This window comes from Corythoichthys intestinalis, chromosome 22 (assembly GCF_030265065.1).
Source record: "Corythoichthys intestinalis isolate RoL2023-P3 chromosome 22, ASM3026506v1, whole genome shotgun sequence".
Lineage (NCBI taxonomy): Eukaryota > Metazoa > Chordata > Actinopteri > Syngnathiformes > Syngnathidae > Corythoichthys > Corythoichthys intestinalis.
The window spans coordinates 10,440,377-10,670,539 of record NC_080416.1 but is presented as its reverse complement, the minus strand read 5'-3'; the positions used below and the strand labels follow the sequence as shown (position 1 = coordinate 10,670,539).

The 230,163-nt window shown below is 39.0% G+C and overlaps 10 protein-coding genes across 21 annotated transcripts; 6 read left to right on the top strand and 4 right to left on the bottom strand.

Annotated features, from left to right (window-relative positions):
- The first annotated feature begins 6,949 nt into the window (after nt 1–6,949).
- On the top strand, nt 6,950–60,231 carry cdk6 (cyclin dependent kinase 6). 4 transcript variants are annotated; one of them, XM_057828037.1, is made up of 8 exons: nt 6,950–7,684; nt 8,448–8,786; nt 19,299–19,434; nt 30,605–30,772; nt 43,400–43,509; nt 53,371–53,421; nt 53,486–53,621; nt 55,848–60,231. In XM_057828037.1, the coding sequence occupies exons 2-8, from the start codon at nt 8,563–8,565 to the stop codon at nt 55,998–56,000; spliced, it is 978 nt and encodes a 325-aa protein (XP_057684020.1). In that variant the 5' UTR covers nt 6,950–7,684; nt 8,448–8,562; the 3' UTR covers nt 56,001–60,231. The 4 variants fall into 4 exon arrangements, with proteins under 4 accessions (XP_057684020.1, XP_057684021.1, XP_057684023.1 ...); XM_057828038.1 differs by lacking the exon at nt 6,950–7,684 and adding an exon at nt 7,816–7,912; XM_057828040.1 differs by lacking the exon at nt 6,950–7,684 and adding an exon at nt 7,974–8,035.
- Nucleotides 60,232–62,457: 2,226 nt separating this feature from the next.
- On the top strand, nt 62,458–75,331 carry fam133b (family with sequence similarity 133 member B). 4 transcript variants are annotated; one of them, XM_057828178.1, is made up of 12 exons: nt 62,458–62,636; nt 64,626–64,723; nt 69,202–69,280; nt 69,347–69,466; nt 69,549–69,575; nt 69,687–69,761; nt 69,870–69,944; nt 70,037–70,075; nt 70,160–70,231; nt 74,459–74,509; nt 74,596–74,657; nt 74,752–75,331. In XM_057828178.1, the coding sequence occupies exons 1-12, from the start codon at nt 62,613–62,615 to the stop codon at nt 74,813–74,815; spliced, it is 786 nt and encodes a 261-aa protein (XP_057684161.1). In that variant the 5' UTR covers nt 62,458–62,612; the 3' UTR covers nt 74,816–75,331. The 4 variants fall into 4 exon arrangements, with proteins under 4 accessions (XP_057684161.1, XP_057684160.1, XP_057684164.1 ...); XM_057828177.1 differs by having other exon boundaries at nt 70,034–70,075; XM_057828181.1 differs by having other exon boundaries at nt 62,459–62,636; nt 74,596–75,331.
- Nucleotides 75,332–79,024: 3,693 nt separating this feature from the next.
- Nucleotides 79,025–84,722, top strand: LOC130910684 (progranulin-like). Its single transcript, XM_057828182.1, has 4 exons — nt 79,025–79,316; nt 79,389–79,568; nt 82,084–82,230; nt 84,466–84,722. The coding sequence occupies exons 1-4, from the start codon at nt 79,179–79,181 to the stop codon at nt 84,565–84,567; spliced, it is 567 nt and encodes a 188-aa protein (XP_057684165.1). The 5' UTR covers nt 79,025–79,178; the 3' UTR covers nt 84,568–84,722.
- Nucleotides 84,723–84,857: 135 nt separating this feature from the next.
- On the top strand, nt 84,858–91,538 carry LOC130910682 (protein suppressor of hairy wing-like). Of its 2 annotated transcripts, none has more exons than XM_057828175.1 (8): nt 84,858–85,065; nt 85,164–85,286; nt 85,486–85,620; nt 85,694–85,732; nt 88,395–88,547; nt 88,625–88,750; nt 88,816–88,848; nt 88,920–91,538. In XM_057828175.1, exons 1-8 carry the CDS (start codon nt 84,858–84,860, stop codon nt 89,447–89,449), a joined length of 1,347 nt encoding a protein of 448 aa, XP_057684158.1. In that variant the 3' UTR covers nt 89,450–91,538. The 2 variants fall into 2 exon arrangements, with proteins under 2 accessions (XP_057684158.1, XP_057684159.1); XM_057828176.1 differs by having other exon boundaries at nt 85,697–85,732; nt 88,920–91,537.
- A 2,311-nt stretch (nt 91,539–93,849) lies between these two features.
- On the top strand, nt 93,850–122,958 carry LOC130910293 (serine/threonine-protein phosphatase 6 regulatory ankyrin repeat subunit A). 2 transcript variants are annotated; one of them, XM_057827456.1, is made up of 29 exons: nt 93,850–93,988; nt 102,182–102,265; nt 106,699–106,777; nt 109,815–109,885; nt 110,039–110,239; nt 110,314–110,401; nt 111,362–111,504; nt 111,570–111,677; nt 112,923–113,027; nt 113,523–113,601; nt 113,663–113,777; nt 113,845–113,927; nt 116,084–116,147; nt 116,279–116,347; nt 116,541–116,681; nt 116,762–116,873; nt 116,947–116,973; nt 118,176–118,250; nt 118,327–118,528; nt 118,804–118,891; nt 118,965–119,082; nt 119,150–119,369; nt 119,446–119,533; nt 119,611–119,694; nt 121,560–121,708; nt 121,775–121,857; nt 121,929–122,011; nt 122,076–122,167; nt 122,226–122,958. In XM_057827456.1, exons 1-29 carry the CDS (start codon nt 93,962–93,964, stop codon nt 122,522–122,524), a joined length of 3,177 nt encoding a protein of 1,058 aa, XP_057683439.1. In that variant the 5' UTR covers nt 93,850–93,961; the 3' UTR covers nt 122,525–122,958. The 2 variants fall into 2 exon arrangements, with proteins under 2 accessions (XP_057683439.1, XP_057683438.1); XM_057827455.1 differs by lacking the exon at nt 93,850–93,988 and adding an exon at nt 97,681–98,563.
- Nucleotides 121,313–144,452, bottom strand: btd (biotinidase). Of its 2 annotated transcripts, none has more exons than XM_057827461.1 (6): nt 143,886–144,452; nt 140,920–141,069; nt 140,698–140,849; nt 138,184–138,361; nt 134,067–134,567; nt 121,313–126,324 (listed from the first exon to the last, which is right to left on the bottom strand). In XM_057827461.1, exons 1-6 carry the CDS (start codon nt 144,096–144,098, stop codon nt 126,055–126,057), a joined length of 1,464 nt encoding a protein of 487 aa, XP_057683444.1. In that variant the 5' UTR covers nt 144,099–144,452; the 3' UTR covers nt 121,313–126,054. The 2 variants fall into 2 exon arrangements, with proteins under 2 accessions (XP_057683444.1, XP_057683445.1); XM_057827462.1 differs by having other exon boundaries at nt 126,132–126,324; nt 134,239–134,567.
- Nucleotides 144,259–147,359, top strand: dmac1 (distal membrane arm assembly component 1). The gene is made up of 2 exons (XM_057827463.1): nt 144,259–144,699; nt 144,778–147,359. Exons 1-2 carry the CDS (start codon nt 144,495–144,497, stop codon nt 144,840–144,842), a joined length of 270 nt encoding a protein of 89 aa, XP_057683446.1. The 5' UTR covers nt 144,259–144,494; the 3' UTR covers nt 144,843–147,359.
- snx13 (sorting nexin 13) lies at nt 146,192–184,881 on the bottom strand. 3 transcript variants are annotated; one of them, XM_057827460.1, is made up of 24 exons: nt 184,711–184,881; nt 171,586–171,698; nt 171,424–171,526; nt 171,267–171,356; nt 167,541–167,662; nt 167,357–167,475; nt 167,194–167,298; nt 163,009–163,097; nt 162,846–162,929; nt 162,634–162,772; nt 162,469–162,557; nt 162,302–162,404; nt 162,044–162,237; nt 159,592–159,696; nt 159,359–159,529; nt 159,223–159,292; nt 158,818–158,996; nt 158,595–158,702; nt 158,408–158,518; nt 156,684–156,845; nt 156,551–156,622; nt 152,492–152,706; nt 152,321–152,433; nt 146,192–148,879 (listed from the first exon to the last, which is right to left on the bottom strand). In XM_057827460.1, the coding sequence occupies exons 1-24, from the start codon at nt 184,720–184,722 to the stop codon at nt 148,644–148,646; spliced, it is 2,904 nt and encodes a 967-aa protein (XP_057683443.1). In that variant the 5' UTR covers nt 184,723–184,881; the 3' UTR covers nt 146,192–148,643. The 3 variants fall into 3 exon arrangements, with proteins under 3 accessions (XP_057683443.1, XP_057683440.1, XP_057683442.1); XM_057827457.1 differs by lacking the exon at nt 184,711–184,881 and adding an exon at nt 184,395–184,636; XM_057827459.1 differs by lacking the exon at nt 184,711–184,881 and adding an exon at nt 184,395–184,634 and having other exon boundaries at nt 146,194–148,879; nt 158,818–158,960.
- A 16,531-nt stretch (nt 184,882–201,412) lies between these two features.
- On the bottom strand, nt 201,413–207,225 carry twist1a (twist family bHLH transcription factor 1a). The gene is made up of 2 exons (XM_057827582.1): nt 204,976–207,225; nt 201,413–202,234 (listed from the first exon to the last, which is right to left on the bottom strand). The coding sequence occupies exon 1, from the start codon at nt 205,524–205,526 to the stop codon at nt 205,002–205,004; it is 525 nt and encodes a 174-aa protein (XP_057683565.1). The 5' UTR covers nt 205,527–207,225; the 3' UTR covers nt 201,413–202,234; nt 204,976–205,001.
- Nucleotides 207,226–209,896: 2,671 nt separating this feature from the next.
- LOC130910365 (fer3-like protein) lies at nt 209,897–214,600 on the bottom strand. The gene has a single exon (XM_057827583.1). It carries the CDS (start codon nt 211,976–211,978, stop codon nt 211,640–211,642), a length of 339 nt encoding a protein of 112 aa, XP_057683566.1. The 5' UTR covers nt 211,979–214,600; the 3' UTR covers nt 209,897–211,639.
- Nucleotides 214,601–230,163: the final 15,563 nt, after the last annotated feature.

The window sequence follows — 230,163 nt, the reverse complement described above, 5'->3', positions numbered from 1 at the left end:
ACGAATTGACAGTGATAGATGTCAATGGCAGTGAATAAAGTTTATATGTTGCGTGAAGCCTACATAAACTTATATAAAAATGATATTTCATGTCCAAACGATCCAGCGATCGATATATTTTAGTTTTTTTAATCCCGCGCCATGAAAGTGAGCGACTTCCTATTTTTACGAGGATTGCTAATATGACGTCAGCAGCATAATCATCTTCAGTATACAGCCTACAGTATGCAGAACGACTGCAGATTCAGCTGGTTTTGCGGATTAATTCATTTATTTTTTGCATCACGCCAGCCAAACGGCTGCAGAAAAATGTTGCTGCACCAGGGAGAGGCGTGTGAGCCTTTTTGGGGTTTCAAAAGGTTCCAATTCACCGGTGGATATTGGCCAAAACAAGCCCTACTACTGTGGGACCATTGGACTTACGAGGAAGTGAGTAAACATTGTGTTTTGTATTATGTCAAATACTGGGATCATTTTAATCCGTAGGTGGCTTGCATTTTGTGGCTGACATACTCCTTGTCCACTCGACTGACGACCGACGGCTTGTCGCGGGACTCCCCGCCAGGAGAGCACTATACTCGGTTTATTGCCCTCTTCATGTGCCCGGTGTTTCTGTCAAATTTTCTACCCGATCAGAATTTGCAACTTTGTGTTAAAAATAGCCGCGAATACAGCGATTACAAAGTAAACACTACAAACTTTCTTTACATTAAGGACTATTACTTTTGATCATGGATGGGCATGTAGAAAAGCTCACTGCCGGACGGATTCTGTCATGTTAGCAGCACAACAACTGCATCCGCTCTCCTGACTCTCTCGCTGTTTACGTCTTCGTCGTGTAGTAAAGCATTATTTTGCCATATTCGTTTTGACTATTTGGCAGCTACGCTCTCCTCCGACGTCGGCCGGTTTGTCCGGCAGTCATTCTCCAGCTGCTTCACCGCAAACGAGCCCTCTGCCCTCAGCAAGGGAACAACGAGCGCTAACTTGCTCGCTGCCGGACGGGCTGCGGATCGGCGAAGACAATCGACAACCCAGCCGCCGTATGAAATGATCTGGGCTAGTTATGTGTGATTTGCCACTTCGAAGACTTTGAAACATCACTCGGTTCGGGTTAGCATGTAGGCTAGCTATCATGCCTCTTGGTTTGTTTACATTCTCCGAAGCCGGCAGGGAAATGACAAAAGCCCGACTAACTACGGTGGCATAAAATATCGTTGTGGAGGTGCGAAAGTAAAGGTGAAGTTCACAGTTTTGACCATTATGGAGTAATTTTGCCAGGTCGTACTGAATAAATGTATTTTTATCATTTCATATTCCATTTAGCACAAGACTGTTATAAACTTAAAAACAGACGGCATTCTTTGATGCTTCCATCTACTAACTTGCAATTTTAGCCATTTTTTCCCGTTGTTCTACTGCATAAAAAAATGGACTGAAACAACAACAATAATAATAAATATATGATTAGTCTTTAGGAGCTGTTTGTGAAGTTTTGTGCTTGTACGCCACGTTCACATTTATCCTGTGCATCCCCCCTGTTCTTAAAATCTAGTGACACCCCTGATTTCAACTGGTTGTCAGTCGACATATCATCATAAATGTCATGAAAATATTTTATAAAGGTTGAAAAGCTACCTAGTGCTGCTTTAATATTGAAAATGACAATGTTATACAGAGGTGTGCATTTAATAATAATGTTATAGACAAATTATACTGATGGCAGAGTTGGGGGGGGGGGGGTTGCGAAACGTTTCCATCTTCCAGGGAGGGGGGGTTGGCATAGCAGAAAATGATTGAGAAGCACTGAGTTAAAAAGTCAGTATCGGACAACATAGATTTTTACATTTTATTTGCTTCTTCTTAATAAATATTGAGGTATCGGAGGTTTGATATTGGTATCAGCGGATCTTCGAAATCAGGTGACTTGGATCCGGAAGAAAAAATATGAGATTGGGACAATCATATTACCGTATTTTTCGGACTTTTAAATCGCACCTGAGTATAAGTCGCACCAGCCCAAAAATGTGCAATGAAGAGGAAAAAACCATATGTCACACCGGAGTATTACCGTCTTCAGAAGAGGTTTCCTCCTGGAGTGACAGCCATGCACACCAATTTGATGTAGAGTGTGGCGTATGGTGTGAGCACTAACAGGCTGACCCCCCACCTCTTCAATCTCTGCAGCAATGCTGACAGCACTCCTGTAACGAGTCACATGACATTTTGGAGGGAAAATGACAACCAGTACTGAATTTGGAAATTTAGGGATGTATGTTTTTTCAAAGGCGTGTACTCACTTTTGTTACCAGGGGCAACAAATATTAATGCTTATATTAATGGCATATTAATGGCTATATTTTGAGTTATTCTGAGGGGAAATATATTTTTACTCTATTATATAAGCTGCACACAGACTACTTTTCATTGTGTCAAAGTGTTATTTTGTCAGTGTTGTCCCATTAAAAGATATACCGTATTGGCCCGAATATAAGACGGTGTTTTTTGCATTGATATAAGACTGAAAAAGAGCGGGTCGTCTTATATTCGCGGTCTAGACATTATACTCATTCACGAAGCGATGTTCTATCATGACAGATCTCAGCTACTCTCCCCATTCACGACGCTAGATGGCACCAGATATCATTGAAGGGATGTTCTGTCATGACGGATTTCAGCTACTCTCAAGTATAACCAGTTTGCATTATTTTATTGCAATGTTTTTCCTTATTCAGATTTGTTTCAAGACTACAGTTACAGTTAGACTACACTTTGATGGTTAATGCAGTTATTGCAATTTTGTTGTTTTATCACAATAGATTGGTTTATTTACATTTCAAAAACCAGAAGCCATTCATTTACGAATGTGATTGCACTTTAGTTTACAGATTTAAATGTTCAGATGTTAAGATTTGAAAGAGGCAAAATAACATGCTTTTTCTCTCAACTATATCGTTATAATCATTTGTTTCGGATGTACTGTAATTATTTTCTGTATAAAAAATAATTTGGTGTTCAAAAAGTCTTTTTTCAAACTTGAGTCTTGAAAAAGGGGGTTGTCTTATAATCATGGCCGTCTTATATTCGGGCCAATATGGTACTTAAATATCTGCAGAAATGTGAGGGGTGTACTCACTTTTGTGATACACTGTAGATCAGGGGTCCCCAAACTTTTTACTGTGAGGGCCACATAACTTTTCCTTTCTCTGATGAGGGGCCAGGGTCAGTTTGTAACAGAAAAAGTGTGACGATTGCAGGAGTGCCTAAATGTAAAAATTTATTGTTTTTCAGAAAGCCACAATGAATTAACCCTTTCTGGATTCTTCACGGAACAAAAGTAAATAAAATAAAAATAATAATATAATGTAATTAGGGCTGTCAAACGATTCAAAATTTTAATCGAATTAATTACAGCTTAAAAATTAATTAATCGTAATTAATCGCAATTCAAACCATCTATAAAATATGCCATATTTTTCTGTAAATTATTGTTGGAATGGAAAGATAAGACACAAGATGGATATATACATTCAACATACGGTACATAAGTACTGTATTTCTTTATTATAACAATAAATCAACAAGATGGCATTAACATTATTAACATTCTAAACAAAGCGATCCATGGATAGAAAGACTTGTAGTTCTTAAAAGATAAATGTTTGTACAAGTTATCGAATTTTTATATTAAAACCCCTCTTAATGTTTTCGTTTTAATAAAATTTGTAAAATTTTCAATCAAAAAATAAACTGGTAGCCCGCCATTGTTGATGTCAATAATTACACAATGTTCATGGGTGCTGAAGCCCATAAAATCAGTCGCGCCCAAGCGCCAGCAGAGGGCGACAAAACTCCAAAAAACACAAGTAACAAGTGGACATTGCACTGCTGCTGTCATTTTAATCTGTTTGAGCTGGGCATGTGCGTTAATTGCGTCAAATATTTTAACGTGATTAATTTAAAAAATTAATTACCGCCTGTTGACGCGATAATTTTGACAGCCCTAAATATAATATAATAATAAATGATAACACTATTAATTAAATAGATAATAACTAGAGATGTCCCGATGCCGATCGATCGGGTCCGATCACGTCATTTTCAAAGTATCGGCATCGGCAAAAAAATATCGAACATGCCTTTTTTTAATATATATATATTTTTTAATTAAATCGTTTTCTAATTGTATTTAACATTACAGAAATAATATGTAACACTCATCCAGAGTCTTTAGTTTAGGCTTAAGGTAGAGTTATCAAATTTATCCCGTTAACGGCGGTAATTAGTTTTTTAAAAAATTTATCACGTTAAAATATTTAACGCAATTAACGCATGTACTGCACGACCCACTCACACATTGTCGCTTTCAATCTGTAATGGCGCCGTTTTACCTATATATAGAGCTAAAAGGCAGCGTAAAACGAGTAGAGTGAATTTTGGCAGCTTTTGGAGCCTTTTTTTAATTGGCTAAAGCCTTACAATCCCTCTCACTACGATTAGAAATATCGTGAGAAGCAATGTGGGGAAGAAAGATAGTAATTGATCTTTTTCTTAACACCCTATGTTATTTCCCAACGCAGAGAAGATATATCAATTGGTACCACTACGCACAGTCATGGTTGCCCTTCGCATCATGCATTTGGGCAGAACAGTTAAATGGCTACAGTATCATTTACTGAAAGCTCAACAAATAGACTAGATGGCAATATTTAGTCACAATATACAAAGTCATATTCATCCAGGGCCGGCCCAGGCCATTTGGAGGCCCTAAGCAAAAAAATGCGAAGGGGCCCATATTTTTGGCCCATCATTTCGTCACAGTGTACTGTGAAACCCATACATGCAATCCAACCCATACGTCCATGTTTTAATATATTAATCAGATTTTGTTGCACTGCATACTTCAAACTTCTCACCCCAAATGATTGTCAGTACTTAAAGTAGATAGCGCCAAACCTTTTTCTAAAAGAGGAAAGAAAGAAGTTAAGGAAGAACTTTTATTTTTTTTTAAGCTTGTAATCAAGTATCAAAACTCACAAAAGTCAAATAAAGCAAACTGCAGTAAGCAAAATAAATAAATTAAACAATTGCCAGATTGGGGGGCCCCCTTGTGATCAGGGGCCCTAAGCAGCTGCATAGTCTGCGTATAGGCTGGGCCGGTCCTGCATTTATCCTTTAAGAATTACAAGTCTTTCTATCCGTGGATCCCTCTCACAGAAAGAATGTTAATAATGTAAATGCCATCTTGAGGATTTATTGTCATAATAAACAAATACAGTACTTATGTACTGTATGTTGAATGTATATATTCGTCCGAGTTTTATTCATTTTTTTCTTAATGCATTGCCAAAATGTAAATGATTGGGAAAAATTATCGGGAATGATTGGAATTGAATCGGGAGCAAAAAAAAAACGTATCGGATCGGGAAATACCGGGATCGGCAGATAATCAAACTGAAACGATCGGGATCGGATCGGGAGCAAAAAAAACATGATCGGAACAACCCTAATAATAACCAAATTACCAGGGGTGCACATAAGTGGTCCGCATGCACGCATGCGTACTGGACGTAGACAAACGCGCTGGCCCTCAACGGCTTAGATACGCTTTTGCGTACCGATGGCTGACCACTGTATTTGCGGCTGACACGAGAAAATAACTTCTCAAAATGTCGAAGAGGCAGGCCACACTGAGTAATTACTTCCGTGTTCCCCCACCCCCGTCAAAAAACAGACAGACGACAGAGACGTCACCGGAGCTACCGAAAAAAAGGACTTTTGCTGAAAAGTGGCTACAGGAGGTACCGTGGCTAGAAGCAAATGATGCTCGCACGGAAATGCGGTCCAAAATGTGCCGTGAGAATCCCAATGTCGCCGATAAGAGCAGCGCATTTTATGTAGGGTCAAAGAATTTCTGCCATCCAAACTTTGAAAAGCACGAAAAAAACAGAGCTTATGTGGCAATTACGCAAACTATCGATGTCAAACAGGACCCCACTCGCCCTATGGACAAGTGGCTGAATAAAGGTAATGAACAGCAACATGCACTGACAAACGTGTTTTTGCTCGCATTTTACAAAAGCTAAACATGCACGTTCAATAAGGTCTTATGAGGAGGACATCCCACTTTTTAAAAGGCATGGAGTTAATGTGGGAGCCGCATAATGCCCTTTATTTTGATTTAGTGCTTTTTATTTCTTTACATTTCACTTCAAAGTAATGGCAATTCTGTTGTGCCAGTTGATGTTAATCAAGCATTAATTGTTAATATAATTAATTAAAGTTAATTGGCTCTAAGTAAAGCTTGTCATAAATATATCGCTTCAGGTGGGTCGGCTCTCAAGCTCAATGAGGACCAAGTCACATCTCCAGGTCCTCCTGTGAGAACCTGGGCAAAAAAATTATGTGCACCCCTGCAAATAACCCTCTTTGGGTTCTTCACAGAAGAAAAAAGCCAGGAAATAAATAACACTATTGAGAAAAAAAAAAAAAATCAAAATGCTTTCTGGTATTGTTCAGGGGGCCGGACCAAATGTGGAGGCGGCCTGGATCCGGCCCCCGGGCCGTAGTTTGGGGACCAGTGCTGTAGATTTTTACATTTTTATATGCTTCTTCTCAATTAATTATTGAGGTATCAGAGGTTTGATATTGGTATCAGCGGATCTTCAAAATCAGGTGACTTGAATCCGGAAGAAAAAATATGTGATCGGGACAATCCTATTAAGTTTTTGGGAAAATGATAAAAAATACTCAATGTCCCCCAGAATATGAATATTTTATATTCAGTAGAAGCTACCTCATGTTTGCTCATATTTACATGGCCAAAGTGGACTTTTTGCAGGCCGGGTCCAAATGACCACCGGAGCAGAGGTGTCCCAGTGTCACAGCTCAACCCCCTAGGCCTTGAACCTGACCCTTTCGGGAGCATCCAGGTTGAGCTCCACACATCGCACCCCCCGCTGGCGCATTGTTTACCGCCGCAGCCCCTCAATGGCAACTCGGGGAGATAGATAGTGTGGCCGTCCATCCAATAAACCTCCGCTCTCCCCTCCCCGACCCCTGCGGCGCTCCTGAGTTTGACACGGGAGACAAAACCCGCCGGCGAGGAGGACTATGAATGGTAAAGCGCCGAGGAGGCCGAGGGGAGAGCAAAGAGGAGGCGGTGTGCCTTTGTAGTCGGGGAGGAATGCGGAAATGTCCCCGCTCCGTGTCAAACCTCTCTGAAGGGGGTCAGGCCACATTCAGCCGGCGTGGGAAAGCCAGGCGGAGACGGAGCTCACACGGCCGAGCGGCATGGGCCTGTTTAGGGGATATACGCTAGCAAAAAAGGGGGGAAACTAAAGAGGAGCGTGGCTTTGGAGGGCTTGTATCACGCGTTTGCCTTTGTCCTGCGTACCCCGCACCCCCCCCGGTTGAAGCGAGCTTTCGAACAAACCCTCCTCCTCCTCCACCACCCCCGCACCCTCCTCCTCCTCCTCCCCGCGTTTGAGTGTCCCTGCTCGGGCTGGTGCAGTTTGAGGGATGGGGGGTTAGAGCATGCACCGTCCAACGACTACCTGTGTGGCCCCCGCATGGAGGACAGTGAACAGGGGATGCGTTTGAGCGACTGCTTTTTTTGTCGGAGACCCCAGTGCCTCCTCACCTTAGCGGACATGCCGACATATTGTTGACAACATAAAACGAGGTAAACACGAAAACTTGAGTTCCATGTGATACCAAAATAGTCTTCAAATGTCGCCTCGGTGCTCAGTATTATTAACCGAGCAAAAATGAGCATTTTAACGCAGCGTTTGAATTTATTTTAATTTTTTAAGCAATTAAAATGCATTAAATAGTCTAAGTTGTTATTTAAGAATTAAAGCGTCGCGAGTGGAAATGTTAAAGTTATAAAACAAGGGTCGTGGTGTGAAAGGTGAGTTTTTCCGTTTTTTAAAAGGACTTGAAGCTGTTGAAGTTTAGACAATGCAGCCAGGAGACAGCCACGTGCTCGCTACGTTTGGGTGGCCTCAGTGACAAAGTTTGAGCTCAAAACAAAGTAAACTCAAAACGGACATAGCGCTATTATCTGCAAATGGCAATCAAAACGAACTTATTGTACGACAAATATTTTATTTTTGCTTGTTATCTTCAAATTCTCCCCAATTTTCCTCAACATTTCGGCCAGCTCGCGTCTTGGACGCGAGTCTTTGAACGCACCAGTGTTTAACATGGAGCTAGCATAAAATCGCTGACGTTCAAGTATGTTTTGAGTGTTTTAACATTGTTTTAAAAGGAAGGGGATATATGTTAACGCGTAACAGGAGGAGGAGTGTGAATTGGGAATTAACGAGGCTGCTGATAGTTGGAATAAAACATGATGACAGTCCTGTAATTGCTACCTGGAGCACATTTTGACCAACTCTGACAAAGATGGTGTCCACCTCCATCCGTGTCTCTCTGTCATTTAGGCATTGCACGTGCCCGCTTTTCCCCGTGAATATGGCTTGGTGAGAAAGTCTGGCTCGTCAGCCTCGCTGGGAATCCCCGCACTATTTTCAACGAGAGAGGAGGGAAAAAGGCAAAATGGACAAAGAAACAATTGGTACGCAGTATGAACCTGTGGCGGAGATTGGAGAAGGTGCCTATGGAAAAGTGTACAAGGCGAGAGATTTGAAAAACGGGGGCAGATTTGTCGCCCTAAAACGAGTTCGGGTCCAGACTGAGGAAGAGGGGATGCCTCTCTCGACTATCCGGGAGGTGGCAGTACTGAGGCAGCTTGAGGCGTTTGAGCATCCTAATGTTGTCAGGTAAGTTTGGGGGTTCAAATAAGTGTATGTTCAATGGGTATGTGTGGACTATGCACTTATTTTAACTAATTGGCAGACACTGACGACGATAGACGTCCAATTCATATGGACTGGAAGATCCCAGTTGAAATGGATTGGATGTCTATAGCTTTCAAGACTTGATATTTACTTAATCAAATTTGTCACTGTTTCTTTTGTGATTGCATTTAACTTTATTTTGCTGGCAATTGAAATGAGTTCATCACTAGTGCATCAACAGTAGACATCCAATCTATTTGAACTGGGAGGATGGCAGCGAATGAACGTTCTGCTACTCCCTCCCACTTCAAATTGATTGGACGTATAGCGTCGTCAATGGCAGACAATGAGTTAAGCAGTGTCTGACCAAGCCATAATTCCTCCGTGAAGTTGGCCTCCCATCAGATGCAAACTTATAGAAAAATTGTCATTTGTTTGTGCTGAAAAATTTTCATTTGTGCTGCTATCTTTTTTGAGATACAGTATTAACAATTCTTTCATAGGTCAATCTGAGGTCAACCGGCCCACCCTCTTGATTAAAAAGGGTGTCCATCATTTGTGCTACGTTTGTTCTATGTTTGTGCTTTGCGCCCTCAGTGAATCAGTTTTTTTTTTTTCCAATAAAAAAATAAATGCAGTATTTTATAGAGCTGTCCCGATCCAATCACGTAGTCTCTCACTCTCGCTTCTGCAGCTTTTCTTGGTCAGGCAGTGCACTGAAGTTGCTTTACTCATTCACTCCCAGCCATTTTCACAGGTGCAACCCCCTTCGCTCCCGGCCGTTTTACTGGATTTTGACTGATTTTGCAAGGCCCACAGAAAATTCTGTTCTATTGCTATATAAACATGGAACCCACCAAAAGAACGATTAGACTCTCTTCTTTCAGCAGGAAGAGTTATTTCATATCTTTTTCCATTCTTTAGAAATAAGCATTAGAAAATAGCTTAGTTTGAGCAATTTTCCAATTTCTGATGAAAAAACAGAACTTGAGCTTTTTGTAAAAGCATACATTTCAAACATGACTTTGACTTTAACACAGCTATTTTTTACTTTAGTTACATCCCAAACATCTGAATGTTTTCCTTCTACAAAATAACATAAACAACACGACAAATAGAGCTTTTGATAGCAAAGTAACAATTTACACATAACTAAACTATTGAACTGAGAGATGACGCTGTCGTGGCCGCGACAGCTGGGGTAAAACTTTCCCTCATCGCCGCCGGTCTCATCAAGATGGATTTTTTTGAGTCTTTCTTTTGTGGTGACCACTGCCTCGTGGCGGAGTTCGCTTGGGGAACTTGTGTTCTTGGGGGGGAACTGGTTTGGCCATGCACGTTTCTGGCACACTGGAGGGTGCGGGGGACACGAGCGGCCGAGCACAGCGGCGCGGGCTCTGCTCGGCGAGCAGCATGGACTCAACGGCATCGGCCGCTGCGCTGGTGGCCCCGGTCGTTCTGCTCGGTCGTCCAGCGCCTGGCATCCCAGGCATCCTCCCGGTTGTATTTGAACGTTTTTGGGAGCAAATGAGTTAATAAAGTTAATGATGATTGACAGACAGTTGAGGTTTGGTCTTGCCAAACACGCTGATAGAGGTGGGAATCTTTGGGCACCTAACGAATTACGATTACGATTCAGAGGCTACGATTCGATTATAAATCGATTATTGATGCACCCCCCTACTCCCCCTAGTTATTACCAGCTTTTAATGTTTCGTACATTAGTTACAAATATTCTCTCAAGCTTAAATAAACTACTATTTCAGTAGCAAGTTAACAGTTCAAAACAGTAAATAAAATTTTCAACTCTCCATTCTGTATTAGCAGCTTTGAACTACATTCAATTAATTTAATGTTGTGAATCAACCGTTAAAGTTGTTAAAATTGCTCCCGTTAATCCATAATTTCCCTTTTGTCAACTTTCGACATGTGAACGTTTTAAAACTGTTTTAAAGATAGAGTCAAGGCAAGATTTTGCCGATTTAGGAGTATTTTAGCTAAAAAAGTGAATTAGATTCGCTTGGAAGGTTCGCTACAACAGCCTTCAAGGGAGGTCTTCCGCTTTAAGGTGGCGGCTGTTTACTAACGCTGGCAAGTCTGTTGTTTCGCGTCTAGTTTTCTATAAATGTGCTGCTAAAGCCGCCGAGTCTATCTTTTAACATCTAGTTCTTTATATATGTGATATCTACTGCAGCATTATGTGGGCGTTGTTTATAGCGGCTTTCGGCAGCAGTCAGGTATTATTGTTTTGTTTTGTTTTTTATTTAGCGGCATGATTTGAGCCAGAGCCGTGAGTTGAGCATTGTCATTACCCGGGTAATGACAAGCATGATGTTTACTCTCGGTCCGTTCCTCATTGCGTCCTGAAGACTGCGCTGACTGTGTTTTAGTTCCGCTTTACTTGACATATTTCAGTAATCGGAATTTGGATGTTTGTGAATTGTTCTTGAATCTTCCGCGCCTGAATCGCAAATTTAATATAAGAATCGGAAATTTTGCACACCTCTACTTGTAAGCCGAAATGTCAAAGCACCGCATGTGTCAACATCGTTCAACTTGTTAAACAGTCGCTGTGGCAACTCATTGTGTGTAAGTAAGCAGCTTGAGCGGATTTGAGTGGACTCACTCAATAAATGCATGTCTTTATTAAATCCTTTTTCTTTTTATGGGGGAAATGGATTGGGCGGCTACTTTTTTTCTTCTTTAAAAATAATTCCATGGGACAGTAACATGTTTAAAACTTGCATTTAGTTTAATTAGTACATTTGAAGTGCTTAAAACCGTTTATTAAAAATATATCTACGTAAAAGTTTTTTTTTTTTTTTTTAATTTGGTGGAAAAAAGTGAAAAAAATGTGTCTTATATGTATCTCTTTCCAATGATAAATCTGAATAAATACACTGAACACGTTTTGGGAGGGAAGGGGCGCTACTTTTAATGGGTTCTGGTCCCCATTAACCTAGAAAAACGAGAGATCACTGTATTGAGATACAAATTTCGAGTGATGATGTGACTCGCAGCCCCCCATTTACTGACCCGAAGGGGTGCCATTCGTTTGTTGTACATTTGCGCTAGTTGTTGGGACACTCTTCTGTTATTGAGAGAGTAGGTACGCTTTGTTAGCCGCGACGGAGGTGCTGCGATTGTCGTCATCACTCGAAATATAATATCTCAACATCTATGAAACAGTAGCAGCACAAACGAAACATTTTACAGCACAATTTCGGGTCCGTTTTGCAATAAATGGAGGGGGGGGGTGACGTAATCACTTGAAGTTAATATCTCACCAACGCTAGCAGCACACACGAAACCTTATACTCAGATTGACTTGTAAAAGAATTGTTAATATCTCAAAAATGACAGCAGCACAAACAACATTTCAGCACAAACGAGCACAAACGAATGACATAATTTTTCTATTAATTTGCATCTGATCGGGGGCCAACTTCACGAAGATAGCCATTATAGCAATGACTTTGCATTCAAGTAAATATGCAGTAATTTAGTATTGAAAGAAGAAAAGTATGTTTTATCAGAAAAACATATCGTTACAGTATTGGCTGATAGCACATTCCCATTTGTCGGAATTGGTGTCCGGAGCCAAAAAATGGTATTGTACAGGACAAATTTTAAGAATCTATATATATCGTCATTAAAATGGTAATTTACACATTTCATGAATGGACGTGACGTAAAGAGAATCCTAGTCTAGAAAGATCCAATTAGGAATGAATAGAAATTTAGTTAAACCAGTATTGTGGGGAGTAATTAGAAAATATCCAATCTAATTTTAGCTTCTTTGCCACATATTGTCATTCCCTTTCCAGTAATACAAATCAACCACGAGAACAACTCACTTATTCAAAGTTTGACCAGGATATGAATCATTTTTGGCTTTACTGAGTATTACAAATTTCCATTTGTCCCAAGCTTCACCCCTTGTAGTTTTTTTTATTTTTTTAAATGAATTCCATTGTTAACTGCATGCCGAGGCCGTTTTGTTTTGCTTTTGTTTCAAACAATCACCAGTCATTTATCTCTGCTTGTATTTTTAAACGGGGAAGTCCTCAACGAACCTAATAGTAGCATGAGATGCACGTTCATGTCTCAAACAAGAACTCCAATAGCTTCGTCTTAACACAATTGACCACAGTTTAGGGCTGCAGCCATTGATTATTTTAGTAGTCGATTAATCGAAGAACTAGTTCGAATAATCGGATAAGGAACATAAAAAATTAAAATACCTGAGCTGAGCCTCAAACGCTATAAAAAATAATGATCTATGTACAACAAAAAAACAATTGGCTAACTTACATAGCAAACGTCTGCTAACTTAAAATGCTAAAGAATTTTTTTTTTTTTTTACAATGCTCTGAACAAATGGTTCAGACACATATTCCCACAAAAAAATGGCTAAATATACTTAAAAATGCATTAAAAAAACTAGGGCTGTCAAACGATTAAAATTTTTAATCGAGTTAATCACAACTTAAAAATTAATCGTAATTAATCGCAATTCAAACCGTCTATAAAATATGCCATATTTTTCTGGGTTAGGTAAATTATTGTTGGAATGGAAAGATAAGACACAAGACATATACATTCGACATACTGTACATAAGTACTGTATTTGTTTATTATAACAATAAGCAAAATGGCATTAATATTCTGTTATGGATAGAAAGACTTTTAGTTCTTAAAAGATAAATGTTAGTACAAGTTATAGAAATGTTATATTAAAACCCATCTTAATGTTTTCGTTTTAATAAAATTTGTAAAATTTTCAATCAAAAAATAAACTAGTGGCTCGCCATTGTTGATGTCAATTACACGATTCTCATGGTGCCTAAACCCATAAAATCAGTCGCACCAAAGCGCCAGCAGAGGGAGACAAAAAACACAAGTAACAAGTGGCCATGACACTGTGCTGTCATTTTAATCTGTTTGAGCGGGGCATGTGCGTTAATTGCGTAAAATATTTTAACGTGATTAATAAAAAAAAAATGTATTACCGCCCGTTAACGCGATAATTTTGACAGCCCTAAAAAACATTAGCTCAAACAAAAAATTAGCTTACATTGGTCTTAACTGGGAGCAGCTGGATTCAGCCACATGAAATGAGGCAGACTAGAGGGCAGTGTATCCACCCAAATAAAAAAAAAAAAAAATGCAAACACTTTCAAAACAAACCATTACAACACCACTTTAATTAAACGAATAATCGAAGCAGCAAAATTTAGTTCAAATCTTTTTTTCTAATCGAATACTCGAGTTAATCGTTGCAGCACTACCACAGTTTATAAAAACGTTCCCAGCATTTGACGCTCTCTACGGCAATCATTTAAAGCTTTTAAAATCAGTTTAGCCAAACGATCTAATCAAGCAGCTCAAGCTAGCAATGGTGCATTGTGAACCTTGTGCGAGACTCCCGGCAACCCCTGGATGTTGGTAATGAGCTCCATTATTCATTCCATATGTTCAGTGTCTGCTGAGAGCCCCCATTGTAGGCCGACAATCGAGCCGCGAGGGGCGTTTAACCTCAGCGCTTCGACTATTATTTGACATCACACAGATTACTAATACCTTGAAAGAATCACCTCTCATTCACACCACGTCGAGTCCTCTTCTTAAAAATACATTGGCACGGAGGTGAAAATTCTTTTTTTCCCCCATATAAGCTCTTTAAACAGTCCGTGTTAGGGTTGCTAACTGTCCCTTGAAAAACGGAATCGTCCCGTATTCGGAAACAAAGGTTTTAAGCTTTCAAGTGATGCACTTTGTCGTGTATTGCAATGAAAATCGAAAATAGTCGGTATTTGTAGAATGGACGAATAATGGTATGGTACTTTTCAAAGCATTCCCCCACCTCATGCTTTCTGACCAATGAGCTGACAGAACGATGATATTCCAGCTCATCTCATTGGTCGAGGTACTGTCGCTTGCCATGATGACAACGGAAGTCAACATTGCAGTGTCAGAGATAAGACGTTTGAGTGAAGCTTGAGTAAACATTTGGTTAAAAATGTTAATCATTTGTTTTCTGTGTACTTTATTTTCACTATTTGTATTATATTTTGTTCTGTCAATTTTGTGTGCATTTCCACTAAGGCTGCAGTTATCGATTATTTTAGTAGTCGATTAATTGATGAACTAGTAAGTTTGAATAATTGAGTAATCGGATAAGGAAAAAAAAAATTTAAAATACCTAAGATGAGCCTCAAATAAAAAATTAAAATACCTAAGCTGAGCCTCAAATAGTATTTAAAAAATAGATAAATGAAGATCTATGTACAACTGAAGAACAATTGGCTAACTTACATAACAAAAGTCCGCTAGCTTAAATGTTATAAAATGCTAACTTGTTTTTATTTTTATTTTTTTACAATGCTTTGAACAAATGGTTCATACACATATTACCACAAAAAAAAAAAAAAAAACGGCTAAATATACTTATAAACTAAATTACGAATGCATTAAAAAACATTAGCTCAAACAAAAAGTTAGCTTATGTTGGTCTTAATAGGGAGCAGCTTGATTCAGCCATGTGAAATGAGTTATGTCATATTCACTCTCACCACTTGTGGGCAGTGTATCCACCCAAGTAAATAAAATTTAATGCAAACACTTTCAAAACAACCATTACAACGCCACTTTATTTTAAACGAATACTTGAAGCAGCAAAATTACCTTACCTCAATAACTTACCTCAGTTTACCTCAGTTTATGTTTGCACTTTTAAAAAAAGTATTTAAAAAAAAAAAAACTGCCAAAAACAAACACGCACACAAACAAAAATGGCTTAAGAGTTAAATTTTAGATTTAAATGAAGCATGACAGATGTAAATTTTATTCTCGTATTTTTTTGTATTAAAAATACATTGCAGGTAACACCTTATTTGACAGCGGCATCATACAACTGTGATAAGACCAAATAAACCACCATGAAGCTTTGAACCAATTGGCTTCAAAGCTTCATTGCTTTAAGAAGCTTCATTTGCCCATCAGTGCTCCCTTAGTGGAGACAGTCAACCTCCTCTGCCACCTGCTGTCAACATTTTTGTTGTCCAACATGCCTCCTAGCATGCATTGGAGCAGTACAGATGTAAATAACAATCAAAATTTAGAGCTGAAACGAATACTCGAGCAACTCGAGTAACTCGAGTTTAAAAACTGATCCGAGTAATTTTATCCACCTCGAGGAATCGCTAATTTTGCCAGCTCTAAGCATCACGTTTTGCCCGGACTACTTTTAAGGCGGGACAACGCGCTGACGTCACGATCGTAGAGGAAGAAGCAATAAAAATTTTTTAAAAACCTTACTGCAGCTGACAGCCACTACAAACTACGCCGACGTTGCAAAAAACTACGCCCGCGTGATGCTAATGTGGTAGCTGGTAGTGTCCGATGCGTCTCTTAGATATCGCACGCATTTAGAACTAGATGCGAAACAACAGACACGGCCGCGTCTGGGCAGCGCTAGTAAACAACTGCCATCTTTAAGCAGTAGACTTCCCAGCGCTAATAAATTTAACATTAATGTCACTCGCACACGTAACGTTAGCCCTTCGGAGGACTAGGTTTCTATTGAGTATGACCACTGTCGATGCGTGGCTAACGTGTCTTACATACAGGCTTTATTTAATCTGTAAAAACAAAACGCTGTAGAGGGATGAGGGTGTAAAATTAAAACATAATAAAGCTAACTGTCAGTTTTAGCTCAGTAGTCATTGCTGAATAAAACACCAAGTAGCACTGGTCCCTAATGTGCTCCAATACAGCAGGTATCATACATTTATTTTGAACACTGCAAAAACTCAAAATCCTATCAGTACTTACAGTTTAGACTAACTTAAAACTTAACTAGAACTTAAAAATAGCTTGACACAAATGGAAATTCAATTGAAACACGTGGGGAAAAACACGTAGCTTTCAAGTGATGTGTGTTATCAAGCGTAATTACATTTTTAGGTAAGAAATATGTTTTTTTTTTTTTTTATTATTATTATTTTTTTTGTTATAAGATCTAGAAGTTTTTGAGTGAAAGCAGTGAATTTTTTTTTCTAGTCACATCTGAGATGCAATTGTTGGCTGTTTTCAACAATGTACTGTACATCGAAAATAAAGACTGATTGACTGAAAAGGTTTCAATATTGGATTAAATGTCTTTTTTTCTCATGTATGTTTATAATTGCTCTTTACCCAAAGAAAATGTTTTATCCGATTACTCGATTAATCGATAGAATTTTCAGTCGATTTCTCGATTACTAAAATATTCGATAGCTGCAGCCCTAAAAATTTCTTCAGTTACCTTTCCAGTTGTTTCAGTAATACTAGTTATGGTATTTGGTAACACATTATTTGACAGTGGCACCTTAAGACTGTCATTAGACAATCATAGTTAGGACATGACACTGTCATGAGCAATAATGAATGCAAATTATCTCACTTTTGAAGGGATATAAAATATCCGAGCTGGCCATTAATAGAGTTAGTAACATAATTTGCCGGATGACACTTAATGACATCTGTCATAAGCATTCAGTAATGCCCATGATAGTATCATGTCATAATTATGACTGTCTTATGACAGTCTTATGATGCCGCTGTCAAATAAAATGTTACCACATACCATAACAAGCAATTAATGAAACAACTGGAACAGTAACTCAATAAATAATTAACATAGAACATTAATTTTGATGGTAATTTACATCTGTAGCACTGCAATGCATGCTAGGAGGGATGTGTTGCCTATTAACCCAAATAAATCAACAAATACGCCGCACTGGACTATAAGCCGCAGGATTCGAAATGAAGGAAAAAAGTAGCGGCTTATAGTCCGAAAATTACGGTAATTAATTCAGATTTGAGTAAAATCTCTATTACAATTATTATTATTTAAAAAAAAAAATCAGTTTTCACATACAAAAGAAAACTGTAATTAAACGATGACGGTTATCGGGCCGGCCGGCTGGCACAATGAGGTGTCCTGTTATTTATTGATTTTTTTTCCAGGGAGCTGGCAACCCTAGTTTTTTCAAAATTGTCAGTAGCATCCTTATATTTTGTGTAATCCAGTTTGCCATTAAAGGATTTAAAGATGTAGTTATTTTACAACTAAAGACAGATTAAATACTCCCTGTTAGGTTTTAGTGTTAACAAAGTAGTAGTTAATCATTCACTTTCACTGAGCTAATATTTGAGGATAATTAAAAAAGACGAAACCGGACATAGTTTACAAGGTCATGTGATTTCAGTAACCAATCAGTGTCCGCGGGGTCTATGATGATTCCCTTCGCTTCCAGAGCTACGGTGATGGAAGATGATGCCCTAGCCGCAGCTCCCTTGAACGTGCCAGAGAGCATCAGGAGTTGTCATAGCGCTGCTTGAGGAATGCTGCTTGTATTGAGGACTCGCTGCATAGTTTTTGTTTTAGCTTTTCACCAAAGCCTGTTTTGGCAGGTTCGCTGACATCATCAAGATTCTTGGCTTTTGCCTATTGTCTACTTTGGCACGACCGTAAATGCTTATGTTTAGGGTTTGGTGGCCTTTAATGGCTTAAAGGTTTGTTTTTTGATATTGGCAAACTGGTTAGAAATGACAACATATGAGTCAAGAGCAGAGCGATTGTTTTGAAGAACTGACATTTTTTAAAAAAAACATAATTTATGAAATTATCTCTTTGAATTTGACTTTGTGTTTATAGAACAAAAAACTGAATTCATTGTTGCGGTTATTAACGAAATATTGTTCCGGATTGTCGAAAGTTCAAAACATGTTGCTCTGTGATGTGGTTGACTTTCAAGTAACTTTATTTGAAGAAAAAAAAAAGAACTTGCTGTATCTTTATCTTTTAATCATATGTCTTTGTGTTCATTTGATTCGAATAAATCAGACTTTGTTCTGCAGTCAGAAAAAGTTTATTCACATTAATCAGATGCTAGATTAATCGAGATTAGTGGCAGAAAATTTCATGGTTTCGTATCCTACAGGCTTCAGTCTACACTCGCCTAAACCTTATCATCTCATCTGGTGATGATCACTGCTTATTTTCCCAGCTAAAATGGATTGGACGTCTATAACTATCCAATGCTGGGAATTGATTAATCTTTTAAAACTAATTTCTTTGTGTGGATTTGATGCAGATGTGAAAGTAAATCTGTTACAAGCTTTGGTCTAAAATTAAACAAGTTAAATCCGATGAATCTATTGATAGATTAAATCACGATTAATTAAGATTAATTGCAGAAAATTCACTTATGGCTTAGCTTAAACAACATTAAGCACCATGAAAAGCAACCCGAACACCAAAGAAAAAGAAAAACCCATTTACTGACTGAATCTTCTGGATGTTCCTTCCGTGCAGTGAAAACTCACAAGATTTACTGACGTCACGCCTGATGTCAAACATGAAGCTTTGAACTTTTCAAGCTGTCCTCTTTGTACGCCGAGCACAATCAGCTGTATTGACCGCTTATTTTTCTCCTCTCGCAGGCTTTTTGACGTGTGTACAGTGTCTCGGACTAACCGTGAAACCAAACTCACGCTGGTCTTTGAGCATGTGGAACAAGACCTGACCACCTACCTAGAGAAAGCACCTGACCCCGGCGTGCCGCCAGAAACTATTAAGGTAATAACTTGTGACTGCTAATCTGTAGAGTGAACTCACTGGTTGCCATTGACGGTGAATGACGGGAAGCTCAAAGTGAGTGCCTTGTGACGGTGGAGGTTCTCGGAGGCACCCGCTGCTCGGTTGGGAAAGAAACTAGAGTGCCAGAAATCAAGTCTTCAAACACAAGCTGCTACAATAGAAAAAAATAGGGATGTCCTAACGCAAATGTTTGCACTCGAGTAAGTCCGAGTCCTGATTTAGAGAACCTGTCGATACAAAGTCCCGACCTGATACCGTTTTTTTTTTTTTTTTAATATTACAGTACTGTACTTTTACAGTACTTCCTCTTCCACATTTTCCGGGAGTGTTGCGGGGTATAAAACGTATATATTTTTGTATCATTTGGCTATGCCATTGTGTTTCTGGATAATTTTGTTACTTTTTAGCTCTTAAAAAGTAAAAAAATATATACAGTTGGGAGAACAAGTATTTGATACACAGTCAATGGGAAAACCCATTGGCAGTGTATCAAATACTTGTTCTGCCCACTGTATATACATAAATTAGGCAGATATTGCAAAAAAATATATTTTGCCAAGGCTCTACTCTTACTGTAATTTTTGGACTATAAGCCGCTGCTTTTTTTACTTCATTTTGAAACCTGCGGCTTATAGTCCAGTGCGTCTTATTTGTTTTATTTGGGTTAATAGGTAACACTTTATTTGACAGCGGCGTCATAAGACCGTCATAATTGTGACATGACACTATCATGGGCATTACTGAATGCTTATGACAGATGTCATTAACTGTCAAATTGTCAAAGTGGCAACTCAATTTATGTCCAGCTCGTATCTTTTACATCCATTAAAAAGTTAGATAATTTGCCCGATGACACAAAATGACATCTGTCATAAGCATTCATTAAGGCTTATGGCAGTGTCATGTCATAATTATGATAGTCTTATGGAGCCATTGTCAAATAGTTACCAAATACCATAACTAGCAATTAATGGAACAACTGGAACAGTAACTGAAGAAATAGTTAACACAGAACATGAAATTTGATTAATTATTTACATCTGTAGCTCTGCAATGCATGCTAGGAGGCATGTTGGACAACAACATTGTTGACAGCAGGTGGCAGAAGAGGTTGACTGTCTCCCCCAAGGAAGCAGCGATGGCCAAATAAAGCTTCTTGAAAAAATTAGGGTTTGCAGCCAATTGGTTCAAAGCTTCATGGTGGTTCATTTGGTCTTCTGACAGTCGTATGATTCCAAATGTCAAATAGCGTTATCGGTTAATATCTTTTGGTGTAAATATCCCATAATACATTGCGGACAGCTGCTGCTTATAGTCCAGTGCGGCTTATCTATGAACAAATGTCATTTTAATGTCAAATTTTGTGGGCACAGCGTCCACACTGTTTAAAAGACAGTGAAGCTGCGCGAATGAATGAAAACCAAGCCGCATAACCAGTGAAGAAGCTAATTCCGAACTAACGTTGAGCGCGTTGCAGTGCATATTTAGTCAATGACATACACACAACAGTATACATTTGATCACTTATTATTTGACATTTTGTGGGAAAGCTCAGCTTCCCTTACAGTCTTAGAGCAAACGCCTCTGTCGACGTCAAATCCATTTGAACGGGCGTCTATCGATATCAAAGCGTACTTCCTTTGGAGTTATTACTTCAGTTTCTATTTTAGCTCAAAAGGGAGATATTTGCTGATCCTCTGTGGCTCGAACGACCACAGACATGTCTGTTTGGTTGCGACTGAACTTTTTTGACCAAAGCCACGAACGAGCAGACTGCAATTCTTTGCTAAAGCAGAACTACCAGGGCGTTCTGAAAGGCCAGCACATGTGGCAAACGGGCTCCAAATTAAAGGCTCTCACTTTTCACTCAGCCTCCTTTTTGCAAGATTCAAGTCGGTGCTCGAAAAACAAGAGTGTAAATTAAACACTTCAATTCAAAGGTTTTTGATTCCGACCTCAAAGTTTTACTTTTGGTTGCAAAAATGATGATCCTAAGGAAGTCCCTTCATTGGAAGTCCCACTGAGTGTTTACTTACAATTTGCCCAAAGGTCGGAACTAGACGCGCCATTAACATCCACCGTGACTGCCTTCTTTTATATTTTAATCTTTCCCACAAACCTCTCTTTTTTAAGATCTCTTAATCGTGTTTCACCCCTAAGGTCCCGTGATTTAACGTGGACAATACCAGAGAGTTCGAGCTCCTTTTTTAAGCCTATGAGTTTAAGTGTCAGTTTTGAAATGGAGAACTTGCGGAAGTAGAGTATCGGTAGTTATTTTCCACCCCAGGGTCAAGTTTTTAGTAGTTTACGTGTCAACATTCTATAATATTGACGATGTAGAATGTAAGCGTAGACGGAACAGGTGGATCTGACCTGAGGCTTTTATCGGGTTTAAGTAAAATAATGCATTGTTTAGCGATGTAATTTCTTTGAAGGGTTATGTGAAATGGCAAAGAAAAATGATCAGGACTTTAAAGAAAAAAAAAAAAGCCCAATTGCGATTAATATCACAATTCAACTTGATCATTATATTGTCTTTTAAAGTAACTGTACTGAAAACCGTTTTTTGTTAGCATTTTTACATAAAAGGTCAAATATGACTGGCAAAGATTTTTTATGATCAATAATTACAATTATATAAATGCCCAGCAATACTGTTTACCTTTTTGTTTTTAATCAATATGTTCATATATTCCCTAAATAAGTCACACAATTATTTCGCCATTCAAAATTGCACTTTAAAAGTTAAAATCAATTTCCTGGACTAACATTAGGTGTGTGCCATCTTAGGCACCCTGCGATTCGATTACGCTTCAGGGTGCCACGATTCGATTATTGAATGATGATCACGGTTCTCACGATTATCAATCAGCATGTTTAACACAATCGCGCATAGTGTGTATTTATTATGATTAAATCATCAATACATTAATGTGTTTTGACTTTTTTTTTTTTTCAAGCTTGTAACAGATTGATTTGACTTTTCTCATTAACTGCCATTGATGGCGATAAACAGCCCATCTGTTAATCGCCGTCAAAGGCAGCCAATGAGTTTACTGCAGTGGTTCTTAACCTTGCTAAAGGTATCGAACCCCATGAGTTTCACATGTGCATTAACCGAACCCTTTGGAATTTTTTTCCAATTCCAAATCGATATATCTAAACTAGAAAGCTCAAACCTAAGTGAATTTCCATTCAAATTTCTTCTCATTTAGACAGCATGTTTTTAAACAGGCCAAAATGTATGTTTTTATCTTTATGCCTGCAGCATCTTCAGACCATTAAACCAAGACTGGTCCAATGTGCATATCTTAGAATTTTTCATTCATATTTAGAGGAATATATCTTAAATTGTTCATTATTAAACCTGCTTGGTTGCATTAACCTTGACCGTGCAGTTTGTCATGTTTACATCTCAAATTATATCAAATTCAATGAAAATTGATATTCGATATTTTCTGCGTCCTATATGGTATACCGGGGACGGGTTTCAATAAGCTTCGGCTTCTCCCGTCAGCCCTTTTCTTTTCGGGTTGAATCATGCCTGAAGGGAAAATAAATAAATAAATAACAAAACCTGCACAAAATGATCGCCAAATTTGTACACTAAGTCTTACGTTAAAAAAATTAACACGAATCTTCTCACAAATCTAATAAACAGTGTAAATTTACAACAAATAATTTGGCCTTTTGATTTGCTTTTCACATTGGAAAATGAAATTAAACTTGGTTAATTTCACAGTGTTTCTATTTTTGTTTTCATGTCGACATTCTCATTATATCGCATCCTTGCCTAATATAATATTTTCACGGCGTAAAATGTGACGCAAATGTTTTTTGTTTGTTTTTTAATCGTCAACGCAGTGCTTGGTACTCATAAGTCCGTTGTTTTTCCTCATACTAAGTGAGAGTCAACCTTCCACTGAGCAAACTAGCTTCTCCTCCCATCAAATAGAGGACTAGCAGTTAAAAGAACTGGAATAAAGCCTACAGTGGGGAGAACAAGTATTTGATACACTGCCGATTTTGCTGGTTTTCCCTCTTGCAAGCCATGTAGAGGTCTGTAATTTGTATCATAAGTTGTCTTCAACTGTGAGGGATGGAATCTAATACAAAAATTCCAGAAAATCACATTGTATGATTTTTAAATAATAAATTTGTATTTAACTGCATGAAATAAGTATTTGATACATTACCAACTAGTAAATATTTCAGCTCTTAGTTCTTTTTTAAGAACCCCTCCTGTTCTCCACTCATTACCGGAAGTAACTGCACCTGTTTTAACTTGTTACCTGTATAAAAGACACCTGTTGACATGCTCAAACAAACAAACTCCAACCTCTCCACAATGGCCAAGACCAAAGAGCTGTGTAAGGACATCAGGGATAAAATAATAGACCTGCACAAGGCTGGGATGGGCTACAGGGAAATAAGCAAGCAGCTTGGTGAGAAGGTAACAACAGTTGGAGCGATTATTAGAAAATGGAAGAAGTTCAAATTGACGGTCAATCTGCCTCATTCTGGGGCTCCATACAAGATATCACCTCGTGGGGCATCACTGATCATGAGGAAGGTGAGGGATCAGCTCAGAACTACACGGCAGGACCTGGTCAATGACCTGAAGAGAGCTGGAACCACAGTCTCGAAGAAAACCATCGGAAACGCATTACGCCGTCATGGATTAAAATCCTACAGCGCACGCAAGGTCCCGCTGCTGAAGCCAGTGCATGTCCAGACATGTCTGAAGTTTGCCACTGACCATCTGGATGATCCAGAGGAGCAATGGGAGAAGCGCATGTGGTCGGATGAGACCAAAATTGAACTTTTTGGTCTAAACTCAGCTCGTCGTGTTTGGAGGAAAAAGAAGGATGAGTACAACCCCAAGAACACCATCCCAACCGTGAAACATGGAGGAGGAAACATCATTTTTTGGGGCTGCTTCTCTACCAAGAGTACGGGACGACTGCACCGTATTGAGGGGAGGATGGATGGGGCTATATATCGCCAGATCTTGGCTGACAACTTCCTTCCTTCAGTGAGAGCCCTGAAGATGGGTGGTGGCTGGGTCTTCCAGCATGACAACGACCCAAAGCACACAGCCAAGGCAACTAAAGAGTGGGTCCGTAATAAGCATCTTAAGGTCCTGGAGTGGCCTAGCCAGTCACCAGATCTGAACCCGATAGAAAATCTATGGAAGGAGCTGAAAGTCCGTGTTGCCAGGCAGCAGCCCTGAAACCTGAAGGCTCTGGAGAAGATCTACATGGAGGAGTGGCCCAAAATCCCTGCTGCAGTGTGTGCAAACCTTGTCAAGGACTACAGGAAACGTTTGGTATTTGTAATAGCAAACAAAGGTTTCTGTACCAAATATTAAGTTCGATTTTTGTGATGTATCAAATACTTATTTCATGCAATTAAATGCAAATTTATTATTTAAAAATCATACACAGTGATTTTCTGTTTTTTTGTATTAGAGTCCGTCCCTCACAGTTGAAGAGAACTTATGATACAAATTACAGACCTCTGGATGCTTTGCAAGTGGGAAAACCAGCAAAATCGGCAGTGTATCAAATACTTGTTCTCCCCACTGTATATATTGTGGACCAACCAGTCCGAAACCTGGTCTAAAACGCCACTTTGCCTGGATTTAGTCAGTGTCCAAAAATTGGGCCCTGTGTGTCTTAACCTTCACCGAACCCCTTAGATTGACTCACTGAACCCCTGGGGTTCGATCGAACCCAGGTTAAGAACAACTGGTTTACTGTATGTAGTGTAGACCAGGTTAGACTGTAAAACCAGTGAGGCGCAAATCCCAAAAGAACATTTTCTACAACGATGTCGCACTTACCCTGCCCTACCGTACCCTAGTCTTTCCTGACCTTCCTCTAGGTTGATTCTGAATAAAAGGATCATTAGTTTACACCATTCACATCTTCTTTGCTACACTGTTAAATCCTTCATAATCAATGTCCCTACATGTTAAAAATCCTCCGAAACACCTGACACTAAGCAACAAGCCCACACCCTGGCAGCCCGTCCACCTCTGCCCCCACCACCCACTCAGCCTCAAGACCCACCACATGCTCATTGATGAAAGAGGCCCTCCTCCAGGAATTAAATGAGCTGGAAGCACATCAAGCGTCCGAGCTCGCCCGGGCCCGGCGCTCCTTGGGCCGGGCCGGCGCTTGGGTGTCGCCCGCCCTTCTCCGTCATCCAGGCTACCACAGCTCTATTCTCTGAGCCTATAAAGGGGGAGGTTAATGAAGCATGGGGAGGGAATTACACTAACGCTAACCGGCAGATGTCCCATATTGTGCCTGGTTACAATCAACAATATGGCTGCCTTTGGCGCATTTGCATTAGAAAAGGAAGCATACCCAGAAAGCCATGTTGTGACTACTTTTTCTCTTGCTACTCCACTTTTTGGGGGGGTCAAACCTGTTGCCTTTTTTGTGCGATGTTGTCTCTTTACAGTCCTGGGGACTTTTATGCTTTTGATTTGGATGAATTGACTTAGATTCGTTTCAATATAACTTCATTTTAACCTTGTCAGCACGGTTAGATTGGACTGTATTCTCTTTGTCATGGTTTGATTTAGCTCTAGTGTCAATTGATATATGAGAGAGGAAGGTGCTTGAACAAGGAGGCCATCATTGTTTGTGTGTTTGTCTAAGAGTCACACTAGTGAGGTAATTAGTGTTTACTAGCAAATCCTGCTGAAAGGAAGCACGGTGAAATGGTTATTTAAAGCAGAGAGGAACTGACTGGGGGGTGCTATTGTGTCACAACGCACATACACACACAGAAAATAACCAACTGCCTCCCTCTGTTCTATGACCCTGTCTGTCTGCTGCCCTCCTCACTAGGTCATGGCTGGATGGAGATGTAGAAAGGAAGGTCTGTTTATGCATCCCGCCTGCCCTCGGTCAGCACCCCTCCCCAAAAAACTCCCTCTACCCCACACATACACACGTTTTTACACACGGAAACTTTGACCCCGGCGAGCTGAGGTGCGTGCAAGTAGGAATGTTGCGCACTGTGTTTACGCGAACAAAAGAGACACGCGGTTTGTGTGTATACAAACTGCAGGTTCGGGGTGTCCGCAGTACACGGTGGGGCGCCCCGTCTCCTGCCCCGCGCCGCTTGCTAATGTTTTCTGCTTGAGTGTGCAGGCCTCTTTGACTCACTCACCAGCTGGTCAGCCAGTGAATAGAGCTGTGGGCTCGGCTCCATGTCACTTGTGAGGTCTTGGCTGGGGACTTTTTGGGAAGAGCGGGCGGCTGCTGGGCTAAGGGGCATGTGTGTATTTACAGGAGAGAGTGTGAATGTAAAGGCTGGGATAAGACGCTCTAGACGCCACCAAATAGGAATTCATACACAGTATAAAACCAACTAGGGCTGATTTAAGCAATTGTTTTGATAGTGGATTAATCACAGATTGTTTTTGTGCTTTGATGACTAATTGGTTCATGTATAAATCATGGAAATATTTATTGTTATATTAGACTGGGGTTAAGATTTACTGTGCAGAGAAAAGTTAGCTAGGAATATTGTGTAAATATTTGACTCATTTTGATTAATCACCAATCAGATTGCTTTCAGAGAAGACTAAAGAAATCTGAGAATATTCAGTTTTTATATTAAATGAAATTCAAATGAAAAAAAAATATTCACTGTTTTGTCATTTGAATTTAACTCTGGATATCGTTTAAAAAAAAAAATTCTGTTTGTGCTTTAAAAATGATTATAATAATAATAAAATAAAATACTATAAAAATATGAAATAGAATATATAATGTAATATATATATATAAATAATACAATAAAATAAAACTAAGAATCGATAAAAAAAATTAATTAAAAAATGGATAAAATTTTTAAAATGAATAAAATACTTACTGATTTTCACTTTTTTTTAATTTCATAATAATAAAAAATAAATAAATAAATGTAAAAAAATATTTACGGTTTTTAAAATTTTTGTTTTTGATCTAAAAATGTAGTAAAATAAATGTGGAAAAAATGGATGAGAATATTATGTAGAAGCTAAAAAAAAAAAGTCCAACAATGTCAATAAACAATTAATCGGCTATCAAAATAGATGACAGTGATCATTCGCTGCCAGACCCCCAGTCAAAATGGATTGGACGCCTAGCGCCGTTAATGGCAGCTGATGAATTAATCATAGAAAGCCCTACAACTTCTGAATTTGGACATATCAGCTTGTCTTTTAGTAGAATACCATAAACCATCCAAAATCAAAGCTCTGGGCTTTATTCGCCAAAACCATTGCTGTCTTTATCGGTGTCTCGTTACTTGTTTACAGGTGCAAGACCTGTTTTAGGAGCATTTCAGTTTGAGAGGAACAAGTCCAAGCTGGTTTGACATAGTTGCTTTCTCCTCTGTGCTAGTTTACTTATGCTCAAGTGTTATTGATTCTGTGCCTATGGCCATTTCTGAGGTCAGCCTGTGGTCATAAAATGAGAAGGGAACGCCAATTAACTCCAGCGCAGCAGCTGCTAGGAAACAGAGCTCCGTGCTTGTATAGAGCGGGGCCTCCTTCTATCATTTGTGTGTGTGTCAGTTATCAAACATCTGCCACGGTCCGCTAGAAAAGACGCAGGCCTCCTCCGTTAACTCCTTTGCTACCAAACTGCTGTTTCAGTGACGCAAAAGGGCTTTTAACTCATTGGTTATTATTGACGACGATAGACGCCCAATTTATTACAACTGGGAGATCTCAGTTGGATGTCTATCGCTGTCAAAGGCAGCCCTTGAAATCCACTACATCCAATTTGTCACTGTTTCCTTTGTGAACGCATTTAACTTGATGTGGTGTTTAGTCATCCTTCTGAAGGCAATTGAAATGAGTTTATTCCCAGAAAATGTCCAGTCGAATTGAACTGGGAGGGTGGCAGCGAATGAACGTTCTGCCAACCCTCCCACTTCAAATGGATTAGACGTCTTGCAATGTCAGTGGCAAAAAATGAGTTCGAGTACAGTGCATTTCAGCCCGTGCGTGAGTAGTCTGCGGTTTAAGCAAGCAAACAGTATACAAATAACATAGTATTTAAATGCAAACGTGTGCATTTGATGTGGTTTTGTACTTTTATAGCGCAACCACGTCCTCTTTTTGTCGCTTTTTCTCGCAACTTCCACAACACCTCTAACAGTCGCTGTTTAATCCAGCTGGGTGCCACGTCGCTCGGCTTCGTCGCCGCTAGGGCTCGGCCTACTCCCCAGGCTCTCGATTGACTCCAATTATTGCACGAGAAAACAGCGAGTCTTAATCTTAAGGAGTAGGAGAGATTGTAATAGCCTAGTACAGACCTTTACTAGTTTCGGCGAGAACGGATTAGTTTTTTGTTGTTGTTGTGAACTACAGTTCCACACAAACATACATCAAGATCTCATTTAGCTTAGCAAATGGAGGCATGACACCCATTTTTTTGAATGTCCCAACCTTCCAAGAAAGCGCATTTATCAAGGTTTCATCAGCCGTGACATGTCTCCATCCACTGAACAGAATGATATGGCTACGCCAGCACCTTATCTATAGGACGCGTTCAGAGTTTTCCACAAAACGCTCACTGCCACTAAAAACTCAAGCTATAGATTTTTTTTTGAGTGTCCCAAACTTCCAAGAAAGCGCATTTATCAATGTTTCATCGGCCGTGACGTGTGTCTCCATCCACCGAACAGAATGCTATGACTCTGACAGCACCTTTGCTATAGGACGCGTTCGGAGGTTTTCACAAAACACTTGCTGCCACCGGGAACGCACCTTCGCATGGGGGTATCAGAATCGGCACCTTTCAAACTACTGTAATTTTCAGACAGTAAGCCGCTATTTTTTTCCCTCGTTTTGAATCCTGCGGCTTATTTTTTTATTTATTTGGGCTAACAGGTAACACTTTATTGGACAGTGGTGTCATAAGACCGTCATAATTATGACATGACACTGTCATGGGCATTAATGAATGCTTATGACAGATATCATTACATTTTTTCACTAAATTCATTTATGTCCAGCTGGGATCTTTTACATCCATTCAAAAGTCAGATAATTTGTCAAATGACACTAAATGACATCTGTCACACGCATTCATTAATACTCATGACAGTGTCATGTCATAATTACGACGGTTTTATGACAGTCTTGTCACGCTGCTGTCAAATAAAGTGTTACCGGTTAATATATTTCGGTGTAAATTAGGGCTGCAGCTATCGATTATTTTAGTAGTCGATTAATCAATGAATTAGTTAGTTCGAATAATCGAGTAATCGGATAAGGAACATTAAAAAAAACAAAATACCTGAGCTCAGCCTCAAACAGTATAAAAAAATCAATAAATGAGGATCTATAAACAAAAGAACAATTGGCTAACTTACATAGCAAAAGTCCGCTAGCTTAAATGCTATAAAATGCAAATCAATAAAACTAACAAACTTCAAAATAAACCATTACAACAACACTTTAATTAAACGAATACTCGAAGCAGCAAAATTTAATTTGAATCTTTTTTTTTCTAATCGATTACTCGAGTTAATCGATTAATCGTTGCAGCACTAGTGTAAATATTCCATATTCTAGTGAGGACCGCTGTGGCTTATAGTCCGGTGAGACTTGTCTCTGAACAAATGCTGTTTTCGTGTCAAATTTGGTAGGTGGCGGCTTACAGTCCAAAAATTACAATGAATTTCTCGAGCTCCTGGGTTCGTAGAACATTTTGGAAGCTGTGTGCGTACTTGTGAGAAGGCACAATATTCTATTTTCACCTGATCTTAAAAAACATTGGGATGTTTAAAAAGTACTGGAAAAACTGGAAAAATGGTCTTGAAAGTGTTTAAAAAGTGCTTGAATTTAGCCATGACAAAGGTGTACGACCCATTATAATAGAAATTATTTACATTCAAGTGTACTACATCAAGTGAGCTGTAATGTAGTATTAAAAGAAGAAAAAAGTATGTTTTATCGAAAAACATTGCATCAGTACAGTATTAGCCAAAAGTGATTGGGTTTTGGGGGGACATTTTCTCCGCAGTAAATACACTCAATGACACTGACCTCACGATCATATAATCGCTTAGCCTGAATTCAATTGTAAGTCTTTACAAAAGCAACAAGATCGTCTTCAATATTTTCTTCCAGGATATGATGTATCAGCTGCTCCAGGGTCTGGACTTCCTGCACTCGCATCGAGTGGTTCACCGTGACCTGAAACCCCAGAATATCCTGGTTACCAGCGGAGGACAGATTAAACTCGCCGACTTCGGTCTCGCTCGCATCTACAGCTTCCAGATGGCGCTCACCTCTGTGGTGAGTCCATACCTCACACCTAATAATCTTACCTTGAGAGATCCACCCCTACAATAGCTCACATGATTGAGTTTCTCAGTGTAAAGTGAGAGTTAAGGGGCCCTTCTCTGGAATCCCTCAATGGCAATACATGGATTTCCCACTTTGATGTCCCTTTGCTGAGCTTCTGGGTTCTGATGACCAGATAAAACAGAGACTGAAGGACTCTTTAGAAGTCCTTGAATTAAGGAGAGATGAGACATTTAAATGTAGCTCAGTACTTTTTTGTCCTCAATTATCTGGCGATATTTTCTTACCAGCCACACAGTAATGACTTTCAAATTTACATAACGCACCACAATGCTACAATGGGGTGTTTGTTCTGGGCCTTATGACTGGCAAGGGGACCAGTTCTGAGGTTGCATTCTAATAAGGGAATTCACCTTGAGGTTTGAGTGACAGAAACTGTGACCCATAAATCATTGGCATACACAAAGGCATTTAACTTTTTAGCTGGTTTGCACACACGCACTCATTTCCTTCCTTGATTATACAGCAAAGGCCACAATAATACAACTGTGTGCGGTAGAGTGCAGCTCTTAGGTGCTAGATGAATGTTCCCGTGTCTAAAATTCCCCCCGTGTCAATCTCCCCAAAAGACACTGTCGGCACACATTCAGCCATTTTGTGCTTATAATCTACACGAACGGAAGATTGCACGTTCACAAAATGTTTAAGAGGATCTTCCCCCTTGCCCAACACAAAGCAGCAGTTGCTGATTTAGTCACCTAATGCCACCGTTATTGGCAGACAGATGGGTTATGGAGAACTACTGTTGCTTAAGGGAACTAGACACTTCTCTCTCAGTGATTCATTTTGCACTTGTAAAGTGACACCTATTTCTGGTGTGATCTTGCAAGAGTTGTTAAGCATTCTTACAAAGTGAAACTTTCCTTTTGACTCTGAAGGAGAAAAGTGCAAACACCTTTACACCTTGGAATAGGGTTGCCAACAGTGTTGTTAATTACTGCCTTACTAACGGCATTATTATTTTTCAGTAGTGAGTAATCGAATTAATTACTTTTCTCATCTTTGCAACGCCGTTACCGTTACTGAGGTATGCGTTACTGCAATTTGGTTGAATATTGCAAACGCGATGCTAGATGGCTCCAATAATACCTGACTGACTGAGGCCGACAGCCTACAAACTACGTCCACATGATGCTACAGTAGATAACACATGTATATAGAACTACGTGCGAAATGGCAGACTTGGTGGCGTTTGCACATTAATGGAGAACCAGATGCGAAATGACAGACTCGCCGGTGTTAGCAAATGGCCGCCATCTTAAAGCAGTAGACTTCTCAGCTTTTTTGTAGCGAACCTTCCTAGGGAACCAAAGTAACTTTTTATCTAAAATACTCCTGAATCGGCAAAATCTTAACTTGACTCTTATCTTTAAATGATCAAACTGTTTTAAAACTTTCACATGTCGAAAGTAGACAGAATGGAACTAATGCAATAACGGGAGCAATTTTAACTTTGGTAACAACTTTAACAGTTGATTCACAATATTAAATTACTTCCAAACATAGCAAACGTTGCAATCTAGTGATCGCAATATCTGCGCAATACCTCTGTGTCTAGTTAAGTTTAGGGGTAAAGAATTTGGCGAGGGCCTATTGAACAAAAAACCCTTTAAACTTCACATAGTGTGACTTATGTTTTTAGTGAATGAAAAAAAAAACAGTTCAATTCAATCAGTTAAGATAAACATATTTGACGTGAAAGACATTATAGAATGGATCATGTAATAATGTGTAAAACATGAAAAGTAACGCCAGTTACTTTGCCAGTAACTAATTACTCTTACATTGAATTAGTTTTTGCATGTGCTTATGTTTCTCAAATATGTACTTAATTAATTCAGGTTTGAATAAAATTATGATATTATGACTATTAATTAAAAAAAAAAAAAAAAGTCACTTTTCACTTACAAAAAAATAATTAAGGGTGACTGTTATTGGGGCAGCTAACTCTACCAATGCGGTGTCCTTTATATTTTATTTCAGGTAGTTCACAACCCTACCTTGGCATGACAAAGATGGCTTTGCAGTACCATTTTGCGTGATCTAGAAATGTGCAAATAAGCCATTATTTTGGATTATTATAACAAACATGTATTTAAAAGTAGACATGCATGGTTGAATATGACTGACAGTTTTATCCACGCACCATTTGACTACATTTTGCATATTTTGGGGCTCCCTGAGAGGGAAAGAGGGAGACCACCCATTGGGTTAGTACATAGGCCTCGATTAGGCCGCCTCTGGTAGTCCCTAGGGGTCACTTGCTTTGTTAATAGTATTTTAATGACTCAGTCTGGCTACAGCTTCATTGAACGGCCTTGAGTGACAAGCAGATGGGCAAAAATGATGGGTCAATCTGACATGCCACAGAAAAACAGGTGGTATATGGAGATCGAAGTATGTGAAGAAAAAATTTGGTCATTTAAATCAAGTCAACATTAAGTATCCTAACCTGGATTTAGTTTTCGGTCACAAAGATTAGTAAAAACTGCAAAAAATCTCAGATATTCTTGTTTCCTGTTTGCATTATTTGAATGAGGGCGTCAAAGTACATCGCCACCTACTGGCCCGGCATGCTTATGTCAAGCCTCAAACATATTTTTTTTATCTGCAGTGCTCAAAGCATCATGTGACCACATTTAAGACTTAATTTTAGAGCCGTCTTCACTGTTTACATGTGTTGTATTAAATTCTGATGGGTAGTTTGATGAAGGAATTACCTTCCTTTCATATGCATGTCATGTGTGAGTTGTTGCTTGTCCAGTTGGATTCGAGCCTGTCGTACTTTATTGTTTTGCTGCTTTGTGTCCAATATATCCTTGGGGTCGCTATATTTAACAGAAGCATTTGCTGCAATCATGCTTTTGTCTTGAGTGTCAAGTTTATCGCTGTTACTAAGATATGATCAAAATAAATTGTCAGTTTTTCCCACAGCTAAGCGCTTTCTCTGCAATTACAAAAAAAGACATATCTCAGGTGAGATAAACAAAAGAAAACCATATTTTTTTGCACTCAGAACAGAAGACCGTTTCTTATAAAACTGATTTTCAAGAGCACAATCAAAAGTTTTGATCTAAAATCTCTACCATATGAGGCATTTTATATATCCAGTAGCACAACAAGGAAGACTGACGACAGTATCCGCTTGTGGTTTTTAATAAGGAACTGGTCAGAATAGTTCTTCATGAATTGATCTGTTGTGCTTCAATGCATTTCTGCTATTTGTAAACGGAAACAATGAAGACCAGGCAGGCACCAGGGAGGCGGGGATGGGAGGGCAATGGAGGAGAGCACGTGTAGCACACTCTGGGATTGTTTAGATATCGCCTCAAACAGCTCCACATGGGAAAAAAAGAAAAGCTTTGTCTGCGGCTGAGAGCAAAGCATCAGTCCCACAATATTAATTTAGCCAGCATATTTAGTTCAATACACTCACACACGGATATAAAGGCATACAGAAGCAGACATTGAGTTGGCGTCTAACAGGTTTTACGTTCTACCAAGGCCTAAACTACTGGTCCTTCTCCAAAAATAGCATGTTGTAATAAAGTTCATTATTTTCTGTAATGTACTGATAAACATTAGATTTTCACATATTTTAGATTCATTACACACAACTGAAGTAGTTCAAGCCTTTCGTTGTTTTAATATTGATGATTTGGGCAAAAACGTCAAGAAAAAACAAAAATCCCTATCTCAAAAAATTTGCATATCATGAAAAGGTACTCTAAAGAAGCTGCTAACCTAATCATCTGAATCAACGAATTAACTCAAAACCCCTGTGAAATGTCCTGGGGCTTTTAAAAACTCCCATCCTGGTTCATTCCTCAAAACCGCAATCATGGGTAAGACTGCCGACCTGACTGCTGTCCAGAAGGCCATCGTTGACACCCTCAAGCAAGAGGCTAAGACACAGAAAGAAATTTCTGTGCGAATAGGCTGTTCCCAGAGTGCTGTATCAATGCACCTCAGTGGGAAGTCTGTGGGAAGGAAAAAGTGTGGCAGGAAACGCTGCACAACCAGAAGAGGTGACCGCACCCTGAGAAAGATTGTGGAGAAGGGCCGATTCCAGACATTGGGGGACCTGCAGAAACAGTGGACTGAGTCTGGAGTAGAAACATCCAGACCCACCGTGCACAGGCGTGTGCTGGAAATGGGCTACAGGTGCCGCATTCCCCAGGTCAAGTCACTTTTGAACCTGAAACAGCAGCAGAAGCGCCTGACCTGGGCTACAGAGAAGCAGCACTGGACTGTTGTTCAATGGTCCAAAGTACTTTTTTCAGATGAAAGCAAATTTTGCATGTCATTTGGAAATCAAGGTGCCAGAGTTCAACTCCCGCTCATTTTGAGTTGATGGTAAATGCATTTTTATTTAACTCGTATTGCGTTAACATATAAAAGATTTTGATTATTTTGATTAGAACCAAGCAGGGTGAGGCAGCATTTAGTTATTATGCTCCTCACCTCTGGAACAAGTTACCTGAACGTCTGAAGTATGCTCAAACTGTTAGCTCTTTTAAATCAGGGCTAAAAACGCTTTTGTTTAGCACTGCATATCCATAACTGTCTATATATTTCAATCTACTTGCTTTCTATTCCTCTTGTGCTTATCTCCATTGCTGATTTCAATTATTATTAGTAGTAGTAGTTTTTGTTTTATTTTTATTTTTGTTTTATTTTTATTTATTTATTTTTATTCTATTTGTGATTAAATGCGATCTTTTGTCTTGGTTTTTACGTTGTATTGATTTAAATGGGATTTTTATGATCTTCATGTGATGTAAAGCACTTTGAATTGCCTTGTGTTGAATTGTGCTATATAAATAAATTAACCTTGCCCATCATTTTTGGTCGGTATCGGTTGTCACAATGTTGGTCAAAACGTGTTCCAGAGGGAGCGTTCCCGACGTCATAACTGCAGCCAATTCAAGCTCATCAAGACTGTATTTAAGCCCACGCGATCCAGGAGAAGGATGTTCGAGATATTAACTTGCTGGGCGCCATTCGGCACCACTGTCGCCCTTGTTTTGAAATCCCCTACATTGTGCTGGTATTTGATATCCGCTCTCTACCTATCGCTTAGGTTAGTATTATTGATCCCCGTTGACCTACTGTCACGGACCCATTGTGTTATTCCCCCTTTTCCGTGATCGTGTGTATTTTTGTTTGTATTTAACAAACCCTTGAACGGATCCCTCCAATGTTTTTTGCTTTGACGTACAACCTTGACTACCCAGTAGCAGGCCCTAACATCGGCAACAAAATAAACCACACATTTCCAAACATGGACGATGAACTCTCTTCCTCGGCTCTACGATCCTGTAGCAATTTTATTTTGTTATGTTTTCAGTTTAATTCAGCTATTTCCTACTTGTTATGTTGATAATTGTGATGTTGGTCTACTGCTTTTCGTCTTACTGGGAAGAAAGAGGAAGTGATGATCGGCCCGCCATGATATTTACGTCTTGAGCCATCCTACCGTCACCTGGGAATTCAACGCCTGCTTTCACGCACACCGCTTCCCTGGAAAGTCCCGGGCATTACACTAAGGGGCAGTTTACATTGCGACTCTGCGACACGAAGATGCAATGACTGTGTTGCGGAGTGGCGTCGCGTTTGTTTGGTGTCGGCGAAGACGGAAGACAGAGACGCAAACCTTGGAATCCTGCCTCCAAAGCGGAAGAATTCAATTGCGGGGGTTTGGGGGGGGGCTTGCTCCGCATGCATATCAAAAGCTCCCGCGGCGCGGGGTCACGCCGATAACGTCAGCACTAGTACACGTCACATTAGGCGTGCGCAGCGATGCTACTAAACATTAAAAACAGCAAATATGGCGGAACGTCGGCTTTAATTTACTGTTTTTATAATATTTTTATGTTAAATAGGTTGAATGTTTCAATTTTTGTGCCTTTTTGAACAAAAGAAAATGCCATTGCCTCGAGTGGGAGGGCATGTTGTCTTCCGGGCTGAGGAGGTCAAAGTGCATCATTCGCTGTCGCCTTGTAAATCAGCGCTGCCCCCTAGGGCCTGGCATGAATACTACATCGTTTTCATGCGGAATTGCGACATTGTTTGAATGGAGACTGAACCATATAAATGCAAACATGAAATTTTTCGTCTTCTCTAGAGTTACCATGTAAACGGCCCCCAAGACGCGACCCGTGAAATGTCCGCATACACTGGAAATTGTGTTCACATACAATTGCTGCACGTTTAAATCCCGCGATTTTCCCGGTGTTTCGGTGTGTGTGAAAGGGGCTTTTGAGTTAACGAAGTGGCTGCCATTGACATCGATAGCTGTCTTTGGCTGTCACCAATGAGTTAACTCATAATGTGTTACCTCATTATGTGCCAATTCATCATGAGTTAACTCGTTCTGAGTTAACTCATGAGTTAACTCATGGACGACATTATTGGACGGTTATCGCCATCAATGGCAGCCATTGACTGAACCCGTCACCAGCCTTTGGCCTCGCTCCAGTTGACCAAGTGTGAATCCTAAACAGCGGGAGCCGTACATGCGCACACCAAAGTGCAACGGGATATGGAAGCTGCGTCCGTAGCAGGAAGGGGGCGGCGGGGGTGCAAAAAAAAATGACGGCATATATCTGGAATTTTCCAGCTAATGATGTGCGGATGTGGTAGCGCAGAGGGGAGAGAGCCACTGACTGTGCTGTCTTTGTTTCACTTGCTGAGGGCCTCATGCTGCATTCCTGTATGTTGCGCATACTTTGGCAGCAGCCTCTTTTACTGTATACAGTTTGTCTGCCGCTCAAGCACTTTTCCTTCAAGCCATATATCAATATCGCCTTTAATCTCTCTTTTATGTCCTTTCTTGGCCAGGTGCACTGCGATTGTTGTCGCTATAAATTGCAGAACAAGAGGGAAAGTCGCGAGTGAGTTAAGAAATAGTGTAACAGGACTAAAGGGGGCCTGTCTTCTCACTGTAGACTAGGTTTTTCCTCATATTATAATTATTTCTATATCTTCTGCCTACACACCCCTTTCCTCTGAGATTTACTTTAATTTGTGTGGAATTGCTCTCAGGAATGTAATCACATTCTGGTCTAAGACTGATAATACAAGTTGGGAAATGTCAACACCAAACATTTCCTGAAGATTTTCTGTATTGAAGTGAATAAATCATTTAAACCTTTTTACAGCTGTTAAAAGATAAATCAATAGCTTCCTTGCCACACACATTAAAATGTTTGCTATCAACTATCATGAGTATGTTTAATGTTGAATGACTCACAGGGGTGATATGCAGCAATTGGTTTTTTTTAAACCTAAAACATTTTTCTTTTTTTTTTCTTTTGGGACCACATTTTAAACACAGTCATCCAGGTCCAAATGCATGTCCTCTAAACACCCACACACTGGGACCCATGAACCCCATTGCCCTCCTCCGTCGGTGGGCACGGGTCCGGGCCGCGGAGGTCTGACCCGGGAGGTCCGGCGAAGATCTCAGCAGTGAGAGTGGAGGACAGTGTCGGTGGTGAGGGGGAGGATGCGCTCAGCTGAAAGGAATTCTCAGAATGTTGTCCTTTAATCTGGAGTCAGCCTCTTTCACCGCACACACTGGCTAACTTTTTAGGTTTTTCTGCCTGCGCTTTGTTTGACCCCCCTCTGGTGTTTGGATTTCCATGTGGAAGAAGGGAAGAAAGCAGTCAATAGAAAGACACATACAAGAGCAAACCCTAGAAACCAATCTTAACTTCCTTCTTCGTGTGTACTACCTGTGTATATTTTCACACAACATTCTCTGATTAACACATTTGGGTGCCATTGATGGTGATTTGACACACGTAAATAAATCTACAAGCTTCAGTTCAAAGTTACAGAGCGTTGCTTTATAATTTATCTATTTAACTTTTCATCCTTTATAAAATATTTTCATAGCATTTGTGATAATATTCAATTTACAACTAGTTGAATGACACCTCTTCTATGTCTTGAGGGGGTCTGTATAGCTTTCACCAGCACTAATTAACTTTGAGGAGGGTGGCAGAACCCTGCCACACAAAGAAACTATAAATGTCCTGACTGCTGTACGGCATACGTCACTTACCCTTTTCCCCATTCATTATAAAGTTAGAAGTCGATACGAACACTTTCGCGCAAATTCTGCAAAGATGGCAGAGCAACAAGAGACAAAAAGTTTAGTTCGAGGAGGGGAAAAAAGGGAGGCTTCCAGGATACTCAAGAATAATCATTGGCCCGGCTTTCATTCGCTGGTGTGACGTCACCCCCTCAACCGAAGTCGTCAACGCTGACGAGTTTAGGTTGGGTGGAGCGGGGGAGGCGTTAGCCACACTTAAAGTCTGATTTATGCTTCTGCGTAGCATTGACGGCTGACCTACGCCGTCAACACAGACCCAATTTACGACCCTACACCGTAGCCTGACATGCACCTCCACAAAATCCTGACTAATGGACCATGATTGTAGGGCTGCAGCTATCGATTATTTTAGTAGTCGATTAATCGATGAACTAGTTAGTTTGAATAATCGAGTAATCGGATAAGGAACATAAAAAATTAAAATACCTGAGCTGAGCCTCAAACGGTATAAAAAATTAATAAATAAGGATCTAAGTACAACAAAAGAACAACTGGCTAACTTACATAGCAGAAGTCCGCTAGCTTAAATGCTATAGAATGCTAACGTTTTTTTTTTTTTTTTTTTTACAATGCTCTTAACAAATGGTTCAGGCAATATACCTATAAACTAAATTGCAAATGCATTAAAAAACATTTACTCAAACAAAAACTTACAAGCTTAAGTTGGTCTTAACAGGGAGCAGCTGGATTCAGCCATGTGAAATGAGGCAGACCAGAAGTCAGTGTATCCACCCTAATCAATAAAACGTAATGCAAACACTTTCAAAATAAACCATTACAATGCCACTTCAATTAAACGAATACTCGAAGCAACAAAATTTAATTCGAATATTTTTTTCTAATCGAATATTCGAGTTAATCGATTAATCATTGCAGCTTTGTGTGATTGGTCTGCTCAGACTATTTTTTCCAGTTCAGCATTAAATTGTATCGCAATTTACAAAAATTTCTCCGCTACATTGAAAAATGGACCAAGCCTACGAGAGGATCATCGAAGAGGTCCACAAGTATGACCACCTGTACAATATTTCGTCAAGGCATTATATAAAGATTGCCAAATGGCAAGCAATTCATGGAAGGAGATTCCTAATACGAGGCTGGAGGTCAGCAAGTGCATAAAAAATGAAATAACCTACGAGACAAGTATGTGCGTGTTTGGAAGCGGTGCTTTTATGATAATGTGTTTACCATCAAGGCTTGTAACACAGTTTGGGAAGTTCCTTAGCCGCCAGAAATCTGCTATGGCTTCCCACTGGCTGGTTGTAGGACACAGCAAAAATTCAGGCTGGAGGGCATTCCACAGTGCTTTGCAGACATCAGAGAAAACGCTGGACACTGTGCTCTACGCCAGTTTGAAGCTAGCCGCCACAGCTTTCTGGCTTCCATCCGAAGTTAGAATTCGTAATGTGACTGGCAGTCTCTGCGGCATCAACAGTTGGACAGACCACCTCCGCAACAGTCTTCTGCGTCGCCTATTCCTCAACATTTGTATGATCAACATTTGTTGCGTTCCATCTCAGTTGTATTGTTTTCTAACCGGAAGAAAACTAAAGGTATTCGACAAGAGTCCGCCAAAACCGTACAAACTATGCCACACCCCTCTAGTGGCTTGGCGGTGAATTACAGAGCAACGCGTTCCCTTGTCGCAGAACATAGACAACGAAGTGTCTATGCCATCGGTATGCCATCACCGCATCATAAAAGCATAAATTAGGCTTAAGCCACACGATTACTAACAGTCACATGCTATTGTTTAGCCACAACTGAATTAATTCACTGATTACTATTCAGCCTTCACATAGCCGCTGGAAACAAATGTCGTTTTAATCCATCTGTTGGCGACCGGCAGATTTTTGATTGATTGATGATTTTACGTCACTATTGGGTGTGCGCTGTTCCTCATAAGAAACACAGTCATCCTTAAGGCAAAACACTATCGCTTTTGTCCACTGGCGTCACTAAAGTCAACCAAAACTGAAATTTCACATAGTGTTGCTTTAATCTATTGCTAGATCAATCGCAATTGAGATTAAATTGCAGTAAATTTTCTTCCGGGATCTTTTTAGGCCCAATTCCTTGTGTTGATTTGACTGAAGTAAATCTGTTATAAGCTTAGGTCCCAAGTTAGAAAACAAAAGAAATAAAAAAGGTTTCAATCACATTAATCTATTCCTAAATTGATCTTTAAAATGAACTGGATGGACATCTATTGCTGTAAATAGCACTAAAAAATGATCATTAAGTGTCAGCCAACCTAGTTAAAATTGATTGGACGTCTAGCACCGTCAATGACAGCTAATGGGTTCAGTTTAATTGTATCATAGTTAAAACATGAAGCACAGCACTAAATTTACAGCGGACCAAAAGTGTAAGAGGCAGAAAACCCCAAATATTTCTCGCTGTAAAATATCTCCATAAAATCCGTCTCAGTGAAAAACAAATCATAATTGAAGAATGATGTGTACTTTTTTTTAAAGTGACAAATGCTGTGTGAAAGAGGGTTGTGCCTTAAACACTGTCATATTACATTTCATTTTACACTCAAATATGTGCAGCTCCATGTCCAAATAGAATGTAATGGCCAAAGATTAACTGCTCCAGAAAACTCATCAGTGTCACCCCATCTTTCTTGTGTGTTTTTATACGTATATGTGGGTGAGCAGGAGTGATAATATTTGCCATATCTGCACTTGTGGGCAAGTTTTTTATGTTTTCGAATAACTGAATTGCAGTGCAGCCGGATATACTGCGAGCTCCACGTCTGTGGTTCTTCTTAGAAGGCTCAGCATGCACGCTGGTGTTTATGCTACTTTTAAATCTGCAGGGTTGCATACTTAATGCTGTGGACTAAAACCACACAAAAAGCACTACGAACGAGGGGAAAATACCACTCTGAAAATACAATATGTAATTGCGCAAACTTAATTTGAATGTACGTAACATCAGGCCACTTTTAATTACATTCATTCTCCTACTTGTCGGAGATTTTAACCTTCCTTAGCCCTGGCTGGGCTCTTCGTTCCTCCAGTCAGCTTCCTCTGCAAGTTCAAAGGTCGAGTCTTAAACAGTGGGGTGATCGATCTTTTTCTTGTTGCCGCTAGGTTGTTGAATAGCCTGCCCGCTAACATCTGCACCATCACTAATCTAGGGCTTTTTAAATCTAGATTAAAGACCTGTTAAAAAAAAAAAATCTCCTGACTAGGGTTGCCTGGTTTTTAGGGTTTTTAAGTGTTCCAATAATTAATTTTTTAACCAACATCCTGATGTTGTCAAAACCAAAAACCGATACCGATATCGAACCAATACTGATACTGCGGTCGTAAACGAAACATATTATTGCTAATTGTACTGTGATACCCCACTGAATGCTTTGATAATGATAAATGTAACAACTTTTCCAAATAAAATCAATTTTCTGAGAAAACTGAAGTTATAGAAAAAGTGCCAAAATAAAGCCCCAAATAAATAAAATGAAATGAGTCAAAATGTCCATTATTAAATAAAAGGAATAATTGACAATAAATTACGATGGCAGTACACTAGTTACCCAGAAGAGCCAGTATTGGGCGATCCAAGCATTACAATTACAGACAAGAAATCATAGGACATGCCAATGCAATGACTATTCCCAAGATGCATTTTGCTGGGTTTTTGCACAGATTTTTAATTATAATTATGTGTTTTGTTACTTTTCTTAGGGACTATTTCTTTCTGGTAATGCAGTAGTTATATATGATGCGTTTAAAATTCATTATTTGTCATTTTTTGGTCATTTTATTTGTGCACCATGAGTGATTAGGCTCTTTCCCTCAGTTAACAAATCCCAAGCATCTTAGTTTAGAGACCTCTAAGGTCACTCTAAGTACAGCCGCTGTTACCAGCCTATGAACAAAGGCCACAGGCTTCTACATTAATTTATAACTCAGCATACGATATTTTCCGATATTATTTTAAATAGGTTTATCGGCCGATACTATTAGACGACTTGAGTTTTAATGTTTCCAGATATTTTATTTGTTGTAATGAATAGCGCGATTCATTTTTCTTCTCAATTTTATTGTATAGTACTTTCCTGCCTTTCATTTATTATGTCCTATGTCTTGCTTTGTTGTAGGGCAATTTGAGGACCTCTCAGGTTTTTGTAAAGGGCCATATAAATAAAATTTGAAGGTATAACTGTTGTGATCGCATGGCTGGCTTTTCATAGCCAAATTGCCTCAGCTTCCTTCCTCACTTCCACCTAAGCAGGAAACAGGAGATGAGAGTATCTCACATCTGCAAAATGAAGCCCTTAACTGTATTAATAGTGTTCCGTTTAAAGTAGAAATGTGGCTGCATCAAGAGCCAAATGCAAGAGCGATATATATAATATATATTGATACTGCTCTATTGTGCTGCGTAACAATGCATTTAATTGTTCTTTGTGATATTTTTAGGTGGTGACTCTGTGGTACCGAGCTCCAGAAGTGTTGCTGCAGTCCAGTTATGCCACCCCGGTAGACCTGTGGAGTGTTGGCTGCATCTTTGCTGAGATGTTCAGAAGAAGGTGAGATTAAATTGCAAGTGTATTAAATGTGCTGTACAGTAATTTCTGACTGAACCGCAAAAACCTGGCGAGACTGTCAAGGACGAATGACAAGATGATGGTGGGTTCCTAACCTTAAATGACATTTGCCTGTCGGTTTTAAATTCTGAGAGTCGAGTCATTACAGTTGGCTTATCAAACCATTCCAGTAATGACTGTTAGCTCGCTGTGGTTGCACCATACGAGTTGAGACGTTGCTTCTTGATCCACACTAGGTGATTGTCAGTTTGTGGTCTAACTGACTTGACAGAAAAAAATATTCCTATCATTTTTTTTTTTTTTTGTTAAACATATTCAAATGTTTTATTTCCTTCAATAAATTAAAGCTGTTTGCGATCACTGTATTACATTTAGCGCGCATCTCACTAAGAATGTCAAATATTTCGTTACAGCTGTGGTGAGAAGTCAAATCAGCTTTAACGCCTCAATGTCTGAATTTATATTTACATACCGTAGTTTTCGGACTATAAGGCGCTACTTTTTTCCTTCATTTTGAATCCTGCGGCATACTGTAGAGTCCAGTGCGGCTTATTTGTTGATTTACGGATTAATAGGCAACACATCCCTCCTAGCATGCATTGCAGCGCTACAGATGTAAATAACAATCAAAATTCAAGTTCTGCGCTAATTATTTATTCAGTTACTGTTCTAGTTGTTTCATTGATTGCTTGTTATAGTGTTTGGTAACACTTTATTTGACAGCGGCGTCATAAGACCGTCATAATTGTGACATGACACTATCATGAGCATTACTGAATGCTTATGACAGAAGTCATTAAGTGTCATCTGGCAAATTATGTTACTAACTCCATTTATGTATGTATGTCCAAAGTGAGATAATTTGCTGACTCTAAATGACATCTGTTAAAAGCATTCATTAATGCTCATGACAGTGTCATGTCATAATTATGGTTGTCTAATGACAGTCTCAAGGCGCCACTGTCAAATAAAGTGTTACCAAATACCATGACTAGCAATGAATGAAACAACTGGAACAGTAACTGAAGAAATAATTAGCACAGAACATGAATTTTGATTATTATTTACATCTGTAGCGCTGCAATGCATGCTAGGAGGCATGTTGGACAACAACAGTGTTGACAGGTGGCAGCAGAGGTTGACTGTCTCACCCAAAGGAACAGTGATGGCCAAATGAAGCTTCTTGAAGCAATGAATCTTTGAAGCCAATTGGTTCAAAGCTTCATGGTGGTTCATTTGGTCTTATGACAGTCTTATGCTGTCGCTGTCAAATAAAGTTTTACCGGTTAATATCTTTTGGTATAAATATCCAATAATACAGTGTGGACAGCTGCGGTTTATAGTCCAGTGTGGCTTATCTATGAACAAACGCCGTTTTCATGTCACATTTGGTGGGCGGCGGCTTATAGTCAGGTGCGCCTTATAGTGCGAAAATTACGGTACATACATCAAAAAGCAGTGGGGAATACACAAGTAAATAATAATAAGGAAAATGTATATGAAAAATTGGAAAATACACCCCAAAAATTGAAATTCTTAAATAAATAAAATAATTTAAAAAATATATTTTAATGTATAGAATATTTTTTTTAATTAAATAAAAAAATGAAGAACTCTAATCAAAATTTGAAAAAAATCAGATGTGAAATATTGAAAATAAAACATTTTAACTTTTATTTATTAAACATAAATATTATTTTAGGATATTTACTTATATTTTGTATTTTTTAGGTGATTTGAGGATTTTCATATTTTTAGCTGTATTTTTCCATTTCTTTACATTACTATTTTTTTCCAAGCGTTCCTCAAATGCTTTATGTATATTTGTTATATTATTGTCTGCCATTTACTACACTAGATTTTCGGTGATAGACGTCCAATGAACATTTCATTCGCTGCCACCTTCTCCCTTCAAATGGATTGGATGTCTACTAGTGATATACTGAGTTCAATTCACAGCAGAAGGATGATTGGACGCCACATAATTGGACGTCTATCATCGTCAACGGCACTAAACGAGTTGAATGTAAATTCAGGCATCCATGGGTAAAGGTCCGCTGCAATGTAGTGTAGGGTATCATGTAGTATTGCGCCAGAAGGAGCAACCATTTGAACTGGCAGTTTTGACTCCCACTCCAAATAGATTGGACGTCTTTCCCCGTCAATGGCATGGAAATGAGTTTAAAAGAAAATGTGCCATTTGAGAACACTGTAATGGACCCGCACATACGCCCACGTGCACACTCGCTCGCTCTCAAGGTGATTAAGGTGCTTTTTTAAAAGGCCACCTGTTAAGGATTAAAGGGCACCTGGGAGGCGCTGTAAAAGATGGAAGGAGAACAATGGATGCCGACTCTATTGTTTGAAGTCTACCCACCTCAAAAGATTGCCGCTTTTGACAACTCAGGTACAATCAAGCAAACAACTTGGTGGATCAATCAGAATGCGCACTACTTCAATTGTTTGTACTTGGGCTGGTGATTAAAAAAATTTGAGACCCTCGCTTTTAATCTCGATTAATCGCACTGTAGTCTCGTTGCAGTGCAATACCTGGGTGACCATAAAAACAATTTAATTGTGGTAATAGTTTCAGATATATATTTTCCCAGATTATTGTGTTTAATCACGTTGTCATACATGCGATCCAAGAGAAAAAAAAATGAATGTAATATGAACATAAATCTGTAGCACACTTTTATTTCAGATGTACTGATCATGTTTCAGTGCCCTTGACTGTGATTGACGTCCAGTCCGTTTGAACTGGGAGGGTTGGCAACAGTCATTTGCTCCCTTTGAATGAGTTAATACTGGACGTCCATCACCGTCAGTGGCATAGAAAGGGTTCAGAGTCATGGAGTTGAAGCCAGAACAATGATTGAGTGCAATTCTTTTTAAATTTTGGTTGTGAAACATCAAAAATGCACTCAGTACAAATTCATGCAAACTTATTTGAAGTGCAGATACTTGCGCTTGTATGTTGTATGTATGTTGTCAATAAAGCAGTTTCATTGCTATTGAATGAAAAAGTTAATAAATGAACAGTAGACTGGAGTATACATATAAACATTTAATCCTATTAATCCACTGATCGATTAATCGCGATTAATTGCAGAAGCAGCCAATTAGTCTTTTTAATCTTTGCATTGATCTGACTCAAGTAAAGCTGTTAAAAGCTCTGGTAGTTAAATTCAAAAAATTGAACTGGGAGAGGCTGTCAGTGAATGATTGCTGCCAACCTTCCCAGTTCAAATGTATTGGACATATATCACCATCAGCGGCAGGGAGAGTTCATTTTGATAGAACCGAAGCCAGAGGCCCAGAGCAATGATTGCGTGCAATTTATTTTTAAATTTTGGTTGTGAAATAGCAAAAATGCATTCACAACAACTTCATGCAAACTTATTTCAAGTGCACATACTTGTATCATACTTATGATACATACTTGTATCATAAGTGTTGTAATTAAATTGTTTCATTGATACTGAAAGGAAAATATTCATTGAAACTGTAATTTCTGGAGAAATTACTATGGAGCTTTGCTGTGGCGAGATACAGATCTTACGCGATTACGACTTTTCTTACGCGATTTCGACGTGGCGTCTTGGCCGCCATTTTGTCTCCAGTCGTTTATTTTTTCCACACAAACACTACCTTATTGTACCTCACAGTATCTTATTTTCTACTTTATTTTATTAATATGACATGTTCTGTCCTCATTAAATGTGATATTGTTCACAGACATCAAACAAGGCAATTGTGCTCTTTGAAGCTTTTTACATCTTTCACTTTTGACAATTTGTAAAGCTGTTGTACACATATGCACACGTATGTTCAAAACGACACGCATTTTAACAATAAAACACTTGACACAAAACGATTGGTGTTCAAACGTCCCTCTAGTCTGATTATTATGTAAATTTAGTTAGATCTAATTAGAGGTTAATTTGGGGACATTTCGGGGACACTTCCTGTTGATTTGAGGACATTTGGGGGACACGTCCTGTTGATATCATGTGACTTCCTGTTGATTTGGGGGACACTTCCTGTTAATATCAGGTCACTTACTGTTGATTTGGGCACATTTTTTGTTGCCAATAATAATGAATGGGAAATTTGGACTTACATGGCCGTCAATGTAATCCAAGTACATTAGCATCAACAGAATCGACATAAATGACCGTCAATGGTATGGGTGTGCATAGACTTCATTGGCATCTGTGTACATGGGTGTAAATGCCATTGGAAATGAATGGGAAATTTGGACGTACTTGGCCGTCAATGGCATGGATGTGCATGGCTGTTAACATCGAGTAACATCGAGTTACTTGGGCGCCATTTAAATGTCAATGGGCTGTCATGGTAAATGGTCAAAAATCACAAGGACCTTGTTTTAATGCCATTGAAAATGAATGGGAAATTTGGATTTACATGGCTGTCAATGGCATCCCATTAGAAATGAATGGGAAGGTTTTGTGCGAATTGTGGGGCGAAATGTGAAGATATTGACACCTGAGGCTTATAAAAAAGCTGAAGAAAAATAAAATGTTTTAAGGCGTGATTTAAAATGCGTAAGTGAAGGGTCCTGTCTAATAGTAAGTGGTAATTGGTTCCACAGCCTGGGGGCCATCACCGCAAATGCACGGTCACCCCTAAGCTTCAGCCTTGATCTTGAGACTTCTAGAAGCAGGTGGTCTGCTGAACTGAGGGTTCTGGTTGGGACAGATGTGGCGGCGCAAGATTATTCAAACATTTAAAAACAAATAATAATATCTTAAAATGTATTCGGTAATGTACTGGGAGCCAGTGAAGAGATGCTAAAATAGGGGTGATATGTTCGCGCCTGCGGGTTTTAGTTAGGAGTCGAGCAGCAGAGTTTTGTACAAGTTGCAGACGGGCCAGTGCAGCCTGACCAACGCCTGCATACAAATAATTACCATAATCCAGCTGAGTTATGACAAAAGCATGAATCGATTTCTCCAAATCAGAGCGTGAAACAATAGATTTCACCTTAGCAATTTGACGAAGCCGATAAAAACAGTCCCGTACAACACAAGAAATCTGCTCCTAAAATTTAAAATCAGAATCAAATTGAACTCCTAGATTTTTTTACATAGTTCTTAAGAAACTGAGACAATTACCAAGGTCAACATTCAGGGAGGCCTGGCTACTTGGTCTGAACACCTTGACTTCAGTCTTGCTGTCATTCAAGCTTAAAAAAATTAAGTGAAAGCCATGACTTTATGTAGTTGAGGCATTCAGTGAGTTGACAGAAAGTGCCATTTTGCGCCATTGGAAAATAGATCTGACAGTCATCAGCATACAAATGAAATAAAACGGCACGTTTCCTAAAAACAGAACCAAGAGGCAATAAATAAAGCGAAAATAAAAGAGGGCCGAGAACAGATCCCTGGGGAACACCGTGTGGAAGCGATGCCTTTTCGGACATGAAATTGGACATTTCGGACATTTTTAAACTTGCGCTGACAGGCGAACTGAACATTTTTGGGGGTCATTCAAAAAATTCCCTGCGTTGGGCGAAAAGTCCGGTCATTTTGATAGTTGAACGGAGGCCTGCCAAAGAAATGACATTCAAAAAAATATAAAGGAATTTTCCGATATCTGCCTTTGCCTTGCAAACCCCCATCTAATGAACAGTAGATAGTGAATTGGAATGCAATAAACTTATGAAAATACATTTTTTCGTGACAGAAATCGGCCCTTTCTTGACTTTTCAATCTCGTAAAAATGCAAATCTACTCCCCTTAAACATAAACCATCCCCCCTAGATAATTTACCCTTTCACCATCAAGCAAACTACCGTTTAATACCTCTTCTAACGACTACATTGTCATGAAAGGAATTTGAGCAAATATCATACAAGTCCACATTTGCATGGCGAGGATCATCTCAGGGTGAGTCACTGATGGAAGTGAATGGAAAAGAGCAACCTGCCTGCTTGTTGACATTCCTCTCATCTTAAAAGGTCGAGAGTGTTGTGTTAGTGGTCCGCTCTCATCCGTGTTGACTTTCTCACAGTCGCTTACGCTTCGGGCTTTTTGCTATTGATAAATCTCCATTAACACCTCGTGCACATCTGTAGGCCTTGCCTTTTTAAAATGGCTCCAAAAAAAATGAATCAAACCTTCTTTTCTAAACATTTCCCACCAAACTTGACACTCACGTGCAACCGCATACACAGCGCAAGCATTCCAGAGGTTGCAGCAGTGGAATGTGGGACAGCGCAGTTTTGGCAACCATAGGAAGCATGACTCAGCTGACTCACCCACCCTAGTTTATGTGAGTGCATAGAAAAATGGGGGGGGGATTACAGTACAATTACAGTACAGTATATGTGTATGCAAATTTTACATGAAGGAAACAAATGCAATATGTGTACGAGTGCGCCGTCTAAAAATGGAGACCGGACTGGTCTTAGTGTGTGCGCATGCCTGTGGGCAGTCATGAACAAACTCGGCAAACCACGGCAGGTTTAAAAATGGATCTCTCGGAATTATCAGCGCTGCTTGTTTTGGCGTCATGGCTTTGCTGTCTATGACTTTTCAGAACTGGTTGGATGTGATTTGAAGCTGCTGCGTAGATGTGCGGTTTTTTTTTTCTTCGTAGATGATTAAAGAAGTGTAAAAATAACAATGAAAAAATATTGTTATGTGTCATTGACGGTGATAGATGTCCAATCCATTGTGACCATGGGGGCCCCAGCCAAACTATGAAAAAATACTGACTTATAGTCCGAAAAATACGGTAGTCTTTTCATTGATTTGACTCATGTAAATCTGTTAAAAGCTTTATTATTAAGTTTTTTTTTTTAATAGTTTAATTACACAATTTTATTGCTAGATTAATCGTGATTACCTGAGTTTAATTTTGTCTGTCCCAAATAAAATGGATTGGACGTCTTTTGCTGTCAATGGAAGTGAATGTTTAAACCATGTTTATCTGTTGCAAACATTTAATCCTATTAATCTACTGCTAGATTAATCGAGATTAATTGCAGAAACAGCCATTTAGTCTTTTTAGTCAGTTCTTTGCATTGGTTTGACTTGGGTAATGTATGAAGTTTTCCCCAAAAAAATAGTTTATCACAATTAATTTAGCAATAGATTCTTATGATTAAACAGAGATGAATTGCTTGTCTCAGATGAAATGGATTGGACGTCTCTTGCCGTGACTGGAACTGAAACATGTTCATTCACTGCTGTCCTCTTATTTAAATTATTTTTATGTCTGTTAAGGTCAATTAGGCAAGTATAACCTCAAATTTAAAGACTTTTAGACTCTATCAAGCCATAATTGTTCTCTTTTGCTAGAAAATGTTGATAGAAACACATAAAATATTGCCATTGATTTAAAAAATCTATAATATTTAGTACATGTTTTAACCTACGGAGGGCGCCTTGTTTTATGCGCGCAATGGATGCACGGGGTGACGACGTAGATTGTTGTGCTGTAGCCATTGATCATTTTAGTAGTTGATTAATCGATGAACTAGTTCGTTCGAATAATCGAGTAATCGGATAAGGAGCAGAAGATATTAAAATACCTGTGCTGACCCTCAAACGGAATACAAAAATAGTAAATGAGGATCTAAGTACAACAAAAGAACAATTGGCAACAACTTACATAGCAAAGTCTGCTAGCTTAAATGCTGTAAAAAACTTTTTTTTTTTACAGAGCTTTTAACAAATTGTTACAAACACATATTCCCACAAAAAACGGCTAAATATACCTATAAACTACATTATTAATGCATTAAAAAAACATTAGCTCAAACTAAAACTTAGCTTATGTTGGTCTTAACAGGGAGCAGCTGCATTCTGCCATGTGAAATGAGTTATGCCATATTCACTGTTGCCACTAGAGGGCAGTATATCCACCTAAATCAATAAAACTAAAAGCAAACACTTTCAAAACAAACCATTACAATGCCACTTTAGTTAAACAAATACTCGAAGCAGCAAAATTGTATTCTAATCTTTTTATTAACCGAATTACTCGAGTTAATCGATTAATCGTTGCAGCAGTAGTAGATTGTCACTGTCATTTGACGAATACTACTGGATTACTGCAATTCCTTCTACACGGCGAGACGTCCAACACATGCGCTCATCGGTTAAAAGCGGCGAGTGCTTATTATTTGCGGTTATTGAGTCTATTACCTTTTCATTGCCTGAAAATACTTTTTTTTAATGTGTTCCCCTCTCATACTTTTAAGCATTGTGTTTTCTTGTTTTACTTAAAAGCAGATTGTTGATCTATTGACCACATTACTACGTTTAAGTATTTTCTTAAGGCATCTTTAGTACTGTATTTTCTGTCTGTATGCATCTGAACAAAAGAAGCTGAAATCGCACGGTAGTACTTTGAGTGTCAAATTCCCCTTTTGTAGGATGTTTCTGCCGGCATTTTGGCAGAACAGTTTTTTTGTCCCCTGTTCTCTTCCCGTCACATCCAGTCTTTCCTGTTCATTTTGCTTTTGCTGCTCGTTTTGTGAAATATCGACAGTGCTGTCATGCCTATTATTGTTCCTCTCGGGTGCAAATTGTAAGGGTTGAACCGATGACATGTTTACTTTGTTAGAGTCATACTTTGGAAGCCCAGCAGCATAACCATGTGACATCACCACCCTGCGACGTCAAGAACAATGGCGACCTACTAGTTAACTAATCTTACATATTGTATAAAAACGAAAACATTCAGAGGGGTTTTCATACCACATTATTTTAACTCATTATAACGTTTATCTTTTAATAACTACAAGTCTTTGTATCCTTTTAAAGAAGTGTTAAAAAAAAATTGTTACTGTAGGACTCATTGACAGTGATGGATGTCCAATCCACTTGGACTGGGAGTCAATGGCAGTGAAAGTGTACACCATGTTTATCTGTTGCAAACATATAATCCCATTAATCTACTGCTAGATTGAGATTATTTGCAGAAGCAGCCAATTAGTATTTTTAGTCAATTCTTTGCATTGATTCGACTGTTACAAGCTATGGTATGTTGTTCCAAAAAAAATTTCATCATATGAATCTATTGCTAGGTTAATCATGATAAACAGATATGAATTGCCTGTCTCAGATGAAATGAATTGGACATTTATTGCTGTCAATGGCACTGAAACGGTGTCATTCACTGCTGCCCACTCAGTTCAAATTATTTGTTTTATTTGATTTGATTTAATATCTATTCATTCTATTAAAGTCAATTACAGCTATTGAGTTTACTAACACTGAATTGTCTCACAAAGAATGAAGTCAAAATTAACTCAAAATGAGTTAATGAGTTAAAATGAGTTAACTTTTGCGTTAACTCATTGTGAGTTAACACATCGCGAGTTAAGTCACTGTGAGTTATTTAATGATGCTGATTAAGAAAAACTAGCACATTTTGTTTTATGGTTAATATTAAGGCAAATGTATACAGCATGTATACTTAGTTAGTGCCACATTTCTCAGCCACAAAAGGGCATTATTGTCCAAATTCGGCCTTAGACATCAACACCTCCTTGTTTCATTCAGCAGGAAGTTCCAGTTCCCATGCTTCTCTCTCTTGGGCTAATCACACGTTTCTTTCACACGCCTCTCCCTCCTATTTTACGACTTACATTCACGAAGAAAGCAAGCGCTCGCACCGAACGCTTAAGCATTTTCCGAAGCCGACTACTGGAATTTGCGCGGGTGCCAAAGCAGTCACGGACGCCCACGGGCCTCGCATGACGGGCCAAAGCCACAGGAACCACCAGCAGTCTCCTTGCTGCTCTCCTCCCTTTTTCACTTGCGTTACCAATATTGCTAACTTCACTCTTTTTTTTCTTCTTCGCAGACCTCTATTTCGCGGTAGCTCCGATGTTGATCAGCTGGGGAAAATTTTCGAGTGAGTATTTGCGATTGTGAATGAGGAAAACACTTGCGTTAAATGCGCTTTCACCCCAAAATAGTGTCGTTGGGGTACCTTCAGCAGAAGACTGGCCCCAGGAAGTGGCCCTACCACAGAGTGCCTTCAGACCACAGCCAGCTAAGCCAATAGAAGACTTGGTTCCTGACATAGATGAGCAAGGGCGGGCCCTCTTATTGGTGCGTAAGCGCAATGTAGTAGCTTGTTGTACTTTCATTCATAATATGGTAGACCATCTTTAGAACTTTTATATAGATGTTTTGAAAGAGTTTTTTTTTTTTTTGTTGTTACATGTGATTAGTTTTCAAAAAGAAGGCAAAGTATCAGTGTTGTTTTGACAGCCCTTTTAATTTTTGTCTTTTGGACAAAATACTTACAGTAGTTTTCGGACTACTAGTCCTTCTCAAAAAATTAGCATATTGTGATAAAGTTCATTGTTTTCTGTCATGTGCTGATAAACATTAGACTTTCATATATTTTAAAGATTCATTACACACAACTGAAGTAGTTCAAGCCTTTTATTGTTTTAATATTGATAATTTTAAAGTCAAGAAAAGACAAAAATCACTAGCTTAAAAAATTAGCATATTTCATCGGACCAAAACAAAAGTGTTTTTTAATACAAAAAAAGTCAACCTTCAATTAATTATATCAGCTATGCACTCAATACTTGGTCGGGAATCCTTTTGCGGAAATGACTGCTTCAATGCGGCTTGGCATGGAGGCAATCAGCCTGTGGCACTGCTGAGGTCATCCACAGTGTTGGGTCTGGTGTCTCTCAACTTCCTCTTCACAATATCCCACAAATTCTCCATGGGGTTCAGGTCGGGAGAGTTGGCAGGCCAATTGAGCACAGTAATGCCATGGTCAGTAAACCATTTACCAGCCGTTTTGGCACTGTGAGCAGGTGCCGGGTCGTGCTGAAAAATGAAAACTTCATTTCCATAAAGCTTTTCAGCAGATGGAAGCATGAAGTGCTCCAAAATCTCCTGATAGCTAGCTGCATTGACCCTGCCCTTGATAAAACACAGTAGACCAACACCAGCAGCTGACATGGCAACCCAGACCATCACTGTTTGTGGGTACTTGACACATGGACTTCAGGCAATTTGGCATTTCCTTGTCCCCAGTCTTCCTCCAAACTCTGGCACCTTGATTTCCAAATGACTTGCAAAATTTGCTTTCATCTAAAAAAAGGACTTTTGACCACTGAGCAAGTCCAGTGCTGCTTCTCTGTAGCCCAGGTCAGGCGTTTCTGCCACTGTTTCAGGTTCAAAAGTGGCTTGACCTGGGGAATGCTGCACCTGTAGCCCATTTCCAGCACAGGCCTGTGCACGGTGGCTCTGAATGTTTCTGCTCCAGACTCAGTCCACTGTTTCTGCAGGTCCCTCAAGGTCTGGAATCGGCCCTTCTCCACAATCTTTCTCAGGGTGCGATCATCTCTTCTGGTTGTGCAGCATTACCTGCCACACTTTTTCCTTCCCACAGACCTCCCACTGAGGTGCCTTGATACAGCACTCTGGGAACCGCCTATTCGCTCAGAAATTTCTTTGTGTTTTAGCCTCTTGCTTGAGGGTGTCAGTGATGGCCTTCTGGACAGCAGTCAGGTCGGCAGTCTTGCCCATGATTGCGGTTTTTGAGTAATGTACCAGGCTGGGAGTTTTTAAAAGCCTCAGGAATCTTTCGCAGGGTTTTGAGTTAATTTGTTGATTCAGATGATTAGGTTAGTAGCTTCTTTAGAGTACCTTTTCATGATATGGTAATTTTTTGAGATGGGGATTTTTGGTTTTTCTTGATTTTTTTTTTTTTTTTTTTGGGGGGGGGGGGCAAAATCATCAATGTTAAAACTACAAAAGGCTTGAGCTACTTCAGTTGTGTGTGATGAATCTAAAATATATGAAAGTCTAATGTTTATCAGTACATTACAGAAAATAATTAGCTTAATCACAATATGCTAATTTTTTGAGAAGGACCAGTATGTGGCATCATTGTTTGGTTGTGATCTCGTCATGTTCTGCTCTCCCAAGAAACGTTTATAGATCGTTGTTCGTTGACGAAATGGACGAAATATTTTTGTTTTCGTCATTGTTGCTGAAAACAACACTGGTTTTTACTTTAACTCCTGATATGGTTGAAAATATTTGGAATTTTCCATCCTATCGAAGTTCTTTCAAGGGGAAAAAGCGCAGTTTTGATGGTTTACATGTTCTTTGCATTCAAAAATAGGCCTCAAAGTGACTTTCAAATATTTGTAATTGGACTTTTACATTGCAATTTGTAACTGAAAACAGTATTTTAGTCATTTTGACTGTTTACGTATTCTAAACATTCGAAAATATGGCTTAAAAGTGAACATCTTTGCTCACGACAACCCATCAATTCAATATTTTCTGTCCTCTCTCCAGCAATTCCTTGCATTCAACCCTTCCAGGAGGATATCTGCATTCGCCGCACTTACTCACCCTTATTTCCAGAGTGTGGACAGCCTCAGTCGAAGCGTGTACGCGGCGCAGCCCATCCCCAGCAACAAGCCCACTATTGAAGAGAGGACTGCCTGAGAGTCCTCATTGTCCGTGTCCGCAAAAAAGTATTCCCCGACCACTCGTTGATTTTCATCGTGCTTGAGGGATTCGGTTAAAATGATGCAAAAACAAGAATCCTTGTATGATTTTGTGTTTTTTCTTGTCTGTTCCCTGTCAAAAACTCCATTCACAGGTGGGTATATTTAACTCCTAGGAATGAGGACTCCCTACCCTAAAAATGCACAAAAGCTATCCCCCTATGAACTGATGAATTGAAATCGCTGCTTTTAGGTTCTAAAAATGTCGATTGACTACGTTATCAATGCAAAGACACTTCTAAGACTGGACCGGTCAACGGACTGTGTTGGATCGGAGGCCCGTCTTTTCAATACTTAAAATGGATTTTTCTTCTACTTTCTGGACTTGTGAAGCACAAGCCGGCAAACAAATTGAGTCATGCCGAACTGCCATTTTTTTTGCAGGCCTTACAAACGTTTTACTGCCATCCAGAGGATGCCCCGAGGAACTGCGGACCAGTAGCAGGATTCTAATGGTCTTGGCAACTATGGGGTCAAGCACACTTAAAGGCATTTAGAGATACATTAACGGCGATAGACGTCCAATCTCTTTTGACAGAGAGGGGCCTCCCAGTCCAAATACAACCCCTAGCTAAAAGTATGGTCTCTGACGAGCACTCACTCAGACATTTTATTAATCATTATGTAGAAAAACTCAGATAAAAAGCTTGAAAAAATAATGAATTAGTTCAAAAGTGCAACTCCTTGGCATTCAAAAACACTAAAAGAAATGAATAAAAAACATTTTAGTGGTCAGTAAATCTTTATAGAGCAAGTGCAGGGAAATCAATATAAAATCACTGTATTCTGAAGGGGAAAAAAATGAAATCACTCCATTTTGAGTAGAAAATACACACACACAGTCAATTTCCTTTCCTTAATTGGGCCCCTGCCATAGGGGCCGTTTACGTGGTGACTCTCCGAGAATGGGAAAAAAATTCAAATTTGCATTTGCATTTGCGTCTCCATTTGAACAATGTCGCGATTCCGCATGAAAACGATGTAGTATTCATGCCAGGCCCTAGGGGGCAGTGCAGATTTATTGCGCGCCAGAGAAGGATGCACTTTGACCCCACCGTGCTCCCTCAGCCTGGAAAAAAATATCCCCGCCCACTTGAGGCAATGTCATTTTTCTTTTGTTCAAAAGGGCACAAAAATTGAAACTTTCAACATATTTAATTTAAAAATATTATTAAATCAGTAAATTAAAGCCGACATTCCGCCATATTTGCTGTTTTTAATGTTTAGTAGCACCGCTGCGCATGCCCAATGTGACGTGTACGAGTGCTGACGTAGACAACGCGGTCTCGCGCCGCAGGAGCCTTTGATATGCATGCGGAGGAAGCCCCCCTCAACCCCCCGCAATCGGATTCTTCCACTTTGGAGGCAGGATTCAGAATTTTTCGTCTTCGCATTCCGTCTTCGCCGACACCATATGCACGCGAGGCGAGTCGGCAACTTAGTCATTGCGTCTTTGTGTCGCAGAGTCGCCATGTAAACTGCCCCTCAGATTAGCTGCTCTTGTCAGCTAGCAGTTAAAAACAGTGCAGTTATCACACCTTGGAGGGCTGCTGGACCAAGTGGATTCACTAGAATCATGCCTCCAATAAGAGAGATGTCTCTTGAGACCAAAGAGAGAATTAACAAACTTCTTGAAGAAGGTAACGCTACACGTACGGTTGGCAAAGATTTGGGCTGTTCAGTCAGCTGTATCAAAAATCTGGACCAAGTACAAACAGCAAAGCAAGGTTGGTAAAGTTAAGCGTACCGGTAGACCAAGGAAGACATCCAAACATCATGACAAACAACTAAAGGCCATATGTCTTGAAGATGTACAACAAGACAAATGGAGAAGAAATGGGAGGAAGCTGGAGTCAAGGTATGTGACAGAACTGTGCAAAATCACCTAAAGGAAATGGGATTTTCATACAGGAAAGCTAAAAGGAGACTATCATTGACACTTCAACAGAAAAGAACAAGACCGCAATGGGCTAAGGAGAGGCAATCATGGACTGTGAATGACTGGATGAAGGTTATTTTTAGTGATGAGTCAAGAATGCATTGGACAAGGTGATGATGCCGGAACTTTAGTTTGGTGCCGTTCCAGTGAGATTTACAAATATGACTGCCTGAAGAAATCCTCAAAATTCCCTCAGTCCTTGATGATATGGAGCTGCATGTCAGGCAAAGGCACTGTGGTTAAATCTTCAATAAATGCATAAGTTTACATTGAAATTTTAGACTGCTTTCTTATCCCTTCAATTGAAAATATGTTTGGTGATAATGAAATCATTTTCCAAGATCACAATGCATCATCCCACAGAGCTAAAACTGTTAAAGCATTCCTTGGCGAAAGACTCATCAGGTCAATGTCATGGCTTGCAAATACCCCAGATCTCAACCCTATTGAAAACCTGTGGTGGATATTGAAAAAAATGGTCCACAGCAAGGCTCCGACCTGCAAGGATGATCTGGCAACTGCAATCAAAGAGAGATGGCACCAAATTGATGAAGAATACTGTTTGTCACTTATTAAGTCCATGCCTCAGAGACTGCAAGCTGTCATAAAAGCCAGAGGTGGTGCAAATAAATACTACAGATGTGTTTTGATCGTTATTTCTTTGTTTCTCATGATTCCATATATTTTTCCTCAGAATGGAGTGATTCTATATTTACCTGCATTTGCTTTATAAAAGTAACATTTACTGACCACCACAAGTGTTTCTGAATGCTAAAGAGTTGCACTTTTGAACTAATTCATTATTTTTTTTAAGTTTCTTATCTGAGTTTGTTCTCCATGATAAAATGTCTGTGTGAGTGCTCGTCCGAGACTGGTGATTCCATACTTTTTGCTTGGGGTTGTAGATTGGACGTCTATCGCTGATGAGTTCGCAACTCCTTCACTGCCATTCACGGTGATAGATGGATTGATGATGAGGTTCACCGCTTTGTAAACAAGTGCGTGAGTAAATATTACGATCTCACTAATGACAGTAATGAACGCATCAGTACATTCGGCGTAGAATATTCTATATTTAATTTTATCGTTAAGTCTTATATGCATGATTTATCAAGTTGGGTACTTGATTCAGAATATGCCGGAACCTGTGTAAGGATAGAATGACAATGTAAGGAATGTAAAACAAACAAAAAAATGGCTAGATGACTGTTGTACTGTTCGTAGTGCAGCAATTATAGATGTTCGATATTTGCATTGTCAACCCTTAGAAATGTCACGAAAGTGCATCAGGTAGCATAGCGAGGGTCAGTGGAATGTCGTACGGTGAGAGTATTTTGTCGAAAATGTCTGGCGGGTTCTGCGGGTGCTTTTTTTTTTTTTTTTTTAAATAATGCACAAATATCTTTTTTTTTTTTTTCCCCAACATTTTTATAGGTATGTCCCACATTTTTTTACCAGCAAGAAAACAGCAAGTGGCAGAGATGTATTTTTCTATATTAGTAGAACAGTAACATACTTTTAACACTGGTGTACCCTCTCTTAACTGGTCGTGCTGCTCACACATACGCACACTTTCACAAAAAAATTCATTCCTTTCTCAGGTTTTTGGGTGTCCAAACCTTTCGCACAGTTTGCACATCCTCGGCTACTAACTGACCACATTACAACTCCTTCAGGTTCTGTCAAATGATCACGTCATTGATCATATCCTACTGTCCTATTTATCAAGTATGTTACTGTAGTCATGACTGTCTGAGTATAACTGCCTGTATGAACTGTTTTGTCAGAAAAGGTAACATTTTATTGCAAATTGGTGGACATAACCGCGATTTATTATCAGCTCGACTAAGCACTGTGTGAACGTTCTGTCTGGAAATGACTCGTATATTTTGTCAGTGACATTCAATGCAATTGTTTCCATTTATAGAGGTTTTGGTAATGACTGCTTTAGTCTTTTTAACTTGATACAATCACTGTATATTACTTCTTAGCCAGTAACAGTATCACATTTCAAGTAAGTCAAACTGAATTTGAGCTTTTTGAGGTTTCGCTTGATATCCATGTTGTAACCCAAATCACACTCGTTTCCGCGTCACATTTTCTAGCACATCAAATTGGGACTCGGAACAAAACAGTCATGGTATTATTGTATGAATTCAAGATTTGGTGTCTTATTATTGTTTACACCAGCTCAATAAAAAGCCGCTTTTTTAAAAAGGTTTGGTTGGATTTTATTTATACTTGGCATACATATCAATGGTAATGTTTTTCATTCGTTGGTTTAACAAACAAAAGTGTTAGGAGATGACACAGCAATGTTTAAGGAAGCAAAAAACCTCCAAAAATTGGGGCTAGTTGCATATAGTTGTTGCTCAATACGGAATGTGTGCAAGACTGCTGCATGAGTTGCATTTCTAATGAAAAATATTGCTAATTTTGACACTATCCGTCAATTAATCATTTAACATTTTTATGAATTTCAATTGTAGACTTAGTGTCTTTAACCCTGTAGAGGCCAGCGTTGTAGAATTACAACATTTTTATTTTTTGTAAAAAAGGGTTGAAATTTTTGTTGTTGTTTTTTTTTTACATTAATATAGTCATTCGGTCCTACTGTTCAGTCTCACAATAGGTGTGGATAGGAAATTTGTATATAAGCCTTGCCCACGGTTCCAGGACTTTCGGAATCTGCAGAATTTTGGCTGTGCAACAACACTTTGGTTCCTTGGACTGTATCAGATTTAAGTAAGTATAATGCCTTGTAATCATTACACTTACTAGACCATATACATATGCAATTATTGTGAAATACATTCATCAAATGTAAATTAGCGCATCTTGTGTATATGTTGGAATTTTACAACTCTGGCCCTTGGGTAGTCAAAATGGCCATGGTGTAGGTTTACAAGTTACCTGGCTAAGTGTAGCCTAAATAGACATTTTGACAGGGACCTTCTATTTTTCACAATATATTTTAAAATTACACACATCTAGTACACTTTCCAGATATACTGTACTGTATTATATAGGCTTTATATTTATTTTTAATTTCCAAACCAGTGCTATTTGGAACCCACTTTACAAGAAGCTGTATTACCGAAATATATTGCAATAGCATACCACTTTCTACTGCTTATAATTGTAATCACCTACAATAGTTCAGTTTCTCATTCTGTTTGTATGTGCCTAGTATTTTGGCTCAATTCATCGCCTAAGCAGTTAGATCTGGGGGGATGCTGAAGGGTGTCTGTTGCATTGTTCCAGAAAAGGTGACAACGTTTGGAAATTTATTACCATTGCAGGCATTATCATCTTTGTACAAATGCAACATGCCTTCCTTTTGGGATGATGGTGTCACATTCTTGAACATTCTCACCTGATAATCAGAGCACAATAAATTGGCCAGACAGTATTCTTTGACTAGTGAGATGTGTAAATAGATTACTTTGCCCCCCACCCATGTACTAATGTTATTTCCATTTAGTTTTTGTCATTTCAGAATGTCTTCAGCGAGGAGAAAAACCTTCTACACTGTGCAGGAGGTCATCGATGCTGTCCAAAATTAAGACAGTGATGTGGACATAGACTTTGATGAAACTCATGAAGAGTCATATGACGAAACCCATGAAGAAGTGGACAAAGAAAACCATCCCCCCCACTGACTGACCAGCCAATGAGGACATTGAGCCCCGACCAGCCAAACATGCCATGCCCAGTGACAGATATCGCTGGAAGTTTTCATCAGCCCTGATTTGGATATTTCTGGCCCACCTCTCACAAAAGATGTTCATTCCCTCCACACACCATTGGAATGCTTCCCACAATTTGTGTCTGAAGACATGATTGAGTCACTCACAATAAACACAAATGAGTATAGCCTTCAAACACATGGAAGATCCATAAACACCAACAAAGAAGAAATAGAACGAATGATGGGCATGTATCTGAAGATGGGCCTGGTACAAATGGCTGGAGTGCGAATGTACTGGGAGACAGACACACGGCATGCACCTGTTGCTGATGTGATGTATATGCTATTCGTAAAAATATGACTACTGTTGAAATTATTATTCATATTATCTACTGTTCTGGAGCTATGTAACAAGCAATCAACCCGTGCAAATTAACCCATAGTGTATTTTTTTTTTTACTGAGATATAAACATTTGTACCTTTCTGATTTGACAATGAGTACAACTAGGGTTAGAGTCAGGAAATCCTGCTACCCCATTTAGCCAGCGTTGTAAGATTACAACATTCTCATAAAACTTTACAAAAACTTTTTTTTTTTTTTGCAAACACTTCATTTTCATCTTCAAAGGCCTCCTACAACACCATATAAGTGGTTGATTTTTTTTTTCTTTTATGTTTTTCTCTGTCTGTAATAGTATAATAGTTTTTAATGAAATGGAAACATTTTTGCGTGCAATATATAAATGAACACATGGTGGCAGCAACAGAACTTACGTGTCTCGTTTTAGACGCCGAAGAAGAAAAACCGTGGCGTGAAAGAAAAAAATACTTTTATGTGGCTACAACTGGCTGGTTATAAATCAATAAAATACAAATGTTTATGGTCGTGGCTAAATTCTCCCCCCACAGTTGAGCCGAAATGGGCAAGCGAGACAATCGAGTGGTGAGTTATGCTGTTATTTTTTTCGTATAAATGCGACAAATTAACCTTAGCAAAATAGCATAACAAGGCAAGCTAATAATAGGCCTCGACTAAACTGCAAGCAAACGTCCCTTAATTTAATTTGGACTATAATAATAATATGTTATTAATCTCACACTTAGGCAAACAGCACCCGTTCAGAACATTTTGTGTGCTTGTTCGAGTGATGCTACGTGGCTGTAGAATATGCTAACGTTAGCTTAGTATTGTCTACTATAGAACAGTGTTGATTCGCATCCAAGAAAACCCGAAATTTCGTCCGATTCTGGTTTTGCTCATTTAAAGCTTTCTAGACTTGCTATGCTATGCCAGTTATTACTTAAAGGTGTGGCACTGTTGACATTAGTCCTCGATATACGTCGTATTTATCTTACGAACGACACGTAGCGGCGTAATATGTCGTCACGTGATCCTCAAAATTCATACTGTACTTTTTTTTTTTTTTTTTTAATAACTTTTACCCAGAAATTATAACATGATACACATATCAAAATAATGTTTATTAGGGGTGTGACAATATATCGAAACGGTGATATGTCGTGATACTTTGTATCCCAAAAGGTTATCAATATGCCAAGAATGGAGATATCTTTTTGAAAAGGTGTCAAAGTTTAAAAAAAAAAAAAAAAAAAAAAAAAAGGAACCAACAAGTTGCTACCAAAATCTTCCACCATAATAGTGTCTCAGGTAACTCTAAGGCTGCCATTGACGGTGCTCGACGCCCAATCCATTTAGACTGGGAACGTTCGTTCATTCGAAATAAGGCTGCAGCTATCGATTATTTTAGTAGTCGATTAATCGATGAACTATGTAGTTCGAATAATTAAGTTATCGGATAAGGAACATAAAAAAATTAAAATACCTGAGCTGAGCCTCACACAGTTGCATATAGAAAAAAAGAAAAGAAAAAGAGGCTCTATGTACAACAAAAGAACAATTGGCTAACTTACATAGCAAAAGTCCGCTAGCTTAAATGCTATAAAATGCTAAGACTTTTTTACAGTGCTCTAAACAAATGGCTCACACATATTCCCAAAAATGGCTAAATATACCTTTAAACTAAATTAGGAATGCATTAAAAAAATTATTAGCTCAAACAAACGCTTATGTTGGTCTTAATAAGGAGCATATGGATTCAGCCATGTGAAATGAGGTAGACTGGAGGGCTGTGTATCTACCCAAATCAATACAAATAAATGCAAAACACTTTCAAAATTAACAAACCAGAACAACTCCAATTAAACGAATACTCGAAGCAGCAAAATTTAATTTGAATCTTTTTTTCCTAATCGAATACTCAAGTTAATCGATTAATCGTTGCAGCACTAAGTCGAAACCAGAGCATTCGCAGTCATTCTCTCCGATTTTCGGGGCATTTACACGTCACTTGCTATTCATTTACAGGTCATTTCCTGTTGAGTTTGACCCACTGCCTATTCATTTTGGTGATTCCCAGGTCACTTCCCGTTCTGTCACTCAAAATAAACAGGAATTGACCCATAAAATACACCCAAATCATGAGGAAGTAACTGAAAATCAACTGGCAGATGACCTTAAATGGCCCAAAATGACCTCATTGCCTGGCATTGGCTGCCACTGACGGCCATAGATGTTCAGTCCGTTTGAAGTGGGAGGGATGGCAGCGAATGAACGAATGTTCAAATGGATTGGACGTCTACTAGTGATAAACTCATTCCGATTCACAGCAGAAGCTTGTTTTTCTGTTTATTAGTTGTTTGTAGAATATCCTAGAATGATTTCCTGACCAATGCATCGATAACCGTTGTATCGCCATATCGTCAGATCATCGTTATCGTGAGCTTTGCATCGCAAATCGTATCGTATCGTGAGGTAACAAGAGGTTCCCACTCCTAATGTTTATTATGTTTGAATATTGCTCTTATTGTGTGTCCGTCAGATTTGTCCAATAACCGATGTTTGACTTTCTAGGCTTATGTAAATCCGATCGCCGCCGCTCGATCCAGAGGGCCGGTACAGAATTCCGGACCCACCATACAGGATTATTTAGGCAGACCTCGACCAACATGGTGAGTTCAAGCAGTGTTGTTTTTTTGGCAGCCATTTTAATTTTCGTCTCAATCTTAAACCTGAGTTATGCTTCTGTGTTGCGGTGATGGCAAAGCTACTACGGCCTCAATGAGCATTCGATAGTTCTGCGGCAAGGGAACGCGTTGCTCTGTAATTCACCGCCAAGCCACTAGTGGGGTGTGGCGTTGTGTTTGTAAGGTTTGGGGGCACTCTTGTCGACTTCCTTTAGTTTTCTTCCGGTTACACAATAATGCCAACAGAGATGGATCTTCAGCTCACCAACATTAAACAATAAACGTTGATTATAGGCCTGTCCCGATAACAAATTTTAGTGTAATTTATCTCATAAATTATTGCCCCCCCCCTCCAATTTTTTAAAACCAATTTACAATAACACAGTGAGAATACAGTATATCATAAAAGATCAAGTACACCCATTTAAACCCGATAAATATTTACTCTTAAATTCAAAAATACTTTTTAAGAAATCACAACTAAAAACAATAGACCATGCCTCTTAAGTAAAAGACAACAATATTGATACCGCACAGAAACACAGAATAAATGTGTTTTTCAAGAAAAAAATAACTAAAATTGCACTTAATAACTGAAGCATTTAGGCAAATGAAAACTTTTCCCATTGCTTCTGCAATGGTGTTCCCTAGGGATGCAACGATACAGTTAAGTCACGGTTCGGTACGATTTTCGATACGGGGGACACGATTTTTGATCTGATTCAATACATTTAATGCTCTGGGAAAAAAATGATAAATATATTTTTTGTTTCATTTTTTTTTTTTTGCTAACGAGCAAAAATTAAAATGGCATCATACAAACATGCATTTTAGTGCATAATATTTATGTGCTTACTTCTTACTGACCTGAAAAAAAATTGTATAAAAGTGCTGACAACAATCTTTACTGTTTGTAAAGTGAGTCGGGGCACACTGTTGATCGCTACAGCTCTCTTAGCAGCTAGGTTTACGCCATGAGCAAGACATCCTATTTGTGGTCCGAAACCATCTGTGTCACGTACTGAATTAGCAATATTTGCAACATTATCTATAGTCACTGGTATGGATTGATTTGTCCGTCTTAACTTCCATTCAGTCAGGACAGTTTAGAATTCATCGATGTAGTATACGGACTACGTGTACCATAATCACTCTGGGCTCACGTAGCCAATGGCATGGGACATAGCACATCTAGTTTGCGATTTCATGATATCTAGTGTGTGCGCGCATTAAAAAAGTTAGCAAATGCCGCTGAAGTCACGTCTGCTCATTACTACACAACACCAGCATATGACAATCGACTTTAATTAACAGGACGAGTTTGAAGCACAGCGCTCTTAATTTGCCACTCAATGTTCATTCAGCTGTTCGTTGTCAAAGCGAGGTGGTTCGTAGCCGCCAAGTCGGTAACAATGTTTTGGCGGACTTCGTTGTAAATATCCGGCGTTGTGCCGAAAAATAGCCGCCCCGCGTGAAATGTCACTCCTGACGGGAGCGCCCACGCGTCAACAACACCGGCGCGCCGGAGATGGTCCGCAGTCACTCCGGAGCACTGATGCGGCCGGTATACGTTGAACAATAGGACATAATGGGAACGATTGGCTCCGGCGCTAAGTTTTTGCCGGACCTGGAACGAAGATGCATTTTGTGCAGTTGGTAACAAGGAATCCGAACTTTTGGGAGTGGAACTTTTACAGCACGTCTGCTGCACGCGCGCACGCACGTACACGCGAGGCGATAAATCGCAGCGGAAAAATTACCGCCTTCATTTTTATTTATCATGCGATAAATGGAATTATTGCATATTGCGACAGGCTTAGTTGCTCATTCTGTAATGTCCGTAACTAAGCGCGGTAGGGCTGTCCAAAACAACTAACTTTCTGCCGATTAGTCAGCCGAGTATTTTAACGACTAATCAAATTTTTTTTTTAAGCTAATTTAATAATGACATTTTTGTTAAAGCTTATTAATTCACAAAAAAACATTTTGGAACACTTAAATTCATTATTAACGTATAAAAAACAAATATCAATAACAAATCACAAACAATGAGGTCAAATGCTACTGGTATTAACTAAATGGAAACACTGACTTAAGCCTGAACGATACATCGTTTAAACATCGCCATCACGATGTGTGCATGCGCGATAGTCCCATTGCAAGGACGTGCGATAGTTTTTTTTATTTATTTATTTTTTCCAATCCACAAACCTTCATTCGCTCGCACAGCCTCTCTCACCCCCTTTCCCAGCCACTGCGGCACTTGCTTATTAAAGTTAATGATGGCTTTGATCTGGCCAAAGAAGCCGGGCAGCAATCTGTCAATCATGTTTAACTTGTTAAACAGTTTCTGCAAGGAAGCGCGGGCTGGAATGAATGTGCGTGTCTGTGGGGGGAGAATGTGAAGACGTTCGAGACATATGAAATAAACGCCAGAAGTGATTATGAGGAGTTTGTAATTTCTACATGACATTCCAAGAGTCACAGCCATGATGGGTAAACAGAAGCATTTAATAAAGCCAAGCATTTTTCTACTACAGTACTTTATTCTTGTTTGAAAATGATTCAGTGGGACAGTTATGTTTAAAACTGATCATAATTATTACATTTGAAATGCTTAAAAGGCATTTATTAAAACATATATATACAGTGGGGAGGACAAGTATTTGATACACTGCCAATGGGTTTTCCCATTGGCAGTGTATCAAATACTTGTTCTCCCCACTGTATATACATTTTTTAAAATCATACTTTGGGGGAAAAAGGTGAGAAAAAACATGTCTTATATGTGTATCTTTCCAGTGCTAGATCTGACACATCACACACACACACAAAAAATGGGGTGGGGGGGTATGCGCTACTTTGCGGTTTTTCATTTATCGCGGCAGGTTGTGGTCCCTATTAACCACGAAAAACGATTGAATACTGTGGTCATGACGAGTCATCCAAAGTCTTTTCAAACAGCTATTCAAGTCATCTAGTAAAAATTTCTTTAAAAAAAAAATACATATATGCTTTTTTAATATCGCTATATAATATCGCAATATATCGCAAACCCCCCAAAAATCGCAGCAATAGTTTTTTCCAATATCGTTCAGGACTACACTTCACCTTTTTAACAGGAGTCAAAACAATTCTTACTCGTTTTGTGGTATGTCTATATTGTTCTAAATGTTAAAAGTAATTGCAATGGGCCTCACGTCCCGGACAATCATTTTCAGAATACTTTGTGTGAGTTCAGACTCTCTTTCTGGTGTGCATTCTGCATTTTTTGGTGAATTGGGAAAAACTGTTCAACTTTTGTTTATTTTAACATGAAAATATACAGTGCCCTCCATAATTATTGGCGCCCCTGGTTAAGATGTGTTTTTTAGCTTCCCAGGGCCTTAGGAAGCAAAACAGCCCCACAGCATCACTGTCCCACCCCCATACTTCACAGTGGGTATGAGGTGCTTTTCAGCATGCGCATCTTTCGTGGCACGCCAGACCCACTTAGAGTGTTTGGTTCCAAAAAGCTCAATCTTGGTCTCATCTGACCAGGCTTCAACTGGGCTTCAACCTTGTTAGGGTGCATGGCATCATGAATGCTTTGAAATACCAGGACATTTTAAATCAAAATCTGTTGCCCTCTGCCCGAAAGTTGAAGATGGGTCGTCACTGGGTCTTTCAGCAAGACAATGACCCTAAACATATGGCCAAATCTACACAGAAATGGTTCACCAGACACAAAATCAAGCTCCTCCCATGGCCATCTCAGTCCCCAGACCTTGTTTTGTTGGCAAAAGGGGGTTGTACAAAGTATTAACACCAGGAGTGCTAATAATTGTGACACACATTATTTGATGTCAAATAATTATTTCTTTATGTGGGATTTTTTCCCCCACTGAATAAATGCACTTGTATTGAAGGTTGGATTTTCTCTTTTTTTCCATTAAGGTCCCATATTATTTGAATTTAAAAAATATATTAGAAGCTAAAAAACACATCTTAACCAGTGGTGCCAATAATTATGGAGGGCACTGTATAAAGCAGAGGGCATACTTAAATATTACCACAATTATTTTGAAAGGCACACATAGTAATAACAAAAACAAACAAGTCGTAACAAAAAATAAAAAAACATATTATTAATTTTATAGTATACTACTATACGTACAGTGGAGAGAACAAGTATTTGATACACTGCCAATGGGTTTTCCCATTGGCAGTGTATCAAATACTTGTTCTCCCCACTGTATATACACAATAATACTTTATAATCTAAAGTAACTAACATTAATGCAGTCATGGATTAAGCAGGCCAGTGCTGTGTTTCCATATATATTTTTATTCTATTACGTATATATTTATATGGCGGAAAACACAGACAAGACTGAAAAAGCAGTTTCTGCTCTTGCACTCCTCTTTTAAAGAAATTGCTGTACTTTAAGCCAAAACAACCGTTGTGTTTTTCTAATCTCCAGGGAAGAAATAAAAGAGCAACTCGAGAAGAAGAAGAAAGGGTCGCGAGCCTTGGCCGACTTTGAGGACAAAATGAACGAGGTGAGAAAAAGGACCTGATTTAATTTTAGATTTGTCTTATGGAATGTTTGACATTTTTGCTCGCAGAGATGGAAGAAAGAGCTGGCAAAGAACCGAGAGAAGCTGCTGGGCACGGGCGAAAAGGACAGAGAAAAGGACAAAAAGGCAACAGAGCGAGAAAAAGAGGAGAAGAAAGACAAAAAAGAGGTGTGGAATTCATTTTAGGAAAAACAAGACGTGTAAATATTTGTGTTACCGCCACTCACGTTGAGTTTTTTAATGCTTTCAGAAAAGGGACAGGAAGAAAAGAAGTAGGGTGAGGGTTGTCCTCCAATTTCCACTTCACTTCTTCGTCTTCTACTAGGTTTTTTTTTCTCTTTGTTCCCTCAAATCTAACGAAACCTGCTTTAATTGTGTTCTGCTCAAGCATTCTTCATCTTCTTCCTCCTCCTCATCGAGTTCTGATTCCTCCAGCAGCTCCTCCTCGGATTCGGAAGATGAGGTAAGTCGCCCAATTGAAGGCGATAGATGTCCAATCATCATCATTGCTGTCAATGGCAGTCAGTGATTTTTTTTTTTTTTTTTAAATCTTGTTTGTTTGTGCTTTCAGGTTGAAAAGAAGACTGTGAAGAAGAAGCGGAAAAGAAAGAAGTCAACAGACGTTGACTCGGATGCTGAAAGAAAGGTCTTTTTTTTATCATTTTTCCTCCATTTTTTTACTTGTTAATGTAAGAATAAAATATTATTAATTCCCTGTCAATTTTTTTCCCCAAGAAGAAAAAGAAAAGAATTAAGGAAGAAAGCGATAACAATAAGGTGATGGCACTTTCACGTGGAAATCGGCATGCGTCATTATTATTTTTCAAATGGATATTGATAAAGTTGCAAAATGTCTTCTAGGATGAAAAAAGCCGTAGAAGGAAAATAAAAAGCGAGCCAAAGTCGTCTACCGAGTCAGATGGAGAGGAAATGGTAAGAATTGTGAGGTTTTTGTTTCCATTTAAAATGTGTTTTTGTTGGGTTTTGTTTCATGTTTGCTTTGGTACTATTATTGCTGAGGAAATTAAATGAATTGATATGTCGTTGAACATGCAGATATATATATATATTTTTTCCAGTACTTCAATTTATTTAAATTGTTTTTTTTTTCTAATATTTAGTTGTTGTTTTTTTTTTGTTTTGTTTTGTTTTTTTTGTTTTTTTGCATATTTAAATATTTTATCATTTGTCATTTATTCCAATGTTTATTTTGTTTTCATACAGTGTATATATTTTTGCTTCTATATTTGTTTTTTGTTTTTTTACTTCTCATTCATAGACTTCATAACTATTGATGGGGCGCGGGGCCGATAAATAGGGGGCCTGCATTGTTGGCGTGGCTGTCAAAGCTGACCGATTGGAATCAAAAAAGAGCTGTTTTCTTTGAAAATTCTTGTGAATAAATGCTTAAATCCCCGAATTCTGTATAGATATGAACGTAAAGCAGTCTCGATTCTTCGTTAAAAGAGAAAAAAAACGGGTTGTTAGCGTTTATTTTATGTAAATATGTTGAAGAATGATGCTAGTCTGTTAGTCAGTGTGGCGGCCGCCATTTGTAAACAAGAGCTTTTTCCGTTGAAAATTCTTGTGAATGAATGCTTAAATCCCCAAATTCTTTATAGATATGGATGCAAAACAGTCTCAATTCTTTATTAAAAGAGGAAAAAAAACGGGCAGTTACGCATCTATTTTACGTAAATATGTCGACAATTGACGCCAATGCCATACCGGTTCCCGTTCTCCCATTGTTTTCTTTTGTTTTTTTTAACACGTTTTAAAATGCATGCACGGTACAAAAAATATAATAATTACCTTGAATCATTGAACAGATCACTCCTGAGACGATCCTTCCTGTTTTTATGCGGTACAGCTTTCGTGCTTTTTTAATCCGACATGTTAAAATCCTGCATGTTTTTACTCTGCGACCGACTGGGAATAACTGAAGCGGATTTCAGGGCGGCCCCCTCTTTAACTCATTCACTCTCAGCCATTTTCACCGGACCTAGGCCCTTCGCTCCCAGCCGTTTTAATGGATTTCTTTTTCCATTCTTTAGAAATTAGCATTAGAAAATAGCTTAGTTTGAGCAATTTTCAAATTTCTGATGAAAAAATGGAGAAATTGAGCTTTTTGTGAAAGCATACATTTCTAACATACTTTGACTTATACACAGCTATTTTTTGCTTTAGTTACATCCCAAACATCTGAATAATGTTTTCCGTTTACAAAATAAAATAAACAACAAGACAAATACAGCTTTTGATCGCAAAGTAACAGTTTATTTACACATAACTAACTGAAAGATGACACCGTTCTGGCCGGTTAAACTTTTCCCTCACCGCCGTCTGTCTCACAAAGATGATTTTTTTTGTCTCTGCGGGCTCTGCTCGCAAGTAGCACAGACTGAAAGGCATCGTCCTCCGCACTAGTGGTCCCCGTCGTTCTGCTCGGTCGTCCAGCGCCTGGCATTCCGGGCGTCCTACGGATTGTTCTGCTCGGTCGTCCGCCGCCTGGCGTCCACTCGGTCGTCTTCCGCCAGCGCCCGGCTGTGCGGCTTGGCTGTTCGTTGCCGTTGAATTGGGTTGCGGGTCGTACCAAATGCGTTACTGCCCTCCAGTGGCCAGTTTTCTTGCTTTAAAATGGATTTTCAGCTTTGTGCTTTGGAGCTGAATTGAATCAGAACCCAGAGATGTATTTTTTGAAAAAAACTAAGACGTATAAATACGTCTTTGAGACACTGAAACAATTAAAAATAGAATGTATTTATACGTTTTTGGGAGCAAATGAGCTACAGGAGTTGCGCGGTGAAGGTCGATTCTGACCCGTCAATCATAATGAAGTCTATGCTCTCATTCTCCCGTCAAATAAATACTGTAAATAAAAAAAAGATCATGTTGAAATAAATAGGAATTTAAATAGATGAGTCAGGAAATAACGTATGAAAAAATGTTGAAATATCACAATTATTTCAGTTGTAATTGACTCATTTTCACATATATTCTATACTTTTATTTTTCAAATAAGAATGAATAATGTTGAAATAGTTTGTTTTTATTCATTGCAGTATTACCTATTTCATTTTGCCAAATTTGTTCAACTGTGCAGCATGAAATAATGTTCATCTGTCATTCTCCCATCAAATAAATAAAAATGAACATCAAAGTAAGTAAATGTAAATAAATTACGAAATGTTGAGTTGAATGAAATAAATATTTAAATAGAAATTGGAGGGAAAAATAAACGGGAAAAAAAAGAATATTCAAATAAAGAAATGACTAGAAAACTAAATTTCTAGAGATGCTGTGATGGGTGGTATATCGGGTCATTTCCTGTTGATTTTTAGGCCTTTCGGGTTCACATCCTGTTCCTATTCGGTCACTTTCTGTTAATTTCGAGGCATGTCAGGGTCGCTTCCTGTTCATACCGAGTAACTTAAGTTGGAAATCAATAGGAGTGAATTAGGGCTGGGCGATATGGCCTTAAACATGTATCACGATAAATTGAGCAGATTTATCTCGATAACGATAAATGCCGATAAATTCGCCCAAGCGGACTGTTATATAATTTGAAAATCTGAATCAATGCATGAAATACAGATTAACTATTTCTTGTTGATTTATTTACCAGCATTCAATTTGATATACTGTATTTAACAATTGTACATGCAGTCTAAACATTAAGTTTATAAAAATGTATTGTAAGCAATATGAATTCAAGTATGAACATTTATAACAGCGTGTATGACTTGAACAATGTACATTGTCAAAATCAATATGCCTGAGCAAACATGTAACACAAATGACTTGCAGCTTGAACAGTACACTTCAAAAAGGCAACTTATTGTTTATGGCTGCTGTGACATAATTATTAAATACAAGTGTTTACTTTATGGTTTAAGGGTTTTTTTCCCCCAAGTGCATTTTTTAATAAATGCACGCACAATAAAAATAGCTGGGGCCATTTCTCGGTCATTATAAGTTTTGCCGTTGGATTGTACTTTATGCTGAATGCTTTACCATCACAAAAGCTATCAGAGGAATCACACACAGACAGATACAAAATAACGCCACATAGTAATTGCTAGATGCAGTCCGTGCCCAATCCACTCATTAAGTTCAGCCGTTTCGACAAGGTTAGAGCCGCTATCCGACTCCATAACGTTCATTTGTAGCGTTAGCCGCTAGCTAGCGTTAGCCTGGCTACCAGTAGAAAGCACTGAAAGCACCATCTCCGGAAATCGTGAGAACAAAGGAGGACAGCGGGTGAAAGTCCGTCTGGATGCCACCAAGAGTCTACTAAATGTCGGTTGAAAGTTTGGTGAACCTCCCTTAAGCCACACTCCATCACGTTTTGCTTGTAGCGTTAGCTGCTAGCGTTAGCTTACCGGGCTTTTGTTTGATTGGCTTCCTGATGATCACGTGACTCCCTACGTAAGCACATTCACTGCTTTCTTAAAGGGGAATGAACATAGACGAACAACACAGAATCAAAGCGGGATGAAAAGACTATATTTTCTTGTTTTATTAATTTACCGAATTTACCGACATGGTCAAAATTACGTCGGTCATCGTTAAGAATTTCGGTGACGGTAAATTTTCGGTTTACCGCCTTGCTCTAGAGTGAATGGAGGTTCTTGTGCTATTGAAATGAATTGCCAATAGGGCCAGTGGGAATCAATGGGAGAGTTTGGCCATTAGAAATGAATGGGTATGTTTTTGGCTAAATTTGGCCGAAACGTAAATTTTTTTCAAGAGCTCAATAGAAATTTTGTGCCCTTAGCACTCTGAATTTTTTGATCTTTCAATAATTCCCCTTTTTTTCCTCCAAAAAACCTACGTTTTGGGGCGAACAGTCATTTTTTGGGGTGCCAGTGGTGTATGAATTGTGTCGTTGGGTCAAATAGTTTTGGCTGGGCGGCTTGCCAAAGAACTGCCATTGGGGGCGGATATTATAGATGGTAACCTTTGCATTAGATGCAAAACTACCATCAATAACCGATTTAAATTTCTAATAATGCATTTATTTCATTTTGACACTCCTACTACTCCATTTAATACAATAAACAAAAAATGAGAAAAAAATCCATTCTTTTGAAATGTCAGCGTTTACTGCTGGAGTTCCTTGTTTTCAGATTTTCACATCGATTCCTTTCTTCCTCTCAGGCTGACGTCAAGAAGAAAAAGAGAAGTAGTGAGGAACAGGAGAAAATTCCAGTAAGAGTACAGTATCAAAAAAATCTCAGCATAATGAAAAATCCGTTTTCGCTGACGAGACAAAAAAAAACAACTTTCCTACTCAGGAAAAATCGAAGAAAAAACGGAAAAAGAAGCACAAGAAGCACGGAAGGAAAAAGAAAAGGAAGGCGCCGTCGCAGTCCGACTCTGAGCTGGACTAGCCACGACTCCCCTGATTATTAATTTTTTTCTGGGCCTCCTGTTTTTTTCCACCACAGGAAACATTCAGCTCCAATTTGCAGTGCTGTGCTGGGAAGCCCCGATGAATCAGGTGCATCTTTTTAGTTTTGCGGGCGTTTTTTTGACAGCGCGTGCTTTTCGGACGTTCCGGCCCTTTAAGAAGATGTGGGCTTCCTCCTTTGCATGTCGAGCTCAACGCTTGATGGTACGCCAGCCTCATATTGAAGTTGGACTTTAAAAAAAAAAAAAAAAAAAAAACACTTAATTGCTGCACGACAGTGAGTGTGGACAAACTAGTATTTCATGGATATAGTCACATTTTAGCCGTGAACGATCACGATTCAGCGCTATTGACAGGGATAGACGTCCGGTCCGCTTGTACCGGCAGCGGGTCAATGGCTAACAGTTTAAGGATGACGTTTTGAAAGTTGATATTTAGTAGCTCAACTACCTCCATCAGCTTTGCTTTTACTGTTATCCAGCATGTTTTTTTTGTTTGTTTGTTTTTTTTCCATTAAACTGCTAAAAATTCAACCAGTCTGTTGGAAATGTGTAAAGTGATTGCAGCACACATTTGGGGCTGCCACAAATATTTTATTTTAATTGAGCGAATAAATCAATAAATACTGTTTTCCCCTCTTTTTTCAAGAAACGGTATATTTTCTTTTTTTTTTTTCATGTATTAAAGGTTTTCAAAGTTTTAATGAAAATTCTAAACCATGACTATTTGCAGTTTACCCCCGTTTGATAAGACATTTATAATTGAAGATATTTAAAATGACAAAGTTGTAAAATAAAAATGGAGAATATTGTTTCCTTTTTAATTTAGATTTTTTTTTTTATTTAGATTTTTATAAGTAAACTAGGGCTGTCAAATGATTAAAATTTTTAATCGAGTTAATTACAGCTTTAAAATGAATGAATCGTAATTAATCGCAATTCAAACCGTAGATATAATATGCCATATTTTTCTGTAAATTATTTTTGGAATGGAAAGATAAGACACAAGACGGATACATACATTCAACATACGGTACATAAGTACTGTATTTGTTTATTATAACAATAAATCAACAAGATGGCATTAACATTATTAACATTCTGTTGAAGCGATCCATGGATAGAAAGACTTGTCGTCCTTAAAAGATGAATGTTATTACAAGTTATAAAAATTTTATATTAAAACCCCTCTTAATGTTTTCGTTTTAATAAAATTTGTAAAATTTTGAATAAAAAAAATTTAATTACCGCACGTAAATGTGATAATTTTGACAGCCCTAAAATGAACAAATAAAAAAAAGTGGTAAAAATTCTTTAACATAATTGTAATATTTCTTGAAATTAAAATAACGATTAAAAATAAAATACATTTTTGGTTTATTTGTTATTAATGTTTTTTAAAATAAACATGTTTTTTTAACTTCTTTTTTTTTTCCCTTTTTTTTCCCCAATTAAAATAATTTAATGTTAAGAGGCCCGAAAAGGAGAATTGAGACCAATTTTAGGAGAACAAATGTCTCTAATTTAATGGCCTATCAATCGATTAATTTGATCAATTAATTGTGGCAGCCCTACACATATGCAAAATGTTAACCGGGATAGGGGGCCAGAACGCCGTTCCGGTGTAAGATTCGGGGCTGGAACGCCGTTCCGGTATACGGTGTTTTTATCCCGAAAATATGACTGCAACTGTCAAAAAGCTATGTTAAGAATCTACCAACATCAGATTTACATAGACAACTGTGAGAAACTAGCTTATAAATGTGCTTGTGTAATCTGGTTCCACCGATATTTATTATTTATTCCACGGACAGCATGGAAGTTTCCCCTGCTGCAGTTATCGGAGTCTGATGATGACGAGTTACATCAATGTGCGCATACACACACTAGCAAAGCAAGCCGCCCTGGACTTAGTTGTCATACTAACGTGTGATCAGCAGAGGTAGTTAGCTCTGATTGGTTCAAAAATCTGCATGTTTTCTGGAACAACCCAAAAAAAAAAAAAAGAACAAGCTTGTTAAATTGTTGCAATATTTATGATTATTTTTGTTCATTTATGTTATTTAACTTATTCATTTCTTTATCATTTAAAAAAAAAAAAGTTTGCGCTATCTTCAAAATTTAGTATATTCCATTTCGCTGTGCATAATATAAGTCATTTGTACTTTGTGAATGTATGTTACTTATATCATTAGTTAAAAAAAAAAAAAGTTAATGTTTAAATTAACTTCAATTTTGATGTGCATCCTATGTTCTTAAGTACCGTAATTTTCGGACTATAAACCGCACCGGACTATAAGCCGCAGCTGTCCTCACTGTATTATGGTATATTTACACCAAAAGATATTAACCGGTACACCTTATTTGACAGCTGCATCATAAGACTGTCATAAGGCAAAGGCAAGGCAAATTTATTTATATGGCACAATTCAACACAAGGCAATTCAAAGTGCTTTACAGGGTGACCCCAAAAAAAGTTTACACTGCCATAATACAATTTAAATGCCATGTTTATTCAGTTTAGAATTAGAATTTAATCACAAATTATACATTATTGTAAAGAACATGTACAGTACACTCTATTTTTCAATGTGTCCTCCCATAAGTGTCACAACAGCCTCCAGGCGCCTGCGGAACGCTTGACAGGTCTTCTTTATGTAGGATGCTGTCATCTTTTCCCAAGATCTAACAATGGACCTCTCCAAGGCTGCCACAGAACTTTGTGGCTTCTTACAGGCACTGTCCTCCACAGTTGCCCATATGCTATAATCCAGGGGATTGAGATTTGGACTCTGGGGTGGCCACATATCACCTTGTCAATCAACTTTTTGGTCCGCACAGATCGGCACTTCCAGACCCAGGTTTTCGTGAGGCTGTTCCAGTATCTTTCAGCTTCATTTTTAACTTTGTAGACTGCACATCTGGATATTCTCTGATTTGCTGCAATCTCAGTAGGTGTCAGACCAGCACGCAGCAATTCAGGTACAGCTAAAGTTTTCTTCATTTTCAGCAGAAGCACAGGAATTGTAGAGACGAGAGATTACCAGCTGCATTGAGTGACATCCTCACCTGTTCCAGAGGTGAGGAGCATAACAGCTAAATGCTGCCTCACCTTGCTTGTTTCTTGTTCTTGGAACATACAGAAGACCGGTTCCAGATGACCTTAGGGGTCTAGATGTTTCGTAGGAAACTAACATTTCAAGCTTGTATTTTGGTCCAAGGTCATTATATTAAGCGTTTTGTAGACAAGCAGTAGTATTTTATCGTCTATCCTTTGAGTCACTGGAAGCCAGTGTAACGATTTCAAAACCGGTGTAATGTGGTTTACCAAATGAACCACAATGAAGCTTTGAACCAATTGACTGCAAAGCTTTATTGCTTCAAGAACCTTCATTTGGCCATCACTGCTCCCTTGGGGAGACAGTCAACCTCTGCTGCCACCTACTGTCAACACTATTTTCGTCCAACATGCCCCCTAACATGCTTTGCAGCGCTAAAGATGTAAATAACATTCAAAATTCATGTTCTGTTCCTATTTATTATTTCTTCACTTACTGTTCCAGTTGTTTCATTAATTGCTGGTTAGGGTATTTGGTAACACTTTATTTGACAGTGGTGCTATAAGACTGTCATAAGACCATCGTAATTATGACATGACACTGCAATGAGCATTAATAAATGCTTATAACAGACGTCATTTTGTGTCATCCAGTAAATTATCTCACTTTTGAATGGATGTAAAAGATCCGAGCTGGACATAAATGGAGTTAGTCACATAATTCACTCATTCATTAATGCTCATGAAAGTGTCATGTCATAATTATGACTGTCTTAGGCAGTCTTATGACGCCGCTGTCAAATAAAGTGTTACCTATATTAACCCAAATAAATCAACAAATAAGCTGCACTGGACTATAAACCGCAGGATATAAAATGATGGGGGAAAAGTAGTGACTTATAGTCCGAAAATTACGAGATGGAGTTTGGGCTTACTGGAGTTTGGGGTTACTGCTGTTTTGCTAACTTATATTTTGCAAATCATTGAAAAAAATTTTGATGTGTTATTGGAATAACTGTGCCAAAAGTGGTTTTCTTTGCATTTCAGTAGTTTTAGGAGGTTTGAGAAAAAAAAAATTCTGTTGTGATTTACCTTATTCACTGCCATTGACATTAATATTGGGCGTCCATCGTCGTCAATGGCAGCCAATGCGGTAAGCAACATGGAAGTGAAACCTCCAAACAAAGTCCACTTAAAGTGTTGTATAGCGCAATCGTGAGTTGTAATCAGAAGTCACATGACCTCGTGGGTGGGATGTAACATTGTCAGGATTCAACAAGGAGAAGTGAGAAGTTTAATCTGACATCAACAGAAGTGCGCTTATACGAATTCAGGAAGCTGTTGGATACAGTAGGTCAACCGCGATTCATATTTGATATTAATCGGTGTTGTAGTTATCGTGAAAGCCAGATGTTTAGGTTTGGCGTGTTGCTCTTCTGTTGGACCTTTGCGTCCTGTACCATCACATGCCCGGACAAAACCACCTGTTCCGATCACACAACCTGCTGCCAAACCGAGCACGGGTACAGCTGCTGTGGCTATCCTAATGTAAGTTTATATTTTCAAATTTTTAATGCATGATGGACTATTTTTCATCTGTTATTCACGGGGTTTCTCCAGGCTGTGTGTTGCCCCGATTTGTCCCACTGCTGCCCTCGAGGATTTCGATGTAACTTGGCGTCCCAGCACTGCGAGAGAGATCCTAACTCATGGACGGACTCTCCGTTTCTGCGAAAAAGTGCTGGGGAACCTCTCGTTATTCCGTTTCGAACAATTTTACATCCGGAAAATGTGGAACAGGTGCGTGAGTGTGCCTACCCACAATACTGAATTTTGATGTGTCTTGACTAAACTCGACCGATATATCGGTGGGACAATACAGTGCCCTCCATAATTATTGGCACCCCTGAAAAAGATGTGGTTTTTAGCTTCTAATATTTTTTTTATTCAAATAATATGGGACCTAAATGGAAAAAAAGAGAAAAATCCAACCTTCAATCCAAGTGCATTTATTCAGTGGGGAAAAAATCCCACATAAAGAAATAATTATTTGACATCAAATAATATGTGTCACAATTATTAGCACCCCTGGTGTTAATACTTTGTACAACCCCCTTTTGCCAACAAAACAGCACCTAATCTCCTATAATGTTTCACAAGCTTGATTTTGTGTCTGGTGAACCATTTCTGTGTAGATTTGGCCATATGTTTAGGGTCATTGTCTTGCTGAAAGACCTAGTGACGACCCATCTTCAGCTTTCGGGCAGAGGGCAACAGATTTTGATTTAAAATGTCCTGGTATTTCAAAGCATTCATGATGCCATGCACCCTAACAAGGTTCCCAGGGCCTTTGGATGCGAAACAGCCCCACAGCATCACTGACCCGCCCCCATACTTCACAGTAGGTATGAGGTGCTTTTCAGCATGCGCATCTTTCGTGGCACGCCAGACCCACTTAGAGTGTTTGTTGCCAAAAAGCTCAATCTTGGTCTCATCTGACCAAAGCACACGATCCCAGTTGAAGCCTGGGACCGTGTCAGTTGAAGCCTGGGACCGTGTGCTTTGGTCAGATGAGACCAAGATTGAGCTTTTTGGCAACAAACACTCAGGGCCGGCCCAGCCTATACGCAGACTATGCAGCTGCCTTGGGCCCCTGACCACTAGGAGGGCCCACGATCTGGCAATTGTTTAATTTATATTCTATTTTGTTTACTACAGTTTGCTTTATTCGACTTTTATGAGTTTTGATACTTGAAAAATAAAAGTTCTTCCTTAACTTCTTTCTTTCCTCTTTTCGAAAAAGGTTTGGCGCTATCTGCTGTTAGTACTGACAATCATTTGGGGTGAGAAGTTTGAAGTATGCAGTGCAACAAAATCTGATTAATATACAAAATATGGACGTATGGCTTGGATTGGATGTATTTGTTTTCACAATACACTGTGACGAAATGGTGGGCCAAAAATATGTGCCTCTTTGCATTATTTTGCTTAGGGCCCCCAAATGGCCCTGCTTAGGGCCCTCAAATGGCCCTGCAAACACTATAAGTGGGTCTTGCGTGCCAAGAAAGATGCGCATGCTGAAAAGCACCTCATACCCACTGTGAAGTATGGGGGTGGGTGAGTGATGCTGTGGGGCTGTTTCGCTTCCAAAGGCCATGGGAACCTTGTTAGGGTGCATGGCATCATTATAGGAGAAGATTAGGTGCTGTTTTGTTGGCAAATGGGGGTTGTACAAAATATTAACACCAGGGGTGCTAATAATTGTGACACACATTATTTGATGTCAAATAATTATTTATTTATGTGGGATTTTTTCCCCACTGAATAAATGCACTTGTATTGAAGGTTGGATTTTTCTCTTTTTTTCCATTAAGGTCCCATATTATTTGAATTTAAAAAAAAAAATATTAAAGGCTAAAAAAACACATCTTAACCAGGGGTGCCAATAATTATGGAGGGCACTGTATATCGGACTGATACATTGACTTTTTTCAGGTTCAGCAAATATAATAATAGTTATGAATGAATATCGGGCCGATATATGGACTGTTTTTCAAGATCAGCCAATATCAGCCGTTATAATAGGATAACTGCTATGGTCACATGGTGATTTTGCACCACCTAGTGGTCAGTGTTACAAAAGGATGTAGATGCAATTGCCTTTCATAATCAACGTGCTTTGAAAAAGTATGCTTACAAAATCGAGTGCTAGCTTGAAAAGCTATCAGCTAACGGTAAACAATTAAGTGAACGTTCGAACAAAAGCTGAATATTATTTCATTTATTTTGCCTGTTTACGCTGTAGCACTTACAAAGGTGATGTATCGCAATACTTTGTAGCCACTCAAGAATCGATATATTGTTTTACCAAGGTACTACTGTTTTTAAAATCTTCCATTAGAATAGTGTCAACATTAGCTCTCGTCTAGCGCTGTCAATGGCACTGAAAGCAGAGCATTCACAGCTAGTCATTTGTAGGTATTTATAGGTCAGCTCCTGTTGATAATAAGGCATTTACAGGTTGCTTCCTGTTAATTTTGAGTCACTTCCTATTCATTTGGGGGACATTCTTCCTTTTCAGTAACCCAAAATCATCAGGAAGTGACCCATAACTGCCCCAAAATCAATGGGAAGTGAACCTTAAATGCCCCAGAATCCATAGGAAGTGATCGGCTTACAAAATCGACTTTGAACATCAGCAACAGTTGGATTTTTTTTTTTTTTTTTTTTTTTTAAACAAATCGGCATTTCAAAATCCCATATTGGTTGACTTCTAGTCCTGACTGATCCACATTTTCTTGTTATGTTGTTCTAGCCTCGTGGACCAGCTGTAGTTAATGGCAGCAATAGCGAACAGGAATTGGGAGTCATTCGTTGCAGTTCAAAGTTCTTCTGCCCGCAGGGCACATCTTGTTGCCAAGGATTATCGTCCGAATCGTGGAATTGCTGTCCTTATCCACTGGTATAGATTCACTATTGACTCTCATGGCCAGAATCGTATTATAAATACGAACGTCAAAGTTTGAGTTTCCATTAGTGTTGCACCGATACCTGTTGGTACCTGCCGATACTGTACACACACACGACACTGCTTAGCAATGTTTGTAACCACCTGGTATTGGGGACAATAAATGAAACTAAATTTTGAGAGTTAAAGTGCTCTTCATAGATGCTAATGCTAATGTCAGTGTTCATAAAACTGCAAATCATGGAGATTTGAAGACACTTAGCACTAGCACAATAAAAAGTCACTTAGGCGCATACATACACTAATTAAAGTTAATCTTCATCAGTGGCTTTCGTAACTGGTGGCCATCTTGGGAAGGGCGGTTGGAAACTAAATCCAACCGCCTACATATTACCTACATAGTACCTACATATTGCGCAGTACAGGTAGTCCCTGGGTTACTATGTATTCAATTTTACAATGCCGGCGTGTCAACTGGCATTTTGTCTCCACTCTTTTTTTTTTTGTTTGTTTGTAACGTAAGCAGTACTTTATTGTACCTCACAGTGTTATTTTTTTTTTTTACTTGACTCTATTATTATGACGTGTTCTGTCCTCAACAATGTTCAATTTGTAAATCATAAGGTGCCGGAACGCAAAGTACATATGACAGCGCAGGGACAACGAGACAGGCACAGGTCCCGGAACATACGCAGAAAATGGTGCTGAAAACAGCAGGCAAATGCCCACTAGCTGTGCTGTGGGACTTACAAGCCTCAATTCCAGATAATATCCATGGTATAAATGTTATGACAACAATTTACAATCATTTAGGCTATACTCTGCACAGCACGGGCAATTGCCCACATAACCACAGGTGGGACTTAGAGTACACAGTCAGCAATTACTTTCTCAACAGGTCTAACTGGTAAAACATTAAAAAAAAAAAATCTGAGATTACAATAAATAACACAAACCCATTCTTTTGGAGTCTCAGCCCCCCCCCCTCCCTTATCTGGCCCAAAAGTTTCTCAACGTCCTAAAAATTGTGCAGCCCAAACCCGAATTTTCCATAAGGGTACTGGCCTGTTGCTTCAGTTGTTGGTGGTCCACCTGGCTGGCTGCTGCGGCGCTAGCCTCCTGCTGCACCCGGTCCTGCCTGTTAGCATGATCGCTGCAGCTGCCCTCATCGCCGGTTGTTGCTTTTCTGACTCGTTTTGAACCATCTTCCTTCTTTTTGAAAAAACAATGAATGCAACTGTCTTTTTGGCATGTTGAAATACCGTTCGGTCCTGGCTGCTTGCTCCCCAGATGCCACAAATTTCCAAAGGTTTTTTCTTTTTAAAACAAAAAAAAAATTATGTCACATGAGAGGTGCCGGATCTGACCAAATAAGTCCCAGAACACAGGGAGGCCAAAATCAAGAGGTGCCTGATCCTGTTCTGGCAGGATTTGGCACAAATTAACACCTGGTCCTTGTTGTTCATCTTGACAGTCAGCAAACAAGGCAATTGTGGTTTTTCAGTCTTTGTACTTACTTCACTTGTGACAATTTGTAAAGCTGTAACACATATATGTACACTTATTTTCAAAACGACACGCATTTCAACAATAAAACACTTGACACAAAGCAATTGGTATTCAAACATCCATCTAGTCTGATCAATATATACATTTAGGAGATTAAATTAGACTAATTGGCCTAACAAGTCTGCTCGCTTAAATGCTATGAATGCTAACGTATTTATAATTCTCATAGAAAATCGCTTACACAAAATTCCACAGACTTTAGCTCTAAACTTAATTCCAAATCCATGCACAAACATATATTAGCTTTAAAAACGTAGTCGTACGTTTGCCAAACCAGAGCGCAGCTGTCCTTTCCATGTCAGAAGAGTCTGCTCCTCAGTCATACAAGGCGACAGTTCAGCCAGTCCCAACGATGCCACCAGAATGCAGTGTATCCTCCAACATTAAAAAAAAATACAATACTTTTGGACTTTTTGGAGAGTTATTTTGAGATTTAGGGGTACTTAAAGGGTTCATTCCGATCACGCGGAAATTCTGGTTACGTATCCAGCATAGGAACAGAACTCCTTCGTAACCCAGGGATTACCTGTATTAGTGTGTTATTTCTTTTCATACTGGATCAGGGCACCTTTTGATACTAGTTTCGGTGCAACAGTATTTTCTATACAGCTTTAATTTGTTGAAAATCTGTTCTAACAACTTGTTACTATTGATTTTTAGGGCGAATGTTGTGCGGATGGTCAGCATTGCTGTGAATATGGATACGCATGCAGCATCAACCCCCTGTCGTGTAGCAGAAAAACCAGTCCATTCAAAACATGAATATATTAATCAAAATGGCTGACGACCCTTTGTTATCTTTTGTTATAATTACTGAATAATTGTGCCTCTGTACAAGTATGTAATACAGTTTGATGATTGGAAAAACAAGTGTGCGTTTTTGTCTTGAGTTTTTCTTTTTTTTTGGTCAACGTCAACAACATATATTTATTATCTATCCGCTATAAACGTAGAAATTCTTTCTTATAAACCGAGCACCCTGCCGCCCACCTCTTGTTTTGAAGGGATTAACGGAAAGTTACGTCACTTCCTCTTTTGGACGGGTTTTCTTCATGAATGGTAGAAAAATGGGACAACTGGAACAGCTAAAAATGTTTATTTCCGAGCGACTTAAGACGGTCGCTTCAGAAATATTAGGCGCCGTTGAGAAGACAGTAACCGAATACGAGAAAGAAGCATGCCGTTTGATGGAAGAAAACAAGCGCCATTGTTCGGTTCTAGATCTTCTCGTTCAAGCTAATAAGTCGCCACGAAAAGAAGGTTGGTTCATCTTATAAAATGATAAATGTACTTTCAGTTTAATACATTAAACAGTGTAACACTTTTAAAGTAAATTATGTATTGTACATTTTGCGCAGCGTCTTTTGTAGTACCGAAACTGTCCAGCGAGAGGCAACATGGGGCCACGGGGCATCTTGGGAGCCAAGAAATGCAACGAAGTAATAGCAGCGAAGCTACTGTCAGCAGCTACATTGATAACGGTAGCTACATTGATTGTTTTTACCGAGTTGAAAAAAGATGTAACAATAGTCAATATCTACCCAAATAAAAATACTTTGTTAAAGTTGAAACAAAAAAAGTACAGACTTTGAAATGTGCTTACAGAATCAAAAACAAATATATAAAGCATTTAAGTACGATTAACATAACTAACATGATTTTTGGTGTTGTGTTTGGCAGCCAGAGTACACGAACAGATCTCTCACAACGTTGTGGAGATACTGCAAACTAAACAAAAGAAAGCTGGAGCTGAAGCTCAGGTTCAAATCATCAAATCTCTGAAAACGGAACCGGATGAGCTCAAAATTCAGCAATGTGAGTAACACAATCCAACAATACTATTTCTGTTGTATAAACATCCAAGTCATTGTATTTTTCTTCTCTCCAGCAGTTCCTGCTTCTGGCCCAGTTTTATCAAGTCCTCCACGTAAGGTTTTAAATCAGGGTTTGTGCGGGTCATTAAAAGTCGTTTAATGAATTTTGTCAAAATTCAGGCCTTAAAAAGCATTAAATTAATCGAGTCGTTAAAAAGTATATAAACTTGACGATTTAAAAAACACTTTTTTTACATTATTAGAGTTGTCCGATATTATCGGCCGATAATATTGTAAAATGATATCGGATAAACTTGACATCCGTTTTTCATCATCTGTTTTGGGCCAATATTAAGGATGGGCGGATCGATACCAAAATATCGATATTTCGATCCAGCGCGTTAAGTTTTAGGTATCGATCTCCAAGCAAAAGTATCGATATTTGGAATAAATATATTTTCTTTGTCTGTTTTTTGGGTATATTTTTGTGCACTTTTTGTACGACTTTTGCCTTCTGCGTTTTACACGCACGTAAGCAGTGCACGCACATAAGCAGAGCACCGGTGTCTGCTCCCGCCCCCATTTACGTCCCTATCATATGTTGATCAGCATGCTTTTCCTCCGCCCCTCTCACGAGGCACCAACACATTCACAACAAACAAACATTTGGAAGCTAGTGGTAGCATGGCTGCTGCATCGAAGACGGATCGTAAAATAAGTCTGGTTTGGACATATTTCATTTTAATAAATAGCAACGAGGCTAAGTGCACAGTTTGTGCCGAAACTGTCAAATATTCTGGTTATACCAAAAGCCTCACGAAACACTTAAGAAACGTGCATCCCGAAGCACACGACGAATTAAATGAAAAACATGCCGCTCAAGCTGAGGAGGACACGAGAAAAGACAAGAGCACGCCGCCGAAGCAAAGCAAAGTACTTTAGAAGGGGCGATTGTGAAAGGCAGGACTTATCCAGGTAACGTACGTAGGTGCTAATAGATAATCAGAGACGATATAAGTATTATTGACTGATGTGAAATATGAAACGATAAATATGGCGTTTTTGTCATCTCACATAAAAAGAACTTTGCAGCACTATTGAATATGCTTTGTAATGGAAAGTTACAGCTGCATCTTGTTTGTGAAAGGTAAAGTTCATACCGCATTATATAAAAAAAGTAAAATGACCATCGTGACATATTCAACAGTGAAGTATTACTGTAACCAAAATGTGAGTCTCCATTTTATTAATTTTTGATACAATGAGGACAAATCAGCCCACATCACATTCCATAGGATAGTCAAGTGAACAACTAGCAAGCAAGTTGGGTATAAGAAATATATGAATTATTACTTAACATTTTAAATACACACATCTCCCCTTTCTGTATTTCTAACATTCGCTATTATTCCTTTTTTTTTTAAACTGCAAGTGACTAATGTTTTTTGGATTTGGTTTTAATTATCTATCATTAGAGGGCGGTAACATGCTACTATTAATTCCTTCTTTAATTAGATTCAAAATATTTAATTTAGGTAGATTAAAATTTGATCAAATACAACGTGTAGCTGGGAAATGTTCTGTGCATATGAATTTAAGGTTCATGTTTAAAGTGTGAGACTGACTAATCAGATTTTGTTGTTGATGGATTGGTTTGTGAGTTTGTAGGGAAACTGCTTTGCTAGTTATTAAAAGCAGCAGTTTTTCCATTGCAATGCATATTTGACACAAAGACTTATTAGTTTTTGAGTGCTTGCTGTTGTTGTACATTAGATATCATCTGAGAACTCTGCAGGGTTGTATATACATATTTATACAGTGTATATATATATATATATATATATATATATATATATATATATATATATATAATATGAACGTCCGGTATCGATATCGGATTGGGATCGCAATATTTGGCCTTGGTATTACTTGGTATCGGATCGAATCCAAAACCACTGGTACCGCCCATCACTAGCCAATATGCATGTAGCCTTCGAAGTGAATGTAGCAGCCTTCTGCCTTTGTTCAAGGGCTGGTCACAGCTTAGCACAGCAGTTACGCTTATTGACCATTAGATGTCTCCAAACTAAGATGCTTGGGATTTGTTATGTGAGCATACAATTTGCATTCATGGGGCAAACATTAATTGAACAAAAAAATGATTGAAAAATAATTAATTACAAAGTCATTACATACCTCGTTCACTGTACTTAAGCTGTGTGTCTTTGTTGTTATTTTGAGCACGAAGCACTGTGTGAGCCATATGTGATATGGCAGTGGGTTAATGGCACTTTGTGCTTGTGCTTGCGCTCGATTAAAAAAAACTGACGTTTGCACTATTTAGATTTCAACAATAAATACTGTATAGTGGTGCATTATAAGCAATTTTTCCATACCTTCAGTTAAAGTTGTTCTCTTATTTTTCACATAATATTTATTGAAAACCTTGAAGTTGTTATATTTATCATTATTAAAATATCCAGTGGTGTATCACAATGCAATTGACAGTAATATGTTAAGCCCACGACAGCATATATCATTATGGGTTTGATATCGGTATGGTATTTTTGGAGTTGGACAATATCGGGATATCAGTTAAAAAGTAATTATCGGACTACTCTACTTAAAATTTGTGTATGAGAAACGATCTGCAGTTGAGCCATGGGCATTAAATTTTTCTTGCCGATACCTGTAGAAACCCTGTAAATTCATGTAGTTATTAGTTGAGACTTGAGAAACTGTCCTTTTTAGTGTTTTCTTTATTTTTATTTCCAGATTTGGAGGGTGCCTTCACCTCCTACAAAGATTTTATCAACTTCGCAATGGGCAGCAAGTGCCCTTTCTGCATGAGGACCGTTCAGGCCACAGAGTTACATTTGGGCAGAAGGCATTATTCCGCTGCTATTCATTATAATGAAAATGGAATCGGTAGGCTATTAGAGATACATATACTTAACCTTACTATTTTGAAAGTCTGATTCGTGTCCAATTTTTTTCTCTATCAGAGAGATTCATCGTACCATGCGCGTGCAAAGAGCTCATCCAAAGCCGAAGTCACTGGCATTGTCCTTACTGCAAAAAGATTTTAACTCGGAGAGTCAACTTTGAGGGACACATCGCTAATAAGCATCGTGAGTAAATTGTACCTCTTCCTTTTTAATGTTATGATTGCTTTACATACATTTTTACCTTGCAGATTATCCAATACGAAACCCAAGCCAAAGGCCAGGTACGACAACTGCCAGTTTTCCAAACTTTATATATTAATAAATGTTTTTTCTTTTGCTTCTTCACATATAGATATTCGTGAAATGGCCATAGTACCAACTTCCGATGCTTGGTCGCAGCAAGATTTACCAACAACGTCACTACTTCCACTTCAAAATGAACAGAACCAATATTTGGGAGCCCACAGCAACCAAGATTCTCCCTTCAATATAGTCTTTGTTGACACTTCTGTTCAACAATTGAATCAAATGGAAATCCCAGCATTAGATTCGACAGATCCTCCATCGAAAAAGAGGAAAACAAAGAAGTCCAAGAGAAAAACATTGAGTTTAAAAGCAAAACGGAATAACACAGAGGTGTATAGATGTCACGTATGTGCAAAAAGTTTTCATTACAGCTACACACTGAGGTCGCACGTGTGGACGCATTTGGGAAACGCGTCCGTTTGTGGGATTTGCGGGAGACAATTAAAGGATGCGGAGAGTTTATTGCCACATTTGGAGAGCCACACGGTGGTAAAGAAATGTGGACTCTGCGGGAAGATGTTTTCTAGTGTGGCCCGCTTGAAAGATCATTGGAGACTTCATACGGGAAACCCTTGAAATGTCATTGTTAAAATGTTAAGTCTTAGAATGTACTGTCTTCGTAGTGCTCTTATGCCTTAAAATAGTTGACATTTTTGTCGTTATGTCTACTCTAGTTAAAAATGTTGGTTGTAAACAGACGTGCCGATTACCTGTTTCATGGTATACCGTGGTATGAAAACGTCAAGGTTTGAAAACCCGCAAAAATTTGCTGTCATACCGTCCCGAAGGTATTAGCTATTTTTTACGTCCCAAGAACACAGGGAGTCAGCTGTGCTACACGATGGCTGGAGGAGGTGAAATTCCTGAACTTTTTCCCTCATCGAAGAAAACAAAATCGCTGGTATGACAATACTTCGGCTACAAAAAAATTACAGACGGCCGCGGCTTAGAGGAGGAAGGCCAACCGACGTGTAAAATATGTTTGCGGAGGGTGGCTGCCGAGGAGGCAATACCTCCAATATGATTTCACATTTATACCAAATTCAAGGTTAGTAAAACATTATCATGAACGTTTTCCACTAGCTACGAGAGTTAACTCCAGCGTGTTTTGTGTGTTTAGCAGTGGTAAAACATATTTTCTCTCAGGCAACTGCGTTGAGGACGAGTGTGTGCATAATGTAAACATGATACGAGTCATACACAGGTGCTTTTTATGGAAAATAATTCAATAATTTTTGTTCTGATGGTAATCATGTTGAGCTGTGGCCGTGGGTTTAGGCCAGTGCTTCTCAATTATTATCTGTTAAGCGCCCCACAGGAAGACGTAAACTTTCTGCGCTCCCCCAACTCTCTGCCACCACTATAAATATACTGTAGTATCATTTGTATATAATATTATTATAACTACACCTCTGCATAACATTGTGTTCTTTTTAATATTAAAAGAAAAAAAGTAATATAGATCAACTTCCATTAAAGTGTTAAAAAACAAAAAAAACATACCGTAAAAATACGCTCGACACATTTTTTTGACGGTTTGATACTGAAAATGAAAATTGAATAAAATCAATAAATGGTAATAAATTCAAATTGATCAGCAACATTAACTCATTAGGATATTATGCCAAACAATTAGACCGAAAAAACAAAAACCTAATAGAACAAAAACGACAGTGTCATTGGACGGAGGGACAATTTCTATTTTTGCTGCAGGCAGTATCAGCTCCTTTGCGATGGTGTGGGGTTATTTTGCGCTGAGCAACTAAGTATGCCAATTTATATGATGCTGACAGTGCTTGCTGGTTTACTTATGTAACACTGACTAAGCGGGAGAATTGTTGGCAATATTCGGCGCGTTTTCACTGAAAAAAAAAATTCCTGCTTTCCGCTGCGAACATTTTTAGACAAAGTAAACAGACTGGTCTTTCCTCGTCCCCCACTGTACTTAAAGCTAAAATGTCGTCATATTTCCTTTTCTTAGCGTTTCATATGTCCGGTGCTCCTTGCTGTGTGCTCGTGTTTGGTTCAAAGATACTGCTTACACGATAAAAATGAAAGCGGCACTGCCACCCACTGAGTGGATGTGCAATTACACTTTACTCTAGTACGGCAAAAAAGTATGTTCCCCAAGGTCACATGCGCCACCCCCAGCATTGGGGGGCCCGCCCCACTATTTGAGAAGTACTGGTTTAGGCGCACCTAAAGTACTGTATTATAATACTGTAGTATTATTTAGAATATTTCAGTTTTTTTCTGTTATTCTTTTTTTTTTTATAATTTAACATACTTCTGATTCAATTTGCTAATATGTTTTGAGAAATAAAAATCATGTTCAATGCGGAAAAACAGTGTATTCTTTTTAACCCAGATATCCCAAAGTAACAGATATTAGAGCTGTAATTTCAATACCGTGATATTTTGGCTTAAGGTTATCATACCTTCAGAATCTCATACCGGCTCATGCCTAGTTGTAAATAATTTTTACCTCCGCCAGTAGGTGAAACCTAAGAGGAGGTTGGGTTCAGTATGTGTATGTTTGTGTTTAGAATCATTTAAGAATGAATAAAGGGATTATTATCAACCTTGTAGGATGTTCTTTATATGAATTGTCAAAGATGACAGATGTCAATAAAGGAATTTCACAACTTGATAACCTGTTAGCCTACCGTAATTTTCAGACTATAAGCCGCTAGTTTTTCCCCATTTTGAATCCTGCAGTTTATCGTCCAATGCGGCTTATTTGTTGATTTCTTTGGGTTAATAGGTACACTTTCTTTGACAGCAACGTCATAAGACTGTCATAATTGTGACATAACAGTAACATGGGCAATAATGACATTTTGAATTATGTCACTAACTCCATTTATGTCCAGCTCGGCTCTTTATATCCGTTCAAAACAGATAATTTACCAGATGACACAAAATGACATATCATAAACATTCATTAATGCTCATGGCAGTGTATTTTCATAATTATGATAGTTTGTTGACAGTCTTACGGCGCCACTATCAAATAAGGTGTTACCAAATACAATAGCTAGCAATTAATTAAACATGGAACAGTAACTGAACAAAAATTAGCACAGAACGTGTGATTGTTATTTACATCTGTTGCGCTGCAATGCATGTTAGGAGGCATGTTGGTTGACAACAGTGTTGACAGCAGTTGGCAGCAGAGGTTGACTGTCTCCCCCGTTGGAGCAGTGATGGCCAAATGAAGCTTCTTGAAGCAATGGAGCTTTGCAGCCAATTGGTTCTAAGCTTCATGGTGTTTCATTTGATCTTATGATGCCGCTGTCAAATATCGTGTTATCGGTTGATATCTTTTGGTGTAAATATCCCATAATACAGTGAGGACAGCTGTGGCTTATAGTCCAGTGCGGTTTTTCTATGAATAAATGCTGTTTTCCTGTAAAATATGGTGGGTCGCGGCTTATAGTCAGGTGCGCCTTATAGTCCGAAAATTACGGTATTTAACATAAATTTGCAGGGTAGGTGATATGATAAGAAGAGTCAAATATCACAGAGGTCAAATATAGTAATGCTTTGAATTTGACTGCTTAGGCAGATGTCTGCTCAGAGAGCTTATTTAGTTATGGCGGAAAACGCTCAGGTGACATGGAAGTTCTGCTGTGAGACCCCCAATTTGGCCAAATTTCAAAATTGTCCTATATGCATGTGTGATAAATCATTGGAAAGCTTGAAATATCTTTTTCTGGGGAAAGAAAAATTTTGAACTGGAGGGCTTTTTTTTTTTTTTTTTCCAAACAGCAAAACACTAACTGGAGGTGAGAGCATAATTTAAGACACCATGATTTTAATGAGATATTTTTGCGTATGTACCTCTTTTCGATCCAAAAACATCATGTAGCATGTATCACCGAGTGTCAAGACACAGCTGTGAATGGCCACAGCCGGATTTTGGGGGGATTTTATGGTTGAAACATGGTAATGTAAAAAGGGTCGCGATGCAGAAATCACAGACATCAAGGAGTGGTTGAGATTTTCGTAGATTTACCCTTTTAAACTTTTTTTTTTTCCAATTTTTCTTGGTTTGGATCGATTATTTATCATCTAAAATATTGGGAGGAAATGCGACAATAACAGAAAAATACAATTAAGTGATAGTTATGAGGTAGATATCTGTGACCTATTTACAGACAGGGTTACAGGCTTTTTTTTCATTGTTACGTAATTTAAAAGTTTCAAATATGCTGGTGAATAATTTTTTTAAGTCTTTTTTTTTTTTTTACTAAATATTAGCCATCATTTAATGATTCTAAGCTAACAATGACAGACATTTCGAATAATAATATAATTACCTTCTTTTTATGGCTGGGTTGAAACAAAAGCGGTTGCGCGACGTCTGTAAACGAGGGTCTCCAGGGTAAAACGGCCAAATTAAAAATTCGGGGGCTCAATGCGCCATGAATCTGCTATTGCAGCGTATAGACATATTGTTCTATCAAACACAACAGTTCTTTTGGTTTAATATACAGCAGTTTATTTTAAAGAGGGGTGCAAGGGCAGAAACGGCTTTTTCAGCTTTCGCTTTTTTATCTACTTATTCATTTGGACAGCGATAAATGTCCAATCTATTTGAACTTGAAGGTTTCAGCCACTCCCAGTTCATCTGGATTCGACGTCTATCGCTGTCAATGGCACTGGAACATGACCATTGGCAGTACATTAAAAATAAAGGTGTACTATATACTAGTATTACTTTTTAGTTTAATTTTGGGTTGGCTGTATGGCAGTTATTAGTCGCAATGATTTTATGCAATTAATCACAATTAAATTGTTTTTTTAACGACACGATGAAATCCAGAGGGTCTTCAGATTTACAGTTTTTGATTGTAAAAATAAAATAAATATAAAAAATTGTGCTTGTAAATAGCTTTGATAAGTAATAATTGCTATTTTATTTGAATTTTCCATCCATTTGTGGACTTGTGGTCGTTCCGTGGCAGGAAGGAAGTTGGGGGGCGTGTATGGGGGGGTCTTCGGTGTTCATTGACAATTTCCCCCCGGTTCGTTTTGAGCCAGTACCGGGCAGATTTCCTACCTCCCTTCCCCATAACAAGGATTATGGCTGTACTGAAGATACAAGATCAGGTAATGTCACATTTTTTGTTGCTTTTTTGATACTGTCAACATGCTTAGTCGGACTTTACTTCCAAGTTCTGAGCTCCTAGCTTGAATTGATACATTGCTCGCCTGAGCTAAACTGTTTTGTGGAGTCATTCATCTAATAACGTCATATATTTGCCCGTGATTAGTATTAATGTGTTTTTATAGTAGACTTTTAGCTGTTGTCTGACACGAATGCTAGCTTGAAAAGCTATCAGCTAACGGTAAACAATTCAGTGAACGTTCGAACAAAAAGATAATAGTTATATAATAATTATTTAATGTATTCTGCCTGTTGCATTGTAACACTTATAAAAATGTTTTTTACTGAACCAATCTGTTGGTTATTTAGCATGCTGAGGCGTTGTTGTGTCGTTGGTGCCTTTGTTTGCAAACCGCTGGAATAGCGGCCAGCTAACCAGTTAGCGGCTATTAAATTGTTTTACCATAAACAAATTTTAAAAAATAAAAAAAAAAACATAGTGAAGATAAAATGTCGTGTTTTTGAAGAGTCTAACCACAATAGTTTCTTTTTTTTTTAATCTTTTTTTTTTTTGTGGGAGTTGGTCACCAGTTAACAATGGAAGTACAAGTTTCGTAGATACTTGAGTACTTTTTTTCAGGTATTTTACTAGAGTTTGAATTCTTCAGACGTTTAACAATAGTTTCGAGCTATGAGGTTAAATTATGCAAGTTCACATAGAAGAGTTGCTCCAATTTTAATTCTTTGATGCTTCCTCCAGACATCTGTTTAGTATCCCAAAGGCAAGAGTATGTGACTAATTTCCCCATCTTCATTTTGCATTGTTCTCTGCAGCATTTACTAACAGAAAACCGGACACAGAGCTGGAAATAGACATTTGAAAGGACAGGAACCGACTTTGGGGAGCAAATCTGTTATAGTTTGATTACATTTGTCCTCTAGAGGGAGACATGTATCTTTGTCCCTAGAAGACCCTCAGGAGAAGGATGGAGAGACGATTTGGTATTTCTCATGGTTTTTCTAAGCTGCAGGAGTGATGTGTTTATAATGGCAGGAAGCCAGAGAGCCTCCCAAAGTAAAATCTTGTTTGCGTTAGTACACAATTGTATTTACTCTAAGGTTTGTTCATTCTTAGTGACAATCTGTGGGCTTGTTGCATTTGTGTTTCCCAAACTGCGGTTTCAACAATTCTCAGCTGGTTGAATTTTGCAATCAGATTTTTTAAATTATCTTTGCGGTAACCCTTAGTAGAGCAGATAATGAAACAATCGTTGAAAACGTGACACAATCATGACATATTGTACCGGCCAAAAATGTCAACTTCAAGCATTTATTTTAAAACACATAAATGTATGAAGGGTGAATATAAAGTACTGTGTGTACTGTGAATATTTTGGTACCAAGTACATGTCTGTCTATTACGCGTCTTGGGATACAGCATTTATCGATACTAATACAGACTAAGTGCTAAAGGATAGACATAGCCACCAATGCATTTACTGTTGTTTTGTTAAGCAAATATTTATCAACAACTCAAAGCATTAGTTTTAAAACTCATTAAAAGGTAAATATAAAGTTGTGTACTGTGAATATTTTGGTACGAAGTACATATCTGTCTATTATAGGGCTGCAGCTACCGATTATTTTAATAGTTGATTAACCCTATCAACTAGTTAGTTCGAATAATGAAGATATCGGATTAGGAACATTTAATGAGATGCAGAATAAATTTTAGGAGACGTAAAACAAAGGCTTGCTAAGATTGCGTTGTCAAAAGGGCGTTAAATGCGAATACAAAATATAATTCCACAGTGTTTCTTCAAACTATGCAGAATTGTACTTTCATTTAAAGATAATAAAAATATCTGAGTTAAGCCTCAAACGGTCTTAAAAAAATTAATAAATGAAGAACTGAGTACAACAAAAGAACAATTGGCTAACTAGCACGGCAAAAGTCCACTAATTTAAATGTTATAAAATGATAACAAATTGTTCAAACACATATTCCCATAAAAAATACCTATAAACTAAATTACGAATGCGAAAAAAAAAAAAAAAAAACATTAGCTCTAACAAAAACTTACCTTATGTTGGTCTAAACAGGGAGCAGCTGAATTCAGGCATGTTAGATGAGTTATGTCATATTCACTGTTGCCTCTAGAGGGCAGTGTATCCACCCAAATCAATATGCAAAGACTTTCAAAACAAATGTCTTATGACAGTCTTATAGTGCCACTTTCAAATAAAGTGTTACCAAATACCATAACGAGCAATTAATGAAACAACTGGAACAGTAACTGAAGAAATTATTAGCACAGAACATGAATGTTGATTGTTATTTACATCTGTAGCGCTGCAATGCATGCTAAGAGGCATGTTGGACGAAAACGACATTGACAGCAGGTGGCAGCAGAGTTTGTCGGTCTCCCCCAAGGGAGCAGTGATGGCCAATGAAGCTTCTTGAAGCAATGAAGCATTGCAATCAATTGGTTCAAAGCTTCGTGGTGGTTCATTCAAAAGTGAGATAATTTCCGGGGTGACACAAAATGATATGTCATAAGCATTCATTAATGGTCATGGCAGAGTCGTGTCATAATTATGATGGTCTTATGACAGTCTTATAGCGTCACTGTCAAATAAAGTGTTACCAAATACCATAACTAGCAATTAATGAAACAACTGGAACAGTAACTGAAGAAATAATAAGCACAGAACATGAATGTTGATTGTTATTTACATCTGTAGCGCTGCACTGCAGGCTAAGAGGCATGTTGGACGAAAAAGACGTTTACAGCAGAGGTTGTCGGTCTCCCCCAAGGGAGCAGCAATGGCCAAATGAAGCCTCTTGAAGCATTGCAATCAATTGGTTCAAAGCTTTATGGTGGTTCATTCAAAAGTGAGATAATTTGCCGGGTGACACAAAATGACATCTGTCATAAGCAATTGTTAATGCTCATGGCAGAGTCGTGTCATAATTATGATGGTCTTATGACAGTCTTATAGCACCACTGTCAAATAAAGTGTGACCAAATACCATAACTAGCAATTAATGAAACAACTTGAACAGTTACTGAAGAAATAATTACCACAGAACATACATTTTGATTGTCATTTACATCTGTAGCGCTGCAATGCATGCTAGGAGGCACGTTGGATGAAAACAGTGTTGACAGCCGGTGGCAGCAGAGGTTGACTGTCAAGGGACGGCAAAGAAGCAGTGATGGCCAAATGAAGCGTTTTGAGGCAATGACACTTTGAACCAATTGACTGCAAAGCTTCATGGTGGTTCATTTGGTCTTATGACAGTCTTATGATGCTGCTGTCAAATAAAGTGTTACCAATTAATATCTTTTGGTGTAAATATCCCATAATACAGTGAGGACAGCGGCAGCTTATAGTCTGATGCGGCTTATCTATGAAGAACTGCCGTTTTCGTGTTAAATTTGGTGGTTAGCGGCTTAGTCCGAAAATTACGGTATTATCAATCTTCTCCCCAAACATTCCCATCGTCCAAATTTTTTTGCACTTGTTCACCTATTTATTTACTAGTGCCGAAGGGTGAGTCTATTCCACCCACTCATCATAATTTGGGCTTCCTCTGTTTGTCTCATCTGCGCTCCCTTAGAGTTAATGGGCTTGTGTGGCTTGGCAGGGTTGCTCTTTTCAGGATGTGTGTTGAATATGAGGCAGCGTGACGCACGCAGACAACAACACGCACAGACTGGTCTTGTTAGGCGCCCTCGCGGTCTCCAAACAGAGCCCGTTTGTTCCACTTTCATAATGAGGTGACTTTTGAAGCCATGCCGCTTATAATACACACCAGAAAAAGGAATACCAGGACACAACTGTAGTATTTAATGCTACTTACGCTAATGCTACACCTGGGAATTTTGTTAAGATGGATTTGGAGGCTAACTTTGTCATTAATGTTGTGATTTCATGACCTATGTAGAGCTCTACACCACCCTACACCCTCTTTGGTGCCTCCCTCACACCCCCCTCGGTGTCCTCTCAGGAAAGAGCTAGCTTCAGCAGTCTGGCTGAAAGGCGCAATGCATCCCCACACATGCGCCGGTGCTCTTTTGTGAGGACATCCGCACAACGGCAGTGAGCTACGACCCGCACGCGCCTTAGTGACGGCCTCTCATTCTGCCGCATGCCTCCCGCCGACATCATTACGCAGAGGAATTCCCTGCTGCCTCCGCCGCTTGTGTTTACAGCAGTACAGAGCGAGGAAGGAGAGGAGGCGTGTTGCAGAGCTCCAGGAGTGCTTGGATTTGACGTCAAGATGCGCACGGGTTGTATTCGAGGAAGTGTTTATGGGATTTGTTGGTGACCCCCGGGGTCCCTGTTGGGCGCAGAGTGAAAAGTGTGTTTTTTGGGAGAGAAGGGACCGTTTTATTGGCATCCGCCTCTTCCCGATGCGGTCGGAGCGGGCAAGTCGTGTTTGTATCGTGGTGCTGGAGGAGGTGGAGGAGGACGAACCTTCCTTTTCACCTCCGCCTCCGAGGCCCAAATCGACCCCAGACCACAGATCACATTATGTCCCGAGAAGGGCTGCTGCCCTGGAGGACAAGGTGAGATGGCGTCTTCTTTATTGAGGTCTTTGATTTGCTGAATTTGTGAATGAAAACATTTCCAGTACACTAACGTGTTATGCCTGTCACCAAGTTGAAACGTGACGTCAGTTATGTAAGTAGTCACTATGCTAATTTTAGCAGCAATTTAATGAATGAGACAAACGGTGGTTTGGTGGGATTAAACCAAAGCCGTAGTAGTTCTAAACTTGGTGTTGAAACAGTGCGATGTGGCTTGAATGCACTTTGAAGTATGTTCTTTTAACTTTGACTGTGATGGACGAAACAGATCTCTAAAAATGAACTGTTTTTTACATTGACCACACAGTGACTATAGAATATACTGCGTATAACATGGAAACTAAGGAACTTCATTACCAACTTTCTTGCTGTTTTAACTGCTTTAATGTTTTTAATGTTTTTGTGTAAATTAGTTTTTGTATTTTTTAATTGCGTTTCTGTGGCGCGCCGCACAGCCTAAACCAGACATGTCAAAGTGCGGCCCGGGGGCCAAATGCGGCCCGTGGTCAAATTTCATCCGGCCCCCAGCCTGTGTCATAAAATCTATAATGTCTGGCCCGCACACAGACCTAATAAATTGGTCAGCAGTACTGCTACCAGCATATGAAGTAGCTTACACACTAAATGCTGCTCCTCATTTACCCACTAAAAGGCAGCAGCACTCTAAACAACATTACCCTGCGTGACCCCTTACTCCCAATTTTCTAAAATAGCGACAATCAACAAAAGAAAAAAAAGAAAGTTGACTGTGATGGCCTATGCTTCAAGGATAGGTGGAAATTGGACTATTTCTTCACTAAAATACGCAAAAACTGTGTCTGCCTCATTTGCAAAGAGACAGTCGCTGTTTTGAAAGAGTTCGATGTGAGGCAATATTACTAAACAAGACACGCTGACATGTACGACAAGGTTACAGGGAAGATACGTCACGAGAAATTGAAGCAACTTAAAGCTAGTTTAATTTTACAGCAGCAGTATTTCGCAAGAGCCCAAGATATGAAAGAGAACGCCACAAAGGCTAGTTGCAAGATTTTGTGGAAATTATTAATTAAAAAAAATAATAATAATAAAGCAAATGTGACACAGAATGGCTTGCTAAAATTTGCATAAATATATTGTTCTACTTAAAGGATGTCAGCCAAGGTCGGCCCCCCACATTTTTACCACACCGATTCTGGCCCCCTTTGCAAAAAGTTTGGACACCCCTGGCCTAAACTGTTTGACCGACAGTCACCGTTCAAATTAGGGATGTCCCGATCCAGGTTTTTGCACTTCCGATCCGATACCGATATTGTTTTGCATTTCTGATCCGATTCTGATACTGGCTGATACCGATACCGGCCTATCTTACTTAGCTGTCAGACTCATGTTGAAAAGGGTTTTAGTACTCATGATAATAACTAGCCAGCAGAATTAGGTGAGTTTGAATAACACACAATGGTTGGTAACAAGAAACTGACCTGTTTATTCAGTGATAAACACAAAACATTAAAAATAACAAACAGAAATGGCATATTCAGTCAGTAAAACGCGCAAATAATATTGGAAACGGTCTTTAAAAAGCAAAACACACAAACAACCTCAGAGGAAAATAAACTATTAACAGCATGCGTTCTCTCAGTGCAAATAATACTATTTTAAACCAAAAATGGCTTCTACTCCCCAATCTTCTCCACACTTTGTTGCTCCAGCTCTACGTTATTCTGGTTCTGGAGACTGTAATGCTAGTGTGCTGAAGGTGTGCCATAAAATGCGGACCGGATTTTAGGGAAACCAAAGCAAAAACTGGAATGAATTATGCAAATCGGTGCACTGAAAAACCCGGACCGTACTTTATAAAACTGGATCGGAATTTTCCGTGTCGGCCGATCCAATACCGATGCACATTTTTTTGCGCATTTGTCGATCCGATCCAAATATCGGATCGGGACAACCCCAGTTCAAATACCAAAATGACTGGAATTTTTGCGGGATGTTTTTTTCTTTTTAGCGAACAGGAAGGGGTTATGGGGGAACAGAAAAAAAGGAGAGAGAGACAGAAGAAGCACAACAACAAGAAATGCATTGAACGCCTACGCTAATTATGATTATGTTGGTGCTATGGTTAGCTAGTTTAGGGGGGGGGGGGGGGGTTTGAGAGATAAGTGATTGGAAGGGATGGAGTGAACACAAATCATCTATTTGGTCTAGAAGCCAGTATTTGTGTGAATCCCTTGTGAGTGTGAGCATTCTGGCATCCTATTCTATGCTGTCTCTTTGCTAATCCTGACACCGAGGTTTTTTTTTTTTCCCATGTGAGTGTGTCTAATTTCACCTAGTCATGCATGAATTCCCACCTAACATGTGGTAGTCCCAAAGACGAGTGGAGGTGCCGCGTGGGTGCTGCCCCAGGGCCATGGCCCTTCCCCAGCCAATCAGGAAGGGAGGGGGCGAGCTAGCGCAGCCCATCCCTCCTCCTGCAGCCTGGGAAAGGGGCCATTGTAATCCCCCAGGGATCCAGGGTGGCCAGCGGTGCCCCCATCAACCGGATGCATAAGAGGACGCACCACCATCCCCACCCTGTCCTTGTCCTCCAATTTTCGACCAAATCACATAATTTACACATAAAAAATTCCAGGACAGTAATGGGCATAAAAGTTGTTTACAGAATTTGCCAAAGACTTACGGTTCCCCCAAAATTCGCCAAAAACTGTCCCATTGATTTCTAATGCGATAACATTGACAGCCATGTACGTCCAAATTTCCCATTCATTTTCAATGGAAGGAAAACGTAGGTACTTGTGATTTTTGACCATCTACCATGACAGCTCATTGACATTCAACTGGCGCCCGAGTAAGTCGACGCCATTGACAGCCATGCACGTCCATTCCATTGACGGCCATGTACGTCCAAATTTCCCATTCATTCAATGGCAGAAAAACCTGTGGGGTTGGGATTTTTGACCAAAAACGTAGCATTACAGCCCTTTGACATTCAATTTGCACTTGTGTAAGTCCATGCCATTGACAGCCATGCAATGGGACGTTTCCCTGAAATGTCTCCAAATAATCAGGAGAATATAGATCAACAGGACGTGTCCCCGAAATGTTCCCAAATCAATGAGAAGTGACCTGTTATCAACAGGACTTGTCCCCCAAATGTCCCCAAATCAACCGGAAGCGACCTGATAGATCTCTACCTACCACAGCAAAGTCCCATAGTAATTTCTCCAGAAATTGCAGTTTCTAGTTTAATAAATGAACTTATTGCGCGTTAACTCGCAATCAGTCAAAATATGGCCAGTCAGTGTAGTGGTGTTGTAGTTAGCTTCTCTTGGCACTTGCACATCTCTCCTTTGGAGGACATTTGTGTCACGTGTCGCGTAAATCTATTCTAAAATAGAAAGGCAGCAGACTACATTGTGAAGTCAGGTCGACCTCACAGCTCCAACCTGCTATGTTTACGTGAGAACTTTGCTTACCAGACCATGCTTCAGCTGTTTCTTTGTCATAAACAAGTCTGGCATTTACAACGATATGTGGCCTTCCACCTGGAATCTTTTGTTTCTTATGTAATGATGGTAATAACAGAAAATAACCGCCTTGTTCTCGTTGTAGCCATCCTTGCTCCGAGCCATCTTCAATGTGGATCCAGATGAGGTTCGCTCCCTTATATTCAAGAAAGAGGATGTCAATATTCAGGTAAGTCGAGCACTACGTCCTCTCCTTGCCTGATACATTCATCATCCAGTAACATTTTTTTGGCAGCCGCCGTTGAAGGACACAACTTTCACCTTGTCTCGATCAATCGCTGTCTTTCATGATATATTATCCACCTAAATCTTCCCTGAGCTTTGTTTTCACTGTGATGGTCAATATTGCTGGGCTCATCACACTAGCTCTTCCTAGAGTCAGCAACACTGGTCCCGACCGAATGCAGTCACGTGACACTTGTTTATAGCCCCCACTCAGTTGATTGCTTTCTGCTGCACTGAAATACACAAGTGGGAAGTGTGGTGGACACTACATTAGGTACTATGAACTGTCTAATGAGAACCACACAGCATTGTACAGTTTTTTTCACCACTGTAAAATCAGCGCTATAGAGCCACACTGCTCAAATTTCATTTCAAATCGAAGAAACAATACACCTAACTATAAGCAGTGTGCTTTTACGCCAACACCGTCATGATTAGGCATTTGCCGGTATGAGATTTTGATGGTATGATAACCTTAAGCAAAAATACCGTGGTTTCATGGTATTATCACAGTTAGGACTGCAGCTATCGATTATTTTAGTAGTCGATTAATCGATGAACTAATTAGTTCGAATAATCGAGTAATCGGAAAAGGAACATGAAAAATTAAAATAGCTGAGCCTCAAACAGTATTAAAAATAAATAAATGATCTATGTACAACAAAAGAACAATTGGCTAACTTACATGGCAAAAGTCAGCTAGCTTAAATGCTATAAAATGCTAACGTTTTTTTTTTTCCAATGCTCTTAACAAATGGTTCAGACTCATACTACCACAAAAAAAAAAAAAACGGCTAAATATACATATAAACTAAATTACGAATGCATTAAAAAACAGCCCAAAGAAAAACTTAGCTTACGTTGGTCTTAACAGGGAGCAGTTGGATTCAGCCATGTGAAATGAGGCAGACCAGAGGGCAATGTATCCACCCTAATCAATAAACTAAATGTAAACACTTTCAAAATAAAACATTAAAAGGCCACTTTAATTAATCGAATACTCGAGTTAATCGATTAATCGTCGCAGCACTAATCACAGTATTGCAATTGTTTTCCATTGAACAGGATTTTTATTTTTCACAACATATTTGCAAATTGGCACATGTTTACATAAGCAGAAAACTTTACAAAAGTAGGCTAATGGTAGAGAGGAAACTAGTTAGCCTTCTTGGCATGGTAACTAGCCGCGTTATCTGCCTCATTAACAAGCTAACGTTATAGTATTTGTTTTACCATCGCTAGACACACTAAACCAGCTTGAGTGAACTCTCGTAGCTGGTGGGAAACGTTCATGACAGCGTTTACTTACCTTAAATTTGTGTACAGTGACGGATGATGATCACATAAATGTGAAATCATGTTGGAGGTGTTGCCTGCACGTCAGCTGTCCTTCCTTGCCGCAGCCGTCTGTTTCTGTTCGGTAGCCGAAGTACTCCCATACTAGCGACTTTGTCTATTTTTAAACGGGGAAAACGCTCAGGTGTAGTGTCACTGACAGACACAGGACAGAGCAACAACTGGAAGGGGGATGGGTGAGCACTGTCGTTCCAAATTACGGGTTTCTCGCTACATTTTTGGGACCTTAAAAATGGCTAACACCATAACTACGGTGTGATGGAAATTTTTAATGGTTTTGAAACCGTGACGTTTTCATACCACGGTATACCTTGAAACCGGTAACCGGCACATGCCTAGTCACGATACAATACAGTGGTATAAAAAAGTATCTGAATCTTTTGGAATTTCTCACATTTCTGCATAAAATCCCCATCAAATTTGATCTGACCTTTGTCAAAATCACACAGATGAAAACAACTTTCTACTAAAACCAGACAAACATTTATAGGTTTTCATATTTTAATGAGGATAGCATGCAAACAATGACAGAAGGGGAAAAAATAAATAAAAATAATAACGCTACCGCTTTTGTTCACCAGCGGTGCTAAAATCGACCAAAAGTGAAAAGTTACCAAGTTTTGATTTAACTTGTGCTTTTATAATGGCACTAAGAATCAGAAAGAACCTATTTTGTTGATAAAATCCCATATTGTTTAATAAACTTATACAGTACTGCTAACATGGGGACTTTATTGTGCCTTTTTAAATCTGTCAAATCACTTTTACATAGCCTTTGCTTTTTCCTCTGTAATAGCACCAAGCTGGTGATCTAAACGCCATAGTGTCTAACAAACTTAGCTAGCCGTGTGTTAGCTTAGCAGTTTTAGCAATTCCAAGCAAGCTGTGGATATCCTTTTTATTTTTATTTTTTAAAATCTGTCCAACCCCTTTTGGTTAGCCTCAAATGGCACCAAGGGTATTTTCTTGACACCAGGTTGACTTGCTACATAAATAACTTGCCTTGTCACAAAGGTAGCTTCAGGAATTCCATCGCTAAATGTACGTTACTCCACTCGTAAACTCAGTGTGCCATTGTATCACGGAACATTTGCGCCAGCAGGTAGTGACAACGTACGCATGCATGGGACAATCACTATGTGACAGCTGCGAAATTGTTATGTTGAGTTTTTTAGGCTGTTATCCGAAAACTGTTATTATCCTCTGTTAACAGATGCCATTTTAGCCTGTTGTTCTCCATTTTCCCATTAGTGCAATAAATTAAAATATCGCACCCCAAAAATGCAATTTATACTCCAGTGCGTTTTTTTCCGTTTCATTGTGCATCCTTTTAATTGTGTGACTTGCAGTGCTGGCCAAAAAATATTGGCACCCCTGTAATTCTGTCAGAAAATGCTCAATTTCTCCCAGAGAATGATTGCAATTACAAATGCTTTAGTAGTAATATCTTCATTTATTTTGCTTGCAACGAAAAACACAGAATGGAGAAAAAAAAATTAAATCATTATCATTTTACTCAATACTCCCAAAAAATGGGCCGGACAAACGTATTGGCACCCTTTGAAAAATCATGTGATGCTTCTCTAATTTGTGTAATTGACAGCACCTGTTACTGGCAATAACTATATCACACTTGCAGCCAGTTAAAATCGATTAAAGTTGACCCAACCTCTGTCCTGTGTCCTTGTGTGTACCATCGTGAGCATGGAGAAAAGAAAGAAGACCAAAGAACTGTCCGAGGACTTGAGAAGCAAAATTGTGAGGAAGCATGGGCAATCTCAAGGTTACAAGTCCATCTCCAAAAACCTGAATGTTCCTGTGTCTACCGTACACAGTGTCATCAATAAGTGTAAAGCCCATGTCACTGTAACCTCCCTAGATGTGGACGGAAAAGAAAAATTGATGAGAGATTTCAACAAAAGATTGTGCGGATGGTGGATAAAGAACCTCGACTAACATCCAAACAAATTCAAGCTCTCCTGCAGTCCGAGGGTACTACAGTGTCAATCCGTACTATCCGTCGGCGTCTGAATGAAAAGGGACTTTTTGGTAAGATATCCAGGAAGACCCTACTTCTGACCCAGAGACATAAAAAAGCCTGGCTGGAGTTTGCCAAAACTTACTTGAGAAACGTTTTGGAAGAATGTTCTCTGGTCAGATGAGACAAAAGTAGAGCTTTTTGGGAAAAGGCATCAACATTGAATTTACAGGGAAAAAATTGAGGCCTTCAAAAAAAAGAATATGGTCCCCACAGTCAAACATGGTAGAGGTTCCCTGATTTTTTTGGGGTTGCTTTGCTACCTCAGGCACTGGACTCCTTGACCGTGTGCATGGCATTATGAAGTCTGAAGACTATCAACAAATTTTGCAGCATAATGTAGAGCCCAGTGTGAGAAAGCTGGGTCTCCCTCAGAGGTCATGGGTCTTCCAGCAGGACAATGACCCAAAAAGCACGAGAAAATGGTTTGAGAGAAAGCACTTGAGACTTCTAAAGTGGTTAGCAATGAGTCCAGACCTGAATCCCATAGTACACCTGTGGAGAGATCTGAAAATGGCAGTTTGGAGATTGGAAGGCACCCTTCAAATCTCAGAGACCTGGAGCAGTTGCCCAAAGAAGAATGGTCTAAAATTCCAGCAGAGCATTGTAAGAAACTCACTGATGAATACCTGAAGCGGTTGTTCGCAGTTATTTTGTCTAAAGGTTGTGCAACCAAGTATTAAGCTGAGGGTGCAAATACTTTTGTCTGGCCCATTTTTTGAGTTTTGTGTAAATGATTATGGTTTTAAAAACATTTTAATTTCTCTTTTGTGTTTTTTCATTGCAAGCATAATAAATGAAGATATTACTACCAAAGCATTTGTAGTGATTTTCTGGGAGAAATTGAGCATTATCTGACAGAAGTGCAGGGATGCTAATACTTTTGGCCAGCACTATATACTCAGGCACGATTTATAGTCCGAAAAATACGGTAAATAAATAATGCGCATAATGAATGTGAACCTGTGTTGGTTTGGTAACAGGATACTGAAAAACGGACACCGCTCCATGCCGCAGCCTACCTGGGTGACACTGAGATCATTGAATTGCTCATCCTTTCAGGTAAAGTTCCATCAATCACATTTTACTGTGAAATCCAATCGGAATGTTAAAATAGATGCGATAATCTAGCATTACAGTCTTTTAGTTTGCCTCGAGAACTTCAGCTGTGATCTGAGACAACTCATGAAATCGGATTAAGCCACTCAATTTCATATTTAACAAAACCTCTTGGGCGGAATGTCCTGTTTTCCAATCTTTTTTGGTCACATGCTTCACTGTTAAGTTGACTCATTGCCTTGTGACACAATTTCAGTGTGTCCGATGGCCACGGATGACATGTTATGATTTCTTGGCTTTCTGTAAGGCAACACTGGCGCGATACTAGAACAGCGTGCGCACATGTACACGTGTGCTGTTCCTCAATATTGGGGAGAGAAAGTGACAGGTGCAGATTCGGGGCTATTTTAACCTTAGAAGCCGTGTCAATGAGGATCATAGGAGTTTTAAATCCTCTAGGCACCGTTGGTCTTCTGTCAACCATGTTGATTTAATTTTGTTTTATCAATAGTAGACGTCCAATCAATTTGAAGTGGGAGGGTTGGCTCGTTCATTTGCTCCCAGTTCAAACGGATTGGATGTGTGTTGCTAATAATGGCAGCAAGTTGATGAAGGTGTTTTAATTCATCTTTGGTGACCGTTTCAGTGGACAGGTATTCAAAGTTGACACTGAAGAATAAGATCTTTAACCCTTTAGATGGCAAGTGACAATTTTTGTAAAAAAAATAAAAAAATAAAAAATGAAAAACTAGTATTTTTCATTTATATTGTGTATATATTTTTTAAATGATCATTATTTTATGTAATTATAAATACATTCACAGGTTAATAAAATGTTAATAAAAGCTGAATTAAAGAAATTAACATGAATAAAAACAGAAATACACCCTGGTTACGGCCCTGCGTAACACAAAAAAAAATACTTGAAAGTAGGGATGTCCCCGATCTGATCACGTGATCGGAAATCGGGCTGATCTCACCATTTTTTTCAGAGGATCGGAATTGAGTGAAAAGGATCGAGTATTTTTTTTAAGGGCTAACAATAAAAAAAGTAATTCACAAACACATTGGCATAGCCTAAAGCAGTGCTTCTCAATTATTTTCTGTTATGCCCCCCCCCCAGGAAGACGTAAACGTTCCGCGCCCCCCCAATTCTCTGCCACCACTGCAAATATACTGTAGTATCATTTGTATATAAAATTCATATTATTATAAGTACAACTCTGCATAACATTGTGTTCTTTTTAATATTAAAGTAAAATGTAATATAGATTAACTTACAATAAAGGGTAAAAAAAACAAATAAAATAAACACGTCCATTCTGTAAAAATACACTCGATACATTTTTTTGACCGTTTGATGTCGTTGGAGAGAGGGACACTATTTATTTTTGCTGCATGCAGTATTAGCTCCCTTGCTACGGTGTGGGGTTATTTTGCACTGAGCAGCTTGGGATGCCACCTTATATGATGCTGACAGTGCTCGCTGGTTTACCGATGTAACACTTAAAAAGCGGGATTGTTCGCAATATTTGGCACTCGCTGAAAAAAATAATTCCTGCTGTCCGCTGCGAAAGTAAACAGTCTGGTCTTACCTCGTCTCCCACTGTACAAAAGTCAAAGCCAAAAGCTAAATGCTACATATGCTTCGTCATATTTCCTTGTCTAAGCTTTTCATATCTCCAGAGCTCTTTGCTGTGTGCTCTTGTTTTGTTAAAAAATACTGCGAACACGCTAAAAATGAGTGGCACTGCCACCCACTGAGCGGATGTGCAATTACACTTTATTCTAGTATAACAAAAACGTATGTTCCCCAAGGTCACATGCGCCCCAGCATCGCTCTGCGCCCCCCTGGGGGGCCCCGCCCCACTATTTGAGAAGTACTGGCCTAAAGAAACAAAAATATATACGTTTTATACTTCACAAAACTCCGGGAATAAGCAGTACAGTACAGTACAGTAAACAGTACAGAACTGTAACATGTTTGGAACTTTTATTTAAATTTAAAAAAAAAAGAAAAGAAAAAGACCAATTTTGTACCTGATACGGACTTCTCAATCAGGTGACTGGGGTGCAAACATGCTATCAGGACATCCCTACTTTCAAGTATTTTTTTTTCAGTATTTAACTCATTGACAGGTAAGTTTTTTTTCATGTACTTCACTGGAGTGATACCGGCCACCTGCTGTTTTGTCTGAGGACCCTGCTGCATCGTGGTGGAACGAACGAAAGATTTATCCTTTGCTGTCAGATCTCGCTTTCTCATATTATTGCGTTTAAGCTTCATGTACACCCAGTGAACGTGTGTTCTCCACTGCAGGAGACACTATCTGTCCAGAACGCTCACACTTACTCCCTGGGAAGGCAGATATGATGATTTTCATCAACAAAAACGGTTTCTGATTTTATACTGTACCCGCTGCTAATCTGAAATGGGTTTTAGAAGTTGTTTTTGTTTGTTTGTTTGATATTCTGCACTAGGTTAGCCCATTAGTGAGAGCTCAATAACATGCAGAAATGCATGCAGCATAAGACACTCTAAAACATAGGCAAAAGAATATGTGTAAATGGTTTCTCCGTGAGCTTTTGAAAAATAAACATCTTTGTGAAAGTGCACTCCTGTCGAAAGAAACTTCATCATTATTCAAGTTCAAAGACCGATATTTATATACAAGTTAAAAATAGCCGTGTGAGAAAATCATAGCAATGATAATTGAAAGATCATATAATTTGAAAAAATAATCGAGAAGTTAAGAAATTAATATAAACAATGCATTTTTTTTACCTTGCCTATTAAAATAATCAGAATCAAGAATCGTTTGGAACCGAAATCGAAAACGTGTCATCGAAACCGGAAGCGTTCATACTCAAACAATGCCCAACCCTAATTGACACCCATTTATGATGCCTGATGTCAAATTCATTTGGATTGGAGGGGTGAATCAAAGCCAATGCATTAAATAAGTGCCTTGTAGGTGTTTAAAAAAAATCATAATTCATGCATGAATGGGTTAGTATTAATCTGCTGTTTTGTTCCAAGGAGCCCGAGTTAATGCCAAAGATAACAAATGGCTGACTCCTCTTCACCGTGCTGTGGCTTCATGTAGTGAGGTAACCATTTTATAAATATATATCAACTTGGGATGTGGATGTGGAATTTGGGAAAACTTCAGCACATAAGCAAGAAAATAATAAAGTACATTAAAATACACAACTACTTATATTCTATGTATCATTGATCCGTTTTTTCTGAACACTTTGCAGGATGCAGTGTCCGTTCTCCTGAAGCACAGTGCCGACGTCAACGCCAGGGACAAGAACTGGCAGACGCCACTCCATGTCGCGGCAAGCAACAAAGCCGTACACTGCGCCGAGGCGCTGGTGCCGCTACTTAGTAACGTCAATGTATCTGACCGGGCTGGACGCACCGCTCTACATCACGCCGCTTTCAGCGGACACGTAGAGGTGGGAATCTCATATGGTGCACAGTACTCCTCTATCTGGATAGTAGCGGATTTTTATTTACTATTGGGTTATAGATGGTGAAGTTGCTACTATCCAGAGGAGCGAACATCAATGCTTTTGACAAGAAGGATAGGAGAGCCATCCACTGGGCTGCATACATGGGTAAGATTACGTTATGTTAAGTTCATCACTAAATCTGCCTATTAACAGTTAAAAAATGTAACCAGAATTAAGGGGCTTCTGTCCAAACAAGACATGGAAAAACTTAATCATGCACTCATTTTTAGTAGATTGGATTATTGCAATGATGTATTTGCAGATCTATGCAAAAAATCAATCAGGAAGCTACAGCTAATGTTCTTATAAATTCAAGGAATTTAGCCCATATTACACATTATCAAATTGTTACACTGGCTTCCTGTGGAAAAAATTGTCTCATTTTTAACGGTCTTAACGGTTTAATGTGACTTTTATGTACCATATATAGGGGTGTCCTGATCCCATCACGTGATCGGAAATCGGGCCAATTGCGCCATTTTTCAGAGAATCGGAATCGGATGAAAAGGATCGGGTTTTTAATTTCTAAAAAAATAGGTTTGTTTTTTTGCCTCATGCTCATACAGCATCTCAATCTCCCTCCTGCTAAGCAGTGCGACCAAACTGTTTTTCTTGGTCACCAGTGCAGCTGGGGTTTGGTGCTTAAAGTTAACAATGATTGACAGGTTTGTAGCTTTGATCAAAGGCAGAAATGTGTTAACCATAGTTTAACTCTGTACACAGTCTGAAGCGTGCTGTGGCAACTCATTCATTGAGTAAGTGAGAGGCTGTTGTCGGCAGCGTGAGCATCAAAGCAAAAATATTTTTAAAAATACTTTTTCTTTCGGTATCGGATCGGGACTCTGTATCGGCAGATTCTCAAAATCAGGTGACTCAGACTCGGGTGCAAAAATATGCGATCGAGACATCCCTCATTATTTTGTTTTGTTAGCTCCCAATTGCGTCCTGCTGATTTTTATGTGCTGTAAAGCACTTTAAATTATTTTAAGTTAAATTGTGCTATACAAATTTGCCTTGCCTAACTATAAAAACAGATATGTAGGCTGATGATCTCTTTCGTTTCAGGTCACCTAGAGGTGGTCAAGTTACTAGTGAGCAGTGGAGCAGAGGTTGACTGCAAAGACAAGAAGGCCTACACCCCTCTGCATGCAGCCGCCTCCAGCGGGATGAGTAGTACTGTACACTACCTTCTAGGCTTGGGGGTCCAGGTCAGAATTTGGAGTGGTTCACATAAATGCTAAAGGAGAAATTGATCAAAATGCCTTTTTCTTAGGTGAATGTTGTGAATGCTTATGGCAACACTCCACTTCATTTGGCGTGTTATAACGGGCAGGATGTGGTGGTCAGCGAGCTAATCAAGGCAGGGGCTAGCGTCAACCAGGTTTGTGTTCTGTTTTTTTAACATTAGACATGTTAAATATAGGGGAAGTTCAGAATTTTTGACATCAGGCTTAATCTTCGAGTTAGCGAGAGCCAGTGGAGTTGATTTAAACAAATTCCGTGTAGTTTGTTAGTTTCAGAGCTTCGAAGTGGCTAAGCTAGCGCGAGTCAATTGGACCAACTTAGCATGGCAATAAAAAACAACACATTCACACATGAAAATCATTGATGACCCGTGCAATCAATAGTGTTGGCTATGTTTTCAGGATAAAGTTATTAAAACTTACCATTGCATGTCAATAATTTCAGTATGAACGGCATTGCAACAGCAACATTTGTAATCCAGATGCTGTGCAGAGGAGCAGGGCGGAGTGATATCACATGTTTTTTTTCCCGCAGCTGATTTATGTCGTAGCCAGCAGCAAGTAACCAGTTTATATTGTTCCTCGTTCTTGATAGGGAATTTGTGGATACGTTCCTTTGCCCATTTCTTCTGTTTCCACAGCCTCTAAATGCACGGTTCACCGTGTTGCCGGTCGTCAGTTAACTCAGCACACTGATGCTGCATTCGAGGAAGCTGGGAAGTCAGAGTTTCCAACCTCCGATCTGGAAAAATATCATTGGAACATCTCCACTATTTGATTGCTTACGAGAAGCCAGGTTTACTGGAGGTTAAAATGTCTTTTGATGGCCAAAATAAAAAACAACTTGTCGGGGTCAGCCATCGTTGCTGTTTACATCCGCTTGGAACCCTTTGAGGTTGCAACTTGTATCCTCCGAGCGGGATAAGTCAGACTTCCCACCTTCCCCGATTACAGCATGAGTGGCTGAAGTACTCCTCTCTATTGTGGTCGTACTACACATCTAAAAAAATAGTCCTCCAGAATGAAATGAATTACAGCGGGGGGGGGGGGGGGGGGGGGGCGGTAGTTGTGACACTGATTTGGCCGCATAGGTGTTTTTCGAACAATGATCTGCATTTTTAATTCATTTGACTATGTTGGATCTTTTTGTAGATCTGTATCGTTTTTTATTGGCATGCTAAGTTGGCCCCATTGACTCACGCTAGCTTAGCCACTCCGGAGCCCTGAAACTAACAAATATCTTACAAACTACACAGAATTTGTTGAAATGAACTCTACCAAATAATTAAACCCCCGCTAGCTTGGGGATTAAGCCTAATGTCAAACATTATGAACTTCTGCTTTGAATGTTTTTATTTTGATGGTTTGTTCCATTCCTCCAGGTCAATGAGAGAGGCTTCTCTGCTCTCCATTTTGCCTCTTCCTCACGCCAAGGAGCGTTATGCCAAGAGCTACTCTTAGCCCACGGAGCACACATCAACATGCGGGTCCGTTCTTCGCGCACACCCTCATTAACATATCGGGCAAAATACACTTTGCATTCCTTTGTCCCAAAAACCTGTTACCTTAATAATAATATACAATTGAAAACGCCATTGAAGCGCTAACTAATGTTAGCATTGTTTCACAATATTTAACGCTTGAAACAATGAACGCGTCAGAAACATTCATAGTGAAGAAATACACAACAGTGACCAGTATACTGTATGCACTAAAAAAAGTTATATCAACAAAGATTTATTGGGATTTCATCTACTACTCTAATTACTGTCAGTTATATAAACCCTTTTGAGAGAATGTATGTCACTCATTAGAAACTGATTTGAGGACACAAGCGCCTCAAGGTCACGACCATATGGGGCATGGTGGGGGTGGCTAGCGGCTCCCAAGGCTAGTTGGGAGATGTGTGTCAAACCTAAATCAGTTGCAAGAAACCTTTGCATGTATTGTAAAAACAAAACAAAAAAATTCTATATTCACAGAGTAAAGATGGAAAGACTCCCCTACATATGGCAGCCACCCACGGCAGATTCTCCTGTTCTCAGGCGCTCATTCAAAACGGTGAGCCAAATGTTGGTGCATCGTAACTGGAGCGGCGCATCTCATATTTACGTCTTCGCAGGAGCCGAGATTGATTGCGTGGACAGGGACAGAAACACCGCGCTTCACATCGCCGCGCGCTACGGCCATGAGCTCATCATTACAGCGCTTGTGAAACACCGAGCCTGCATCTCCAAGTCAGTAAAAGTTTGTTTTAACTGCCATTTTGAACATAATCTCATGATAACTTGTCTTGTGTGCCAGGCGAGGTATTCATGGGATGTTCCCACTACACTTGGCTGCTCTGTCCGGTTTCCCTGATTGCTGCAGGAAGTTACTTTCTTCAGGTTTGTTAATAGAGGTGGGAATCTTGGGGCACCTAACAATTCGATTACGATTCAGAGGGTACGATTCAATTTTAAATCGATTATTGATACATTCCAAGGCTATTAGCTGCTTTTAATGTTACGTACATCAGTTAAAAAATGGTACAAAAATCCTCTCAGGCTTAAATAAACTACTATTTCACTGTCAAGTTAACAGTTCAAAACAGTGAGTAAAATACTCAAGTCCCCATTCTGTATCGGCAGCTTTAAACTACATTCAATTAATTTAATGTTGTGAATCAACCGTTAAATTGGTTAAAATTGCTCCCGTTATTCCATGATTTCCCTTCTGTCTACTTTCGACATGTGAAAGTTTTAAAACTGTTTCATCATTTAAAGATAGATTAAAGTCAAGATTTTGCTGATTTAGGAGTATTTTAGATAAAAAGTTAATTAGGTTTGATCAGAAGGTTCGCTACAACAGCCTTTTAGAGAAGTCTACTGCTTTAAGATGGCGGCTCTTTACTAACGCCGGCAAGTCTGTCATTTCGCATCTAGTTCTCTATACATGTGTTAATGCCGCTGAGTCCGTCATTTCCCATTTAGTTTTATGTGGCGGAAAACACACAGGTGACTTGAAGTTCCGCTCTGAGACCCCCAATTTGGCCAAATTTTTTAAATTGTCCGATATGCATGTGTGATACATCATTGTGAAGCTTAAAATCTCAATTCTCTGGGGGAAGAAAAATTTTGAAGAGGAGGACATTTTAAAAAAAAATTTTTTTTTTTAAATTTTGATTAAACAGCGAAACCCTAACTGGAGGTGAGAGCATAATTAAAGATGCCATGATTTTAACGAGATATTATCGCGTACTTACCTTGTTTCGGTCCAAAAACTCCATGTAGCATGTATCACCCACCGAGTGTCAAGACACAGCTGTGAATGGCCACAGCCGGATTTTTGGGGGATTTTAAGGGTGAAACATGCTAATATAACAAGGGTCGCGATGCAGAAATCGCAGACGTCAAGGAGCGGTTGAGATTTTGTTTTTCATATAGTTACCCTTTTAAACGTTTTTTTTTTTCTAAAACATCGGGGAAAATTCAACAGTACCAAAAAAAAAAAACAATTAAGCGATGGTTATGAGGTAGATATCCGTGACTTATTTACAGACACCAATTTTTTCATCGTGACATAATTTGTTGAGTTTAAAATATGCGAGTGAATAATTTTTTTAAGTTTTTTTTTTTTTTTTTTTTTTAAACTAAATATTAGACATCAATTAATGATTCAAAGCTAAAAATGCTTGACATTTTGAATAATAAATATGATTACTTACCTTCTTTTTATGGCAGGGTTGAAACAAAAGCGGTTGGGCGGCGTCTGTAAACGGAGGTCTCCAGGGTGAAACAGACAAATTAAAAATAGTTGGGGGCTTAATGCGCCATGAATCGTCTATGGCAGTATATAGACATATTGTTCTATCAAACACAACAGTTCTTTTGGCTTAAAATACAGCAGTTTATTTTAAAGATGGGTGCAAGAGCAGAAACTGTTTTTTCAGCTGTAAATGGTGTTATACTTATATAGCGCTTTTCCACCTTTCAAGGCGCTCAAAGCACTTTACACTATCTCGCCATCTACCTACTGGTGACGCAGCACCAGGAGCAACGTGGGGTTCAGTATCTTGCTCAAGGACACTTAGACGAGTTCATCAGGGCGGAGAATCGAAACCACAACCTCTGGTTTTGGGGGACAACTACTCTACCACTGAGCCACGCCACCCTGTGTCTGTGTTTTCCGCCATATACATGTGGTATCTACCGTAGCATTATGTGGACGTAGTTTGTAGCAACGTGAGCGTTGTTTGAAGCTCTGTCAGCCGCAGTCAGGTATTGTTGTTTTTTTATCTAGCGGAATAAGTTGTTGGTCCGTTCCTCATTGCGTCCCAAAGACCGCGCAGACTATGTTTTAGTAAAAAAATTCTTTCATTTGCCCCTCATTGCTCGCTTACCTTCCGTAGTTGTCTTTTTTGTTAAAGTCTGCTCCTATGTTTAGCAGCATATCGATAAGCTTTTGGGCTACAATTCTATCACCTTTTCGATATATTGTCACACCCCTAATAAACACCATTATTTTCAATATATTGACAATACATTGATTGTTTATGTGTTAGGATTTGACATTGACACTCCTGATGATTACGGAAGAACCTGTCTTCATGCTGCTGCAGCTGGAGGGTGAGTCTCTATTTCATTTTTTCCCATATGTATTTGGTGATGGTGTTGAACATCTAATCTATTTAAATTAGGAGAAGCCTCTCGTCTCTGCGTCAGTGCCAGTGATTAAGTCAAATGCATTTTTTGTTCAGGAACCTGGAGTGCCTGAATCTGCTGCTAAACATAGGAGCGGACTTTAACAAAAAAGACAACTACGGAAGGTAAGCGAGCAATGAGGGCCAAATGAAAGAATGTTTTTCTATTTGCATGCTACGTTCATTCGATGTACATTCGCCCCTCTCAGTCTAAATGGATTCGACATCTAACGCCGTCAATAGCGGCCAATGAGTGTCCTGTCAGTGTACCCACAAAAAAAAAAAAGATCATCATTTGTTTTCTTTCTTACCATGACAGGACTCCACTTCATTATGCATCAGCCAACTGTAATTACCACTGTGTATTTGCCCTGGTGGGCTCCGGGGCAGGTGTCAACGAACTGGACCAAAGAGGTTGCGGCCCGCTACACTACGCCGCTGCAGCAGACACGGATGGAAAGTACGCAAACCGATTTCAAGCTAACACATCTTCAATGTTGGATTGCTTCGTATGTTATCGTACTTTTGCAACTGTTTAAGATGCGTCGAGTACCTTTTAAGGAACAACGCCGAGCCCGGAGTTCGAGACCAACAAGGGTACAGTGCAGTCCACTACGCCTCAGCATATGGACGAACACTTTCTCTGGAACTGGTATGTTCTGAGTTACGTCATGTGGTGAACCTAATTACAAAAGATGGTAAATACACTTTGTGTTTTCTTTTAGATGGCGAGTGAAACTCCTCTGGACGTGGTAAGACTTTTAAGTACTTCAGTGAGTAAGAATAGGCCACTTTGGTAAAATGGCGCCCTCTGTTGGTGCTAATGAAAAAGCGACCTCAATGCAAATACTGTAGAAAATCTAATCAAGGCTGAGTAAAATCATTAAAGTGCCAGTGACAGCATAAAAAAAATCTTAAATAACATTATTATGTGAATTAGAATCATATTTTGAGACGATTCGACTGTATACAACAATTGGGGAAGCGCAGATGACGAGAAATTAGTCATTTAATCTGCCGTTCAGACCCGCCTGTCATTACAGCGCTCTAGCGTCTCCAGCTGGATGATGACGTCGGCAGGGTCACGATTTCATCTGATTTAGAATTCAACTCATTGAGGGGGAAGATTCAGAACGAGGAAAATATGAGCAAAATATCATGATTGTTCCAATCTCTCTACTCCTATATTTTACAGGATATTCTTTTTATCTAAGTATTTACCTCAATTGCTAAATAAATGGTATGGTCATGACAAATAACAGCCTTGTGCTAAATGAATTATTAAAAATGCAGATGGCCGATGAGTCCGTGCGTCACTGTTGCCTAGGCAACCGGAGTTGAGTGTTCAAATTCTCTGCCGTGGAGTCCTGTTGTTATCAGGCGTTCCTTGTGGCAAGACAGGATGTCCCGCCATTGTTCTGGACTGCCCATTGTTGGCCCCCAGAAGAGCTGATGGCGGGATTCGGTGGTCCAGACGTGGGCTTGTAGGTGTCTTGGCCATCATCCGCTTGTCTTGCTCCGTCAGCGTCAGTCTCGCTCAGTCAGCTGCATGACGCATGCAGTGCGCTTCCATAGTCAGCAGGCATCCTGTATCTGTTATGCCCTTTGTCTGCCCGTTGTCTTGACGCTGCAAATTCCAATCACTCCAAGTCCAACTACTCATACTATCAAATATCGTATATTCGACTTGCTTTCTTAAACTATGATTTTAATGCTATTTATTTTATATTGGTTGTGTTAAAGTAATACAAACAGTCAAACAGTAAATATGGGAAAGTATGCTATTCCCTTCATTAGGCAGGGTGGAGCATACACAATTCTGCAATGTGATGTGGATAACCCAGTATTATCTATCCTATTCTATTCTACCTGATCGCTAATCCTGGCACCGAAAATCTTTCTCGCTGAGTGTGTCTAATAGCATCCAGTCATGCGTGTGTTATCTCATTTTCAGCTAATGGAGTCCTCAGGAACAGACTTCCAGAATGACGCTGAGTGCCAGGGGCAGATTAGCCCACTTCATTTGGCGGTGAGTTCAAGTGCTTTTCTGTCGTTCGGATCTTTGAACCGCAAAATAAATCCTAGCGTTTTGTTTTTTTCCACAGGCCTACCACGGACACTGCGGCGCCTTGGAAGTCCTTTTGTCCTCTATGACGGACGTGGACATCCGGACCCCGCAAGGCCGCACCCCGCTCAACCTGGCCTGCTCCAGGGGGCATCAGGAGTGCGTGTCGTTGCTGCTGCACCGCGGCGCTTCACCTATGGCGTGTGACTACTCGCAAAAAATGACGACTCTACATGCTGCAGGTAGGTATATGTTATAATCTTTAAGAAAAAGAGTTTATGATGAGATTTATTTAGATTACTTGCAGAAAACGTGCTTATGTGTTAGCCCAGTTTCACACTCTAGTCTGGCTTAAACAATATTAACTCAATGGCTGCCATTGACTCCGATAGACGTCCAATCCATTTTAACATTTTAATTTTTAAGTTTAACTCACTATTTGATATTAAGTAAAGGCAACCAAGTTAAAGACAGCAGTTTGCTAATACAGATTACATTCCGTGTGTCTGTGTAACAGTTACAAACGGCCACTCGGGTTGCCTTCGTCTCCTAATGAGCAACAATGACCAGCACATCAATTTGGACGCACTAGATGTCAACAAGCAGTAAGTCAATGAAGCCTGCAATCATTACTTCGAAGCCCCGATCAAGCGTGCTTTGATGTCATTTTGCGTGAAGGACCCCGCTAATGCTAGCTGTACTGAACGGACACAGCGAATGTGTGTATTCGCTGCTCAGCCAAGGAGCTAGCGTCCATCTTCAAGACTGCTGGGGCAGGACGGCGCTTCACCGCGGGGTGAGATTAATCCGTTTGCAGGGAATCGATGTAATTATTTACGAGCAATGATGCGATTTGGACTCAGGCGGTGACGGGCCAGCACGAGTGTGTGGAGGCGCTTCTTCAGCGAGGAGCTAGCGCATGCGTCAAGGACATTCGAGGTCTTTCTCCTCTCCATTTGGCGGCCGCCTGCGGGCGTGCGGGCGTCCTAGCCACCATGCTGCAATCACCCGGCACTGCCAATTCACTGTCGGAGCTTGCGGATAACAAAGGCTACACGCCGCTGCACTGGGCTTGCTATAGCGGTACTTAAGCAAGACCTGAAAGCGTGACAGAAATCTGATTTGAAGTTGTATTTAATTTTTTTTACCCCTCCTTTAGGATGTGACGCTTGTGTGGAGTTGTTGCTAGAGCAGGAAGTCTTTCGGAAGATAAAAGGCAACACGTTCAGCCCGCTGCATTGTGCCGTGTAAGCTACTACTTGTATTTGTGTGCATCAATGTGGTTACATATGCAAGTGAAAACTTTGTTTATACATTTTTTTAGTATGAACGACAACGAAGGAGTGGCTGAGATGTTAATCGAATCGCTCGGCGCAAATATTATCGACTCCACCGACTCCAAAGGCAGGTGAGAGACAGAAAAAGTGGTATTTGTCAGTTCCTGCGGTGTTCCTCAAGGGTCAATCTTGGAAGTTCTTCATTTTTGCTCATTATAGGGTACGGTAATTTTCGGACAATAAGCCGCTACTTTTTACCCTCATTTTGAATCCTGAGGCAAATACCAGAGCAGCTTAATTGTTGATTTATTCGGGTTTGTATGTAACACTTTATTTGACATCAGCATCATAAGACAGTCATAATTATGACATGACACTATCATGGGCATTACTGAATGCTTATGACAAATGTCATTAACTCATTCACTCCCAGCCATTTTCACCGGAGCAACCCCCTTTGCTCCCGGCCGTTTTACTGGATTTTGACTGATTTTGCAAGGCCCACAGAAAATTCTGTTCTATTGCTATATAAACATGGAACCCACCAAAAGAAAGATTAGACTCTCTTCTTTCAGCAGGAAAAAAAAGTTCATATGTTTTTCCATTCTTTAAAAATCAGCATTAGAAAATAGCTTAATTTGAGCAATTTTCTGATGAAAAAACAGAGAAATTGAGCTTTTTGTAAAAGTATACATTTCAAACATAACCTAGACTTTAACACAGCTATTTTTTGCTTTTGTGACATCCCAATTATCTGAATATTTTCGTTCTACAAAATAACCTAAACAACAAGACATAGAGCTTTTGATAGCATAGTAACAATTTACCCAAAAACGTATGAATACATTCTATTTTTAATTGTTTCAGTGTCCTATAAACATATTTATACGTCTTTTACATTTTTTTTTTTCCACAAGAGACGCCTTCGCTACAAAGCGCAATGCTCAAACTGGAGGGCAGTAGCGCATTTTTGAAAGGAAGTGGAGAAAATTAGTCAGGAAACGGAAGAAGCGTGAGAAAAATGTGAAGAACGATGGAAAACAAAAGGCAAACGACACTGGAAGAGTGTTTTTGAAAGAAAATGACACAATCGTCAAAGTGTAGCGGATGATGTTGTTGAGTCTGTGTTGCTCGTTGAGTAGAGTTCGCGTTGCCGTGTTCGGCCGCTCGTGACTCTCTAATGTCTTGGGACTCAGCCGGAAATGCGCACGGCTAAATTAGTTCCCCCCAGGAACACAACCTGCCCCACACAAGGTCCCTAGGTGAATTCTGTTATGAGGTAGTGGTCACTAAAAAAGAAATATTCAAAAAAATCTATCTTGATGAGTCCGGCGGCAATGAGGGAAAGTTTTACCCCGGCTGTCGCGGCCACAACAGTGTCATCTCTCAGTTCAATAGTTTAGTTATGTGTAAATAAATTGTTACTGTGCTATCAAAAGCTCTATTTGTCTTGTTGTGTATGTTATTTTGTAGAAGGAAAACATTATTCAGGTGTTTGGGATGTCACAAAAGCAAAAAATTGCTGTGAAAGTCATTTATGTTTGAAATTTATGCTTTTACAAAAAGCTCAATTTCTCTGTTTTTTCATCAGAAAATTGCTCAAACTAAGCTATTTTCTAATGCTGATTTCAAAAGAATGGAAAAAGATATGAACTTTTTTTTCCTGCTGAAAGAAGAGTCTAATCTTTCGTTTGGTAAGTTCCATGTTTATATAGCAATAGAACAGAATTTTCTGTGGACCTTGCAAAATCAGTCAAAATCCAGTAAAACGGCCGGGAACGAAGGTTGTTGCTCCGGTGAAAGGAATGAGTTATTTTCTGGAAGACATTGAGTATTATCTGACAGAATTGCAGGGGTGCCAGTACTTTTGCCAGCACAGTAAAATATATTTTCAAGGCCTTAAAAATGTCTTTAAAAGCATTAAATTTGACTTATAAAATGGTGCAACAACCCTGAAATGTCCAATTGGCGAAGAACACCATGTGCTTTGACGCAGGTCGCCACTTCACGCCGCCGCCTTCGCAGATCGCGTCGAGTGCATCTCCCTGCTGCTCAGTCAAGGCGCTCAGGCAAACATCGCCGACACGTACGCGCGCAGGACGCCGCTAATGATGGCCGCCCTCAACGGGCAAACCAACGCCGTGGGTCAGTACAGATGCACTATTTAATTTTTCGACGGTGCCGTTTCGTAACTGTCCGGTAATGACGCAGAAGTGTTAGTGAGCAGCAGCAAAGCGGACTTCACGCTTCAAGACGCCGACAGGAACACAGCTTTGCACTTAGCTTGCAGCAAGGTATGCTAAATTTCAGCCTCGGCGCAGATTGTGTGTCGCGTTATGCTAATCTGCCATTTTGTTTTAATCAGGGTCATGAAACGTGCGCCTTGTTGATCTTGGAGAAAATACGAGATAAGAATCTGATCAACAGCACCAACGCTTCCTTGCGCACGTACGCCGTTCGCTCGCGGGAAGTCGCGTTTTCTTGCTAGCGCTAATTTTTTGTTTTCCCGCAGGCCTCTTCACGTCGCAGCCAAAAACGGTTTGACGGTGGTCGTTCAGGAACTACTGGGAAAAGGCGCTAGCGTACAAGCAGTGGATGAAAACGGTGAGATTTAAAGCCTGGAAAAATGTATCGGCATTTTATTCGTACCTCTCGTTTTCAGGTTACACGCCCGCGCTAGCTTGCGCGCCAACCCGCGACGTCGCCGACTGCTTAGCGCTCATCCTTAACTCTATGATGCCCGCCTCGCCCATGGTTACCATCGCAACGTTGCCTGAATTTTCTTTGCCTCACACAGTCATCAAACATCACCCCGTGTCCAATCACGTGGCCAAGGGCGTGGCCTTTGAAAGCCCGCCTCCTCTGAGGCCCGACCGCGCATCGTACTGCCGACCCGAGCGCCCGCTGTCGAGCGTCACGACGGACGAAGAACTTAACGACTCCGATTCGGAGACTTACTGAAGGCTAGTGTGTTACTTGAGAGCCTTAACATTGAATGCCATTGACAGCGATAGATGTCCAATTCTTTTGAACTCCCAATTCCAAAGGATTGGACGTTTATTGCCATCAATGAGTTTTAAAAAAAAATGTTATAAAAGTCCTTGACGGCTTTGTCACACAATAATGAGAACTAAAACTTCAGCATTGATGGTTAAGACTAATGAACAAAACTAGGGACCATTTAGACAATGTCTTTAGGTTTTTTTGTTGTTTTTTTTGGACGTTGGAGGTTCATTGTGATGAAGCATTGTTGTCGAGACAGCGGCCGATTTACTTGAGGTGTGAGTGCGGAATGAATATAGAGTATATTGCCTTTTCAGGAATATGCACCTTTCCTGTGGAGATGAAAATTTGGTGCAGTGTTTGTAAAGAAGTTAAAAAAATAAATATATTTGTTTTTATTAACTGGTATTTCAGTCTTCTTTCAATGTTTTGTCCATAGGCTTCTTAATTGTATTGGCGGGTCACATCCGTCAGCCACTGCGCAACACCTTCAAGCAGGGGAGCCCATCCTACAGTCCGCTTCAGTTATTCGCAGTCGGTCACAGTTAGTCAACACATGCAGCAATCCAACGCTGGATTTAGGTTGAAAAAGTACGAAAGCTGTACCGCATACAAACAGGATGGTTTATCTCAGGAGTGATTTGTTCAAGGATTCAAGGTATTTATTATATTTTTCCTACATTCATTTTGAAACGTGGAAAAAAATGAACGGGTGAATTTAACAACTACGGACTAGCATCATTCTTCGACATATTTACGTAAAATAAATGCTAACTGCACTTTTTTTTTTTTTTTTAAACCAAGATTCGAGACTGTTTTGCATCCATGTCTATAAAGAATTCAGGGATTTAAGCATTTATTCACAAGAAAATTCCCCGGAAAAGCTCTGATTACATATGGCGGCCGCCACATTGACTAACAGACTAGCGTCATACTTAGACATATTTACGTAAAATGAATGCTAACTGCACTTCTTTTTTTTTTTTTTTTGCTTTTAACCAAGAATCGAGACTTTTGCTTCCATATCTATAAAAAAAATCAGGGATTTAGGAAATTAATCCACAAGAATTTTCACCGGAAAAGCTGTTTACATATGGCGGCCGCCACATTGACTAACAGACTAGCATCGAACTTCGACATAAAATGTAAAATAAATGCTAACTGCAGTTTTTTTTTTTTTTTTTTTGCTTTTAACCAAGACTCAAGACTGTTTTGCGTCCATTTCTATAAAAAATTCAGGGATTTAAGCATTTATTCACAAGAATTTTCAACGAAAATAGCTCTTTGTCTGTGATTCCACTCGGTCAACTTTGACGGCCACACCAACAATGCAGGCCCCCTATTAAGTCATTCACTCCCAGCCACTTTCACCCTTTGCTCCCAGCCGTTTTACTGGATTTTGACTGATTTTGCAAGGCCAACAGAAAATTCTTTTCTATTGCTATATAAACATGGAACCCACCAAAATAAAGATTAGACTCTCTTCTTTCAGCAGGAAAAAAAGTTCATATGAAAAATAGCCTAGTTTGAGCAATTTTCCAATTTCTGATGAAAAAAGAGAAATTGAACTTTTTGTAAAAGCATACATTTCAAACATAACTTTGCTTTTGAGACATCCCAAACATCTGAATATTTTCCTTCTACAAAATAATATAAACAACAAGACAAATAGAGCTTTTGATAGCAAAGTAACAATTTATTTACACATAACTATTGAACTGAGAGATGACGTTGTTGTGGCCGCGGCTGTCTCGGCTGACGGGGTAAACTTTTCCCTCATCACCTCCTGTCTCATCAAAATATATTTTTGGGAATCTTTCTTTGACGATTGTGTCGTTTTCTTTCCAAAACACTCCTCCAGTATCGTTTGCCTCGTGTTTTACATCGTTCTCCACATTTTTGTCATGCTTCTTACTTCTTCCAACTTCCGTTTCCTGACTATTTCTCTTCACTTCCTTTCATGGTCCTATATGAGTTCTTACCAAATGCGCTACTGCCCTCCAGTGGCCAGTTTTATTGCTTTAAAATGGGTTTTGAGCATTGTGCTTTGGAGCGAAGTTGTATCAGAACCTAGAGATGTCGCTTGTGGAAAAAAAACATAAAAGACGTATAAATACGTTTTTGGGACACTGAAACAATTAAAGATAGAACGTATTCATACATTTTTGGGAGCAAATGAGTTAATCGGCCCCGTGTCCCATCAATGTCATTATGAAGTCTATGGTTTTGTCATAGACTTCACCATCAGTTGACAACAGCTCCCACAAACATTGCGCCACGCCTACCCGTTGGGGGCCGACCCAGGAAAAGCCAAGTTGGCTTTCACTGAAATAAACACTCTGCATTCAAATGCTTAATTTAGGTGGAAAAAGGACGAAAGTTTTACTGTATACAAGCAGGTAGGGGTGTCTCAAGAGTGATTTGGTCGAGGATTCAATGTAATTATTATATAAAAGAGCCCCATGCAAGCAAAAAATGAGCCTAACTTTAGCTCGAAATACTTATGTAAAATGAATAACTGCCCGCTTTTTTGCTTTTAACCCAGAATCTAGACTGTGTTACATTCATATCTATAGAAATCCGGGGATTTACGCACTTGTTTACAAAAACTTTCAACTTAAAAAGCTGTTTTGTAACGGCCGCCACGTTGGATTACACAATAGCGTAATTTTAGCTTGAATTATTTACATAAAATGAATGATAACTGCCCATTTTTATGCTTTTAACCAAGAATTTAGACTGTCCTATGTTCATATCTATAGAAATTCCAGGGATTTACGCACTTGTTTACAAAAACTTTCAACTTAAAAAGCTGTTTTGTAACGGCCGCCACGTTGGATTACACAATAGCGTAATTTTAGCTTGAATTATTTACATAAAATGAATGATAACTGCCCATTTTTATGCTTTTAACCAAGAATTTAGACTGTTCTATGTTCATATCTATAGAAATTCCGGGGATTTACACATTTATTTACAAGAATTTTCCATTTAAAAGCTTAAAAAGCATCTTAATTTCACCTAAATAAGTTGTGATTGTAAATAGAATGGTAAATGGTGTTATATAGCGCTTTTCCACCTTCAAATGCTTTTTTGTTGATTCTGCATGCTTTCCTCAAGTATTATTTCTGATGTGATTTTTTTTTTTTTTTAATTATCAGTTGTTGAAAACTTTTACTAAATAAAAAAAAAAAAAGTTGCCATTTTGGGCAAAAACTTATAGGTGATTGCATTTGGTGATTTTTGTGCATCTAGCGTAAAATTTGAGAAGTTTATCGCCAATTTGTTTTGTTATATTTGTATAGAAAAATAATCAGGATTTTATTAGGGAATGACTGAATTTTTTGATGTTGCTGCTCATGGATACTCATTTTTGCCTAAGGGTTTTAGCCTGTTTTGGTTTTAGGTCGCTAGTGGCTTTGGTTTTGAAAATATTTGAATTTTAAGATTTTGAAAATGGGCCCCCTACGGATCAGTCTATGGTTTTGTCATTGGTCGTCCAGGTGATAGACTCGTCCATACAAGCACGCGGTGACAAGCCCGCCGGCCATGTTGGAATGTGTCATGGTCACTCGTCCGTCGCTTTTCTCTACACGTTTCGGCTGTTCCAACACGTAGCGGCTCACCAGTACTGACGGGTATACGTGTCGGGTCTTGAACTCTCCCTCCAGAACAAAGTCGAATTTAGTCTCTGCCTCTTCGACTATCTGTCCACAGGAAGTAGGTTCGGAGCCAGCGCAACGGACCACCGCACATACCTGGAAGCACAGTTGGGTGTCACTTGGCAGCTTATTAGTGCCCGAGCACCAAGTGGTGCAAGAGCCTATCATTACAGGATATTCTCAGTATACGTAAGTATTGATTCCCTGAATGCAATATAAATTGTTCACTGTCATTAGAATACAGTCTTGTGTTAAATGGATTATGAAAAATGCATTTGTTCAGTATGATGGCTAAATATGTCGCAAATTGGTCAAAACTGCCAACTTCTTGCAATAGTTTTTTTTTATGCCACCGGAGTTTCCACGGACTACTACGGCTCTTGTCGTTTTCCTGCTGCGGCCTCTGAGACGGAGGAGAGAGCGTGACCAAAAAAGGCGTGAAAAAAAAGCCTTACTAAACATGGTCGTTTGTTACGGGGGGGGGAGCATTACTACCGTATTGGCCCGAATATAAGACGATCCCCCTCTTTTTCAAGATTCAAGTTTGAAAAAAGACTTTTTGAACACCAAATTAATTTTTACACAGAAAATAATTACAGTACATCCGAAACAAATGATTATAACAATATTAGAGCTGAAACGAATACTCGAGCAACTCCAGTAACTCGAGTTTAAAAACTGATCCGAGTAATGTTATTCACCTCGAGTAATCGTTTATTTTGACAGCTCTAAGCATCACGTTTTGCTCAGACTACTTTAAATGCGGGACAACGCGCTGATGTCACGTGCGTAGAGGAAGAAGCCAAAAAAAAGAAAAAAAAACTTACTGCAGCCGACAGCCGCTACAAACGACGCCGACGTTGCTAAATATTGGCCCGCACGTTGCTACATTGGTAGCAGGTAGCGTCTGATGCGTCTCATAGAGATCACATGTATGTTGAACTAGATGCGAAAATACAGTCAGCGGCGTTAGTAAATAGCCGCCATCTTAAAGCAGTAGAGCGCTAAGCGCTAATAAAGAGCGCTAAGCGCTAATAAATAAGATTAACGTTACTGTCACTAGCTCACGTAACGTTAGCCCTGCTGAGGGCTAGGTTTCTATTAATTATGACCACTGTCGATGCGTGGCTAACGTGTCTTACATACAGGCTTTAACATAACATTGCGTTGTGGAGTGATGAGGGTGTAAAATAAAAACTTAATCATGCTAACTATCAAACACCAAGTAGCACTGGTCCCTAATGTGCTCCAATACAGCCTGTATCATACTTTTATTTTTAACACTGCAAAAACTCAAAATCCTATCAGGACTTAACAGTTTAGACTAACTTAAAACTTAACTAGAACTTAAAAATGGCTTGACACAAATAGAAATTCAATTGAAACACGTGGGAAAAAATCCTAACTTTTAAGTGATGTGTGTTATCAAGCGTAACAGCATTTTTAGGTATATATACTGTATATATATATATATATATATATATTTTTTTTTTTTTTTTTATAAGATCTAAAGGTTTTTTGAGTGAAAGCAGTGAATTAGTCTTTTTTTTTTAATTCTAGTTACATCTGAGATGCAATTGTTGGCTGTTTTCAACAATATACATCGAAAATTGATTGACTGAAAATGGTTCAAGATTAGATGAAATGTCTTGTTTTCTCATGTATACTTATAATTGCTCTTCACCTAAAGATATATTTGTTTTATCCGATTACTCGATTAATCGATAGAATTTTCAGTCGATTACTCGATTACTAAAATATTCGATAGCTGCAGCCCTAAACAATATATTTGAGAGAAAAAGCATGTTATTTTGCCTCATTCAAATCTTAATATCTGAACATTTAAATATGTAAACAAAAGTGCAATCACATTCGTAAATGAATGGCTTCTGGTTTTTGAAATGTAAACAAACCAATCTATTGTAATAAAACAACAAAATTGCAATAACTGCATTAACCATCAAAGTGAAGTCTAACTAACTTTAGTCTTGAAACAAATCTGAAAAAGGAAAAACAACAATTTGACAGGTGGGGCGGTCTGATGGGTATGGTAATTTGACAAGTAGTGCAATCTGACGGGTAGCAGTCTGACATATAGCGCTTTATGAAGGGAAGCGCATTCTGATGGGTATGGTAATTTAACAGGTAGCGCGTTCTAACGGGTAGCGCAGTCTGTCATTTAACGAAGTCTGACAGGTACCACATTCACACACATTACTGATACGGATTGCAACCTTGACCTTCCGCCCAAACGACCTTGACCACAAGCCTGAACGTTTTTTTGTGCCGCTTTTAATGGTCACTAAGGTTTCCAATGGTGACTTAAATACCACCCAGACGACCTTGACCGCCCACCTGAATGACCCATTGGAAAGGCATGCCCATCGAATTTGTATACCCATCGAAATGGAATACCCGTCGAGTTGGTATACTCATCGAAATAGTATACCTGTCGAGTTGGTATACCCATCGAAATGATATGCCTGTCCGATTAATATACCCTTCAGAATGATATGCCTGTCTGATTGATAGCTCGTCAGATTGTCATACCCGTCGGATTGTCATACCAATCAGATTATCATACACATTAATTTATGGAAAAATCCTTACTATACATGGTCGTTTTTTTTTTTTTTTATGGGGAAAAGAAACGCCTTATTACACATGGTCATTTTTCACAGGGAAAAAGCCTTACTATACACAGTCGTTTTTTTCCCTGAAAAAATCCATACTGCATTTTGACGTGTAGAAAATTCTGAAAAGTAGCACATTTTATAGGGTACGGTCATTTGACAGCGCAGTCTGATGGGTATAGTAATTTGATAGGTAGAACAGTCTGACAGGTAGTGCAGTCTGACAGGTAGCGCAGTCTGACGGGTATGGTTTTTTGATAGGTAGCGTAGTCTGATGGATAACGCTTTGTGACAGGTATGGTAATTTAACAACCCACCTGAATGACCCATTGGAAAAGCATACCCATCGAAATGACATACCCATCGAATTGGTATACCCGTCGAGTTGGTATACCCATCGAAATAGTATACCCATCGAGTTAGGATACCCATCGAGTTGGTATATCCATCGATTTGGTATACCCATCGAAATGATATGCATGTCCGATTGATATACCCTTCAGAATTATATGCCTGTCTGATTGATAGCTCGTCGGATTGTCATACCCGTCAGATTTGTCATACCAATCAGATTATAATACACATTAATTTATGAAAAAATCCTTACTATACATGGTCGTTTTTTTTTTTTATGGAGAAAAGAAACACCTTACTACACATGGTCATTTTTCACAGGGAAAAAGCCTTACTATACACAGTCGTTTTTTTTCCTGAAAGAATCCAGACTGCATTTTGACGTGTAGAAAATTCTGAAAAGTAGCACATTTTATAGGGTGCGGTCATTTGACAGGTAGCGCAGTCTGATGGGTATAGTAATTTTATAGGTAGCACAGTCTGACAAGTATAGTAATTTGATAGGTAGCACAGTCTGACAGGTAGCGCAGTCTGACGGGTATTGTTATTTGCTAGGTGACGCAGTCTGACGGGTATAGTAATTTGATAGGTAGCACAGTCTGACAGGTAGCGCAGTCTGACTGGTATGGTTTTTTGATAGGTGGATGGATAACGCTTTGTGACAGGTATGGTAATTTAACAACCCACCTGAATGACCCATTGGAAAAGCATACCCATCGAAATGACATACCCATCGAATTTGTATACCCGTCGATTTAGGATACCCATCGAGTTGGTATACCCATCGAAATGATATGCCTGTCCGATTGATAGCTCGTCGGATTGTCATACCCGTCGGATTGTCATACCAATCAGATTATCATACACATTAATTTATGGAAAAATCCTTACTATACATGGTCTTTTTTTTTTATGGAGAAAAGAAACGCCTTACTACACATGGTCATTTTTCACAGGGAAAAAGCCTTACGACACAGTAGTTTTTTTTCCTGAAAAAATCCACACTGCATTTTGACGTGTAGAAAATTCTGAAAAGTACCACATTTTATAGGGTACGGTCATTTGACAGGTAGCGCAGTCTGATGGGTATAGTAATTTGATAGGTAGCACAGTCTGACAGGCAGCGCAGTCTGACGGGTATGGTTATTTGCGAGGTGGGGCAGTCTGATGGGTATAGTAATTTGATAGGTAGCGCAGTCTGGTGGATAACGCTTTGTGACAGGTATGGTAATTTAAGAACCCACCTGAATGACCCATTGGAAAGACATACCCATCGAAATGACATACCCATGGAAATAGTATACCCATCGAAATGGTATACCCATCGAAATAGTATGCCCATCGATTTAGGATACCCGTCGATTTGGTATACCCATCGAAATTATATGGCTGTCCGATTAATATACCCTTCAGAATGATATACCTGTCTGATTGATAGCTTGTCGGATTGTCATACCAATCAGATTATCATGCACATTAATGGATGGAAAACTCCTTACTATACATGGTCGTTTTTTTTTATGGAGAAAAGAAACGCCTTACTACACATGGTCATTTTTCACAGGGAAAAAACTTTACTATACACAGTCGTTTTTTTTTTTTTCCTGAATAATCCATACTGCATTTTGACGTGTAGAAAATTCTGAAAAGTAGCACATTTTTTAGGGTACGGTCATTTGACAGGTAGCGCAGTCTGATAGGTATAGTAATTTGATAGGTAGCACAGTCTGACGGGTATAGTAATTTAATAGGTAGCACAGTCTGACAGGTAGCGCAGTCTGACGGGTATGGTTATTTGATAGGTAGCGCAGTCTGATGGATAACGCTTTGTGACAGGTATGGTAATTTAACAACCCACCTGAATGACCCATTGGAAAGGCATACCCGTCGAGTTGGTATACCCATCGAAATAGTATACCCGTCGAAATTATATGCCTGTCTGATCGTTTTTCACAGAGAAAAAGCCTTACGTTACATGGTCGTTTTTTACTGAGAAAAGCCAGTGATCTTGAAATGGATGCATTTAGTTTGTGGCGCTTTCACGCCCACGTGGGGGCGCACTCGCACTTGTTTACGTGAAGAAGAGTGCTCACACGCCAGAAGAAGACGGACAGCTACGTAGCTCTGAGTGAGTGAGTGAGTGAGTGAGTGAGTGATCGAGTGAGTGGGCGAGTTAGCAAGAGAGTATAGACGGCTGCGAACCTACTTGTTTATGCTTTTAAATCATCTCTACAGAGGCAACGCCTGCGTGTATCATCTTTTCTGTTGTTGTGTGTTTTCCACCCGCGATCGGACACTTAGAGCCAGTTGTGTGGTTGTTTGAGCGATGTGCTAATGATAGCGAACGCTGTTGGATTTTATCAAGTAAATTTCCCCCCAAAATTCGACTTATACTCCGGTGCGACTTGTATATGTTTTTTTTTCTCTTCGTTGGGCATTTTATGGCTGGATCGACTTATACTCAGGAGCGACTTATAGTCCGAAAAATATGGTACCCATCGAAACGGTATACCCATCAAAATGGTATACTCGTCGAAATGACATACCCGTCGAAATGATACCCCCGTCTGATTGATATACCCGTCGGAATGATATGCCCGTCAGAATGATATGCCAATCGGAATGTCATACCCATTGGAATGCTATACCAATCAGATTGTCATATACATGGTCGTTTTTTCACGGAAAAAGCCTTACTATATGTGGTCTTTTTTTACGGAGAAAAAAAAAGCCTTACTTTACATCGTCGTTTACTGAAAAAAAAAAAAGCCTTACTGATCGTTTTTTTACAGGAAAAAAAACTTTACTATACATGGTCAGGTTTTACGGGAAAAAAAAGCCTTACTATACATGGTAGTTTTTTTACAGAGAAAAAAAACGTCACTATACATGGGCGTTTTTTACTGAAAACAAAAGCCTTACTATACATGGTCGTTTTTAATGAAAATGAAATCCTTACCATACATGGTCTTTTTTATGTATAAAAAGCCTTACTATATACATGGTCGTTTTTTTACAAAGAAAACAAAGCCTTACTACAAAAGGTCGTTTTTTACAGAGTAAAAGACTTATTATGCATGGTCGTTTTTTTTTTTTTTTTTTACGAAAAAAAAGCCTTACTATACATGGTCGTTTTTGGCAAGAAAATAAAGCCTCACTATACATGGTCGTTTTTTTACGCAAAAAAAATCCTTACCATAGATGGTTGTTTTTTGCGGACAAAAAGTTATTATAATACATGGTCGTTTTTTTACAGAGAAAAAGCCTTACTATACATAGGCTTTTTTTTTCGGAAAAAACGACCTACTTTACATGGTCGTTTTTTTACGGGAAAAAAAAAAAGCCTTACTATACATGGTCATTTTTTACAGGAAAAATAAACATTACTATCAATGGTAGTTACGGAAAAAAAGCCTTACTAAAAATGGCCGTTTTTTACGGAGAACAAAAATGACTTACTATACCTGGTCATTTTTTACGAAAAAAAAAAAAAAAAGCCTTGCTATACATCGTTTTTTACAGAAAAAAAGCCTAACTTTACGTCGTCGTTTTTTACTGAAAAAAGCCATAGTGAATTTTGACGGGTAGCACATTCTGACAGGTAGCACATTTTATAGGGTATGGTAATTTGACTGGTAGCACATTCTGACAGGTAGCGCAATCTATCGGATATGGCAGTCTTGCTAATACGGATGCCAACCTTGACGTCCTTCACCACCAACCCGAACGACCTTTTGTGCATTTTTTAATGGTCACTACGGTTACTAATGGTGACTTTATTACCACTCAGACGACCATGACCGCCCACCCGACTGACCCATCGGAATGGCATACCCATCGAAATAATAAACCAATCAAAACGGTATACTTGTCGAAATGACATACCAATCGAAATGATGCGCCCGTCTGATTGATATGCCCGTCTGATTGATATGCTGTCTGATTGATATGCCAATCGGAATGTCATACCCATTGGAATGCTATACCAATCAAATTGTCATACACATGATAGTTTTTTTCACGGAAAAAGCCTTACTAAACATGGTCGTTTTTTTACGGAGAAAGAAAAGCCTTACTTTACATGGTCGTTTTTTTACTGAAAAAAAAACCTCACTATACATGGTAGTTTTTTTTTACAGAGAAAAAAAACGTCACTATACATGGGCGTTTTTAGCCGAAAGAAAGCCTTACTTTACATGGTTGTTTCTGTTGCGGGAATAATTTTTGATAGGTAGCGCAGTCTGATGGATAACGCTTTGTGACAGGTATACATGGTCATTTTTTGTTGCGGAAAAAACCATTACTATGCATGGGTGTTTTTTACTTAAAAAAAGCCTTACTATACATGGTCGTTTTTTTACGGGAAAAAAAGCCTTTCTATACATGATCGTTTTTTACGGGAAAAAAAGCTTAACAATATAATTGTTGTTTTTTTGCGGACAAAAAGCCTTACTATACAACAGGGGTCAGCAACCCTGGTACTCGAGTGCCGCTAACCAGCTTGTTTTCCATGTCTCCCTCCTTTGACACACCTGAATCAAATGATCAGCTCATCAGCAAGCTCTGCAGGAGCCTGATAATGATCAGGATTATTTGATTCAGGTGTGTTAAAGGAGGGAGACATGGAAAACAAGCTGGATAGCGGCACTTGAAGACCAGGGTTGCTGACCCCTGCTATACAAGGTCGTTTTTAGCCTAAAGAAAGACTTACTTTACATGGGTGCTTTTGTTGCGGGAAAAAAAGCCTTACCATACATGGACGTTTTTTACGGAAAAAAAGTTCGGTTGGGCAACTATTCAGCACAGTAAAATATTCATCCGTCCCCTCCTGTCTAATTTTTTTCAGTATACCTGAACAGCGTAACGCCCGTTGATCGTGTGTGTTCCAGCAAAAGCTCCCAAAGCGTAGAGTTCATCATTCCCTTGAAAGCGCTCGAACTTTAGGCGGCAACATAAGTCGCCATCGCAGACCTTCACTTCACCTTGGGTGTGGTTAAAAAGCGCAAACCGAAAAGGATCGTACATCATGGTGGATGTAAACGTGGAGGACGACGGCAGAGGTGCAGGACAGCCGTCAAGGTGAGAGTATCCTAAATCAGCGACCGTTCCCAAAACGGGGATCCTCGCCACAAGGAGTCGGCCCTCCTCGGGGTCCTGGCTTTGCGCGTGGTGGTAAGTGGCGGCCAAAGGAGTGTAGATGCCACTGCCTGTCATGATGAGACTGTCGCTCCGGATGTTGGCGGCGAGCAGTGTGACGTCGGCGCCCAGGCTGAACGCTCTCTGGAACTGGATGATGTCCAGGAGGGGCAACTGGTTCATCCAGGCGGTGGGAAAAACAAGCTGACGCACACCCTGGAAGGACCCAAAAAAAAAAAATGAAACCACCTATTGACGGTAAAGACATCCAATCCATTTCCACTGGGTTGGTACTGGACATGATCATTTCATAAATGGGGATGATTTTATCAAACTTTACTGGGAAAAAATGACCCAGTATTAACAGAAAGTGACCTGAAAAGGCTCCAACCCAAGAAATCAATGCAAAATTAACTAAAAAAAAATACAGAGAAAACGCAAAATACTGCACTCAAAAGCAAAAAAATCCATGCAAAAACAGCAACAACAAAAAAGCTAGAATAAAAGCGAAAACGCAAAAAACTGCACTCCAAATAAAAATTAAAAAAACCTGCAAAAATGGAAACAAAAAAACCCAACAATAATATAATGGAAAACTGCGGTCCAAAATGGCAAAACTGCAAAAAAACACAAAATAACCCCCCCCCAAAAAACACCAAAATAAAAATTAATACCAAAAATGACCCCCCAGAAAAGCTAATTTAGTTGACATTTTCGTTGTTATAGGCCACTCATTGGCTGCCATTGACTGCACTAGACGTCCAATCAATGTTGTTTGGAAGGAGCGGATTAACAACCCCGCAAAATGAATTAAAAAGTCACTGAAAATCTACAGGAAGAGATCGATCTGAGAGCGAGCAAAGCATCCCAACGCAATTTCTCCAGAAATTGCATTTTTCGAGTTTTATTCAACATTATTCATCTTTTTTTTTTTTTTTTAATCACCCATTGCAAAATACTGTGCGTGCGGGCAACAATAATCATCGACTTCATAATGATGTTGATGGGACACGGGGCCGATTAATTGATGGCCTGCATTGTTGGCGTGACCGTCAAAGCTGACCGAGTGGAATCACAAAGACAAATAAATGCTTAAATCTCTGAATTCTTCATAGATATGGACGTAATACAGTTTCGAATCTTGGTTAAAAGGGAAAAAAAAGTGCAGTTAGCATATATTTGACGTCAATATGTCAAAGTACTACGCTAGTCTGTCAGTCAATGTGGCGGCCGCCATATGTAAACAGAGCTTTTCTTGTGAAAATTCTTGTGAGTAATGCTTGAATCCCTGAATTCTTTATAGATATGGACGTAAAAGTCTCGATTCTTGATTAAAAGCAAAAAAAAAAAAAAAAACGCGCAGTTAGCATTTATTTGACATCAATATGTCAAAGTACGATGCTAGTCTGTCAGTCAATGTGGCGGCCACCATATGTAAAGAAAGCTTTTCCGATGAAAATCATTGAGAATAAATGGTTAAATCCCTGAATTCTTTATAGATATGGACGTAAAACTGTCTCGATTCTTGGTTAAAAGCAAAAAAAAGTGCAGTTAGCGTTTATTTGACGTCAATATGTCAAAGTACTACGCTAGTCTGTCAGTTAATGTGGCGGCCACCATATGTAAAGAAAGCTTTTCTGGTGAAAATTCTGATGAATAAATGCTGAAGTCTCTGAATTCTTTATAGATATGGACGTAAAACAGTTTTAATTCTTGGTTAAAAGCAAAAATACTGTGCATTTAGCATTTATTTTACGTAAATACGTCGAAGTATGATGCTAGTTTGTCAGTCAATGTGGCGGGCGCCATATGTAAAAAGCTTTTCCGATAAAAATTATAGTGAATAAATGCTTAAATCCCTGAATTCTTTATAGATATGGACGTAAAACAGTCTCGATTCTTGGTTAAATGCAAAAAAAGAAGTGCAGTTAGCATTTATTTGACGTCAATATGTCAAAGTACTACGCTAGTCTGTCAGTCAATGTGGTGGCCGCCAAATGTAAACAGAGGTTTTCTTGTGAAAATTCTTCTGAATAAATGCTTGAATCCCTGAATTCTTTATAGATATGGACGTAAAACAAGCTCGATTCTTGGTTAAAAGCAAAAAACTGTCCAGTTAGCATTTATTTTACGTCAATATGTCGGAGTATGATGCTAGTTTGTCAGTCAATGTGGCGGGCACCATATGTAAACAGCTTTTCTGGTGAAACTTTTTGTAAGTAAATGCTTAAATCCCTGAATTCTTTATAGATATGGACGTAAAATAGTTTCGATTCTTGGTTAAAAGCAAAAAAATGGAGCAGGTAGCATTTATTTTACATAAATATTGCGAAGTATAATGCAAATGCAGTAATATGTCAAATGTGCTGCTAGTCTTTAAGCCACTGTGGCGCCGCCTAATCACCACAAGAGCTTTTTCAGTTAAAAATTCTTGTAAATAAATGCGTACATCCCTGAATTCTTTACAGATTTAAACGTAAAACAGTCTCGATTCTTGGTTAAAAGAAAAAAAAAAAAACTGGCAGTTAGCATTTATTTTAGGTAAATATGTCGAATGTGCTGCTAGTTTTTAAGCCACCGTGGGACCGCCTTATCACCATAAAGAGCTTTTAGGGTTTTTGACATAAATATGTCGAAATACGATGCTAGTCTGTCAGTCAATGTGGCAGCTGCAATATGTAAACAGTTTTTCTTGTGAAAATTCTTGTGAATAAATGCTTAAATCCGTGAATTCTTTATAGATATGGACGTAAAACATTGTCGATTCTTGGTTAAAAGCAAAAAATAAATGTGCAGTTTGCATTTTTGTTAGGTAAATATGTCAAAGTACGATGCTAGTCTGTCAGTCAATGTGGCGGCCGCCATATGTAAAGAGCTTTTCCGGTGAAACCTTCTTTTGAATAAATGCTTAAATCCCTGAATTTTTTTAAAATAAATATGGACATAAAACAGTTTTGATTCTTGGTTAAAAGCAAAACAAAAAACAAAAAAACGTGCAGTTACCATGTATTTTACATAAATATGTCGAAGTACGATGGTAGTCTGTCAGTCAGTGTGGCAGCCGCCATATGTAAACAGCTTTTCCGGTGAAACCTTCTTTTGAATAAATGCTTAAATCCCTGAATTTTTTTAATAGATATGAACGTAAAACAGTCTCGATTCTTGGTTAAAAGAAAGGAAAACGTTCAGTTAGCATTTATTTTACGTAAATATGTCGAAGTACAATGCTATTCTGTCAGTCAACGTGGCGGCCGCCATATGTAAACAGCTTTTCCGGTGAAAATTCTTATGAATAAATGCTTAAATCCATGAATTCTTTATAGATATGGACGTAAAACAGTCTCGATTCTTGGTTAAAAGCAAAAAAAAAAAAAAACATGTCGAAAAATGTTGCTAGTCTAGACTGTTAGACAATGTGGCGGCAGCCTTACAACAAAGAGCTTTTTACATTGAAAATTCTTGTGAAAAAATATAATAATTACCTTGAATCCTCAAACAAATCACTCCTGAGACAATCTTTCCTGTTTGTATGCTGTACAGCTTTCGTACATTTTCAACATAAATCCGGCGTTGGATCGTTGCGTGTGTCGCTGCCACCGACTGTAAATAACTGAAGCGGATTGTGGAATGGCCCCCTACTTGAAGGCGTGGCACACTGAAGGTCGAATCTGACCCGTCAGTATTATTATGAAGTCTATGCAATAATGTTATAAATGGAGGCTGCAAAACATTAGCCCGTGGGATACGTTTGAGACCCTTGTCCTAAATGAATGTAATAAACAAATAAATTAATCATATGAAAGGGTTTAGTAGTTTAAACTGAATTTCTTACCATCTCCAGCAAGTTGATTGTGGGCTCATAGAAGAGGATATCAAAACACGTGATGAGTCCAAACCTCCCGGCAAAGGGAGTATCGAATGTGACAATCTCAGGTTGTGGCGGTTTGTCAAAGGCATTTTCAAAATAAAGATTGTACTTATGGTACCGTGCCACTAACAGCCCGTCAGACCTGTGCAAGAAAAACATATAGGCTCACGTACAGCTGGAAAGATATGTGTTAACATGACATACCATAATTTTCGCACTATGAGCCGCACCTGACTATACGACACGAAAACGGCATTTGTTCATAGATAAACTGCACTGGAATGTAAAATGCAGCTGTCCTCACTGTATTATGGGATATTTACACCAAAAGATATTAACAGTTAACACTTTGACAGCAGCATCATAGGACTCTCATAAGACCAAATGAACCACCATGAAACTTTGACCCAATTGGCCCCAAAGCCCTTGGAGGAGACAATCAACCTCAGATTTCGACACTTTGTTGTCCAACATGCCTCCTAGCATGCATTGCAGCGCTACAGATGTAAATAACAATCAAAATTCATGTTCTGTGCTAATTATTTCTTCAGATACCATGTTTCATTTATTGCTAGTCATGGTATTTTGGAACACTTAATTTGACAGTGGCACCATAAGACTGTCATTAGACAATCAAACGTATGACATGACACTTTCATGAGCATTAACTCATTTGCTCCCAAAAACGTATGAATACGTTCTATTTTAAATTGTTTCAGTGTCACAAAAACGTATTTATACGTCTTCTATGTTGTATGGTCTCACACAAAAATACACACGGTCCCAGGGTTCAACTGGGACCATGTGCTTTGGTCAGATGAGACCAAGATTGAGCTTTTTGGCAACACTCTAAGTGGGTCTGGCGTGCCACGAAAGATGCGCATGCTGAAAAGCACCTCATACCCACTGTGAAGTATGGGGGTGGGTCAGTGATGCTGTGGGGCTGTTTCGCTTCCAAAGGCCCTGGGAACCTTGTTAGGGTGCATGGCATCATGAATGCTTTTAAATACCAGGACATTTTAAATCAAAATCTGTTGCCCTCAGCCCGAAAGCTGAAGATGGGTCGTCACTGGCTCTTTCAGCAAGACAATGACCCTAAACATATGGCCAAATCTACACAGAAATGGTTCACCAGACACAAAATCAAGCTCCTCCCATGGCCATCTCAGTCCCCAGATCTTGTTTTGTTGGCAAAAAGGGGTTGTACAAAGTATTAACATCAGGAGTGCTAATAATTGTGACACACATTATTTGATGTCTAATATTTTTTTCTTTATGTGGGATTTTTTCCCCACTGAATAAATGCACTTGTATTGAAGGTTGGATTTTTCTCTTTTTTTCCATTAAGGTCCCATATTATTTGAATTTTTTTAAAAAAATTAGAAGCTAAAAAACACATCTTAAACAGGGGTGCCAATAATTATGGAGGGCACTGTATTTCATGTAACAAATCTGATGGGCCTATGTCATTATCGAGGAGAAACGCACATAAAAGCTCTTTATGGTGATAAGACGGTGCCACGGTGGCTTAAAAACTAGCCGCACATTCGACATATTTACGTAAAATACTGTAAATGCTAACTGCCCGTTTTTTTTTTTCTTTTAACCAAGAATCGAGACTGTTTTATGTTTTATATCTGTAAAGAATTCAGGGATTTATGCATTTATTTACAAGAATTTTTAACTTGAAAAAGCTCTTGTGGTGATCAGGCGGCGCCACAGTGGCCCAAAGACTAGCAGCACATTCGACATATTTACGTAAAATAAATGCTAACTGCCTGGTTTTTTGCTTTTAACCAAGAATTAAGACTTTTTTAATGTCCATATCTATAAAGAATTCAGAGATTTATGCATTTTTTCACAAGACTTTCCAATGTAAAAAGCTCTTTGTGGTGATAAGGCGGCGCCACAGTGGATTAAAGACTAGCAGCACATTCGACATATTTACGTAAAATAAATGCTAACTACCCATTTTCTTTGCTGTTAACCAAGAATCGAGACTGTTTTTCGTTCATATCTATAAAGAATTCAGGGATTTAAGCATTTATTCACAAAAATTTTAAACGAAAAAACCTCTTTGTCTATGATTCCTCTCGGTCAGCTTTGACGGCCACGCCAACAATGCAGGCCCCCCGGTCCGTCAATATCATTACGAAGTCTATAATGTCATATCGTGTTATATGGCAAATTATCTCACTTTTGAATGGATGTAAAAGATCCAAGCTGGACATAAATGTAGTTAGTGACATAATTTGCCGGGAGACACTTAGTGACATCTGTTATCAGCATTCAGTAATGCCCATGATAGTGTCATGTCATAATTATGACGGTCATAGGACAGTTTTATGACACCGCTGTCAAAATAAAGTGTTGACTATTAACCCAAATAAATCAACAAATAAGCCACATTGTACTATAAGCCACAGGATTCAAAATGAAGGAAAAAAGTAACGTCTTATAGTCCAAATATTATGGTACCTGAAAACCACGTTGGTGTTGAACTGCCAGCGTCCATCTGCGGGACAAGAAGAAGTTGGGTCCGTCTTCAGGGGGCACGGCTGCACGTCGGCCATGTTGGCTACAACATAGAGGTTGTGATGGCGTGCCATGCAGCTTAGTTGCTGCTGAATCTGGTAAATAGTCATTGGAGTTAACGCCAACAGAAAAGTGAAGTTATAAAAGTGGAAAAACAAGAGTCACCTCTGTATGATTAAACCTTCCTGGTTCTGTGCAAGGGTTCCACATCACCTCTTGTGGGTCAGGAACATTCTCCAGGTAGGCGGAAATGGAGGAACGGGTGAAGTTGAAACCGTGAATACCATCTTCTGGAAAGACCATGATCTGAGCGCCCTGTTATCAAAGGTGTACAGTTTTACCCAGTAGGCTATAGCTCAGATGGAAAGTTAGTTTTTCGGTTTTAAAAAAAAAAAAACTGCATTGCTTGGTTAAAGTTTAACTTTTGACCGTTAGCAGAAATCCTTGAATATTGTGAACTAGTAAATGTATCTCTAGAGGAATTAGGGGTATAACAAAACTATTAATTATTGACAGAGTATGTGCTGTGGTAATTAGGATAAAATTGGATTTGACTAGTTTCTTGGATTTTATTGATTTCTGTGCCAAGGATGTCAACTGTTGCTTTCAGCACCTCCCAGTTAATGGTTTGGACTTCTATCCCTGTCAATGAGCTGCATACACAGTGATCCCTCGCTACTTTGCGCTTTAAACTTCGCCCCCTCAGTCCATCGTGGATTTTGTTCAATAAAAAAAAAAAAAAAAATACAGATGAGCGGTCCCGAGCCGATTGCGTAGTCTCTGTTCTCAGGCAGTGCATGTGCACTAAGTTGCTTACTTAATGTAAACGATGATTGAAAGATGTTTGTGTCGGATTTTGCCGGAGTCACTAACTTTAAGAAGTGCTGCATGCCTCAGTCATTGTTTAACTTGTTGAACAGTTGCTGTGGCAACTCATTGTGTGAAAGTGAGCAGCTAGAGCGGATTTGAGTAGTCACTCAGTGAAGCATTTAAAAAAGCCAAGCATTTTTCTGCTACTTTATTCTTGTTTAAAGATAATTTGGGGGTGAGAGTACCATGTTTAAAACTTATCATGATTATTAAATTTGAATTGGAAAAAAAAACAAATGCTTTTGTGCTTATATCTTCATTTATTTTGCTTGCAATGAAAAAACACAAAATAGAATTGGGGGGGGGGGGGGGATTAAATCATTATCATTTTACACAAAACTCCAAAAATAGACCAGACAAAAGTATTGGCACCCTTTGAAAAAGCATGTGATGCTTCTCTAATTAGTGTAATTAACAGCACCTGTAGTAACTGTGGCACACAACAGGTGGTGGCAATAACTAAATCACACTTGCACCCAGTTAAAATGGATTAAAGTTGACTCAACCTCTGTCCTGTGTCCTTGTGTGTACTACGTTGGGCATGGAGAAAAGAAAGAAGACCAAAGAACTGTCTGAGGACTTGAGAAGCAAAATTGTGAGGAAGCATGGGCAATCTCAAGGCTACATGTCCATCTTCAAAGACCTGAATGTTCCTGTGTCTACCCTGCGCAGTGTCATCAATAAGTGTAAAGCCCATGGCATTGTGGCTAACCTCCCTAGATGTGGACGGAAAAGAAAAATTGACGAGAGATCTCAACGAAAGATTGTGTGGATGGTGGATAAAGAACCTCGACTAACATCCAAACAAGTTCAAGTTGTCCTGCAGTCCGAGGGTACAACAGCGTTACCCCGTACTATCTGTCGGCCTCTGAATGAAAAGGGACTCTATGGTAGGATACCCAGGAAGACCCCACTACTGACCCAGAGACATAAAAAGCCCGGCTGGAGTTTGCCAAAACTAACCTGAGAAAGCCAAAAACGGCAGATGAGACAAAAGTAGAGCTTTTTGGGAAAATGCATCAACATAGAGTTTACAGGGGGGAAAAAGGAGCCCTTCAAAGAAAAGAACACTGTCCCCACAGTCAAACATAGTGGAGGTTCCCTGATGCTTTGGGGTTGCTTTGCTACCTCTGGCACTAGACTGCTTGGCTGTGTGCATGGCATTATGAAATCTGAAGACTACCAACAAATTCTGTAGCATAATGTAGGGCGCAGTGTGAGAAAGCTGGGTCCCCCTGAGAGGCATGGGTCTTCCAGCAGGACATTGACCAAAAATACACTTCAAAAAGCACTAGAAAATGGCTTGAGAGAAAGCACTGTAGACTTCTAAAGTGGTCAGCAATGAGCCCAGACCTGAATTCCATAGAACACCTGTGGAGAGATCTGAAAAAGGCAGTTTGGAGAAGGCACCCTTCAAAACTCAGAAACCTGGAGCAGTCGGCCAAAGAAGAATGGTCTAAAATTTCAGCAGAGCATTGTAAGAAACTCATTGATGGATACCAGAAGCGGTTGTTCGCAGTTATTTTGTCTAAAGGTTGTGCTACTGAGTATTAGGCTAAGGGTGCCAATACTTTTGTCCGACCCATTTTTGGAGTTTTGTGTAAAACAGCGGTCTCAAACCGACTCCACAAAGGGCCGCAGTGGGTCCTGGTTTTTGTTCCAACAGATCCAGCACAAACAGTTCAACCAATGAGGTTTCTACTAACATAAGCAGCACCTGATTGCAATCAACTGATTACACTTGTAAGAAACCAGATTGGTGAAAAGGTATTTGTCTCGTTTGGTTGGAATGAAATCCAGTACCCCCTGCGGCCCTTTGAGGACCGGTTTGAGACCACTGGTGTAAAATGATAATGATTTTAAAAAATAAAAAAAAAATCATTGTCTTTTGTGTTTTTTTTTTTTTTTTTATTACGAGCCAAATAAATGAAGATATTACTACTAAACTATTTGTAATTGCAATCATTTTCTGGGAGAAATTAAGCATTATCTGACAGAATTGCAGGGGTGCCAATACTTTAGGCTAGCACTTTATATATACACTTTTTTTTATACTTTGGGGGGAAAAAAGTGAAAAAAACATTTCTGATATGTATCTCATTTTAATGCTAAATCTGAATAAATACTTTGAACACACACACAAAACATAAATACATTTGAGTGCTACTTCGCGGGTTTTCAGTTATCGCGGCGGGTTCTGGTCCCCATTAACCGCGAAAAACGAGAGATCACTGTAAAATACAATTTTAATCTTGTAATACCTGCTTGGCAGCCAGGGCGGCTTGCTCCTCGTATACAGCCAAATTCTGCCGCATGTGTTGGAGGGCATCCAGACGAGAAAGTGAAATATGTGGTGTCGGGTTCAAAATCACTCGGTGTTCGTACACAGCAGCGACGTAAGTGGAGTCCGACGTCGCATGTGTTTGACCAAAACCCCGCACGGACGCCAAAAGAGTCAAATAAAGCAGATACATGCTCACAGCTTGGTAATTTACTTCAAACTGACAAGAGTGGAGAGGTCAAAAGTCCTCTCGTAAATCGAAGGTTCATGTTCAAGTCGCACGTGGTGACATTTTAACACTAAATGTAAACAAAAATTGTATTTTGAAAAGGTCCGAGGGAAAGACTTACTTTACCCGGAAGTAGAACATTACGTCACATGTATGGCGGAAGTGGTGTTTTTATGTTGCTAAATAGGTGTCGCAAAAACAACCTCCAGCCACCACAACTTAGTTGCAAAAACTGAATTAAGCGTTTTTAACGCTTGACTAAAAACATGAGACAAGTAGAATATAAATTGTTTCGTCAGTGTCCCATTTCCTTGTTTTAAATCACTTAAGAACTCGCCTTAGCTCACATACCTTAGCAAGATGGCTACCCCCGAGGCACCTACAGGAGAAAATGTCCCAATGTCGAAGTCCATGCAGACGTTTAAAAGCTGCTGGAGCTGTCGCCTAATCTGCGGCAGTGGTCTCATCTTGTCCGGGTGGTACGTATTCAACGCCGCCCGCAGAGTGATGCGTCTCGGAGGGCCTGTTTCCATGGGGCAGGTGGCACAGATTACATTCGCCGCAGGTGAGTTGGACTCAACGCCATATAGTCATTGAGAAGGGCATTTTAAACTCAAATTTTTTTTGTTTTTTTAATGACCAGGTTTAGCTTCGTGGGGAGCGGTTGTCATCACTGACCCTGTGGGGAAAGCGCAAAGGAAAACGTGAAGTAATGATACTTGGACACGAACTTTGAAACGAAGATGAACGCAATTTCTGTCTCGTGGAGACTATTTGTATCTATTTGTCGCTATAAAGGAATTCAATGAGCGTCTGATCAAATCATTTCAAGAGCAATGATATAGTGATCCCTTGTTTTTCGCGGTTAATGGGGACGACAACCAGCCGCGATAGGTGAAAAACCGCGAAGTAGCGCATCACCCCCCTAAAAAAATTTCTGTGTGTGTTTGTGTTCAATGTATTTATTCAGATTTAGCATTGAAAAGGGATACATATGACATATTTTTCCACTTTTTCCCCCAAAGTATAATTAAAAAAAAAAAAAGTATATTGCGGAAAACAGTCAGGTGACTTGAAGTTCCACTCATTTCAAAATTGTCCTATATGCATGCTAGAGCTGGGCGGTTTACCGAAAATTTACCATTACAGAGATGGTTCACAATGACCAATGTAATTTTAACCATATTGGTAAATTCTTTTTTTATGTGTTTAATAAAATGAAAAAAAAAAAAAAGTATTTTCAGCCCGCTTTGACTATATGTTGTTCTGCTATGCTCATTCCCCTTTAAGAAAGTACAGCCAGTGTGCTTACGTGTGAAGTCACGCGGCTATCAGAAAATCAAACAAACAAAGGCATGTTGCTATCAACTGGTTGCTAAAAATAAAAATAAGTAAAAATTTCAAACTGGCTTATCTCTTCGTCCTCTGAAGGACCATGGCCCCCAACAAAATGTTTACTGCATATGAAATGTAAATGGCTTCACCTTGCTGGCGTTAAACTGTTCTTTTGGACGTCCGGGTAAGTTGATCCATTCTTCACATTGTTTCCTACGAGTGTTTGGTTTCTGAAAACGTATGAAGAGAACATCCTTCATATGTTGTAATGTTAGAGTTGTTTCTACAAGTTCCAGAGCAGCAGTGTTTGATCGGCATGTTCTTTTTTGAAAGATTACTGGCAAAAAAAAAGCAGAATTAAAATGGTTTGTATGCGAGGGCGTGTCAATAATGTCCCACTTTTGAGTTAAGATGGCGAGGTCGCGGTCTAAAAAATTGCATTCAGGCAGTACGATGTTGAGCACATTAGCATGCATGGCATGTGCTGGTATGATATTCTGACGGTATAACCTTAAGACAAATTATCACGGTTTTACAGTATTGCGATTATAGCTCTAAAATTTGTTGAGATATCTGGATTAAAAATAAATAAAAATTCCATTGAACAGGATTTTTATTTTTCAAAACATTAGCAAATTAGAAAAGTATAATGTTAATATAGTATAATATTCTAAAAAAGTCTTTGAGCATCGGTAAAAGCGCTTTATAAATATGTATTATTATTAAAATGTCTTTTAGGTGGAAAATGTTCATGACAGTGTTTACTAACTTTTAATTTTTTATATATCACAAATCATATTGGAGGTATTGCCTCCTCTGCAGTCACCCTCCACAAACATGTTTTACATGTCGGTTGGCGCTCTCTAAACCGCGGCCCCCTGTAGCTTTTCTGTAGCTGGAGTATTCCCATACCAGCGATTGTTGAGTTTTACCTCCTTCAGCCAATTTTTTGCAGTTTTGAAACCTTGACGTTTTCATACCATGGTATACCTTGAAACCGGTAATCTAGCACACATAATATGTATTAATGACGAAAGGCAGGTAATTTGGGATGCTCACATCTGATTGGCTAATATGGTACCAGTGTTGATAGCAACAACAACAAAAATTGCTGGCTTTTACACGTTTTTCACACAATTACACATCAGAAAAATGAAATTGTTTCTTCATTGGATGCAGGGCCGGCCCAGGCCATTTGGGGGCCCTAAGCAAAATAATGCAAAGGGGCCCATATTTTTGGCCCACCATTTCATCACAGTGTACTGTGAAACCCATACATGCAATCCAACCCATACGTCCATATTTTGTATGTTAATCAGATTTTGTTGCACTGCATACGTCAAACTTCTCACCCCAAATGATTGTCAGTACTTACAGTAGATACCGCCAAACCTTTTTCTAAAAGAGGAAAGAAAGAAGTTAAGGAAGAACTTTTATTTTTTTAAGCTTGTAATCAAGTATCAAAAGTCAAAAAAGCTAACTGTAGTAAACAAAATAGAATATAAATTAAACAATTGCCAGATTGGGGGCCCCCTAGTGGTCAGGGGCCCTAAGCAGCTGCATAGTCTGCGTATAGGCTGGGCCGGCCCTGATTGGATGGACATGTTAAAAGATGTCGTCTTTCACTTAAGGGTTTACTTTTTTTTATTCATTCTATGTTTAATAACTTTAACCTCTTACCACAGCACAGTCTGATAAGTAAAATTCAAGCACCATACATTGTTGGTCAGTTAGTCAGAGTTACCTTTTATTAGTGTTATACTGATGCGAGCACAATTGCTCCCAAAGGAAAAGTTTGTTGGTAAGTGAAAAGGGAGGGATCATTTTCAGTCGTTAAAAGTCATGACATTCTGATTTTTAAGTTAAAGAAAAATATGAAAATAGAGTTGACAGTACATTTAGGCACGCTATTGACAAACTGTACACATATATGAACATTTTTATGTATATTTAGGTTTAAAAAACAAAAAAAGCCTTCCTAAATGGAGAGGTGTGCAGTTACAGGTGACAGTTCACCATTGAATTATTTAGCCAATCAGAGGCCACTGTGACCGAGTTTCCAACCAAAGACTGCGGAGACAAGTGCTCCGGTTCAGCCAATGAAAAACGCTCGCTCACAGTTGCTTCGCTAAGTGCTAGCTAGCAGCGCCTCCACTCGTCACGGGCTAAAATTAGCCAAACGAGCTACTTTGCTAATAAAAGGTAAGTCGGGAAAACATGCCCAAACAAAAATGACTTATAAAACAAGTCTGTAAAAGAAAAAAAACAAACAATGGAATGTTAAAGTTGGGCTAAGAAGGACATTTCATGTTTTTCTTTAAAAAAAAACATGAATCTTTTGTTTCACTACACAATAATTCAAAATGCACATGCGTCCGAGAATATTGCACAAAATTGAAGACCTGATGCCTAAAAAGTGATTGGGGGTTTTGTCCTTTTTTCATGAAGTTCAGTCATGGAGGGGAGCTTCTCGTTTGGATGTTTTAAGGCCAACTCACTCCCGGTTTTTTTTTTTCTTCTTTTTTCCACCACACACAAGCACGCACACAGGATACATTCGTTATCGTGTACACAAGATTAACTCATTGGCTGCCATTGACGAACAAAATGGCAGTGAATGAGGTAAAAATCACTCCAATTTTTCATAGTGTGCTTATATGAACAGCACGGCGAGGTTTTCATTGCAGAACAGCGTGAGCTTTGGTCATCTGAGGGTCTTTGATGGATACTTCCTTGAGGACTCTGATGCAACGAGGCGTGACAAAAAAAAAAAAGAAAAATCCATTCATCATTTGTTCAGTCACATTTTCTTTTTAAAAGAGCGCCTCGTTAGCCAGTGCTATTGACAAAGAGTGCATCTTTTGCAGTTAAAAAACCTCTACAGCATTAAAGAGAGGAAGCGAAAAGGAAAAGGTAAGGCAAGGGTGGATGCTATCGCTTAAAAGAGTGCAGTACTGGCAGGCCAGCAGGGGGCAGCACTGACTGAACTGATGTAAAAAAAAAAAAAAAACATCCTGAACGAAAAGGAGGGCTAAAACAGTCAAGTGAATGCGTGCTGCGTAATAGGATTTCCGTATTGTGTGCGAGCAGACCGTTAAAGTTGGGAGTGTTTTTGACGAGAAGTCCGCATTGAAGCCCCGCCCCCAAAGTCGGCGTTCGCCCGGTCCACCGGTGTCACCTCTTGAGCGAGGAGCCTTTGAGTTTGTGGCCGTATCGGTGGACGCGCGGCGAGCGGGAGTGCAGCTTGACGAAGAGCTCGGGGAACTTGTACTGGGGGAACATGGTTTCCAAGAAGCCCTCCAGGAAGACGTAGACCAGACGGCGGTTGGTGGCCTGGTACTGGAACATGTCGAAGACGCGCAGAATGCCCTTGCGCGTGGTGTCGGCGCCGATGATGTGCTTCAGCTCGTCTGGAGGCGGAGCAAAGATGAGTGAGGGGCAGTGTTGTTTTGACGATAACGAAAACATTTCGTGGAAGAACAATTTTTTTAATGACGTGACGATGACTAGCTAAAACAGTGTCTAGCAATGGCGGACTGGGTACTTATGGTCGTTTTGCTCGGATTAGCTATCTATGTGTGATTGTCCTCGATAATGACATAGGCCCATCAGATTTGTTGCCTGAATTAATAAGCCCACACTAGCAAAGATGACTGAAAAACAGACGCCTATGGACCGCTTTTTCACGGGGAATAGGCTACCTGTTGAGCCAGAAGAGGAGCTTACAACAAAGTCAATTCTGCATAATACAGTCCTGGCCGAACGTATTGGCACCCCTGCAATTTTGTCAGATAATGCTCAATTTCTCCTAGAAAATGATAGCAATTACAAATGCTTTGGTAGTAATATCTTCTTTTAATTTCCTTGCAATGAAAAAACACAAAAGAGAATGGTGGAAAAATGAAATCATTATCATTTTACACAAAACTCCAAAAATGAGCTGGACAAAGGTATTGGCACCCTTTGAAAAATCATGTGATGCTTCTCTAATCCGTGTAATTAACAGCACCTGTTACTTACCTGTAGCACACAGCAGGTGGTGGCAATAACTAAATCACACTTGCAGCCAGTTAAAATGGATTAAAGTTGACTCAACCTCTGTCTTGTGCCCTTGTATGTACCACATTGAACATGGAGAAAAGAAAGAAGACCAAAGAACTGTCTGATGACTTGAGCAGCAAAATTGTGAGGAAGCATGGGCAATCTTAAGGCTACAAGTCCATCTCCAAAGATCTGAATGTTCCTGTGTCTACCGTGCGCAATGTCATCAATAAGTGTAGAGCCCGTGGCATTGTGGCTAACCTCCCTAAATGTTGACGGAAAAGAAAAATTGACGAGAGATTTCAACGAATGATTGTGCGGATGGTGGATAAAGAACCTCAACTAACATCCAAACAAGTTCAAGCTGTCCTGCAGTCCGAGGGTACAACAATGTCAACCCGTACTATCTGTCGGCGTCTGAATGTAAAGGGTCTATGGCAGGATACCCAGGAAGACCCCACTTCTGACCCATAGACATAAAAAAATAGCCAGACTGGAGTTTGCCAAAACTTAACAAAGAAAGCCAAAAAACGTTTTGGGAGAATGTTCTCTGGTCAGATGAGACAAAAGTAGAGCTTTTAGAGAAAAGGCATCAACATAGAGTTTACAGAAAGTTTCCAGGAAAAAGAACACTGTCCCCAAAGTCAAACATGGTGGAGGTTCCCTGATGTTTTGGGGTTTCTTTGGTGCCTCTGGCACTGGACTGCATTATGAAGTCTGAAGACTACCAACAAATTTTGCAGCATAATGTAGGGCCCAGTGTGAGAAAGCTGGGTCTCCCTCAGAGGTCAAGAGTCTTCCAGAAGGACAATGACCCAAAGCACACTTCAAAAAGCACTAGAAAATAGTTTGAAAGAAAGCACTGTAGACTTCTAAAGTGGCCAGCAATGAGTCCAGACCTGAATCCCATAGAACACTTGTGGAGAGATCTGAAAATGGCAGTTTGGAGAAGGCACCCTTCAAATCTCAGAGACCTGGATCAGTTGGCCAAAAAAGAATGGTCTAAAATTCCAGCAGAGCATTGCAAGAAACTCATTGATGGATACCGGAAGCGGTTGTTCGCAGTTATTTTGTCTAAAGGTTGTGCTACCAAGTATTAGGCTGAGGGTAGGCCTGTCGCGATAACAAATTTTAGTGTGCGATAATTATTCTCATAAATTATTGCGATATGCGATATTATTGCGCCCCCCCCCCCCAATTTTTTAAACCAATTTACAGTAACACAGTGCGAATACAGTATATATTAATAGATGAAGTACACCCATTTAAACGCGATATTTACTCTTAAATTCAAATATACTTTTTAAGAAATCACAACTAAAAACAATAGACCATACCTCTTAAGTAAAAAACAACAATATTGATACCGCACAGAAACACAGAATAAATAAAATGTGTTTAAAAAAAAAAAAAAAATTGCACTTAACTACTTCAGCATTTAGAAAAATGAAAACTTTTCCCGTCATAGCTTCTGCAATGGTGTTCCATAGGGATGCAATGATACAGTTAAGTCATGGTTCGGTACGAATTTTGATACGAGGGACACGATTTTCGATCTGATTCAATACATTTAATGCTCTGTAAAAAAATATATATATAACAATTGTATTCTATTTTATTTTATTTTTGCTAACGAGCAAAAATTAAATTGCCATCATATAAACATGCATTTTAGTGCATAATATTTATGTGCTTACTTCTTACTGATATGAAAAAAAATTGTATAAAAGTGCTGAGAACAATCTTTACTGTTTGTAAAGTGAGGCAGGGCACACCGTTGATTGCTACAGCTCTCTTAGTAGCTAGGTTTACTACATGAGCAAGACATCCTATTTATGGTCCAAATCCATTTGTGTCACGTACTGAATTAACAATATTTGCAACATTATCGAAAGTCACTGGTATGGATTGATTTGGCCTTCTTAACTTCCATTCAGTCACGACAGTTTGGAATTCATCGATGTAGTATATGGACTACATGTCCCATAATCACTCTGGGCTCACGTAGCCAATGGCATGGGAGGTAGCACATCTAGTTTGCCATTTCATGATATCTAGTGTGTGCGCGCAACCGCGCATTAAAACAGTTAGCAAGCGCCGCTGAAGTCACGTCTGCTCATTACTACACAACACCAGCATATGAGGGCTTTCATATACAGGACGAGTTTGAAGCACAGCGCTCTTACCGGTAATTTCATTCAGCTGTTCGTTGTCAAAGTGAGGTTATTCCTACCAGCCAAGTCGGTAACAATGTTTTGGCGGACTTAATTGTAAATATCCAGCGTTGTGCCGAAAAATAGCCGCCCCGCGTGAAATGTCACTCCTGACGGGAGCGCCCACACGTCAACAACACCGGCGCGCCATAGATGGTCCACAGTCACTCCGGAGCACTGACGCGGCCGGTATATGTTGAACAATAGGATATAATGGGAACAATTGGCTCCGGCGCTAGATTTTGGCGGACCTGGAACGAAGATGCATTTTGCGCAGTTGGTAACGAACTTTTAACAGCACGTCTGCCGCGCGCGCACACACACGTGCACGCGAGGCGATAAATCGCAGCGGAAAAGTTACCGCCTTAATTTTTATATATCGCGCGATAAATGGAATTATTGCATATTGCGACAGGCTTAGCTGAGGGTGCCAATACTTTAGTCCGGCCCATTTTTGGAGTTTTGTGTAAAATGATAATGATTTAATTTTTGTGATTGGATCCTTAAATAGTTTTGTAAACCTAACAACAATTTTCATCTTTTAAGAAGTAGGCCATCAATATTTTTTCTAGTTTTTGTGTTTGTATCACTTCTGACCTGGCATGATACCCAGCAAGCTCGTCTTGGCGGCGACTCGCGTCCTCATGCGGATGCTTTTGTCCCGACGGGGCGGCGTCTCGGCCAGAATTCCGTTGGGCCAGTAAGAGTCTCTGTCGGAGGTCGGAAATTAGGCAGGTTCCCTCCACTGTGTGTCTAAAAAGAATTTACCTGAACTTCTTGACATAGTCTGCCACCTGCTCAGGAGACGTTAAGTAGTCCACGTGGTCCACAATTTTCCTGTTGATGGTGTCGCCGTAAGTGGCTCGGATGAGCTGCTGAAGCAGGTTCTTGATGTTCCTGCGTAGCCACTGGTTCTTCTCTTTTAGGTCGAACACCTCGTCCATTAGTAGCAGCATGACGCGTAGCGGGATGTTGTCATCCACCTGTGGGAGATTCGTGACCAAAAATGCAAATCGTCTAAACCGGTGGATCTCAAAACATTCTGACAGCAAGTACCACCTCAACGAATACCTTGGCTTCCCACCATTGACAGTGCGAGGCGTCCAATCCCTTTAGACTGGGAGAGGGCGAATGAACAGCTAATGAATTAAAGCAGTGTCTGACCAAGCCTTGATGCTTTAAATTTGAGTACGCAAAAATTTACCATTATTTATAATATATATATATATATATATATTATTATTGTTATAAGCCGCCACCCACCAAATCTTACACGAAAATGACATTGTTCATAGATAAGCCGCACTGGATTATAAACCACAGCTGTCCTCACTGTGTTATGGGATATTTACACCAAAATATTTTAACCAGTAACACTTTATTTGACAGCGGCATCATACGACTGTCATAAGATCAAATGACCACCATGAAGCTTTGAACCAATTGGCTGCAAAGCTTCATTTGGCCATCATTGTTGTTGTCCAACATGCCTCTTAGCATGCATTGCAGCGCTACAGATGTAAAGAGCAATCCAAATTCGGTGTGTTCTGTGCTAATTAGTTCTTCAGTTACTGTTCCATTTGTTTCATTAATTGCTAGTAATTAGGGTTGTTCCCATCATGTTTTTTTTTGCTCCCGATCCGATCCCGATCGTTTTAGTTTGAGTATCTGCCGATCCTGATATTTCCCGATCCGATTGCTTTTTTTTTTTGCTCCCGATTCAATTCCAATCATTCCCGATAATTTTTCCCGATCATATACATTTTGGCAATGCGTTAAGAAAAAAATGAATAAAACTCGGACGAATATATACATTCAACATACAGTACATAAGTACTGTATTTGTTTATTATGACAATAAATCCTCAAGATGGCATTTACATTATTAACATTCTTTCTGTGAGAGGGATCCACGGATAGAAAGACTTGTAATTCTTAAAGGATAAATGTGACTTGGATATTGTGACTAAATACTGCCATCTAGTGTATTTGTTGAGCTTTCAGTAAATGATACTGTAGCCATGCCCAAATGCATGATGGGAAGTGCAACCATGACTGTGCGTAGTGCTACCAATTGATATATCTTCTCTGCGTTGGGAAAAAACATAAGGTGTTAAGAAAAAGATCATTTACTACCTTTCTTCCCTAAATTGCTCCTACGATATTTCTAATCGTAGGGAGAGGAATTGTAATGCTTTAGCCAATTAAAAAAAGGGTCCAAAGGCTGCCAAAATTCACTCTACTCATTTTATGCTGCCTTTGACCTCTCTATATAGGTAAAATGGCGCCATTACAGATTGAACGCGACAATGCGTGAGTGGGTCGTGCAGCGCATGCATGAATTGCGTTAAATATGTTATTGCGTTAATATATGTGATACATTTTTTTAAAAATTAATTACTGCCGTTATGGGGATAAATTTGATAACCCTACCTTAAGGCTAAACTAAAGACTCTGGATGAGTGTAACATATTATGTCTGTAACGTTAAATACAATTAGAAAACGATTTAATTAAAAAATATACAGTGGTACCTCTACATACGAAGTTAATCCGTTCCAGGACCTTGTTTGTAAGTCGAAATGGTCGTATGTCGAGCAGGATTTTCCCATAGGAATACATTATAATTCCATTAATTCGTTCCACAGCCCAAAAACCTTCACTAAATCCTTAAAAAATACTGCTGGTACTATTACAAATGGCAGTTACACATAGCAAAACAAATAAATTATAAATCAAAATCGGAATAATAATAATAATAATTCCTGTATTAATGTAACGAATCGGGTTCTAATGTGGCGGACGTTTTTTGCTGACCCTGAACGCTCCGCGGGGCTGACGTGCCAGAGACAGACCGGTGAGCTTGAGTTTCACTTTCACTTTGAATGTTTTCTTGAGAACACCGTCAATTGCGGCAGACAGAAGGTGTTTTTGTTTTGAATAAGTTGTGAAATAAATGATAAAAACGTGGCGAAGTTGGCGATTTCTCTGGAGATGTTACCACAATAAGAGTTGTCAGCTTAACTTATAAAGACTGGCGAACGATGGTCGGAGGAGGACCGTGGAGATGTATTGTTGAGCCATTTCACGGATGCCCACCCTACGCTCATATTTTTCTGTCATTTGCATCTTCATTTAGAAGGTAAGCGTCAACTTTTTCCTTGTTTCACCACCTGTACCAACCTTTTCTGAAACCAGTGTTGATTTGTCACACAAGAAAATCCGCCGTGCATTCGTCTGCGGTGCTGCCATTGTCGTCGTATTTCGAGCATGTCGTCGGATGTAGAAACAAATGGCGAGTCAAATTTTACGTCGGATGTCGAAAAGTTCGTGTGTCGAAGCGATCGTATGTAGAGGTACCACTGTACTGTAAACGGTACAACAGTACTGTAACATGTTTAAAACTTTTGTTCATAATTTATAAAAAAAAAAAAAAAACTTTTTTTCTTCGTTATCAGATCGGGACTCTGTACTGGCAAATTCCCAAAATCAGGTGATTCAGACGTTGGTGCAAAAACATGCGATTGGGACATCTCAACTTACAACAATATTACAGCTCTGCACATCATCATACCTTTGAGCCTCCCCTCGCCCAACCATGCCTACTTTAAGCCCACAAACCGGGTCCGGGTCTCGTCCCCCTAATTTCTGCCCCTGAGTAGTAGCAATAAGAGTCCTAGTAGAATAGAAGTTGTTTGTTGACGTTGCACATGGATTCCAGGTAGAACCCACTAAAACAGGGGTCCCCATCTGCCGGGCCGCGGACCGGTACCGGTCCGTGGCGCATTTGCGACCGGGCCGCAAAGAAAAAATAATTTAATAACGACCGCATTCTGGCTGAATTAACCCTGTACCCCTGCTTAACACACCAATATCTCTGTCTACTCTAGATATAATAGTACGGGATAGATTACAATGTTGTCATAGAAATCCATTGATTAGACTGCTAGTAGTACATCTTGTTTGTGTATATAATATATCTATGTGCGCTTGTCCTCGATAATAGCGTATTACTAGGCCGCGGCGCAGCACATTTGTTCCCGGAAATAATTAGCCCCCACACGAGCGAAGATAACAGGAAAACAGACGTCTTTGGAAATATTTTTACGGCGAAAAGGGCACCTGATGAGCCTACAACCTCGAAGACCCACGCGCTGTGAAGGAGTGGATTCGTGACCCGTTTGTGCATAAACAGAGAGATCGCAAATGACGGCGACCTTATTAAACGTACATTTGAGACAACAACTCTACCGAGGTTCTGGATTAAAGTCATTCTGGAATATCCTGACATCGCGACAAGAGCGTTGAAAACCTTGCTACAATTTCCAACATCGTATCTTTGTGAAGCGGGCTTCTTAATTAATGTTTAACGACAAGGCGAAGTTGTTAATGGTGAGCGCGGTGTGCAGCTGTTGTGTGAAGCTTACATGGCAGGATGAATCTGAGGAGAACTTTTCTACAAGTCCTTCCATGATCAAACGTAAGTTAATATTCCTTTCTTTCAAGAAAGTTTACTTTGGAATCGCTGCATTTGCGAATTTTGCGGCTATTTTTAACGTTACGCGCATGCGCAGAACCGCATCGTTGCAATTTTTGATGGGTTGCAAAATTTGTCAGAACACCGTTCCGTGAAAAAAAAGACCCAAATAACACCGGTCCGTGGTGCAAAAAAGGTTGGGGACCCCTGCACTAAAAGGTTTTTATAGTTTAGGTTAAATACAACTGAACTGTTCTTGATTAATGCACTGTAATGGATTTAAAATTCTTTTGAGTACAACTACAGGGAGCCCGTGCCACGCATTCAAAACACTGAAAGTGGTCCACTCACGTTGTCGTCCAGCTGGGCCGACACCCGACAGTGTTCGGGGTCAATGTCCGACTTGGGGAGAAGAGGAGGCACCTGGAAGAGAATAGTTACAATTGTCACATTTGAACCAAAGTGCAGCTGTGGTCAAACGCACCTTGAAGATTGACTGCTTGATATCCTGGCCCAGTCTTTCGGACATGCGGCCCATGTTGTCCGACACTTTGTTCATGCCCTCGGCAAGACTGTCCGGGAGCGACTTGACCGCGTTGGACACGTTCCTCATGGAGCTCCTTATAGGATTGACGAACGTGTCGATCTGGTGTGTACACAACAGAAACGGGATCATCGTTTTTCAATTTTTTTCCCCCCAATCCTTTTGAATCTAGCGGGTTTAACACAGCGGCTAATTTATGGAATTTTATAAGCTAATGAGCGCCACATTTTATTAAGTGAATGTTTTTCATTCATCCGATTTTGCTTTATGGCCAAACAATGGGTAGGTTTGACAAATTAAAAACACCAAAAAAAATATGGTTTATTGCGACAAGGCTATTATGCTAGCAGACTGCTAGCTCAGTTTGTTAGCCCGTATGGGAATTTTATCCTGTCTGATGCAGTATTGTAAATAACAGCATTAAGAGTATAACAGTGTTTCTATACAACAGACATGTTCCAAGCAAGCTGCTAAGCTAGGGCTAGCACCGAAAGCCACTAGTTCAAAGTTACCAAGAGGATTTTCAAGAGATTTGTTTTGTCATTCATCTGGTTTTGCTTAAATTTATTTAAAAAAAAAAAAAAAAAAAACTCCAGTTTGCTATGACAAAACTACTACACTAACTCGTTAGCCTGCGGGAATTGTATCCTCTGCGTGATGTAGTGCTATTACATAACTTAAGAATAGCCATGTGTAGTTTGAAAGATTTAATAAAAACTTTTTAAAAACTGTTGCGAAATGCTATGCTATGGTTAGCGCTGCATGTTGTTAGCCCCAAGTTACAATGTGGATTTTAAAAGGACTCTGCTCCTAGCTAATAGGTAAAGGTAAATTAATTTCATTGGCACTTTTTTGTGATCTTAGTGACCTGGTGTTCTGCAATTCCTTGCGGCGAGACGTCCTACACAATGCTCAGTGCAGTTGCACAAGCATCCGCACGCATGCCCACATCGGTTAAAAGCAGTGAGTACTCACTATTTTTGGTTTTCTTGAGTTTTTTTATTACTTTTTCATTGCATCAAAAATACTTTTTTCATGTATTTCCCTCATAGTTTTAACATTGTTTTTTTTTTTTGTGTTAGCTTTAAAGCAGAGTGTTGATCCATTAGTCACGTAGCGTATTTAAACCGTCCTTTTTTGATATACAGTGGGGAGAACAAGTATTTGATACACTGCCAATGGGTTTTCCCATTGTGAGTGTATCAAATACTTGTTTTGTTTAGATGCATACAGGCAGAACGTACTAAAAAATGCCTTAAAATACTTTAATGTAGCTACAGTGGGGAGAACAAGTATTTGATACACTCACAATGGGAAAACCCATTGGCAGTGTATCAAATACAAGTTGAGAGCACACGGTAGTACTTTGGGAGTCAAATTCGCCGATGTTGCACATTTTGACAGAACACCGGTTTCAAAGTAAAGTGGTGGTTTGTGGTTTAAGACTGGTGGTGAAGACACAACTGGGACTTGCGACACTGTTTTGTTGCTCCCTACAGACAGGATTTTTTTTTTTTAAATAAAATCTGGCTTTGAAATAGCTTTCTATGTAAATATCCTATACTAAAATGTGGACCCCTAAACTTGTGTATATTTTTTTACTAAATTTTATGAAATTTACAGTAATCTGAGACAGTGAAATGTATTGTTTAATGTTTCGTCACCTTGCGTGCAAAATCTCCTTTGCCTTTATTGTAAGCTTTGTTCTCTAGGAAGTCGTAGACATACGGGATAAGCGTTGGACACGCTTTCACCATCTCGGGGTTCAACAGCAACTAGAAAAACATGCATTTCATTTATAAATAATAACCACTTGTGTCATTTTATTACACTAATATAAAAGATTCATACCTGTAGGTATGCATTGAGGTCCTTTTTTCTCTTCTCTAAGAAATCTCTGTCCATGTTGTTGAATGTTTTCTTCCCCGGGAGCTTCAAAATGGACGTCAAGTTCTCAAACTAGAAAGTAAGATGTCGAGTCAAATCATTGAAAGAAATACACCACTAATAAAAAATAAAGTAAATAAAAGAAAAAATGAAGAGAATTTAAGAAATGCACAAACAAACAATCCACCTGCTCAGTGATCCTCATGTGGAAGTCATGGAAATCGGAGTAGCGACGATAAGTCTTCCAGCAATCCTCGCTGCCGTCTGGGTTGCGTCTGAATACAGTGATGGCGTAAAGCGCGTACGTCTTCCCGTGCTCATTGCACACACCTGCGGCGGCCCACAAGCCGGGAACAGAAGCGTCAGCTACCCCACCCAATGATACGATCGCAAGAGGTGGGGAAACAACAGGAGGGGGGTCAAAAGACAGTAAACAGCATGCGGGTGCCATGAGAGAAATTGAGGACGGCAACAAAACGGCGTAGCAAATCGGGGAGAAAAGACGAGTAAAAATGGAGCTCGGTGGCAAAAAAAAAAGACATCAATACAAAAATGTGTTCAGCTTTAAAACATAAAACTTTGATGTCTTTACCCGTATCGGAGATGAAAGCGTGAAGCTGTATCGATTCGTCGTGACACGAGTTGCTCAGCTCATCCAAAGACTGGAAAAAATGAAGAATTTTCATAAATATGCGGCTGATTGTGATCACAAGAAAAAGAGGCCTCACCAGATTGATGCTTCCAGTCGGCGAGCCGTTGAAGGATTCTGCGTCGCCGTCGTCGGAGCCACGGTAGCTAGGCTCTTTTAGCATGTCTAGCTCGGCTAGCATGCGCACGTACAGCGGGCTTTGCTTGAACGAGGGGTAGTAGCATTCGTCGCGAAGCATCATGTCATAAACCTGGAGAAAAATATCATTTGGTTGGGATTTGAGATTCATGGGAATTTCAAACAAATTGGCACCTTTTTCTGGATGTCGTCAAAAATTTCTGGCGTGGGATCATCTTTCTGAAGCTTCTCCCACAAGCGTGTTATGGAGTCTTCATCCACTTGGACTCTGGGAGAAGCCTGGAAAGATGACAAATTGGGCTAAATGTCATAAAATGTACAGACGTAGCTTTGCAGCAAGTTAGACTTTATTTAGTATAATGCGCATTTTTTAGTGTTTGAAAACAACGCAAATTGGGGACATTTTGGGTAGTCAAGAGTCGTCAAACTCACCTGAAGAGCTTTTAAGAACTTTTAGAATTGCATACAAGTATAACAACATATACCATTTAATACCAAATTTCACAACCAACCTACCAAAAACAAAACAAAATCAGTAACTTTTCGAAACCTTTCGAAGGTATTCAAACGCTACCAGATGAAATTCAATGGATTTTTCAAGTCAAGTTTATTTATATCCCTAATTCATTACAAAAAACCCCAAAATAGTTTCACAGACAAATACCAGTTAAAAACAGTAATCATTCCAATATTTAAGGAGATAATGAATGGTAAATAAGTGTATACAGTTGTACCTCTACTTACAAACATCTCTACAAACGGAATGTTCAGGTTACGACACACCTTAACGGGAAAATATTGCCTCTTGTTGCAAAAGACATTTCAGGATACGAGAGGCAAATACAGTATGGGCTGCTACTCGCAGCTCTCAAAGTTTCTTGAATGTAACATACTTATAGCTTCTCTCATATTACAATAATACATGTATACTAACAGTGTAACGGAACATGTATTTGTATTGAACCGTTTCGGTACGTGGTGCTCGGTTCGGAACGGAGGCGTACCGAACGAGTTTTTGACGTAACGTAACCCTTACTTTTCGAGGCTGTGAGCCGATTGGGTTACAGTTTCTTTGTGTAGATTATATTTACTCCGTCTTCTCTACTATAATGAGGACCAACACGGTAGGACAGTATAACCCAGAAACATCAACGGCGCGACAACGTGGCCACCGGGGGAATGTAGTGAAACGTGGGCGTTAAAGTCAATCAGCCAATGCACACCAGTCGCAGTGCGGCCGCGTGTTAGACACGTCCCAGAAGCGGCTCAACTGGACGCACACGAAAAGAACGGCAGAGTTTATTATTCGACACGAGACGCAACCCTCCTGCGTCAACACTACTACCGGTAGCTAGGATCGGGCAGATCGGAATTCACTTGTGTAAAAACACGGTGGATCCGGTCGATTTTCAAACTAATATGCAATCGTAACCCACTTTTTGAGTCCATCAGATCTCTTGAGTGGTAGATCGGGGCACAGTTGACTTGTCTTTGTTGATTTACTGCTGTCTTCTCTGCTATAATAATAACCAACACGGCTCGTGTTCAATACAAAACCCTCCTATCACAAAAAAACAAGTAGGAACTAATATTCACACTACTTTTTGAGCAGAATTCTAGCTTTGTGTAGGCTAATGTTCCTATTGTTGAAAGTACAAAGGTGTGTAATAAACAACTAGCGCATTTATATTTTGCATTTTGTTTTCTTACTGTACCGAAAATGAACCGAACCGTGACCTTAAAACCGAGGTACGTACTGAACCGAGATTTTTGTGTACCGTTACACCCCTACTTCTCTGCCATTGGCTATTGCCTAGCATCTTCCTGGTATCCAACTGGCTAAAAGGGATCTCTAGTGTATGTATATGTGTGTTTCCCAGTGTCCTGTTCATTCGGCCCTCAAACCACGAAGTGTTCTGACAGCTTTGCCTGACTGTATCAACTTTTATTCTATATTCTTTTTTTTTTTACATTATGCACAACTCTCATTTTGTGTTTACTGTGGAATAATCTAAATGTAACATGCATTTGTTTGATGCATTTTTATGTCTGAATTTTTGAGGGCTTGAATTAGGGCATTTACACAGAAAACACATGTCTACTTACAGAATTTTCAGTTTTACGAAACTACTTCCAGAACCAACTAATTTCGTAAGTAGAGGTACCACTGTATTAGAAATAAAAATATGATAAAAAAAGACAAATTTAAGGCTTTTTAGTACCCCTTGGTGACCCTGAAAAACTTTTTGTTCACAATTATTCCATTTCTATGAGCTCACTGCCTGCCTTGACAACGCTAAGACGTCTAATTCATGGAGGACTGACTGGCTTTGAATGCTCATTTTAGTTTCACTGACACATCGAATGAACATTCGGTCAATCGCCTCCGCCAAGTCAAAATGGATTACAGTGATCCCTTGTTTTTCGCAGTTAATGTTTCATTTTTAAGTAATGATAATCTACAAATTTTAGCATTTCAGAAAGAAACGTGAACTTGATGTTAATGATTTGACTTAAAATTTCTACTGATGCGGACTCCAATCTCTGAGATTATTACTATGATTGCTTACATTTATGGATTTTGACATTTTAGACTGCCATGTCAAACAAGTGATTTTCCGCTGACCTTTTCAGACAGATACTGCTCAAAAACGCCCAGTGCGGCCGCTTTCAGAAGCCCCTTGGTTGCGTTAGGTTGTCGTTTTCCGTCTTTCTGCCAGCGCTGCATGGCCTCTAGCTGCTGCTGCGCCGTCACTCGGTAGCCCTCCACCGTCAACCAAAAGAAGAGCTCCGCCTGGGCACCGGCGGCCTGCATGAAGTCTGTAAAACAAACCGGATAAGCACAACTTTAAGAACAGTTCGGTATGGGAATTTGCGTTTTTACCCATGAAGAACTGCAAGGCGATGTTGTGGACCAGGATGTGATCCAACGGGATGACGCACAGCTTGCCGAAATTGGCCGCGAGCCTCAACGTGTCTACCTCCTCCTAAAAGGGGCGGAGACATTTATCTGTCCGATCTGTGGCCGATGAGTTAAAGGCAATTTGCTACCTTTCCAGATTTTAGTCTCTGGATCCTGGTCTCGCAGACCTTCTTGACAAACAGAAGACTGTTGATCTGGTTTTTGATGACGTTGATGTCTGTAGCAAAAACGTATGGCGCGATATTACTCCAGGAACGATTTTCACGAAAACAATTTTAGATTATCTCGCCCACCATCTCCTGCCGTGTCCAGTGACCGCAAATACTGCAGTTCCTCAATCACCTTGTCCTTCACGGCTTCCAGTTCTGCAGGTTTGTCGGTCAATTTCAAGATGTTCATAAAGGCTTCGTAGTTACAACTTGAGTCTCGGATCTGAGAACGAACACTCCAAAATCACCATCTTGGAAATAAAACCAACTGCATTATAAACCAGTTTAAATTTTACCATCCAGATGACGAACTGGTTGATGTAGTCGGGATCACTCAGCTGGTTGATGAGCGGAAGCAGGACACCGCGTGCCAACACCTCCTGATAAAACATGTGCGGATGAATTTAGAGCACTGCTGTCGCAAATTGTCGCGTGACTTTTTTGTTTCGGTGCACTCACTCTTAAAAAATATCTCATGTTTTTGTTGTGGAAGTCTCCAGGAGGTAGCAACAGATACAGAAGCAATTCGCACAAGTCCCGGAGGAAACCTGTCACAAATACCAGAAATATCACTTAGGATACGGCACTAAAATGACGTCATCGGTATCGGCGAGGACTAAGAAATAACGTACAGACACTGTGCGATATGTATTAGAAGATGGCCGCCCTGTTATCATTCTGCTTTGAATTTAAATGAGTTTACTACTAGTTTATTACAATTATCAGATTTGTTCTTCCTTTGACAAAGATACACCCTCCTACTCATCTGTGTGTCAGGTAGACGTCCAATACATTTGAAGTTGGAGGGATGGCAGCCAGGCCTCTCACTTCAAATGAATTGGATCTCTAGTGCTGTCAATAGCAGCCACTGAGTCTGACCAAGACATGACAGCAATGACTGTACATTCAAGTGAGTTAGCAGTAATTTAGTATCAACCGAAAAACACAATTGTTTGTACAGTGCCTTGCAAAAGTATTCGGCCCCCTTGAACCTTGCAACCTTTTGCCACATTTCAGGCTTCAAACATAAAGATATAAAATTTTCATTTTTTGTCAAGAATCAACAACAAGTGGGACACAATCGTGAAGTGGAACAAAATTTATTGGATAATTTAAACTTTTTTAACAAATAAAAAACTGAAAAGTGGGGCATGCAATATTATTCGGCCCCCTTGCGTTAATACTTTGTAGCGCCACCTTTTGCTCCAATTACAGCTGCAAGTCGCTTGGGGTATGTTTCTATCAGTTTTGCACATCGAGAGACTGACATTCTTGCCCATTCTTCCTTGCAAAACAGCTCGAGCTCAGTGAGGTTGGATGGAGAGTGTTTGTGAACAGCAGTCTTCAGCTCTTTCCACAGATTCTCGATTGGATTCAGGTCTGGACTTTGACTTGGCCATTCTAACACCTGGATACGTTTATTTTTGAACCATTCCATTGTAGATTTGGCTTTATGTTTTGGATCATTGTCCTGTTGGAAGATAAATCTCCGTCCCAGTCTCAGGTCTTGTGCAGATACCAACAGGTTTTCTTCCAGAATGTTCCTGTATTTGGCTGCATCCATCTTCCCGTCAATTTTAACCATCTTCCCTGTCCCTGCTGAAGAAAAGCAGGCCCAAACCATGATGCTGCCACCACCATGTTTGACAGTGGGGATGGTGTGTTCAGGGTGATGAGCTGTGTTGCTTTTACGCCAAACATATCGTTGTGCATTGTGGCCAAAAACTTCAATTTTGGTTTCATCTGACCAGAGCACCTTCTTCCACATGTTTGGTGTGTCTCCCAGGTGGCTTGTGGCAAACTTTAAACGAGACTTTTTATGGATATCTTTGAGAAATGGCTTTCTTCTTGCCACTCTTCCATAAAGGCCAGATTTGTGCAGCGTACGACTGATTGTTGTCCTATGGACAGCCTCTTCCACCTCAGCTGTAGATCTCTGCAGTTCATCCAGAGTGATCATGGGCCTCTTGGCTGCATCTCTGATCAGTTTTCTCCTTGTTTGAGAAGAAAGTTTGGAAGGACGGCCGGGTCTTGGTAGATTTGCAGTGGTCTGATGCTCCTTCCATTTCAATATGATGGCTTGCACAGTGCTCCTTGAGATGTTTAAAGCTTGGGAAATCTTTTTGTATCCAAATCCGGCTTTAAACTTCTCCACAACAGTATCTCGGACCTGCCTGGTGTGTTCCTTGGTTTTCATAATGCTCTCTGCACTTTAAACAGAACCCTGAGACTATCACAGAGCAGGTGCATTTATACGGAGACTTGATTACACACAGGTGGATTCTATTTATCATCATCGGTCATTTAGGACAACATTGGATCATTCAGACATCCTCACTGAACTTCTGGAGTGAGTTTGCTGCACTGAAAGTAAAGGGGCCGAATAATATTGCACGCCCCACTTTTCAGTTTTTTATTTGTTAAAAAAGTTTAAATTATCCAATAAATGTTGTTCCATTTCACGATTGTGTCCCACTTGTTGTTGATTCTTGACAAAAAATTTAAATTTCATATCTTTATGTTTGAAGCCTGAAATGTGGCGAAAGGTTGCAAGATTCAAGGGGGCGGAATACTTTTGCAAGGCACTGTATATTATTTAAACGTGGTATCGGTACAGTATCATCCGTGTGTTGGAATCTGTATCAGCAACCCAAAAGAATGGTATCAGAGCTGAAATGTTGTATGATTTTTCAATAATTTATTTGCAATCTACTGGGGTTTAGTGCTGCAATGATTAATCGATTAAATCGAGTATTCGATTAGAAAAAAATATTCGGATTAAATTTTATTGCTTTAAGTATATGTTTAATTAAAGTGGCATTGTAATGGTTTATTTTGAAAGTGTTTGTATTTAGTTTTATTGATTAGGGTGGATACACTGCCCATTGTCTGCCTCATTTCACATCGCTGAATCCAACTGGTCCCTGTTTAGACCAACATAAGGTAAGTTTTGGTTTGAGCTAATATTTTTTTATGCATTCATAATTTAACTTATAGGTATATTTAGCTGTTTTTGTGGGAATATGTGTCTGAACCATTTGTGAAAAGTATTGTTAAAAAAAAAAAAAAAAAAACTTTAGCATTTTATAGCATTTAAGCTAGTGGACTTTTGCTATGTAAATTAGCCAATGGTTATTTTGTTGTACATAGATCCTCTTTTTTTTTTTAATACCGTTTGAGGCTCAGCTCAGGTATTTCAAATTTTCATGTTCCTTATCCAATTACTCAATTATTCGAACTAACAAGTTCATCGATTAATCGACTACTTAAATAATCGATAGCTGCAGCCCTACTGGGGTTCATAAGTATTTGTACCCCTGAGAAAATCAGAGTTAATATTTAGTGCAGAAGCCTTTGTTTGCAATTACAGAGGTCAAACGCTTACTGTAGTTCTTCACCAGGTTTCACATAGGCAAACAGGGATTTTGGCCAATTCCTCCACAAAAAATCGTCTCTATATCTGTCAAGTTTCAGCTCCATCCAAAGATTTTCTATTGGACTGAGGTCTGGAGACTGGCATGGCCACTCCAGAACCTCGATATGCTTTTTACGCAGCCACTCCTCAGTCAGCAGGCTCTGTGCTTCGGATCATTGTCATGTTGGAGGATCCAGCCACTACTCATCTTCAAAGTCTTTGACTGAGGGAAGGAGGTTGTGGCTCAAAATCTGACGATACGTTTCACCCTTCATCCTATGCTTTATACAGGTTTCCACCCACATACTTCACAGTGGGGATGGTGTTCTTGGGATTGCACTCATCCTTCTTTTACATCCACACACGACAAGTAAAGTTTACACCAAAAAGTTCTACTTTGGTCTCATCTGACCACATGACTTTCTCCCATGACCCCTCTGCATCATTCCGATGGTTCCTGGCAAACGTCAGACGTGGCTTCACATGTAGTGGCTTCAACAGGGGAACCTTCTGAGCAATGGATGATTTTAAAACATTGCACCGTAGTGTTCTACTGACAGTAGCCTTTGAAACTGTGCATCTAGCTCCCTTCAGGTCATTGACTAGCTCTCATAATTAGTGATGCCCCACGAGGAGAGATTTTACATGGAGCCCCAGTCTGAGGTAGATTATCAGTCAAGTTTAGCTTTTTCCATTTTCTAACAATTGCTGCAACTGTTGATTTATTCTCACCAAGCTGCTTTCCAGCTTTGTTGAGCCCATTTTTTTTTTCCTCTGGTGTCTTTCGAAAGCTCTCTGGTCTTGCCGATGGTAGAAGTTTGATTATGATTGACTGGTGGGTGCACAGGCAACATTAATAACCTCAAACGGGTGGTGGGTTGGTGGTTACTCATGGGGAAAAGGTGGACTTTTTTAAACTCTGAGTGTTATAGTTATTGTAAATTCTCAGGGGGACAAATACTTATGAATCCCAGTAAATTACAAAAAAAATGTTTTAAAAAAATTATAATGTGATTTCTGGATTTGTTTTTTAGATTATGTCTCTGAGTGGAAATGCATCTATGATTGAAACTTCAGACCTCTACCTATTTTTTTAAGTGGGTGAACTTGCAAAATCACAAGGGGTGCCAATACTTCTGCTCCTCACTGTATTTATTTTTTTTGAATCCGTATCGTGCAACACTACTCAAAATATTTGTTTTCTGCAACACAAGCGTGACTTCGTTTACCTTCTTCGTCCTTTAGAGAAGTACACACCACGTCCCGGCAGATTTTTCTTTCCATCTCCACTTCGGCCTCAAAAAACGAGTCTATCAGCTCTTCTGTTATGTCCCCTGTTCATACATCACATTATTATGTGTCAGGCATGAACTTGCATCACCGTGCGCTTACTTTGTTTATCCTCTCTGTCCGGGAGACGATCCTGAGCTTTCCGAAAGACACGCAAATGGGTGGCAAAGTCGTCCACCAGGCGAGTGGTGAAGTAAGGCTGCCAGTCCACTTCTTTGGACCTGGAGAGATAGAAGGTTTAGTCAAATTGATTGAGCTGGTAGCCTCAGTTGTTTGTGACTGGTACCGCGTGGAGAACTGGACGAGGGCGTTCTGAAGTGTCTGTCGGATTTCGAGTAAGAAAGACTCATCCTCGCTCAGAGTGTAGTACCAGTACTGGATGTAATCTCTCAAAGCAAACTGGATCACCTGCAGATGGGAGAGCAAACGTGCTGTGAATTAGGGGTAGGAATTGGAATGAGTTTATCAGTAATAGACGTCCTATCTGTTTGAGGTAGGAGGGATGGCAGCACTTCTGTCACCCTCCCAGTTCAAACGGATTGGACGTCTATGGCCGTCATTGGCAGCAATGCCAGGCAACGAGTTCATTTCACGTCATTTCCTGTTGCAATTCCGCCACTTCCTTCCTGTTGATTTTTGGTTACTGAAAAGGAAGTGACTCAAGAATGTTTCAAGAATGAATCCTTTTTTTCACCATCTGCACTAACATTGTTGAAACCCATGCTGATTTCTCTCACAAGAAAATCCACTGTGCGTCCGTCTTGTGGGAAACAAAGACACTGCCAGGCCGTCACAAATTGTCGTATTTTGAGCATGTCAAACAACAAACGGCGAGTTAAATTTTAAGTCGGATGTTGAAAAGATCATGTGTCGAAGCGATCGTATTTCAAGGTACCACTGTATTGATTCTTGGTGGAAGCATATCGATAACATTTCTGGCTACAATGTATCGTGATATATCACCTTTTTGATATGTTGTTAATCTTGCCGTAAAAAAGTAAGTAGTTACAGTTACAAATGACTTCTCCCAAAAAGTAATTGTGTTAGTAACTCAGTTACTTCATTGTAAGAGTAATTAGTTACTCTGATGTTACTTTCCATCTTCTACATGTTATTACATTATCCATTCTGTAACATCTTTTACATCGAAGATGTTCATATTAACTGATTGAAGAATTACTACAATATACCGTACACAGCATTTTAGAACATTTGGATCAAATATTATAGTCTTAAGAAAACACAAATGTAAACTGACCATTAACGAGTGCAAATCTCTGAAAATGTTAGGCACCACAAAGTAACAATATTATATATTGAAAATAATTCAAGTTTGACAACGCTACCTTTGAAATTCCTTGGCCCTTTGCCATTATTGCTGTCTTTTTGAGTTTGCCAGAGCGTGCAGTGAAGCAGGGCGTGATCCGCCCACCTAGCCAAACATCATCGCGTTTGCAAAGGCATCCCCACCCTCTTCCCTCCCCCCACTCTGCTCTCTCTAGGCAAGCAGGCAGCTGATGTGTGACAAAATCAAACAACTCGCACTTCATTCAACCAAATTGTAGTAAAACGCGCCCCTTCACATCCTCAGTAACGGTAATGGCGTTGCAAAGATGGAAAAGTAATTACTTAGCTCAGGGGTCCCCAACCTTTTTTGCACCATGGACCGGTGTGATTTGGGTCTTTTTTTCACGGACCGGTGCTTTGACAAATTTTGCAACCCATCAAAAACTGCAACTATGCGATTCTGCGCATGCGCGTAACATTAAAAATGGCCGCGAACGCAGCGATTCCAAAGTAAACACTACCAACTTTCTTTAAAGAAAGGAATATTAACTTACGTTTGATTGTGGATGGACAAAAGTCCTCCTCAGACCCATCCTGCCATGTTAGCTGCACACCGCTAGCTCACCGTTAACGCCTTCGCCGTGTCGTTTTTAGCATTAATTAAGAAGCCCGCTTCACAAAGATGCGATGTTGGAAATTGTAGCAAGGTTTTCAGTGCTCTCGTAGCGCTGTCAGGATATTCCGGAATGACTTTAAATGTCATAAATGTACGTTTAAGGTCGCCGTCATTTGCGATCTCTGCAAGCTGATCCTCCTGTTGCACAGACATGCTTGAATCACTCGATTTATTCACAAACGGGTCACGAATCCACTCCTTCGCAGTTCGTGGGTCTTTGAGGTTATAGGCCCATCTTCTGGCTCATCAGGTGCCCTTTTTCGCTGTAAAAAATCTCTCCAAAGACGTCTGTTTTCCAGTCATTTTCGCTAGCGTGGGGGAAACAAATGTGCTGCGCCCGGGGCTTAGTCATACGTTATTATGGAGGACAAGCACACATATATATATTATATATAAAAAACAAGATGTACTGCTTGCAGTCCAATCAATTGATTTCTATGACGACGTTCTAATCTATAGTGTAGTATTATATCTAAAGTAGACAGGGATATTGATGTGTTAAGCAGAGGCACAGGCCAAAGATATTTCGGCCAGAATGCGGTCGTTAATAAAATATTATTTCTAGAGCTGGGAATCTTTGGGCACCTAACGATTCGATTACGATTACGATTCAGAGGCTCCGATTCGATTATAAAACGATTATTGATGCACCCCCCTCCTTTTTTTTTTTTTTTTTTTTTTTAAATAAAGTTTTGTACATTAGTTCCAAAATTGTTCAAAAATACTCTCAGGCTAAACCAAACTACTATTTCAGTATCAAGTTAACATATAGCAGTAAACAAATATACAAAAATAACATTAAATAAAAAAAACTCCAGTCCCCATTCTGTATCAGCAGCTTTAAACTACATTCAATTAATTTAATGTTGTGAATCAACCGTTAAAGTTGTTAAAATTGCTCCCGTTATTCCATAATTTCCCTTTTGTCTACTTTTGACATGTGAAAGTTTTAAAACTATTTTAAAGATAGATTCAAGTCAATATTTTAACGATTTAAGAATATTTTAGATAAAAAGTTAATTAGGTTTGCTTGGAAGGTTCGCTACAACAGCATTGCAGGGAAGTTTACTGCTTTAAGATGGCGGCCGTTTACTAACGCCCGCATCTAGCTTTTTGCAGATGTGCTGCTACCGCTACCGAGTCTATAATCCATCTAGTCCTATATAAATGATATCTACCGTAACATTATGTAGCTTAGCTGTACTTGTAGCAGCTTTTCGGCAGCAGGCAGGTATGTTGTTGTGTTTTTTTATCTCGTGGCATGAGTTGAGCTAGAGCCGTGAGTTGAGCGTTGGCATTACCCGAGGGGCCGGTTAATGAGAAGCATAATGTTTAGCTACTCCCGCTCCGTTCCGTCCCGAAGCCCGTGTGTTGTACTTCCGCTTTACTTGGCATATTTCAATAATCGGAATTTGGATGTTTGTGAATCGTTCTCGAATCTTCCACGGCCGAATCGCGAATAATCTAAGAATCGGAAATTTTGCACACCTCTAATTATTTCTATGCGGCCCGGTAGCAAATGCGCCACCCGGCAGATGGGGACCCCTGACTTAGATTACTCATTACTGAAAAAAATAACGCTGTTAAAAATACTGTTATACTCTTAACGCCGTTATTAACAATAGTGATTGTCACATTCCTACCGTAAATGTTAATATAGCCCAAATAAAACTACAATAATTACTGAATAGTATATAGTATAGTAGTATATAGTATATAATAGTATATAACAGTATATAGTATTCGTCAATGTGTCTTTCAATTCTGGCGTATCAAGTTTGATCAACCTACCAATCAATCATGCAAACTACTCCAGTCAAACCAAACACATTGCGTCCTAAAAACATCCTATTTGATTTTGTGTCCAAGCGAACCACTACAAGACAACAATTGTGTATTTTGAAGTCGCAGCCTTGGTCACTTGAGCTCCCTAAAGGATTCCCACGCATTGCAATGATGGGAAGCATCCCAGTAAGTGTCATCTGACCATCACAAAGTGCTGCCTTGCCACTTAGGCGCTGCAAGTCACGTTGCTTTCTCAACACAAACCTGTTGCAGAGGTTCGTCTATGAAACTCGAGCCAGTCAGCCGCCTGTCAATCTTTATGGGCTTCATTTCCAGCTTCATCTCATCCAGCGTCTAACAAAATCAGAAAAAATCATTACAGAGGAAGATATCGGCAGAGATTAGCAACTACATTTTTTACCTTTGAAATACCAATTGGTGGAGGCGGCAGGTAGGAGTGCTCGCACTTCTCCAAGTACTTCTCCGAGTTGATTTTCCCATAAAGTAGAGTGACGGCGAAGCCCCTGTGGAGATGAAAAAATGACGATGTTCTGCATACATCATGAAATGTTTGTGTACTCACCCTCCAATGAAGCAGAGGATGTAAAAGGCCAGGTAGAAAATGGCAAAGGGTCCGAAGGTGATGAGGAACAGCACAACTCCGAGACCCCCCCATCCCCAAAAGGACAGACTGGCCTGAAAAAAACAAAAAACTGCAGTGAATAATCGTGTGCTAGCAATGAGTTAAATAATATGGGCCGATAAAAGCATTCGGATACTCCCGATTTTTTCCATTTCATTTCATACAGTTTTGGGCCAAAGAGCATGTTGTTTCAAAGTGAATGTAGAAGCCTTTTGCCTTTATACAAGGGCTGGTCACAAATCAGCACAGGAGTTATGCTTATTGACCATTAGAAGTCCCCAAACAAAGATGCTTGGGATTTGTTATGTGACCAGACCATTTGCATTCATAGTACAATAATTAAATGAGCAATTAATGAATGAAAAATAATTATAAACTCATTACATACTGCATAACTACAGCATTACCAGAAAGAAATAGTCACTAAGAAAAATAATTAAAAATATATATATATATGCAAAAGCACAGAAAAATGCATCTTAGGAATTGTCATTGCATCGTCATGTCCTATGATTGCCTGCCTTTATTTGTAATGCTTTGGGCGCCCCCTAGGGACTCTTTGGGGTAACAACTGTAAATGTAACAATTGTGAATGATTCCTTTTATTTAATTATAGGCATTTTGGCTCATTTCAATTTATATTATTTATATGGGACATTTATTTTCTATAACTTCAGGTGAAGTTGTTCTCTTATTTTTCACAGAATGTTTATTCCATTTTGAAAACCTTGAAGTTGTTACATTTACCATTATTAAGACATCCAGTAGGGCATCACAATACAATTAGCAATAACACGTTAAGTGCACATCCACATGTATCTGTGTCGGTTTTATATCAGTATCAGATTTTTGGAGATAGACAATATCGGGACATCGGTTAAGAAGTCCTTTTTGGACAACTCTAGTTACAAGTAATTAACAGAGATTGCGATTAATCGAGCTCTGTACAATAATGAATTGAAAAGTACAGTGCTGGAACGATTAATCAATTAGCTCGAGGAATTTGATTAGAAAAAATATTACAATTGAATGTTGCTGCCAGTATTTGTTTAATCAAAGTGGCATTGTAATGATTTGTTTTGAAAGTGTTTGCATTTAGTTTGATTAATTTGGGTGGATACACCACCCTCTAGTGGCAACAGTGAAAATAACAATTGAGCTAATGTTTTTTTTAAATGCATTTGTAATTTAGTTCATAGGTATATTTAGGCGTTTTTGTGGGAAGATGCATTTGAACCATTTGTTAAAAGCGTTGTTAAAAAAAAAAAAAAAAAACATTTTATAGCATTTAAGCTAGCGTAGTTTTGCTACGTAAGTTAGCCAATTGTTTTTTTGTTGTACTTAGATCCTACTAGATATATTTTTTATACCGGTTGAGGCGCAGCTCAGGTATTTTAATTTTTTATGGTCGTTATCCGATTACTCGATTATTCGAATTAACTAGTTCATCGATTAATCGACAACTAAAATAATCATTACCTGCAGCCCTAGAAAAGTAGTATTCAGTGCACTTTTATGTTAACAATGGCAGCGAATGAACCCTCCCAGTTCAAATGGATTGGACGTCTACTATTGATAAGCTCATTTAAATTCAGAGCAAAAGGATAAAAAGAGCCACATAATCTGACATCTATTACAGTTAGTGGCACTCAAAGAGTTAAGTATTTTGGATGTGAGGTCGCCGTGACCTACCCTAACCCCTAACATGAAACGCAATGACGTATCACTAGCTAAAACGGTACCACAAAGACTTGTGTGTACTTGTAAGGCACTTCCTATATTTTTCCTGTTTTTGCAAGTGACGGAAACAAAAGCTCTCTCGCTTCCAGCAAGCTAGCCTGCTGGCCCACTTTTCTGGACAAGCAAGTCGGGTCAGGTGGCTGCTGACTACTATTCCGGAAAATACCTTTTCACCACATAACAATCCACATTTTAGTGATAATAGTCAACATGTTGATTGAGCCGTGACATGATCACTGAATTCTTGAAGTACTCCACACCAATGCGTGACATGACAACACTGACTCTTTGTTTTACTACAACAGTAGATGCTCGGATGACAAATGTTGCAGTATTTGAGCAGCCAGTTAACCATTCACCTTCATTGCAATTTTATTTAGGTATACAAAATAAATGTAGCAGTAAATGCAGCTAATTAATTTGTATCTACATTTGTAGGTGTGTGAAAGGAGACAATGTTAAACTGTGCGAGGAATATAATAGAAATAGGCTAGACTGATATCTAAAAATGACAAAGCAGAGTCACAGAAAATCCCCATATAAGGACTATGAGTCATATGAAGACCAAATTGCTGCCTTTTAAATCTCCTTTAGCAGCTTGGTGACATTTACTTTTTGAATAATAGTTTCACCATCATAGATATTAAGCTGAAATACATTTCATGACGCAAGTGACATTTGTCCAAAGTGGAGATCTGGACCAGAAAAGGCGCATTTCGAAGCACTTTACATCAGAGAAATTTGACATTTGAAAACTAATTTAACAACAGCTCCATTGCACACACTGGATGAAGAAGCCCCGTTTCTCTTGTTAACATAGCAAGACTGACCTGACCATATTGTTTATAATGTTTATAGTAGGGGTGTGAAAATATATCGAAAACGTGATATATTGGGATACTTTGTAGTCCAAAAGGTTATCAATATTCTCCCGTCAAGAATCGTATCGTTTTAAAAAAGAAACCAACAAGTTGTCTACCAAAATCTCCCATTAGAATAGGGTATACGTTAGCTCACTGGCTGCCATTGGCAGCGTTAGACATCCAATTCATTATGACTGGATTGGACATCTAGCGCCGTCAATAGCACTGAAACTAGAGCATTCACAGCCAGTCTTTTGTGGGCAGTTTATAGTATAATGTACAATGTAAATATTTTAGCCAGAGCAGTTATTTTTTAGACAGAGCACTGAGAGCAGCTATACGTTTTCTTAATTGTTTAGTTATTTGTATTGCAGCACTGCAGGTTTGAGATGAATGCTATTTCATTGATGCTGTTGCACATATGCCGATAAAGTTACTTCAACTTGAAAATCCGCTTTTTGAAAAATCTAAACAAATTCCTTAAAAGTAACTCAAAACAATCCTAACCCCCATTTCGTTCTCCTTTTTAAATCTATGTTTCTTCTATTGTGTGCGTGCTTTTTTGTCATTATTTGTGGACAGAGATATGTAAAACCAATGGTGTGCAAATGTATGTTTAATGCTGTGACTATATCGAATTGTTGATGTATAACAATACCTTGTATCCTAAAAGGTTATTGATATGCTCCTGCAAAGAATCGATATATCAAATCGAGAAAAAAAAAAAAAGGAACCAACAGGTTGCTACCAAAAGGCTGCCATTGATGGCACTAGACGTCCAATCCATTTCGACTGGGAGGGTCAAAAATAGGATTGGACGTCTAGCGCCACCAGTGGGACTGAAACAGAGCCTTCACAGCCAGTCTTCCTGGTTTTGTGGGCATTTATAGGTCAGGTGAAGCGTTTTGAAGGGAATAGTATATTTTCTCGTATATGCTGTTTGAATGTTAATATTACTCAAACACATCCAATATAAAATAAATAGCATTTATATCATAGTTGAAAGAAAAACAAGCAGAATATATGTATTACGAACAGTTGGACTTGAAATGATTAGAATTTTGCAGCGCCAAGACAACAGGCAGATAAGGGTAGAACAGATACAGGACGTCTTCTGACCACAGAAGCCCAATGCACGTCATGCAGCTGATAGGCAAGACATCTTCAAGCCCACGTCTGCACCACAAAATCTCGCAATCAACTCTTCTGGACAGTCCAGAACAAATGGCGGAACATCTTGTCTTGCCACAAGGAACATGTGACACGCAAGAACCCGCAACAGATAAGTTGCCTGGAACTTCAGACTCACAGCTGTTCAAGCGACCGTTTCGCGGATCAAATTTCCAGGAATGAGCAAGCCACAGCAAACAGACAGCGGAATGGACCAATCAGCGACGGGCAGACGTGATGTTGGTAAAGCGACAAAAAAACTCTAGCACATCGAAATAAACATACGACAAGAACGGAGAAGTTTATTCAACATGGCTAACGCGAGAAAGACTATTGGTTTTAGCGACTCAATGTGTTTTTTGGTCATTTAAAACTGAATTTACCGCGGATTGGAACATATTCTTGGCTCTCCCGTTTGCCATCTGTGTTGTTGTGGAGACGATTTCCGACGCGCAGGAGTGACATTGGTCGTTAAGAACACATCACGCAAATAATCAAATCTGATTGCACGGATGATTTCGTTCAGGCTCGAGAGGCCTTTAAGGAGCTGGGTCCCAGACTGTTTTCACGGTGTTTGAAAAATACAGGGGGAACAGTCTGGCCGTGCCAGGCAAACAGAGAAGTGAACACTCAGCACTCACGTGGTGCTGAGGATGGAAAAAAATCATTTTCTTTCATTGCCCTGACAACAGTAACGCCCCGAATTCCCCTGTCCAACAGATAATAATCCTAAATAACGCCCAAACACACCCTTCTTCCAGACCACAGCCCACCTCACCAGAGCCTATAAAACACTGAATGTTAAACTACTTGTGCTAATTTTTCTAGGGAATCTTTCTTTGACTTGTGATATCGTGACCCTGGATCCAGTTTGCCTCCTCGTCTGGGTCTTTCTGTGCTGTAAAATTGCAGCCGACTTGAAATAAATTGTCAACTTGTTTTTCGAAGCCGTTTTCCAGCTTTTGGAATGGAGTCAGTAGAAGGGGTTAAGACTAAGGTGAATGCACCGAGTTTGGCCTTTTGGCTGGGTTGTCAGGGTTCCGCCAGCCCGGGTCCCGCCAGCCCGGGTCGTTGAAATTGCGCTAGCGTGGTTCTGGCGGTTAGGCTGACGTGATTCGGGCAATCTGGCTAAAAAGTCAGATTCCTTCAGTTCTCATTTATCAGGACAAATTTTCCCCAGAAACAACATTTGACGCATGCGAATTAAAATCCTTTCTGGGGAAAAAACCCTAAAAAAATAAACCAATAACAAGAAATGGAGCAAATACCAAAATGTGTGAAAGTAGCTGAGTAACAATTGTTTTGAATCACACAATTCCCATTTCATTTTTCAAAGACATCAAGGAAAACAATGAATTTGGAATTTTTATCCCCCAAAGATTTTACTCAGTGATGGCCAGCGCTACTCTCTCACCTAAGGACCATCAAAATCTTTAATCTTGAAGGTATGTTGGCGCTGAAACAGGCTAGACAACCAACACCTGGAAACAGATACACGACCAATGAGAAATGCGCAACAACTAACAGGTACCGAGTTGTTTCCATTGCCAACATTGCAGCGATTAACATCTTATAAGAGCTCATTGTTAGCGTCATTGTAGCACAATCTTTCAGCATTGACAGGAACTGCCACAGCTCCATTTATAACCACGACAATATAGCATGTGACACAGCGCAGCAACAGAAAGCAGGAGTGTCCAAAGCATTAACTATGCATCTAATTGACATGCTCGAAATGCGATACTCAAAGTACACAACAACGCCACAAAGAAAGATGTCTACTCGTGATTTCAGTCTGTGGAACTTAACTTTAAAGCCAATCGAGGATGTTTTATAAATAGTTGCTCGATAACGGGTGCTGAATGTGTGACGAGACGATGACGAAGCTTGGCGAGATAATAATCAGCAGTGTGAGTTATTGCAGCTTACACCGGGTTTAAAACGTGAACCATCTGCTTCACTGATTAACACCGGAGGCCTGTCGAGAAAACGTAGAAAAACGTGTTTCTCCTCTGACGCGTACAGAAACAAGTTTGAAAAATTGGTCAGCGATTAACATATTTGCTAGAAAGTGAGTATCTGGTTCTGCGGAAAAGAATTGAGTCACTCAGCAAGAATATTAAGGCCAAAGGGGTGCACGCTTCAACATTTATCTCGTTGCGTGTTCTAATAATGGTCCGCTGCGTTACTCGGCTCTATTCTGACACACTTGAGAAGATCTCATGGGTGGCTGCAGCCCTATCAGTGGCTATGTTTGCATGCAGCTATTAACATTGTCATATTAACTCTTTTGTGCTTAACTTTTAAATACCAGATGACACCTCTGGGTTAACATTTCTTTCTTTTTTTAATTTATTTTTTTTCATATGGTAGAAATCACGATTCTTTTAACTGAAGTTTTTATGTGATTTTTTAACTGGTAGTTTTAATAGAATTGTGTCTTCTAGAGTTGTTCCATATTATCAGATAGCCGACAATATCGGCCGATAATAGCATTTTAAATTAAAATGGTATCGGATAATATTGACATCGGTTTTGGGCCATTATTCATGTTGCCTTTAAAGTGAATGTAGATGCCTTCTGCTTTTGTACAAGGGCTGGTCACAGTTTAGCACTGCAGTTATGCTTACTGACCATTAGAACTGCCTTCCTTGCCGGACCTGCCTGCCTTGCCAGTTATGTTTATAGACCCCAATCACGTGACGTCACAACTCCGCCCCCCTGACTGGTGCCGCCATATTGTCCGTCAGTTCATCGTGTTTACATACTACCACTACGTACATTCCTCCTATTACTGCATTTTTTTCTGCTTGTCTAAGGAATCACCGCCTAGTAAACGAACCCAAAAGCCTTCCTGACAATCGTTAACATTGATTAATCAAAATGGTGAAGGGATGTGTGGCGGTTGGTTGCAGTAACAGAGAAGATAAACGGTCATTTTAGTAGTTGCTGTGTGCCCATTGTTAAAATGGCAAATCTCGAAAGCAGCACGGTTTGTTTATCTCGGTCCATGATGCGTTTCTGTCGACAGCCGTTAAGACAGCGGCGAAAACATCAATATGATGCCAACACGATCGCAGACATCATCAGACGGGGACTACTAAGCCCGTCGCCACGGTCGCGCAGCAAGAAGGTGAGCGCAACAACAAGTGTTGTCCCGAAAAATAGCCGCCCTGCGTGAAATGTCCCCCCTGGCGGCAGCGCCCACACAGAAACGACTTTCTTGTACCGTGAATATGTATTATTTTATCCTGCTTGAACTAATAAATGTCATACCTGTGTGATTGTCATTGGGATATGGTCGTGAAAACCTGTAGACTAATACATTTCTGTTCAAAGATGGTTATGTGGCCCAGTCCACGATTTGTTACTAAAATACATTACTAATATTTTGTGTAATTCAATTATTTAAAACTGATCTTACAGTCGTAAATCCATTACTGTAATGCGTCCATGAAACCATTTGATGTTTTCACGTCAATAAAGCGTTATAAATAAGCGCTCGCGGCAGGGGGGACATTTCACGCGGGGCAGCTATTTTTCCGCACACACCGGCCCTTTGTCGATCAAATTTCATTTTACAATCGTGACAATGGTGACGCTCGGCTGTCAGTTTATATTCGGCCCGTTGCCGATTTTGGGTACCCGACTCCTCATCGTGACAAACTGGAATATGATTGGAAATTTTGTGGTCTCAGGACGAGCTCTGACGCACGGGACGGGACCGGACGGGAGGAAACATGGGTTTAGGCATCAAATTTGGATCTGGTGACTGGATCGACAGAAGCTTTTCCAAATAACGGCTTTTATGCAACTCATCCAATGAGTTTACAGCATCTGAAAGCACCGGGACTTCCATAATTTGCAAGTGAATCCACCTTTACAGACTACAATCATTGACAATTCGACACACAATGATGGACAATATGGCAGCACAATACAGCGATCACGTGATTGTGTGACGTTGGTGATTGGGGTCTATTGACGATTAGATGTCTCCAAACTAACATACTTGGGATTTGTTAAGTGAGCAGAACATTTCCATTAATAGTGCAAAAATAAAACAAACAATAAATGATTGAAAAAATACTATATTACAAAATCATTATATATGACTACTGTGTTACCATTAAGAAATAGTCACTAAGAAAAGTAACAAAATATCAAAATCTATGCAAAAGCCCAACAAAATGCATCTTGGGAATAATTCAATGACAATACATTGTCTGGAATTGGTCATAATATGTTAAATCTTGGTCTGAACGATATTGGAAAAAAGTGACATTGCGACTCTTGGGGGGTTTGCGATTTTAAAACATCAAGAATTTTCACCAGATGACTTGAATAGATCTGTTTGGTTGATTTACTATGACCGCATTGTATTCATTTGGGATGTCCTGAACCGATGACGTGATCGGAAATCGGGTCGATCGCAGCAGAATCTCAAAATCAGTAGACTCGGACTCTTGACGCAAAAATATGTGGTACGGACACCCGAGTATACATATAATACTGTTTAATCCAAACTAAGGGTGCTTATCTGTGAATGATGAAGATAGGTGTATATAAAAGGGATCCAGGAAGCCATGTCTCTGCACAATTGCTGCTTTTATGAAGCAAAACAAAAGTTAAACAAAACAATCACACATCCTGCGATGGGACTATTGCGCATGCGCACATTGCAATGGCGATGTTTAAATAATATATTGCACAGGCCTAGTTAAATCCATGACCGCATGTTTAGGAATCGGATTTTTGGAGTTGGACAATATCGGGATATCGGTTATCAGTTAAACTCTAGTGTGTACTAATGTATATTAGCAATCAGTGTTGTTAATTTTACTTTAAAAAAGTAATTAATTACAATTACAAATTAATTCTCCCAAAAAGTAATTGCGTTAGTAACTCAGTTACCTGAATGTAAGAGTAATTAGTTAATTGGCAAAGTAACTAGTGATAATTTTCATGTTTTTATTTTTCTCAAAAAAAAAAAAAAAACAGGTTACACAATGTGAAGTTTAAAGGGTTTTGTGGACAATTGGCCCTAGCCCAATTCTTTACCCTCCACTTAACTAGACACAAGGGTATTGCGATAACCTTTGCTATGTGTGGAAGTCATTTAAAGTTGTGAATCAACCGTTAAAGTTGTTAAAATTGCTCCTGTTATTGCATTAGTTCCCTTCTGTCTACTTTCAACATGTGTGTTAAAACTGTTTCATCATTTAAAAATAGATTTTAAGTCAAGATTTTGCCGATTTAGGAGCATTTTAGATAAAAAAGTTACTTAGGTTCACTAGGAAGGATCTCTACATCAGAGCCTTCCTGAGAGGTCTACTGCTTTAAGATGGCGGCTGTTTACTAACGCATGTAGTCCTTAAAACATGGTGCCATTGCAGCCGTGTCTGTCATTTGCATCTAGTTCTATAATATGTGATAGCTACCGTATCATGTGGGCGTAGTTTGTAGGCTATGGCTACAGTCAGGTATTATTGGAGCCACTTAGCATTGCGTTTGCAACGGCGTCTTCCCCACTACTGCTCTGCTCTCTCGTCTCCGTGAGTCCGTCTCTGTCAGACTTTTTTTTTTTATTCAACCAACTTAGTAACGCATAGTAACGCACGCCTTTCCCGCCTCAGTAACGGTAACGGTGTTGCCAAGATGAGAAAAGTAATTAATTACTCATTACTCAAAAAAATAACGCTGTTATATTCTAACGCCGTTATTAACAACACTGTTAGCAATAAAGTAGCAGACATTTAAAAAAATGAAATCTTTTATTTCAGCGCACAATATGCATAGTTCTCATTGTGTTTAGCTTTATAGCTGACCAATATGACACAGGTGAGCATAGAAAATTTGAAAACTAAAATTTGCAGTTCCATTTGCTTTCAAATACATGATGAAAAAAACATCACTTATGAAGTGAGGTGGAAACTAATGACTCATTAGCTTATTCTTTCATTGGCAGTAAAAAAGTACTGGTATAGCTAGATTTTACAAAGATGTACAAATTTGTTGGATTTGTGAAATGAGACTATTCCATCATGACGTACTAATTGATTTAGAAAATACACAGTGCTGGCCAAAAGTATTGACACCCCTGCAATTCTGTCAGATAAGACTTTTGGCCAGCACTGTATGTTCACTCATGTAAACAGATACCCCCGCAAAAAAACACCAAATCTAAATCAAAATATTGTGTGCATATAGATACAGCTATTAGGCAATGTGATAGCTGACACCAATAACTGGGAGATCCCCAATTAAATCTGTATCAAGTCGAAGGGACGATGACTAATCGAGCTTAATCTGTCCGGAAATCCATTATGCAAAGAATTGCTATGTAGACCAAGAACGAACGATTGAGATCTTCAAAAAACATCTGAGAAAAACAAAAAACACTTGCTATAAGTCAACAAATCGACGTGTGCGCCAACTCAGAATTTAGTTTGAGCCAGACTCTTAATCTCCGCCTAGCATACAAAGCCATTTTCAAGTGTGCTCATTCCTGTGTCCCATATATCACACACTGTCTGACAATTTCAGGAAGCCTTTATTACAGGGTGCTATAGCCTTTTGTACTATACACAAGCGCACTACAGCCCAGCAGTTTCTAGTTGCAAAAATCACAGCTTTTTTCTAGTATAAGTCATAAGAAAAAGACACTGATGTGGCATTTACCTGCATAACCGCAACATGAATACCATACATTAGTCATATCATGGAGCCACACATCACTTATATGATGCTGACTTTCTGCGCACACTCTAGTTGCAAAACAGCCGTCTAAGATTGAGTTTGTCAGGTCAATGAACTCCCGTCAGGTGTCCAAGGTGACGCGCCGACAGTGGCGGTTTTGCCAAGGTTACTTTCAATCAGAGTTGGGACAAACTGTGAAGGACGAGGTCAACAAGTGATAGTACTTTCTATGTACGAGCCTGATTCTCAGCATCTACATGAAAGGGGAAGTAATCAAACAAAATGGTGACCAAGCAGTTTATACTGTACGCATGCCGCAGTGGCTACCAAAGCCTTGTTACTGAAGGCTAAATGTGTACTTAAAGCGCTGGAAAGTTGCCGAGAAGAGGCTCCATCGCCTTAATTCAACTTTATTACTTCTGCCAAGGAAGTCTCATTTTCATTTACCTTTGATGGCTTTCTGTCATCACGCAAACTTCGCTAGTTAAAGGAAGAATGAGTTGGATTTTGGGGAATGGCTTTGCAAGTGAATGACAACATTTCAGAGTCATTGACGGCGAGAGACGCTCAATTATTGTTAGCTAGCAGTGATCATTAGCTTAACTTATTCAATTTAAGAAAAGAGGAAACTTTATATTGAAAACACCTATTGATAGTAATAGACGTCTAATCCATTTCAACTGGGAGGTTCTGGAAGCGCTCGAACGATAGTTAAGCTAAGTGAGGTCATGAGAGATTTCTAAAACAAAACAAAATACACATGGGCTACAATTACTTTAATTTGTAAAAACAATTTGTTTGAGTTTTTGAATAAGTAATATAATTTTATTACTTATTACTTTTGTTTAGTTTGCATTTTTAATTATTTTCTCTTTAATACTAATGCAAGTGACCCCCCCCCCAAAATTATAAGTACTAGAATTCATGTATACATTTTAATTAAGGTATATATAAGGGCTGCAGCTATCGATTATTTTAGTAGTCGATTAATCGATGAACTAGTTAGTTCGAATAATAGAGTAATTGAACATTTAATGCGTTGCAGAATAAATTTTAGTAGATGTAAAACAAAGTCTTGCTAAGATTGCACTTTCAAAGTGCCTTAAATGCGAATACAAAATAAAGTTCCAAAGTGTTTCTTTAAACTATGCAAAATTGCACTTTCATTTAAAAATAAATTAACATACCTGAGCTTAACCTCAAATGGTACAAAAAAATAAAGAAATGAAGATCTAAGTACAACAAAAGAACATTTGGCTAACTTGCATAGCAAAAGTCCGCTAGCTTAAATGCTACAAAAAGCTAAAGTTTTTTTTTTTTATTATTTTTTTAACAATGCTTTTAACAAATCGTTCAAACAAATATTCCAACAACAAAAAAAATGTCAAATATATCTATGAACTAAATTCTGAATGCATTAAAAAAATATTAGCTCAAACAAAAACTTACTTTATGTTGGTCTTAACAGGGAGCAGCTGGATTCAGTTATGTTAAATGAGTTATGCCATAATCACTGTTGCCACCCTAATCAATAAAACTAAATGCACACTTTCAAAACAAACCATTACAATGCCACTCTAATTAAACGAATACTCGAAGCAGCAAAATTTGATTTGAAGCTTATTTCTAATTGAAAAACTCGAGGTGATCGATTAATCGTTGCAGCACTAATATCGTATATATGTACATGTTTTGTTTTTATTACCCTTCGCAAAATACGTGCAGACGACATTAATACCAGAATTGGATGTCAAATGGAGGTTGCAAAATATTGTCCCTTGGGCCGCAGGTTTGAGACACCTGTCCTACACGCATGTAATTAAAAATATATATATATATATATAATAATCCGTACATGAAAGGTGAAAACTTGGGAATTTGGAAGAAATTGTTTCCAAAACGTAACGAAATTTTATGTAAATGTGGTGCTTTTAAGGGAGCTGGGACAATTCATTACGGAAATTGATTACTTTACTCGCGTTATGCACTTAAACAGGGAAATAAACAAACTCGTACATCAACATGCCACAGCATATTGAAAAAAAAAAAACATCAACTCCAAAGGAATAATAATACGTCTCATTTTAACAATAAACCACATCGAGTTGAAACCTGCTTTTGGAACAAAAGCTCATGTGACTTGACTGTCAGTCCCTTTATAACCGTCACATTAAAACAGCTTTGAGTCAAACATTTTTTCTTCCATTTTAAGCAACCGATCGCTCTAACCTGAGTGTTTTTCAAGACTCACCTGACCCACAATCAACAAAAACTCACCTGTATTCGCTGAGGTGTCGAATTTTCCCTGTGTTGGACGTTTATCATAATCTAAACACTCCCTTTCTACATTGATCTACGTCGAGCTAATTCCAGCAGTGTTGACGGTACGAATAACCTGAGCTCATCGTATTAGCCGCGTAATCCCGGGTCGAGTGCCTGTTATAGCAGACGAGCTTTGTGACAACACCGAGACAGTTCGGCGGCGTTCTCTCCCTTGACAGTACTGTTTACCTGCCGGGCTAACGCCTAGCCGCCTAGCATCGTCGGAAAGCTATTAAAACTCCAAGCAAAACGCACGTCGGCAGTGACTTACCTCTGCGAACATCGTTCAAAAGGCGTCCGGTGGTGCTGCTTAACCCCACCACATCGTAACCCCCGAGCGGGACTGCTTTCTTGACGGTTAAAAACGCTCGTATGTCCAATCTCCGTATTCGCTTTGGAGCGTCGCCATGTTTGCGAGGTTTTACGTCTCCAGTGCCCCGTTTGTGGACGTCGTCAGCTGATTGGTGGAGAGCGGATGACGTAGAAACACGCCCGTGACTGACTGACACATAAGCAGAAGCAATCACGATTGAACAAACCCTCGCGTATAAACGTACTTTGATGAAAACTGTCGAGTTTTTCAATGATTTTTTTTAAAATACAAAGAAGTATATTTTACATCATAAGACGGCGTGAAATTTTATAAATAGGTCATAAATTTCTCTAATAAAAAAAAATGAGGTCATCTAGTTCGTCCAATAGGAAGGCTCGTGTTTACTAGAAGCAGATTCGACATACGTTTGTAAAATAAAGTATTAATAATCAACATTATCGAGTATTAAAAAGTATTTCTGACAAGTCATTTACACATTTGGAATAGTTAGAAAATATTACCAACCAAATTCAACTCGTTTGAGAGTGGAACACGGTAACTCATCCTGTCCGTCCAATCCCTGAATGCAACCTTCTCGTGTTTCACTTGTCTTACTGTGTCTGACATCTTATCTGTCAGCCGAATATCTACTAGCTTACTGTTGTATGCATTCAAATGGTGTTTAAATAATTTATTTTATATATGCAATGAGACAAAAGTACAATTTGAGGAGTCTTCCAGTGATATACCCATGCAGTAAAGAATTTGTAAAATAACACAAGAGGCACATAAATCTTGTCGTGACTAACCACTAGAGGTCACTGCCACTCCATCTTGGCCTGTTTGAAAAGTAAACAAACGCTGGAATGTCTCCCCCTTTCTTTATTCAAACAATCACAAACATACAATACAAAAATAAAACATACAAAACTGCAATGCAGTCAGTGAAAAAACACACACATGAAAAACACAAAAATAAAGGAGGCACACTGTACTTTAAGTGGCAGAATTCTATTGCATAAGCGGATTTTGCAGGGGGGCAAGGGGGCCATGCCCCCTCCCTGGTGGCCGAAAAGTGTCATTGCATGTAATGAACTTTCCGATATACGATTTTAAAACTAAGAGTTTTTCGTAAAATATGACTCCATTAAAGTTGTAAAGAATTTTTTTTTAAATGAATCAAATGAACCAAAAAAAAAAAAAAATGTATGATGGATCAAAATGATTTTTCGAACAGATCATGTGACTAGTACCTTAGAAAATCATTTGATATGCTAATCCAAAACCACCTTACGAGTCGACGACCAAAGAGGAGAGATGGATATACGCAATTTTTTCTAGCCTAAGCTTTCAAAAGCGACAACAACACATAGAAAACACGCCTAGAAAATATTTATTGAGAAATAAAGGGTAACTGAAGACCTTTCCGGATTTTGGTGTAATTTTACAAATATAAACTTTGGACGAGTTCGTCAAAACAACCATGACATTATCAACACGTAATTGCTAGGATAACTTGCGTTTTTTAAGTTTTTTTGCACTCCGTTAATGGTCCCTTCGCAAACCCGGAAGTGTGACGTAGATTCCCCGACGCAACAGAGAAGACTATCCACAGCTAGCATAGCAGCAACAACGATGTCAGTGATATTTCCACCCAAGGTAACCATTCAGGATCGCTCTTTCGTGACGCTACCGATGGCAAAGGCTCCTTTGAAGCGTCATTGCTTCAAGAAGCTTTATTTGGCCATCACTGCTCCCTTGGGAGAGACAATCAACCTCTGCTGCCACCTGCAGTCCACACTGTTGTCATCAAACATGCCTCCTAGCATGCATTGCAGCGCTACAGATGTAAATAACAATCAAAATTCATGTTCTGTGCTAATTATTTCTTCAGTTACTGTTCCAGTTGTTTCATTAATTGCTAGTTGTGGTATTTGGTAACACTTTATTTGACAGTGGCGCCCTAAGACAATCATAATTATGACATACCACTGTCATAAGCAATCGTGCATGCCTATAACGGATGGAATTTAGTGTTATCCGGCAAGTTAGCTCACTTTTGAATGGATGTAAAAGATCTGAACTGGACATAAACGGAGTTAGTGACATAATTTGCCGCATGACAAGTAATGACATCCGTCATAAGCAGTCAGAAATGCCAATGATAGTGTCATGTCACAATTATGACGGTCTTATGATGACGGTCATATAAAGTGTTACCTATTAACCTAAAAAAATCAACAAATAAGCCGCATTGGACTATAAGCCGCAGGATTCAAAGTGAAGGAAAAAAGTAGCGGCTAATAGTCCGAAATTTACGGTATTTTACCTTTTTTTGGCCAAGTCCATAATTCCACACATGTCCATTCATAGTTTTATGACCTTCAGTGAGAATTTACAATAGTAATGAAAATAAAGAAAACATACAAATGAGAAGGTGTGTCCAAACTTTTGGATTGGGCGTCTATCACTGTCAATGGCAGCCAGTGTTAAAGTATTGTACTTTGCCTTGTATCGTGTATAGAATTGAACATTTTTGACATTTTTGGGTTGTGCGCGGATACACGGGAACATGTTAATGTTCCGTGCGGTGCAACTAGAAAATTATTGATGTCTCTCTAAGGAGTCATTGAGTGAAGATAGAGCCAATGTGTAGTACGCCAATGAGTGACCTAATGCGTGGCAGTCACAACGGTTTGGCCTCAAGGAGGAAGACCGGTGAGTCAGAGGTCAGAGGTGATGAGGTGGAATGTGAAAACCTACGAAAAAAAGTTACGCAGATGCGATTTGAGTTTGATGGAAAATTAGGGTGTGCTTGCCAGTGTTGTGCATAAACGCATTCAATGAACAATCTTTCATGAACAGGTTCATATACAGTGAGGAAAATCAATCTTAATATTTGGTACAGTATCCTTTGATGAAAATTACAGAGGTCAAACGTTTCTTGCAACTTTTCACCAGGTTTGCACAGACTGCAGCAGGGATTTTGCACCACTGCTCCACACTGATCTTCTCTAGATCAATAAGGTTTCTGGGCTGTCACTGAGAAACACGGAATTTGAGCTTCCTCCAAAGATTTTCTATTGGGTTTAGGTCTAGAGACTGGATTAGCCTCTCCAGAACCTTGATCGGCTTTTTACGAAGCCACTACTTGGTTATTCTGGCTGTCTACTCCGGGCCATTGACATGTTAAAAGACCCAGTCACGACCAGTGTTGTTTATCTTACTGAAAAAAAGTAATTAATTATAGTTACAAATTACTTCTCCCAAAAAGTAATTGCGTTAGTAACTCAATTACCTGAAGGTAAGAGTAATTAGTTACTTGGCAAAGTAATTGGTGAATATTACTTTTTTTTTTTTCCTCAAAAAAATTAAAAAAAAAAAAACATTGGCCACACGATGGGAAGTTTTTTGTGAAGGTTTTTGGTACAATTGGCCCGAGCCCGATTCTTTACCCTGATTTACCCTTTACCCTGAATCAACTGTTAAAAGTTGTTAAAATTGCTCCCATTATTGCATTAGGTCCCTTCTCTCTACTTTCGACATATGAAAGTTTTAAAACGGTTTCATCATTTAAAGATAGATTCAAGTCAAGATTAAAAGTTACTTAGGTTCGCTAGGAAGATTCTTTACAACAGAGCCGTCCTAAAAAAGTCTACTGCTTTAAGATGGCGGCTGTCTACTAACTCATTTAGTGCCATGTCTGTCATTTTGCATCTAGTTATATCTGTGTACAGTACATGTGATATCTACCATGTCTACCATATCTACCATAACATGCGGGCGTAGTTTGTAGGCTATCGGCTACAACATGTATTATTGGAGCTACCTAGCATCGCGTTTGCTCGGCGTCACAACTTTCTTGCCTCCTCCCTACTCCTGCTCTGCTCTGTTGTCTCGGTGAGTCCGTCTCCCTCAAACTTTTCTACCAATATAGTAACGCATAGTAACGCATGCCTTTCCGTCCTCAGTAACGGTAACAGCGTTGCCAAGATTAGAAAAGTAATTAATTAGATTACCCACTCCTGAAAAAAATAACGCTGTTAGTAACGCCGTTATATTGTAACGCCGTTATTAACAACACTGGTCACGACCCATTTTCAGTGCTCTAAGAGAAGGACCTCCTTTTGTCGACATAATCCTCGTCGCAGTTTTCATTCCTTGCTGACTCCCGACGAACATCCATCTCAAGATTGCGCAGCTTCGTAGTAGGTTGCATCGCCATTCCGGTTGTGGACTCATGGCCAGGGGGACTGGCGTCGCTAGGTCCTTCAGTAAGGACCGTCCCAGTGATCACTGTCCCACCTGGCACAATCAGCTGCCAGCAGCGCACCAAAAGGAAACATCCTCGATATCGTTCCACTTCGAGTGTGATCAGACACAGCGGCCGCCATCTACCCCAGCTATCCTCCACAATATCCAGACTTTAAGGTGTTTTCCGGGCAGGCGCGTTGTCCAGGTTCTGACCGCATTGTAAAGATCTTGGGCAGGACAGTGGCCAATCGACCAGTTCCATGTCGTTACACAATTTGAAGAATTTGAAGTCACTTGTCTGTGCATTTACAGGCAACAGATGATATGTCCTTGTGAGTTCTGTTTGCATTGGCTTTGCGTCACCTGTGTGGGTTTTTTTTTCCTCTTTTATTTTTGCCTTTCATTGTTTTGGGTACACTCGGTTTTGTTTCCAGATTTGAGTTGCCACCCAGACATTATTAAACATTTGTACAGTTCTTATTATGTCCAAGAGTTAGCTTGAGTCAGCAACATAATTATTTAATAAGGTTTGTTTATACCTCCACTTAAAAACAGCCAATAACCCTCTTTGGTCTTGACCATGTTAAGAATTTGAGTTTTCCTGATTGTGTGGGGTGGACAGGTGTTTATATGCAGCTAAACGCCTCAAACAGGTCAAAATGTCAGACTCACAAAGTCCACCTCCACTTCACTTCACTTATTCTTTGGACTTTTTAAAGGCAACTAACAGGTCTTTGAGGCTCACAATTCAAGCAAATAGACGTGTTCAAATCCGGCATGGGAGCCAGATCCGGGAAGGAAGGAAGGAAGTGAAGAAGGTAATAATTTTTATGATGTTGATCATTTTTTTTTGCTTTTAAAACACTTCCCAAATATAGTTTAATGTTGTGTATCTTTTTAGATGACTTGACCCATTTGTCATCAGTCACATCCTTGTGTATTTTGCCTGTGGTGGCAGTCAGGGTGGCGCAATACAGATTAAGAGCGACACTGCCTAAATGTTTGCAGATGAGCCATTGCAATATCTAATCACTGCGGTAACAAGGGTCACTCCGTCGGGCCACAGGGCCAACTTCCCCCAGGCATTTTCACAGCAAGACGTTTACCCCCTACTTAACCCGTTCACTTCCATTGACGGCGCTAGATGTCCAATCCGTTTTGACTGGGAGATGATGAATGAATGAACGCCATCAACGGTATGAAACACAATCTTGCACTTTGTTAAATAATACGCGCCAAGATAAAGATCTGAGTTTCACTTTTCCTGCTTTTTTGAAATTCCAGCTAAAACATTAGTGGGCAGGACGACCACAAATCTTCAGGGAACGACGCCAGAAAATATTTCCCGGAATTCAGGGGCCTACTGAACCACGGCCAGCCGCCTGCTCCTTTTAGGCTTAAACGTGGACTCATTTTTCAGATAACGCAGGTAATTTTCGTTGAGCGAGACAAGAAAAGAAAACAACAAATAACTAACCTGGGAAAATAATGTGGAGTTATTCGCCTGCCTTTACGTGATGATGCGCAGGACCACTTCCTGCGGCTCAGGTTTCGGGGGGGATGGGCCGCTTCCTGTGCCAGCTCCTGATGATGGGGCCCTTGAATTTCTAACTCAAAAGGATGAATTAAGCAAAAAAAAGTTGGGTTGTTTACAGTGCAAATGGACTTCTATCACCGTCAATGGCAACCAGCGAGTTGCAAAACTTCGCATTCACCTAAAACCACTTTGCGCAAAAAATGGTAACACTACCAAAAATATCAAACATCCCAAAAACACAGTTGATGAAACAAATAATAAATGAACTAAAAATTCACATAACCCCTCCAAAAAAAACCTCTGACAAAACCGCTTCGACATACCAAAAAATATCACATACACCAAAACCTCACCCCCCCAGAAAACACGTTTTTAGCTCGTTACTGTCTCGTCATCATCATAAAATACGTTCATTCACGAAATAGTTTTGTTATAGACTTCATAATGTATTGACATGACCCATTCCCCATTCACTGCTTCCCGAAAGGGGCCGTCCAACACTCCGCTTCATTTATTAGAAGTCGGTCACATGCAGCGATCTAACGCCAGATTTAGGCTGAAAAAGTACGAAAGCTGTACTGCATACAAACAGGAAGGATTGTCTCAGATTTGTTCGAGGATTCGAGATAAATATTATATTTTTCGTACCATGCATGCATTTTGAAATGTTTTGGGGGAAAAAAATCAATGGGAGAAATTAGCCGCTAGAGCATTGGCATTATACTTCGCAATATTTACGTAAAATAAATGCTAACTGCATGGTTTTTTTGCTTTTAACCAAAAAGTGAGACTGGTTTACATCCATATCTATAAAGAATTCTGGTATTTAAGCATTTATTCACAAGAATTTTCAACGGAAAAATCTCTGTTTACATATGGCGGCCGCTAATTTCCTTACTGACTAGCCTCATAGTTCGCAATATTTACGTAAAATAAATGCTACCGGCATGGTTTTTTTTTTTTTTGCTTTTAACCAAGAATTGAGACTGGTTTATATTCATATCTATAAAGAATTCCGGTATTTTAGCATTTATTCACAAGCATTTTCAACGTAAAAATCTCTTTGTTTACATATGGCGGCCGCTAATTTCCTTACTGACTAGCCTCATAGTTCGCAATATTTACGTAAAATAAATGCTACCTGCATGTTTTTTTTTTTTTTGCTTTTAACCAAGAATTGAGACTGGGTTACATCCATATCTATGAAGAATTCCGGTATTTAAGCATTTATTCACAAGAATTTTCAACGGAAAAAGCTCTTTGTTTACATATGGCGGCTGCTAATTTCCTTACAGACTAGCCTCATAGTTCGCAATATTTACGTAAAATAAATGCTACCTGCATGGTTTGTTTCGCTTTTAAGCAAGAATCGAGACTGTTTTACGTCGGTAACTATAAAGAATTCAGGGATTTAAACATTTATTCACAAGAATTTTCTATGGAAAAGCTCTTTGTCTGTGTTTCCACTCTGGTCAACTTTAATGGAGATAGGCCCCCTATGAATCGGCCCCGCGCCCCGTCAATACATTATGAAGTCTATGAATTTTGTTATTGTCATTATTAACGAAAACAACAGTCAAACATTCATCAGCAACCCTAGAAAACCTCAGACGCAACGAAGCACATCACCTTTTCACTGCTATTTACGGTGATAGTCGTCAAATGAATTTAAACTGAGTTAAACCCTCCCCGCAAAAAAATATGTGTGTTTTTTGGGTCGTGTGCATAAGGAAAAGCCATCATCTCTGACCTTTTACCATCCACCGAGGGGAATCAATTCCCACCCTTGGCTCACCGTGTCCCTGTTATCTTAAACTTGAGGCTCCTGCTCTGACATCCAGGAATGTCACCTCACTCGAGATGATTTCTCACGCAAAAAACTCCGACAAACACTTACAACGCAGTACATAAATCATGATACTACGTAATGACTAATTTTTTTTTGTAGTCTTTTTTTTTTCCTTCTTTGTGTGTACTTAAACTGACATTAAAAGCTGAAGTTCAGAATTTTTAAAATTAGGCTTAATCTTCAAATTAGGGCTGTCAAACGATTAAAATTTTTAATCGAGTTAATCACAGCTCAAAAATTAATTAATCGTAATTAATCGCAATTCACACCATCTATAAAATATGCCATATTTTTCTGTAAGTTATTGCTGGAATGGAAAGACACAAGACGGAAATATACGTACATTCAACATACTGTACATAAGTAATGTATTTGTTTATTATAACAATAAATCAACAAGATGGCATTAACATTGACATTCTGTTAAAGCGATCCATGGATAGATAGACTTTTAGTTCTTAAAAGATAAATGTTAGTACAAGTTACAGATATTTTATATTAAAACCCCTCTTAATTACTTCGTTTTAATAAAATTTGTAAAATTTTCAATCAAAAAATAAACTAGTAGCCCGCCGTTGTTGATGCCAATAATTACTTACACAATGCTCATGGGTGCTGAAGCCTATAAAATCAGTTGCACCCAAGCGCCAGCAGAGGGCGACAAAACTCCGAAAAACACAACAAGTACACATTTCACTGTGCTGTCGTTTTAATGTTTGAGCGGGGCATGTGCGTTAATTGCGTCAAGTATTTTAACGTGATTAATGAAAAAAATTAATTACCGCCCGTTAACGCGATAATTTTGACAGCCCTAGTAAAGAGCAATTATAAATATACATGAGAAAACAAGACATTTCACCTAATATTGAACCATTTTAAGAAAATGTCTATTTTAGACGTACATTGTTGAAAGCAGCCAACAATTGCATCTCAGATGTGACTAGAAAAAAAACTGCTTTCAATCAAAAAACGTAAGATCTTATAAAAAAAAAAAAAAAAATTCTTATATAACTTATTTCTTGCCTAAAAATGTCATTATGCTTTCTTTTTCTTGACTCTTTTTTTCTCCGGTACATGACCCGGTGCTGCGGATTTCAGAAACATGTCATCTTGTAGTATAATGTTAGGTGAATACTGACAATCAATCAGCAGCAGTAACCAGGTTGCGTGTGTTTACACAGAAACGAGCGAGTTGTGTTTATGCTCCACGGAGAATAATGGCTGCAGCGTAGACTGTACGGTTGTCTTTGATCGGGATAGCGTGACGTCGTTAAAACATGGAACCCCTGGGAATTCATGTAAAATAAGATTTTTAATCGACGCATTATTTTTACTGGCCCCACCTGGTCAGTGGCTGGAGCATTCTGGTGGCGCTGACAGTTTGAAAAGTATGTCCGGCCCCTTTATATTGTCGACCCTTGACATTGAATGCTTAGTTTTAATAACTTTATCCTGCAAACATAGCCAACACTATTGATTGCATTAGTCATCGGTAGAGGCGTGTGAAATTTCCGATTCTTAGATTGTTCGCGATTCGGCCGTGGAAGATTCGAGAACGATTCACAAACATCCAAATTCCGATTATTGAATTATACCAGGTAAAGCGGAAGTAAAACACAGTAGGCGCGGTCTTTGGGACGCAATGAGGAACAGACCGAGAGTAAATATCATGTTCAACTCATGATTAAAAAAAACAATCATACCTGAATGCGGCCGACAGCCGCTACAAACAACGCCCAGTTGCTAGTTGCTACAAACATACGGCTATAGTAGATATCATATATATGTAGAACTAGATGCAAAATGACAGACGACGGCGGTGTTAGAACATGTATTATTGAACAGAGATGCGAAATGACAGACTTGCCGGTGTTTGTAAACAGCCGCCATCTAAAAGCAGTAGACTTTTCTAGAAGGCTCTTTTGTAGCTAATTAACTTTTTATCTAAAATACTCCTAAATCAGCAAAATCTTGTCTTGAATCTATCTTTAAATGATGAAATAGTTTTAAAACTTTGACAAAAGTAGACAGAAGGCAAATTATGGAATAACGGGAGCAATTTTAACAACTGTAACGGTTGATTCACAACATTAAATTAATTGAATGTAGTTTAAAGCTGCTGATACAGAATGGGGACTGGAGTATTTTATTTACCGTTATTTTTTTTTTTATATACATCTTTTTATTTGAATTTTTTAATGCAGTACATCTCAGCCAGAACAAAAATAACAGATCTATTAATCTTAGCATGGTCATCTGCTATACGAACAAAAAGTGAACGTTTAGACTGACACAATTCCAGAGTTGTGATTGGCTGTTTTGTGAGCAGGTTCTTAATCTATTTTACACAGACCATGCATACATCACTAACAAAACAAAATACAGCAAGAACCACATACACACGACAACAACAACAACAACAACAAAAAACAAAAAAAAACCTTAATAGTTCAATGTTACCATGGATAACATTGGTATTATAATGAGCAAGAAGTAAGATGAAGTATTAACTAACTAAACTACATAATTTTAACAAAATAAAAGAGGAAGGTGGGGGGGGGGGGGCAAGGCTTTTAGTTGCTTTCTTGAGAAATCGTGAGTCCATCTAAGTAGTCTTTATTTACCGTTATTTTTGTATATTTGTTTACTGTTATATGTTAACTTGATACTGAAATAGTAGTTTGGTTTAGCCTGAGAGGATTTTTGAACAATTTTGGAACTAATGTACAAAACATTAAAAAAAAAAAAAAAAAAAAAAAAAGGAGGGGGGTGCATCAATAATCGTTTTATAATCGAATCGGAGCCTCTGAATCGTAATTGAATCGTTAGGTGCCCAAAGATTCCCAGCTCTAGTCATCGGTGATTTTCAATCCTCATGCGTGCAAATGTTGTTTTTTTATTGGCATGCTAGCAAACTCCATTGACTCGAGCTAGCTTAGCCAACCCGGAGCCTTGCAACTAATACATAACTAACAAACTGCATGGAATTTGTTGAAACCAACTCTACCGACTAATTAAACCCCTAACTCGCTCGAAAATTAAGCCTAATGTCAAAAATTCTGACCTTCTCCTTTAATTAGCTGTCGCCGTCTTAATTAAGAAGCCAGGGGCGCTTTATAAAACGGGCTTGGGTAGGGAGGCAAAAGAACAGGGAGGTTTTATTAGCCCGCCGCTATGATGACAAGTCACATCCTCGCATTTCCTGAGGGCGGTGCCAATGCGTCCGTCATTCTTGATCTTTGACCTGTCGCCCACACTTAGGTGACCCCATTTAGATTGAGAGTGACAGGCAATGACCTGCATAAAGTTACCTTTAAGAATGAGCCACGCATTAACAACAACGAAGGAGTAGTTTAATCTCAAACCATTGATGTCTATCGCCGTCAGTGCCATTTAATGAGTCAAGCAAACGAAGGGAAAGAGCCTCTCAGTTCGCTGGCGGCTGTTGATCCTGCAGATTGAGTTAAAGACGAGCCTCTGCATACCAGACAATATCACAGTGGCTCAGCTTTAGGACAATAAACACACAAATATCAAAGACTGACGCTTAACCCCTTGAGGCCTGAATTTGCATTACATAAAATATTGGAGAATACACAAGTATGTGAAAACAATATTATTACAAAAATACTAAATATGGGAAATTCGGTTGAAAAAAATACAGCTACAAATGAGAAATTTTTTCAAAATTTATATACACTCCCTGACAAAAGTCTTGTCGCTTATCCATTTTGTGGAAACACTTGCTAACAACCTGACTTTTAATTATTCAATTGGTTTCAGAAATGGCTCATATGAAAGACCATCCCAAATGATGCAAAAATATATTTGTTCCACTGAAAAATGATTTAAAAAGATTTATCATTTATAAAAGACATAAAGGTCAAATTTTGGCAAGACAAAAGTTTTGTCGCCTACAGAAAGTAGGGTGAAAATTGAACAAAAAATGTGCTTCAAATACAAATATATGTTACATAACATAAGCGAATTAATTAGTGGTGCAGTGAGATCCAAATTGAATATTTTGTATGACTTCCATGGGCTTGAAGGACTGCATCCAACGGTTCGGCAAGAATTCATACAATTCATTGATGAAGTCATCAGGAACATCAAATAAAGCAGTCTTGCATGCCTCCCAGAGTTCATCAACATTCTTGGGTTTCATCCTCCATGCTTCCTCTTTCATCCTACCCCAGACATGCTCAATGATGTTCATGTCTGGTGACTGGGCTGGCCAGTCCTGGAGAATGTTGATCTTCTTTGCCTTGAGGAACTTTGAGGTAGAGATTGAAGTATGCGATGGAGCACCATCCTGCTGCAGAATTTGTCCCTTTTTATGGTGATTCTGAGTGAATCTCGGATCCGTGCGGGCTCCTGTAGGTCTCCTGCAATATTTGCGGTGACTGTGGTGTAATTCAATGGAAGATTAATCTGAATAATCCACCTTTTGCCACTTTTCCAGCATCCATCCTTTTGACAGGCTGTGGGCCTTGACAAATGCTTTTTTGTTTGAGCTAATGTTTTTTTCAACGCATTCGTAATTTAATTTATAGGTTTATTTAGCAGTTTTTTTGCTGGAATATGTGTCTGAACAATTGTTAAGAGCGTTGTTAAAAAAAAAAAAAGTTTTATAGCATTTAAGCTAGTGGACTTTTGCTATGTAAGTTAGCCATTGTTCTTTTGTTGTACATACAGTAGATCCTTTTGTATTATTTTTTTTATACCATTCGAGGCTCAGCTCAGGTATTTGAATTTTTCATGTTCCCTATCCAATTACTCAATTATTCGAAGTAACTAGTTAATTGATTAATTGACTACTAAAATAATCGATAGTTGCAGCCATACTTACAATTTAGACTAACTTAAAATTGATTTACTAGAACTTAAAAATAGCTTGACACAATGGAAATTCAGTTGACACACATGGAAAAAACTCCTAATTTTTAAGTAATGTGTGTTTTCAGGCATAATGACATTTTTAGGTAGGAAATAAGATTTCTTTTTCTAAGATCTAGAAGCTTTTTGAGTGACCGCTGTGAATTTTTTTGTTCTTTTTTCTAGTCACATCTGTGATGCAATTGTTAGCGGTTTTCAAAAAGGTACATCGAAAATAAAAACATTGTCTGAAAATGGTTCAATATTAGGTGAAATTTCTTGTTTTTTCTTGTATATTTATAATTGGTCTTTACATAAAAAAACATATGTTCTATCCGATTACTCGATTAATCGATAGAATTTTCAGTCGAATACCCGATTATTAAAATATTCGATAGCTGCATCCCTAGTTGAATGTAAATTCAGGCTTTAACGAGTTAAAACACTTGGACTGGTGTTTATCGTACGTATCATGATGTTTTTTGTGGAAAGCGTTTGCACAGACAGCGTGATCCAGTGTTATGTAAAGTTTGCGGCTTTTCTCTGCTGAATGCAATAACAGTTTATTGGGGAAGTGAAGGAGGGGCCACTTGGCACAGAATTCCAGCCTTCCCTCAGGTCTTCTGTCGGGTGGTCTGACTCTTTCTTCAATTGAATGCTCTTATTTCCACTTCCTTAAACCTTCTTTAACATGTTGCCATATTTTATGCCTTCTTTCAATTCCGCTCCTCTAGCCATTTTTTTTTTTTTAACTTTAAATTCTAACTCATTGGCCGCCATCAGTGTTTCGTCAGTCTTTCGTCAACGATGATGACGGCGAAGATATTTTGCATATTTTTGCACCCGAATTCGAGTCACCTGATTTTGAGAATCTGCAGGCAGAGGGTGGGATGTGGCAGGAACCTAGAGAAAAACCCATGCTTATTTTTAAACAAGAATAATTTATCATCAATTTTTTGTTTTTGCAAGACTGCAGGAATTTGTTGTCATGGGGGGAATTTGAATTTTGTACTACTCTTGATAGTAATTGAGAATATTTTTAGATTTTCCTTGTTAACTCATTGGCTACCATTGACCAGTCAAAATGCCAATGTCCGTCAATGGCACTGAAAGATGAGAATCCACAGCCTGGAATCAAAACCCTAAATCAACAGGCGTGTGACTGAGGCTAGGTTCATACCGCAGGACTAAAAGCACAATTCCGATTTTTTGTCATACAGTGCTGGCCAAAAATACTTAGACATACTTACCTGAGAAAGCCAAAAACGTTTTGGAAGTATGTTCTCTGGTCAGATGAGACAAAAGTGGAGCTTTATGGGAAAAAGCATCAACAGAGTTTACAGGGGGAAAAAACAAAGCCTTCAAAGAAAAGAACACGGTCCCCACAGTCAACAATGGTGGAGGTTCCCTGATGTTTTGGGGTTGCTTTGCTGCCTCTGGCACTGGACTGCTTGACCATGTGCATTGCATTATGAATTCTGAAGACTACCAACAAATTTTGCAGCATAATGTAGGGCCCAGTGTGAGAAAGCTGGGTCTCCCTCAGAGGTCATGGGTCTTCCAGCAGGACAATGACCCAAAACACACTTCAAAAAGCACTAGAAAATGGTATGAGAGAACGCACTGGAGATTTCTAAAGTGGCCAGCAATGAGTCCAGACCTGAATCCCATGGAACACCTGTGGAGAGAGCTGAAAATGGCACCCTTTAAATCTTTAAATCTTTTTAAATCAATCATTTTCTGGGAGAAATTGAGCATTATCTGACTGAATTGCAGGGGTGCCAATACTTTTGGCCAGCAGTGTATCTGTTTTTTTGGCGTGTCCATTGAGACTGCCTTTGTCCATTGAGCCGTTCAAGTATCACGCATGCGCACTAATTCGTAGACCGAGATGCGCTGTGCAAACTGACTAATTTCTAGTGTGATCATATTTTTATTTCCAAAAAAAGGGCACAAATAACAGTCAAAAGTAATCCCCTTTTAGTCTTATATTCAAAGTTTATATGGATTGGTAACATGCATGCACTGTGCGTGCATGACGCACAAATATATGAACAGTTTGCCCTGACTCTCGGCCATCAATCAGCAATCTTGAAAAAATGCTCATTTTTAGGACAAAGAAAATTGAGCATTCTAAGGCTTATCCTCCCCCCGTTTTGTTTCTTATGACTTGTCAAGCTCACCTCTTCCCAAAAATCTGTGTTCAAGAGAGCTGCTAACGCTAATGCACAGCTCCATCGCTAACGTGTCTCTCTCACTCTTTTCTGACGTAATTGCTGCATGAATTCCAATTTGGGGGACTTGACAGTTCAGACCGCAGCCACATTCTGGAAAAATGTGGCCCAGATCGTATTTTAACCATACACGAAAGTGATCTAGATCGGATTTGAAATAGTCCACTTTTATGCGACCTGTCCTGTTAAACCCGTCAAGTTAATGCCTGACTCGAGTTAGAAAACCACCAAAAAATCGGATTTCTGCATTAACACTTGCGGTTTGAGCCTAACCTTAGTAATTCCCCAAAATCAATAGGAAGTGACCTGCGGGATATTTTTAGCTTCTATCAATTTATTAGCTGTGATTGACAGCGGATTGATTGCTCCAAGATATAATCTTCAATAGGACAACCAACCAACGATCTACCTTAACAGCATAACCGCATATCTTGCTCACAACACATGACATAATTAATTATGTACTTTAAAAAAAAAAAAAAAAAAAACGTTTTGGCCGGAATATAAGACGGTGTTTTTTGCATTGAAATAAGACTGAAAAAGAGTGGGTCATCTTATATTCGCGGTCTAGACATTATACCCATTCATGACGCTAGATGGCGCCAGATATTATTGAACTGATGTTCTGTCATGACAGATCCCAGCTACTCTCAAGTTTAATCAGTTTGCATTATTTTATTGCAATGTTTTGCCTATTCAGATTTGTTTCAAGACTACAGTTACAGTTAGACTTCACTTTGATGGTTAATGCAGTTATTGGAATTTTGTTGTTTAATTACAATAGATTGGTTTATTGACATTTCAAAAACCAGAAGCCATTCATTTACGGATGTGATTGCACATTAGTTTAGATATTTAAAAGTTCAGATATTAAGATTTGAATAGGCAAAATAGCATGCATATTTTCTTAAATATATTGTTATAATCATTTGTTTCAGATGTACTGTAATTATTTTCTGTATAAAAAATAATTTGGTGTTCAAAAAGTCTTTTTTCAAACTTGAATCTTGAAAAAGAGGGGGTCGTCTTATAATCAGGGCCAATTAGGGCCAATACGGTACATATATCGGTGTATATATTTTTTTTTTGGGGGGGGGGGAGGGGTGCTGCAAGCTACACACAGTAGCGTTGCGATCGACGTAATGAACACCCCTGATCTATAATCTCAAAATATTAAATGTTGTCACTAATTTAAACAGTGTTTCCCTATAATTTCCACTACTTGACAGAAATCTACCCAAAATGGATTTTCCGACCAGCTTCATTAATCGTAATGTCAGGTATAGGGCTGCAGATATCGATTATTTTAGTACTTGATTAATCTATCAACTAGTTAGTTCGAAAAATTCAGTAATCGGATTACTATTATTTAATGCGTTGCAAAATTAATTTTAGGAGATGTACAACAAAGGATTGCTAAGATTGCAGTTTCATAAGAGCATGAAATGCGAATACAAAATAAATTCCAGAGTGTTTCTTTAAACTATGCAGACTTGCACTTTCATTTAAAAATAAATTAAAATACCATAGCTTAGCCTCAAACGGTCTAAGATCTAAATACAACAAAAAAACAATTGGCCAACTTGCATTGCAATGGTCCGCTAGCTAAAATGCTATAAAACACTTTTTTTTTTTTTTACATTGCTCTTAACAAATCATTCGAACACATACAGTATTCCCACAAAAAAATGGCTATATTTACCTATAAATGAAATAAAAAATGCATTAAAAAATAGCTCAAACAAAAACTTAGCTTATGTTGGTCTTTACAGGGAGCAGCTGGAGCCAGCCATGTTAGATGAGTTATGTTATATTGACTGTTTCCACGAGAGGGCAGTGTATCCACCCAAATCAATTAAAAAAAAATGCAAACACTTTCAAAAAAAAAAAAAACGCCACAAACGACAGACACTCGAAGCAGCAACATTTGATTCGAAGCTTTTTTGTAATCAAATTACTTGAGTTAATCGATTAATCCTTGCGGCACTAATCAGGTATGTATCCGCGGTGCCAATTCCATACTGACCCGTATCCACCTCTATTTCTTCTAACTGCAAAAGCACCTGCAGGACCTTCACTGCATTCTGACCTGTGACTTTGGTTGCCATCTGGGAATATCATGCAAGCTTCCCGCTGCTCCCACCGACTAATTACGGGCTTCCCAGATTTCCGAGCGTAAGAAATAACCGCGGAGTAATCCTGAGGTATGAGATGTTTTCCTTCAGCCCCTCCGCAAAGGCTTAATGACAAAAGTAAATAAATTTTGCTGATTAACTGTAAAACTAACGGAAATGACTGTCAGGTGAGTGACAAACTGAATTCATACTTGTCAGAAATGTCCTTTCATTTGTTTATTAGCAAATATTTACAACCGTTCTGTTGTACCCCCTAAATAAATATTCAATTGGGGCAAGTGGATTTCTCACCAGTAGAAAAAAAATAAATACAAATTCTCCATTTGCTGTGTAGCGAAGAATGTCAAAGGAATTGTGTTGTTTCTCTCCGGTTTCCAAACAGCTCCTCTGAGCTGCTTTTGTTTGGACAACATTCATCTAGTCGCAGTGGTCTCTCTTCATATCCGTCTTGTCCTGTAAGTGCTCCCTTGCAAACATAACAGTCCCTGCAACGGGAAATATGGCACATCCCGCTCTCCTCGCAGGAATGAAGCTCGGGCAGATGGGCCTCAGCTGCGCTCAGGCGGGCTTGTCACGGGAGTCTTCAAAAATGGAGGATCTGGCAAACAAATATGGAGGGGGGTTAAGAATTGACAAAGACGTGCGTAAAATGTATTCACTTTATAGAAACGTTGACGTATTAAATAACTCATTCAGGCCATTTTTCAAATGGATTGGACGTTTATGACTGTCAATGGCATCTGATATGTGCTTGAAATTATGCAGCAGTTGAAATAAAAAGTTGTCCGGATATTAAAAACACGACAGAAATGGAGAAAATACCGTATTGGCCCGAATATAAGACGGCCCTGATTATAAGACGACCCCCTCTTTTTTAACACTCAAGTTTGAAAAAAAGACTTTTTGAACCCCAAATTAATTTTTATACAGAAAATAATTACAGTACATCCGAAACAAATGATTATAACAATATATTTGAGAGAAAAAGCATGTTATTTTGCCTCATTCAAATCTTAACATCTGAACATTTAAATATGTAAACTAAAGTGCAATCACATTTGTAAATGAATGGTTTCTGGTTTTTGAAATGTCAATAAACCAATCTATCGTGATAAAACAACAAAATGGTAATAACTGCATTAACCATCAAAGTGAAGTCTAATTCTAACTGTAGTCTTGAAACAAATCTAAATAAGGAAAACATTGCAATAAAATAATGCAAACTGGTTAAACTTGAGAGTAGCCGAGATCTGTCATGACAGAACATCGCTTCAATGATATCTGGCGCCATCTAGTGTCGTGAATGAGTATAACGTCTAGACCGTGAATATAAGACGACCCCCTCTTTTTCAGTCTAATTTCAATGCAAAAAAACAGTCATATATGGGCCAATACGGGTAGTTCATTTTAATGATTAAAATTATTCATTTGCATGTTCTTATTGTATAAACTAGTTCATGTGTTGATTTTTTGAAAATGCGAAATTGTTATGGTAGTTTTTGTTACCTTCAATAATAATTTTTTTTTTTTAAATAAATAATCTAACTATGATTAACTCATTCTCATTGAGTGTAATGGACATGCATTTCAAATAAATTGGGCGTCTACGGCCGTCAATGGCATCTGATTAATTAACCAATAACTAAAAGAATGCTTGAAATATTGCAGCACTTGAACTAATAACTAAATTCGAACCCTTTCGCACATGAATTATAACTTTTTTTTTTACCGTTACAGGGCACTCATTGGCTGCCATAGATGAAGTTAGAACGAACTTTCAGTCTAAATGGGTTGGACGTCTAGTGCCATCAATGGCAGCCAATGAGTTGCATACTATGAAAAAAACTTTAGAGATACTTGGGGCCATTACCTGATTGTATTTCTGTTTTAGTCTAAGCGTGCAGCTATCAATTATTTTAGTAGTCAATTAATCGATAAAATAGTTAGTTTGAATAATCGAGTAATCTGATAAGGATCATAAAAAAAATAAAATACCTGAGCTGAGCCTCAAACGGTATAAAAATAAATGAGGATAGAAGTACAACTAAAGAACAATCATTATAGTCCCCTAGCTTAAATGCTAACTTTTTTTTTTTTTTTTTTTTACAATGCTCTTAACGAATGGTTCAAGCACATATTCCCTAAATATTGGCTAAATATCCTATAAACTATATTACAAATGCAGTAAAAAAAAAAACATTATCTCAAACAAAAACTTATGCCGGTCTTAACAGGGTGCAAGTGGATTTAGCCATGTGAAATGAGTGATGTAATATTCACTGTTGCCACTAGAGGGCATTGTAACCACCCAAATCAATAGAACTAAATGCAATCACTTTCAAAACAATCCCTTAGAGCGCCATTTTAATTAAATACTCGAAGCAGCAAAATTTAATTCAAATCTTTTTTCCCAATCGATTTACTGGAGTTAATTAATCGTTGCAGCACTATTTTAGTCATTTCATTTTATTAAATTAGCTTTTTTTTTTCTAATGATTTTTTAAAAATGATTCATATGATAATAATAGCATTTTTTTTATGAACAAAAATAGTCACTTGCTTTTGTTAAAGGTCTTAAATGTCAACTTTTGAATAACCGTCCAGTATGGCGACCAGTGCCTGAAGGGGTCATGAACAGAGCGGACCGGTGTTCTGCCAAAGTCTCCTACATCCGCGAAACATCCTACATGAGTCGAATTTGACACCCAAAGTACTACTGTGCGCTCTCAACTATGTTTAAAGATGCATACAGGCAGAACGTACTAAAAATGCCTTAAGGAAATACTTAAATGTAGTTATATCAAATAAGGACGTATAAACACGCTACGTGACTAATGTGGTCAACTGCTTCAAAGCTAACAGACAAAAAAACACGATGGTTAAAAGTATGAGAGGGTAATACACGCAAAAAGTATTTTTGAGGCAATAAAAAAGTACTAAAAACCTAATTAAAAACAAAAATTGTGAGTACTCGCCGCTTCTAACCGATGTGCGCATGCATGCGGTTGCTTGCGCAAGGGCGCCGAGCATTGTTTTGCCGAACACCGCATGTGGCCCACGAGCCACATTTTTCACACCATTCTGGAGTCACTAAATCATGTTACAGTGCCACTGACAGCGATTGACGTCCATCCAGCCCCTCCCAGTCTAAATGAAGTGGAAGTCTACCACTGTCAATGGCAGCCAATGATTTAATTGAACATTAACGCACTTTTCCCGAGTTCTAAGTGGTAATAATGGCAAAGTACTGCGTGGTCAACGTAAACCGTGCACATTATTAGAGTAACTCTGGTTCGTCAATGAGTTAAAATTGGCACGGGTGGAGTAAATCCAGTTTACCGTTAGGTCCCATCCATCTTGGCCCACTAGTGGCTGGTGGCGTCCCCCATCCTCCAGACGGAGAAGGCGTAGCTGAGCCGTTCGTGCGCCACGTAGCTGCAGCTGGCTCCCCTCGCGTCCAACTCGTCGCTCTGAAGAACTTGACACAGGAAGTCGATGTACCGTGCGGCTAGTTTGAGCGTCTGGATTTTGCTGAGTTTATCCGACGGCAGCGTCGGGATGATCTTGCGTAGCGACGTGAAAGCCTCGTTGAGCGACTGCGTGCGTTGGCGCTCGCGGATGTTGGCCATGACGCGCTGGTTCTGGAGCTCGTCCAGAGAACCGGCGGGGCTGCCGCTGGCCTCGCTACTCGAACTGCCGCCTTGACTTCCAGCGCAGCCGCTCTTTCGGCGTCTTTTCTTAGGGATCTCCAAGTTCTCCAAGCTTTCGTCGTGTTCGGTCCTGCGCGCCGTGGCACGCCGCTTCCTGGCGCCCCTCCTGGGCAGTTGACGTTCGGTCTCCTCCTCGCTGTTCCCGGCGCTGTCCATCGGGGAGGAGTCGTCTTCCCGCATTGTCCGATTTGAACCCTCGCAACCCCGTTTGAGTCCGGTCCACAAACAATAAAATAGTGTCCTGTGCTGATTTTTCAAAAGAATGTGGAGAGAGGTAAATCCCACTCTCTTATAGCGGGGGGCGAGATGCAGGATTTTGGGGAGACTTGTGATTGGGTGGGAAGGGGTGTAACATAATACCGTGGCAGGAATAACTTGTGTTAATATCACAGAGAGACTTGAAGGCAAAAAAAAAAAAAAAAAAAATGGGAAGGGGGTGGTTGTGTTTTTCTAACTTTGTGCTAAAGAGGTTTTGTAGGCGTTTTCTGTTTTGGGGCATTTTTGCACTAAAATCGTTTTTCTTTCGACTACCCACGAGCCAGTTTTGTGAAAACATCGTTTTTGTTGTCAAAGTTGACGTTTTTACATGATAAAAAGGTTTCAACATGGGTTTAGAGCAATACAATATATATATATTTGTGAACAATGTATCCTATATTTTCTTTTACTTATGACATGAACATCACTATATAACAGAGATGAGTAGTAACACGTTACATTTACCTAACTTTTTGAGAAATATGTACTTATAGCCTTTTACTTTTACATGTGCTGATTTGTGATGAAGAAACGCTACTCTAACTCCGCTACACTCTTCTGCATATTAGATTTTATTTATTTTTTGTTCGTTTTGCCAGCGATGCCAACAGTAGCTCTACCAGTTTCACCAATGACATGACTTCATTATACCAATCAAGCTTGCCATTCTATGATCAGGCCGGCCTGTTCAATCACATGGCGTCTTTAAAGCACCGTAAAAAATTAAGTATATGACATAGGGCGCTGCAGTCAACACGACTAGAAAGCGCAGACTTTAACCTCTCTCCCAGATTTTATTTGGCTCCGATTGACCATGAAAAACTAGAGGTATGATCCTTTTAATTTCATAATAGGAACTATGCTTTCTCCACTAGAGGGCACTTATGCTCTTTGGTCGAATGATGCTTCATTTCAGTACATTTTTTCTCGCCAGAATTCAATTATTTTTTTTGCATTTCTTTGGCTTAATGTGCTTATGATGTACTGTATGTTATAGTATAATATAATGACAGCTCTTACAGATAACCTTGTGCAGAGATTTTTTGTTTATTTATTTATTTTTAATAAATCAAACAACGTAAATTAGAGATGTCCCAATCGATCGGCGTCCCAATCGATCGGCATACCGATCGATCGGGTCCGATCACGGCATTTTCAAAGTATCGGAATCGGCAAAAAAATATCGGACATGCCTTTTTTTAATATATATATATTTTTTAAATAAATTGTTTTCTAATTGTATTTAACGTTACAGACATAATAAGTTACACTCATCCAGAGTCTCTAGTTTAGGCTTAAGGTAGGGTTATCAAATTTATCCCGTTAACGGAGGTAATTAATTTCTTTTAAAATTTATCACGTTAAAATATTTAACGCAATTAATGCATGCGCTGCACGGTCCACTCACACATTGTCGCGTTCAATCTGTAATGGCGCCGTTTTACCTATATATAGCGCTACAAGGCAGCGTAATATGAGTAGAGTGAATTTTGGCAGGCTTTGGAGCCTTTTTTAATTGGTTAAAGCCTTAAAATCCCTCTCCCTACGATTAGAAACATCGTGGGAAGCAATGTGGGGAAGAAAGGTAGTAATTGATCTTTTTCTTAACACCCTATGTTATTTCCCAACGCAGAGAAGATATATCAATTGGTACCGCTACGCACAGTCATGGGTGCACTTCCCATCATGCATTTGGGCAGAACAGATGGCTACAGTATCATTTACTGAAAGCTCAACAAATACACTAGATGGCAATATTTAGTCACAATATACAAAGTCACATTTATCCTTTAAGAATTACAAGCCTTTCTATCCGTGGATCCCTCTCACAGAAAGAATGTTAATAATGTAAATGCCATCTTGAGGATTTATTGTCATAATAAACAAATACAGTACTTATATACTGTATGTTGAATGTATATATTCGTCCGAGTTTTATTCATTTTTTTCTTAATGCATTGCCAAAATGTATATGATCGGGAAAAATTATCGGGAATGATTGGAATTGAATGGGGAGCAAAAAAAAAGCAATCAGATCGGGAAATATCGGGATCGGCAGATATTCAAACTAAAACGATTGGGATCGGATCGGGAGCAAAAAAACATGATCGGAACAACCCTAACGTAAATAGTTACTCACAATGTTACTCATTACGTGAGTATTTTTTTTAACCAAATGCTCTTTTTTTTACTTGTACTTGAGTGCATTTTTGGGATGGCTACTTTTACTTTTAGAAGTAATGCTACTCTTACTTGAGTAAAATTTTTGGTTACTCTACCCACCTCTGCTACTAAATCATGTTTCAGCGTCATTGACGGGAATAGACGTCAAAATGGATTGGACATTTATAACCGTCAATGGTGGTGATTGAGTTTAATCTTTTTTGTTTGTGTCAATCTTACAATTAATGGAAAAAACAAGTCATTTTTTCTTGGAAAAATGGATTGGACGTCCATCACAGTCAATGGGAGCAAAGTAGTTTTGATTTTCATATGCTAATTTTAACTTCATGCAGCTTGAAACAAAAAAAAAAAAAAAAAGATTTTAGTTGAGTTAGAAAATGCTGACTTTTGAAAACGAATTGGACGTCTATAATCGTCAATGGGAGCAAACGAGTTAAACACGTTTTATTTTGCATGTGTCTATTGTTAAATTTTATCCAGTGTCAACAAACATATTGCATTTTTTTAGTTGAGTAAAAACTTTTTTTAAAAATTTCTTTCGTTATTTTTTATTTTTATTTTTGCACCATTGACTGCGACTGACGTCCAATCTGAAGTGGGAGGGTGTTCCACATTTGTTGCCACGCTCCCACTTCAAATAGATTGGACGTCTATCACAGTCAATGGGAGCAAAGTAGTTTTGATTTTCATATGCTATTTTTAACTTCATGCAGCTTGAAACAACAACAACAAAAAATAGTCGAGTTAAAAAATGCTGACTTTTGAAAACAAATTGGACGTCTATAATCGTCAATGGGAGCAAACGAGTTAAACACGTTTTATTTTGCATATGCCTATTGTTAAATTTTATCCAGTGTCAACAAACACATTGCATTTTTTTAGTTGAGTAAATTTTTTTTTTTTTTTTTTTTTAACTTTTGCACCATTGACTGCGACTGACGTCCAATCTGAAGTGGGAGGGTGTGCCACATTTGTTGCCACGCTCTCACTTCAAATAGATTGCACGTCTATCACAGTCAATGGGAGCAAAGTAGTTTTGATTTCCATATGCTATTTTTAACTTCATGCAGCTTGAAACAACAACAACAAAATTTAGTCGAGTTAAAAAATGCTGACTTTTGAAAACAAATTGGACGTCTATAATCGTCAATGGGAGCAAACGAGTTAAACACCTTTTATTTTGCATGTGCCTATTGTTAAATTTTATCCAGTGTCAACAAACACATTGCATTTTTTTAGTTGAGTAAAATTATTATTATTATTTTTTTTAACTTTTGCACCATTGACTGAGACCGACGTCCAATCTGAAGTGGGAGGGTGTGCCACATTTGTTGCCACGCTCCCACTTCAAACGGATTGGACGTCTGTCGCTGTCAAAGGCAGCCAATTAGAAGTTGATGCAGGAGTTCTGCTAGTCTAGACGCGTAAAAGTGGCCAGCAGTGACGGCAAAAAATAAACCCAGTGAAACAGGAGGTCGCAACCGGCGGGGGGTCCTCAGTTCGATCGTAACCAGACCGACGTGTTTATTTTCCCGTCAGCGGCCTCGCGTTGAGGTATGCGCTTAAATGGGTCCGACCCCCGCGGGGACGTCCACACCGCGGCTCAGGTTTAAAAGACGCCCCGTCCCGGAGAGCACTCGGGGCGGATCCGCGCTCTCAGCGGGGTCGCCGAGGAGCGTAAAGCAAACACTGGAGGTGGTGAAGGCACTCGTGAAAAGAGGGACGAAATCGACAGAGGTTCATTTTTTCAAGGGGGAGGGAATTGAATCGTATAATGAAAGCTGGAAAAGTGTGAAGTGTCGGGTTGTGGAGCCAAATAAAACCGAGGTGAAGTGATTCCCCAGCGGGGAGAGTTACAACAACAACCGATTGACACCTCAGTGTCGGGATGATATGCAAATCAAGGGATTACGAGGTTTTAGTTGTTAGTTTCTCACACAGGTGAGACATTTACGTGCTACGCTCTCCAAGGTGCTGAAAAAAATCTCACCTGACCGATTACGACTGGGTGAGGGCCAAAAAAAGAAAGAGAAAAATTAGCACTGCGATAATAAAGTAATAATAATAACAGATCCAAGTCCTAATATTATGAGAATAAAGTACGAGAAAAAAATTGCAATATTCCGGGATTAAAATCGCATTACCAAGTAGTTTTATGTTATATTACAGGAAAAAAAGTCGTTTTGTTACTTAATATTACGAAGAAAAAAAAAGAAGTAATGTTACATCATTTAACATTACGTAATATTTATGAATGCAATGTGGCTAATTCAGCTAAACTAGCCGCTACGTACTTCACGTAGTGCTGAACCACCTCGGTTAAAATGAACAAATATATTAAGAGCTATGACGAAGTATTAATGTAATCCTTATTTTGATAATAATTTGATGTACAAGTGCCAAAAGATTAAGGATTTTGGTTCTAAAGCGCTACGTATATGTAAAGTACAAAGTAGCAAATTTAGCTAAATTAGCCGCACAGCATCCATACATATTACATAAAGTAATACTTTGATCCCATGATACTTTTTTTTCTTGTGATATTACCTTTTTCTCGTAATATTAAGGAAGGTTACGTAGTATAATTTCGTAAATTTGACTTTTTTCTCATATTACAACTTTTTTTTCCCCATGATATTACGTAAAGTTAGATTGGATTACGACTTAAAAATGCCGTAATATTACATTTTTCTCGTAAAATTACATGAAGTTATGTTGTATTACAATTAAAATGTCGTAATATTCCGACTTTTTTCTAGTAATATTATGTATAATTACATTTTCCTCATAATTTAACGTAAGGTTGCGTAGTATTACTAGTTTAATCTTGTAAATTTAACTTTCTCATGACTTTTTTCTCGTAATACTACATAAAGTTACGTTGTATTACGACTTAAATGTCATAATATTACAACTTTTTCTTGTAATATTTTCTATAACTACATTTTTCTCCATTTAATCTAAGGTTACGCAGTATTACTAGTTTAATCTTGTGAATTTAATTATTTTTCTCATATTACAACATCTTTCTCGTAATATTACATAAAGTTACGTTGTCTTACGACTTAAATGTCGTAACATTATGAGTTTTTCTTGTTATATAATTACATTTTTCCTCATATTTTAACATAAGGTAATGTAGTATTACTAGTTTAATCTTGTAAATTTAACTATTTTTTCTCATATTACGACTTTTTTCTCGTAATATTATATAAAGTTATGCTGTATTACAACTTAAATGTCGTAATGTTACGACTTTTTTTTCCATAATTTTGGGTAGGATTACTTTTTTCTCTTAATATTACATAAGGGTAAGTACTATTACAACTTTTGTCTCGTGATAGTACAACGTGACTATATAATTACAAATATTTTTTAAAACATTTATTAATGAATAAATTAAGATAATGTTACTCAAAACAAAAATTAAAAACAAGAAACCCACACTGTTACGGTCCAATGTAATGCTCTAAAGTTTTTTTTTCGTACTGTTTAACACATTTCATGCCATTAACAGCAATTGACGTCCAGTCATTAAACCGAGAAGACTGGTTATGAACGCTCATGTTTCAGTGCCATTGACGGTGCTGGACGTCCAATCCAGAACGTTCATTCCCTCCTCCCAGTCAAAATGGATTGGACATCTAGTGCCGTCAATGGCAGCAAGTGAGTTAAAGGGTTAAAAAAAACAATTTGTGCATGAAAAGTTAAATAGAAATTTTAGGGGGTAATGCAATGGACTACTAATTTAAACGCTACTTTTAATGCTGACGTATTTGGTAATTTTGCAGTCATCTCACAGTATATTTCCAAGGCTCTTGACTTGTTGATTGTCCATTTCTAGCTGAACGTCAAGTGTTCTCCAAAAGATCCCTCATAAAGGAGATGTAGACGATAGCCAAGCGCAAGGTCTCGATACGCGAAAGCCGCTTCTCATAAGCGAACGTCGGCACTTTCTTCCTCAGCGCGTCAAAAGCCTCGTTCAGCCCGAACATACGCTTTCGCTCCCTCACGTTAGCCGCCTGCCTTTGCACCATCGTGATGATTCTTCTCCTCTTGGACCTTCTGGCGCCGCTCGCGGGTCGTTCGTCCGGGTTATCGTCCGCTTGCGTCGGCGTAAAATCCATCAGGTTCACATCGCTGACCAAGTGGATCAACGCGGACTCCAGAAGACGCGACTGCAGCTCCATCGCTCACGTTCCGGCGACCAATTTCGTTTATATCCTCATGGTTGGTTTAAATCCGGATGGAGCGCGACAGGGTGAGATCCTATTTGGCCCGGGTCCAATCTGACCCGTGTGGAGAAGGTTCAGCGCTTCTTCAAGTGTGGCGATGTCCTCCTGGAGGCCATTCAAGAGCTTGTGGGGAAGAGGAGGGTCATGAAGTGCTGTTTGCACTTCTTTTCATGGCTTGAAGACCAAACAGAACATTCCCTAACAGTCGGCACACAGCAAAAAGCTTTCTGTTGCAAATTCGAGCAAATAAATGGCAGTTCCCATGGGAGAGGAGAGGGGCGCCCACCCATGGGTGTTTGTTTTCCCTCAAGAGAATGTTCAGGATGTCATCCTGACAATTTGTGCGAAAACGTTTTTGCCCGTTTGGTACCAATTACTCATAGGGACATCAAATTCATGATTGTTTCAGAGCCATTGACGGTGATAGACGCCATTTCTGCATCTGTTGTAACATTTTTGGTCAACCTTTATTTGACAAAGGTGTCAAACATGTCACTGTCATGAGCATTAATGAATGCTTATGACAGATTTCATTACGTGTCATCCAGCAAATTTTGTCGTTAACTCCATTTAAGTCCAGTCTGCATGTTTTACATCCATTCAAAAGTGATACTTAATGACATCAGTCATGCGCATTCATTAATGCGTATGACCAGAGGTGGGTAGTAACGCATTACATTTAATCCATTACATTTACTTGAGTAACTATTTGAGAAAAATGTACTTCTAAGAGTAGTTTTACTATGCCATACTTTTTACTTTTACATGAGTAGATTTGTGAAGAAGAAACGCTAATCATACTCCACTACTTTGGGCTACAATAGTTATTACATTTTTCCTTTTTACTGGACGAAAGGTAGTCCTCGGGTTACAAACGAGTTCCATTTCTACGTTGGCGCATAGACTTCATAATGATATTGACGGGACACGGGGTGCGGGGCCGATTAATAGAGGGCCTGCATCGTTGGCGTGGCTGCCAAAGCTGACCGAGTGGAATCACAGACAAAGAGCTTTTTTTGTTGAAAATTCTTGTGAATAAATGCTTAAATCCCTGAATTCTTTATAGATATGGACGTAAAACAGTCTCGATTCTTGGTTAAAAGCCAAAAAAAAACTGCAATTTGCATTTATTTTGCGTAAATATGTTGAAGTACGATGCTAGTTTGTCAGTCAATGTGGTGGCCACCATATGTAAACAGAGCTTTTCCGGTGAAAATTCTTGTGAATGAATGCTTAAATCCCTGAATTCTTTATAGATATGGACAAAACAGTCTTGATTCTTGGTTAAAAGCAAAAAAAAAAAAAAAAAAAAACGATTACTTACCTTCTTTCTATAGCTATGTTGAAACAAAAGCGGTTGCGTGACGTCTGTAAACGGGGGTTTCCAGGGTAAAACGGACAAATTAAAAATATTTCAGGGGCTTAATGCGCCAAGAATCTGCTATGGCAGCATATAAACATATTGTTCTATCAAACACAACAGTTATTTTGGCTTAGAATACAAAGAGGGGTGCAAGAGCAGAAACCTGCTTTTTCAGCCTTGTCTGTGTTTTCCGTAGTTACATAGTAACTCTGTAAACATTGTAAACATAGTTACAATGTTACTCATTGCTTGAGTATTCTTCTCAACAAATACTTTTTTACTTGTTCTTTAATACATTTTTTGATGACTACTTTTACTTTTGTAATATTTTGAAGTAATGCCACTCTTACTTGAGTAAAATTTTTGGCTACTCTACCCACCTTTGCTAATGACATAGTTATATCATAATTATGATGGTCTTATGACATTCTCTTATGATGCCACTGTGAAATAAAGTTTGTTTTTTGTTTTTGTTTTTACATATTATGATATTTCTGATTCATGAATAAACTCCCACCTCAGATACGCTCATTCCAAACTCATTCACTGCCATCGACGACGATAGACGTCCAATCTATTTGGACTGGGAGGGCGAACAGCAATCATTTGATACATTTTCTTGCAATTCCACTTCTGGAATTTCCCTTTTTATTTTGATGAAATTATGCCTTGCTGCGAAAGGTTATAGACCCTACCCACCGACGTCACAAAACCACGTGCTCGCTGTGTGGTTCCGCCCACTTGTCCGTCATTTTGTCTCTGTATTAGCATTGTTTTCAATTGATCGAGGAATTTAAAATGCATTTCATGGAAGACCCGGTGCTTTCTGATGCCGTAAACTCACTGGATGTGTTGCATAAAAGGCGTTATGTGGAAAAGCTTCGTTCTATACAGTCGCCAGATCCATATTTGATGCCCAAATCGATGTTTTTCGACCCACTGTCTTCGCCCTGTCTGCCTGACATCTGCTACGCTGATATTTACAATGATCTTGTCCACACAAAATCAGCCTATTCCCACGAAAATTTGAAAAACTTCAAGAGCTTGGAGGCTTATAAATACTTCGTTGCTGGTTGGGTGAAACAGGTCCTCGTTCGGCAGGAATCTATCTTGTGCTTGGAAAGGTGAGTTACGAAATTTTCTATTCAAAATCTTTTGTTATTGCTCACATCCACTGTCAAGTCTAATGTATTTCATGTCGTTTGTCAATGGAGTTAAGGCTTTTAATGTTTATATGGTTTAGCGATAGCACTCTCACTACATACATACGTGTATGTTGTCGGCGATTAGCCTAGCAATGATCTTAATTGTGGTTATTTGTCAGCCCCGTAGACGAGGCCAGTTTCTTTCACTTGGTACCCGCTAAATATTATTCAAAAAATAACGATGGTGGAAGAAAGGGAAGTCACAAACATCTTGAATTTGAAACTATGTCGTACTACGTCGTATGTTGTCGGCGATTAGCCTCGGAATGATCTTAATTGTGGTTATTTGTCAGCCCCGTAGACGAGGCCAGTTTCTTTCACTTGGTACCCGCTAAATATTATTCAAAAAATAACGATGGTGGAAGAAAGGGAAGTCACAAACATCTTGAATTTGAAACTATGTCGTACTACGTCGTATGTTGTCGGCGATTAGCCTCGGAATGATCTTAATTGTGGTTATTTGTCAGCCCCGTAGACGAGGCCAGTTTCTTTCACTTGGTACCAGCTAAATATTCAAAAAATAACGATGGTGGAAGAAAGGGAAGTCACAAACATCTTGAATTTGAAACTATGTCGTACTACGTCGTATGTTGTCGGCGATTAGCCTCGCAATGATCTTAATTGTGGTTATTTGTCAGCCCAAAACCCTCTAAGTATATCTTAAATGCATCTTACCGGATATGAAATGACTACTACATAGTCTGTGGTGATTTTTTGGTGCCCAGTTTTCACGTCGAATTGCAGCCGTCCATTTCGCTCTCCTCTTTGGATCCCTCGGAATACGGTAAAACTTCAAGTGTCTCCTTCCATCTTCTCTGTTAGTGCAACCAACAGCCACACACGCCTTCACCATTTTGATTATTAATGTTAAGGAGCAGAAAAAAACGCCGTAAATAGGAGAAATGTACGTAGCCGTAACAGGTTAACACTATGTTTTGACGGACAAGTGGGCGGTACCATTCAGGAGAGCGGAGTTGTGACGTCACGTGGGTAGGGTCTATAGTAGTTTATGGTTTTTCATTATGATTTAGTTTGAAGGAATTTGTCTTTAATTTATCTACCTTTTAGTTAGTTTTTGTGAACACACAATACAGTTTCAGTTATCATTTGTATCTAATTAATTACAATTTTGATTCATTTGTTCAAAGACTGCTTTTTTTCACTACAAGTTTTCATCATTTCGCACACTTTCCTCAACAATAACCACTCTGCTGAGTCCATGAAAGCAAGTTGTGTCACAGAGCAACAACAATCACTTAGTTGACCGCAGCTGGGAAATCCATGGGTGCCTAAAAATACGGTGAAATTGAATGACGACGTGCACACTTGAACATATAAATATTTATGCTTTTGTAACAAAGAAATTTGTCTTTATGAAGGCCTAAACATGGCTGTAGTCGTAGGGAATCAAACTGAAAACTGGCATGCGTGACGTGCAAAGAGAGGTAAAAATTATATATACTTACAAAACTTGAAAATTGTTAAGTGTTGTCAAATCATACCTGAAATGGGGAAAAAAAGGAAGTGAGAAGTCACCTCTAGGAAAGTCTGTATTGCAACTGTATGTTTATTTATATGGTTACTAAAGATGTCCCGATCGATCGGCAACGATCACGTCATTTTCAAAGTATCGGAATCGACAAAATAATATCGGACATGCCTTTTTAAAATATATTAGGGCTGTCAAAATTATCGCGTTAACGGGCGTTAATTAATTTTTTAAATTGATCACGTTAAAATATTTGACGCAATTAACGCAGATGCCCCACTCAGACAGATTTAAATGACAGTACAGTGAAACGCTCACTTGTTGTGTTTTATGGAGTTTTGCCACCCTCTGCTGGCGCTTGGGTGCGACTGATTTTATAGGCTTCAGCACCCATGAGCATTGTGTAAGTAATTATTGACATCAACAATGGCGGGCTACTAGTTTATTTTTTGATTGAAAATTTTACAAATTTTATTTAAACGAAAACATTAAGAGGGGTTTTAATATAAAATTTCTATAACTTGTACTAACATTTTTCTTTTAAGGACTACAAGTCCCTCTATCCATGGATCGCTTTAACAGAATGTTAATAATGTTAATGGCATCTTGTTGATTTATTGTTATAATAAACAAATACAGTCCTTATGTACCGTATGTTGAATGTATATATCCGTCTTGTGTCTTATCTTTCCATTCCAATAATAATTTACAGAAAAATATGGCATATTTTAGAGATGGTTTGAATTGCAATTAATTGCGATTAATTACGATTCATTTTTAAGCTGTAATTAACTCGATTAAAAATTTTAATCGTTTGACAGCCCTAAAATATATGTATATTTTTTAATTAAATCGTTTTCTAATTGTATTTAACGTTACAGACAAAATGTTTAACACTCACCCAGAGTCTTCGGTTTTGGCTTAAAGTAGGGCTATCAAAATTATCGCGTTAACGGAGGTAATTAATTTTTTAAAAAATTAATCACGTTAAAATATTCAACGCAATTAACGCATGCGCTGCACGACCCACTCACTCATTGTCGCGTTCAATCTATAATGGCGCCGTTTTACCTATATATAGAGCTAAAAGGCAGCGTAAAATGAGTAGAGTGAATTCTGGCAGTCTTTGGAGCCTTTTTTCAATTGGCTAAAGGCTTACAATCCCTCCCTCATCAATTAGAACTATCGTGGGAAGCATTGTGGGGAAGAAAGGTAGTAGTTGATATTTTTCTTAACACCCTATGTTATTTCCCAACGCAGAGAAGATCTATCAATTGGTGCGACTACGCACAGTCATGGTTGCACTTCCCATCATGCATTTGGGCAGAACAGTTAAATGGCTACAGTATCATTTACTGAAAGCAACAAATACACTAGATGGCAATATTTAGTCACAATATACAAAGTCACATTTATCCTTTAAGAATTACAAGTCTTTCTATCCGTGGATCCCTCCCACAGAAAGAATGTTGATAATGTAAATGATTTATTGTCATAATAAACAAATACAGTACTTATGTACTGTATGTTGAATGTATATATTCGTCCGAGTGTTATTCATTTTTTTCTTAAAGCATTGCCAAAATGTATATGATCGGGAGAAATTATCGGGAATGATTGGAATTGAATGGAGAGCAAATAAAAAGCAATCGGATCGGGAAATATCGGGATCGACAGATACTCAAACTCAGGGCCGGCCCAGGCCATTTGGGGGCCCTAAGCAAAATAATGCAAAGGGGCCCATATTATTGGCCCACCATTTCGTCACAGAGTACTGTGAAACCCATACATGCAATCCAACCCATACAGTACGTCCATATTTTGTATATTAATCAGATTTTGTTGCAATGCATTCTTCAAACTTCTCACCCCAAATGATTGTCAGTACATACAGTAGATAGCGCCAAACAAACACAAGAAAAGTTAAGGAAGAACTTTTATTTTTTTAAGCTTGTAAGCAAGGATCAAAACTCACAAAAGTCAAATAAAGCAAACTGTAGTAAACAAAATAGAATATAAATTAAACAATTGCCAGATTGGGGGCCCCCTAGTGGTCAGGGGCCCTATGCAGCTGCATAGTCTGCGTATAGGCTGGGCCGGCCCTGCTCAAACTAAAATGATCGGGAGCAAAAAAACATGATCGGAACAACCCTAATGGTTACCAAAATAGTGAACAACAATAAATCAGTTTGATAAGATATATTTATAACCCAACTAAAGTATAAATGACTATTCTCAGATTTTATCCTGCTAAAAGCAAAGCATGTTAACTAACGTGGGAGTTGCATGAGCGTTATCTCGGATACTCACACAACTGGATTGTCATCTTCCTCCGCTGAGTTTTTTTCTCTTACATCGGAGCAGATAAACATGATGGGGCATTCCGCCGGTCGTCGTGGAAACGTTGAGAACCAGCAGCTGGGTGGTGGAATATGAGGTAATCTCACCCTGGGGCTGCCGGGTAAATATTGGTCTTAAATAAGGAGTAAAGCCCCCTGAAAGAGGCGCACAAACACACCTTCAAGGCTTGGAAATGAACAGGACATTGTTATTAAGTGTGAAATGAATGATTTTTTTTGGCTTAACTAAATGTTTGTGGAAGAAAACATCGGCCACGTGATGCTAGCTAGCTTGCGTCGACATCTGGAGTACACGCGAAACTGAAAAAAATAATGACATTTCCAGACTGATTTAAACATTTCTAAAGCTACTTTAGCTCGTAAATACAAGATTCCGCGCATGCCTCGTCGCAGCTAAGGGAGCACTACTCACTAAATCCCTTTTTTATTAAATGTTAGTCCCATACTGTACATCATCGCTAACGCTAAAATGGGAGTAAGTGCCTCAGAATTGGAAAGGAAAATTTCACTTATAGCTATTTTTCATTGATACTTGTGAATAAACCCTCACTTCAGATATGTTCACAACTAGGTTAGTAGTCACTCATTGGCCACGATTGATGGCAATCGTTTTCGTCAACGATGACAATAACGAAAATATTTCATTGACGAACAATTTTTCATGACGAAGGCGAGCTTTGGAGATGAAAACAAAATGAGACGAATGCCAGTTTTTGTCTGATGAGAAAAGAACGAGACGGAAATGTGCCACAGTTTCCATCATATGTTCATGTGTGACATTTTCTTATTGTACGTTTTTGTAGTAAGCCTGCACTGTAAAAGTGTTTGGTTGTGTCACTCATTTGACATGCTGCGCCCCTTCAAGCTTGCTTGTTTTGAAACACATGGAAAGATATGCTTTCATATCTTGGCAAAACAGAATATTCAATGTTGGTTTAGCCTTTAAAGGTCTATGCTAAGTGATCATTACACACTAAATGTAACTTCGTAGGGTTAGCGTTGCATTTGCAGTCTCTCGTTAGCAGAGATGGGTAGTAACGCGTTACATGTAGTCCATAACTTTTTGAGAAAAATGTACTTCTAAGAGTAGTTTTACGAAGTTATACTACTACCCGGGTAGCTCTACCGAGTTCACCAATGAGACGTCGCAACAATAATCACATGACCCCATTACACTAATCAGACGCAAGCTTTCCGTTCTATCTTCACGCCAGCCTGTTCAATCATGTGGTGTCTTTAAAGCACCGTAAAAAATGAAGTATTTGATATAGAATGCTGCCCATAACATGACTCGAAAGCTTGGATTTTAATCTCTCTTCCAGTTTTTACTTGGCACTTGGATTGACCACGGAAAACCGAAGATATGATCCTTTCAATTTCAAAATAGTAATTTTGAAGGAACTCTTCACTATTCAAACTAGAAACCATTTTTCTCCACCAGAGGGCAGTCATGCTTTTTGGACGAATAATGCTTCATTTATGTAATTTTTTTTTTTTTCTTTAGTTGGAATTCAACGATTTTTTTTTTTTGGTGCATTTCTTTGGCTTATTGTGGTTATGTATTTGGTTAATATAAAGTATCATTATAACAAAAGTCCATATAGATACATTTAAGTGCTAAAAAAAATTACCATCGTTTAAAGAAAAATAAATCCAACAAAAATATAAGCAGTTACTATTTTTACTTAAATAGTATTATTTTTGAAGTAACTCTACTCTTACTTGAGTAAACATTTTGGCTACTCTGTCTCCTTGTGCCCTGCGATTGGCTGGCAACCAATTCAGGGTGTCCCCTGCCTACTGCCCGAAGTTAGCTGGGATAGGCTCCAGCACCTCCGCGACCCTCGTGAGGAATAAGCGGCATGGAAAATGAATGAATGAATGAATACCCACCTCTGCGTGTTAGCATAAAATTTAACATGGCGAGCATCCTTTTTTTTTTTTTTTTTTTTTTTTTTTTTTTTTTTTTTTAAACATACAGTTCTTGACATCCAGAAGCGTATAATTAATTTGAAATAAAGTACTGTTATCCTGCTGAGTGTGTATCATCGTAGCAAGAACTGCATTTGGTTTGGACATAACTTGATAGCCATTTACATCTTGTTTATAAGGATAGTACTTTAAACTGCCCTGATCCTGATACCGCTGATATGAACCTGGTTTTGATTTTCATAGTTTACATACATTTTTTAAAGCGCATGCTTTCAACGTTGTTGGAAACTCAAACCTTTGAATTTTTGCAGACAAAAACGTCTTTGAGTTTTCATCGACTAAAACTAGATAAAGACTAAGCCATTTTGAAATGACTAAAATATGACTAAGACGAATAAATATTTTCGTCCAAAAGACAAAAATCTAAAGGATTGCCAAAAACAACACTGACGGCAACAAATACAGTTTTACTGTTATCTTTTACTAAAATATATTATTAGAAACACATAAAACATTGCCATTGTATTTAAAAAGCTATAATATTTAGTACATGTTTTGACCTACTGAGGGCGCCATGTTTTATGCGCACAATGGACGCTCAGGGTGATGACGTAATTTGTCACTGTCACTAGACGAACACTATCGATGGACTGCAATTCCTTCTACGCGGCGAGACGTCCAGCACATGCACTCAATGGTTAAAATGGTGAGTACTTAGTATTTAGGTTTTTATTGAGTCCTTTATTACCTTTTCATTGCCTCAAAATACTTTTGCATGTGTTTCCCTCTTATACTTTTAAGCATTGTGTTTTCTCATGTTAGCTTTAAAGCATATTGTTGATCTATTGACCACATTAGTCACATTGCGTATTTAAATTACCGTTATTTTATATTACTATGTTTAAGTAGTTTCTCAAGGCATTTTTAGCATGTTCTGTCTGTATGCATCTAAACAAAACAAGGTGAAAGGGCACAGTAGTACTTTGGGTGTCAAATTCGCCACCTGTAGATGTTTTGCCGGTGTAGCACATTTTGGCAGAACAGTTTTTTTTTCCTACTCTCGTCTCATCCCGTCTTTCCTGTTCATTTAGCTTTTGCTGCTCATTTTGTGAAATATGGACAGTTCGGCATGCTTATTAATGTTCGTCTCGGGTTCTAATTTAAAGGGTTGAACAGATGACATGTTTATGTCGCTAGAGTCATACTCTGGAAGCCCGGCAGCGTCACCATGTGATATCACCGCCCTGCGACGTCAACAACAATGGTGACCTACTAGTTTAACTAATTTTACAAATTGTATAAAATCGAAAACATCAAGAGGGGTTTTCATATCAAATTATTTTAACTCATAATAACGTTTATCTTTTAAGAACTACAAATTTTAATCATAACTCGTTAACATGCCATTTGACTTCGATAGGCTTCATGGCAGCCATTTTAGAGCAATTTTTCTAGACCCACAAAATATCATTTTCCGTGACTACATATGCACAAAATCTACCAAATCAAGAACAAATTGTTTGGTTTATCAGGTTTTTTTTTTTTACTTTTTTTTTTTTTTTTAAACCAAAATACTGCTGTTTTTCCCGTAAAAACTAGCCCCCCCCCCCAAAAAAAAAATCTTACAGTGTACTTAATTTTTGTATTCATACTAGTATTGCTTTGACATACAAGTTTAATTTGTTCCACGATGACATGGTTAACTCAAAACACTAGATTTCTTTACTCCGGGTTTAAAAGGAAGTAGTAAAAAAAAAAATCACTGACTTCCTGTCAGCTACAGCTGGCATTTTTTAAGCCTTATCTTAAGTCTTTCTTATAAATCACACTTGAAGCAAGTTTAAATGGATTAAAGTTGACTCAACCTGTGTCCTGTGTCCTTGTGTGTAGCACATTGAGCATGGAGAAAAGAAAGAAGACCAAAGAACTTTCTGAGGAGTTGAGAAGCAAAATTGTGAGGAAGCATGGGGAATCTCAAGGCTACAAGTCTATCTCCAAAGACTTGAATGTTCTTGTGTCTACCGTGCGCAGTGTCATCAATAAGTGTAAAGCCAATGGCACTGTGGCTAACCTCCCTAGATGTGGACGGAAAAGAAAAATTGACGAGAGATTTCAACGAAAGATTGTGCGGATGCGAACCTCCACTAACATCCAAACAAGTTTAAGCCGTTTTTCCCGTAAAAACTAGCTTTTCCCCCCATAAAAAAAAACAAAAAACAAAAAACAAAAAAAAACTAGCTGACTGTGTACTTAATTTTTGTATACATTACAGTATCGCCTTGACATACAAGTTTAATTGGTTCCATGACCATACAGTTAACTCAAAACACCAGATTTCTTTACTCCCGGTTTAAAAGGAAGTATTAAAAAAATCACTGACTTCCTGTCAGCTACTTCTGGCATTTTTTTAAGTCTTACTCCACAAATATTGTGTGTGGTCCATATAGCGCATATATATAATACACATCCATGTTGTTTTAGGCTCGATGTCACCGACAAGCAACATTTTGCATTCCTTTTGTAATCACACCAAGTCATTAAATCGGAGGAACCCGACACATGCTCGAAGCAATGTTGTTGTAAAGGCGATTAAACAGAGAACTTGTCGAATTAATTTGGTGTCGGACGCGAAAAAGGGAGGGAAAATGAAGGAGATGAGTAATGGAGATGAGTTTAACTCTTGACCAATCAGCAACTTCTTAATGTGTCATCTTCAAAACAATCACTCTTTCTTTCCCTTCTTCATTTTTGCCTGCTTGCACCCAAAAAGTGACTCATTGGTTGGCTTGTCTCACCTTTCACGGTATTCGATTGGTGGAAGCCAGCGGCCAATGGTGGGGTGTTTATACAGCTGGGTGGCCAGTTAAAGGTGGGGCTTGCTCGCTTGGTGAACGTTGCTGGCAAACAGCCAACAGGACCACTATATATCTGGGCCGCAACACCCGGCAACCTTCCATCTCACTTCCTTCAATGCTACAGCTCCCTCCCTTTTTATTCCTCTTTCCGTCTTAATCCAATGCCGAAAATCCCTTTGCTGTCCCACCCACTGTCCAACATGTCAACACCTTCTTTTCTACCCCCATTCTCTCTTTTCTCAACTGTTTATTTGCTCTAAAAGATCCTGGCCACTTCTTGGACTCTCTTTTTAAAGATGCTGGGCGATAAAATGATCGTGATCACGGGAAAAACTCGATTTTGGTGGTCAGAAACCAAAATCTGATTGATTGAAAGTAATTGACTGAATTTAACTTTAGAGTAATTTATGTATTGCAATTTTCATGAGGTCATTACATGATTGTTCTTTTATTAGTTACAAATTAAACAATCCCAATCAGTTTTACACTGCTGGCCAAAAGTATTAGCACCCCTGCCATTCTGTCATAAAATGCTTAATTTCTCCCAGAAAATGATTGCAATTACAAATGATTTGGTAGTAATATCTTCATTTATTTTGCTTGCAATGAAAAAACACAAAAGTGAATGGGAAAAAATCATTATCATTTTACACAAAATCCCAAAATGGGCCAGACAAATGTATTAGCGCCTTTTGAAAAATCATGTGACGCTTCGCTAATTTGTGTAATTAACAGGACCTGTTACTTACCTGTGGCAATAACTAAATCACACTTGCAGCCAGTTAAAATGGATTAAAGTTCACTCAACCTCTGTCCTATGTCCTTGTGTGTACCAGATTGAGCATGGAGAAAAGAAGACCAAAGAATTGTGAGGACTTGAGAAGCAAAATTATGAGGAGGCATGGGCAACCTCAAGGCTACAAGTCCATCTCCAAAGACCTGAATGTTCCTGTGTCTACCGTGTGCAGTGTCATCAATAAGTGTAAAGCCTGTGGCACTGTGGCTAACCTCCCTAGATGTGGACGGAAAAGAAAAATTGACGAGATTTCAACGAAAGATTGTGCGGATGGTGGCTAAAGAACCTCCACTAACATCCAAACAAGTTCAAGCTGTCCTGCAGTCCGAAGGTACAACAGTGTCAAACCGTAATATCCGTCGGCGCCTGAATAAAGAGGGACTCTATGGTAGACTACACAGGAAGACCCCACTTCTGACCCAGGGACATAAAAAAGCAAGGCTGGAGTTTGCCAAAATTTACCTGAGAAAGCCAAAAAGGTTTTGGAAGAATGCTCTCTGGTCAGATAAGACAAAATTAGAGCTTTTTGGGAAAAGGCATCAACATAGAGTTTAAAGGAAAAAAATACAAGGCCTTCAAAGAAAAGAACACTATCCCCAAAGTCAAACATGGCGGAGGTTCCCTTATGTTTTGGGGTTGCTTTGCTACCTCTGGCACTGGACTGCTTGACCGTGTGCATGGCATTATGAAGTCTGAAGACTCCCAACAAATTTTGCAGCATAATGTAGGGCCCAGCGTGAGAAAGCTGGGTCTCCCCCAGAGGCCATGGGTCTTCCAGCAGGACAATGACCAAAAACACACTTCAAAAAGCACTCTAAAATGGTTTGAGAAAAAGCACTAGAGACTTCTAAAGTGGCCAGCAATGAGTACTGACCTGAATCCCATAGAACATCTGTAGAGAGATCTAAAAATGGCAGTTTGGAGAAGGCACCCTTCAAATCTCAGAGACCTGGAGCAGATGGCCAAAGAAGAATGGTCTAAAATTCCAGCATTGTAAGAAACTCATTGATGGATACCGGAAGCGGTTGTTCGCAGTTATTTTGTCTAAAGGTTGTGCTACCAAGTATTAGGTTGAGCGTGCCAATACTTTTGTCTGGACGATTTTTGGAGTTTTGTGTAAAATGATAATCATTTATTTATTCATTTTTTTCACTCTCTTCTGTTTTTTTCCATTGCAAGCCAAATAAATGAAGATATTACGACCAAAGCATTTGTAATTGCAATCATTTTCTGGGAGAAATTGAGCATTATCTGACTTTATACAAGCAGTGTATATTACACTGTTACGTAGGGCAGTAGCCAGGGTGTATTTCTGTTTTTATTCATTTTAATTTCAGTTATAGTATTTAAAAAAAGACAATAATTATTAAATTTTTCAAGCAATAATTATGGCTGATAGTTTTTTTTGAATGACCAATGAAGTCTCCTGCATATAAAGGGTTAACAATCTCATGCGTCAACTTTCTGCCCACTGTAGTGACCGCTGTCCCTGAAAGGGTTTATTAATCGGATTAATCTTTTTTAATCTCACTTAAAATGTGCTGTAAACAAACCTCAACTTCAGGTATTTTCATTTGAAGTCTTTACATTGCTGTTATTGTATTAATTGCAGGTTATTTTAGTAGTTGATTAATCGATAAACCAGTTAGTTCAAATAATCGAGTAATCACATAAGTAATCTAAAAAATTAAAATACCTGAACTGAACCACAAACAGTTTAAAAAAAAATAAACAAATGAGGATCTAAGTACAACAAAAGAACAATTGGCTAATTTACATAACAAAAGTCTGCTAGCTTAAATGCTACAAAATGCTAAAGTTTTTTTTTTTTTTTTGTAATGGTCTTAACAAATGGTTCAAACACATACTCCCACAAAAAATGGCTAAATATACCTATAAACTAAACTATGAATGCGTAAAAAAAAATAACAGCGCAAACAAAAACTTGGCTTATGTTGGTCTTAATAGGGGGCAGCTGGATTCAGCCATGTGAAATGAGTTGTCATATTCACTGTTGCCACTAGAGGGCTGTGTATCCACCCAAATCAATAAAACTACACGCAAACACTTTCAAAACAAACCATCACAACGCCAATTTAATTAAACGGGTACTTGAAGCAGCAAAATTTAATTCAAATCGTTTTTCTAATCGAATTACTCGAGTTAATCGTTGCAGCGCAAGTTCATTTAATTAATCCTTTTTAATCTCACCTAAAATGTCTGGAAAATAAACCTAAATTTGAGTTTTTTCTTTTCATCTAGAGCAGCAGTCCCCAAACTACGGCCCGCCTCCACATTTGGTCCGGCCCCCTGAACATTATTATTATTATTTTATTTACTTTTGTTCCATGAAGAATCCAGAAATGGCTATTTGATTGTGGCTTTCTGAAAAACAATATTTTTTTTCACATTTAGGCACTCCTGCAATCGTCATGCTTTTTCTGCTACAAACTGACCCTGGCCCCTCATCAGAGAAGGGAAAAGTTATGTGGCCCTCACAGGAAAAAGTTTGGGGACCCCTGATCTAAAGTCATTGTATTATTATTGTTGTATCAAAATTAATCTAATTAATTCAATGGCTGCCAGTGACGGTAACAGATGTCCATCCATTTTGACTGGGAACGATCTGGACGTCAATTCCCGTCAATGATAGAGAATGACTAAATGACATATTAATTCATAAAATACATCCCAAAAACAACAACTCCACAGCATTTTTTGTTGTTGTTGTTCTTGGTGCTGGGCAGTTCCAACCAACTGTCTAGACAACAGTGATTACCTCTTGATTACGTTTGAGCCTTTATTAATTTCACTCTGCTGCAAGCTTGTGTGGAGTTTTGAAAATAATAATAGTAACAAAAACAGCGCGAGGGAAGCTATTGTGAATTGAACTAGCTTTTTTTTCCAACAATGTGTATCAGGAACAGGAAAATGTTTGTAGGACTCGACGGGAAGCCGCCTGTTCAGAGTCCAGACGTCTTTTAAGTTATTGGCCGTGCAGCAATCCTTTGGGGGATGAGGGAGTATTTGCTTTTGCTTGCATAATATACAGTATGTGGAACTGGAAATGGAATGTTTTTCTGTATTGTTAACTCATTCACTACCATTGATGTCCAATTCATTTCTATTTTCAATCCACCCATACCAATTCATTCTCCAATTAGGTTAGGTTATAAATTTGGTGTACTATATGGGAAAAGTTTTATTTTGCAATTCCTCAATTCAACTGCCTTTTTGGGCATTCCAGTTCAAGTATTATTTGTCTTGTGAAATGAAACAGGCACTCCACCCAGAGTGGATTGTTGGATTTAAGAGGTCAAACAGAGTATTTTGTCACTGTCCAATAAAATCATGTCGAGAAAAAGGGGAGAAAATGAGAGCTTGGTTTGAATTGAGATATATTTGTTTCATGTGAAGTGACGGAAATTAAATACTTGTGTTTCAGGATAAAATATCTTTCAAAAGGGTTCGTACAGGTGAAATTTGAAACTTTTAAGACCACTTAGAGCTATATATTTTTTTGTTTTTACCGAAAGCTGATGTTTCAGTTACAAAATTAGATGTTTAAGAGATATTTTTTAAATAAAAACTCTCACCTCAGAAACATTCACTCTAGTGTTCCTACAGATTTCATGAAATGTAAGACGTTTAAAGACCTTTTTAGGATCGGTTATACGGAATTTAATGCCAATCCACCCAGAGTGGATTGTTGGACTTAAGAAGTCAAACAGTATTTTGTCACCGTCCATATTTTTGTTTCATGTGAAGTGACGGAAATTAAATATTTGTGTTTCAGGATAAAATATCTTTAATCAGGGTTTTACAAGTTTCATTAGGTAAAATGTTCAACTTATTAAGACCACTTGGAACAATTTTTTTTTTTTTTTTTAATCGTAAGCCGACGCTTCAGTTTCAAAATGAGATATTTGTGACACAAAATAAACTCTCACCTCAGAAACATTCACTCGAGAGTTGCAACAGGTTTCATGAAACATAAGACGTTAAAATACCTTTTTAGGATCGGTTATACAGAATTCAACCCAATTTTCCTGACCAACCTTCCCAAAAAATGAGTAACTCCTAAACTGACAAAACATTTAAGACCTACAAAATGAAATTCAATGCCCTTTTAAGTAACCTTATCAAGATTAGCACATTTCAGACTTTTTCAAGGACCTTTAGGAAGACTGTTTTAACAACTACCGTAATTTTCAGACTATAAGCCTCTACTTTTTCCCTTCATTATGAATCCTGCAGCTTATAGTCCAATGCGGCTTATTCGTTTTATTTATTTGGGTTAATAGGTAACACTTTATTTGACAGTGGCATCATAAGACTGTCGTAAGACGGTCATAATTATGACACTATCATGGGCGTTACTGAATGCTTATGGCAGATGTCATTTAGTGTCATCCGGCAAATTATGTCACATACTCCCTTTATGTCCAGCTTGGATCTTTTACATCCATTCAAAACCTAGATAATTTGCCGGATAACACTAAATCACATCTGTTATAAGCATTCATTAATGCTCATGACAGTGTGATCACTGTCATGTCATAATTATGATCGTCTTATGGCGCCACTGCCAGATAAAGTGTTACCAAATACCATAATGAGCAATTCATTAATCCACTGGAACAGTCACTGAAGAAATAATTTGCACAGAACATTAACTTTGATTGTTATGTACATCTGTAGCGCTGCAATGCATGCTGGGAGGCATTTTAGAAAAGAACAGTGTTGACAGCAGGTGGCAGCAGAGTTTGACTGTCTCCCCAAAGTGAGCAGTGATGGCCAAATGAAGCTTCCTAAAGCAATGAACGGTGGTTCATTTGGTTTTATGACCGCTGTATGATGCCGCTGTCAAATAGTGTTACCGGTTAATTTCTTTTGGTGTAAATATCCCATAATACAGCGAGAACAGCTGTAGCTTATAGTCCAGTGCGACTTACGTATAAATGCCATTTTCGTGCCAAATTTGGTGGGTGGCGGCTTATAGTCAGGTGTGCTTTATAGTGCGAAAATTACGGTACATTCTAAACTTGAAAAAGTGGATTTGAAATATTCCGAAAAATGAAGCAAAAAAATTGTACTACTCACCCTTTGATGACGTGTTGGATATTTCTGCAGAAAAACGATGCATCACACCATTCTTGAGAGTCACAAAAATGTAATAAGTTAAAACTGCATAATAAAACTAGAAAACATATTGGCTGCCATTGAATGATCGCTGCAACCCTTCCCAAATCCAAAGAATTGGACGTCTATTGCTGTCAATGGTACTGAAAGGTAGGCATGTGCTGATAACCAGTTTCAAGGTATACCGTGGTGTGAAAATGTCACGGTTTCAAAACTGCAAAAATTTTCCGTCATACTGTCCCGAAGGTATTAGCTATTTTTTATGTAACATAAATGCTTGGAAAAATCCCTTGCTTGCAGCTGCAAGGCTCAACCCTCCTCCACTGGCTGTTGCTCAGTGTCAGTGAGTCAGCTGTGCTACACGATGGCTGGAGGAGGTGAAACTCCTGAACTTTTCCCCCCATCAAACAAAACGAAATTGCTGGAATGGTAATACTTTGGCACAAAAAAAAAGTTACAGACGGCTGCGGCTTAGAGGAGGGCCAACCGACATGTAAAACATGTTTGCGGTGGGTGGCTGCCTACCTCTAATATGATTTTGCATTTATTTATACAAAATTAAAGGTTAGTAAACACTTTCATGAACGTTTCCCACCAGCTATGGGAGTTAACTCTAGCGTGTTTAGTGTGTCTAGCGGTGGTAAAACATTTTTTTTTGTGTGTTTGTAAGGCGGAAAACACTCAGGTGAATTGAAGTTCCGCTCTGAGAGCCACAATTTAGCCACCTTTCAAAATTGTCCGATATGCGCGTGTGATACATCATTGGAAAGCCGAAAATCTCCAATTTCTGGGGGAAGAAAAATTTTGAACAGGAGGGCATTTTTCAAAGATTTTTTTTTTTTAAACAGCAAAACCCTATCTGGAGGTGAGAGCACGCGATAGCAGAATGGCGTACCGCAAGTAACACGTCACTTCCGCTCATTAATATTCATGACATTAGCTACTGTTGCTAAGTAGGGACAAGCCACCGTTTGTCCCAAATAGGAAATGAATGGAAA

Coding starts and splice junctions, on each gene's coding strand:
- LOC130910293 (XM_057827455.1), top strand. CDS start 98,306: ATGGGATTTGTTGGTGACCCCCGGGGTCCCTGTTGGGCGCAGAGTGAA. Junction 110,240..110,313: donor CTTTCAGCGGACACGTAGAG/GTGGGAATCTCA, acceptor ATTGGGTTATAG/ATGGTGAAGTTGCTACTATC. Junction 122,012..122,075: donor ACCAACGCTTCCTTGCGCAC/GTACGCCGTTCG, acceptor GTTTTCCCGCAG/GCCTCTTCACGTCGCAGCCA.
- LOC130910365 (XM_057827583.1), bottom strand. CDS start 211,978: ATGGAGCTGCAGTCGCGTCTTCTGGAGTCCGCGTTGATCCACTTGGTC.
- LOC130910682 (XM_057828175.1), top strand. CDS start 84,858: ATGAATGGTAGAAAAATGGGACAACTGGAACAGCTAAAAATGTTTATT. Junction 85,066..85,163: donor TAAGTCGCCACGAAAAGAAG/GTTGGTTCATCT, acceptor CATTTTGCGCAG/CGTCTTTTGTAGTACCGAAA. Junction 85,733..88,394: donor AGTTTTATCAAGTCCTCCAC/GTAAGGTTTTAA, acceptor TTTTATTTCCAG/ATTTGGAGGGTGCCTTCACC.
- btd (XM_057827461.1), bottom strand. CDS start 144,098: ATGTATCTGCTTTATTTGACTCTTTTGGCGTCCGTGCGGGGTTTTGGT. Junction 140,850..140,919: donor GAAGGTTTAATCATACAGAG/GTGACTCTTGTT, acceptor ACTATTTACCAG/ATTCAGCAGCAACTAAGCTG. Junction 134,568..138,183: donor CAATCAACTTGCTGGAGATG/GTAAGAAATTCA, acceptor GGGTCCTTCCAG/GGTGTGCGTCAGCTTGTTTT.
- cdk6 (XM_057828037.1), top strand. CDS start 8,563: ATGGACAAAGAAACAATTGGTACGCAGTATGAACCTGTGGCGGAGATT. Junction 43,510..53,370: donor GCTGAGATGTTCAGAAGAAG/GTGAGATTAAAT, acceptor TCTTCTTCGCAG/ACCTCTATTTCGCGGTAGCT. Junction 53,622..55,847: donor AAGGGCGGGCCCTCTTATTG/GTGCGTAAGCGC, acceptor TCCTCTCTCCAG/CAATTCCTTGCATTCAACCC.
- fam133b (XM_057828177.1), top strand. CDS start 62,613: ATGGGCAAGCGAGACAATCGAGTG. Junction 69,945..70,033: donor ACTCGGATGCTGAAAGAAAG/GTCTTTTTTTTA, acceptor TTTTTCCCCAAG/AAGAAAAAGAAAAGAATTAA. Junction 74,658..74,751: donor GGAAGGAAAAAGAAAAGGAA/GGCGCCGTCGCA, acceptor CCACCACAGGAA/ACATTCAGCTCCAATTTGCA.
- LOC130910684 (XM_057828182.1), top strand. CDS start 79,179: ATGTTTAGGTTTGGCGTGTTGCTCTTCTGTTGGACCTTTGCGTCCTGT. Junction 79,569..82,083: donor ATCCGGAAAATGTGGAACAG/GTGCGTGAGTGT, acceptor ATGTTGTTCTAG/CCTCGTGGACCAGCTGTAGT. Junction 82,231..84,465: donor ATTGCTGTCCTTATCCACTG/GTATAGATTCAC, acceptor ATTGATTTTTAG/GGCGAATGTTGTGCGGATGG.
- snx13 (XM_057827457.1), bottom strand. CDS start 184,442: ATGATAAACGTCCAACACAGGGAAAATTCGACACCTCAGCGAATACAG. Junction 159,530..159,591: donor TTGACGACATCCAGAAAAAG/GTGCCAATTTGT, acceptor ATTTTTCTCCAG/GTTTATGACATGATGCTTCG. Junction 158,703..158,817: donor ACATGAGGATCACTGAGCAG/GTGGATTGTTTG, acceptor CTTACTTTCTAG/TTTGAGAACTTGACGTCCAT.
- dmac1 (XM_057827463.1), top strand. CDS start 144,495: ATGGCTACCCCCGAGGCACCTACAGGAGAAAATGTCCCAATGTCGAAG. Junction 144,700..144,777: donor ACAGATTACATTCGCCGCAG/GTGAGTTGGACT, acceptor TTTAATGACCAG/GTTTAGCTTCGTGGGGAGCG.
- twist1a (XM_057827582.1), bottom strand. CDS start 205,526: ATGCGGGAAGACGACTCCTCCCCGATGGACAGCGCCGGGAACAGCGAG.